Raw genomic sequence first — 247500 nt, 5'->3', positions numbered from 1 at the left:
ACATTGCAAAATGGCTGATTTGACACAATTGAAAGGGGTGAAAATTATCTTGGAAGCAAAATTGGTAATATAAACTAAAATACAGATTACTATCTAAGAATTTCACTTTTCACAGACAGAAAGATATTTATCATTTGGATTATTGTTTTGTTCATCTACTGATAAAGAACAATTACACCTAGTTTGAATAGTTTTAGAAGAATTTAGATGGCGGCGACCTGGATTTTAGAAGAGTTTTGTTTCATCAAAGGTCAAAAAGTGCCTGCATGGTCACCTGGGAAAGCTGTGAATGAAAAGCAGAGGTTTACAGGTCATGGGTAAAATCTGAATATTGCCTTTGGGAGCACACCTGAACTGTGTGAAGTGAAGCAAGTGCACAAGAACCTGCTGAGGCTAAGAGGCATGCATAGACCAGACGTTGGGCTGGGGCCTAAAGGGGGCTTATTAAAAATTCAAAATTGCCTCTGCTCTCTTCATCAGTCACTAGAAACGGAAGGTAGAGGAAAGAAGGTTGGGGGGGGGGAGGTATGAGGAAGGAGGGACCAGTTTTGATATTTTTGTCTGGGATTTAATTTCCTCCCTTTACATATTTTATCAAAAGCCCCTCTCCCCCCCCCCCCCTCGCTTCCTAAATCCCTCCCCCGTCTCCTTCCTCCCTTTCTTCTTTTCCTCCTGTCCTCTGCCTGCTATCCATCATGCGATCTGACTTTAATATGCTTTACGGAGGAATATAAGCCATTCATCACGGTGTGGCGAGGCCCGGGACACTGCCATGCTGCACATTTCATAGGCCAGTAAGCCTCAGCAGTAGCGTGGGCCAGCTGTAGAGCTGCTAATGCCTCTATTTATTCCGCCAGGCAGACCCGGTACAATCCGTCACTCCCTGCCCGACCAGCCTGACTCTGTGCCACGCCTTTTATGGAGCCATGAGCTGCTCCTTAGTAAACATCTCTCTAGTCACCTGATTGGTCTATTGTAAGGATGGATGGATGGGTAAATGGATGCAGAAAGAGGGAAAAAAATGATGGGGAAAGAGTGAGAGGGAGACAGCGAGTGAGAAATAGGGAGTAAGAAAGAGAGAGAGAGAGAGAGAGAGAGGAGAAAGAGAGATAGAGGGAAATACAAAGGACAGATAAACTTGCTTAGTCCCGAACATTTCCAAAAGAGTGTCAGCTGCACACAGTTAGCAATATTTCAACAACAAGGATCTTTCTCAATTTGAACCTCAACTTAGCGATACAGCATTCTCTCAACATAGCATGTAAATATGCACAATCTTAGATTTAACATCATCAAGGGCTCTGCTCCCTTGTTAAAACCAGACCACCACTAGTCTCCATATAGCTGTGACACACAGGGAGAGGACCATAATCTTGCAGCAATAGTCATTCACTAACAATCTGTGGATCCGGCGGAGAGTCCTTGCCATGGGCGAGGAGTAGGGCACAGAGGTCCACTGGGAAATAGGAGTCTGCAGGGGAAATTAACTCATAATATCAAATAACATTCACGCATTGCTTTTAAATGACTGCAATTATTCTTTGAAGCATGATTAGCCTATGGAGGATTCTCAGGGGAACAGTGCGGTGGATTAACTGTGTCAGCCTGACACTTATGTAATTTGGCAGGGGATTGCAAGGAAAAATTGAGAGGCTAGGAACCTACAAGTTTTAATATGATAATTTGGCACGTGTGCAAGGTTATGTAGGCTAATTAGAAGTCTTCAATCAATAAACTGAATGGTTATTGTTAACTACAAACATGTGAAAGTGATTACCCTTGATGCAATAAACAAAGCCACATGAAAAGGCACGGACCTTTGGGCTAATTACCTGTGCTGAACCGTGATTTATCATCGTTCATAACTCCCAAGTCCTCACGTAATCTAACATCAGTAATCCTTAATGAGGTGAGTTGCGCTGCTTAATGAGTGATGATAATTTGTACAAAGTGGACATGCTCAACATACTTGATTAGGGGGATCAAAATCATCCAAACATTTGATTTCGGACTAAAAACCAGATTTACAGGTGAAGTAAACTGCAGGGAGAAAGTCACTAAACCCGCTGTTAATACAAAATATGTAAATATCTGTACCAAATCTCAGCATTTTAGCGAGCCTAACTTTTCTCAGTGCACCGAGTCACGATGAGGTATATCTTTACTTTTTTGTCATTTACACTGAAGGTAGGTCAGCTCTCAGTTTGGTCCCCAATGCTTCTCCCCAGGCTTTATTCCTCCTTGTTGTACGCCCTCACCCTTCCCCACCACTTTCCCTCTTTCACGCTCCACCTTCTGCCTCCAGTAATAAATCACCTTACCTGTCTGTCTCTCTGACCCTGACCTTGATAACTATTGATGAGAGGATGGAACTCTTTATTCACAGCCTCATCTGCCTGTCACACTGATGGAAAGAGAAGAGCAAACCAACCATAGAGTGTGGACACTCACACAAGCAGAGAGCGAGGGAAGGAAAGGGAGAGAGAGAGAGAGAGAGAGAGAGAGATACACAGGCACCACTTCCACCTCCTACCATCACTTCCATGGATTTGGGCTTGGTTTTCCTGGGGTTGCCCCTGATTTCTCTAAGGACAGCCAGGAGATCCTCTTTGTAATGATTAGCAGTCCGTAACGTCCCTTATGCTAATGCAAACCTTTGACAAGTCAACATGCGTTTCCCCGGCCCTGCCGGCCCCGCCTGACTGAGCCGACATGGTAGCAGTGTGGAAAGTTAATCTAACAGGGCCTCCATCGTCATTATGATTGTTGATAGGCTGTGGAGAGCGGGGCAGGCGGGGTGGCGGGGCCGTCCCTGTGGCCCACCCCAGCTGTCCTCCGGCCTCAGCCCCGTTCTGATTTACTCTCATAGATTAGCTGTCACTGGACCACAGCAAACAGTCGCGGGGGGGGAGGCGATGTGTCACAGCGTCTGCCCTCGGGGTCCGAGGAAAAGAGACGGCGTAAAGGGAAATACATATGACTCATATTACACACTCACAGGGAATGGGTCGATTTATTAGATTCCCTATGAACTCTATGACTAACTTTCTCTTCTCGCCTCTCCTCTCCTCTCCTGTCCTCTCCTCTCATCTCCTCTCCTCCTCTCTACTCCCACTTGTTGGTCTGTCTGTTTGCCTCTACACATCACTAAGCGTCACTGTCTCACTTTCATTCGACTTGAATCCTATAACTATACTAAAATATTATCCGCAGAGGTCTTGCACAAAAAGTGTGATAAATTCCTTCAGTCTGTCCTCCATGTTGTCTGCACTGTCTGGGTCCAACTCTCTCAGCCAAGAGTTAATGGCCGTGTTTGACGCCCCTCCAGACAACTTATGAAGCAGTTTGTGTCTGGTAACGACACAGACTTGTATTTACAGCCAGGCTTGCCTTTGCTCTTCTACTGAAATCCTCCCTGCAGAGGCCAATTTGGGCAGCCAGGCCACTAAATCTTGTGACATATCAGGCCGCTGAACAGGAGCAGCAAACACAGCAGGGTGGAGGGAGGGCAGAGACGCTGGCTGATCAATAGAAACAGCATTTGCTTCCATTGTTTTCCTTCCTCTCAGCAGAATCACAGATTCTCATAAAGAATCTGCCCGCGCAATTAGAGTGGGCCGGCTGACGGTGGCTTAGGTGGACGGGCGATTAGATTTAGAAAGAGAGAGAGAGAGAGGGAGAGGGATAGAAAGGAGGAGAGAGATGATGATAAAGGAACAGAAATAGTTAGAAACTGGCCATTTAATTAGATTTGAATTGAGGGAAAGCTCATGATAGAATCAGCAGGGACGGAGAGACAGGAAAGCTTCAGGTATTACTGGGGGAAAATGTAATAATGTAAATCAAGCAGCAATGTTTGTCACCAGATGTCAGCTGATAGGGAGGAAATGTAAAATGTAGTTATGTGTATATGTACAGTATATGTATATGTATACACATAGTCCTTCCTCACACATTTTTCATCCAGGGAGGGAATTAAGGAATTAATTGAATGGAACAGTTGAATTGATTTGAATTGAACTGTTACTGAGTGTTTATTTTTCATATTGTTGCTGATAACACTGATAATTGATTTTGTTTCATTATTAGTTGTCCACCTACCTTTCATTATTACAGTATTACCTGAATTGATACACTATAGCCTATTGCTTTGGCAACATAGGTTTCTTTCCTGTTATGCCAATAAAGCAGTTTTGAATCTGTATTTGAGTTTGAGAGAGAGACAGAGAGAGAGAGACAGAGAGAGAGAGACAGAGAGAGAGAGAGAGAGAGAGAGAGAGAGAGAGAGAGAGAGAGAGAAAGAGAAAGGGTCAAGTACATGGAGAGAAACAAAGAGAGAATGTGAAAAAAGTGTGGGGGCGGGGGGCGTACTCTGTTTTGTGTCCCCAGGCGACCTCTCCCAGCCCGGGCTGAGAGAGCTCCAGCCTTGGCGAGTATTTATGAGTGCCACCGTATGCAGACGCACAGTGCTCCGGCTGGCACGGCCGTACTGTAAGAGCCTTCACCCCACGGCTCCGCTCTAATGTCGGGCCGGGGAGTTCCAGCACGCCCCCCACGTCCTCCTGCTCTGTGGATGTGCGTGGTTGGGGGAGACAGGAGACTGGTCAGGCCGCTCTCCCGGCCTATTACTGCTGAACAGACATGCCTGACCCTCCATAAATTTACCGCCCGCTCTGCCACTCATTTACAATGCTAAACAAGGATACATAGTGAATTCAAAGTGAGTCTGTCTGCCTGTCAGTCCTTTCTATCCAATCTCTCTTTTCCGTCTCTGTGTGCGTGTCTCTCTCTCTCTCCCCCTTCTCTCTTTATCTCCTTCCCTCTCATTTTTATCAAAGGTAGCAGAAGTTTTCATAACATACGTCCAAAGTTGGCTCCCCCCTCTGGTATCTGATATCGCTGACTGTATCTTATGGGATTGGAGAGATATATGAAAATGAGATAATGATATATTGGCCGCTGACTTTCATAGGAAGGCACAAAGCTCCTCGGTATTAGATCCTGAACATTGTCAGTGTAGCAATAACAATGGGAGCTTTATGAAAAGATGAAGAGGATAACCTTTTAAAGAAAAATGTAATTTTAATGTGAAGCAATATCCCCAAACAAAAGCCTCAAACAGCCATTATTGAACTCTCCTCCAGCCAAAGGTAATTGAACTGCTCCACCTTGGTGTCATGTGTTTGAGAACAAAATAAGGAAATTGCATTGTTGAGGGAAACAAAAATATCTTGTTTATCACAGCACAGATAATTTATAACTAACATCTGCCTTCATGATACATCATCTTTGTGGTTTTTGCCTAATTTCAGTAGGCAGTTTTGTAAGTAGTTTAAACATATTTAACAATTCACAAACCATTTCACTTGGACAAAGAGGCTGTGGACTGCAGAAGGCGACAACCTCCAGTGAGAAGGGATAGAAGCTGAGATTGTAAAAGTGTTACAAGCCCAGACAGGAATAAAGACTGCAGCTCCGGTGCAGCAATCCTCTGGTGGTTCGCAGGTTGCCTGGGTGCTGGGCTGCCGTACCTGGTTTGGTGAGACACGGAGATGCTCAAAGACAGAGACAAAGGAATAAAAAGAAGAGAGGAGTGTACTTTTTTTTAATGTACCCCCTGCGGCCCTTCTTCCATTGTCTCCTCTATGTCATATCATAAAGCAGGAGAAAGGATCACCACTAAAAAGATCCCACTTTTCCTTTGTTTTGGCAGTCACACCAAACATAGAGCTCCAGTAAGCCCCCCGGCACACAGGACCGCTCTCCAAGCTGCCTGAATAATCCATCTCCTCCCCTGGACACACTCCTGACCTTTCCCTGCACTGTTGTCTGACTGCCTGCATGAATGCAAGTGTGTGTGTGTGTGTGTGTGTGTGTGTGTGTGTGTGTGGTTTTTTTTTTTATGTGTCCATGAATTGACATATTTGCACAGTGGCCCACTGCACTGGTGAATCTGGGTCACAGTGAGCACACACACACAGACACACACACGCACGTACACGCACAGACCTCGGTGACCTTGATCCCAGCTCTTTCCGAAAGACTTAACTGTGCATCAGAAAGCTCCTTTAACAGCCGGCGCTCAACTTCAGATCAAGCAAGAAAGATGTAGCGTTCTATCTAGGCCATCTGAAAACATCTGAGGCATGAAAATATATTTACTTTGTCAGTCAGAGGAGAAAGGTGGGAATCGTTGCCTGGCTGCCCCCATTCTGCTTCGACCATTTACATACATATATACAAAAGATGCGGTAGGCTTACCTGTATAATTTTGCCTCAGCAACGCATCGTTTAAAAGTGGATAATTAGATGGAAGGAGGAATAGAGGAAAATGGAGATGGTAGTAAACTCGTCCATAGGGACACCGGGTGCCAAGGGAGCTCAAGGACAGCATACTTAATGGGGCATCAGACAGACGACGGGAGAGAAAGGAAATGGGGCGGATGTTAAATGAAAGGAAGGATGACAGGCAAGAAACACTTGACATGTGTCAGAGATTCCATTTGTGAAATAAAGATGAATACTAAATGTAGCCGCCATGAAATAATGTAGCTTCATTCATAAGCGGTGGGGAATTGAACTGCACGGTCAGTTACTTTTATGGCATCGCTCTGAAAGCCTTCACAGTCGATGACATTTGCTCTATCGTTTTATACTTTTTTTTCATTTTCATTTGGTTTCTCAATGAATGCAAATGGGAAAGATGCAGGAATGTCAACTTCAGTATCAAGGGAAAAAAATATGTTCATATGACCTTAGATAAGAGAAGATAATCCAGCATCTGTCTCCATCACTCCAGGAATGCTTTTAACACCATGGAATATTTAACAGACTTACAGATGTTCGTTAACTGCAGACTTGAAGTGCTAAACTGTGTGGGTGTGCGCCACGAGTGGGTGGGATTTGGGGAGGGGAGGGTGGGGGGATAGAGGGGGGGTGTCAATAAACCCTAGAGGAGAGAAGAGAGAGATTCCTTATTGAGCGTGTTTCACAGCGTGTGTGTTCTTTCTGTTTGAGCTGTTGTCACTTAGCTTGTTAGTCCTGGTGCAGCTGCCAACCTGGATCCCAGACCATGATGATGTGTCAGCACTCTCCCGTCAAGTGAGAGAGTCGATGTGACAATTCTGCCCTACTTCCTTGGGACCTGACCTAGCACGGCTTGTGTGTGTGTGTGTGTGTGTGTGTCTGGGGAAAGAAAGACATGCATGTGAGAGTAGCCCTCAGTTGGCCAGATGCATGGCTCTCACCTTCTTTGCTCTTCAGACAGTGATGTTGTTATTCTGTGTACTCAACACAGCCCGCTCCACCTTCCACTCCGGCATCATACACTCTGGTTCCTCCAACCCCAACACTCTGTTCTCCACCCTAAACAAGCTCCTCAAACCAATGGACAATATCTCACACTCCTTCACCCTGGAAAAATGCAACAACTTCCTGTCATTCTTTCACTCCAAAATTGAAAATATACACAACCAGCTAGCCACCTCCTCTTCCATCCCCGCCGACCCGGAGCCTGTACCTCCCCCGCCAACAGACCATGGCCTTTCCCTCTTCTCCCCCATAGCCGTATCTGACCTCTCCAAAATACTCACTGGCATCAAGTCCTCCACCTGCCCCCTGGACCCCATCCCCTCCACCCTTGTCAAAGCTTGTCTCCCTTGTCTTAGCCCACTCGTCACTGACATTTTAAACTCCTCCCTCACCTCTGGCACTGTTCCCTCTCCTTTCAAGCTTGCTGCCATCACACCCATCCTCAAGAAGCCTGGCCTGGACTCTGACAACCCCAACAACTTCAGACCCATCTCAAACCTCCCATTTCTCTTTAAAATACTGGAACGTGCCATCGCTACTCAACTCAAACAATACCGCCACACCAACTAGATATATGAAACATTCCAATCAGGCTTTCGAACACACCACAGTACAGAAACTGCTCTTCTTAAAGTCACCAACAACCTCTCCATCCTCCTCACTCGCCTGCAATCCTGCATTGGCATAACTGGTTCAGCACTCTCATGGTTCAAATCCTACCTTTCCGATAGATTTCACTACATCTCCATCAATAACTGCAAATCCGACACCACCCCAGTCACCCATGGTGTCCCTCAAGGCTCGGTGCTTGGTCCCCTCCTCTTCATCCTCTACATGCTCCCCCTAGGTCACATCATACGCCGCCACGGACTGCAGTTCCATTGCTATGCCGACGACACCCAGCTCTACATCTCCACCAAAACCATCACTCCTGCCATTCTCTCCACCCTCACGAACTGCCTCACTGAAATAAAAACTTGGATGAGCAGCAACTTCCTCAAACTCAACTGCAATAAACAAATGCAGTTCGGCTACCAGGAGCAGATAGGAGCGGATGACGCCACCGGTCCGCCCCTCACTTGGATTAGACGGGCAATGCTGTGAGGATCATGTTTTTGATTTCTCCAGCGCATTCAACACTATCCAGCCCCGCCTGCTGAGAGACAAGCTGGCGGAGATGCAGGTAGACGCCCCACTGGTGACCTGGATTACTGACTACCTAACCAGAAGACCACAGTATGTGAGACTGCAGGACTGTGTCTCGGAGACGGTGGTGAGTGGTACGGGGGCTCCACAGGGGACCGTTCTCTCTCTCCCGTCCTGTTCACGATCTACACATCGGACTTCCAGTACAACTCTGAGTCATGCCACATGCAGAAGTTTTTGGACAACACTGCTATTGTGGGGTGTATTAAGGGGGGACAGGAGGAGGAGCATAGGGGCCTGGTCGAGGACTTTGTCAGCTGGTGTAAGAGGAACCACCTCCAACTGAGCACCTCCAAGACCAAGGAGATGGTGGTGGACTTTGGGAAGCACAGGACTCCCATGTGGCCGGTATCCATTGACGGGGTGGATTTAGAGGTGGTTCGGACTTACAAGTACCTGGGGGTGCATCTGGATGACAAACTGGACTGGTCATTGAACATTGATGCCCTCTACAGGAAGGGGCAGAGCCGGCTCTACTTCTTACGGAGGCTCAGGTCCTTCAGTGTCTGCAGTAAAATGCTGCGGATGTTCTACCAGTCTGTGGTGGCCAGCGTTGTCTTCTATGCTGTGGTGTGCTGGGGAGGCTCATAAAGGAGAAGGACGCAAGGCGGCTAGACAAACTGGTGAGGAAAGCCGGTTCCGTTCTTGGCATGGAGCTGGATCCCCTAGTGACAGTAGCAGAGAGAAGGACCTTAAACAAGCTGCTATCCATCATGGATAACCCCAACCACCCCCTCCACAGTACTCTGGTCAGCCAGAGAACCACATTTAGTGGCAGGCTGATTTCTCTTGGCTGTAAGACGGATCGCTCCAAGAACTTGTTTGTTCCCTAGGCCATCAGGCTTTACAACGCCTCTCTATGCAGGGGGCTGGTCCTCCGGGATCCTGGCCACTGAGATAGGGCTGCAACTCAGGCCTATGTGTGTGTGTGTGTGTATATATGTATATATGTATATATATATATATCTATGTGGTGATGATGTAGTGGTGTATGTATATATGATGATGTGTGTGTATGTATGTGTATATATATGTACTTAGCCTATATATGTATGTATGTATGTACTGTATGTATGTGTGTGTGTATGTATATGTATATATACGTATATATCGTTATTATTATTATTACTATTAATCTTATTATTGTGTATATATACCATTATATGGCCCATGTGCTGTATATGTGTGTATATATGTGTATGTGTATGTATGTATATGTATATGTATATGTATATGTATGTATGTGTATATGTATGTATATACTGTGTATATATGTATGTATGTATGTGTGTATATGTATGTATGTATTTTGCAACCCGGCACAAAGACAGCATCTCATGTTGATAGTATATATATATCTATACTGTATAAATTTAGTTTACTCAGTTTTGTATATGCATAGTTGTCTACATACTGCAGATTGCACAGGCACTTTCTTTCTTTCTTCCCCAGTCTCTGCCAGGACTGGTTTTTATCTCTGTTTACTCCTATTTGTCTTGGAAGCTACTGTACACCAGAATTTCCTTCGGGATCAATAAAGTATTTATCTGTCTATCTAAATCATCATCATCGGCCCCAAATCCCTCCTCCCCTCCTCCCAGGACTTCTCACTCAACATCGATGGTCACACAGTCACAGCTTCCCCCCTGGTCCGAAACCTTGGCGTCACTCTGGATCCCACTCTCTCCTTCAAGTCGCACATCAACAACGTCACCAAAACGTCCTTTTTTAATCTCCGTAATATTGCTCGACTTCGGCCAACCCTCTCCTTCTTCTCAGCTGCTGAAACACTCATCCACGCCTTCATAACCTCCAGACTGGACTACTGCAACAGCATCCTGTATGGCCTTCCTTCCACCGTCCTCCAAAAACTACAATATGTTCAGAACTCAGCTGCCCGGTTGCTCACCCACTCCCGCTCCAGAGAACACCCATCCTTCAACACCTTCACTGGCTCCCAATACAGCACCGAATCCACTTCAAGATCCTCTTCATCACATACAAAGCTCTCAATAATCTTGCCCCCTCATACCTGACAAACCTTCTCCATCGCCACTCCCCCACTCGCCACCTCAGATCAGCTGATGCCAACCTCCTGACCCCCATCACCAGGACCAGGCACCGCACCTTGGGGGACAGAGCACCCTCTGGAACTCCCTCCCTTCACACATCAGAAACTCGGACTCACTCCCTTCATTCAAAAATAAACTCAAAACCCACCTTTTCAAAAAGGCCTACAATATCTGACTCCCATTGCCTCTCCAGAACTGAAATGCACTCTTGTCATTTTTACCATTTTCATTTATCATCATCACTTTGTATCAATGTTTTTTTTTTTATTATTTTATATTTATTTTACTTTCCCCTAGCTGTTGTAAAGTGTCTTTGAGTACTATATAAAGTGCTTACAAATAAAATGTATTATTATCATTATTATTATTGTGTATGTGTGTGTGTGTGTGTCGGAGCAAATATCCCATTTCACTTTGCTAGGAGTGGTAGTAGAAAAAATTGTATGTACTACTTGTGTGTACACTTGTGTGTCCCGACTGCCCATGCCATCAACATTTAAGTGTGTGTGTGTGTGTGTGTGTGTGTCAGGCCTTCTCTAGGTCAGTAGATCTCTAAGTGTATCCAACAGTAGTGAATTCTCCAGGGTGGCCTCTCTGGATGCCTGTGTGTGCATGTTGGTGAGTGGTGTATGTGTGAGTGTGTGATCATGCTCGACAGCACATATATAGGCCCAACGTGTGCATACTAATGCTTGTGTGTGTGTTGTGGGGGTGCATCCTGAGCGATGAGGGGCTACATTGGGGAGCTGCAGCCTCAGCATAGTTTACCAGTGGAGGGGATCCATCATCCACGACAGCCCAGGAACGGTGTGGCTGCCAACCTACATGTACAGACATACATACAGGCACACACACACACACACACACACACACACACACCTCCATGTATGAATCATTGCAGGCTTGTTTATAAGCCACCCCCTGCCTACTCTCGCAAGGCCGCTGTAATCAATCCTGCTGTGTAAGAGCAGGCCGGTCCGAATTCACAGCACTCTGTCCTCAGCGGGCCCCCCCACTCCGCACTTTGCCCTCTGTACCGAGCCGTCTGTCTGACTGCCACAGAGGATGACCAGCTACTGTGGTGTGATCACACCCTTTCATTTGCACCCTACGCCCAGAAGCATCTTAGACACGTTGTAAGCGAACAACATGTGACCTGACTGAAGCACTGAGATTCTCCAGGGGAAACCCAGCCCCGCATGTTTGACAGGTTTCGTTTGCTGTTCCATGGACACTCACAGATAACAAATACATGGACATTAAGGACTGTCTCTGAAGATGTGGAATGGGGGTAAAATTATGCAATGCACCAAAACGCACTAATCAATACTGTATAAAGAACATAATTATCAGGCTGATTGAAATTCTGGCATTTTAATCAGAAGTAGTGATATCCAACGCCTTCGAAATGCACAAGATGCAGCAAAAAAAATGTAGACTGTTCTGGAATTCACTATTCCTAAACATTTGCAACTGTCCAATGAAACAGGCTAACGCACATGTAATGCACATTTGTTTGCAAACTACATTCTGTGACCTTGTAAAAACTATCTTGGCTGCAACAAATCAGAGCAAGAATGGGTTTGCCAACAAACAATAAACACCAATAACTCTCCAGCAGATCATCGACTTGTACACCAACATCTGTCTGAATTGTAGTAACGAGGTCTGATTGTCTTTGTGTTATGAATCTAAACAACTTGTTCATAGCTTGTTTGTCACTGGAGGCCACAGAGACATTCACATTCACATCAGAGGTGTTGTAGGGGGATATATCAGTCCACACAGGCAGTAGAGGTTTTTCAAAAACCTGTAGATGTGCCCCCCTCCGCATCGCCCTGGACACACAGGTAACAACTGTGAGAGGACGGAGATAATATTGATAAGCTGTGGTGAAATGGGAATCATTTAGCCTCTGCAACCTAATTATTCTCCATCAGATGAAATATCCGAGAGAGAGGCTCTGGTGGCTGTTTGTGGCCATATGGCTCTGGTGTGTAGAGCGACAACAACATGGCACATTGTACACACAGCAATGACTTGAAATGCTTCACACTGGAGGTCAAAGGATAAAATGTATTCTGAATACGGTGAGTAGAACTGTATCATGGCACACAGGATTCATGCTGACAAGTCTAAACACTGTGAAGCTAAATTGAGCTAAATCTTACTCAGATTTTTTGTTCCTGTCCAAATCCAGACCAAGAAAGCAATCAAAATGATCATATCCAAATCCAACAATTATGCGTGTGCTTCACTACAGTCAAGTTTATTACAAAAGATGCTAAATTTCACTCAAAGCAAATGAGTGATCTAGCTTTGTTCTGGAAAATTAACTGTAAAAATCATCTCAGAAGTAGCATTTTCCCCAAAGGAAATGATTCAGGAAACATTGAAATCCATCTTGAGGATTTAATAAAAAAAACCATAACAGACTATCCTAGAAGGTATCACCTGATATTCCCAAGATTTTTTAAGGCAAGCTTAACCATTGGCAGCGGGGTAAGGTATAGCTATTTTTGATAGAAATATACTTTCAAAAATGTCTACAAAAGGTGAAAAACAGGGGTCATCTTTATTTTTATAATAAATATAGACTTTCTCAAGAATTAACAATTACATTGGACTTGTATCATACAAACAAGGACCTAAGAGAGCTCTGGTGGACCAAAACACCACCAAAATCCAAGATGGCGTCCCCACACAGAGAGAGAGAGAGAGAGAGAGAGAGAGAGAGAGAGAGAGAGAGAGAGAGAGAGAGAGAGAGAGAGAGAGAGAGAGAGAGAGAATGAGGGATTGATGGAGAGGAAGGTGGCAGCGAAGTCTGTGATTCTACTTCCATGATTCTGCAAATCATATTTCCTCATCATCTAAATCAGAAGTTAACCGAAGGGCTGAACCTTGGATCGTTCCTTCAAGGTGAATAAAAAGGGGGGAAAAGGGAGGAAAAGGGAGGGCAAGGAATCGAGGTAAAACCTTTGATTTTCATCTCTTGTGTAACACGATAACGTCAGCTGAACCCTGAACCGCACAGGTAGCCCAAACGGACAGGTATACAGCCGGCGTGGAAGGTACTGTGGATAGGATGAGGGCTCTTAGTAGTCTACCGCCCCCTAGTGTCCGCCAGAGGAATGACCGGGATATCCAGATTGAGGGAATAGTAGCATCCTCTCTATCCGTGTTTGTCAGTCCAGTCTGCAGGGACTTCCAAAGAAAAGAGGAGCTTGTAGTGATCTAACCCAAAGCCAGAGTAGCAAAAAAAGAGACAGTTGAGCAGCTGGCGTTTAGCAGCACTACTCCACGATGTTTCTGCAGCGAGTGAGTCCGTGTCCCACTTGTCCGTCCTTCATCCTCCACATGCCTTCCTCGTCTCCCCGTCTTCCCAGCCAGCTCCAGGGAAGTGCATGTATGTGCTCTCCCTGGGTGTGTATGTGCACGTGTTGGGCTGTGTGTGTGTGTGTGTGTGTGTGTGTCAAGAGTCTTAGAGGATCTGTTCAGTGCTAGAGGCAGAGATGTCCAGTAGTCTCCAGGCAGCATAGGGGTTGAGCTCCTCCTGGTCTCGACACAGCGCCCACACGTACATCATCCTCAGCACTTTGTCCTGGGGGAAGAAACGGATGATCACTCTTTTATTTAGCTGTTCAATTAAATCAGTATAAACAGGGAAGGCAAATACTTGTCCCACACTTGTAAATTCCCATCCCACCGAAGTGATTTTAGATTGTCTATGAACTAAATTTAAACATCTACATTGTGTTTTTGTTAGCCTGATGTAAGCCATGTCGAGGTTTACATATTTGGCTGTCACAAACTGCCAACAGACCGGTAAACTGGTCAGAATTAATAACTTTGTAATTCTAACCATAGTTCCCACACTCACTTGGACATAAAATTCAAGGACTTTTCCACCACTTTTAAGGTCTTGTTTGGTGAAATTCAAGGGCTCAAAATTGGTACGTCATTGGTCAAATTAGACATCATAGAGCCCTATTTTTTTTTTACTCATGATCTTGTCAATAAATCCCAGTGAAATCATTCATTTTAAAATTGCTCCTATATCAAAGCAAATATCCATCATGTGGTTTTCTGAAGAAAGTTAGTATTGATCCTAGGACAGAGAGCAGTTATATTGCTGAGGCATATTGAGGAATTTTGGTGCTACATTATAATAAAAAAAATCAAGTACTTTCAAGGTATCCTTTTGTTTTCTAACACTTTTAAGGCCTTGTTTTATTTTTCTCATATCCACAAACTTTCAAGGATTTTCAAGGCCCATGTAGAACCCTGTCTACTTAATCAATATAGACAGTGAAGGGAAATGCTTGCCCCACACTTGTAAATTCCATCCAACCCACATAATTTTAGATTGTCTATGAACCAAAACTTATATTTCTAAACATCTCTATTGTGTTTTGGTTAACCTGGTGTAAGCCATGTCGAGTTGTGCACACAGTGTATGTACATATTTGGCTGTGTCAAGCCTGTCTACAGACTGTGAACGAGTACCAATTAATACCTCTGCGATTCCTCAACCATACAGAGCGACTACTTGTATTGTTATGGAGTCAGCTGTACCCAGAAGGGCCATCTGTATCTATAACAGAGAAAGTTTTAAAAGGGGGAAATGATTTATGAGCCTGCGGCCAGACGAGGAGTAACAGAGAGGAGCTGGGCGTAGTCTGTGGTTGGATGTCCAGACATTGGGATTCAGCCCATAAAACACAGAAGAACAGTACATCCACCAATAATCCCCTGGCAGTACTCTTTCACTCTGAGCACTGGGCAGGTGCCAGCTGCATGGTGCTGAGTGGATACCTTGACCCCTTCACCAATCACAGGTGTCCCTGAGGTGCCTTGGGTGGACAATAAGGCAGATTTATAGCTCATAAAGCTTTTATCCGGACCCCGATTCATAATGTTTAAAAAGAGCCATGGCCAAATAGTTAAAAATGGCTCCATCGTCTCGTAACCTTCTCCTGGTGCCTAATTTATAAGAAGTTCTTACACTGACATTTTGTGCTTACGACCAAATGCGAGCCAAAATTGTGATTTACAGAAAATGATCTTGATGTCAAAAATCAGTGGGTTACACAAATTAACTGTGATAAATCAACAGCTTTCCAAAGCACAAATGCTATAGAGTTTACATTTGTTGCGTTTGGTCATGTTGTTAAAATTGATCGTATGACAGACTCTAGGAAAAAGCCAAAGAACATGTTTTGAGGGAATAAACTTTGTGGGACTGGGTACAGTATAATGGGAACAGAGAGATATGGAGGAGGAGAAAAGATAATGTGAACAGGAGTAGATGATGTGTTTATGTAATCACAGGTGTGTGTGTGTGTGTGTGTGTGTGTGTGTGTGTCTGTGTGACTTACAGGGTCTCCCTCCACTACCTCTCCCTTGGTGTTGCGGATCACCATGACCAGCTGAGCCTGGAAGGTGATGATCAGCACGGGACCCTGCTCCATCATCTTCCCCATGGCCAGCTGGGCAGAAGAAACACACACGCTGTACTGAATCAACTGAACTAACTAGATAATACATAGAATTCAGATATTACAGAGGTTTATCAAGGCTCAAAGGTATTTTAAGATAGAAAAAGGATGGTCTACAGAGATACTATCACTGCAGGGACTCAAGTAGGGTCTGACATTAGCCTAATGTCAGAAACACATAGCAGGTGTGAGGCCACTAAAAAGAAAAAATAAAGACAAAAAACATCCACTGTATAAGTGAGCAAGTTTTAAATTAAAACTCTAAATGTGCTCACTCCTTACCTGATTCTGTACAAGAAGTAGCACTGAAAACGGGTAAGGTGACACATTTCTATGAAAAATGCATATTAATTAACTTGGCTGGTAAAAATTAGTCCTGGCAGGTACATTGTTTTAGTTTGCCAGCCCTTGGCGGGTTTAATTTCAGACACTAGACTTTGCACTTGCATTTTGAATGTGAATACACATTTACACACCTAAAACTGCACACTAGTGAAATACTGAGCTTTAACAAAAACAGGGAGTGTTGTGAATAGCCAATACTCAGAGCTGGGAAAGGATGGTCTCTCGAGATTAAGAATCTAGTTTAGTCTAGCCCGGAGTAACTTACATCAATATTGTCAATGTCCAAGATCTTAGAGTGGAACTGAAGCCCCATGGCCTTGGCTTGCTGGATTGGGTGTGCCAACTGGCTGTATGTCTACACACCCAAAGGAGAGAAAAAGAAGGTTGTAATTAATAATGGCACGAAAAACTGTCTGTCTGAGAAGAATATATGCACCATTGTACTCCAAGATATAACAGCACTGTCTATCTACCATCTTTGCAAGTCAATATCAAAGGAAGCCTGTCTGTCTTTCTACGCTGTGGGACAGAGTCGGGGTGAGAGGTCATACCGCTTCATAGCACCAGTCCTTCAGTACCTCCAGCTCCCCTCTGATCATGGCCTGCAGACACACAGAACATACAGCAGCTTTAAAAGAAGGAAGGGAGGAGAGAGCGCTACTGGGATACACTTGAAATAAAATCTTCACAAAAAGAAAATGCCTTTAGTTATCATACAATCCCTAGTTATCTCGTTTTGGGGGTTTTCACACCAGTTTAGGTTTTTATTTGGATCCACATTAACTGGCACAGCAGGGGCAGCTAGTCTTCTTATATACAAATATACACCAGTAACAATGAGACATAATGATCCAAACTTACAGTCGTTTGGTGTGTGGATTAATTAATTCATTCATTTATGTCTATTTATTTATCATTCTCTTCATTGATTGACTACACAATCGACCACAATACAATCACATAAAAAATAATATCTCCTGCCGCGGTCTTGAAAAGGATTTGACTCGCTCTGGCCTTAGTCATGGTCTCAACCACTTTAGGCCTTAAGCTTCTCTCAGACTAAATGAATTAACCGTTAAACTGATGTTAGCACAAGAGGAGCCAGCAGTCTGACGTACCTCCAGTATGTTGGGGATGATGTCTCGTTCACACTGCTTCAGGAAGGAATCCTTGTCAAAAGACGGGTCCGCCTTCAGAATCTCTGTCAGGACCTCAGACATCTCCGTCTTAGAGAAGAGTCCGCCTGATCACACATAACACACAGGGAGATGAACCACACACACATGAAGACAAACACAGGGTATCTGTAGCTTACAGAAAGGCACATTTAAGACATTTTTTAAAATGCTACCTGGAATTTAATTTAAGACCAAATTAACAGCCAAAATAAAGATACAGAAAGCTGACAAAAACAACCTATTTCTGACTGAACAAAGCTAATGAATGTTTTGAAACTATAAATGGACAGTATAAGAAAAAGGACACTAGAAATTAATAGTTCAACTCTTAACTCAATGAGATATCACCAAATATGAAGAATCTGTCAATACCTCTAATTTAATATTTGCATCAAAATCAAACTTTAAATTACTTATATTTTTATTCAATTTAATTAACAAATAAAGCTGTCATCACATTTTGAAAAAGTGAGACCTAAAAACTATATTTAAGATATTTTAATACTTAAATTTAAATTTAGATAATTCAATTTTTTTTGAGATTTTAAAGTACCCATGGACACCCTGAAGCTCACATAACAGGTGTATCTTCTCTGTTATGGCTTGTGTTAGCACTTCTCAGTGAGGTTCACACAGACAGTTGGCGAGCTGAGGTCTCTTACCTATGACGTCGGTCATCTTGTCAGTGACGGCACGCGACGCTCTGATGAAGGCGTTGTCGCTCTCATCGTACTTCATCTTCATCTCAAAGAATCCTGAGGAGGCAGAGACCGAGACAGAGAGACAGACGGAAACAGTCAGGCATTAAGCTGACACATAATTCTACACAATTCTATACAATTTAGGTGAACGGGCTGAACGTTGAGGCTCAGCAAAAGGCTTCTTTGCATCTCTCCTGGGTGATGGATGAATCACACTACATTTCTGATATATGTCCTCATAAATAAACATAAACACATACACTCTCGTCTCTCCACACACACACACACACACACACACACACACACACACACACACACACACACACACACACACACACACACACACACACACACACACAACTGGGGAAGCACTGGAACTATTATGTACTTAGCGTAAGAGTAAGTGCTGATGCTGCTACAACACAACAGTCATGGAACTGTATACAGCCGTAAATCTGTTGACTTTGCGCAATGTCATAACTATAACACAGGTAATTTTTTTCACCTGTCCTAACATGATTAATCGTCAACACCGTTTCCCTAAGTAATGCATAATTGCTTGCCGTGCTACCCTGCATAATACCTCAGCAGTGTCGAACCACCCACCAAATCAGCGTGGTAATATGAATTTCTAAGGCCCCTGGTTTAAAGCAGACCCTCCTCCTCAGTCCCAGGGGAAGCCCTCTAGCTGCCTCTTTTTAGCAAACACTCATTAGGAGAGTCTCATAAGCTCCAAGGTTTACAGGTCTTTAATTGAAAAAGGGCGGTGTTTTCCACCCAGACATGGGCAAAAATCTATCTTAAGAGTTCAATCATTTGGACAGCTTTGCTTGAGTTTAGCTCAATTTATCTTGCCAGACCCTTGCAAAAGCCTCAGAAATAGTGGCATCACTTGCAGGATGAGCTAAATCAAGCCCTCCTCAGGTTTTCCCCCCACATTCTTGCTGTCTATTAAACTCGGCCGACTATGTTGTTCAAGTTTGTCACACCTAGGCAACTAAGTACAGGGGCTTCCCCATTTGGCATATGGCTGCTCTGTCCCCACACAAAACGGCAGAATTAAAGCCTTTGATTTACACTAGCCGAGTTTGACTCTGAATCACTTACATGCAGGGGACAGCTGTATCTATTGGTCAAATCAATAAGAGCAGTATGAGTACTATTATGTACATATGACTGGAAATCCCCTGCAGTGGAATAACAAGGAAATGTCTCTGAATCAAACTTGAAATGCTTCACAAATATGACCATGAGTAAACAGCCAAGGATGCAAACAAAGACAGACAGACAGACAGAAACAGTCCATTAGTCCTTACTGTTGAAGACCACATTGTTGTCTTTGAAGTCCTTCCACTGCTGGTACCATTTCGAGTCCTTGTGGAGCACCACGCCCATCGCTTCCCTGGAGAACACACACAGTACAGCTCACACAGCAGGCCAAGGAATACAGGGTTTCACTGTTGACGTGCATGTTGCATCACTGCCATTGAACTTCACATTTAAACGCATTAACCCGGAAAGACAAACATGCTCTTATAACAAAAACATTCACGGTTTGCCTGTCTACTTTAACTGTGATGTCACACCGATGTATAGTTCAACAGAGAAATACTGTAATCTGGAGGTGGGGGTGAAGATTAGAGCTGCAACATTTAATCGATTAGTTGTCAACTATTAAATTAATTGCCAACTATTTTGATAATCGATGAATCGGTTTGAGTAATTTTTTAAGAAAAATAAGTCAAAATTCTCTGATTCCAGCTTCTTAAATGTGAATATTTTCTGGTTTCTTTACTCCTCTATGACAGTAAACTGAATATATTTGGGTTGTGGACAAAACAAGACATTTGAGGACGTCATCTTGGGCTTTGGGAAACACTGATCAACATTTTTCACCATTTTCAGACATTTTATAGACCAAACAACTAATCAATTAATTGAGAAAATAATCGACAGATTAATCGACAATGAAAATAATCGTTAGTTGCAGCCCTAGGGGAGATTAGAACATAAAAAATGTCCTGATTCAGAAATGATATTACTGAAATAACACAAATCTCAACTGGACTTTTAATTAATGACAAATGTTTAACTATAAAAGCCAGTCTCTCATTAACTGTATGCTGTCTGTTTTGTGCATGCGTTTTAGAGGATTTTTGGGTCGATGAGAAGCTTGTGACTAAGAATTAATACAGATGGCAAATAAACTAAACTTGTATCTGGTAAAATAAAATTATGTCCAAGGCCATAAGAACAGCACTTGGGATTTCTTAATCTGAGAGGCGTTCCCCTCTCAGTGTCAGGGAAAAGCAGAGGCTGCTCACATACTCGTTGGCTTCGAAGACCTTGCTGTCATCCGCCGCACCCTTGGAGGAGAACTCACTCCTCTTCCTCAGTCTGCTGGGGGGCCGATAGGGGCCAGTGTGGCCCAGGTCATCAATCTCTTTCTTTACACTCTCCATGCCCTGAAAGCAGACAAATAGGCAGCAGACTCAGAAACCACAAAGAGGTTCCAGTATTCGGGGATGTCATTTTTCAGGATGTCTATTTCTATTTCACTCTCATTCATTTCTAGTGGTAGATTACAATTTCCCCGTCTTTTTCCTGTACCCGGAGTATTAGTTATGAATGTAATGCGTTCTAGGTCAAACTCAGAAAAATCTGAATACGCATGTTGAGTAAAGGAAATGTTATCAATATCCACATAAAAGGTATTTATTGTCTTATTCATGCTAAACTCAAGTACTGGACCTATTTTCCCAGCAATGCAATAGAGATAGCAGGTTACAGATTGGTAATAAAATGAAATATCATTTAACAGTGGGTATAGCATTGGCAAAAGTATCATTAAGGGATAGATGGCTTTCATGCCAAAATAAGGAGCAAACTAAAATCTAGTTATTTTCCATGGACTATTCATTTATTGTTTCACCCATTTGTTTTTTCATGTCCTGCCCTTTGAGGTGTTGCCTTACCACATCCATATAGATTCTGTTTTTTAATGTGCAAGTTTACCTGTCATTTTAGATATATAAAAAAAAACCAAAACGCTGAGTCCCATTTCACTTTTCGTAAGCATGGAAACAGATCTACACCACAGTAAAAACAGTGGCTCCCTACCTGTGATATTGCTCTGAATGCCCCGGTCTTCCCCAACATCTCTCCACTCTTGGACACAGACTCTGCTGAGCTCTTGGCTGTTTTGGCTGCTTCCTCCACGCCTTCCTTGATCTTCTTCCCAATGTCTGTACGAGTGACCTCCTCAAGCCCCTGCACGCACACACACACACACACACACACCAATGAACTAGAAGCACGTAAGGGTGGATAGATAAACTTGGATAAATGGAAAGATGTAAATCCGGAATATCTTATGACAATGAAAAGACTGGCTGCATATGGCTATATTATTTAGCTGCCTATAATATTTTACCTCTTTAACCGTCTCTGAGAGGGTCCCCAACTTCTTCTTCAGAACTTCAGACGTCTTCGCAGTTTCAGACTCTATAGTTTTCTGGGAGAAAGACAAATAAATAAATAATAATAAATAATAGACAAATTAGCTTTTAGACCTAATGCCATTTTTTTTTAAAATCAGTGATTCCTAGAAAGGCTGTGAAATCTGGTAAAATACTAACATATTTCCTCCGAGCTTGCTTCAGTGCGTCTGATTCCTCTAGTTTTTTGGCCTCTTCCCGGAACTTCTTGATGTTCTCCTTCATCTCCTTGTTCTTGTTCAGCTCCTGCTTCAGGCTGTCCAGAAACTCACCCAGGAAACCCTTTCTGCCTCCGCCTCCCCCTCCTGACGAATACCTCACCTACAGAAATGGGTGATTAAGGCACAACATAGCTATGAAGTAGAATGGACACACAGGGCGCCTTCACACCAAGCATATTTGGAGCGGTTCAATCATTTGGGTTAGAACAGTGCATTTCAAACTAGGGTAGCACCAAATAACCACACCAAGTCCATGTGAACGGTGGTGCAGTTTGCTTCAGTTAGGGGTGAGAATGTAATCTGAACCAACTACAAGACATAACACCAAAAAGCAAGGTTTTATTTAATATTTCTTAATGTGTTCTTATAGCTAGTATGAAACCAGAGATGGTAAAGTACGACAAAGAGCACAAACAAGACCATGTTTATCTGAAGTTAGAGGGACTGGAATCAGATTTGTTTTGATTCCCCTCCATTTCCAGATCACCCAAAACTCTGTCCAATAGACAAGCTACTTGTGAGTCCATGTGACTTTTGTTTACAAGCCGTGGTTTGCTTGTAATTGGGCAGTGTGAATCTAAACTAATCAAATACAAAGATGTAACAAAGTAAACTTTTCCACTATTGCTTGTATGAAACTGTAGGTGATCACACCCTTACTATTCATCCAGTGCAGATGAAGTAGGTAGGTCCCAAAAGCATTATTGAGTGCAATTATATTATTTCCCAAAGCAAGTATTATAAAACAACAATGATTACACTCATAGGATGTGGCAGATCGGCCTCCAAACTGCAGTTTGGGAATATGCAAAGGGAGAGCAAAGTGTATGTAAGTGTGAATGAGGTAATCAACGAATACCTGTGGAGAGCTTGTGAGGGAGCCACATATCCTGTAGACATGAGGTCTGTTGTGAAGGAGCAGGTAGCAGGGACTGGATGCCAGCAAGCCTCTTCTGATACATAACTGGAGAAAGAGACAAGTTCAGCCTCAGTCAACTTCTGAAGGCAGTTTAACACATCATCCAGGTACTGTTTAGCAAACACAGTAGGCCAGCGGGCTTCTGGAGACAAACATTTGACAGTTTAATAATTTATGCGTGCAGCGCTACTTTATTTATATGTAACCTCAGAAAAAAATTAAAGGAATTACATGGCACGTCAGCCAGGTTGGTAGTCGGACTCATTAGTCGGCGTACAACACAGCATGAAGAATCAATATTCACTGAAATGCTGTTCATCATTTACAACGCATTACGATAACTCAGGGCATATAGCTGGGTTAATATAATACTTTGGACAGTTAGATTTGTACTGCTTGTCATAGATCAGGCCCAAACACCGGCTGGTGCTTCTTTCCATTCAGAGCTTAGCTAGCTAACGCTACGTTAGCATCCCAGTCAGAAAAAGGCTCTTAATATATGCAAACAGTGGAAAAGTGGACTGTTCACATATAATGCCACAATATTTTTTGCCACCATTACAACAAACGCGTAATTATTTATATTTGTTTTAACAGAATACGCCTTAAACCGCGTTTAATGACAACTCACCTGGTAACACTGACACAAGGAGGCCGCCATCTTGATTGTATTTGCCTGTGACCTTTTCCGGTGATGACCTTCGACGTACATGTGGGAGGGTCTTGATAATTAAATGCATAGCGTGTACATTTTACCAATGTGCTCAAGTTGATGAATCTGTCACTTCTGGTGATACAGTAGGCTACATATTGTTCAGTGTGCATGATCCTACAGTAGCATCAGTCACTGAAATCAGCAAAACGTCTTATTCAAAATGAATGACTGGTCTCAAACTATTACATGACCAGCAATCACACAAAAGCTTCAAATGCTAAACTGTAAGCTTATGTCTTGAAAGATAAATTCATCAGTGGCCCGTCCACTATATTCATATGCAAGATACACACACACAAAAAAAAACCCAGAAACCAAGCATTTCCAAATGTAGAGGTTTATTTATCAAAACACCTTATAGAACAAAGGCAATGACAGGTGAAGCATGACAAATAGAAGAAAAAAAAATTAAAATTTTGGTCACTAAAAAAAGTAGAATTTGAGCAACAACTAAAATAACAAATCTTAACTGTCACAAATGCCTAACAAACCAAGAAAAAAAATATATGTTGAAAGGTCATTCAGATGATAAAGGGCGTGTGGATATCAGGGTCATTATGAATGTTGAATGTAAGAGACAAATAACTTATGCGTTCCTATCAATCCTAACATCGATCTCTCTTCCATTCAGCCGGTAGCCGTTCATGCTCCGGCAGGCGCGCTCGGCGGTCTCGGGGCTGTCGAAGCGGACCACACCACAGCCCTTGGACTTGCCATTCTCCATCTTAATATCAGCATACTGAACCATGCCTGCAGAGGAAGACAAAAGCAAGGATGTTAGGAGTCATCTTCAAAATATTTTAGCAGATTCCATTTATTCTTGTGGGTTCTGTTAACACCAAAACAAAGAACAGGGAGTAATGACTATTCTTACCGCATGTATTGAAGGTATCCTTCAGCATCTTCCAGGTGAAGTCAAACGGCAGCTGAAAGACAAAATTATTTTATTTTTATTTCAATTTAAATCATATATATGAGGTGGTATCAATCAAATGGATCATGCCTAACTATATTGTAGATCAAACACTCACATTTCTGACAAAGATCTGGCATCCCTTCCTGGCATTGCCACCTCCAGCTCCAGGACCTCCAGCTCCGGATCCTCCGAAGGAATTGCCACCGAAGCCTCCGCGATCCAGGTCGGCAGGGCGATCAAACTGGCCTCCGACTCCGCCGGCTCCCATCCGGTCCATGCTCGAGCCCATGCGGTCGAGGCCTCCGGCGGGGAAGCGGTCGAGACCCCCGGCAGATCCCATGCGATCAAAGTTGCTGGCCATTCTGTCGAGCCCCGCGTTGCCCATGCGATCCATGCCCATCGGGGAGCCGAAGTCCAGGCCGGCACTCATGCGTTCCAAGCTGGACGGGCCTAGGCGGTCAAACCCAGCTGGGCCGAGGCGGTCCATGCTGGAGCCCATACGGTCCAGGCCAGAGCCGAGCCTGTCCATACTGGGCCCCAGCCGGTCCAGCCCCGAGCCCATCCGGTCAAAGCCAGAACCCAGCCTGTCCAGCTCAGACACGCGGTCCATCCTCTCCATGCCAATCCGGTCCATCCCTGCCAAGCGGTCCATGCTGGCTCCCAGGCGGTCCATTCCCGAACTCATGCGATCCATACCCAGGGAGTTTCCTATGAGATTGTTTGAGGAAACAAAAAAACAAAGATACACATACAAAAAAAATTAAAATCAAGAGTCTAAGTTGTCATGAGCATCAAACCTTATTTGAGACATGACAGGTGAATTTTTAACAGAATCCTGAAAATACTAACCCATTCCTCTTTCAAAGGAGTCTCCAAAATTATTGCGAGACATGCCCATTTCATTTCGCCCAAACTCCCTGTCAAAAGCACCACCAATCCCACGGTCCATCTCTGACAACGCAAGAGATGAAACCATTAGAAAAGTCCAGCAAAACGTGAAAATGCTCCACGCTCGCTTTGGAATGCTCAACCAGTCACAAAAGTGTGTCCTTACCGTTCATTCTGCCCATTCCAGAGGGGCCAAAACGATCCATGTTGTTCATTCCTCCAAAGTTGTCCATTCCTAGCACAGAGTAAAGAGTAAGTCTCAACAGAGGCCACAGACAGAAATTAATGGCACCAGAGATAGTACAGAAAATCATACATACCTCCCATACGGCCTCCCATGCCACCAAAGCCCATTCCGTCCATTCCTACAAGTGAAAGAGTGATGAGTCAGTTAACTTCTGGTGTCTTTAATTCCTGGGGTTGGGGGGGGGGGGGGGGGGGGGGGGGGGGGGGACTAGAGGGGAAAAAACAAACACTAGAGCAACAGTTACCTCCAGGGCCCATGTTGCCCATCCCAGCTCCTCCTCCTCCACCACCACCTCCAGCACCTCCTCTGTTGAGTTGGGTAGCATCAATGGGCTGGCCACCAGGCCCCAGACCCAGACCAATACCACTCAGGCCACCTGGGCAGAGAAAACAGGTATATAAAGGTCCTTTCAATTAATCAAAATAGAAAATTACTTGTGCCATTTCCAGATGCATTTTTTGTTGGAGATTTTGATCCTAATGAAGCATGGCAGGTTTCCTACTTACGTGGAAGAGCAGCAGGTCTGTCAGGTGGTCCAAAATCTCCTTTGGGCAGAGACTTCTCATCCTGAAATGACACATAAATCATTCAAACAACACCCTCAGGTCATGATGTCAATACAGTATAATGTACAGTATCTTTTATGTACAGTAATGTTTAGGAAACTTACCAGTTTGACATGCATGACCCTGTTGAACAACAGCTGCCCGTTCAGCATAGCTGGTAACAGTTAAGGAAAAGCGTACCAGAGACATTTTGAAAGGATCTAATTATACTGAATCAATCTTCCATACATACAGTTAAAAATACATCCGCCAACATTTGAAAGGATACAGACAGCTTGGACTGCTTCAATGGGCATATCGAATGTGACTGTGCCCATGCCTCTGCTCTTCCCATCTTTGTCCTCCAGGATGTCGGCCCGCACCACCATGCCTGCCATGCCAAACACCTCTTTCAGCTTCTTCCAGCCCACCTTGTAGTCCAGCTGTAGCCACAAGGCAAGTTTGGAGAAATGGTTAATTTATATCCACAATATCACACGCAAGGCTGGAAGCTAGACCAGCCAGATACAAAACTAAGATTGCCTAGCATCTTATATACAAATAAAAATCTACCTGGATCATTCAAGCAAAAAAAAATCAATATGCAAAATTTAAGGGCCCTCACATTAGCCACGAAGACAGTGCTGCCAATCTTGCCAGCCTGCAGACCATGGATGATCTCGTTGGGGATGTTGGGGTTGTTCATCAGGCTGGGAGGAATATTGACCATTTGAGGGCCACCGGGTCCGGGGCCCATGCGGTCCATGTTCATGCGATCCATGTTCATGCCACCCATGCGGTCCATGCCACCCATACCTCCCATACCCCCCATGCCTCCATGGCCCCCAGGAGGGCCTCCGCCACCTCCGCCCTGGGCCTTGTGGACTTCCCTCTGGGCAATCACACCATCAGGGTCCTGAGGAAAGACATGGAACAATGACTTGAGAAAAATTCACAGCTAACACTTTTGAACAAAACTCAAGAATCATGGGCAAAATTCATAATGGGCACCCAGTGGTTTCACAAGTCACTACTTCTTGCTGCAGCCTACCTCTTTGACTTTCAGGGGCCGTCCATTGAGGTTGTGCTTGTTGACCTTCTCCACTGCCTTCTTCATTAGCTCTTCAGTCCTAAACTCAACAACACTGGGAAAGAAAGAAATATCCACTGAGAATATGCAACTTATAAATCAATTGCCAGATTTGACATGAGTGCTCCCTACATAAATCTTTTTTTAACCTTAACACTGGCCGTACGTGTACCTAAACAGTAAATTGGAACATGATTACAAGCATCTCCATCATTTCATCAATCTGAGAGGCATTGACAGAAACTCTTCATTGGGTGTGAAGACAAGTGGAAAAAGGCTACTTACGCACAACCCTTTGTTGATTGAAGACAACACAACAGCCCGGACCGAAGGAGTACAGAAAGATTATTAAAATTAGTAAAAGCCATGGTTATAAAAAGATGGATATTTTAATTGGCACAAAGAGTTAAGAAATACAAGAAAATTTCATGCACATTCAAAAGTTCAAGATCACACAAGACTCACTTGTAAGGCCTTGGCCTCAACTCTTTACTTCTCAGTAACATTACACATCTTAAGCTCTCACATTTCTCACCACCAGACACTAACACAATGCCGACGAGTCTGGTGAATCTTAAACCTTTAAAAGATTATTTCTCAACATCCAAAGGCAGAAAATCCACAGTGAGAGGGGATTCCCCACTACAGAGATATTGGAAGTATCTATCCCAGTAAAGCAATTCTACGGAATGAGTTACAGTTATCAACCATCTAACAGCCTTGTTACAACCTCTTGCAGACTAGACCCCATTTAGACTAAGTTCATGATGAACAAATCCAACAACCAAAAGGGACATTGTCAGCTACTGCAACCCCACGGGATTGGCTACTGAGAAACCTGAAAATCCTATTATAAAAAGCATCAACCCTTGAGATGACCTCAAGTCAGTGCGACACCAAAACACACTCCTCCGGCGTGTCACCGTCTGACACACTCCATCAGGTTTCTGAATCTGAACAATCCCCCACAATGAAAGTAAAATAAAGAAACCCAGGCTGACAAACACAGGTTTGTCTACGTTTATTCATACTTTTTTTTATTTATATGTTTTTGCACTTACCCTCGATTTGCCTTCTGCGTCCATTAAGTGTTCCACGTACGTTACCTCACCCACTACAAATCAGATTCCAGAGACGACACACACCAAGGGGAGAGAAGCCGAGAGAACAATGGGGATTTAGAGCAGACACACAAGCGGGGCGGCCGGTGACAGTGAGCTCAGACTGCCAGTCCTGAGCCTTCCCCCAGCACCTCAGCATCAGCAGCAGCACAATATGGTACAGGTCTACAAAAAGCAAGCTTGTGTCTTTTAAAAACTAAAGACTTCTTAGCCTGTCCTTGTTGGAATCCCCCAAAACACCATAAGCAATAGATTGAGGACAACAACTGTTTGAATAGCTATCAGCCGTCCTATTTGGATATATTGCCGTAAAAACCACCTTCTATGTGAGGATGATTGACCAAACGGCAATTTCAAGTCAGCAAAGCCCATTCAACGCTTAAGCCCATTTCATAGCAACCCCGTTTATACTTTGCCAAATGTCGCCATTTGAAACCTCAGGCTAATGCAACAATACATTTGCACATCGGCTGCGTCTGAGACGAAACCTACACTAGAAAAATAACCATAATCTTACTGACTGCAAAAGTCTGGGGGGACAGAAACTGCAATATCTACAAACATATCTGTTCTTAGAGTGGACCTGTAACTGAAACGCACAGAATCAGAATTTTGATTCCTTGTCGACCACAGCCACGCCTTCGTCCAAAAATGTGTCGTTCAATGAATGGACATCAATGACCAAACCTCTAGAGACAAGGACAGGGCATAAGAAGCTGCTTCATTTTGTAGACCTGTACCCCAAAGAAATCCCCAACGCACATCTGTGATTGGCACAACATGGAGATCTGCTGAGAAAACATTTGCTTTGTCAAGGTCAAACCTAAAAAAAGAAAATGCAATTTAACTCCACAATCAATAATCATAAAACCAGTACTAGGTAGTCTTCCTGGAAAGGGCTTGGTAGCCTCTTTAACACATGCTTTAACTTGTTTAAAGCAGATACCAATTTGGTGCATTTCTTCTGATACACCGAAAGTTTTCCAAATCCACGTAACTAAGCAACTACTTTCACATATGTCTGAATAACAGAGCATATTTTAAAGTCTATATTATAGTAACTGGATAGGGAGATCTAGGCTAATCCGTGCTGAAATTCAAAAATGTTGCATGACAAAAATATCACTCTTCATTTGACATATCTCCAAAATTATTATCAATGATGATTTTACCATTAATGGCATATTGCACCTGAGAGCAAGTCATTCCTTGTCTCTGGGCAAAATCATTACACTATGGCAATGTATATTCTTTCATGCATTTCAAGAGAAAAATGCAGCTCATTACGCCTTTCGGGGTCCCAAGCCATTGAATTCTCACATTAATGACACAGCTTTACAAATGTACAACCTCAACTTCATAAGAACCACATGGGCTTTGGTATTCTCATTGGGGAATGACTGTTCTGATGAAATCCATGTTCACAGCACTTCTGCAAAATCTGCAGCTCGGTTAGTTGACCGGACACATGCCTCTTCGTTAAAAAAGGACCTCTCCCAATCCTTTTATACCAACTAACTCCCATACAAGAGCTCAAGTCACATTGTACAATTTGAGTCCCTGAACAAATTCCCAAAAGCCCTTCAAAGCCACAGTGGTCAATCAAAATGACCCTGGAAGCTGCATCTTTTGTCATGGCCCAAGTTGTGCAATGAGTCCATCTCTTATCTGGACACCTTACCTTTTTCTTTCATCAGGTCTTTCAGTGCTTGCCATTTCACATCATATGGGATGTTGCTGACAAAAACACGGTATCTCTTGTTCACGTTCCCATAGGGTTCAAAGCGCCCGCCACCACCTCTCTTCTGAGGCCTCTCCTTTCTGCTCGGCGTGGATTCATGCTTGGCTTTTCCATTCACCTCTCTGTGCAAAAAGATCAGTTCATTTAGTTGATGCTAGCTGATGCAAAATGTTTCGTAGCTACGGTGATTGCATTTTACATTGCTGCTGCATTACAGCTGGACAGCTTTTCTAACTTAAACTAAAAACAAAATTCGAACAGACACATGAGCGGACCTGACTCAATTAATGTTAACCAATTTATTATTTTAACGTTAACGTTAGTAGTTTTATCACAGTTCAACTGTGACCGAATAGAAAATGAAAGGTAATGCGTAAATTAAAAGTAACAGCAGTAGCTACTGTTACTTAACACATCATTTTATTTTAGAAAATGGCTGCGCATAAGTCTTTCCAGCAAATACACGGACCCCAAACACGCGTGACCCAACGTTACCGATAATAAGAAAAATATAGTTTTCCCGATGGTATTAACACGTCATGCTAACATTATCGATATTACTCGCTCAACCCAATGCAACCGTAAGAAAGTTTTCCTCGAATCTTAAACAAAGTTAGTCATCTTCGTAGTGAACACGGCTAACTAGCTAGCAAGCGCTAACAAAGAAACCTCAGTGAATGGAGAACAGCGCCGTTACCCCTGCTGCTGCGGCGGCTGCTGCTGCGGCTGGCCTGGTTTCTCAGCGGCTACTTCGGCCTGTTCGTTCGACATCTTCTTGCGCAGTTTCTACTGTCTCGCTGAATAAATTGCGTTTGGGCAACAATCTCTTTTGATATCAACGAGAATGCAGCACCTTTAAAAATTGACCTGTGTAGGACAAATAACAGCTAACTGAATGACTTGGACCAGATCCCTTCTTCGATCCAAGCTAACGAAATGGCGGCGAAAATGGTCTGTTACTATTTATTCACCGGCGTTGCCAAGGCGAGAGGATGCTGGGAATTTTACCACTGTAAAGCAACTGTGGATTAGTATGAACATCCGGTGTTGTTGTTTTCAAAATAAATGGAATACGCATGTTGAAAGAAATGTCATATTCATTTGAGACACGTGTATTCAATAAAAAAAAAGTGTGTGTTTTTTAAGATTTTTGAGAAAATGCTATTTTAAACGAGTCAATTCAACACTCAGGCCATATACTCGGATAACTGGGGAAAAAAACTTCAGCGCCCAATTTCCAGGCTTTTATCTTGAAGACAAAATTGCTGAACCGGAAAAGAAGTTGCTGATATATGTGGAGGCGACGGATAGACGTAGAAAAAACATAATTTTCTCCTTCAGTGGCCACTCAGGATCGTTAGTTGCCAGTTTAAAATTTGGAATAGGAATCACTACGACTACATATTATTGTGTGAAGACATTTGTTTATTTTGTGCCATTTGTACTTCATTACTTGGGCCTGACACACACGGGAGAGTGACATGAGACAGAAAGGGTCCGTTTAGTATAGTTTAGTCTAGTCATGTTTATTTATACTCTTTATCATAAAGTCTCAAAGGGCTTAACATTCCAGCATATACATGACATATATCATACTACATCACTATATACCAGCATGCATCATATAAACATACTACATACTGTATATAGATCATCCTACATTATAGCCTAATACATGACTGTTGTTTGTTGATCCCTGCTACTCATTTTGTAAGGTGCAGTAGGGAGTAGGCTACATGACATGCGCCCCACAACCGCTTTACTACCATGGCATCCCTTATTTGACTTTACAATAGTTGAATGGTATGCTATTGTATGTTGCTTGCTGTCGATGACAAAATGATGTGTGTTAATTACAGTTGTTTATGCCAATAGTCCTATGGAATTCATGCCTATGGATGCATCCAATAAATGATTCACCAGATGCATAATCCTAATTTGAATAATGTGATAATTGGTGAATTGGAAATATTATTATTATTGTTATTGTTATTATTATTATTATTATATTCCCTGTGAACTCCTCCCCTCTGCGGAGCAGGAAGCCTGTCTCCTCCTGCGGTCTGACAGCAGCATTGTCTCGTGTCTTCTTGGCGCAACAGCCTGGCAGGGCAGGAAAGACCTTTGTATCATTAGCGCAATCTCACTAACGAGATTGTTTTAAGCCATGGGGAACAGGGACGACGAATACGATTTCTTGTTCAAAGGTAAGTGGAATAGACACCGTTTTTAGATCACCCGGTTGCGTTTGACGTTAACTAGCTCGGTTATCTTGCTAACGTTAGCCAGCTTGCTAGCTCTTAACGTCAGGGATCAGGCAGGTTAGCTCTATCAGCTGCTGGTGCCGGATAAGCTAGCGTGTTTACCAGCGAGTTTTCCGGAGTGTTGTCCTTTTTTAAATTAACCTCGCTATTGCCTTTAGTTTAGTTCCAGTAGTGTTTTGTTTGGGCTAAACCTTGCTTAACACAGCCTGTTTTGAAACGTTAATTTAGCTAGCAAGCAGCTCCCAAAGTGAAAGGCGTAACTTAACGTTACTATAACGTGACTATGACGGTAAGATAGTTAAACGAGTGGAACGATTACTTTTCAATAATTCAGTTCAATTAAAATGTATTATCCCCGAGGGGAAATTCTCCTTACAGTCAGGTGCATACAACAAGCATGAAACATACAGTAACATACATAAAACATAAGACACCATACGCATGACTTAACATCATCCATCAGGATTAAAATAAACAGCACTAACAATGGATTCCTGACTATCTTATGAAAATACATTTATCTTAATGGACTTCCTCTCTCTGTTACCTGTCCTTTGGCGGTCTAAACCTTATGCCAGAGGGAAGAAACCACTTTAACTCTATCCTGCAGTTTGTCGTTGGCATAGGACAGATTTCCATACCAAGCAATTATAGAAAAGGTGACAATTGACCATTGAGTTGTAAAAAAAAAAAAAAAAAAAAAAGTGCTGAGCCTTCTACACACCCTGAAGGAGTTCAGCTTCCTGGGGAAAAAGTCTTTGACCTTTCATCCATATTGCAGTAGTGTTCTGATCAAACTCAGTTTATTATCAGGTATGTGCCTAAGTACTTACAGCACTCCACCACAAATGTCAGGTTACTTCTAAGCTTTTAGTGAGTTACTGATGGATGTGTTGGATCTCTAACATGTAATCCTGTTTTTTCATATTAACCTCACTGTTCCCCGTTTAGCTTGCAGAGCTATTCACTATGGAAAGCCAAGGAAGCTGCTTGCTTGGTAATGTTTCAAATCAAAGCAAGCCTTAGCTCACATAAAGCACTAGTTAATCGGGCAGAGATTTGCTTTACACCACCACCTCAAATGTCATATAATGCCACATCCTTGACTGAACCCCTGAAGGATGCAGTCATTTTAATACTTAAGGATTTAACTGTAGAGGAAACAGAAACATAGAAGCTCCATCACATGCATAGTAAATTATAGTAATGTTAAATATCCAACTAAGAAAAAAGCATGAATAGCTGTACAGACTAGGGCTAGTTGGGCAGTTGGAGTATACAAAATGGATTCAGTCAGTGCCAAACTTTGGAGATAGTAATGACTCTAAGCAGTAGGACAGGAAAAGAGGCCTTGAGAAACTGTTGAGTCAGATTTCCCAGTGAGCAGGTTGTTGGCTGCTTCCTGCTGCATGACTCCCAGTAGGGCAAAGTCTGATAAGGTTTTCTCTTTACAGGCAGAAAGCAGCGATCCAGACAAGTCAGCTGTTTCACTTTGGCTGAGAAAATGATACTTTAAGATAAAAGTGTTCTCATAATTTATTGATATATTTGTTTAAATGCACTTAATGTACTGTAAGTAAAAGTCACCATTTGTGTTTTTTTTAATATTTATAACAGACAAGAAAACTTATTCCCATGGATATCTAGCCAGATGTTGAGATATTTCCAACACAGCTACAATACAGTTAAATAAAAGTTTAAAAGGAGAAACATTTTCAACTATCTAAAACATCAGCGGTAAACATCAGGTTTTGGTGGCATTCAACAGTCACACAGAGAGAAATCCACCGTAGAAGAGGCAGTGATACCAATTTCTTCCTCAGCAGTAGCCTCAATAAACCGCAGTGCAATGCAGCCGCAAGACGTGCTTCGCTGTGTGTACGGGGCACAACTCTCGCTTTTACTCTTCTGGGAAATCTCTCGCTCCTCTATTGGTATCGGTCTCACCACCTACATGTACAACAACCCCCAGCTGAAATGCTCAGGCACATCATGTTTTCTGTAGGTTGTCGAAAGGCATTCTGGGCAATGCAGGAAATCACCAACTGAAGTAGACTAGGCAAAAAATAAATTACACTTCATCACAATATAACTTGTATCATAATGTAACTTAACAGTGTAATATGAGGGTGTAACTTTCCTTTAAGTGCTGTTGTCCTGATAAATGCTCAAATTTCACACTCTGTTTTGGTTCTAGTTGTCCTAATAGGAGACTCTGGAGTGGGAAAGAGTAACCTGCTGTCCCGTTTCACAAGAAATGAGTTCAACCTGGAGAGCAAGAGTACCATCGGGGTGGAGTTCGCCACCCGCAGCATCCAGGTGGACGGCAAGACGATAAAGGCTCAGATTTGGGACACAGCTGGACAGGAGCGCTACAGAGCCATCACCTCAGCGTGAGTTTGTGTTTGTACGTTCATGCAAATGTCGTGCTGGAAAGAAAGATGGTGGAGTCGCTGCACTCTGACCTGGTTTTGCTCTGCTGTCACCAGCTATTACCGGGGGGCAGTCGGGGCTCTCCTAGTTTACGACATCGCCAAGCACCTGACATATGAGAATGTGGAGCGCTGGCTGAAGGAGCTGAGGGACCACGCTGACAACAACATCGTCATCATGCTGGTTGGCAACAAGAGTGACCTCCGCCACCTCAGGGCAGTGCCCACTGACGAGGCTCGGGCCTTCGCAGGTAAATCACAAAGTGCTGTGAGATAATTAAGCTAGTTTTTAGTCTACCAAGCCAGCCTTATAATCTGTAAAAGTTTGTACATGTATAAAAAGTGTCTTACCTCTCTTCCCACCTCAGAAAAGAACACGCTCTCATTTATTGAGACATCGGCGTTGGACTCCACAAATGTAGAAGAAGCCTTCAAGAACATTTTAACAGGTAGGAAGCACAAGACACAGTACAATACCTGCTCATACCTAACTAATATACTATCAGGGCCATCTGCAGCGTTTTGGCGACTTCTAAGTGTACTGAGTTACGAGCCCCCCACCTGAACCACACCTTGGTTGTCATCACTCAAGATTGTCTACCCACCATTTATAGAATTGTTTTATCTGTCAAAAATAGCAATAATAATCAAATCCAATTTAAAAAAAAAAAAAAAAAAAGTTCTATACTGAGGTCACAGACTGCTGTTGGCTGCAACCAAGGAACAATCATTTATGATCTTAAAGTAACAGTACTTTGGCAGATACATTTTTAGCACGCATCTCCAAAGTTCAGGAGCATTCAATCCCCCAAATTAGCTGCCACAGAGATCCGCTGTCACCACCAGGATTTATGCTTTCTTCCCCTGCATTCAATGTCAATACTTGTAAACAGACAAAATTTCATCTGTAAGTGTGACATGAAAGAGTGAAATATCTGTCAAATATCACTTTGACAGGAAAACCACTCAAGATTTTATGATAAAGGTGTAACCACAGTCTTGTGTCTATCCAGATTAAATATATCAAGACCATCACAATTTTTTTTTTTCTCCGACAGAAATCTACCGCATCGTATCACAGAAGCAGATAGCAGACAGATCTGCACATGACGAGTCTCCAGGCAACAACGTAGTGGACATCAGCGTCCCCCCCACCACCGATGGCCAGAAAGGCAACAAACTCCAGTGCTGCCAAAGCCTGTGACGCTCCTCGATCCTGTGACACCCCCTCCTCCCCCCTTTCCCCCACTGACACCCACCCTGACATCACATCTCCCTTCATGTCACCCACCCACCCACTTTTCGTTCCCATAGCTCCGCTCATGGCCAACACCCTCCTCACTCTTTCTTTTCTTTCTTTCTTTCATTCCTTTTCTTTCTTGTAAAGTACTTTGTTACTTTTGAACTCACTTGTGCTCTTCTCTTCTGCCATGAAAGAAAACTTTAAAAAGCCTTTATGTCACTTGGTTAGTCAAGTCATTCATGGAGACAATGTGAAGGTTCCTGCAATGTAGGAACGAGGCAATTGTTGCTGTCTGAGTGAAGCCTGTGAAGCTGATTGAAATGCTGTCATGTACAGGGGGGTTCGGAAAACATTTCAATGGTTGCCACTAGATGGTGCTGTGTAAATAAACTACGGGCAGTTACTCCACCTGGTGAAGCAGTATTATTGCATATATGCGTTTGAAAGTGTGATTCTTACTTTCTTCTTGCAACAATTAAGTTATCATGCCAAAAAATACCCTCATTGTGTATTTATTAAAATATATTTGGCCTAAGTTGTCATTGTTTTACTTTCAATATAAGCACTGTAAAAATTTACAATAAACTCCTTGACAAAAGCAGTATGTGAAGTTTATATATTCACGTGGATTGGTGTTGCTGGGGGCTTTTTTTCCTCCCAGAAAGATCTGTTTGGACTGACGTGTTTCTCAAAATGAACTATGCCACAAGATTTGACTAAACTAAATTTGAAATGCATGCTAATCTCAGGAGTATGGTAGTCACAATATAGAATAGGTTTCACACCTGTTTTGTGGTAGCATTAATGAGGATGGTATGCATGTTTTGCAGTTGAGAGTGAACTAGATGAGCGGGTTGTTACATTTTAAAACCTAAACAAAGCTAAACAGTTTTTGTTTCTGAGAATGTGTCAGCAGCCTAAAGTTTGCACTTAAACTTTCCTTTCAAATGGATATTTTAATTACTGTTAATTTTAATAATACAGCTATGGGGTTATTTGCAGAGTTTCTTTTGAAAACCTTACATCCATTCATAATTCAATATCATTCAAGGACCCAGTCTATAAATGCTATTTTTGTCAATGCAGAATTTAGGTTACCTACCATCCTTCATAAAGTACCATAATTTGTTTAGAATTTGTGCCATCACTCACTGTAATAGTGGATGACAGTTTTTTCCAAATGTGGATATCACATGGAATGGGCTTCATGCAGTAGGACTGGCTTCTAAAAACCCTCAACATTCCCTTTAGCTGTACTATAAATCTGTATCAACTTGTGGTACTTGTGGTATTTCCAAAGCATGCACCCCCAGCAAGTTTTCACATGGTCTCTCTGGAGCAGCCCAGCCCTGTTTCTCTCACCCATGCTGGGTGGCAGAGACCCAGCCCATTAGAGCCAACCTACTGGAGTCACAACCTTTGCTAATGCAGCATGTGGAAAATATTAAAAGTGATGTTTATTCTGACTAAGCCTCTTACGTTTGCCCAATGCAGCGGGTGGGATGAGGAGATTCTGACTCTGTACCCGTACAGTAGCAAACTGTTGACAGGGATTTGATTCCAAATGTGCCCCTCCTTGTCTGCATTGCATCAGTTGTTTGCCTCAGCATTGCTCTAATGGGCATGTAGAGCCGCGGTCAAAAACAGACTTATGATAATGACACGTCTTCCTAGTTGGTGTAAGAGGATGATCTGTGAACAGGCATATCATACATATAATAGGGCCTTTACTGTATTGGGGAAGATTCGCACTGCCAAAACAATTTTTACCACACAGTAGGCCTATTTGCAATGACTTCAGATGAACAGGCAGTCAAAGACAGTGATTATCATTAAGTTACAGGTACTTAAGCAAGGAAACAAATGACCCAATTAATGTTCACCCATACTTCATCCTCGTTTTTTATTTGCTTTGCAAACATTTCTTGGCTGATTTGCAGGTACCAATATTTTGGTGAAGACAATTTTCTTTTTTTCCACTGCACAACATAAACATCATAGTATTTAAAAATGTGAATAATGAGGAATTGCAAAACATAAATTACAAATGATATACATGAACATATCCACCCCAAAAAGAGTGGTAAAATGCAAAGATTAAAAAAAACAAAAACATTTTACCAAGAAAAACAGGTCTACATATCATTTTCCTTTGTGTAAAAAAACAACAACACAAAAACAATTCTTTAAAATCCCTTTCTGGATTTGAACTGTGGAAGCTATATAAAGAAACTATTCCTACTACATTATGGTCAAAGTGCCATGATGCTTAAAAACAAAGCTTTAATGATTCTTTGGAGATAAGAGGACCTGTTTTTAGAAAGCTCTAATAACACTGAAGTAAGCAGGTCTGTAGCCCATAGAAGGAGCAGTGTTGCATATTCTGTAGGCAACTTGTACAGACTTCCAATGCAAGAAGAAAAACTATCACAGCTGTCTCTGCCTGCAGCTTTCCACAGACCTTACTATACAATCCATCTCCTACATTAACTTGCAAATCCCATTGTTTCTTGTAAGGTTTACTGTAAGCAAGAGTTAACCAACTGCACACCGACTGGGTAGATTGCTTCAATGCAGTGTCCCAACAGATCCCGGTACGTCTTGGAGTAAAGCCTATCTTATGACAAACAGTAAACACATGGTTGGCCAAATGACTCATAAGCTTGCAATGCAGACAAGCCCTCTGGGCGCATCTCAATGTGGTAGTCTTGTCATCCTTTGCTTATCTTTCTTTTAAACTGATTTCAGAACATACAATTAGTGAAAGCAGTTATGTGGGACGACCCACCCATCTAACTTAGTTTAGACAGAGAGGGAAGGAGAAATCCAGGGCAAGAAACTAACATTTTTAACCACTGGTCACAGTAGCTGAGAGATCCAAGAATTCACTAGCCATTTCCACAGTTTCACCAGTCAAACAGATAGAAAGACATCTAAAAAGTATGGTTGTTCACCTGCAAAAAAGTCTACCATCACATGGCTGGTGTGAATGTCCCACCCTCGACAGGACTGCTGAGATGCACCCTGCTCCTGTGACTGACCGAGAATGCCCCACCCCATCACATGCTGACATAAAAGATAATGGCCAGTTTCATCATACTTTGTTTGCATATTAATACTATTGCACAACTTTTATCTAGTCTAGCAATGTCAAATAATTTTCAGACCACAGGATTCATTTAGAGTGACAACAGCACTTTGTGGAAGGAGGGGAAAAATAATTAACTGAACGGGTTTGGTTTGTCCACTAATAAATGTCCCGTTTCTTTCCACTCGGACAACATTATTTTGCTTAAGACACAGGTAAACACTGTCTCATCAACACATTTCCCACTTTGTGGCTAGATGCTGGTAAAGAAGTTGTTAAATCCATGCTACCCACTACACATCAATTTAGGTAAAAGTTGGGTCTATTCATCTACAAATAATAAAATGTTGTTCAAGCATGATTGCTATAAAAAATAAAAATAATAAAAATAAGCCAGATGATTATGCATAAAATCCCAACCTCTGTACACTCTAGGTGTAAGCGTTTCCCTACTTAATATATCTGTTTACACTGAATCAATATTGAATGTCTATGAGAAATGGACCCATGCCTTGAGTTTGACATCTAGTAGAAAACTACAATGAACAGCACATAAGATCAAAGTGTGACAATCCACAGTACAGTCACCCATAAATGGAAATGAAAGACGGTGTCATGAAAAAGAAGTGCCACCTCTCAAATCACCAGAGAGGAACCCAATCCAACTTCCCACAATTCCTATCTAGAAACAAAAATGGTTAATAATCATCATAATCAGATTTGGCCTTGGTGGAGCTTTTGCATTTGCATAAGGCATTCCACCATGAAAGTCATTGTTGGTGGGTTACGTTTATAATAGATTGGCAATAGCACCAAACACCAGCATTGAAATAATCTAAAATCATCTGATCTCCATCTAAGAAATAATATTCGATAATGACTTGACTGGTAAAAGCTGTATGATGGAATCAGACAGAGCTGGCTTTGATGATTTTTTTTACATAGAGAATACAGACATAAAAAGAAGATAGTGTGTATCAAAATAGGTGCAACTGCTACTACAAAACCTGGACTCAATTGTATGAATCTTCTGTATGTCCCAAATCTTAATGTGATTACTAAAACTGCACAAACACACAAACACGTGCATGAGCACACACACGCACGTCTCACGTCATAAAAGAAAATGCGTTCGTTCAAATACAAAAAACTCCTGTTGTGATTATGTACTTCATTTTGCCTTTAAAAGTATGCTTTTAGTACATTGTATCAGCCACCAAACTTAAAATCTTATGCTTGTAGAAACGCTCCCCTAAAGGCCATTTTTGATGGTGCTTACTATTGATCTATATATACATAGATCTGCTTAAGTGCTGATAATACAAGAACCTCTGTCAAACTCAGTGGGAATAGTAAATCTGTTCATTCTTTGTTGGTTTAAAAAAAAAAAAACACTTTTACAATACACTCACAGTTTAAAAAGAGAAAAACTTTCTTTCCAAATAAATTTTAACAGTGCATGCATGCAAAACTGTGTGTGTTGGTTGAGGCCTCTTCACGTACTGTGAAGGACCTCAGTGTCCACAGTGTTTTATTGCACAATCTCTGGCTTTACACGCGTCACGCCATCCCTTCTTGGATGGAGTCTAACAGACGTGGTAAAAATGGAAAGTTTCATCTCATATTGACATCTGGCTGGTGAAACGGAGATCAAAGCTCTAAACATCTAATTTTTCCTTCACAGATTAAAATGGGACCGGCAAGAATTGACATGAATATAGCAATTTACACATTTAGATCACTGCAGCAAACCAATGAATGAACCTGCTACACTCTGTAGTCCACCGTGGGTCACCGACGACTCAGGGGGGTAAAGCACAACGATCATGAGAAGATTTCACAGTCCACTTAACACTTCAGCGTTTGGTCATCTTTTTTAATATCATCGTTATCCATTATCACTATCATCATCGCTGCCATGATGATGAGACTGTTCCCGCATCTCTGGACATTGCCATGTGCTGTTCCATTCATCTGCGCCCTTTGCATAAGCCTGGGGAAAGCCCTGGTAAGAGGCTAGACAGTTAGACTCTGTTTAAATTTGCTCACTTCTGCCATTACAGGAGAGGTAAGAAAAGATGGGATGTGGAAAAAATAAGTGCTGATGGGATAAGAAGTAAAAAATAATAATAATAATAATAAAAAAAGAAGAACCACAAGCGCTTCTTTTAAGTCTAGCTGGCAGGCATGATGAATCAAGAATCAGCCCCCACACGTTAACGACAACATTATCATCGACTTCCTCCATCTGATCTCATACTATACTCTCGTCTGCAGACTTCTTCATCAGTTTGGTGGATAGCAAGGAATGCTGGGTAGAGTGAGCCCCCTTGGCGTCAGGAATGAGCAGACGTACTTTCTGATTTGTTCTTCTCCATTCAGAGTACAGCTGACAGTGGTACCGGAAAGACACCTGTGGAGACAACCGGGGGAGGAGAAGAGGAAGAGAGAAGGATGAATTACATTTGAAGCTGGTTAATATAAGACTAACAAACACAAAGTCCACTTGTGTCTTTTTGAAGACAGGGCATAAGACAACCTAGCAGACAAATTAGAAACTCAACACACTTGATCATAACTGCTTCAAGTAAATGTCACTTGAAAATGGTTGTAGTATTATAATGCCACAGTTTTATTTATATATGATTTGTTTTTTTACCAGGGTCCAGAGGACATAGATGGTGAAGAGGGCGATGGTGAGGGCGATGAGGCCCACAGCCTCCAGCCGACTCTTCAGCTGAAGGTGGTCCTGAGCCCCCCTCAGGCACAGCCAGCCTGAAATGGCTGCGAGGGGCGTGATGAACAGGAAACACACCATGTCACAGAACAGCGTCCTCTTCTCGTTACGAGGGCCGGGGTCCCGCAGCCACTGTGGACGAGACAGAGGGAGACAGAGCAACAGAAAAGAGGGAGGAGGGGACAGTGAAGGAGGGGGAAGGAAGGGAAGTACAAAGACAGAGGTATAAAAACAAGGGGGAGGTAGAAAAAGCGTAGGAGAGAGGGAGCAACATACCTAAAGTCAATCAGGATAATAAAAAAAAGAAATTATGCTGGAATTTTTTTTAAGTGAGGTGCTCCTCTGAGAATAAGCAAGCAAGCAGAAAGACAAGAAGATGACAAACAGCATGAAAAAGTATTACACACTTAAAAAAAGCTGTCATAATTCACACACTCATTACGTGCACACTCTCTTTCTCACGCTTTCTCCTTCGCGCGCACACACACACACACCTCAACCGACCCAAGTAGACTAAAAGGCAAGTAAAAAGAAGCGTGCAGACAAGGCAAAGGGCATTGACCTTTGTTACCTCTGTGAGGGGCCTGGGCCGGCGCTCGATAGTGAACTCTGTGTGACAGAGCTCACAGTAGCTGGTGTTGGAGGACGACAGCCACTTCTCCAAGCAGCTCTTGTGCACCGTGCCCAGGGTGCCTGTGCAGTCGCACGGGGACAGGAGGCCCTCGCTGTTGCCTCCTTCGTGGCAAATGCGGCAGATGGGACCGTCACTGAGACAAAGACACGGAATCAGAAACACCTTTTATAGCCAAACACATTTATGTTTGCTCTGTGTGTAACTGCACTTGCCCCGGTTTCTGTTCTGTTTCTTTCTGTTCATGTTAACTTTCAAAGCAGACAAAAGAACTCGACTAGTATTGTGGAGAAACCAGCTGAGAGTCCTGGTCGCTTTCCCAAAGTTTTGCCTATCACTTACTTTACTTATTTTTATTTGCAGTAGAAGAAAGATTCACTTTGATGAGCTAAGGTCAAAACCTTGAAATTCACTCTAACTCCTATGGAGCACAATACAACAGTTTAATTTTATACCCATTAACTGACCCTTCACTGATATCTCAGTTAGCTAGCTGTGAGATGAGATTTCATATATAGACGTCATATATAGACGTCATATATACTCACACCAATACTGGCTAAGACAAACAGGATGCAAAATTAATGCCAGTCAGATGCTGGTAAATGTTTTGTAATTTTCAGGTCTTACTCAATTCTTAAAATGTAGTTGGAAGTGGCTGGTGAATACTGGGACACATCAGCCACTGTGGCTGACAGACAAGAAAAGTTATTTTGCTGCTCTGGGTTTGAGACATGCACGCATAATGTGTGCCACTGCTGTACCATTAAAATAATACCTGGATGTAAAAGCCCTGGCACATGGGCAACACCACATATGGCAGACTGCCTGCAATGCAGCCAAGATCAGAAGCAGGGGCTCCTGTAGGCCTATCGAAACCCAGAACAAGATCGTTCTTTTCATAAATTCCAGGGTTTTTACACATTTTGGAGTAAGTATTTTTATCAGAGCTCAATTTCTTGACTGGATTTTAAGATTTTGATTGTTGTTCAATGTAATGTATGGTGATAGCCAAATTTCCTAGTCCATATCAGCAATCCCACAACACTCAATAGATGAAGATTACTCTTCACAACAGCAAATCTTACAGTATGTGAAATTACAAGGGGTCCACACCACTTATGTTCACATATGGTCTTATAGTCATAGATGTGTAGGTATGTAGATATGCAGATACAACAATATTCTTATCCCAGACTTTTTGTGCAATTCCCCAATTTTTCATGGCTTTACCAAATCAAATTACCAAATCCTTTTCCCATACATTTCCATACTTTCCAAAGCTTTGTAGCACCCCAGATAAGATCTTTGTGAGCCTTACCTCTGTGAGCTCAGGGGTTTGAGGACAGTGGACAGCAGCCGTCCATCTTTGGCAGTGACCTGGGTGACATACTGGGCCTGGCACCCGTCACCGCCCGTTTCCTCCACACCTTTCGACAGGGCCGCGTTGCCGGCACAGTCACACAGTGAGCCAGGCAGGTGGCAACACTCCCCTGTCGTCATGGTTACACCGTCCAGAGACTGACCGCAGGGCTGGTGTTGAGGGTGTGAAGGGGTCAAGGGTGAGGGATGAATGGGGGAGCAGAAAGTAGAAACTCTGCTCTCCCACAGGTTGGAACGGTTAGGCCCAACTAACACAGAGAGGGAGAGATAGCGAGAGAATTAATGGATTTAGCACAGAAAGAGTGTAATAGGCTTAATACTAAATCATTAAGAAACTGTCTGAGGTAAGAAGGTGTTGACATACCACCTCAAAAACAAAAGATTTGTCACAGAGGGTAATGGCATTAAACGCGAAGAAAATACAGTTGGGATTAGCATTATGTCATGGCAGAATTTATTTAAAATGATTAGCCTGGTTCACCTACCACTCATTTAATGTCCTGTGATAATGACTAAGGCTATCTACTAATGTTTTGTCATTTACAAGAAAGCTGTGTGTTTGGAGGTGAGCCAATTTCCCCCAAAGCAGCTGCTCGTCGTCAGTGGCAGTCAGTGTGATGTGCAGCGGAGCACAACAGACTGATAAACAGCTGCCTCCCCTCAGATAACCCTCCATCAAGATAAGACACACACCGCTGAATTTGCCACAGCCCGAATCACATGTCTATCTTAATGTCTGCAAATGTGGGCTACTCCTTCCAGCAACAAATCCATTATAAATGATATGTCGGAGTGAAACGTTTTCATTTTACCGAGGCAGTTGTTACAGTTAACGTGATTACATGACACGCGACAAACTGTTGACAAAAATGTATGCTTGATCTATATGGGGGAACTCCAACATCTTTAAAAGGGGATAGTGTTAACGTTAATACTTTATTCTCTTAAATGTTACGTCAGTCGTATCAACATTTCAACGATGGTGAGCAAACACAAGGAGTATATTTAAGTGTCTTTGAATACAAATAGCATGTATAAATCATTCAAATCATTCAGCAGTATTCAAATCATAGCCAAGAGATCTAAACAACACCTAGCAGACACCAGGTGAAGGACAGACCTATCCATGGTCAAATTCATTAACGGCAGCCAGCTGTTATGGCTTTGATTCAGACTATTGTCTGGAACGGATAGCGGTGCATGTCAATAAAATATTACACAAAACAGCACGAACGCCACTGGATTAAAAGTTAAATGGCGTGGTGACATAATATAACTACAGTATTACAATCTGTATAACGCTGATTGCCATTGTCCAAGTTCTTTGTAATAACCATTTAGTGTATAATCCATGTCCAGCAAATAAACGTGCTCAATTGCTTGTCACAGCTGTGTTGTTAGCTAGTCGCTAGCTATCACTAGCTAGCGTGTTAGCCGACCGACTGGTGTAAAATAATAGTTAAAAGGGTGATCTTACTCACCTCGTGTTTCTTTCTCTTGTCATTTTATTAGATGTTGTATCTGGGTGAATGAATACCATTGGTCAAAACAAAAGTGTAGTGCTAGCTAACGCTCTGCTGTTCAGCCGTTTGCTAGCTCACAACCATAGACTGCTCACAACACAACACATTGGCTAGCTCGCTCCCAGCTGACAACACACAGCAGGCGAGGTTTCCGCTTTCCCCTGGACTCATGAGAGGACTTTAAAAATACCCAGGAGGGTCATCATCGGCTGTCTGCCTCTAGATGGAATGGGGATGGGGCAGACGGGTGAAAAAATGCAATCCTGACTAGTTAAAATGTAATTACGACCAATAACGCCTTGCCCTAGACAGGGGCGCTCACCGAAAACATCACATGCGCGACAAGGCCAGCGCAACCATAATTACAAATGAATCAGACAAATGCTTGTGCAATAACACTGAGACCACTTCACTGCACATTTCGATCGCATTCATTCAAGGTCAATTTTCATCAAATCAAGCAAACAGCACACGTTGTTTTGCCACGCAATTATCCACATGACATTTTATTATTATACAGTGTTGGGCTTTGCAGGTCTACTTACAGATGGATTGCACGTAAAAAGTGAATATTCCTTCAATATGTGATTATGGCTAATCGATAACGCTTTTGTAAAGATCTACTTTACCCTGCAAAGAAATGATCTGACCATACAAGAATGAACAAGTGATGTGCAACTTTAATAAAGTTTTAAATAAAAATTAACTGATAATTTTAGGCCTAATGCTAAAATCTAAAGAAAAATGGCATTCATTTTCACACGTTTCTATGTTGGAATAATCAGAGGATGAAGAATATTCTCACTGAGACTCAAGAGTATTCAAGTGATCGTATTCTAAATGTACAAACGTGTTGATGTGTATTATTTTGGATGCTCTAAAATTGCATTAACATGGTTTCATCTTCAGGCCACAAGATATGAGGGTTTGCAAATGTTGTCTGTTGGGTGGAGATGAATGCAGCTAGGGCCTGCATGCACTTTGAGTAGGCTAGAAACTTTTCCAACGACAGACCATCACTACCCAGTTGTTGTCATACTCATATTACACTGTTAAACCACAATAGAGAATGCAGCATTAATTTATGAGCATAGTGGGAGAGCAGCATACCTAAAAATATATCTGTTTGCCAAGTGGTCATGTGGATTAGGTTTATTTATGATTCTGTATTTCTTTTTTGATGTGAAGGCAGCAAAACTGATTTTAGTTATGTATTTTTGAACAAACGGGAAATGTCACAAGACATTATGTATGGTATGAATCACACAAAAAGGCATTTTTTACCAGATGAGAGACATAAGGCATTTCAGCCAACCATAAACAACTGGCATTTTCGCTCCTCAATTCCAATAACTGAATTGACAATTGTTTACATGGCTAGACTTGTGAAAGTGTTAAGTGAAGTGCATTTTTCACTGTTTGAATTTCCATTTAAAATGTTCTACTCTACCATGTGCCCTTATCCACTGCCTTTGACAGCTGTCAGATTCAAATGACAGTAAGAGGAACTTGAATACATGGGAGGAACCCGTTTTTTAAGAAGCAAAAGCACCCAAACATAGTGCGTCGTCTTTTTTTTTTTTAAACCAACATCCTTTCCTTTACAACCAACCAGAAAGTGTTATTTGATAAAGATGTTGAGAGTAATTCTAAAAGTGTTCAGTGATATGTTCTGCTGAAATTAATGGACATAAGTGCAAAAAATGACATAGGTTTAACTTTTTTCACAGCCCGCTAAAAGATGTCATGGCCTGAGCCAACTCAAGAGAGGAACTAACCACTATTGTTCCAGGCTGACACCAACGATTGCTTATCACATCAAACTGTATCAAATTAATCATGAGATTGCTATATCGTATGTTGCATTTTTGCAAATAACTTGTAATGGTTTGCAAGACCTAGTAATGACCTGCAATCGAAGCAGCCTGGAACATACCTCAATGAGATAACCGAAGACTGACAATGATTGCATTTATCTCCTTTGGTATCTTTGTGCACTAAGCTTTACATAAAAAAAACAACTTAATTTGTTTCACACTTGTCCATATAAAGTCAGGCAGTCACTACCGGTCAGGTCCCTGGCTCACTGGGCATGGGGCTCAGAGAGGAAAATTAAAAGAGGCAACCGGAAGGTCTAGAGCAATACTCCAAAGCTACCGTCTTCACTTGTCTCCTCTTCTTCACCCATCTTGCACGACAGGCAGAATTAGATCAGCCAGAAATCAAATTAGGATTCCACTGTAGCACAGCATGTCAACAGTCAGCACCAGTGCAGGTGGAGAAAAGGAGGCAAACTGAAACCACTTAGAGCACTGAAACACAGCCCTACTGATCCCTCACCATTCCTTCAACAGGAGTGGGTCACATGATCAGGGCCATATAGGCTAGTCAATTACAAAGAAGACATGGTTGACTATAGCTCAAAGATCAGCCCCATAATAGTTTAGCTCTTCCTCCCTCTCCAGGCTATTATGAGGCTGCTGTTAAATTCACATAGATATAGTCTCTTCTGAGATTAGAAGACCACAACTGAGCAAAGAAAAACAAAGCAGAAAACAAAAAGGAATGTCAACTACGAGAGTCTTGGCGTCAGAGAGACTTCTAAAACACGTGGAGGTATAAAGACAACAGCAGCATGACAATTGGAGTAAAGCAGAGATGAAGAGAGGAGAGATGGGGGGGGTTAAAGAGGGAGAGTAAAGACGAGTGTCACAGGCTTTGACAGCACTGGAGTTTGTTGCCCTTCTGCCCGTCGGTGGTGGGGGGGACACTGATGTCCACTACGTTGTTGCCCGGAGACTCGTCATGTCCAGGTCTGTCTGCTATCTGCTTCTGTGATACAATACGGTAGATTTCTGTGGGAGGAAAAAAAAAAAAGATCATTTCATAAATTAAACCGATCCAAAGTCACACTAACATAATCACAGTACATTGTGCAGTGTATTTCCCCACATCTCACTGTTCCTACCTGTCAGAATGTTCTTGAAGGCTTCTTCTACATTAGTGGAGTCCAAGGCTGAGGTTTCAATAAATGAGAGTGTGTTCTTTTCTGAGGAAAAGAAAGAGACACAAGGTGCATTTACACATTTTAGCTGGCTTAATTACACATCTCTTTATTTTAAGTGCAGTACCGTCTCCCCAGTGGCAGCAGACAGTCATTTACCTGCGAAGGCCCGAGCCTCGTCAGTGGGCACTGCCCTGAGGTGGCGGAGGTCACTCTTGTTGCCAACCAGCATGATGACGATGTTGTTGTCAGCGTGGTCCCTGAGCTCCTTCAGCCAGCGCTCCACGTTCTCATATGTCAGGTGCTTGGCGATGTCGTAAACTAGGAGAGCCCCGACTGCCCCCCGGTAATACCTTGTGGCAAGAGACCAATGAAGGGAAACGAGTGAGTCAGATGTTTTTGCATTATTCCCCATCCACTGCTACTTTATTAGTATAACAAGTGTGTAAAATAGAAAAAGTAGTCATGAAATCAAACAATCATAAGGCAATTATCTTGGGGCTGCCATTTCTGGCAGCTTCTTTGAATAACTGAAATCAATTTGCATGTTTACTATAATTTGAATGTGTACTGTGACTGTACAAAAACTGAGTCAAACGACAAATGTGATGAATTGCTTGCTGAGCAGTAACTCGATTGAACTGCATTGCAGTGAAAATTGGATAATGTGTAGATCTTGCAGTGCATCTTTCTTACATGTTATGAGTTTTACATGGTGCAAGTGTGGGGAAATATTCCAAGTTACCGTTGCTTTTAAAAAATCTTGCAATCAAAAAACAAACAATGCACACAAACTCACGCTGAGGTGATGGCTCTGTAGCGCTCCTGTCCAGCTGTGTCCCAAATCTGAGCCTTGATCGTCTTGCCGTCCACCTGGATGCTGCGGGTGGCGAACTCCACCCCGATGGTACTCTTGCTCTCCAGGTTGAACTCATTTCTTGTGAAACGGGACAGCAGGTTACTCTTCCCCACTCCAGAGTCTCCTATTAGGACAACTAGAACCAAAACACGCATAACACAACAATCATTAAAACAAAAGACAGCCTTGCTGTGTCAGTCTTTGACAAACTGTAAAAGATGAGTGGTGTTGAGTGATGATGAGGCTTAGGTTGCTTTCCACACAGGCTACATTTGTACTATACAGGGTGACAGTGCAACAGTTTTACGCTTCAATCCACCTAATGAAGAATTTAAGCTGTCATTTGTTTTGTATAGCTTTCTGTAAAAATAATATGAAAAGTGAAACAAATATATCTTAAATTAAATGTCCAAAATTCCTTTTTAATAAAACCTCAGATTGTAAATAATACCCACTTTCTGATCAGGGACCGAACAGATACAATTTTGTTTGTTGCAAAAAGTTGACAACCAACTAAATCGCCATAAAAGTGAGCTAGATGTGGTTTCGCCCGGCCAGCACATCCTGGACAACTGAGAGCAGTTGTTGACCAGCTTGCAGTGGTGGAGAAAGCTAGCTAGCTCGTCTCAGCTGAATGTTTTTCACGAAGGCAGATTGCTAGCTGCTTACTTATTTATCTCACTCATGCCATCATTGCATTCACTAGTTGGCTAGCTAGTCAACCAAAAAAAAACCCTTGTGAAAATCCCTGGAGTTTGTCTGGACTACAAACGATGGGTGGCTGTAGCATTACGTAGGTTATATTGAAGTTACTCATTACAGTTAGCCTGTTAGCCAGTTAGCAAATTAGACAGGTATCATGTTAACGTTTGCTATCAGCAGAGCTAGCGTTAGCTTGGTGGACTTCCTCACTCCCTACTGCTGTCACCGAACTTTCTCTACAGCAACAACGTCTTGTCATCGCTCCACATTTAAAGCAGATCTTACCTTTGAACAAATAGTCGTATTCGTCATCTCGGGTTCCCATTTTAGAGGACAATTTTTCTACTTTCAAAGTACTTTCCAACAAACAACAGACCCCTCCTCACCTCTCCTGTCTACAACCACCGGCCAGGGACAGCCTTCCAGGAAGGGAATGAGCACGTGAGCGGAGGGACAACTGCTTCGACCAATTGGAATTGTCTTCGTATTGACTGACAAATAGATTGACGAATCACATGCCTCTTTAAATATTACCGACCAATCGTCACGCAAAAACCAAGAAACTTGTACTACCACTTTTTGTATAGCAACGCAATTAAACATTTTGTTATCCAGACTTTATGATGCCCTTTATCTTTTTGTGGATTGAGCAACATCCCAATGACTTTACATGCGAGCAGGCAGACTGATTCACTATGCCCATGGAAAGGAGAGACTATCAGAACAAGGGTACCAAATATTTATTTGAACACTCTTTTTCACAGCAATGCACAAATTGTATCTGGACCATAAAAGATCCTATATCGGTCTTAGAAGTTCCTTGACATTCCTCTGGAAATCTGCAGGGGACAGAAAGAAAATAATTTTAATAACAAAAATCTTCAATAGATTTACAGCATACCCAAGAAGTTAGGACATGATTTGGAGTTGCAAGTTGTCTACATCTTTTAAGAGAACCATAAAACTAACAATGTCTATGTGAAAACAAACAAACACAATATGGTAGACTATAATTACTATTCATTGGCCTGAACTATGCACAGTCATCCCACTGTTAATTAAGCAGGTTATTATCTAAATAATGTGCCATTGTTATTTTGCATTCCAGTGAATTCCTCTGTCAGTAATGACCTCTGGTGTCTCAGCTGACAGACAAACAGGCTACGCAGATTGGCAGATTGACAGGTTCTTGTCTCAGCTTCTTCTGGACTGTTGCTAAATATGGCATACATTCAGTACTGTCCAACCTACTGGATTCAAGATTCCTGTGTGCTGGATTCCTGTCCGGGAGTGCTGGTTGTCTGAAGAAATGAGATGGACTTTAAGATTTCAAGTGCCTAAATCCATTAAATGGCTCTTTTATAGACAGTTTCACACATCTCTATCCATTCTTTAAAAGGACTACACAGTAAAGTTCTACTTTTGATTATTCTCCATTCTGATTTTGGCAATCCAGATGTAGATGCTGAATGTCATTTACCCATTCGAGTCTACTTTTCTCTGAGGATAGTGCCCTCTTCCCAGTTCACAGCTGTGGCTGCACTTCAGTAGGTCCGCCTGTAGGTGGAGCTGCACCTCTGCAAGATCTCTCTGCCTCATTTTGAGACTGTCCAGGGCTGCTTCCTTCTCCTCTGTTTGGATTTCCAGTTTGTGCCTACAAAAACCCATGAGAGAAAAGGCTGGTCGGAGCCGGCCAACACTACAAAAAATGTTGGTCTGTGGTCAGGCAACAGTTTACCTGAGGTCCTTGACAGTGTCTTGCAGCTCTTTCTCATACACTGTAGTTCTCTCTAATTCTTTATTTGCCTTTGTTTGCACCTCAAATAATTTGGTGTTCAGGACAACCACTGGGAAAGGCAAGACAACATCAGACAAATCAGAAATACACACAAAGGAGAAAAAAGTAGTTTTCCATCTCCATGGTAAACATCAGTGACTAATACTGGTTTCAAAGACCTGGAAGAGGCTGTTATTCCTCCATGTAGGGGTGAGAATATGACAACATTGTTAATTCATATTGACTTTACAAAGCTGTAACACTCACTCTGGGCTCGGAGGCACTGCTCAGATTCAGCTCCATTCGTTCTGGCCTTGTAAAGCTTCTGTTGGAGTTGCCCCATCTGTTTGGCATGATTAGACTCCATCTTGCTCATGTTATCCTGCAAGATTTCCACCTTCTCCTTGGCGCTCTTCAGACTATTCTCCAGACTCTTCATTCTGCTCTGATGCGCGTCCTCTGAGCCAATGAGAGACCGTATCAGAACCTGGATCCTCTCCTCTTGTTCTTTCTTGTATCGCTCCATCTGGTGTTGGGCTGTAGCTGTCTTGATGTGTCTCTCTCTGTCAAACAGGGCATCCTGAAGGTCCCAGTCCTTCTCTTCCACAGACCTGAGTCCCTCCTTAACAGCTTTAACTTTCTCCTGTTCAGCGCTGAGAGAATGCTGTGTCATCTGATCCTTTTCTTTGGCAGAGCTTGGTTTCTGCTGCAGGGAATGGACTTTTTCCTCTGAAGTCCTCTGGTTTTGCTTGAGGGAAGTAACTTTCTCTTCTAAAGTGTTCAGAATCGCCTCCAGTGATGAGAGCTTCTCCTCTGCAGCATTCAGCTTTTGCATCAGCGATTTCACCCTCTCTCCTTCAGCCACCTCATTGTTGTGGTGGACCTGGATTTTTTCCCCCAGATTGCTAATGTTCTGCCTCAGTGACTGGGTGAGCTCCTCGGCACAAGCCAGTCTGTGCTGCAGTGACTGGTTGGTGTCTTGTGAGGCTGTGAGCTCCACCTGCAGACTGAGGCCTTTCTGCTTCGACTCCTCCAGCTCCTGCCGGACAGACTGCAGTTTCATATCAGAGGTCTGCAAGGTCGTCTGCAGACTCTCGACCTTGTAATTGATCCCTAAACAGTTGTCGTGCTGGCAGAGGACCTGATTCTCATACTCTTTGAGTTTCTGCTCCATGGTATGTACCTTGGGTGGAGATAACATTTAGGGTTTTTTTTTTATCAGCATTGGGTTGAATATGAAGACTTCTGTTGCAAAGTGTTATATAACCACATAATAACACCTGAGGTTCATTATTCAATATCGCAAAAACACCCAGAAAGGATCCAGTCTGTAAAAGATCTCTTTGTCAACCAAGGGGTTGATTAATATAATTTATACTACCAACATTTGTTTTAACCTTCTACTGTCTAGATTTTGTGAGAATTAGTGGCACTCTGGTGGATATCTTATTTTTGAACAAAATGCTTCACATTCAATATATGTTAAAGATATTACACAGTCAAAATTGCTGGAGGCTTGTGGGTCAGACACTCAGAGAAGTGAACAGTGTGAAGGTAAGTTATACAAACTGCTCAGTACCCTGTCCTCGTAATGTCTGAGCCTCTGCTGCAGTGACAGCTGAGTGCTCTTGTTCTCTTGCTCAGCTGAATGGAGGGAAAGGTGGAGGCCCTTCACCACTGTCTGGTGTCTGCTCTGGACGTCTTTCAGCGCTAACTTCAGGGCTTTGTTCTCAAACAGCAGGCTAATTCGGTCATCGGAGATCAGATACCTCTGAATTTCCTCCTTCAGTAAAATGACAGACAGGGAGTTCTGTTCAACGATGAGTCAATAAACACTAAAAGATGTCACCATCATTACATGCATAAAGAAATGCAAAGTAAATGTAAAAACTATAAGTTGTGAGTAAAAGATCATTTTACTTAAGCCCTTATTTCTCTTATTTCTTTTCCTCACACTCCTGTCTTACATGATCACTTTAGGGTCACAGGAGTTGCTCTGGTACTTGCACTCATTATTATTAGTTGCTTGTAATATCAGTGATGTAGGAATTGAAGCTACTGTTGCACTTGTAAGGTAAGAGCATTAGCTAAATCGTGAAAATATACTGTAAAATGTAAACTGTTGCTTAGCTACAAGGCTCCTCATCTACATAATGACATCTTATATGCAGAAAAAACAGGTTCGAGTGCAGTCTTTGACTTCATACAAACCATATTTCGGCTGAAGCCCAGCTTTGGGGGTTCCTGCAGTGATGGGGCATCATGGAGTACATCTCTTGTCGGTTGGTATATCATATGGTCAGTTTCTTTCATATCATTGTAGCTGACCGCCACTTTCTTTGCTTGATGATGTATTTTCTCCAACATAGGCTGAGGATATAAATGCAACCTTTTCATAAAACAAATAAACCACTACAACAAACATGGGCAGTCAATGAAGAGCAACTGTACCTTTAACGTTACCTTGGACTGGAGGAATTGCTCTACTTCCACTCCATCTACTCTATCAGTGAAGTCTATTTCATCACTCAGCTGCATAAGTAAAACACTTTCGGTGTCTGGAAAATGTTGGAAAATCATTACATTTCAAATAGAAAAATCATTTGCTTAATGTATTTGCTGTAGGTTAAGTATTAGCTACATGTGTCTTGGTCTTACCACTTGGCTGGGAACCCACACTAGGAGCTACAGACGCAGCACTTGAACATCTGCTCTGGACAGCAGGTGACATTTTGTGTCCAAAAGCCTAGAAACAAAGCAGGAGGACATTCATACAAGAAGAAAACCAAGCCCAAATTCAAAACAAACTAACTAACTAGTTTAGATAGATAGATAACAGTTAGATAGATAGATAGATAGATAGATGATTTAGTTAGCTAAGTTAGCCTACCTCGAGGTTCAGGTCGTCTCTGCTGAGCATGGTAAAGTCTTCGTTATCCATAATTTCTTTCCATTTCTGTTTTCAGAGGGGTTATCTTGTAGCCTACCACTCGAAGTTAAGCTAGCCTACTCCATCTTTCAAAAAAATGTCGCTCACTGTTATTCTCCAAGGAAACGTGATGTCAGTGATTAGAACACTTTACCGTCTCCAAGGTTACCTTCCCGTCAATTCTACCATCCAGACAGGGGAAGTATCGCGTTACCCAGTAATCCAATTACATGTCCCAGTAACGAATAGAGTACTATTTCAATTTCAGTAATATTGCTACAGTTACAGCTCAAGAAATTTTGTCGTTACTTTTATCACACTGAGTTGAATTATCCAAAAACTATAGTAGGCTACTGCTGCTTTCAAGAGCTGTGTGAAATGTCGCAATTGAGCAAACCCAACTGTTTGTGCAACTTTTAGTTATCACACGTTGTTGCATATATTAATGTTGATTGATGTGCATTTTTGACATGGTAGGAGGCGGTAGGAATTTACGAGGAGCACTTGAAGGCAGCATTTGACACGGGCAGTTTTTATCACTTGCTAAACATCAGTTTGAAGTAAAATTATCCACAAACAATATCTCCCCACATTCCCGATTAGTTTTCCTCATAATTAATCGTCGTCCTCTCACATAGACCTAGATGAGAAGTGGTTCAAAGGTTTGACGACTTCCCAATAGGCATCAATACAAATATCACATGACATATTTTGCCTGGACAACAATTCATAGACATAGAACTGCTTTATTTTGTATTCATTCTGATCGAGTCCAAACACACACACACATACGGCCATCTATTTATCCTCATGTATAAATAGATGAATATACACAGATATACATAAATACACATTTCTGATATGCATATTCATTTTTAAATCATGCTATGTCTCTGTAAAGGACTCTCCCTATAGGATGAGGGCACACGGCGATTTGAAAACACATACACAACACAGCTGAACAGTCGGAAGAACCCCTACTGATTTGCATGTACAGTAAAATCGACAAATCTTTCAGTATCTTACAAAGAAACAGCTGCGATTTATAGACCATAAATATAGCTGCATCTCAATAAACACATTGAAGAATATGATACAGTAAATTATGTAGGTCGCAATCATTTCTTGCCCAGCAGCAAAAAATAAAACCAAATAAAAATAATATTCTCCAATTCAAATGGAAAATATATTTATATATCTTTATATATGTATTTATAATTCTATGTACACATTCTCAGGAGCACAACTATCGGAAAGAAAAATAAATACAACAGCACGAGTGGAAAAAAATATAAATGATAGGCCTACATTTAAAATTTCTCAATAAGGCAATTAAAATGAACTGAAAAGCTATAGACTGTACAAAATATTGCTGCTATGGTCTCCATGTGATGAACTACAGCAAACTGATTACAACTGGCCACTGCACATCATGAGAATGAAATGATCTCTATCTTACAATGTCTGACATTGATGTGTCTTCCCTTACACACAAACCTACAAACATACAAACGTAGCGACCAACTGAAGCAAACTGCTACTTGTGACAGAAAATGGGAGTAAAATCAGTTTGTTGAACCTTAATTAACTTAAGTCTTAGTTGAGAGTCCTATGATGTCAGCCACAGAGAGACTACAGTAAACAACACTAATCCTATGATGATTGTGATCGACTTCACCATTACACACTCGATAATCCTAAAGTAAAGTGCTGTCTAAAAACCAGGTTCCCATCTATCCCATAGGTTCCCATCTACAAACTGAAAAGGTATGACTTCTGGATAGTGTGGTAATGTGTGTTATTTGGCCTCTATCACTAGTTCATTTTCAGGTCCTTCTTCTTCTTTAAGTGCAAACAACATTCAACCCATTTACAAACTCTCACCAAGTCAACACTGCAATGCACTGTGTTCATTCAAATATACTGACGACAGGTACGATATTGACTGCAAATACTACAACTGATGCTCTAAAATCTACAAACATTTGAAATGTTGTCCAGTCAATGAATTCCTTATTGTAAGGAGGCTGGGGGGCGACCAGATGTAGCAAATGTCACTGATATGTTGATATTTTTTCCACAACGAAACTCTGTGAATTTCTCTTCTTAAAAAAATGATTTGTGTGCATCTGTCCAAAAGCAGGGCAACATTGGAAGACATTGTAACGATGTGAAGATTACCGTAATGATTGAATTCAATGTCTGCTGTCTTTAGTGTTGCGGTTGATGCCATCGATTTTGAAGGCAAGACACACGGGCCTCCGGCGTTTTGTCATGAGTGTACGGTGAAAAATGTGGTAACACTGAATTTACACGATAAACACTTGATGTAAAAACAAACCAGAAAATTAGATACTACTTAACAAGCTATCTACTGGAGTGAAATTATGAAAACACAAATGAATGTTCCTCTGATACACATCGGAAAAATGTTTCAGTGTAAAAGAGAAGAACTCTTTCTAGGTGATAAAGTACCAGTGATAGTGAAGACCATAAATGAATACAAACAAACAAACAAACAAAATAAATAGATGTTCACAGTAGTAAAATGGCTGGAAAAAAGTGCCAAAATAAAAAAAGTAAAAAAACAAAGAATATTATTTGATATAAATAAACATGTATGAATGAAACAACTTGTATATATTCACTAATAGAAATGTGAAGGTGGCAGAGATGTCTAGATGTTTTGTTTTGATTGGACAAACACATGTTGCTATGGCCTTATATGTGTGTCAAACATACAAGACTACGGCCTTATACAGGTTTATTTTTTATTCGTCAAGGGTGAAAGGCGGGGATGTTCAGATATCAGTGATGTCATCACTGTGAGGATTTTTTTCCCCCCTCTGGTAGCCAGTCACTTTTGTTCCTCAGCTTGTTCAGTTTTTGTCTTCCATTGTTTAAAATCCAGGTTTTTGGACTGGGATCCTGCTGCCACCGCTGAGGTCTGGGCGTCAGACCGATGAGTCCTCTTCACTGGGGCGCTCACTCCTCTCTGCCAGAGAGGAGGGTTTACTGTTGAAGAGAGAGAGAGAGAGAGAGAGAGAGAGAGAGAGAGAGAGAGAGAGTGTGAGAGGGAGAGTAGGAGGCAGAGAGAGAGAGAGAGAGAGAGAGAGCATACATAATTCATACACACATTTATTTCCTCAAGGTGACAAGCAAAATCCATGTCTTTTCATGCATCACTGGCTAATTAAAGCAAATACTATCAAATTCTCACTGGGCAAATGGGGGAACATTAATACTAGACCAGTAAATTTATACAGAGGAGGGGAAAACAGGAGAGTAAAGGCAAGCAGATATCTCATAAGCATGAAAGAGTACTTGAAGATCAGGAGAAAGCTGATGTGAAAATGTGTTCATGTTTTACACATCTATGAGTGATAATAGAGTGAAAGGTTCTAATGTGGCTTTTGTTCCCAGTATGACATTCTGATTAGTGTCATTTGATTTATTCATATGAGTGTGAGAGGGATTTGTCCGCTGTCTGCTGCTTTTTTAGTGGAATATCTTGGATCAGTTAATGGTCTAAAGATCGGTCTTTGAGGAGAAGGTGGAAAACAAAATGAGTAAGAGAAAAAAAATCAATGGTCAATGATACTGTGTTAATCAGAGCATGACATGCGGGTAAAGGCTGCTGTGGGATGGGCTGACACATTATACTAAGTAGACCAGCAGCTTGCCCGGTCAGAACTGGCCGCAAGACCAACCTTATGTGAAAAGTCTAGACAAAAACAGGCCCAGCTGCACTTCAGGGCCAATTAATTTAATTTCCTTTTTCTGGGCAAGGTTTTATAATACGCCTTTAACTGTCTAATTTGTCTAGATTTACCTAACTCTAAGAAAGGCGATCCCTTATCACTTTGCCTAGAGATCTGTCTGAAGTGAAAACCCTGTAATGAAATATGCCTTTGTATGATGTGAAAGTCAGCGATAAAATTTAGTCTGCTTAAAGCCTTATAAAGCAGAATAAGGCTATAAATTTGACGTGTGAATTCTAACATTGAAAATGCCACATACACTTTTAGCAAAAAGGGTTCTAAATAGTACCAGAAAATAGTTCTTTTATCATTGCACCATAGCAGAACCCTGTTTGGTGCAATAACAAACAATGCACAAAATGTTCCAAATCAGCAGTATGAAAAGAACGTTTGAAGAACCACACTAGGTTTTTTTTTCATTACGGTACCATATAGAACCACTATTCTAACCAACGAACCCTTGAGGAACCCTACTTGCTCTGTGTGTGTACCTTCATGTCTTCTATCTCTGGAACGGTTAAAGGAAATATTATGTATTAACTAGAAAAAGTAAAATTCTATTATTTCATGAGAGGAACAATAAAGCTCAAGATTACCTATTTAGATAATTAAATTAACTACTAAATAGGCTTGCCACTAATTGAGCCGAGCATTGGGAAATGACTTGTGATCACACTGTGCTGTAATATAAGCTACAAGCAGGGCAGCTCAGAGCCGTGGGAGTGTGGTGATGCATGAGGTGAGGACACGTGTAACGGCCTCATGCAGGCAGACAGAGGGAGGCGGTGTAGTAAATATTGAGCATCTTGCTTTTGGAGGGATGCAGGATGGGCTGGTGGTGATGGGCAGTGAGTGACCATAACCACCCACTTATATACAGTACGCTGTCTGTGTATGGGTGGGTTCCTGGACACAGACCAGGCGTACTGCTGGAGTAGTCATCGACTAGTCAGCTCATTCAGTGGACCTGATAAGCTAGGTTTAATTTAGCAAACCATACCAAGCTTCAGTCACAGGTACAGTCAGACATCCGCCTTTCCATCTTTGTAATGGAAGACTGTTTTAATGAAGAATCACCGCTGAACAACACTGAACAAGATGGCCTAGAACTGACTTTTTCCCCCGTTGTGTGTTTTAGTCCAATGCTTCTCACTTACTGTCTCACTTTCCCCATCCCCATCCGGCAGGGCCTTAGACTCTGAGCCATAGTGTAGCGGAGAGTACACCCAGGTCCTGTCCTCTGGAGGCTGTTTTTACACACCCACCACAGCAGAGGGGGCCAGAGGGACAGAGGAAAGGCCAGTGGCACAGAGAGAAGCGGCAGGGGCAGGCAGGAGAAACACACGAAAGAGCACAGGAGAAGAAAAGAGAAGACAGGAAATGAAAATTAGAGATGCATAAAGGAGGAAATGTTGCTGTGACACATCAGAAAGTGTGAATTTGACATACCATTTAACTGTAAAAATGTGAAAGTGTTGAAATGAATGTGTGAAATCCTTTTGGCAGTAAGCAGACTTGACTACATATTATGTCCACATAGATGTAAATATTGGCATGTAACTGGTTGTATTAGTATAGAAAATGCTGCTTAGACACATTATTCAAGTAAATATTATGATGAGTCTTACTGAAGTCCATGTAAATAATATGTCTTAGTGTTTTGCACAATTTGGACTAGCTCCTAGGAAGCAAAGTGAAGTGGACAGAGTGAAGGATGACTCTATGCATCAGCCAAACAGGGAGGAGGAGGAGCGGGAAGAGGAGGAGGTTGCAATGGCAGTGGGTATGGGAAGAAAGCCAGGATGTCAGCCGAGTCAAAGACAGAGAAAGCATCCTCAGTCAAAGCAAAACACCAGAACAGGACGTGGTTCCTTTCCAACAAGCAAAAGTGCTCTTTGCGTTATGTGGATGTGCAGAAGCGACCGCGTCGTGTGTTAACTCAGTGTTGCCCGGGCTCTCTGAGAGCTTCCCGTTAATTCCTCCTCAGTGCGGTGCCAGCCCTTTAAGAGAGCGAAGCAGCTGCAACACGGTGTGTTGGCGATGATGACGGAGGTGGAGGCGCTGTGGGTTGATGTCTCACACACACACACACGTACACACGCACACACGCGCACACACGCGCACACACACACACACGTACACACACACACACATGCACACACAAAGCTCAGCGCTATGGAGCTAACACACTAACCACACAGCAACCTCTCAGGTGGAAAGAGAGACAAATCAAGCCGCAAGTGAGTGAAGAAATAAATAAAAATTTAAAAGAGCATGTCAGTAAGATGAATACAAGAGTAGAAGAAATACAGATGCTGTCAAGTACGAGGCTGAATGTCTTTTTTGTTTACCACCCTCCCACACTCCATCATCTTAGTGAAGACACGTTTTTTGTCTCCACTAAGACACAATCACAAATCAGACCCCTAGTCTTTAGGGTATAGTGAATAAATCACACCAATTGTGACAACCTACACAGTCTGTGGTACCGCAGGGCATAGACAAACTACTGGAGACTGAAAATCTTGTTGTTTCCTCTGAACAATATTATGTTATATTATGTTATTATATTATGTTTCAAAATGAGCTTAGGAGTCACTACATGTCCCATGAAGGCAGCGACAGAAGCAAACGCATAAGGGATCGGCAACAAAACAGTGAACACATCATACTAGCAGCTACGTAACAAGATTACATGATATTCTGATACTACTTCCATCTCAATAAAGCTGGGGTCTTACTAAGGTGCTGACTCAATAGATAGCCCAGAGCCTTTGTCTGGGTTCACTTACTGGGCAGCTGGACTGAGATTTCCTCCTGTGTCGGACAGGAGAAACCACCCAGGTTCTCCCATCCGGAAACTTACGACAGACAGGGAGAGAGATGGAAAAATGGAGGGGGACATGACATATGGACAAATGAGAGGAGATAGAGAAGAGAGAATGAGGAGAGAAGTGGGAAACAAGAAGATCAGAGGAATTAGACAGAAAGAGGGATGGAGGAGAGACAGAAAAAAAATAAGATGACGTTGACAACATGATGAGAAACACAAAGGACGTGCGTAGAGGTGAAAACGCAGATTGTTCTGAATGTACGTAACCCAACAGGGATACAGCGGATGAGTCAGGGGCGATAAATAGATTCACAAGTCAGGTAGCCACTCGCTTTCCTATTACCCCATCCCTCCTGCTTCCACTACACAGTCCCATCTCACTACCTTTATTATGACTCACGAGATCAATCAGAGGAGAGAAGAAACGAGGGAGGGCATGGAGAGGGCAATGAGCGAGAGGCGGAGAGGAAAGATGGAAGGAAATGAAAGAAAAAGATGGAAAATTCAGCACCTGAGGCACAGAGGAAGGTGAGAATTATTTAAGAGCATGCGTAACAAGCAGAATGAGAAAAAGGGAGTAGAGGAAAATGAACAGGAGTAGGTGAGTGAGAGTAGACGAAGGAAGAAGAAAAACAGATGGGGGAGGAGGAGAGAGAAAAAGGTCAGGGGAGCGGGAAACATGAAAAGTGAATGTGGAGACTGTTGATAGCGGCTGAATAATTCAGACACAAGCCACTCAGAGGAGCCTGTGAAGTGAAGAGCGCTGCACGCCCGTCTCCCTCTGCGCCTCGGCTGACTTCGGCAATCACTCCGGTCTCACAGCTAAACGACGCACTGCTGATTCCCCGGGGAGTGGCGTGATACCTCAAACACGGCCATCTCCTGGCTTTGGGCTGGTTCATAATTCAAAGGCAAATTTATTCCCTCAAAACGTCCTGCCTCCTTTGTCTATTCATACTGTATAACTGGAAACCGATGGCCCTTTCACCCCAACTGTATACTACTGCAGTTTGACAGTAGACTGAACAGAGGCCTGTAGAAAATAATAATTTTGTCGTATAAAAATATATGCCTTCCAACACATTTACTTATGTGGTTCATTTGAGCAGGTGAGAAAAATGCCATTCGACACCAAATAACTGCCCACAGGCCGCCTGAGAACGCATGTCTCGGTCCTCTTCTAAGCAAACTGCAGTGCGGTTCGTTAAGAGTGAGACTGTAATCCGAACCAACAACAGAAAATGACCCCAAAACATGTTAACTGGTACGAACACCAGAGGAGGTAAATTATAGCGAAGAGCGCAGACAAATCCATCAGGCTTAGCTAAAGTTACAGGAGCTGGAATCTGATTCATTTTGACTCCTCACCACCAAAATCTCTAACCTGACGGGACAGCAGTTTACCAAAACTGTCCAACAATCAAGCTACTTTTGGGTCCATGTGACTTTTGTTTACAAGCCCTGGTTTGCTTGTAATTAGGCAGTGTGAAACTAGACAAACCAATTACAGCTGGTGAGCTTTGGAGGGCGGTCAGGAATGCCTTGAGATTTTGCTCCAATCTAAAGAAAATCAACCTCAAACACATTCACTTGATTGAATTATAATTGAATTCAGTCTACAATCAGTTTTTCCCCCTCGGTGCTGATGCAATTTGCTCGTTGTGCTTGCTCTTTCCTTTCACATTATCATAATAGGGTTTATGTTACATTTACAAGCAATCAATAATTAGGTGTGCCAAGGAATGTGTCTGAGGAAAGTCTGCTGTGAGCCACTGATCCAGAATACAGAAAGACCCAGATGTGTGATAACTATGAGACAGGATGTGCTGCTGGTGACTGAAGCTACTCCAACACCTGCAGGATAACAGTAACAATCAGTGTAGCACAGGGGAGATAATGAGAAATCTGAGAAAACTCACTGTCCACTGGCAACAGCTGTTTCTGTATGAATGGAGCAGACCAAAATTCAAAATGAAAAGAATATCTTAGACATATCAAAGACAGTGATTTATTTTGACACAGAACGTTTCGATCACACCTTGAACCTGACAAATATCTGTGTGATCAAAACGTTATGTACGTCAAAATAAATCTCTGTCTTTGGGAGCAACAGTGTTGTGGACATTCTTTTTTGTTTCTGATGCCCTGCACCTGAAAAAACTAGATGTGCACGTTTCAACTTTATTTCTTTAATGGAGTGGACCAGCACATTAAATATTTATCAATACACCAGATCTGATGCAACCATCCCTTATGCCGTTGGACTAGGATGACCGTCTATGTAGAAACATGACTTGGATGGGATGAGAAAAGAACAAGAATAGGGGAAGAGGAAAGAACAGGCAGGAGACAGACTGAGAGACCAAGGAGAAACGGACAGGGATGAGAGAGGATCATCAGTGGCAGGAGAAGTTCACTGGCTGACCTGCTGACTGGCCGAACTCTACATCCTCTTCTGAGCCTCAGCGCAAGGGCAGAGATGCTAAAAGTTTAAAAGGCATGTGTCCACATTCCTTGTAGGTACACGACATGCGAGGCTTTCATACTTTTGGTCTATGGCAGTACGTTTACAGCTGATAAAACAGACCACTTACTTTCACTTGGCCACTCCCTAGAAACCACTCGGCGCTGCACTGCCTGCGGCGCATGTTGCTGTCTAGTAACACTTTAGGATGTGCAGTTTTGTGCCCAGTGTCTCTTCTCCTCACACAGTCAGTCCTACAGGCCACGGTGCTGCTGTGCACAGAGGGTGTGTTGTCTTCTTTGAAGCATGAATAGGGCTTCAGCCAGAGGAGGGCAGGTGAGACGGCTGTTAAATAACTGAGGGAGCCTGCTGACTAACCTGCTGGCCATTAGGATTTCTCATGCCACATTACAGGGTGTTTGATTCCTGATAGGAGATACCCCTCCGGAACGGAGCCAGGTGGGAACCTTGCTATCTGTAACTGTGATCACTGGCTCCGCTCCCCATCCTCTACCTGACACTCATACATTTATTTATGGCTCTGCTTTTGGGCACATTTAGACTTGCAAACACAACACTATCAGCCAGATCTCATGGTAGCTAGTTGCTTTAACGGGAACAATTGTGTAAACAGAACACACACAAACACATTGCAAAAAGACTCGAGTGAATAATCAAAAGCCCTTCTGTAAGATCGGTTATTGCTATTATCACAGCATGAGTGTATCTGCAGCCGCGCTGGTCCCCGACAACTGCACAGTTCAAGATCACAGCACAGCAGCAAAAGTGAAGGTGGACATGCTATTATTACTCTGCAAACACTCCAAACCGCAGTGCACACTGCAACACACTGTGTCCAACTGAATACACTGCACACTGCAAGCAACTGCTGTCATTCCCATACCAGCCTCTATGTCTCCACTCCCTGTCTGTGGTCCTTCTGTCAACGCTTCTGCAGGAGAGCATCATACAGCTCAGTCCAATAATACAGCCATAAATACATAGGTTATACATTGTTGTGTTAATAGTATATATGAAGAAATATGTCCTAGTCTAAGCCAGTAGACATTGATGGTGATTGAATGTAAGAGCTCAATTAAAGCATAAATTAATGGCTAAATAAAAATGTCAAACTGAAATAGATGAGAGATGATGGGAGCTAGTCCTAGTCTGAGCTGAGAGTGTTTAGCTGCCAATCTTTCAGTGTGTCTTCGGCTGTGAGTTGAACCTGTCACTTAGTGTGGGAGTAAGTATCTAAGAGTGAATATATATGTGTGTGTGTGTGTGTGTGTGTGTGTGTGTGTGTGTGTGTGTGTGTGTGTGTGTAGGCTTTCACTTACAAAGTAGATATCTGTGATTGGCACGTCATCATCGTCGTCGACTGAAGCCTGGCTGGTACAGCCGGAGCCGGACACCTGGCTGGCCCTGTCCGCCTCCACCACCACCTTGGGGCTGGCTGGAGCCTCCAGGGGGTCAGTGGCCTCTGCTGCCCCAGGAGAAGAGGAAGCGGCTGCGGCACAGGAGGAGGAAGAGGCTTCGGGAGCTGTGGAAGAGCTGGAAGTGGCGGCAGCAGCAGCAGCATCAGCAGGAGCTTCGGCACCGGCTACTTCCTGAACCTCACTGTGGAGACAGAGGGGTGAGGGGGTAAGACTCTGTGTATCGTACTGCAAAATACATGTAAAGCAAATACATAGCACATATTTGTACACAAGCATAGATAGTTTATGCTTTTTTGTATTACTAATTACATTATAATAAATAAGACTTATTATTACAGAGGTTCCATGTGGTTTAAGGACAAAAACATACGCGCACACATACACACACACACACACACACACACACACACACATACACACACACATACACAGACACACAGCAGTGGCCACCATTAAGACCCATTAATTGGGTCACTTAGCGAAAGCCACTTCAATATAACAGGGCAGAGGAACAGGACCAAGCTGTTAGATTAGAGCAAACTGGCTCCAATTAAGATTTCATAGCTGTGTGTGAGTGCATGTGTGTGGGTGTTCATGGTCTAGCTGCCTAAGCTCTAAGATTTACCAGCTGGCTGTGTGTTGCCAAAATCCTTTATTGTTCCTGGCCAGATCATCAACTATTAGGAAGGACTTAAGCTTATCCAGATAGCTTTCTCAGCTTCTGTGTTTGAGCTTAGCTCCACTGGAAGAAAAGCCCAGCAGTTGACTATTGAGGAAAAGCAGAGTTGGCATCTCACACGGAGAGAACTGATTGGCTGAATCATTAATAGGGGGCATGGGGTGGCGGTTGCCATGCAGAAGGTCTCTCTTTCACTCCGTCTCTCATTTCCTCCACTTATATCTTCCTCAGACTCTCCATCATTCATTTGCTCCCGCTACCTTTCTCTTGATCTCTCTCTGTCTGCCTGTCTTTGTCATTTCTACCTCTTCTCTTCCTCAGACCCACTGTTTCTCTGTTTTTTTTTCTCTCCCTCTCAGTCTGACTCTCACATCAAATCCTTTTTTCAACAGCAACACTCTTGGTCTCTTTCTCTTCCAATCATTCGCCCTCATTATTTTCTCTATTTCTTTTTCTCCCCTCCACCTCTCTCTTCCTTCTTCCATCTATCCACCCATCCATCTCTCTCCTCCCTCTTCCATCCAAGGAGTTCCCCAGCAGTGGGGCCATCCAGATGGCTAATTCAGTCGCCTGTCCCTGGCTCTGACGCTTTCACCGCCCCCTCCCTCCTCCCCCTCAGTTCCTTCCAGACCCCCAGGCCATATGTCTAGCCACTGCCTTCTCCGCATCAGACCCAATTATTCAGTCGGTCCCCTTCAGCAGCCACACCCTGACCCTCCACACTCAACCCCGGCCCCAGTGTGAACTCCAGTGCCACTATCAGTTCAGCTGAGTTCAGTTCAGTTGAGTTCAGTTTAGTTGAGTTTTTTCATTTTAATCCCATGAGCAACTAATGTCCAGCTGGTTTGGTGTTCTGAGGCACATATCAAGTGTGTTTTTGTGCAATGTAGTGTCTACTTGTACCGCATATCATCCCATCTCCCTCTTTCCCCCATCTTTCTTATCTCTCTATATAGTCCACCCCAAAAACGCAATCTTTAAAAAGCAGGTTAGAATTGGGGAAGGTTTAGGTTTTCTCAGCTCTGTGTCCCGGCCCTGCAGCCTTTCTGCTCCACTGCCCTACTTCTATTGGCTGGTTCCCCGATGTCAGGGCTCCTCCAGCCCCGTCTCTGCCTCATAGTGTCACCCTATAAAATACAGACACTACACACACACACACACACACACACACATACACACACAGTACAAATACCAATACATGTACACACTCTCTCTCTTAACCTAATTAGATGCCTGCTCCAGATAGTGCCTGCAGCATTTATCTGTCCATAACAGGGACTTTGCCACCCCCAGACCTCAATAAACAAATGGGTTAGGCTGTGTGTGCGTGTGTGTGTGTGTGTGTGAGAGTGAGTGCATGTGTCTGTCTGTGTGTATATTTCTCCTAGTGTGTGTGTGTTTATGGCTTCAGTGTTTAGTCACAGTGGAACATAAAACCAAGAATTTTACATCAAAAACTCCAGTAGGCTGTGTGCAGCAGGTTATTTATAGAGCGGTGTAAAACTGACTCATATTGATGATTGGGGTCATGAAGGACTCATTACGGCTCTACAGCTTAGCTAACTCCTATTAGGTTAGCATCTCTTTACAGTGCTGGCTTCTTTTTGTTTACAACAGAAAGGACGCACTGGTACATGGTCCTAACAGCGCTGAGAGCTGAGTATGTCTTGGTTATACAGTATATGTTCTATTTTGAGTATGTGGGACACATATTCAACATCATCAACAAGTAGCTGTGTTTCAAGTTGTGCTCAATATGCTGGAATGTTGAAAGACAGACTAAGCGACACACATTTGCATTTTGAACCACTTTCCTCAATTCCAGAACATTTTCTAGCATCCTTCTATGTGTGAAAAAGGTGGAGAGTGGAGATGGTTTGCTAAGATTTCTAACATTTCAAACAAGGCTCTCAGTGTTGGATTTTAGTATTAGCTGAGGGAAATTCTTAGGTACTGATACCCTCCTTTCCATCCCTAGAACAAATATGCACACACACACACAAACACTGCACTGCAAAATGTATCCATTTTTACAATCATCTAGTCTAGTATTAGGTCTTAAGATCTTGTTCATGTTTAAAACAAGCAAACAAAAATCTGCCACTGGGGTGAGATAATTTCACTTGTTTTCAATGAAAATCAACATGTTTCAAGAATTTTCTTCAATAAAGTGATATTACCTTTATACGAATGGAGTGATCTTCCTTATTTCAAGACACTGTCACTTGTTTTGTGACAGGTGAAAGTGTGTTCATAACAAGTGAAATTATCTCACCCCACTTGCAGATTTCTTTTTATTTGTAAGACTACTTGACTTGTTAAGATGGAGATCATTTCTCAGTGTGCTGTGGGCGTACCTGGTCTCAGGCGAGGGCTGCGGGGCAGTGATGGTGGGCTCACTGTCGTGTCTCTTCACCTCCACCTCCACTGTGATGGTCTGCTGATCCTCCTCACGCACACGCAGCTCCTCCTGGGTCCTGTTCACACACACACACACACACACACACACGCACGCACACACGCACGCACACACACACACACACACATACAAACACACATAAAAACACATGCACAAAGGAAATGAAACACGTAAAGGCATAAAATCAAAAAAAGTGTGAAAAAACAAACACACGGCAGATCTTAGCAACAGGAAGGGCGGGTCAACTCATAAACACAGACCAACAGACTGACCTAAGACTTTTCTCACACACACCCACCACACCCAGAAATGTTGCTGTAAAAACATGGAGTGAGCAATCCTCTAAACTGTGGAAGAACAGCTGAGTTGATCATGCTCAAACAGCAGAGTTATTATGAAGTGAAAGTAGCATTCATGGTCCAGACTTACCTCCCATCATGGCTGAGAGACTGGGTGTGCCTCCTGTGGACAGAGACAGAGGAAACAGTGTCAATACAAGCTTTATGTAAGTCCTGGCTAGCTTACATGGGAAATACTGGGCAGGACCCTGGGGTGGGGTTCCTAAAAAGTTCTCATAGTCATTACTAATGAAACAATCTGAACTTTCTCTGCTTAAGTTGTGACAGAAGGATCTCATACAGATTAACCTGCTAAAAAAATGAGATACTGTATGGGAAACATTATCTATTTACACAAAATAGAACTTAACAATTCAATACTGAAGAAACCAAAGAGAATATAATGTTTCAACCTGATGAAGATCTCCGCCAGGCAATATTTATTATATACTATATGGTAAACGATTATTAGTTATAATTTATACTGTGCCCTTTCTTTCAGGACTTATGCAATATCTATTCGCCACATATAGACAGCATGGCAGTGTATCCATTCATCTCTATGAGCCTCATGGCAACACCGAGGAGAAGTGTAGATTATCATGTTATTTGATACTCTATACCCACCATCTATTCATTGTGAAGTGGCAAGTCAGCAACAGGGCTCAAATTGCAATGGATAACTCTAACGTATGTGTGAGTGGGTCTTATCGCGTGTGTTTGTGTGTGTGTGTGTGTTAGCACCTATAGCGGGGGTGCTCGGCCGTGTCGGAGGGGGATCTCTCAGGAATGGATAGAGAGGTGGTGGAAGACAGCGTGGTGGCGATGGACGCTGTGGTGGCCTCTTCAAATGACGGAGGGGTGCAAGGGAGGAGATCTGGTCGTCCTGGTGGGGAGACAGAGAGATACACACGTTATTCATCAGCATTATTTATCTCTGAGACAGCCTGTGTGTGTGTGTTTGTCAACATGTGTGTATTGTAGGTGTGTTTACCCTCATCCTCCAGCGTGGGGAAGCTGCGTGCTCCTCTCAGGTCGTAGATGTTCTCGTCTCTCTCGCAGGGCAGCTGGCTGGCTGACCAGGCGGCTCCTGGACCCGCATACTTAGGCACCGTCAACGACACGCGACCCTTCTTAGATGGAGACGACTTCAAAGCTGGGGGTGGACGCACACACACAGAGTAAACATAAGGACTTGGAAAATATGGATGTGTGATATTTTATGTTGCTACTGTCAGTTAAAAAAAATATATATTTTTCAGGATCACAGCAAAAGCATTTTTTCAGAGGAAAAAATCCACCCTAAAACACTTAAACACTTAAAAAACAACAGTTTTGTTGTTTGGTGTTTTTCTTATTCCCACTGATAACCAAACTAAATGTAGTCAATGTGACGTCACATTGAGATATTTCCAGCACAGCTACAATGGAATTTGATAGAAGAAATATTTTTAGCTGTAGGTCGCAATCATAGCCCCAAAGTTCACAAACTAACTGGCTAACTAAATGCTGATACGACCACCTTTGATTGAAAGCAGCAAGTTCACGCCCTTTCTCTGGGGGTAAAGTACAATACATAACTCCTGGAATGCATTGAACATTACAAATTGATGATATCTAACAGTGTAGGAGTGTCGGAGTGTGGGGTTTTCCTTTAAATTGATGCCCATGTTACAATGGATTCTGAATATGCTTCACTGGCTCTAGATCATGAAACTCCTAAACCTCCTACGTAAAAGACGATTTAAATCATCAGCTGAAGTAAAAACATAAAAAAGTTTTTACATGACAGCAGAGATATGGTAGTTACTATCTTTTTGTCAAAATAGACATCACACAATGAATGCCATCCCACTTGGCAATGCAGACTGTGGTATTGGAAATCTTTCTTTCCATATGAAAATCTATCCGCCTCTGTCTTTCGAGTGTGATGCATCAGATAACAGCGCAAGGATCAAATCAATGTTTTTCTCACACATGACATTAAGCAGCGCCTAATAAGGCAGTTAGCAATCTGACTTTCCTGTCAAGGCTCAGCAGTAAAAAGAGAAAAGCCTGGCATCTGACATTTGAGTCTGTGGCTCATCTCTGGGCTCCGTCTGACTATGTAAGGCAGCGTCTTAATGGGAATGAACTCACAGGAACTCTTCTTGAAAACTGTGCTGCTCATGAACTTGAAGAATCTGTCTGCATAGAAGCCTGGCCGGTGGACTGATACCGTGTCCTGAGAGAGAGAGAGAGAGAGAGAGAGTGAGAGAGAGAGAGAGAGAGAGAGAGATAGAGATAGAAAGATAGACAGAAAGAGAGAGATAGAGAGAGAGATAGACAGATAGATAGATAGTTAGAAAGATAGACAGAAAGAGAGAGAGAGATAGATAGAGAGAGAGAGAGAGAGAGAGAGAGAGAGAGAGGGAGAGAGAGATAGACAGATAGACAGAAAGAGAGAGAGAGAGGAGAGAGAGAGACAGAGAGAGAGGGGGAGACAGAGACACACAGAGAGATTAATGAGAGAAACAGTGCGTGAAAAAAGGTTCAAACCAGTGCTTAGATGAATCTGTCAGTCTATCTATTAGTCCCATAATGACCCACTTCACTAATCCTTTTCTCTGGGCCAGTAGACAGCATCACAGATACAAACCAAGACAGGTACAGGTACACACTGAAACAGAAACAGAGACATACTCGGGCCAGGCTACAGACTATTCCAGCCTCTTCATTATTCATGTTGGAGCAGACTAAGAACACACTGCCACCAGACTGACAGATGACACTTGGTGTTTGGTTCAGACTGTTAAGAGGGATGGAGGGAAGGGACGGGACTCAGCAACTCCTCCCTACACTGTCAGGTTTTTTTTTTAGCTTTTTGCATCACTGGAGTTAAATATAAATAACATGCTTGCGTATGTGTTGAATGTGTTAGAACCTACTGTATGTAGAGTGTGTCACTCAACTTGACTGAAACACATCAGAGAGAGGGCATGTAGAGTACCCTTTATCATCAGTGACGCACAGGATATTATTATGGGGTTGCTATGCCACACATATCTTGTGTATGTCTGTGTGTGCCTGTGTGTGTTTGAGAGTAAGAGAGTGGGAGAGAGAGTGGAAAGAGAGGGGGTGGGGGGGGGAGAGTGATTCAGAGAGAGTGATTCTATCTTAAGAACAGTCTGGTGCTGATGTACAGAGTCGGCTACAGAGAGGATGAGGAGATGTGAGGTGCTTCAGAGCCGGGGGACGTGGAGGTGAAGAAGCAGAGAGTGAGAGAGAGAGAGAGAGAGACAGTGAGGGAGAGAGAGAGAGAGCGAGCGCACTCATACCATCCCTAAGCGTATCTCTGTTGTTGGACAAAAATCACATATCTGGAAAAAATTACGTTTCTCAGGAATGCGGCAAAGAATTCTTATTAAAAGTGCTTCATGTAGCATTTTTAAACATCAATATACAGTATTATTATCGTGATAAATATAGTGATATAGTGATACCTTTGTATATTTATCATAAACAAATGAGAGCATGGTCGAGACAACTGGTAGCCTCCATCTCACGCCAGTGGCATTGATAGTGTTTCACTCAAGATCATATTTCCCATGAAGCCTGTTGCTTCCCGTCGTAAAGAGGATCTTGGCTCTTCAGTCAAAAGGTTTTCTCTTTCGCTTTACTGAAGAGGATGAACATGTTCAAGGTGATTTTTCCACCGGCCTTTCACTCATTCTGCCATTTGCCATTGCGAGAAACTGAAAACTTTCACCTGGTGGCACACAATGTAAAATGCAGTGTAGAGGCTGCCACTCTTAATGGTGATGGTCTAGTTTGTTTATGGTACATATACTAATGTCTCGAAATTAATGTGGTAATTATTTGTTGATGTTAAAATGCTACAAGTAGCACCTTTAAAGAGAATGCCCAGAATGATGCCCACATATGAGCATATCAGGGGTACTCTGCATGTTCTCACTCACATTGATATAAATATGCCCAAGTTCATTTTATTATGAGCACAATGAGGGCAAACCTTTATGACCATGACAGAAATCAATAAAGATTAATAAAGAAGAGAATAAATTAATGAAAACGTATGCACTGCAACTGGGGCTGGGCACTGGTACAAAATTCACCTTTTTGTAATCCTCGGGTCTATTTAGTTGTTCTAAAAATAGGCTTGTACTCATACTATAAAGCAAGGAATCTCTGTCTATGTGTGTGTCCTTCGCATATCTCGAGAACCGTTCGTCCGATCTACTTCACACTTGGCGGGTGTATTGCTGGGGACCCAAGGACGTGCAGTGTCGGATTGGACACGCGACACATTCAATATTAATAAACTTTGAATAAACAAGTGAACAGCGCTCTGTGCAGCAGCGGGGCTCAAAGCAAGCGACTGATAGCCTACGTCTATTGTGTGTTTTTTTTTTGTGAACGGGCACTGCACTAGTAAGGTTTAATACACAGACACACAAACACACCCACAAACATGAATGTCTCTAAACTGAGCGATAATGCCAGAGTATCTTCATCTTTTAGGCCGAAGAGGGACAGAAACAGAGATAGGCAGATGGAGGAACAGATGGGCTGACAAAGATGAACACACAGGTAGACAGACTGCTTTTCATCAAAACAATAAGGTGAGTTTGCTGTGCTTAAAGCGAAGAAAGGTTCTCACAGGTACAGAGATCCAAACACAAATAAAGCTCAAGGCTACAGTACATCAGATCCAGTACAAGCTAAATGATAAATTTAACTGTTGTTCCTTTGTGTAATCTCCCTAGAGACCAGACTGCATCAGACGGGACAGACAGTATGTCACATGTCTGGGTAATATGATAATACTACATAAGATGGAGATTATGACATTCACAGACAGAGTTGAGGAATAAACTCATTGATATCAGTCTGTTGTTCAAAGAGTGATCTGATTAGGAAGCGTCAGTGTGCGTGTTTGCCAACATATGTACATGTGCTCCATGTGTGTGTGTGTGTGTGTGTGTGTGTGTGTGTGTGTGTATTTGTTATGTGCTACAGTGCATGTGCGCCTGCCCTTGACTGGCTGTATTTCTATGTAAAGCGTTATTAAAAACGGTGCTCACCCCGTCGTGAACCAAAGCCTTCCATGTGTGCTCCAGCTTCTTGATTAGCCTGCAAATGCAAACAGCAGCACATCATGTTAAACGCGTATTAGGGTCACAGGCAAGTATGAATGGAAGCAACATGCCTGTAGGCTGATGGGGTTAAGTATGCTGTCTGAAGTGATTAAGCTGTTTCAATGTATAAGTGCTATCCTATGAACGCTGTACATACATCTGTCTTCAAAACTCATTCTAAACACCCATTCTCAGTAACCCAGAGTCCAATCAGGTTAAAATCTGACTTTCTGAGAATCTGAGATTATAAACATCCAAACAAGGTTGCTATGTTTTGGGTTTTATGCAGCTGCTGCAACAGGATGATGTGTGTACGTATTTACTTGGCCTCCATCACAAGCTTGTGTCATGTGATGCTTACATGTAAGATACAGCTGATGACCTGTGGTGACTACCTGTATCACATGATTACTGTCATGATTACCTGTAGGATTGCAAGATGTCAATGATTCCGATGTAGAGAAGAAGTCGCTCCCCTTTTCCGTTGACCGCTGGGATACCTCCCATCCTAAACACAGAATGGAAATAAAACAGTTGATTCCTCTGTCTAATTTAGAAGGAGCAGACCTGGAGGGGTGGAAAGTTCCACTGTATATGCTACAGTTAGGCCACCATCTGTAAACATAGTGGGCTGTCACTATTCTGAACAAGGTTCATGCCCCACCTTTGTATCTTTCAGGTTTGTCCTATTTAATGTGAGATCCCCAATGAACCATTTTTTCATCTATCAAAATTTTATAATCTCAACCAAATTAAAGTTTTTTATGATAACTGAAAATTTCTTTCCCTCCCTTTCCAACTCGTCCTCCTCTTCAGGAAACATCACATGTGGGATGCCCCAGGGCTCAATTCTTGGCCCTGCAGCCATGACATGGATGTCTCAGACATTTTTATAACTTGATGACAGAAAATCTGAACTAATTTTATTTGGTTCTCCCACCTCTAGAAGTATGATTCAGAACAAACTAGGTAGTCTGTCTACTGACATTAAATCTGTTGCCAGAAACTTAGGGGGTTCTGGTTTTCGACAGAAATCTGACTTTTGAGAATCAGGCTAAGAAGACAGTACATTCCTTGTTCTTTTACATCATGTTTTTATGCTCAGTTAATTTGGAGAGGGTCATTCATGCTCATCTCGTTTAGACTCCTGCAAATTCCTTTATACCTGCCAATCTGTCTTCATTTTAAAGCTCAGCAAGTTCTGGCCCATGGCCATACTGTCGACCTTTTAAACCCCTCTGAACCTCAGCGCAGCCTGAGATCCTCTGGCAGGAAACCTCTGACTGTTGGCCGGTCAAGTCTCAACACCAAAGCTGACTGGCTGTTTGCCATCAGCGCCCCGAAGTGTGGAGCAATCTGCCCAAGGAACTCAGGCTAGCTAAATCAGCATCACCTTTAAATCTCTTCTTTCTTACAGACTCACTTTGATGTAATGATTTTCTTAAAATGTCTTTTTTTAATTCTTATTATAATACTGTGCAGCCTGTAGCTCACCACCATGGTAAAGACAGAGATATATACACTCTCTCTATCACTTGCCAGTATGAACAGTCATATTTCTGACCCAGTTCTTTTGCCATCAACCTCTCCTCTCTCTTGCCAAACTCACGTGTCGTCGGTGTCGATGGACTCTCCGCAGGCGGCTCCTCCCTGGATGGACTCCATGGCTGTGGAGTAGAGGGCCTTCTGCTGGGCCACGGGCCGCTTCTCGTCGCTGCCGCCCTGAGAGCCCTCCATCTGCCTCTCCCTCTCTGCCTGGTCCATGTTGTGGACCCCCAGCAGCAGGCTGTAGTCCATGATCTTGAAGCTCTCCAGCACCTGGGAATAGGGCGCATATAGACAGATGTAAGCATACACTGATAGACAGACACATGACATATACAAGTGGGTGGAAGCTTCTATCCAAAGTGCATTACAGTACCATAAGTGCATACACTCACCAGCCACTTTATTAGGTACACCCACTCCTTAACACAAATAGCCTGCTCCTCCAAACAGTGATTCAACAGTGTGGCAGCAGTTCAGTATATAAAGCATGCAGACATGGTGAAGTCGTTTCGTTTTTTGTTCGACCAAACATTAGAATGGGCAAGATACGTGATCTAAGCGACTTTGACCGTGTTCTGATTATTGGTGCCAGACGTGCTGGTTCCAGCATCTCAGAAACAGCTGCCTTCCTGGCATTTTCACGCACTACAGTCTCTAGAGTTTACAGAGAATGGTGCGATAAACCAAAAAACATCCAGTGAGTGGCAGTTCTGTGGCTGAAAAACACCTTGTTAATGAGAGAGGTCAGAGGAGAATGGGCAGACTTGCTCAAGCTAACAGAAAGGCCACAAATGCTCAAATAACAGCTCTTTACAACAGTGGTGTGCAGAGGGGCATCTCTGAACATATTAGGTGTTCCTAATAAAGTAACTGTATAATTTCAATATGGGTGGCCCCAGTGGGAATGAGACCGATAACCTTGGGGATGTTAGTGCCATGCTCAGACCTATACAGGACAACAAATTTTACTCACACCTATACGCAGTGGTGCACATAAATAGACAATGTATCTGTGAGAGTGACATACACGATAAACACTATGCGCTATACAAACGCGCGTGCACGCATACACACATGAGGTGGTGATTTATGGGATGGGGGCAGGCCTGTTACCAGACCAGACACCCTGTTTCACTGCTCGCTCATAACAAAAGTGTAATTTATAGTGAGGGCTCCTGGGAGTGCCAAACACTCTCGTAAATAGTTGTCTCTCTTCCTCCCGTCTGCACTCCCTCCTCCCTCCATCCACTCTACCATCCTTGTTCTTTTCATCAGGACATTGTACGTGTCCTGGTTTCCTCTAGTGTATTCCTTTACCCCTTTCTGTCTTTCCTCTGTCCATATGTCTCTTTCTCTCTCTCTCTCTTTCCCCCAAGGCACTGCATTCTGGTCCAGTATGACTTATCCTATCTACGTCTCTCCCCCTAATCCTTCCCTCTAACTGTTACCACCTCGCATCCCTCACTGCGTCCCTCTCCCCCCTCTATCCCTCTTTCTATCACCGGAGAATCTCTCTGGAGGGTCTTGATCAGGGTGTTATATGTATCCTCCTCCAGCATCAGCCAATCCCGCCCACCATTCTCACCCTCATCCCTTCCTCCCACATCTCTCTCCCTTCATCTCACCAGGCAGTCTCTCTGCAGGGTCTTGACCAGTGCGTTGTAAGTGTCCTGGTCCAGCATCAGTCCGTCCTGCAGGTCTTGCATGAAGTCGAGGTCTTTGAAGGTGGGTCGGGCCTTCTCCCGCTCCTTCTTGGAGGCTCGCCTCTTGTAGGTGGAGCCCTTCAGGTCGTATTTGAGGTGCATGCGAACAACGCGGGGCAGGACATTGTTCATCACCACCACGCGGATGTTCTTCCCTCCCGACTGGACGCAGTAGAGGCCGAAGAACTTGGGCAGCAGGGTGCGAGGGTTCTGATTCAAGTTCTGGAAGAGGATACACAAGAGAGGAAGAAAAACGAGAGAGGGAGAAGAGGCAGAGGGAGCGAGACATATTAAATCTTTAAGGGGTAAATAATACATAAGCAACAGGATAAGGGATACATGTTCCGCAAACAGTTAATTGATAAACAAGATTCTCACTATACAAACACAGCACAATACAAACACCTTGGGTACAGTTACACTTTTTTCATCTGATCACACTAGTACACATTAAGTAACAGGTCTGAGTGCACACAAATCAGATTTTTCTCACATTGCTATCACATCGTTATAACCGTATATGGAAGTGGTCAGGCTTGCATTGTGATCGTAATTCTGCATAGTCTGGACACAGTCCAGCCACAGTGCATACAACCAGTGTAAAAGAAGGAAGAAGGAATGCAGGAAAAAGTAATGCAGACACAGACACATAAATATAGCCACAGGAGATGAATAACTGCCATTTTTGGGCCAAGTGTGGACATATATGTGAACTCATAAAACCCAATGTTAACAATCAGACCTCAAAAATCACATTGAAATATAACTACAGCCTTCGACAAGCCACCAAACCATTCTCTTGGGTTACTGTGTGTACTGACTGTGGAAGCAACTGGCAGAAAAGCAGGCCAGACTCACGGCAGAACTCAAAATTCATGTGATTCTGCCTTTACCTGATACTGGGCTCTCCCCTTTATCGCCAATCTCTGCTGAATATTTCAGTAGTCAATCCAAACAAATGAGGTTAGTCAGGCTGGGTGCACAGTAAAAAACCTGCTTTGACCTTGGGACCGGGGCCAGATCAGTCCCATTAGAGAAATGAGAGAAGAGAGAGAGAGAGTCCTGGTCCACACAGTGATAAAGCAGACCGTCCATAGGTATAAATGACTATAAGAGGAGAGAGACACAGACACAGATAGACATTTGCTGTCAACTGAATTGAATTGCAAAATTGAACTGAATTAGTAACGTTACTGAACTGCTTTTGATTATATTGTTGTTGATATGATCGTTGATATTTGTTAGATTACTGTTTATTCATTATTAATTATTAGTTGATGTTGCAATCTTACTTCATACATAGGTTTATTTTTTCCTGTCATGTCAATAAAGCATACTTGAATTGAACTGAATTGACAGAAAGAAACAACAGACAGAGAGACATGGAGAAATAGACAGAGATGAAGAATGAATATGGAAGGGGGCACTTGAGGGAGGGACTTGGAGCCATAAATGTGGGTCCGATGACTTTCAAATGAGAGAAACTGGTGGATAGAGAGGTAGAGAGAGGTAAAGACTGAGCATAATGGTGGGGAGGGAGAGAGAGAGAGAGAGAGAGAGAGAGAGAGAGAGAGAGAGAGAGAGAGAGAGAGAGAGAGAGAGAGAGAGAGAGAGAGAGAGAGAGAGTGAGCATCCCCTGCCTTCAGCCACACATGACCCCTCCGTCAATGTGAAGAGGGCACAGCAGTGACAAGTCAACAACACAGCCATGTGAGGAGCAGAGAGGGGGAGTGAGGACAGAGGAGAGGGATGGAGAGAAAAAAAAACACGAGCATGATAGAAAGGAAAGGCTGGAGAGAGGATGGATTAAAAAATGGGAGCTGTGCAGGAGATAAGAGAAAATAAATTAAACTGAGAAAAGGAAGAGGAGGAAGAGTATCACAGCAGCAGGGAAAATGATAAGACATTAAACCTTGGGTGTGTGGATACGGGAGGATGGAGAAACTAGGCCTATAATAAGAAGGGCAAACAGGAGGGAGGGCTTTTGAGAGAAGCAATAGAGGCAGCAATAGAGTCGGTTACATCACTGTGATCTGTATGCTGCTCAGAGCCAGACTCTTCAGCCAGCCCACTGCCATCAGCCAGTCAGCTGTGGAAGACATGTGTAGCTCCACCAGCGACTAGTCTGCCTGCCTGTTGTCTATCTGACTGTTGCTGTGAATACAGAGGAGTCTTTTAAATTTGATCTTACTGTAGCGCTTTTATATGGTGTTTATCATGTCTCAAGTCTGTTTGAGTATTTGCTAGATTCAGATTTTCAGTCTTTGAGAGTTTGATCTGACTGTTTGTGCTCCTGCCTGTCTGTCTGTCTGTGTGCCAGTCTGTCAGCGAACCTGTCTATCTCCATTAGCTCACCTACGATCTTACCCGTCTCTCTGTCTCAGTCCCAGCATCAGTCTGCTCTGGCCTCTGGCTACTGGCATCCCACATGAGCCTGAATCCCTCTGCTTTCATTAAGCCACTTGCTTAGACCAATTATGCCCGCACAACCGCTTCAGAGCACAACCAAAATGGTGGAAAAGGTCACAGTAAATGCACTGAGACTTTCATTTCCATTTCCTCCAATGATTAAATGAATTCCTGCAGCGGTCTTTGGTCATGGCTGTCGGTACATGAATAAACACACGGCCGTGAGGAGTGAACCTGAGAGACTGGAAATAGCAACATGGACATACATGGAGCTGTTGCTGGTTAAGCCCATTCAGACCGAGTCTGGAGAGTGGAGGAGGGGGTACTGTTGGTGCAAGCCATGCTCTGTTAAGCTTAACATCCGGCTACTGAAAGACACCGGCCAGTCTCTTATGAAACCGCATGGCTTGAGGCCTCAGTCGGACATGATAGGACTGTTTTGTCTGCTTTATTTGGAACGGATATCACGCCTGGAGGAGAGATTTCAAAGGTCTTACGTAAACCTGAGATATGAATATACCACTCAAAACAAGAACATCAAGAGAGGTCAGCATGTAAATAAAGTGTGAGTGACGTGCATGAGCAGCGGCCTGTCTGGATCGAGATGTATGAACACTGACAGGTTGCTCCACCTCGTATCCAGGCAGACTGACTGCTCTGTGCGCCTCTATGTATGTATGTGTGTGTGTGTTGTGTCATGTACATGTGTCTTACTGACCATGTAGTATCCAGGCAGACTTAACATTCTGTGTGTGTGTGTGTGTGTGTGTGAATGTATATGTACGCATGTGCAATGCTCACCATGGAGTATCCCGACAAACATTTTTGAGTATGTTTGCATACATGTGTGATGCTTACCATGGAGTGAAAAAGGTGGAAAAGAAAAACAGTGAACCTGAAGGAGTGTGTGGTGAGGAAGAGTTTTAAAAAAAAAAACTCCCTGATAAAGGCTTCGACAGCTGAAATGCATTGGCAGCTGTTTTGATTTCCCAACTTGTTTTTTTTTTTTTAACATAAGACTCTGTTTTCTCATCCTCTCTATACATGAGTGCCTTGATTTCTGGAAAAGCTAAGCCTCACTGTACACTCTCTCAGGTACATTGTTTTTCTTTTTCGCCTTTTTCACGTTTTAGATACACTGTCAAAGAGCATCTTGTTTACATTCCCACTTACACACATCACCACAAACACAGAGAATGCCAATTTTTTTTTGCCTTGCTTACCATATAGTACCCAGGCAGCAGTTTCTGTAGGAACTCAGCCTCCTTGTGCATGACAGTCTTGATGATGAACTCATCGTCCCTGGTCAGATAGAAGACCGAGCCGCTCGCTCCGGGATTGGACAGCTCGATCAGGGGCTCGTTACACAGGGAGTACTGCAGAAACCAAATCAAAGCCACAGTCTGAAAGTTAGCTGATATCATGTGGATCAGCCTGAGTTCTTCAATGAGAGAAGTTAGGAGACCAAATTACTGCAGCAACTCGACGCTAATCATCTGTGCAACTCAAATAACAATGAAAAACTCTTCTGATAAATCTCTTCTGAAACTCCCTGTTGAGAAAACATGAATGAATCATGACTCTGACTGTAGCCATCCTAGATCAATATCAGTGGATGAGGAGTTGACTGTAGTCTTGACAATGAGATCCTTTCATAAACAATGGAGATCAAACACAGAAACAACAGCCTGTTGAAACACACACACACACACACACAGTGGGATACAGCCACGTGATCCATAAATAAACCTCACACAGAAACAGACACTCATGCTTGCATACACATGCACACACACACACACACACACACACACACACACACACACTCACACATATTTACACACTATGGTGAGATTATGAGAAGAAAGGGAGGGAAGGAGAAAAAGGCGTGTGGGTTGGAGAGAAAAACAGAAAGAGCGAGAGAGAGGTACATAATGTAGGGAGACACAGAGGTAGAGTGGAAGAAAGAGGCCCATTGGCATTAGGGTACATAATGAATCACTGAAGCAGTAGCACACTCGACACACACCCAAGGCCACACACAGACACACACACACACACTCAGACGCACTTACACGTTTAATAAAGGCAGCTGTTAAAAATACATCTTTGTTAATACATACGTCAGTCTCCTGCTGCTGTAATGGCTAGCTGAACTTATTATGTGTACCATGTTTTCTCCCTTTGTGTTTTGTGTGTGTGTGTGTGTGTGTGTGTGTGTGTGTGTGTGTGAAGCCATAATAGTGCTTAAAAGCAAGCAATGTCATTTGTGAAAGAAGTAAAGCTGCCTCAGTCTAATTCCTGCTGATGGCTCACTTTTCAATTACCTCTCTCGGGCCTAAAATTTAATTTAAAGCCTTTCTTCACATCAGAACACAGCTGAACAGGGCTAGAGTGTCAAATAGAAAATAATGTAATGGCTGACTAGTAATGGTAGAATGCAAACAGTGACACATAAAAGTCAGGCTGGATTTTCTCGTGGTCTTCATACCAAGAAACCCAATTTCACAGGCATGGATCAAGTCTACTAGACATGATTCAACAAGTGCACTGGAGCTTTTTAGCTGCTCAGGTGGAGGGGTAAGACGTGTGTGTGTGTGTGTGTGTGTGTGTGTGTGTGTGTGTGTGTGTGTGTGTGTGTGTGTGTGTGTGTGTGTGTGTGTGTGTGTGTGTGTGTGCGTGTGTGTTCTACTTCCTGGTATGTGGCTGTGCAGAACATCAGCCTCCAGTTGGTTAATGCTTGTTTGACTTCTACCATACTTCCTAGTGTATGAGCGCTAGGGGTGGGTATCGGTACTCGATACCTTTAAGGTATCGACTGAAATAACCCAGTACCAAGTAGTATCGAAACTTCTCCAGTCAAATGATACCTGCATTCAATACTTTTTGTACACAGATCTAGAAAAAAATGACTGTTTGTATGGCCAATCACCGCAAGCGTTCTTCGATTTAATGCGACGCGTGATTGGCCCACTACCGCAGCAGCTACAACCCATACAGTCTGTGGTGGTGAAGTTGAGCGCTGATATTGGTATCACTTTAAGGGTACTGGTATTCGTACTGGTATCGTAATTTTTTAAACGATACCCTGCCCTAATGAGCGCATACTATATTTCCTTTATGCAGGGCTCTTGGGGTCTGTGCTGCCTAAACAGTGCATACCAAACAAACAAACACCTAGAGCTCTTACAGAGGTGCTCCTCCCGAGCAACTAATAAAGATCTCTACTGAAAACCTTTGTCAATAGTAGGCTAATTCATGCTGGTGGATCTGGTAGGGCTTCAGTGTCTTGCTCAAGGACACTTCAGCAGGGTAGACACCTGCTGTTAGAGGGCTTGAACCTGGTTTCTCTGGTTAAGGACAACTAGAACAATTAGACAACCCTGTCACCCTAATGTGGTGTATATCTAATGCTAGTACCAGAGCTGGTAGACTTAAGCCAAATACACATATAGCCAAAGAGCCAAAAATACCAAAGCACACATAGCTGCAAAACCAGACTGGATAAATGGACATGCAGCTAGCAAGAGAGTAAATGTACATGAACAAAGACAGAATAAAGAAAACAAAAAAAAAACATGCACACAAGGGGTACACACACAACCCAGCTTATAGTTTCTCATTTAGATTATAGGTGACCCACATCTTAACATCTACCTTGTATTTCTGTTAGCCTGTTACAACATTAGTCTTGCTATCTTTTACATATTTGACTGACTCTAGTGTCAACAGACTGAAAATGGTAAGAATTACTGGTAGAATTACTTGTAGCACTGCTAGCGAGTTAGCTATACCACTGAAGTAACCAGATGGCTTGTGTGTATGTATGGAGTGACCACAGCCTGAGAGAGAGAGGAGAAAACTGGGCAGGGATGTGGTGTTGGCACGTGGGTGGAGGACCAATGCATTAAAGATAAGCGCACAAACACTGACTAAGCAGTGATTTGTGTGCTTGTGTGTGTGTGTGTGTGTGTGTGTGTGTGTGTGTGTGTGTGTGTGCTCCCAGACTGCTTAGGGCAGAGCAGTGATTCATGCAGCCCCGCAGTTCCTCCATGCTGATGGGGAGTGACAGGCTGCAGACCTTCCTCCCCTCTCTCTTCATCTGTCCTCTCTCCTCCCCTGCCCTCTCTTGTGTATTTCATGGCCTCTCTCCCTCTCTCCTCCTCTTGCATCCCGTCGTCCCTTCTCTCATCCCATCTTCCCACAGACTAACATTCATCTTTTCCTCTCTCATTTGCTCTCTCTACATCTTTCTCTTTGTCCACTCTCTTCCTCTGTTTCCATCCCCTTTCCTGGTCTTGCTTCTCTTCCCTTTCTCCTCATCGCCCTTTCTTATCCCCAACTTCCATGTTTATCCCTTCAATTCCAGAGGGTTTGTTTGCACTGCACTGTTAAGGTTAGTACTTTGATTCCCACCACTCATAGACAGCTGAACCTTTCCTTTACTTTCATGTGCCACAGTTAATGTCACAGTTAATGTCACAGTTCAAAACGGTGGCTATTTTCCGGAGGTCATTTAGCATCCACCTTATAAGTAAGGGATAATGCCCGACAAGGTGTCCATAATCAGGAATTAATGGACGACGGGGAGGCCAGAACCGTCCTCTGCTGCGTGTCGGACTGTTGCCTACGCGGAGTCCATTAATTCCTGATTATGGACACCTCGAAGGGCATTATCCCGCTTATACCATGGTCACTTGCCCAAGAAAAAAAAATTAAGACCATTAATTTATATTTTCATGCGTTTTGTAATCAAAATCTAAAGTTTTTCACAAGCCATAACTCAGTTTCCCTGGTAACACCTGAGGTTTGACTAATACCTGGAACAATCATTACCATCCCATAAGGTTCTTATGCAATGGAAATGTTGTTCACTACTCCAGTAAATAGGACGAACCTTAGATACGACTTGGCAACGGGAGATATTTCTAGTCCGCTCAGCTCAAAGAACCCTTTGGCTCAGCTATGAGCCAGAAGGCTAACGTTATGCTAGCAACATTCAAAGTCAATAACAAACAGTAAATATAATTTGACAGTATGTTTAAAAACAAGACTAACTAGCTATCCAGCCATGTCACTGTCCCCAAATCAATATCAAGATTTTCACGAACATACAAATTGTAAACGGAGGCTTTGACTGCGTCCCTGTTGCTATGGTTACTCGTTTTAGATACAGGCTGATACTACGTAGCCAGCGCATTAATTTAGAACGGTGAACAGACAGTTTCACTGGAACTACTTAGTAGGTGTCCATTATCAGGAATTAATGGACACCCTGCAGCCAATCAGAATCGAGTATTCACCCAGACCATGGTATAAGAATCACTTTAATTCACATGGGGACGCAAACTGGTAGGACTATGAACGAGCAACAGGCTGAATCTTACCAGGTAGTCGTCCGGCCTGATGCCAAACAGTTCTCTGAAGTAGCGGAAGGCCACAGGAGCGTAGGTTTTGAAGCGGAAGTCTGGGAAATGGTGGGCTGGGGTCAGGTTGCTGCCTTCACTGGAATACAGAACAATACAAAACAATATCAGAGCATATAGGATGATGAGAGGAAATAATTTGCATTTCTCTCCACGGAGTGTCAAACATAGCCAGGTGAAGAACAGCAGAACAATCAATCAATACAACAATCCAATACAACAACATTCACATTCACACGGATATAGCACCAGAGATGCATATGCTTGGCTCTGTGTCTAGCGGCAGTAGAAACCTGGGGAAGAAGATGCTCTCCACCACGTAGAAGTCCTGCATCAACACGTCTCTCTCAGGCTTGGAGCTCAGGTTGCCCACTGTGTAGCCGATGCCCAGCTGGATGGCACCTTTCAAGGCAGAGGACGTGGTCTGCATGGGGGAGAGGGAGGCAGAGGCAGAGGTGGTGACTGAGATATTTATCCTTTGCCAGCTTACAGTATGTGAAGAGCCCTATTCTGAGATGGTACATCATTTTGGGGAAAAAACAATATATATATATCAGAAGGCGAAAGTGTAACATTTTTAAGATGGCACTCTAGATATCTCATTTTGAAATGATTTTGGAGTGAAACTCTTCCATTCCGTCTCCATCTCCCTCTGACCTGGCCTGGTTCAAAATGGTGCTTCAAATGAGCCAGTCATTCTGTCAAGCTGAGAGTTTTTCTTCTTTTCAGTCCCAAGTGAGAGCCATCCACAGACTGACACAGAGAACTGAGCGAGAAAACATGATAGTGGGGTACACACTTGAACCCCACTGATTGATTACCATGCAAACTACTTTGTCAGTGAATAAAATCTATAAATATACTTGATATTTTATTGGCCATGTCAACCCTCACATATTTGCTGTCTCTACAGTCAACTTGCTGTAAAATAGTAAGAATATAAATATTAGTTACTGGCTACAGGCAATAAGAACAACTATTGTGTTAGTTCTACCTAATAAATATTGGTTCACCGCCCACTGAGAATTTCTCAGATGTCTCTCTCTGCAAAAATGGAATCACACCTCTTAGCGTGCCAACAGCCATGTGCTGTCTACATGTCTACTGTACTGTACCTTCTTGTAGGTGGTCTCTCCTGATGCATCCACCCCTCTGTGGCCAATCTTCTTCCCCTGACCAGGCTGGCCTGAGGACGAGGGCATCTGGAGAGAGAGAGGAAGAGAGAGAGAGAGAGAGAGAGAGAGAGAGAGAGAGAAACACACACACACACAGATTAATGAGATAGAGCGACTTGCATCAATGGGGACAGGAGGATTTGCAGCTGTTCATTAACAGCGGGTAAATATTTGAAGATAAAAAGATTTGGGAGGAAAACCGTATCAAAGAACGAGTGATTTCAAGCTTTGATCAAGCTTTGCTCTTATGTATTGTATTTCACTGATGAGTAGAGCAGCTGCACATTTTGGAGCAAAATGCAAATACTTGGTTAACCTGTCCTCTCATGAGTTGAACCTTTTTTTTTTACTTCACCTTTACTCATTCAAACTACTCAAACTATGCCTAGCTTGAGTTTTGATGGCATGTTTTATACAACAATCTGTTTTTAGTAAATATTTTAAAGAGGCAAGGGTTAAGAGGATAATAACAGAGTGGACATTGTAGATATCAAAGCTGGGCATTTGACATAAATATTTCTGAAGTTGTTGTAAGTTATGTTTATTAGGCTATTCAATTTAATACGTTTTTAAGTATAATTTAAAGATAAATTTAAAAAAAAAATGTAATGTCCTCAGCAGGCTCGGGTTAAAGAGCATTTGCAAATAATTGTTTGTTCTAACCTACTTGAAGTACCAGACTGACAGTGTCAAAATTGTCCATCACAGACAAGAATACTAAACTGACTTTCAAATACTTTGCTGTGATTGTCAAAACTTTTTGGTACTCAGTGTATTGAGCTATTGAGCCTTCTTGCACCTTGGTAGCAAAAACAAACAATAAAAGGTACTGTTCCTGTAATGTAACACTATTTAACCGAGGTCCTCAGATGAAGCCTTTTTGGAGTAGTGGTTTATAGTAATGTTCCATAAACATGTGGCTGAACTAGTGAGAGACATTCAGATGATGGAGTAGCTACTGATGTAGAGGATCAAAGAGGAAGTGAGGAGGGGAGCATAACAGAGCGGATCATCACAGGAACAGACACTAGCTTACCTCTGTGATGAAGGCCTTCTTAGCAGCAGCATCTGAGAGGGAGACAGACAGAGAGAGAGACAGAGAGAGAGAGAGAGAGAGGGAGAGAGATGACCGTGTTAGTAGCTCTGAGAGGGAGAGGCTCTGTTACTCACCATCATTAGTGCTGCCTGGAACAAAGATGAATCCTAAAGGGTAGACACAGCAGTCCAACATTATATAATAACAGTGTCAAACACAACTGGGGGCCTGCCAGCCAGCAGAACTGCAGGAGAGACTAACTTCAGCCGCAAGGACACCAAGCCTATTTATAGCCCTATGTATTGTGTGTATGATTTTAATGCATTTTCTATTTAAACTTTTATCTAACCAGCTAGACCCCACTAGATTGAGATGAATAATCTGTTTGGGGTGAGGGCGGGGGGGCCTTTTGTACTTTTGTACATGTATATCTGTGTATATCTTCTTTATTATCGTCCTCATCATTATTATTATTATTATAATTATTACATGTTAATTAACTTATTTTTGGTTTTATATGCACTGCTGTATCACCAAGCATATTCTTATTATTTTTTCTTACTGTTGTTATTATTATTTTAATTATTATTACTATCAATTCTATTTATTTATTTATTTTATAATTAGTTTATATATAGGCTATATTTATATATAGATACTACTGCCATTTTATATGTTGAATTTTTACTATACATTGTTTTTTCTTTTACTTCTCCTTTTCTGTATCCCCCTCCCCTCACATAATGTTTACTTGTTTGTCTTTTGTCTGCTTTTGTCAGTCTTAAAAAAGAGATGATATCTGTACTGTAATAATTTGCATATTTACAAATGTTTCTGTATCTCAATAAAAAATGTTCAAACTAAAAAAAAACAAACAAAAAACAAACAAACAGACAGCTCCTTATTGAGTCAGCCTCAAGATCCTTCATTATCCATTTAAACTAAGCAGGAAACACCAGCTCTTCCAGCTTAAAATCATTTTGCTGTGAGTTCCTTGAAGAGGAAACAGAGAACATGGAAGCACTTTCCCTGTCTGCAGGCTGGCTTTAAAAGGCTGATATTATCTAGGCTGAAATGTGCTACACCGAGAGACTAACAAATGCCTACATAAAATATGGCAACCTAACAAATATTGGAATTGCAGCACAGTCTTTCATCTCCTAAAGTTATTTGAGCATGATCTTTAGTGTAACAACAAGGGGATGTAAATAACAGGGAAAAGCAATCAGAATACTGATTTCACCAGCACGGCCTGAAATAGATCCATAATTATAGCCTTATAACACTCAGCATAATGATGAAGAGAGGGGGAGAGAGAAGGAGAGAGAGAGCAGGAAAGAGAGATGAAAAGAGCAAAGGAAAGAGGGAAAGAGAGGGGATGAGAGAGGGGTTCAGATAGCATGACAGCGCTGATTAATTCCCTTTCTGTTAGGGGGTGAACATCACACTCAGACTCCCAGATGGTGGTGGAGAAACTACAGACATGTTTACAGCAGAAACAACACAGTCTAACTGTTGTGGACACAACAATTTATGAGCAAACAGAGACAGGCATGACATAAAATACTGTAAAATTCAGACATTTTGAACAGAACACAAGTTTTATTGACGTTATATCTTTCCATTTTCCTTTCACTTGTCGGCACCTGACAGAGGGGCCCCCGTTAGGGAGAGTCTCATTAGCGGAAGGTCACAGGTTCAGGTCTTGCAACAGCCCATGTGCATCGCTCAACAGCCATGGGTCCTTGGGCAAGACACCGAAACCCATGGGGTAGCGTACAATTTCCTGCTTCTGAGCCCCTATGACATTTTGACAACTACATTATAGTCAGCCAGTCACAACAGGCCAAACAGGGGATGAAACATGACTTTTGATATTAGAGCTAAACGCCATTTTAAAGGAATGAGCTCCAACCTCCAACCCAATCCAAAATGATTCAGTCTGTCCTTCTGCCTGGAAAAGCAGCGGAGACAGAAAAGCCTGACCTCTGTGGCAATGTCATTTTGGAGTGGGATAGCATCTTCACAGCATGCTTCTCTGAGTCTGTGTTTTCTCCTTGAAGCTGCCCTGATAGCCAGCCTCTCTCTGTGTCTCTGTGCGGCTGTCAGCCTGCCTCTCGTGGATACCCATGTGACTGAGCCACAGAATAGCCTGTTTGCCACCCCTCCTCCAGCTTCTTCTCTCTCTCTCTCTCTCTCTCTCTCTCTCTCCCTCTGTCACACACAGATTTGCTGTGGGATGAGCAAGCCAAAACGTGCCAATGCAATCCCGGCAATGCTGACTGCAGGGGGAAATGTTGGAGAATAAAAAAAAAACACAAAAAAACATTCAAACACCACAGCAGCTATTGGTGTAGAGGGAATGTTGGCAATGCAGATAATTAAAGAGGAAGCTTTCCTGCTTTTTGCCATGCCTTATTATTATTTGCGTCTGTATGTGTGTGTGTTCTGAGTGTGAGTGTGTGTGTGATTGGCTGGCTAAGCGTGATCCTTTAACAGCTCCTCTGTTATTTCCCCATGCCTCCCCCCTGCATGTGTGTGTATGTATGTGTGTGTGTGTGTGTGTGTGTGTGTGAGAGAGAGAGCTACCAGCAGCGGAGATATTTCCCTCCTGTCCTGAGCTGTATCTTTCTGCAGCCATATCCCTTCCCTTCCGCATGCCTGCACTTGTTAAGTCTGCCTTAAGAGTGAGTGTGTGTGTGTGTGTGTGTGTGTGTGTGTGTGTGCGTGCGTGCGTGGGTGTGTGGGTGTGAGTGATAGCTGAGGCTACACGTTTCTAGGCATAGAGTGTCCAGTCAATAAGTGTGTATGTATGTGTCTGGATGTGTGTGTGTAAGCATGTGCTCCATCTCTCCCAGCTGGCCTGAGAGCAAACCGCCACCATGACAGTTTCAGCAGCAGCAGTCTCCTATATGGATCCACACAGTGCGGTTGGATGGCTGCCCGTTCATTGTGTTGCATTAATTTAGAACAGAGCTGCAAGACCGGTGTCTTCTCTGCTTCCTATAATAATTATATTATAATAATAATAATAACCTTCATCATTATCATATTGTTGTTATCATTTTCCCCAACATTTCCAACACTCCTAATGTCAATGTTGTCATTGAAGAGCAGAGTAAAGTGTTTATCCTTGAGTTAGTTTGCCCATTTGACCTTTATATGGAACAAGCCCTGTCTGAAAACCCGAGCACGTCTCAGACTTTACATGCATCAGAGGTCTTGCACGTGTCTGTCAGACGATGGTCCTGATATTTACCAGCCAGGCTGTGAGGTGGAGATGATGCCTTTTGTATCCTGAAATGCCCGTAAACCACAATAAATCTCTGTAATATTTTAATCTTGAACGCAAAATATAATTTAACTTAGTAGATTAAAATAGTGGATTCAATCGTTCTAAGCTAATCGGAGCAGATCGCCTCAGAGCAGACCACCACCATGACAGTTTGAGCACCAGTGGTCTCCTGTATGGATCTATGCGGTACGGTTGGTTGGCTGTCGTTCCTTTCTACTGCATTCAATCAGGACAGAGCTGAAAGGCTGGACCCTTCTCTGCTACCTCCATTATCCCCTCGCCTTAGCAGTGTGAATAAGTAAACCCAGTTATTATAAAAGCCATTACTGCAAAAAACGTATAGGAGGATAGAGAAGGCTCTGGGAAGAGAGGTGTGGAGGATCGAGCCAAAACTACATTTACATTTTAGGCATTTAGCTGATGCTCATATCCAGATCGACTTACAATTACATTACGACTACAAGCCAGAGCCATAGCACCTTGATAATATTCCTGTGACCCTAGAATCACAAATGCTGTTAAAAGACATAACATAAGGGCTAAGGAGAGAGGAAGAGGGGATTTCCTTTGATGAGAGTAAATTACAGCAAGTAGTGGAGGAAGATATGAGAGAGAGGTCATGACAGGGCATGAAAGCGGGTTCTTGAAGGAATGAGTTTTCAGCCTACGACAGAAGATGAGTAGTGACTCATTTTTATAATCCAACAAATGCAAACTGAATGCCGGTAAATGTGCAAATTAGTCAGTTAATCGCCTCTGTGGTAACTAAACTCAACACTTGAATTTTATTCCAAAATGCTATCCATTTCGGGGGGAAAACAATTATTTCAAGTCTGCAAAAGTGTTATTATTTGTCATTCAAAAAGTTTTGATTTCAGGCTATTAATCAGAGAGGTGTCACTTTTTATGTATGGTAATCTAATTTTGGCACAAAAACACTTCACTTGAAAGAAACAAAAACCAAAACAACCTGATGATGAAAGTTTCCTGTAAAAAAACATGTTTTGTGAAAACCGTCTTCATAAATATGCCTCTGCGTCAGAGCTGAGAGTCTGAGGTGATGACCTGTTATCTGTTTCAACTTCACTCAGTTTACCTTTAAAATGTATCCAAGTCATTGTATCCTTAGCAGTAATGAGAGCCTGCAGAATGAGGACAAGAGGAGGAACAGCTCCTACCTCCAGACCCATCAACAGTGCACAATCCCCTGACCACCATCATCCTGCAGTATACCTGTACAGCTATTCAACGGATGGAAGAACAAACAGACCCATCCAAATAAATAGCTTCTAGCCCAGACTGTTGCCTAGCCAGGCTGCTATGTGTTGGTTTAATAACATATTCTAACAACCATTAACAGAGGGGTCCATTACCAGTGGATGGTAGCCATGGGAGGCAAGGTGGGAGACAAGGGAATTTAGAGGGAATTTGGAGTTCGTTTCTGCTCTCTTCTCCCCCTCTCTCTGCTGGTCTCTCTCTCTATCCTCACCTCCTCTTCTATTCTTATCTTTTCCAGTTTAATGCAGTTCCCGTTTTTCATCCCTCTCCACTGCCGATCTTCTCTCCTTGCTCATTTCTGCGTCACACCCAGTTCTCCCTGAGGGTCATTCACAGCCTCCCGGCCATCAGTGAAATGAGCTCTCCTCTACCTCTTGAAATATGCCTTCCTCTCTCTGAAAGTGTAGATAGATCCATGGCCAGAGTGTTAGGGAGTAACATTTTTCAGTTGACAGTAAAATTATTATTAAAAAACGGCAACAGTAATTGGTGCCACTAATTAATCAATCAACCATTACTGAGTTTGAGTCATACAGTGGATTACTTCACTAATTACAATTTCAGGAAGAAGATCAGTAATGTGTAACAGATTACTCAGTGAACATACTGTCACCTTCTCAACTGTGCCTATAGCCTGAAGTCATTCTTTAAGGACCCATTTTCTTTTTCCCGCTCTGTATTTCGGTGTCTGTCAAAATGTTTTCACACTGCAGAGAATCTGAACTCAGTATCCCTGTGGAGACTTAACCCACTCCAGTTCATTATAATTGTGACAAAACACTATCCCCCATTCCTATGTGCACAGGCGGATATGAAAGTGCGCACACAAACACATTGCCATATAAAGAGACACACACACACACATACGCAAACACACACTTAAAACCTATTCATGTTAAGACTTGCTTTAAGATTTGCACGATAGTGCTTGTTTCAGCTTAGTCCTGAACAGCTGCCCCGTCCTCTCCCCACTGTTTTGGTACTAACTTGAACACCAGACCCCTTGGAAGCCTAATACATTTATGGACTACTACTAATAGACTCAGTGTAAGAAATTCCCCTTTTCTAAAGGGGTATTTCTTGATCATGTTAAGTGATTTTAGGGGATAATTTCATTAAAACCATCTGTTCACATTAATGTGAGAATTGTGACATTCAGTTGTTATAATAACCTGTATTACTTTCTGTTTACTGTTCAAGGGCAGTTCTTAACCAAAATCCTGAATAATCCCCTCTAACTAATGTTAATGTTCTATCCTGGTTAGGTTTATTTTATCATTGTAAGAGTGTCTGTTCTAGCCTCTCCATTTGTATTCCCTCAGTGCTCCCAAACAGATAACACATAGCCAACCGACTGTATACACACATTCACACAGACACACACATGTACACAAACATGCACACACACATGCGCTTCTTTTCTCTCCCACTTCCCTTGTTTCCATGGCGCCCCAATTGAGGTCAACCGGCTTTTTGTGAGTTATGCACGTGTGCCTGGAATCAACAGACACATGCTGCCTTCCACACATACTCTCATGATGCTGTTAAATAGGGCATTAGCACAGCAGGATAGCAACATACGGTACCACACACAGATACACATGCATATACTGTATGCTGCACCCGCTAACTCACACATAAACATATGCATGCACGCGCACACACACACACACACACACACACACACACACACACAGGAGCATGCAAATAAACAAAGGCAAGACACAAACAGCAGCCACTATGAAGATGACGTATCAAGAGAGAAAGGGCTGACAACAACACCACCCACTGAAACAAAACACTATCAAAACAATTCATGTTGTACTAAGGGCTTGTGGGATTGCAAACTGTACTAAAGTAAAGGAATGTGACTGTTAAAGTTAAATGCACTTTTATTTGCATGCTGTGTGTATATGTGCAGTGTTTCCCAGAGTTGACAGTTCACTTCAGCAGTGATGGCAGAGGGGGTGGAGGGGTTGGTGGGCTGTGGTAATTAATTTCATTCATTCTCCTATTTTTCCAGGCACTTCAGTCTCTCACTTAAGCCAATGAAGCTAGCAGCGAGTACTATACTGCCATCTGAACATCGTTAATGAAACAAGTACAACATACAGCTAATTACAAATGGGTTATGTTTTGCACTGCATCATACGGTAGGTGCAATGAATTAGGGTAATTTGTAGTTGACTACCACACTCTCAGTGCTTGCCAGTATTAAATGTTGTTGCTGTTGTTTTTTTAAACTACACTGGTGAAAAATTAGGTCTAAATGGTGGCTTCATGCACAGCACCCAAAAAGAAACTGAAACAAAAATTGGTAACACTTTACTTGAATTGTTGGTTATAAGACATTCTAAGTCATCATGCGTGCATTATAAGCACATTATAATATACATTTCTCATGCCAGATTCATGATGCATTTTAGTATATTAATATTTTCTGATGCAGCTAAGAACTACTTATAATGTGCTTATGATGGGCATATAATGACTTATAATGTCTTATAACCAATAATTCAAGTAAAGTGTTAACCAAAAATGTTATTGTGTGGGCCACCGAAATATTAACATCAACACATATGTGGTTGTCTCTTTACATACTGGTGTTTTCAGTAGTATGTGCATACACAATCTGTGTTTATGTTACTTACTGCAACGTCTCACACACTTAGGATCAATACAGGGACTCCCCCAAGATGAGCTAAGTAAGAGACAGTCTCTGAGATGATTGTTTGTTATCTTGGCAGAAGCAAAGTAATGGTGCTCTAGCTATCGATTTGGTGTTAATTTACTATGCCACAACAAAGCAGCATTTGCTTATTGTGTCAAAGTGCTCCTGACCTGACCTATGGAAGGAAGAAATCTATGACTGCCGAATTTAAAAGAGCAGAAAAATCAATACTACTCCTACTCCATAAACAGGAAAATTTTGTGGACTAAAATATAATCAGCCTCTGTGTCGGTATTTTGCCCTGTAAATAATGCTTTGGGATTGTAATGTGAAGTCTGATGTAGGTGCAAGGATGAAATGAGTGTGAGATGAGAATCATTTGTTTTCTCATGACCAGTATGCAAGCTAGAGAGAAGCTCAGACAGACAGAACCTTATAGCCTGGACTCACAGTGAGGTGAGGGTTTCTTAGGCTATGTACATTTATGGTTATCTTAGGCCTAGTTCACTTGGGTCAGGTCAGCTATGCTGGAGTAATGACTGCTGTTTAGACTGAGGGAACGCAAACTAATCCTAAATCAGCACCAACAGGCCACTTCACCCCTGAGCCCTTGGTTTCAGTAGCCAGCAGCTTGTTTATTTTTCCATGAGCACACCAGTCAGTCAGTGGAGCCCTCTCCTGCTCTCTGGCCATGGCCCAGGATGGAAAGTGGAGGCAGTGGAGAGGCCTAAATGACTCTTTCTACTCCTGTGTATGTATGCGTGTGTGTGTGTGTGTGTGTGTGGTGTGTGTGTGTGTCTGTGTGTGTGTCTGTATGTGAGTGAGTGACTGTGTGTGTTCATTCAGTAATTCCTCCAAGCTGACCATTCCTCCAGAACAGAGCTACTTGGATGGCAACACTTATAATTAAGGAGCCATCAACTTCCTAATGCTAAGCTGTTCAAAGAGGCTTTTCAAGACATTTCTTTGCAATTACGGGAATCTGGCAGAATAATATCCTTACAACCGTGCTTGTGCATGTAACCACATGCAGACAGGAACACAAAAACAGACACACAGACAAACACACACACCACACTGACTGCAATTCCAAGTAGCCGCAGACTAAGCAGCATGGTTAAACTCTGAATAAATTAACACGTCTTAAACTGGCATGGTGGTGTCGGCGCACATCCACATCCTTATCCCTAAAATACATTTCCCTCAGCATTTCTCTGGTTTACTGTGAAAAGCGGTCGGGTCGACATGTCTGCACAGAGGGGGAAAGATGCTCCGCTGTCAGCACATATCGTATACTTTGTATAACACAGCGAATGCCTGGAGGGAGCAGAGGCTAGAGAGAACAGCTTTTCACCATGCCAAGTCATCCATTATGATCAATAGCATCAGGCAAGCAAGCAGGCTTAATAAAAAGCTTCCTGCTCAAAAAACATCCCTTTGAGACACGTTGCCTGGTGCTAGATGATGAGCTATTCACAACAGAGTCTGCCAGTGATAGGCATACAGCTGCTGCTGAATCCAACTCACAAGAGTCTGTATTTAAAAAGGGAGACTTATGAGAAATGCGTCTTCTTCACATAAGAGCTCTGTGTATAGAGAAAAAGTTACTAACACTAATAGAGCTTTTCTTACTGAGCTTATAAAAGCAAAGGCTATAAAAACAATACTGAAAAAAATATGTGCCTGCCTTTGCAGACAGACTGGCAATGTTCAAGAGAGAAACTCCCAACAGTGGCTGTGTAGAAGAATATACTATTATTTGTTCATCACCATTTTAGCAGATAAAACCGGAGCAAGCATTGATTTTTTTCAAACAATAAACTGTCTGCTCCTAAACTGTGAAACAGCATCTGCAGCCTTCCAAAACAGTCTGATCCCTATCGCTTTCAGTTCAATCTTTTTCCACCATTTCAGAGCTGAAAGTGCTCGTCTATATACGCAGCTACACACAAATACACAAAATATACACAAAATCTGGATCCCAAGTGCGTTGGGTTGTGACGTTTCATAACTGTTGTGCATGAAACAGAAGATCTGCAGGCAGGCAGGCAGGCAGATAGCAGCCCACATGCCAGCCCAGCCAAGTCACAGTCACTATTACTTTGCTCTCCGTAATCCCAATCCCATTCTCTCCAGGCCACTAGACTAGCTGGCTGGATTAAACTCAGGACAAACTGGCACCACTGCAAGGACAGGTGGAAGTCAACGTCTGTCAGCGTCATAGTCTGTTTTTCCGGTTTGCTGGCTGGCTATAACACAGTGACTCTGTTCTGGTGTCTTCAGCATTAGAGCAAATGTAAATATGTTACAACAGTTAATCCGTAATAAGCAAAATTCATAACACATTTTGGAGACACTCATTCATTACTGGAGAAATGGCTGAAATGGCTCTGTGAAAGGCAGAGGTAACAGTAAACATAATTTCTGCCATTATAATTGGATGAGCAAATCAACAGAATATTCTTGTGCAGGGGTAGAACATTGAGAAAGTGAAAATGTCAAACTGATTTTTTATGCTTGGTTGAGGAAAGAAATCTTCTGAGTTGGAATCAGTTCACCTAATAATAGAGCAATTATCGTTAAAACTCTACACCTGCAGGTATTCTGCATCTACGGTCCCTCTTCACTGTGTACCACACTAACAATAAAACTAATTTAAATTCAAATCCATTTATTTACACAGGTACACTGACAATGAGAATGGCAGGTACTGGCCAGAATGGACAGTCCTGCAGTCCATTCTTGCCGCCGGTCACAACAGGCTGAGACAGTTAGATCTTCATTTCACACTGTGGAATGGACTAATGGAGCAGGTGGGTATGAAAGTGTCATTTTTCCTTGGAGAGGCCAGAAAGCTTTAAAATGGAAATCGAAAGTGAGGTGATCCAGAAAGTGGTGTCTTTATTAAAGCCCAAGTCTGTCGGCTCCACTCGGCTCTGCCAAGTCTCAATGGAACGTTATGAACATGTCCTGGTGATGGGGTCGGGCGGTTACACACAGACCACAGGGACACACACAAACACACACACACATCACAGACAGTCAGCAAAACAGCAACTCCTAACTGGTTTTCTATAATCAGGCATGGAGATGTCTGTATCTTGCGGGGATGTGATGTCTGCCCACACCGTGAGTCAACATGTGGACTCAGAGCTAATATTTGAAGCTGTCAGAGCAATAGGTATAGTGCACACAAATCACGGCAGTACACACACATCAGCAGCAGAGTTGTAATAATAAATGTCTCTCCATTCAAGGTTTCAATTGACACTCTCACCCACAAACTGTCTGGCGGGAATTGTCTATTTATATACGAATGGATTTATATGTCAAGAGTGTGCACGTGTATGTGCATATGTGTGTGTGTGTGTGTGTGTGTGTGTGTGTGTGTGTGTGTGTGTGTGTGCGCGCGCAGTATGTGTGTGCACCCAATCCTCCCTCAGGGAGGTCTTGCTGCTCCTGGAGAGACTGGCAGGGTAGAGTAGCAGCACCCTGTTCCTTGGGCAAAGCTAAAAACAGCTCAGTCCTCGCGGCTAAAGGATGCACACACATACACACACACACACACACACACATGCACAACCTCTTATGCAATTTCTGTATGTTTTTCATTACTGAGCTCCCAGATCAGAACTGAGCGCACTGATCCTTGCTGATCCCCAAAATACAGCGAAAGCTTTGAGCAGAGAGAAAAAGGTCCTTACGGAGAGGAGAGGAGAGGAGAGGAGAGGAGAGGAGAGGAGAGGAGAGGAGAGGAGAGGAGAGGAGAGGAGAGGAGAGGAGAGGAGAGGAGAGGAGACAAAAGCAATAGACTTGATGAAGAGTCATGGGAGTGGAGTTGATAGCACGATAGACTTGACTCCTGTAGCTGTGTTGTTGCTGAGAGCAGCATCTTCTGTGGGTGGTGACTCGGTAGACGGTAATCTGCTCTAACTACAGAAGTAAAGCAGTTGCACAACAGCCTGTGTCACTACCGCTTCCATCAAATTCTGCAATACCTGCGGATTCAATTAACCAGCCACAGACTCTTATGCTGTTGAGCAAGTGTCGCACAAAACCGGATATTGCTACTGCCACTGTCACTGCAGAAATTATAACAGCAATAACAGCATTCTGGAGTTATTCTACTGCAATGCACTTCACCCTTAAAAGGCCTACAGATTGTCCTTTGCCATAATGCAAAATGCTCTTCGGTCTTTCATTCTCCCTTGCAGGCCCCTGGACTCAGTGAACAGGTCAAACCTTAGGCATGCTAAACCACAGAACCACAACTCTGTCAACACAGACCCACGTCTGCAGGTTGGAATCTAAATAAATAGGCAGACACCTCCCTGAACATGACTCATACAGCGAGTTCATAAACATGTTTTTGAGGCAACAGTAACACGGACTGCAGACAATCAGACACCGCTCTTCCATGTGACAGCCTCAGGTATACGCTTGGTTACTCAACTAGGTGTACTCCATCATGGGAGTGGATAGGAAAGTTCTACCTACTGAAAGCTACCGCTATCTCTAGTGCGAGGTTGCACTGCTTGTGCTCTGAAAGAGAAATCATTTCCAAAGCTCAGCCCAGATGAATGCCCATGGAAAAACTGACAGCAGCCTTGGCTCTTGGGAAAATACAATAACAGTAAATGACATAGCTAGCAGCTGCTGATCTAGTTTTGTCTGTAGAAAATGAAGCCTCTTCTCCAGCCTGCCCACATAGTGTCAAAGCATGGAGAAAACACAACAGCCTCTGTGAAGACACACTGGAAAGAAATGGAGAAAGCAGTTTCTTCCTGCAGTGCGAAGCAAGCAGATATCACACACTCAGCGGGGTTGGGAGCAAAATATCTTATATTTCAGGCATAACACAACCTCATATCCACAACCTGACACAACCCCAAAGACAGACAAATCTGACCTACCACAGCAGTAGGCCGAAATCAATGAAATGAAATCAATAAATCAATCAATAGAATCTTTTTATAATGAGGGCCCATGTGTGGCAACTTGTACTAAGCCGAATACTGCTGCAGGCCATACGGTCCCTTAGAGTAGTGGATGATGGGGCTGTAATCAATGAAGTCTAGTCTGTTCTCCATGCCTATTGCAAATCCAACATCACACGAGATGAGAATAGACTGTTGCTTAGAGCAGGGTCAGAGAGTTTGAATTTGCCAACTAGGCCCACGCTGTTTAATGAATGAATGAATTTTCTCACTGCTCAGACCCATTAAACTTGCATAAAACCCTCTAGCATTTCTCTCCTCCATTTTGCAAGGCTTTGCATGCCATTCACTTTAATAGGCAGTCACCATTCAGACTACAACAAATAATTGACTGATTCATACCATCTGAATTTCAAATTAGCGTAAGAATCTAAAGGCCAAGTCTATGCAGCTCTACTTATTACAAAAGCAATCCCAACTATTCATGAACCCTTAAAGGTGTTTTGGAAGGACTGATGGAAGCACAAAAATCAACCAATTAAGATTCAATGGTTTCTAATATAACAATCCGCCTGACATCAACACATAAAACAGAAAAACAGCACTTTAAAGATGTCGTTTCCCTCCCAATTCTGAATAGGTGTAACTTTGAAATCCAAATCTTCTTGCAGAAAAAATACAGGCACCTGAGGCCTGAGACTACAACAGACATAGAGGAATAGCTCTACCCCCATAAAAAATAGATGAAATCAATAATAATCATCAGAAGTTTTATGCAGGTGGTCTGACAGCTTCATGTTCGTGCCTGACTGCATTCAGACTCCAGGTGCTGCTGAGTATGAAATAGTAATAAGTCTACGCAGTGGGCACAGTTACTTTTTTTAATTAGAAAACAGCAGAAGTCTTTGCCTTATTTCCCCCCCGAGGGTCGATATGACACTGTGGCCATGAGAGCGCAAAACTGAGCCAGAGCCTCGGTGGCAGGCTAGCACCCCCAGAGCAAGTGATAATGACCCATGCATGGCGACTCCACGGCCTTTTACAGCTGCAAAGTCACGACAAGTGAAGAAAACTTAGCCTAAAACGGTAGAATTCTTTATCTCTTCTATGTCTCTCTCCTCTATTTACTGGTCTTTTGCCTCACTTACTCCTTCATATCCTCGTTTCCTCCCTCCCTCTCTAATCTCCCCAGGTCTCACTCAGAGGGAAAAAAAACCTGGACAAGCACAAGGACAAATAGCAAAAAACATTCCTGCCTCGCTGCACCATCTATTTAGGTACTGTACCACACATCCCCTGCTTGCTGCCAGGGGAAATGGCCCCATCAGCAGTACATAGGGTTGCAAAGGGGTGGAAAATTTCCGGTAAATTTCCAGAAAGTTTCCGGTAAATTTCCATGGGAAGTTAAGCTGGGGAATTTTGGAAATATTCCAAATCGGAAACTTTCCATGGGAATTATGGGAATTTATGGGAATTAATGGGAATTAATGGGAATTTATGGGAATTTATGGGAATTAACTGGGAATTGAGGGTAATTTAATGGAAAGGTATCATATCCAAGCATAAATATTTGTTTTGTTATAAGCAGACATCCATCCAAAATAATACAATTAAAACAGATTTATTTGTAAGTAGAACTTTATCAAGTGTTAAATATTTTATTGAACAATCAATTCTTTCATTGAAGAACAAAAACATGAATGTTGAGTTGCATGTAGGGGGCGTGGTCTCAATAGCCCTGCAGTAAGCAGTGTGCTATGTGTGCATGTGATTGAGGAATAGCATAGATATTCAACTGTACTTGCATGATATCTGGTTGTTTTAGTCAGGATTATGCTAAAATATATTTTCCCCAACTATATTTAAGTTCCCTATTAAGAGCATACCTTCAGTTTAGTAAATTCCTGGTTTATTCCCGTTTATTCCCATAAATTCCCGTTTATTCCCATAAATTCCCGTTAATTCCCATAAATTCCAGTTAATTCCCATAAATTCCCGTTAATTCCCATGGAAAGTTTCCAACTTTGAAAATTCCCGGAATTTTGCAACCCTAGCAGTACATAAGAAGTACGTAACTGAACTGCGTCATCAACGTTAAATATGACGCCAAAAGGCCTGGGAGAGTACCCAAAATCCTATCCCATCTCTGGGAACTGATGGAAGGGACACAAACCAGCACTGTGCCAGTCTCCTGTGCATAGCCAGGGAGAGAGAGAGAGAGAGAGAGAGAGAGAGAGATAAGGAGAGACCACACGAGCGAAAGAAAGAATAAGGGGGAAGCAGATGGATCAATGGTAAATTACGCAGTAGGCAGCCACCCTTTGTGCCTCCGTCAGCAGTTCTGACAGGCCTTGCCTAGAGCGGAGAACAGACAGAGGGAGATAAGGAGTGAGGGATAGTAACGAACGAGCGGCTGAGCCAAGGGAATCGCTCACAGGAAAGAAGAGGGGGCTCACAGGAAAGAAGAGGGGGATGAGTTGTAGCTCAGGAGAGGAGAGGAGAGGAGAGGAGAGGAGAGGAGAGGAAAGGAAAGGAAAGGAAAGGAAAGGAAAGGAAAGGAAAGGAAAGGAAAGGAAAGGAAAGGAAAGGAAAGGAAAGGAAAAAGGGCTAGGCAATAAAAAATACACCCAAGATTGAGGGTAAGAAGAGGTGAGTATGGGTGTGGAGAGAAGATAAGTGAGATTAATTCTGTCAGGCTGACAGGAGACAGGCTACTGATCTATAGAAAGAAATTACGGCTGCCTGAGAGTGAGAAAGTTTGAATGGAGCTAAATACTCAGAGAGCTATTTAACAGCCAGCTGTGACACCCACGTAAAGTTTTCTTCACACAATCAGAGCAGCTGAGCTGAACGGCCTAGCCTGCAATTACAAATGCACGGGATCTGACGTTAATTCTTAGGGTGAGCACCTGAGTAGAAACATGGCTTGGATGTTTGAGAAAATGGTGAAGGGTATGGGTTACAGATTTTATCAAGTGGACATTTCCCATCTCCTGGAAGCAGTGAGAATGAGGCAGGACCAGTTCATTACAGCTGGCATTTTCATTGACCGCAAACTGATGACTTTATATTATTGGAGGGGTGACACAACATCAATGTGATATTACCACACTGTCACCATGTTGTCATAGAAATTAACTAGGGCTGCAACTAACGATTATTTTCATTGTCGATTAATCTGTTGATTATTTTCTCGATTAATCGATTAGTTGTTCGGTCTATAAAATGTCAGAAAATGGTGAAAAATGTGGATCAGTGTTTCCCAAAGCCCAAGATGACGTCCTCAAATGTCTTGTTTTGTCCACAACCCAAAGATATTCAGTTTACTGTCATAGAGGAGTAAAGAAACCAGAAAATATTCACATTTAAGAAGCTGGAATCAGAGAATTTTGACTTATTTTTCTTAAAAAATTACTCAAACCGATTAATTCATTATCAAAATAGTTGGCGATTAATTTAATAGTTGACAACTAATCGATTAATCGATTAATCGTTGCAGCTCTAAAATTAACACTGGGTGATAACAAATTTCAGCTGAATACAGAGGACTATCCCTTTAAGACCCTCCACTGACAGATGTTGGATGGGAGTCGGAGTGTGAAACACACCTACCCCTCCCTGCTGCAGCGCTTATCAGACAAACCAGCTTAACCTAACAAAGCTTTGCATCAGCGGAAGAAGCATGCACAACAACACTGGGGATGCAAACAAAATGTGAGACAACAAGCTCTACATGCTAAATTTAGACTCTACTGTGTGAGGTCAAAATAGTAGCACGTGTTTAGATAAAATTATCCTACAAGAAATTGCATGGCACATTGTAAGGCTAATTAATTCAAATGGTGACATGCCCCCGGCTTGGAGCTGAAGTGTTCACTGTTAAGTCAAATGGTAAACATTAAGTGTGTGCCCTAAAAGGAGTTGAGTACATCATTTTTCTATTTTTAAGAAAGGCTAAGAGAGACAAAAGCATACTAACTAAAGAGCCATGAAAGTTAATTTGCTGAACATTTTGAAACAAACGGATTACACTTCTCAATAAAGTTGAAACCTCACTGGGAACACTGACTGTATGAAACTTAACTCCATTCCCACATATGCAACATGACAGGACCTAAACACGGACTCACAGATAAAACCAAGTGCACAAAGATGACAGCCTCCTGGTCTCTTCTAAATACTTTTTTCATAGCTGTCCAATGTGGAAACCATCCAAACCTTCACATCTGCTCTTGTCAGTTCAGGCAGAGAGAGGAAGAGAGAAGGAGCAACTACTGGGTGTGCCATATATGATGGCAAGGGCCCCAGACTAGCTAAAAAAGGATTGAATAAACTGAATCCAGGAAGCCATTTGTATGCACCTGGTCCATTAGTCCATTAGGCTTGTACACTGTAGCCTAATCATTTTAGGTAGGCCTAAGTGTTTACATGTATTTGCCTGACTTTGGCAGGAGAATGAGAGCCAGTCTGTGTTTCTGCATGGAAGCATAACTGTCATGACTTGCCACTAGAGGAGACTGCGAAGGGACTGAGGGGGAGACTGTCACAAAGAGTACCAAAAGAGAGACTCGCCTTTCAACACAAAGAAACATCCATAAATATGGTCTGGTTTGTGGTCATCATAAGGCAAACACATGCACCAATATAAACAAAAAATTTAGAAAATCATTCATTTATGAATTTCCTCTTAAAAGACCCTATAAATTGTCAGCGTTAAAGGTGGGTAAACTCTATTCTACAATTAAAAATGTGCAATAACTGAGTTGGATTCAGCCTCCAGTACATCCCAGGCAATGGGCCTTGATTGATATGTTGTAATATGTTCCTTATTTTCATTTGCCTGTGGTTAGGGTTAGATCTTGGCTGTTTTTCTCAGCAGCATATTCAAGGCAACATACTATTGACCACCAGATATTGGAATTATGCATACGAGACGCACCGGTCACTGGAGCAGTATTGACGAGACGATCCACAGACTTGAACTGATTCGTCCATCGTTCATTATAAATACCGAACCACGATTGAATTCCTAATACTGTGCAAATCAAACACGTTAAACATTGATGAGTAAAGTCACATGGGGGAGGATAGGTGCGGACTGTAGCCTATATTTTATTTACTGTGCTGCAGCATACGCATAGTGTTTACCTGACAGATAGACTTTTGGGATCACACATTTATTGAATTATGGAGAAAGATGGGTGTATTCAGAGGTTGGTCAAGGAATGGTTATATTGTGAAATGTATAAAACCGGGTTTTCCTGCATAGTAGTTTACTTTTGGAGGAATATCAAGTAGCTTTAGAAGCAGAATAGGCCTGGCTAATTCCTTTATGGTTTCAGTGGATCATAGGCATGAAGTAGGCATGAAGATCCATCACTCAACAAATCACATCATCCTGTAAAGAACTGTCTATTATTACTTTATTACATTATTACACAGTTTGCTGTTTGGTCAAAATACTGTACAAATAGGTGAACACAAACTGTCTGCAATCAGACACACTGAAAACATTTGGTGGAGCAGAGGCGTACTCAATAATCCATCTGTTTAATTCTGTTCATCTGCCTTGTGCACATGCTAGCCCTCTCTCCAGTAAGGCCTATATACTCCATTGCATGTGAAGGTGCAGTGAGCAGGCGCACACTTGTGAAATTACTCTCAATGCGTGTGACACACAGCAGCAAGATGGCTAGAAAAATGCCCCAGCATCCAAAGGCACTTTCATTTTCACTCTCTGACAGCTGAGTTCAACCAGTATCCCCCTTTTGATTCATGAGGCTGTTCTGTCTGGAGATATTGGCTCTCCCTCTTGGCTCTCTTGTCATCTCATTCCTCACCAGAGACATTATAAAAACCCCCAACCTTGACGTACAGTCCAGGGAACCGGTGACTACAACGTGACGGACAGTTGGCCCACTCAACAGCCCTACGCACGTGTACATGCACACACACAGACAAATACACACGATTTCCCATTAAAATCTTATTACTTGACTATTAGTCTACATGTTTCTAATAGCTGTTCAACTGCTTATGTGGGTGCTAAAAGAAAAAAAGCAGCCACAGCTAAAACACTTTGGCTGATGTTGTGCTGATGTTAATTTCCCACCCTGGATGAATTTCATACTGTACGTAGAAAAAGCAGTTGGGTTCAGTCTACAATGTTGGCAGCAGCTGAGAGGAGGGATCCTGAATCCCAAGATCCTCATCTCTCATTACTGATAGACAAATGCAGTTCAAGCCTTCTCTGTCACAAACCCACAACACAGTAGTGACAGTGTAGTTAACATGTCATTATCACACAATATACACGAAATTTGTTATTAGTTATTGTAGTAACAATTGTTTTATTCACATTTATAGCTAACTTTCAGTGGACGGAGCGGACAGTAGATCTATTTTAATATATTTTAACCATCACCAAAAAAAAAAAAAAAAAAAAAAAATCCTCACTTGCTTCTAGGATTTTCACAGTGGCTTAAGGCCACCAATCAAGTGCAGGGTGGACTGACTCTCACATCATTATGTTCTCATCAGGTCAGGGGTGATGCATAGATTAATTGTACAGGGTTAGTGATTTGATTTCCACTGGGGCTACTGATGCTGAAGCCACAAATCCCCAGTGGCCCTTGTCCCACTGCCCACTGACTGAGTAGCATCCGCTTCAGCTGCTGAGCTGACTATACATCACGTTAAATCCCGAGGCAAGCAATTTGGAGATAAAATCAGCAATTCTGGCAACCTGGCAAACTAACTAAACGTTTCTCCATTGGCTCTTTCTACATGCCAAGCCAGGTAAAAAATACCGTATTGCTCTTGTTAACGTCGAGTCTTTTCCTAGTCGTGCTGCTGACTGGCCACCACCTAACGTTACCACACTGCCTACCTGCTTCCCAATCTATCCAGCTAAGTTAGCTAGCCTAGCTTACCAGTAGCTTGCTAGCAAAGATGAGTCGGGACTTTCTGGTCATAGTACCATCAGGAATAGGTCTGGAATTGGTGTATGAATAATAAAATAAACACTAAAGATGGATACATTTATTTGATAAGAGATAAGTACCCATGTCTCCGGCGTCCATCCCGTAGCTAACTCCAATGACCGTGTCCCCATCATCGGATGCTGTCGCCCCGGATAACGGACTCCCGTCCCCGGCCTCGGACAGCCCAACCGCTCCCTCGGCTGCTGCTTCCATTCAGACTCCCGGAGAAAGGGCGAGCCCTCCGAATGAAAGACCCACAGCGACGGTGCGATCCCGGTAGGAAGAAGGGGCGTGTTGTGATATGGTATAAAATCAAAATGAGAAATGTATGATAGTTATCCCGCTAGGGTCCCTTCATCCGTGCGGTGGATCTTCCCGACGGCAGTAGTACTATCTCCTCTCCTGTCAGGTTGACTGCACTGCACTTGCTGCTGCTACACAGCCTGGTTTTGTGCTGGGCTCTCTGGCTCCCCCTGACTGATGCTTGGGTCACTGCAGTCGTGATTTGAGTTGATCCGCTTGGCTGCCCTGGGTCAGTTAAAATTGATGCAGTGTGGCTGATTACATTAACATTTTACATTTCCACAGGGCATGTAATCCTTAGATGACTCAACATCTATTCGAAACATCTTTGACCATAACTGTGTCCATAAACTTTAAAATGTATGAGAGAAACATATAATAGGGTATGCTGTTGACAGTATCTTACACAGAGCAGAAAACATCACTCTCACTTGAGTTGTCCCACATTTGAGAGCCAACTTGATGACAACTTCAGGCCAGTCCTATACTTTCATCATACATTTAAAAAAGCATATGTAGTCTAACACAGACTGACAGGCAGTTGAATGATTTTCTTAGGAATAAACAACATAAAATAGGCACAGTCTTTTAAGGTAAGGTGCATGTAAAACACCACTGAAATTATGAGGAAGTAGATCAAATTTTATGAAATCTTTTCATATCATTTTATATTCTTATAGGGCTTCTTGCAAAGGCACAAGCTTAGTCTGGTTATATCTTAGCTACTGCCAAAATCCATGTTTTAAAGTGAGATGGCTGTTGCTCAAGATGCTGTTGTTCAGTCTAGGTTTATGAGAGCCACGGACTGTTGCAGACAGATAGGCTGAGGGGTTAATCCATGTCTGTACAATTGTGCCTGTTAGCTAAGTCCTCAATTGTGGTGCCATGCGCTCCCATGTCCAATAGAGAGCAGTGTTGGACATTTTTCTAACCACAAGGACAAATCCTACTATTTAATTTCGGGCTCTACCACTCACCTGTTAAGAAATTTCTGACAGAAGTGCTTGAATTTCTCACCATGATAGAAATGGATTATCTGTCGCTTTAATTATTTTCATCACAGAATGAAAAGATCACTGCGCACATCAATAAACCATGGCCAAACATCAACACACACAGTCCACACACCAATATTCATACACAACCTTAGGGATTGAAAATAAACACAACAGACAAAATTATCATTACAACAAAACGTGAGTTTTATTATGAACAATGCTCCAAATTGGGTGACTAAAACAGACTGTGAGAACAGTTACTGGAGGCTTTAGGGATTCCTATTCCTTCTCTCCCGTGGACCAAATGAATAAAAGGTTGGTAATCCTCCCAGGAGGTTTGCACGCCATTTTCATCAGGTCTGTCCTGTCCGCCAGGCGGGTTTACAGACAGACCGTCACTGGTCTGGGGTGGAGCCAACTATATCCACCGGTACTTGGAGAGTGGCGGAGATAGAGGGACGATGGGATGGGTGGACGGATGAAGGGACGGAGTATCAGTAAGTGAGGCATCAGTCAGTCATTATGAAATTACAGGTACGTGGGAAGATCCTTCTCCACCACCTGGAATGAAAGCAAGGGTAGCAGTTAAAATCTAATAATACATCTTGCACTGTTTGTGTGAATGATGGGATGGGGATGATGTCAGCTTCCCAGAAAGATCAGTGCAACGTTACATCATATATTCCAAAAGGACCGTCGCTCTCAATTTTGCCCTTTGATTTTCATTCACTCCAACCGTCCCATATTCACAACACTCAGCGACAATTTTACACCCGGCCCAGTTCCACAGAGTGACAGAATATGAGATATGACAAGGGATTTCTTGTCGGTTTTTCTCACAGTCTAATAGCATAACATAACAAAGCTCTTCCCCATGTCAGTAGTGATTCTGAAGGCAAATAATCACACAGACACACAGGAGAGATGGTCGGCAACATGAGAGAGGATATCAAAAAATTATTAACCAGCTATTCACTATCTGTGGTAAAGTGAGAAGGTTATTTTCTACGTACACTTGGATTATCCATAGGTCCGTATCTCTTCATCACCTGCCCCTCTCTGTTGATCAAAAACTACAAACACAGAGAGAAAAGGAAAACGAGAACGTTAAAATACACTCAGAACAATGAGAACAATAGCAATAACTTGTTAAAAGCATTTACAGGTGTCTACTCTAATACTTGGTCTATATCCTCATGTTGTAGGTACATACACTTAATACATATAATAAAGAGGATTATAGAAAGATTACATTGAACACATAACACTAGACTATAGACAGATGGCAGCAGCTTAGCTTTCATTACAAATCTACCTTTGGCACAAGAATAGATGATTAATTGTTAGCTCTGCCAATTCTGGTGACATTTGTAAATATCTAATTATAACTAACTACTTAAATATTTACCTTGGTGAAATTCCACTTGATACTGCTGCAGGGGCGAAAACAAATCACATGTTAGAAAATAACAACAACCACATTGTCATCTAAGTAATTAGTATGTTGGAGAGTAATTTATTTAGAGGGTCTGGTGTTAATACAATCAATAATATAATTACAAGTTTGTCGATAATTATTACATCATTAAAGTGCTAAAATACCTTATATCATTGGATCAGACAAGCCTTTCATTCATCATCACATAAGCCATTTCCTTCCCCAGTATTCAATCATTATTTATTCACCGACTCAATCATTTACCACTTACTTTCCCAGGAAGCCTCTCCCGTTGGGCTGCTCCTTCAGCCACTTCCACAGCGGGTGGGCATCGGCTCCGTTCACATTGATCTTACTGAACATGTCGAACTGAGCATTGTAGGATTTGGCAAACTCCTTGATCTGAGATTCAGTACCAGGTTCCTTTGAAGTAAAATGGAGGTGAGAAATTATAAATGAACTGGTCAGTGCCATTCAGGCCTTGAGCTGGTCTAACAGCCCTGTGGGTATGTGGTAAGGAATTCACCTCCACTGGGACTATTATCTGAAGTTGTAGTTTAATTCTCACATGCTTATATGGTCTCATTCCAACATGACAAAAATATGACACCTATGTTGATAAAATGGAAGTAAAACTCGCCATTGTATGATATCACAGTTAGCTGATGTTATGAACCCTCTCTTAACAAAATAGTCTAATTCAGTAAATTTTTATTTTCATCAACATAACAGAGCAATACATATTTCATTCCAAATCCTCACCCTGATACACTATCATTTAAGTATGTGTGTTTGTGTGTGTGTGTGTGTGTGTGTGTGTGTGTACATTTAGCCCCTACTACTGAGCAAGTATCAGTATTGTGTGTAGGTAATTAGTAATTATAGACACCAATTTAAAATACAATATAAATAATACAGTAATGAAGTGGAAAACTAAAACAATATTGATAGAATAAATAATAAAAAATAAAAGGCCCAACAGTATAGCTTTAATGGAATAATTTCCATCCAGATACAAGTGATGTTACTTTCACACTGAGTGGATACACAGATTATATGGATATTGTGGATATAAAACATTTTGGGAATAAACCCTTCAATATTCTCGGTAGTTAAATGATACACTGCAAGGTCTCATCACAGACCATATCTGTGTTTTATGAGCTGCAGAATGAGGAGACATTTTCAGGTTATAATCTGGGGCTGTGTGTTGAACTGTGAGTGCATGAGGCTTCGTTAGTAAAACATTCCTGTGTCACCTACCTGGCTCCCAAACTGGTTGGAGGGGAAGGCAAGGATGCTTAAACCTCTCTCAGCGTACTTGGCGTGCATCTCCGCAAACTGAGAGTAGTTTATTGGGGTTTTACCTCATTTAGAGGCAACGTTGGTGATGATGACAACGTTCCCCCTGAAAATACAAAGAGACACAGACATAATGCTTTAATGACAGATGGATTCTAATGGGATGCTGTAGCTCATTTAGAAAGAGAATTTTTCTAATGTGATGCTGGAGCTCATTTAGAAAGAGAATTTTTCATAACCGCACCTGTATTTTTCAAGGGACACCATATTGCCATCAATGTCCATCGCTGAGAAGTCATAAATAGACGTGGCCGTCTGCCAATCCTCTGTCGGGGCAGACTGTGAGGGAGAGAGGGGTGGGGGGTTGGAGAGGGGGAAAAAGGAGAGGTGAGTGACAAGTTAGAGTTTAGTGGGAGCCTCTTTTCAATTAATATTATCTGACAATGTCACTACTTTCTGCTGTGTGAATATCTTAGGCAACAAGAGATACCAGCCAAAGTAGCGCTGTTATCTCTTTCTCCGACAGCCATGGAGAACATGCATTCAATTCCAAGAAGTGTTTCATCTCCACAGAATGCAAATCATTAAATTCTTATCAAAAATAAGGAAACAAAAGTCTAAACCTATAGAGTCCTTCCATGATTCCCTTCACAATGATCAATTCAGTTCAACAAAATAATCCTGACACCACCCAAAAGCTATTTCCAATACTGCAAAATAACACTGCAATGCTTTAACTCTAGGAGGAGCACATAACACCATTTAATTTCAATTAGTCTTACCATAGCCTGCAGCAGGACAGAGAAAAGGACAGTGGACCCTAGGAAACGCATGACTGCGTTTCAGTAAGGTCCCCTGAAGGCGGAAAGCGAACGTATCTCTAAACCCTGCGTGACTTCAGCCAAAACCCTCACTGCCGGACCTCACCCCCACAACTGAAACAGTGGTGTGACACACATTTGAGTGTCTTAATTTAAGGGGAGCAGCTGATCATTAACAGAAAGTGATAGACTGTGATTCTCCAATTGGTCCCTTTCTGATAAACTGATAAATCCCCAACAGAACTGCATGTGTTCAGCAGTCCACAGTCCACAACATTATCATAAAAGCAAGAATACTGTCGACTCCTTATAAAAGCAAAAGATCTATGAGGAGGTGAGTGCCATGTGGTCAGGGCAAAGGTGAAACAGTCCGAGGAAACTAATTATATAATGTGCTGCTGTTACAATATCTGAGTGGAAAACAAATATCAGTGAATACAGCTCACGTAACTCCACCCAGACCTAACGGCTGAGCAGAAAAGACTGGTTTCTGTTTTGGAGGTTCACATAGCAACAAACCATTCCACTGAATAATAATAATAACCCAAGAAAACAAGGGCTACAGAGCCAATGTTTTGATTGAGCAATTAGAAAAGACTATTACATCAGTAACGCTATATGATATGGATGATAATATAATAATATAAATAATCAGTGCTTTCTGAACTCATGTAAGAGCAGTCTGTATCTGCCTGGTTCTTTCCTCTACAGGATGCCTTGCCAACTTCTCATGGCAAACTTGAAATACCTGTGGGACTTTCTTTTACACAACGTTACACAACCAGGTTAGTGTTTGAGCAATAACATAAGCTGATTTAGGATAGATTATTTCTCAATTTTCTGACAAATCTGTGACTCGTGCCTTTGTTTTGCCCAGTACACTACACCGATGGGCTAGTTGTAGCAAGCATGATACCATTGATAATGAGTCACATACAAGAACTCACATGAAAAAAAATAAATGTTATATACTCCAGTATATGTTTACAGATACTGTATGATTCAAAACATATAGGCCAACAAAAACTGTCCAAAAAGTGTTTCTATATGAAAATGACATTGATTTGAAATATATTTTGAGTGGCCAAAATATATTTTGGATATAGCTAGGCTACTTGCAGATATATATTGTGACAGTACAGAGGAAGAAAATTGTTTTCCAGTGTCCAAAACATAATTCAAATGAATGAACAAATAGGCCTACATTCTGGCCACGTTATTATATTCTGAAACATTAGCATACTCCGAAGAACATGCGAGATGCATTTTATGGGAAACCACAGAAGATAACACATGGTTTGCTTAATAAAGCAGGAGTAGAGAGCCTAGCGCCCTTCAGATTCACACATTAACTAATTTGGCACATTGGTTTGTTATGACATTCAGTTAACTGCATATGATGTTGGTTAGGTAAACTATCAACGCCGAGATAAAGACACATCACCGTGTACCAGACAACAGGCAAATAAATGCGCGTGGTATTATAAAAGCTCTTTGACACGAGCTTACCACTGTATTTCCCAGAATGATAAGCCTATCAGCTCACACCATAAGGCAAAGCAACGATGCTGTTACACTAAACTACAGGAGACATGCGGTGTCACAGGAGGACACATTTACCTAGTGCCCGTGCTCTCTGCACCTTTCAAGCTCCAAACCCAACAATTCAATTAATTAACGACAAAACATAGTGTGTGTTTTTTTTCGGCTGTGCATTAAATATGGTGGAGTAACTGTTTCTCGATACAGACAGAAACCCTGCCTACAAAGGTCGGCATCCTGGTGTCAGAAACGGTAAAAGATATACAACGAAAATATTGTCGAAAATATTATAGGCAACATTAAACGCGGCGATTAATTAACGCAAATCACAGCGCCCACACTGCACGTAAGAGCCATGCCAAGTACTATAGGTTTACGTTACCATTGTGGATAAAAAATAGTACAGTACGAATGCTAGTAGTACTCCGCTGCTCGCCAAAGTCCCAAATGTTATAATCAGACACACGAGCCTCATTTTAGGCCACATGTAGTGAGTAATGGTGACATCGGAACTGCAGACCCCGCCTTGTAGTTTGTTGTGAAACCGTGACAGAGAGCTGGAAGTGGCGTATCATTACTGTCTGAATATAACCATCCATGAAGCCAAAATCCCTCAGTATTTCAGCTTTGCTTCTCATGTCCGATATTTTTTATAAGCCTGAGTCATTTTTCTATAAAGATATTTTTTTCTCGCGGTACGCAGGAAGAAACACAGCCTGCCCAGGTGACCAACTGCAGATTTTCAAGACCTTCAAACAAAAAATATATATATATATAGTAAACGCTTTGGTTTTACTGTACACGTTGTGTAAACAGTTTACTTCGGTCGGTTATTTTCCATATCAAACGTAGTTGTTTCGTCTGTGAAAGGAACACACTACTACCGCCTACGTCATCTACTTGCGCCAGTAAACGAAAACGTGCGTCGCGTAGTTAGCAGGAAAGAGAGAGAGCTGATGAACTAAAATCAAATTTAATCAAAATCTTGCGCGAGTTAAACATTTGAGAGGACATGGATGACGAAGAGGAAACATACAGACTATGGAAAATTCGCAAAACCATCATGCAGGTGGGTTATATTTGAATAACTGATCACATCTTCAAACACTAACGTTCGCTAGCTTAACTGTTAGCTAAAGCGGCTCCGTTCTGACTGACTGTAGTATGTTGTATTGTTATGCTAGCTAGGGGATTTTGTTATCACTGCTGATATGCCGACAAGCTATTTGTTATCATATGTGGATTTTGGCATTGTGATTTAACAGCGGAGACTGATTAATTCGTACCGGTGGTTATAAGTTATGGTTTTTTGGATGTTTTAGCTAGGTTAGCAACAGCAAGTAAGTAACTGATCGTTGTAGCATAATATCATACTGCGTCTCCATTCGTAGTTGTATGTGTCTAGTTTGAAGATCACATAATATGCCGGGTGTTGGTCCTGTCTTTTAGCTTATGGTTTGCCCTGCAATCTATTTACCTACTTACTCACTATTTACTTAACTGTTTGGTCTCATTTCTGTGCTTCCAGCTGTGCCATGACAGAGGCTATCTGGTGACCCAGGACGAGTTGGACCAGACTCTGGATGAGTTCAAGAGTCAGTTTGGAGACAAGCCCAGCGAGGGTCGCCCCAGACGCACAGACCTCACCGTGCTGGTTGCACACAATGATGACCCCACCGACCAGATGTTTGTTTTCTTTCCTGGTAGGTTGATGTCAAATTTTAGATGCTACAATAGCTAACATTTCATTTTCAAACAATTAATACACTAACGGTAAGGGAAGCACAAATAAGGCCGAATATATACCACTCTGTCTGATGATAAATCTGAGTAAGTCATCCTTTTCTCCACCTGTCAGAGGAGCCCAAGGTGGGAATCAAGACGATCAAGATGTACTGTCAGAGGATGCAGGAGGAGAACATCACACGCGCCATTATTGTTGTTCAGATGGGCATGACACCATCAGCCAAACAGGTAAAACCTTAGTTGCAGAAATTGTATTTACCTTAAAATTTTATTTTAAGATCCAGGCTGCACACAAGTTACAAGTTTCCATGATGAAGAGGTAAAGTGAATAGTCAACTATAATCATCAACTTTAATCATGTCTTGATATTATTATTATATACTCTGTTTTGGATGCTGCTTTCTCAGTATACTGTATATCACTGTATTTATGGACATGCTCCTTATTGTCTCAATTTTCAGTCTCTAGTTGACATGGCACCCAAATACATCCTGGAACAGTTTCTACAGCAGGAGCTGCTCATCAACATCACAGAGCATGAGGTAAACAACAGATCGATTTGCCTGCTGTGTTACAAACTCATTGCCAGTATATTTCAAAATAGCCTTGCTTATGGTCTGAGTTACACACAAGGCCTCAGATGTGGAAGTAAATTTGTGTTTTTGATGCAGTTTTTCCTTGTTTTGCAGCTTGTTCCAGAGCACATTGTCATGACAAAAGAGGAAGTGACGGAACTACTGGCAAGATAGTATCCTTACACACACTGCAATACTTTAATGCCTCAAATTTTACTTGTGGGGGAGAAAAGAAGATTCTTTATTTTTGCCTGTAGAAAATGTACATGGTCATCTTTCGGAGCAGTTACAATGCAAATTTTGTGATAAAGCTTGAAATGGCAACCTTGATTGAACTTAAGACTAACTGAAGACTGCTGTCTAGCTGTATATAGTTTATGACTACATTTGTCGTCATTCCTTTACATTTCTACCTCAGTAAACTAAAGGAGAGTCAGCTGCCAAGGATCCAGGCTGGGGACCCTGTGGCTCGGTACTTTGGCCTGAAAAGAGGACAGGTAACACGACTACATGTCCCTTCTCATTCACATAACACGTCACTACCACATTCTTCAATGAATGCTTACCTAATGCTGTTTATTTGGTCTTGAGTAGGTCAAGCAATTAAATGCTTTTCAGAATGTGTCCAGTCAGAGTGTTTGGCCACTGAACACTGAAACAGCTTTTTCAGACCCATCTTTTACTTGTTTGCAGCAGAGATGAAGATTTCTTTAGCACATTTGAAGCACAAGGAAATGCGTGCGATCATAAAATGCATTTGCATGAACAGTATGATGGCAGACTTGGATAGCAACGCTCATGTGGCCAGCTCTATTTTGCATATAACCCAACCCCTCCTCCAGAAACCTGCACCATTTAAGTAATTATTCGCCCTTTACAGCAGTACCTATGGTTGAATGCCTTTAATGTTATCAGTGTTGGACTATCCCAGTATCCAGGCTCAAACTAAACTTCTTTTTAACTTTCCAGGTAGTAAAGATCATCAGACCTAGTGAGACTGCTGGGAGGTACATCACATACAGACTGGTCCAGTGACAGTTAAGTAAGTGTTAAATTGGTATAATCTGCAGAGTTTGAACAAAGGTTGCGACAGTTTAAGACATTCATATTGATAAAGGCACACATCAGCAAACATTGAACCTGTAATGTTAGCTCATGTATTCTTGAGCACAATGTCAACTCTCATAAGAGAAAGGTTTATGATGCCTTTTTTGTTATTGTTTGTTATAATACTGTGATTATTCTAATATTATTCTATATTGTCCTGATATAATTTAAATGTAAATTTATCTTGCATGCTCTTCTCATTTGCCAGATGTTCTTCTGGATCCATATTTAAGAGAAGCAGTAAAGGAAACCGAAGACGTTCCATCTTTCATCGCCCCATGGATTATTCTTCTGCTGTTGGTCTTTTTTGTTTGAAACTTTAGCTTCATTTTTCAATTTACTTATGTAATTACTAATTTTGTAAAATAAACCCCTTTAAAATGGAACCAAATGTTGTTTTCACTAGCTGATGTAGTTCACATCCCTGACTTTTGTTGCAATACATTTGAAAGGCAAATTGAAGTTTTTACCTTAAAGCAGGACACCACTCATAACTGCATCTTCCCTTCATTAACTGACTATTGCTTTAATCAAAGGATGCTATACAGTATCACACTGCTAATAATGTTTTTAAATGCCTACCTTCTTTTTCCTTTTGAAAGCCATGCTGTAGCTGCTTTAGTTTGAAGCTTTCAGATTGACCAGTGTATAGTATTCTGCCTCACATGTAGGCAGATCAAGGCAACTGCCCCGGATGGTAAAACAGTTCCCTTAAAAAACTTCCTCAGCTCCCTCAAATTCCCCTTAATTCAAATTTTTTTCTGGTGAAGCAAATAAGTCTGACTCAGACAGACTTGTCAGGACGAAGATTCATCTTGCTTTGATTAAATGTGCTCTTCAATATAAACAACCACGTGGGTGAATAATTTTGTTCCTGCTCACCTAAAAATAACTCCACTTCCCTGTTGTCTTTACTGGCTTTCACCTGCAAAATTTACAGCACCAACACGCCAATATGTAGAGCTGCGAGAGTGACACTTGTACATGAAGCAATGAAACTTAGACCGCTTTTAAAATATAGAAAATTTATTAAAATAATGTACATCAATGTAACATCCAAAACAATGCAATACAGGCAACATTTATAAGAATAAAATGCAGGATTTATTTTTTAAAATTTTAGTGCTGAAATAAAACCAGCAGCACTTTAATAAGAGGAATTATTTGCTTAGAAATGCATTGCACACAACAATCTGAAATGACCCTTTTCTACCGCACCAAGCATTACCGAAGCCTTTAAGAGCAATTTGTAAAATACCGTTTAAAAATACAAACTGGCACAGAAGTACAATTCTAATGGTTCAAGTCAAAGCCTCTTAAAATGACAGAGTGATTGCATCAAACAGCAGTAAGCGTGCAGAGGTTCCACTGCCAGAGAATACAGCTTGCAATATCTACACACACTAAAAACTAACTTGATTTTTGATGTACACAACAAAAGAACTCTTATACAAATTCAGTACGGTTCATCTGCATTTTAATGTGTTCAAATCTGGATTCATGCCATTCAAAAGAATAATTCATTCTTCCTGCTGAGGCCCTGTTGGCCAGTACACTTTCATACACACTGAATTTGATGATGATATCAGACAAACTCTGGCTCCCGGTCCTTGTTCCTGGTCAGGGGTAGTTTCTTTCCACACAGGCGCGCCAACGGGTGTCCCGCGAGGCTCAGGACGGGGGAGTAGGGGTAGTTGTTGTTGGACTGGTTCACGTTGAGCTCCGCCAGAGAGCTGCTCAGATCCTGCTCTCTGTGGGTCTCGTCTTCTGGCGGCTCGCTGTCTGGCGGGGCCGGGGGCTCTCCTCCTTCAGACGACTCCGGTTTCTCCCGGTCCTGATCCGCATCTTGTTCTGCATCAGTGTGGGACGCAGACTGGCTGGACAGGTCCAGACTGTCCCTGTAGCTCAGCTGGTCGTCGTCCATGCTGACCTCGCTCTCCTGCTTGATCAGGCAGTGGGAGTGCTGGGAGTGTGCGGTCCTCTGGCCGCTCTCATCCAGCTCCGAGTCGGAGTCTGGAAGCTGCTCGCTGGAGCCCAACGACCCCAGAGAACTACCTGGATGGAGCAGAGAGAGAGGGACAGTGGTCAGGAAGGGGTTCAAGAACTGGGTACAACTGAACTGAATTTTAAATGGAGAAGGCCTGTTGAGGAAATAATTACATTTTGTGTGTGTGATGAAAATGTATCCTGCCTGCTTTAAAATGGCTAAGAGAACATGAGTGAACTTCTTTGCATAGGTAGGTAGGAACTGGAAGTTAGTGCAGTTACAATAATTACGTGGTGTAAACTATTATGCAACCTAGGCGTTATCAAAACTTACCACATCCCTCCTCCATCTTGTCAGAGTCTGGTTTGTTCTGTTCCTCTCTGCCTGCCTCTTCCTCTCCGTCAACAGAAGAGCTCTCAGTCCTGCCGTCTGTATTCCCACTCTGAACCAGCAGGGGGGGACAGTCAGAAGTAGGCCAGGAGGTAGAGGAAATTATGAGGTTCATACAGGGAACAAGAAAAACAACGTGTACCTGTTTCTTATTACCGACAGTGTATGACACATGCAAATGAAAAAGGGAAGTACTGAATTCAAACAAATCATGACTGTAAAATGATTGGTGAAATGGGTGTGCTGACATTTTAGTGTCTCTGTATTTGCTCTTGTCTTTCTACAAAGAGGTTTTAACCTTTCCTTGACAAACTTTCAGTTTATATCATGTAAAAAAAAGTAAAATTTAAGATTTTATTATTAAGAATAACAGTATTTGGTAAATGGTAAATGGTAAATGGACTGCATTTATATAGCGCTTTTATCCAAAGCGCTTTACAATGCCTACATTCACCCATTCACACACCGATGGTGGCAAGCTACCACGCAGGGTGCTGGCGCAACCATCGGGAGCAATTTGGGGTTCAGTATCTTGCCCAAGGACACTTCGACATGCGGACTGGAGGAGCCGGGGATCGAACCACCGACCTTATAATTAGTGGACGACCCGCTCTACCTCCTGAGCCACAGCCGCCCCCATCTAGTATTTGTCCCCTACACACCGGCCACAAACACAGATACACACACAGCCCTACCTGTTGAGTGGAGGTGGAGGCGGTGTGGCTGGTGATGCTCGAGGACGAGCTTTTGGACTGGAAGATGGATGTGTAGAAGACGATGAGGGCCTCTACGATGCGGGCCTGGTGGGGGTAATCCACCAGAGAGGACAGGGACACCGTGGCCCCTGTGGGACGGGGACGCATCAGGGACGGCCCAAACACAATCCCCAGGTTACTGGGACTCATCTTGTTGTCCTGCTCCAGCTCCGCAATCCTGGGAGGAAAGAGGAAGAGGGGATGAATTTGACAGTTTGATGAGAAATCCATTCATCAAAGTCTGGTCTTGTTTTTTACCTGGCTATATGAATAGAATTGCCTGTCAAACGGTGTCTGTAAAGCAGATAGCTACTGACCTACGGAGGTGGCGTGTGAGGTAGCGCAGCGTAGCGATGTTAGCCTTGGGCAGATCCTTCAGAAGCTCCTTCAGCTTGTCCACCAGGACCAGGACGTCCGGGTCGGTGTCAGGGCCCAGGTCCACCAGCTCCGACCCCCGGCCCACACTCGGGCTCACGCTGCTCGACTCGGCCTCCTCTCCCTCTGGCGTGTCTGCCTCGCTCTGCAGGCTCTCCTTGGCCAGTCCCATCAGACTGTTGTACATGCGGAACGGCATGATGGGCTCCGGCAACTGAGAGTGAAGGGGAGGGAGCCAGGGTGAATATAGGAGGAGTGTGTGAAAATATATGATTATGTATTTATGATTATATTAAGAGGAAATCAACCCTACAACAAGGTCACATATATGTATTATAGTCTGATCGTCTTTTGACAGTGCAGTTTTGATTTGTCAACATGACAGGTCTCAAGGTGGCCAGGTGACAATAAATCACTTTAATCAGGCAAATAAAAGTCACTTCAACTGTACCTGTCTGAGGTAGAGCTTGAGGACGTTGCTGATGTCGTGTGGTGAACACTGGGACAGTTCCACCAGCTCCTTTCCATTCTCAAAGGCCTGACACAGCTTCTCCACACGAGTCTTCACCCCATTCACCCTGTAGATACCCTGGAAAGAGGTAGAGGGGTTGATGTAAAACACTTCAAGACACTCCTGTGTGTGTGTGTGTGTGTGTGATGTGTATGCGTGAGCAAGAGAAAAGTGGAGGCATGAAGTGATACAACCAAATACAGCACTCACTTTACACAATATTAAAGCACTCCCTCACCTTCATCTTGAGTGCCCGTCTCTCTATCTCAGAGATGCACTTGGTGATGATGAAGGGGATGCCGTCACTGGCACAGCTGGCCACCTGAGAGAAATCCCTGCCGAACAGCTGGAGACGACCCTGCAGCTTCTTATGGCCACACTGGATGGCCAGCGTCTCCAGGCAGCGCTTGTGGCACGACAGGAAACACTGTGAACACAGAAGAAGACGGTGACAGGTTTAGGCAATCACCGAAGTATTTTGCAAGTCATTTTAGGATGCTTGTCTGTAACTGACAATTTTCCTGACACTTGGTTGAAATAAACCAGTCAAGGAGATGCTTGAAGAACTGCACAATAAAACCACTTTTCATGAAATAATAAATCTCTCTTGGAGGAGCCATCTCTCCAAGGGCTTGGTGGTACGGGACATGATGAGGAAGAGTCCTCTCACCTCCTCACACTCGGCCCCCTGGAAGTAAACGTAGCTGTCACACTCCCGGCACTTAGCAGGGGTCCGTAGCTTCCTCAGCCGGTGGGTCTGGGCCGCTTTGGACAGGCCGATGTTCCGGAAAGGTCCGGTGGAAACCACAACGTCAGGCTCCATGCCGTTGATATCTAGAGAGGACGACCCCCATTATACTCACAGACGATTCAGTGGCAGCAATCATAGTCATAGTTTTTTGAAGAATTCCACCAGACATAATTAAAGAATAGAGAGGACAATCTGTAGACCATACTTGTAGTTTCAAAGGAGGCCACGTTCCCGTCCTTCTCATCTGCATCCTCATTGGAGGACATGGTTCCAGTGGAGGAGGTCCGAGCAATTTTAGTGATGTCACCTAAAATAAATAAATACAGTTTAAAAATGCATGCGCTCACACTCACACACTTAAACATACTTTCAGTTGAAGAAAAGCCAGTGAGTTTTTCCTGTTTTTGAGGTGGCTCAGGTTAGTGTGAATCTGTTCCAACGGCAGCGGATTGCAGCTTACTTGTGCTGGCAGAAGGAGACTCCAGGCCTCCCTCTCCTCCGACACTGTCGTCACTCACTGTTGAACCCCACGACTTGTGGCCCCGTCCTGAGGAAGAGACAGACAGAAGATTATGTTTATTTGGCTAAATACCAAACTCCCCTAGCATTTTCTAGTCCATTTTGTCCTATGTTGTAAAACTATCAACCATTTTAGGATGATGAACAACAAAACACTCACTTAAATCCCTTTCCTAACCCATATACTGTTACATTACAAAATTGTATCCCATGGCAACTATCCCATCTGGTTACTCTTGAAATATGCAATGAAATGCATAATATAAACCACAGGCAAAACTCTGGTCTGCATAGACGACTCAATAATACAATACTAAATGTGTTTTACAAAACATCACTCACTCTTCCGGTTGGCTTCTGTGTCTCTGCCCTCCCCAGCTCCTGTATCCACGGTGCTGGCAGGACTGTCTGTGTTGAAACTGTCGTTCCTTGGCCTGTGGCCCTGCCTGCAACAGTGGTGACTTATAAGTAAAGTAAATAATTTCAAAGTGATATATATTTATTATAATTATTTCAAGTTTCATTTGAAAACCTATGCATCTATTGATAAAATGTTCAATAATTATCATAATCACAACTGTCATCTTCTTCTCTGCCCCAAACTGTCACTGCTCCTTCAGCCTGTGTTTTGACTCTGGCATCACTTACTGTGTGGAAGCGGTGCTGGAGGGGGAGTAGGCCTCGAACGTGTAGTGAACAGCAGGCTGCTCAGGCAGCTGCAGGTCTCGGACATAGGCGGCGTACTGCTGGCCGGGGTCGTACAGCTTACTGCTCTCACACAGAGTCTGGTAGTGGACGGGCAGAGCTACAGTCTGCATGTGCATGATCTGGTAGTAGGAGATGGTCGCCTGGAGGAGGAGGGGACAAAGGGTTAACAGAGGTCAACAAAAGGATCAGGGAAGATCTTTATAATGGCCAGCACATGGATAAATGGGACACTTGTCAGCTTCCATCATCATGCTGTACTTAAAGATCCAGTGCAATGAGATTTTCATCATCATAGTGACGGTTCTCACTCAGTCCTACAAGCTTTGTACCATCTAACCATCAAAAACTAAAAAAGTGATGCTCTGTGTGTTAGAAATCAGCATCACACTTTTCCTGACCGAGCTGAAATCTTTGCACTGGATCTGTAACTATATAAGTTGAGGAGAGGTAGCAGGTTGACACTAGTCTACTGTAGTGATGAGGACGATCACAGTGAGGTCTTGTGTGTGTGTGTGTGTGTGTGTGTGTGTGTGTGTGCGTGTCTGTGTGTGCTGACCGAGCGCAGGGTCTGGTCACTCTGTTTGATGACCTCCTGCAGCTGTCGCAGCACTGTGACCTTGGTGTGCTCCAGCTCCAGCTGCTGAGTGGTGGCGTCTGCTATACAAGTCTTGTAGGTGGCCTCCGCCTCGTCCGCCTGCACGCACGAATACACACACACAAACACACACAATCTTAGTTTGTGTTCATTCTCTTTATCCAAACACCCACTGGATAAGAAGTCTTTCAGATGTGAGCCTTGATAGATGATGTGTCATCTATCAATGGCAACCAGAGAAAAAGTTCATAAACGCCACATAACTGTTTAGGATAAATGTAAATAATAATAAATGACTCAACAAAGCAGAAATAAACCCACAAAATATCAGACACAGCAAAAAAAAACAATGGTGCTAAACATGAAAGATGGGTATGAAAGGTGAATCCCAGTTGCATCATTTCCTGAGGTTAAATCTCCTAAAAACCTATAAAATAAAGAACTGAAGTTGGACTGAATTGAGTTGTAGGTGTTGATGAGGACCTTGTTGCGAGCCTCTTCCTCTAATCGTTTCTTCTTCTCCACAGACTTGGCCGTGGATCCCCCTCCCTCCTCCTCGGCTCGGCTGGTGGCTGTCTTGGCCTTGTCGTACTCCTCCCAGCGGACCATGTAGACTTGCTTGGCCTTCCGCAGGTTCACCTCACACTCCATCTATGCACACACACACACACACACACACACACACACACACAGAGTATAGGAAATCGTTTCTGGTCCTTTCTTTACATTTCCTTTTTTACTTGGAGATAATACACCAAAATAGACCACTGCTTCATCAAATCCTGTAAATGTGAGCTTCATGACCAAGTGTCAGAATCAGACAAACATGTATTAAACAAACCTGTTGGATGCGCGCACACACACACACACACACACACACACACACACGCGCACACAGGGGAAGAGATCATACCAGTTTTCTCCTGGCTCGAATCCAGTGCTCCTTGATCTCCTTCCGTCTCTTTTCATGCTCCTGTTTACGCTGCATCAGAGGCTGCACAGACAAACACGTAAAACAGATTAACATGAGGAGTGTAGAAAGAATCATGTCACAGGTCTGATGAATGTCTGCTTATGGACAGTATAATGTGTGTATGTTTGTGCGCATGTATGTGTACCTCAATTCAACTTTGTCATTCCACCTTACACAAATGCACAATGAAACTTTTTCATTTCAAACAAGAGTAAAAATAAGAGTAGCACAGACGATAGAAAGAAGAACAGTGCAACAATGCAATGATAGGACAAGTACTGTGTACTGAAGCAATCAGTACTACAATAACAATAACAGTAGCTGTATAAGTAACTGCTGCAGGGTGATTCAAGTACTTAAGCATTAAAATTCAAGTATTGCAGAGTCACAGTTAGAAAAGTGACTGGTGCATCAGGTAGAAAGTTCAGTGAAAGTTCACCTGGATGAAGGTCTGGTTGTGCAGTGTGGTGTTGGCCTGCTGAAGCCCCACAGTCTGCTCCTGGTCCTGTTCCAGAGCCAGAGAGTAGATGGAGAAGAAGGGCATGTGGGGCTGGTGGGAGAGAACAGCACACAACACAGACACACACACACACACACACACAGACACACACACACAAGGGAGGAGAAGGTATGAAATTGAACAGAACAGATGGACAGATCGCTAAAAGTGATTTTCTAGTCAAGAGTACATTCTACATATTAATAGTTCAACATCACTGACAACCTCTGAGAAATGTAGAGGTGGAATAAATTATGTTTACATGTGTGATGCTGTGTTTGCAGGAGTGGTAGAGTCTCTGGAGGCCCTTGGAGAACTCCATCTCTGAAGGAGAAAAGGTAAATAGAGTAAGAGAGTCAATTAGCAACTGAATGTGTAGGGCAAAAGCGTTAAGACAGTCTTTCTATGATCGTCTACCTACCCAACGAAGTCCGCTTCTCCACGTAGCTCATCAGGTCCTTCATATACTTGGAGATGGTCTTGGCGTAGAGCAGAGCAGAGTCCACTCCTCCCTCGCTGTGCTGGAGGATAATGTCCACCTCCTCTGCCCGGCCTACACATGAACACACTTGCAGGGTTACTGGACTGCAACAAGCGCAGATTCTGTGCCGTTCAACAGTGCATAGTGTATAGTTGTTGGAGAGATGAGAAGAGGATTGTGGGAGGTGACAAATGTGCAGCTAAAGGTGTGAAGACTCATAGTTAAAGTGTCATTTGGCAAGATCCTGTTTTGATGTGTTTGGTGGCAACCTGTCATTTGTCACTGCTGTGGCGTTTCTGCAGTGAACTTCCCAGATATCACTTTGCAATCAAACAGCGCGGCCGGTGCTGTGGCATCTTCTTTCTTTGATTTTCTGCTGATGAAGTTTCAGTTTCTGTAGGTGCCACTATTTTGTTTGTCGGTTCAACTATCACTGCTCATGCCAACTACCCACTTCTTCTTTTACTTATTCCAAACAAACTGTTGCTGCTGCCGGCAACGTAAACGCATCACTTCCCGTGAGCCGAATGATTTTTTTTCCGGGGTAAGACCAAATTGACGCTGGGTGTTTAGAACAGCAAATGTAAAAGCTTTCATGAACTGTTTATAGGTTGAATCACTGTTGTGTTATATCAATCAAGTGATACAGTGTAGCAAACACTGATTTATTGATTTATTGAACATTGATTTATCTAAAAATGTCACAGATTATATTACTTTAAATGTGAAATTCTCACAATTATACAACTTTTACAGGAGGAGAGAAAGTGAGAGGAGTTGGGGAACGAATGTGGAAGGCCAGAGGGGCAGCAGGTCTCACACATGGCACTTGTGAGGGACTTGGAAAGACAAAGAGACTCTGAGAGCAACAGAGTGAGCAAGAGCAAGGGAGCGAGTGGAAGAGAGACACCGATCCCCTACCCATGTCCTGCAGGTCACTCCTGAACTGGCCTCCATCTGCTCCCTGGCCTGACGCAGCGTACAGGTTCTCCATTGACTGCAGAGGACGAAGAGTTCTGTTAGATGACTCATTACTGACAAGTAGAGCACAAACCTCAAAGGGTTTTTTTCCCCAGCGGAAACTAGGAGTGGAAATCTGTTATGCAGAGTGAGGCTTAATCCATGGCTGTGAATCTGATTCATCATTTTAGATCGTTAACGACTCCTTCTGTATTAGTTAACCCCACTATTTTTGAAATTGGCAGATGCTGGTGGCACTGTGATACTCGTCTGATATGGGTGCTGATACTGATGTTATGTACCATCTAAATAATGCATTAACATGAAATGAAAGCACAAAAGATTAGATTGTGCACCACAATAGCCACATTGTGTAGGTCTGATGCCAGTAGATTATAGTGATGAATGGGCTTAGAGGGGGACGTGTTATCTGGTATCTCAGAAACTGCCTGCTTGTGTCCGGGTGTGTGAGAGAGAGAATGAGTGTGTGTGTGTGTGTGTGTGTGTGTGTGTGTGTGTGTGTGTGTGTAAAAGGAACTGGCAGAGATGAAGACACACAGTGTGTCGCGGTCAAGAAAATGGCCTGACTGTCCTGGAAATCTCAGGCTGTCTCCTCTTGTGACAGAATAGTGTGCGTGTGCAAGCGCTCTAACACACACACACACACACACACACACACACACACATACTGCACTTAATTAGACACATTTGTCTGTACACACACACACACACTCACCCTGCTCTTCTCAGTAGGCAGCAGGGAGAGCAGGGTGCTGCTGTCCACTTCTCCCATGAGCAGTTCGGACACACTGGGGGGAGACACAACATACAGACCATTACATCATTACACTATGGCAGCAGCACAAAAACACATGTGATAAATGTGATGAAAGAATGTGTTCAAAATCAGACATCTCATTTCAGCAATAATGATCTATGTTTGTGAAAAAAGGGGAGACAATGGTAGAGAAGATTAAAAATGAAATTAAAAAGGAGGAAGAGGCCCTAAATAATCTGTACTGGCTTTTTCCTAGTAAGTCTGATCTCACTCTCCAATCTCCATGTTGCATTTCTATCTGTCAAATTACCCATTTGTATTTGTTTTTCTTCTCTGCTTATCCCCGTCCCCTGAAGAGGCCTTGTGCCATCTATCATTATGATTAAGTTAGTTGATCTGTCTGCTACAATACAGGTTAAACAAATAAAAAATGACATCTCCATCTTGATCTTTTTTTATGTTCATGTCAGTAGGGAGTCAGAGAGAGGAAGAGAGCGGAAGAGCTGATGAGAGATGAGGAAACAGCCGTGCCAGGCCGACCTCAACTGTCTCTCTGCCAGCTCACTTCCTCCTGTTGTCTAAGCCCTTAAATGGCACACAGAAGCAGCTTGTGATAAATTGTGAGCAAGTATACATAAGGAACAAATTTCCCTCTTCATTGTCTATTCTCATCATCAAAATCTTCTTTTCAAAAGGGAGAAAAAGTTCAGGTACAAATATACTTGGATCGTTTCCGGCCTGCCTGTCACAGTTTTAACTCAAAGTCTCATTGTCGCAGCTACACACATCACTCTTATGCATTTCAATGTCCAAGTGGGAGAGAGCGTTTCACATGTTTCTCCTCAGTCGATAGCAATCTGTTCACTCAACAGCCCGGCAGTGAACGGTGTGTCGTACGTGGTAGAAGAGAGAAAAACCACTTCCTGTTTTCAGCTCCGCATGCAAATGTGTCACCATCACTGCACTTCTCTCTAATCTCCCAACAATAGACAACGTTGTACACGTATCACACACACACACACACACACACAAACATACACACACCGCCTGATTCTGTCTGTAAATGACGCAATATCTGTTCAGACACCATCATGGAGACACCGATGCATGGCTCCATTTCATTATCAAAACTATAATACGCTCCTTGGATCGAGTACACCGACTTATCTTTTAAATACAAACAAAACCAATAACAAATACCACTGATAACTACAGAAAGGGTTATTATTAGGATGAATGGGTTGTAGTTTGAATATTAGAAAGACAGAGGGGTTATGAGGTGAGAGGTGTAGCAGATACTATACTATACTATATGTAGCAGATACTCACTTGCTGCTAAAAGCAACTGCGATGGTTTCAATGGCTTTCTCAAAGTCCTTTTTATCTGCCTCGTTACAAAGCTCATAGTGGAAACCTGAAAAATCACAGAATAACCATTAGTTTCACTCAAGGTTAGGAATATAATGTGTATAATATTAACCCATTTTTAACAGATTAAGAAAAAAACGACCTAATTATTACTTACATCACACCAAGTACAAAGGATGTCAAGTTCCCCTTTTATATTTGACTTTTAGGATGAATGAGGACCCACCCACCCCTCACTACTGTACAATGGATAAATTAAATCTATGTATGCCACTCAAAAAATAACGAGAGGGAGGTCCACAACTTTTCACTGGAACTTGCCAACTATGGATAGATTACATGGACTCTAATTGTTGAATTGTTGAGTGTTTCAAGAATAAGTCAATTTATGAAGAGATGAGAGGGTCAGTGAGGGGCAACAGGAAAAGATTGGGAGGTAAACAGGGGAGATAAATATAATATATCCACAACATAATATGGATATGTTTGCTCACTGCTTTGCTAAGGTTGAATGTTTAGATCAGAGCTTAGTGGACAAGTCTGTTTGTATTTTAGAAGGCAGACTAGTGGACTACACATATGATGTTATGGATTTATTGAACCCTGACAGATAGAAATATGGCTTTGTATATCTTATTTCTTGACAATTTCAAAACAGAATTTTCCCAAAAAAGATGAAAAAAAAAAATGAGAAAAATACATATTCACCTTGTTATTTTACCTAAAAACACATCCTACTCTTGATATTTGTTTTTCCATGAATCTGTGTGCACACTTGAGGGCCTCCTGAGCAACTGACTGACCTTTGACCTTTGATATGAGTTTGCCGGCAGCAGTCAGGATCTCCACGGTGTTGAGCAGAGGATAGGTGTTGATGACCTGACGCAGCACCCGCAGGACCTCCCCCAAACACTCATGGGCCAGGGGGCGCCGACTCTCCTTCTTACCTGGAAGAGAGGGAGGGAGAGGGAGAGAGAGGGAGAGGGGTGAGAGGGCGAGACGATCCCTCGATGGTCATGACAGGACAGAGATGGGCGGAGAGACAGACAGGCTGACCGCACAGAGTCGGGATGACGATAATGGGAAAACAAGACAGGCTGTCAGACGGGTCAAGTCAAGGGAGACAATGTCAGCGCCATTCCAGCCCCTCTGCTTTGATGTCAGTAGTGACACATCTGCAGCCTACTTCCCTATTTCCTCATTTCAGACACGCACACACACACACATGGGTTTCTCAAACTGCTGTTGCACTCTCACCCTCCTCCATATTTTTTTTCCATCAAGGCAGCTCACTCAGGAGGCCAGCCAATCATCCGTCCTCCCAGAACAGTCTGTCTGTGAATGTGTGTCAGAGTGTCTGTGCTGCAGTAGCAGACAACAGAAGGGCAGAGTGACCTGAGGTTTGTGTCACACAGAGAGGATGTGGTCTATTCTATTGTTTTGCCAGATTAGAAACTAATTCTGGTGCTGCTCCGTCAGCTTTCTGTGGCCGATGAAAATCAAATGACCTTACTGGGAGATCGAGATGGAGAAAACAGCTCACTTCAGCTTGTGCGCTCATCACCGCGTTACTTCTTGACTTTAGAAAAAGGGTTTGAGTCAGATGTTGGGAGACATAAAGGGGACCTAAGAGACGAGGTGAACCCCAGCGATCGTATTTGTCAGAGTAAGGATGGAGGAGGCGAGACGAAAGCTCTGATCGTGCTGCTGATGTAATAGGTGGAGAGGTCACAGCGATGCAGCCGGCGTATCAGAGGAGGAAGTGTGAACGAGGCCTTTCTGTCAGAGGCCATCCATCATGGCTTCCTGTTTAGAAAGCTCGCGCTGGGTGGAGAACAAGACAGAATAGAGCCAGATAAAGGCAGACAGACATTCATATAAACAGAGAGCGCTCTCATCATTATCATGAGAAAACTGCTCTGAAAAATGTCTCTCAGCTGTAGAGAAATGACCTGCTCTGAGGCCTTAAATACTTGAAAATACCCCTCTGCCACTTCTTTTTAAGCTGAAAGACATCCAGTTTGTTGAGCAGAAAACATTATGCCTGAGGTGGGACTCGGTCTTTACTCTATGTGGTCTAGCCATGGGACAGCATAGGTGTTCTGCCATTGTGAGCCTCGCTGCACAGTGCAGGAGGGGAAGAGAGTGTGTAAGAGGCTGCAGTAAACAAGAAGCTGGTTTCCTGCTGGAGACAAGAGTGCGGTCGGCTCTGTGGGCGCAGCGGAAACGCAACCCTTCAGTTGGAGAGAGGAAGCTCAGATCCACTCTTGTTAGCTCGCTTGTGCAAAGTGGCCCCGCCCTTTCCCCCTCCCCCTCCTCTCCCCTCTCCCCACACACACAACACACACGTGGTGGAGAACAGGGGAGATGGAGGACTCTGAAAAGGCCCTTTGTGGATTCCTTGTGTCCTCCTTATCAAAATGGGTTGGAGCAGGCTGCGTGACCCCCCCCGGCATCACAGGGCCAAGAGGGGAAAGACGAGGCTAAACAGTATTGTTCTGGCCACATGCTAACGTGTGCTGCATCATGTAGGACGACCTAAGATTTCATGCACACTCACACACATACACAACGCAAAACAATAACACACAGCAGAAACAATGACATACTGTCACCACCCAGCAGCCAAAAATCATAACTGACAATGAACAAAGGCACATTAATCACACACACACACACACACACACACACACACACACACAACTATGTTTTGTCTCCACAGTTGTGAAAACAAGCCCTATTCATATCCCCACGTCTGCGATCCCTAGCACAGGAGGAGGTTCAGGTCTCATTCCCAAGAGAGCTTGGCCCAAACCCAAATCAACCCATAGCATGTGTCCCCAAACAAACTTGTGTTTCTGTGACTTGTAATTTGGCAAAATTGCACCCAGCTTACAAGAGAGAGCAGAGCCTAACCAATCCTGACAGTCAGTAAATATTTGGGATCCTCTAAATCATATATCACCCTTTCATGAAATGCTCAGGGGGACCGGGCTCCTGCGGGTCGATTTTTGGCTCGCTCTCCACCTCACCCCTCTGTGAACTGCGCTTGGTGGAAGTTTGCAAGACAAAGTTTTTCAAGAACAATATTCTTCACACTTTCTCTTTCTCTCCTCTCACCCTCGGCCATCACCACATCCTTCAGCTTCTCCACGGCCTCTGCGAAGCGCGCCACGTCCCTCAGCAGGGCGGGGATGTCCTCCACCTCGATGGCCGTGCTCTCCGGACCTTCGGGTGGAGGGGTCGGGGTCAGCGCCCCTTTCCCCTGGCCTTTAGTGAACACCCATGACTGGAGCGGGAATCCTGAGAAGACACACAGATCATCATCACTCCAGCAAACATTTACAGCCTCCTTTGGTATTTTCACTTGATAATTGACTAAAACGATTAATCAATAAATGTTCTGTCGACCAACTGATCGATTAATCGACTAATCGTTTCAGCTCTAGTCACCTGCTCAGTCATGTAAGCAGAAGGTGCTCCTAATATTTTGCACACTCAGTGCATGTAATAACTGCAAGCGTTTTTTCCACTACATTTGATATTTGCTTTTAGTATTTGTGGTTCATGTTGATGTTGATGTTTCAGGCTGCTGTGTGGATGTGACAGGTCAAGAGCAGCAGACAGGAACAAGACGACATTCCACCTAGGGCTGGGCAATATGGATAGAATCAAATATCACGATATCTTTGACCAAATACCTCGATATCGATATTGTGACAATATTGTAGGGATGACTATTGGTGCTTTCACAAAATATTTACACAATGAGATTTGGGTAAAGGCAAAATAATAGAACAGCTAGAACAGTCTGGTAAGTTCAGAAAATTACATCACTTTACTGTAATGCAGCCTTTAAAACCAGGAAAAGACAACACAACACAACAGTCTCATATCACGATATAGATATCATATTGATATATTGCCCAGCCCTAATTCCACCGCATTTCATCAACAGTTACTGAAGCTGTGAGCAGACCTGCAGCGCTGGCGTGTCTGCTGAGGGCGGTCGGCCTCTTCAGCGTGGCCACAGGAGACGGGCAGCCCACCCCCTGCAGTGCGGCCAGCTTGCTGTGCTGGGGGCTGGGGGTGCCCGGGCAGGACAGGGACGGGTCCTGGAGCCCGGCGGAGGTGGGGGTGAGGGTGGCAGAGGAGGAAGAGGAGGAGGGTGAAGAGGAGAGGGTGACGTCGACAGCATCTCGACGAGGCTGCTCCTGGAGAATGGACAGCTGCGAGAGAGACACAGAGAGAGACAGAGAGAGAGAGAGAGAGAGAGAGAGAGAGAGAGAGAGAGAGAGAAAGCGAGAGAGAGAGACAGAGAGAGAGAGAGAGACACAGAAAGAGAGAGAGAGAGAGAGAGACAGAGAGCGAGAGAGAGAAAGCGAGAGAGAGAGAGAGACAGAGAGAGAGCGAGAGAGAGACAGACAGTGAGAGAGAGAGAGCAAGAGAGAGAGAGATAGAAGATACAACAGAGACATAAAGATCAAGGCAATCACATGATTTATGCCATCTAGTTCAGGGTTCAAACCAAACATGACCCTCTTTTCTTTAGTGGCCATGACAACTGACGACCTTAAACCCAGCACTGTTGTTGGTAAACACACACATGAAGACTTTCACAAGATCCTGTGTTGGGTTGTGCAACACTTCCTGACTCCAAGCTGTTTTAGGGTGTGGCAAACCGAGCCGTGTCTAGAAACACAGAAATGTCAATTACTGTTTGGAGTAAGTACAGTGTCATTTCAGAAAGGGTACGGCGACCTTCACATTTGCCCACAAAACACAAAGAAAAAGGTTGTGGATGCATAAAGCGAAACGTACTAAAGACTGCAAAGTAGCTCAGTGGGCATCTCAACTCTTTTGGGAGTCATAGCACTGTAGAGCCTTGTAGTTTTTTTGGTGTAGGCCTGACAGGTGCATGGCCTCCAGAAGCAGGAATAACTGTAGCAGGTGGCTTTTCTGCAATAGGAAGGATCACCTTTTATAGTCCTCTAAACTGTGATGGGATCACTACTATAAAGTATGCAAATCATTTGTAACTGAATCCTCAACTTCACTTGCATCACTTTGTGTGGGGAGTCTCAGTTTTACAACTATACACACAAGGATCATGCATATCTGCTATTTGTGTTGGACATATATACAGTATATATATGATGATATGTGTAGAAACAACAAACATACCTGCTTAAGCCATACGCTGTGTTTGTTAGGCAGTATGTCCAGTTTGTCCTTGCCTTTGGACTCGGCCTTCTTAACTCTCTGGCTAGTAGAGTAAGGGTTGTAGCTGGTTTTGCCACCACGTTTCAGCATGCTGCTTTCCCTATTGCTGTCTCCCCATTCTAAGCAGAAGTCACTCTTGAAACTACGTTGATCTCGCAAGAGGATTCACAGTGTAGCTTACCCAGGCTTGGTGGTAAAAACCCCACACAGAAACTTCCTTTGAGCCAGAGATGAGTCAATGTGCAGCTACGCTTCACCAACATTTTCAATAGTCAATACTAAAACACATCATTGCATTCATTATATCAGCATGTAGCTCTGTGGCATTGCATCATAACATATTGCCTTGAAAGTTATCAAATAGCCCTAATAGTTTAACACAGCCAGAGCCCAGTTTCTCACCCACAGAAGCTTGCAACACGAGTCATAAGAGTCATTCAAGTCCATTACTGCTCAAACAAACTTGACTAAACAAACTTTATCTCTGGTGTCAGTAGATTTTGGCTGTCACTCCCCCTACACAGTGCAAGTCACCACTTGTCCAAAGCAGCTTATTCTGCAGTCTGTCCTGTCCTGCTTCTTCTTGACAAGCAGACAGTCAGCAGAGTAAACCAGAAGTGATGCGCTACTTACAGATGAGGCGCTGCTCTGCGGCCCGGGGCTTCCTGCTCGGCTCTTCTTCGAGATGGATGGCGTCTTGATCAGTTCCCGTTTCTTCCTGGTGAACATCTTCAGGGTGCCTTTGCCGTCCATCCCGACTTCTTTGAGTTTCACGTACAACCCCCCCACCCACCCCCCGACTCGCCACTTGGGTGCTCGGCCACTTAATGCCAGCGGTACCTCAGTGCCATCGAGCCCGACCTTCAGCCACGGTAACTGTCTGTCTGCCTTCCTCCTGCTGTCGCACATCGAGCCGCGCAGGCTCACTGACGGAGAGACAGACAGCTCACCGCAAACAGTCAGTGCGCCCCCGGCATCCGCTCTGGGCGTTTTTTTTTTTTTTTCTTTCTCAAGGGGAAGAGGATAGACACATGGGTAACACTCTTTTCGAAAGTGTTGGGGATGCTTGAGCGATTTCTTATGAATTATACATAAGGAATTGTAGGCTACAACCTCAGCATTCTCGTAAATGCAAATTAATTTTGAGTGGAGACTTGGGCGCGTCCTGTGACTCCTGCCGCAATCCACACAGAAAAATATGTTGCCCTGCTCCAGTTCTCAGCAATCAATCCATCCTGAAACACGTGTGTTTCGACCATGTGATCTGGTTTTGATCGTAACCCCCGCCTGATCTGCACCTGCTTGTCAAGATGCGTCTTGCATCCAATAATTCAAAGTACATACACTAAACTTTTACGCAGGGGCATCTAATGCTACCTGCATCTAATGCCATTTGCACTCCAAAATTTATAAACCGGCTTATATCGACTAATATTTCAGGGGACAAGTGGAGCAACGACTGATGACAAGATAAAATATTATTTGGTCAATAGTCTAATACACTATTAGATTAGATGGCCCTGGCTTTACAGCACCATGCCTAATTGAGCCAAAGGACATTTCTCGTCTCCTCTGCTCACGGGTGGACTGGACATAGAATATTGATCTGATAAAAATAATGGACAAATTCTCTGCTTGAGATTATGGAGGAGTGGAAGTGAGGGGAGAAACTCTCAGGAACGTCTTTACGCACAGGCCAAATCCATTATCCAATTCACGTACATTTACGCACACAGCATAATCAGCTGATAAAACTACTATTTCACATACTATTTCACATTAATCCCTGCTGCAAATTTTCGGTGTCCGGTTATCATTTATACACACAAAATACAGTTATGTTCAGTGATTAAATTGACTGATATGAGTGACTATGACTGAACCCAGGGGGCGTTTACTTTTATCTTGCACTAGGCAACAATGACAAAAAAGAATCAAAGTTACATATTTACAGGATCAGATATTATGCCATATTGTATTGAATGAAACCATTCTGGAAATCAGGAAAACAGTTTAATGTAGAAAAACGTGTGATGCATCCAATATATTTAATGAATATCCTTGCATAGACAATCCTATTTCCATGAGGAGAATCAAGATGATGGCAGTACAATCTTATAGCATTTCTAATAAAACTAGAATTTGTTAAAATGTTACATATAATAGCAATAACAAAGGTCAAGGTAAAAGCAATAGCATTTGTTTTACAGTGGGTTGTTTAAATAAAAAACATGGGCACAACCAAAAACATCTTCAGACAAAACTTTGGTTCTGCAGAAAAATGTCTAAAACGATCAGAGAAACCCGGAGTTTCTATCACATAAACCGCTTCGGGGGGACGGGGAGTGAAATGGTTGCCGTGTCCCTGTCAGACTGTTAGACTCCAGTTTAAATCCTCGATCCAAACGAGGTCTAGAGTTCTGTGGCTGGACCCCATTCAATGTCGTCCGTCTCCTCCTCTTCCTCAGAGCTATCGCTGCCTCGGATCTGTGTGCGTCTGATCTGGACTGCTTGGTGATGTGCCAGCCTATCAGAGAGCAGGAGAGAGGAGAGGGAGAGAGTGGGGGGGGGGTCAATCTCTTAATCTCTTTCCAGTCCAACTACACTCTGAAACCAATGGACAGCAACAGGACACTTACACAATGAACTGAGGGGAAGACTTCCTTTCCTGTGCTTCTGCCTGTGGCTCTGCCAAGCGAGCCTGGAAAAGAGGACAAGACCGATTTTAGACAATAAACACCTGTGTTAAGTTACAGAGAACACTACAAAAGCATGATAAGTCTTAGTTTAAAACAATTAGAAAAAGGTCGGTGGCCTTACATAAGAGGAAATATGTTATTTACCTGCTGCAGTTTCTCTTCGATGGCAGACAGGGTGACAGGTGGGGGGCTCTCAGGCTGCATCTCAGCAGCTGGAGCCTCAGAAGCATAGTTCAGAGTGGAGGGGTCGGGGGCTATAAAGTCTGGGGGTCCGTCCGATGGGGTGGTGGGGGCAACTGGATCGGTGGCACTGAAATCTGAGTCCGAGTAGCTCCGATGAGAGGGGGGAATGTCCTCCTCCTCCTCCTCCTCCGCCTCAGCACTGTGAGGCGGGCTGTAATTCATGCGGCGGGACGACTGGGGCTCGGGCACGTGCATCAAGGGTGGGATTTCTCTGAGCGCGTAGGATTCAGACTCGGGCTCGGGGTCCATGGCGGGGCCGCGGTGCCCAGAGGCAGGCTCAGAGGATCGGGCCAGAGCGGCTCCAGCGGCCCTGGAGCTCCGCAGGTTCCTGGCAGATTCCTGGCTGGGGAAAGCCTCGTCCAGGTCCTCGTTGTCGGTGTAGGCCTCTCCGTCGGTGAAGACCTCTCCATCAGTGTCCTCCAGGTCACTGGCAGCGCTGAGGTAGTCGGAGTGGGTTCGGTCCAACGCATCCAGGTCCTGCTCTCCACCACTCTCCAGCTGACATAAAGACAAGGGCTTTCAGTTATTCTCTTCAAGTAAAGTTTTAGTTATTCTCCTCAAGTAAAGTTTTAGTTATTCTCCTCAAGTAAAATTTTAGTTATTCTCTTCCAAGTAAAGTTTTAGTTATTCTCCTCAAGTAAAGTTTTAGTTATTCTCTTCCAAGTAAAGTTTTAGCTATTCTCTTCCAAGTAAAGTTTTAGTTATTCTCCTCAAGTAAAGTTTTAGTTATTCTCTTTAAGTAAACTATATCATTGAGTAGCAAGATGTGTAACTGAGGAAACTGGTGGATAACTTAAAAACTTTCTGGCATACCCTTTTATTTACACGTGTTTAGTTCATGAAATGATTCAACTATTATGTACGTAATAATATTAACTAATTACCAATTTACCAATAGCTAATAGCTAACAAATTACCGAACCAATTTCGCTGATTTCCAAGTGCTTGAATTGAAGGTTTACATGATCCTTTATGGGATGATACAATTTTATGACCCTTGGAATCTTGGAAAATGCATCATATATAGTTTCAAAAATGCATGGTTGTCAATGTAAATAGAAGCCTGATTTTCTTAATTCTTGAAAATGTACCTTTTGGACATATCCGATTTTTCACTAGGTTGTAGCAATATGCCAACTTAAATTTTTTGAGCGTAAGGGCAAAGGGATTGAGTATGTAGTGTTTACTCTGTGTGTGTGTGTGTGTGTGTGTGTGTGTGTGTGCATGAGAGAGAGACGGAAGGAGCTGTGTGCCTTACCGTGACCTCGGACACCCAGACAGGTTTGGCCTGTTGGTGGCGGATCTTGTCCTTTAGAATCTCATACCAAATGTTGGAGCTGGGCTGCAGGTCAATACGCGCTGGGAGGAAGAGTCAGAAGAAAAACATTAAAACAGTGTAAAACGAGTATTCAGGGAGTGGGGCTACATACTGCAAATTTGTACCAATTCATCTTTCTGGGATAAATGGAAAGATAAAGAAAGAAAGAACCCACCTAACCAACGTATATGGTATTTTTCAAATACTTCTGATGGTAAATCAATTCTGTCTACTCAAGTATAGCATGTGGCAGGGACAGTGTTTGTGCATGTGTTATTACCTGAGAACAGATGGCTGCAGTGTTTCCTCATCTTGAGGGCCTGGGAGTAAAGGCGTCTGGAGCTCTTGTTGGAGTTTGGGCTGTACCTCTGCCTCATGGCCTTGACGTCCTTGCGGCTGTGAGGGTCCAGGAACAGCACCATTGGGTGGTACTGGATGTAGTTCAGCCTTTCCACTGCAGTGGGAGTGATGTCCAGCAGGGGGTGCTTGTCCTGGGAAGAGAGACAAGAAACATAAAAGAAACAGGGAGTGAAGGGGAAGCAAAACGTGGAAAGAAAACACAGAATTCATCTGGTTCTTCATAAAATTTAGTAGATGTTCACTTGTGTTTGAATTACCATACTTGTTTCAACTTTTTGACTGTTACTGCTCACCTTCTCAGCTATTTTCCTCACTGTGTCCAGTTTAATAACTGTGGAGCCACTGTCTCCTCCTCCGCTGCGGGGTACCATGTCTGCCATAACACAATGAGAAGAAATGTTCAACATAAAGGAGAGGAGGAGAATAAGTGACAAAGAAGGGGAAGAATATCATGGTTGTCTTGTGAAAACTTTCTAACTCCATTTTCATGTTTTAACTTTGCTTGAAGGATTACATGCTCCTCTTTGGGTTAGAGAAAATTCTATGACCTTTGTGCTTATGAAACCCTTTCAAAACCCACTGGAGAAACTCAAAAATTCATGATGGTCAAGCTAAAAACAGAGGGTATTTTCCTTAATTACTGAAAATTTGACATTTTGGAGATGTGAGGTTTTCACTCGACAGCGACAACATGGTATATTCATCACTTAACACAAAATAAATTACTGAGGACTCTCTTTTTTGATAATAAGTATCATGAAAGACAACCAACCTGCCACTTCATATTCGTCAGGCATCTCCCTGGCCAGCTTCTCCATGGCGATATCATTAAGAGGACCCAGAATGACAATGGGCCGTTTGAAATTAGCTGGTGACACACAAGTTTCAACAGTGTTAAAACCGGTTCAACTAGTTATCAATACACATGGGCTAGTGAGAGCATGTTCATTATAAAACAATGGAGCCTTGCTTTTGACATGACAATATATAACATATCTCCAGTGTGTGAACATTAGCAGATAAACAAATTAAAACAAAAATCCCAACCTTCTCTGAGCAGGACTTTCTCATACGCTGGGAATTTGCCCTGGATGGTGAGCTGCAGAAGGTCGTCACGAGTCCGACGGACGTTCTTTTTGCCCCCTCTGAGCCCCCGTAGTTTCCAGAACTCGGCTCTTGGTCCCGACACCTGCCTCTCTCCACTGGACCTCTGTGCCTGCTCCATGGTGGCCAGAGTCTCAGCCCTAAAGAGGATGATGATGATAAACTGGGTCAATGGAGCTGAAGCACAGGAAAATGCATCTTGTAATACTTAGGATGGACATATGAAAAGTTTTGTTCCAAAATTAGATATCCACCATTTTAAAAAAAACAATGACAACCACTGAAAGTTAAGCAATTAACAGTTAAGCACGTTATGGGTTAGTATTTAAGTTAGGAGCCATCCTAAGACATTTGATGATAAAATAGTTCATGTTTTGAGGACAAAATTATTTATGTTTTCCCAAATATTTCCTGATGAATTTCAGGTAGCAAATGTATTTAGTAAAATGCAATTTCACAGAATTCAGATTTACCTGGAACCATAATTTAGTATTTATATCTACTGGAATATAGATGTGGAGGGTTTAATTTCAAAACGCTATTTTGGAATCAAACCCTTCACATCTATATTCCAGGAGATGTAAACACTGAATTATGATTCTAGCTAAAATTGTAAATCTGAATACTGGGAAACTACATTTTACTCATTCCACACATCTACTTCAATATTATAACATTCTAAAATTCAATCAAACACATCAATATTTGCCCCTCCATCTCCCCTGACCTGGTCTGGTTGGGGATGGTGCCTTTATCCAGCTCGTGCAGGTCGTTCCCCATGCGGATAGCCAGCCAGTTGCCTAGCTTGCCGCGGTGCATGGTGTCCACCACCCTGAACACCTCTCCTCTGGTGAAGCTCAGCCCAATGGGGCCTTCGGCCTCGTGGTCAAAGTGGCTCCGGATGTAGAAGTTGTCTCCCAGGTTTGACTTAAGGATCTTCTTGTAAACTGAGGAGAGCGGAGAGAAATGTGGAGAAGTCAAGGAAAATTTGAGATTTATAAATTCAATGTCACCTATAGACAGTATCTTCACCAGACAGTTTGGACTGAAATTAAGTTATCCTATGATCTTACGGTCCATCTTGTTCTGTGTGCGGATTTCCACCTGTTCTCCTTTCTTGACGTTGAGGAGGAAGTTGGCAGCCTCTTCTCGCGTGAAATGGCCAAAGTCTACTTTATTTACCTGAACAAAATGAGACACAAGTGTGTTAATAAATAAGTAAAGTAAGAAGAGTAAGAAATAAGTGCAGTTTGATCGTAGGCTTGGAAAGAATATTTACCCTAAATTCTTACTGTTAAGCTTTGAGCAAGAGGACAGTACCATTATCTCACCTGCATGATCTGGTCTCCCTCTTTCATGCCCTGTTCGTACGCAGGACTGTTGGGCTGAACCCCGCCTACAAAGATCCCAACATCGTTGCCCCCCACCAGCCTCAGACCCACGCTGCCCTCCTTCACAAACCTTACTGTGTTCAGGTCTGAGCTGTACCTGAGCAAGTCAGAGAGAGGTGGGAAAGAGAGGAGAAGGTTGAAATTTTAGCTGTATGTTACCAATCACTGTTGCCACCAATTAACCTGCTCAAAGAAATAGCTGCATATATTTTTATCCATATTAATAACCATTTGCAAAAGAGGTTTACTCACCCTAGATTAGGTGTAGGGTAGGAGTCTGGAGGTAGGGAGTAGATTGGCTCTTCTGCTGGCTTGGCTGAAAAAGACAGCACACTGTTGAGAGTCTCCCTCCAATAGCAGGTAAGACAGAAAGCTCTACAGTACTGAGACAAAGCTGATACTTACAGTAGACTGGTGGGTTGTTCTTCACTGAAATCCCAGACTTAACTGTGCCAGTTCCATTAGTAGGACGAGGAATACTGCAAAAGAAGAAGATGTAATCACTATAGGTTCAATCTATATTAGTATATAATAACACATTTACACTTACACTGGTAAAGTTATGGAAAGGCTTAGGGAAACTTCCTAAAGAGGGACAAACTAGTGGTATATTGTCTTTGGCTGAAGATGTGACACGGCATCACTTTGTCTTACCTGTTTTTGTTCTCCCGCTCCGAGCTCCCAGACCTCCTTAGGTGTGAAAGTTGGTCCGACTCTGAGGAATCTGAATAAGGAAAAAGGAGGAAGAAGCAGAGGCACAGTGGTCAGGACTAACTTTAGCTCCTCCGCTCTATACTTTGTGATGAGCATAAAAAACCTTTATACAGAGGAAGGGGGGATGAGAGAGTGAGAGACAGATGGGTATACTGACCTTCAGGAGGCGGTCTAGTAACCGGTGGTGGGGCCTGACGTGGCGGCTCCTGTTTCACGGGGACTGAAGACGACCCCGTCTCAGAAAGGACTCTGAGAGAACATAATTAAAGAACCATGTTATTTAACCTTCTTTGTTTTCCTCGGATATACTATGATAATGGAGGAAAACATATTAGCAGAGTATTGGTGAACTGAAATGCGAGTTCTGGACATTACTCCACATGGCTCGTTTTAAAAATCTTTTTACACATCAGCAATGGAACTGAAACATGATATTATGCAATCCTTGCGGGAAGTTTTCTGTCATGTGTGTTAGTGTGTACAGAGTATTTTACAGTGAGCCAACATTTCTGTGTGTCTTAAGCAGATGAACCAGTCTGACATCCTGTCTGTCTATCACTTCACACATCTCTACACTGAAGCAGTGACCCAAAATCTTCACTCACATCTCTAATTTTCCTCTGTGTGCATGACTAACTGTATTTTACACCATGTACTACAAGAAGTCCTTTTTTGGTCAAAACTGTTTGTTGGCAGACTCATTTTTTTTTCATTTTGATATGACTCCAACTGCTCAACACACAGACACATAGTGTGTATTTACTACAACTACAGCACAACTGTAGCTGTCTGCATAAGAATGAAAGAAGGGCTACAGATCACCCATAAACCATATTAGGACAAAGAATGTGTTATTACAATATCCTATCAAACCAGCCTAGTTCTGTCTGTTTGACTCACCTGTATCGGTTCTTAGCCTTGTTGAAGTTGGAGTTGGAGTTGCCACTGTCTGTCGAGTCCCTGCGGGGGACAGATGTGTAGCTCGCCTCGGACTCCGATTCTGAGTGAGCTGTGGATATCAGTAAATGAAGGCTGTCATTCCAAAACAATTCATTTCCTACTTCAACACTTCATTTTGGATGTATTACCTGACATTCATTCGTCAGTAGTTCAAAAATTGCAGATGACTGTCTTCAACAACACATTTGTAAGAAAATATCTTAAGATGACTGATAATGTGCATTACTTTCATACCAGAAGTCATTTTGCAAAAGTTGTTATCGCTATTTTAAAATGGTGGATGTTTCATTTAAACAAAAAGGTTATCTTTGCACTACCGTATGCGCCAGGTGCGTCGGAGGAGCACGACAAAGTAAAATCAGTAGACTCCCGCACACTGTCTTCACTTAACAAGAATTTATTAAATGACACAACGATACCTGACGAAGGTCGCTTGACCGAAATGTTGTGTCATTTAATAAATTCTTGTTAAGTGAAGACAATGTGCGGGAGTCTACGGATGTTTCATTTAACTCTTTGAATGTTCAAATGCAAACGAGAACACACTGAATGCAAACGAGAACACTCCCTCTCACACCTACACATATACTCACTAACGTTCAATACACACACATACCCTTCACACATCCCTCCTCTGAATATGTACACACACCTTTCTGTGGTGGATTGCTGGCGGTGACACTGGGGGCGCTCCAACGCGGCGGCTCCACCTGGGGCGGCTGGGATAAATCGGGGAGGACTCTGGAAGAGAAGAGAAGAGAGGGAGGCGGGAGTGAGGGAGGAGGAAGACAACAAAATCTCAGTTACGTTTGGAGAGGGGCGGGCCGTGGCTAGAATGATGATTATTGATGAGAGGATGAGACTGAAATATTGAATATTCACCTTAGTGTCTCTGGGGGTAGTTCTCCCTTTGATGGTTAACTGCTTTGTGACTGATCACAAAATCAAGTAGTGTTATTTGTCTTGCTTGACCTTGCTTCGTCATGCTTATTATGTATTATGAATTTCATCCATTAATCAGGTGTTGTGTAAAACATGCCGATTTGTAAGAGCTGATCAGTGAATAGGGGATTTATTATTGATTGGGATATTTTTAAATCAGCGATAAAAGTGTCCTCTGTCTCATCAACACTTAGCCACATACAGTAGAGGGACTGGTTCAGTGTAAGTCACTTTTATTTAATTGGTAAACACAACTTCAACAGAAATACAAATTGTATCACGGGGTACACAGTCAAAAACACAAATCAAATAAAATTAAAAGACTACAATTCTAAAGACATAAAATCACTAAATCAATAAAAATCACAACACAGAGAGAGGTAATTAAAGTAGTTATGGTAAATGGTATCTCATGATTAGCTAATGTAAATAAGGGATGAGGCGTGCATGGTCTGCTCAGTGTCCCAGTCCGTGTGTTGGGTTCAGGAGAGGGGAGGGTGGGAGGTTGGGGTGGGGCGGACCTTCATCTGTACCTGTATCTACTGCGGGAGTCCTGGCTGTAGGGGGTGCCCTGCCTCTGGGGAGGGGCGGAGCTGCCGTCCGACTCCGACTCAGAGTCTAGGGAGAAAGAGAGAGGAATAGTTACAAAACATGGTAGCTTTAAAGGTGCAATAAGTCGGATTTTTACTGTCCCTTCACATTACTAAAATGCAGCATTATTATTATTACAGTATTTTACAATATTTTTCATGATACAACACCTCCTCACTAGACGTTGCTGATGGATCTTTGCTGTAATTAGCTTGCTGACTTGTCTCCATTGTGAAAATGTGACTTAATTATTTATGTCCATTAAAGGCCACCGTAAGCTGTGCCAGACACCTGCTGACGATGTGTTGATGCAATTCCTAGGTCAGAGACTACTTAATGCCACTTTAAACTTGCCACGTGTAGAATTCTGACATCAATAAATCATCACCACATTAATTTTGAAACATTAGTACATTTACCTTAAACAAATGAGACCATCAGCAAGAAGATTGGCAGCCTATAGCGGCCTCTACACTGCATGGATTTCACGGGAAATGGGCAACATCCTTTTTACAGGATTTATGAGAAATGTGGTCTTAGTTTTGAGAAACACTAACATCAACAAGCTGAGCTGTTGTAACCCCAGTTCAGTAGGACTTCAGCAAATACACAGAGGTTAAACAAATACTGTCAAAGGGGTTTCAGGCAAAATCTTGTGTGTGTACGGCCACGGGGAGGTTACACTGCTGTGTGTGTGTGAGTGTGTGTGTGTGTGTGTGTGTGCATATACACTGACCTGGGGGCGGGACTCTGAGAGGAGAGTTGACTCTCCGCGGGGGCTCCTGGCGAACAGGGATGGGGGAGGCTCTCATCCCTGGGTGGGGAAGGTCAGGGAGAACTCTGGAGGGAGGAGAGGGAACACAGGGGACATGAGAGTTTGGGAGTGTGGATGTTGATGCTGATGAATGCTGAGGAATGCTGGATAGCTGAAACATCAGTGTAACAACTGAATGGATTCTGTTATCCAATGTTGCTGTGTCTTAACTTGTCATCTTTATTTTTTGGTTGTTGTTTTATTTGTTTTCAGGTGAGATGTTTATAAGCCCCTTGTTTATTCTTTAATATCACCTGCACAGATTATTGATTACATCTCTATCTTTACAATCAGTTTGTTTTAGACATGCAGCTTCGGTGTTTTACCATCATGCAAATAAACCAAAATTTCAACACAACACATAATTTTTTTTAGTGCTGGCTTTTTCCTCTAGCTTCATTTGGGTATGAGCAAAAAAAAAAGAAAACGAATATGGAGAGAGGATAGGCAGTGGAAAGAATGGATCTGAGGTGAGTTCATCTGAGGGTTTGGCTGAATCAAGCATGCATGGTCCTTACTTGTATCTGGAGTCGGGGCGGGGGCTCTCCCTCCTTGGGGGAGGGGAAGCACTGCGGTCTGAGTCTGACTCCGACACCGGCCTGCGGGGCCGTGAGGCGGAGGAGGAAGAGCGAGGGGCGGTCCAGCTGTGGACCACAGGGGAGGCTCGGGGGTTGGGGAGGGTGGAAACTCCTGACAGAGTCCTGGAGGAAGAGGAAAAACAAACTTAATTTATTAACAACAGATCAGGCTATTTGACGAGGTCAGATTTGTGGTAAGATGGTAAGTTGGTGAGTATACTGTTCTGGTTTTAGGAGTTTTAAACAAACTCATACATGGGATTGACACTAAACATAACAAACATAACAGCTGTAGAAATACACAAAATACAGGTGCATTGTGTAGCTTTTTTGGTCATCTAGTGGGGTTGCTGGCTAAAATGAAAACTCTGATTATATTGCCAGAAAAAGTAATCAGGATTATTTATCTTAATTTTTCGATCAAAAATATTTTCTTGCACTTTTGGCACCTTACATTAACATCTTGACAATCTGCGCCCAACATCAAATGAAATTAAATCTTTAGTTATTTCCAATATTCTACGATCATTTATTGTGGAAAATAAAATTGCAAAATATGATTATATGCAATTCATTGTGCTGCCAAATCATAGAGCTTGATGAACTCTTCCATTTTTGTCACAGTAGATGTAGGATTCACATTACTGAGGTTGAACTGACCTGTATTTATTGGAGTGGTCCCTTATGTCAGGACTATCTCGGTCTTTCCTGGCAGGAGGAGGGGAGGCGCTGCGGTCTGACTCAGACTCAGATGGGACTGGAGAAACAATAATCAACAGTAACAAACATAAATTGCTTCCTTTAACTGTACATATTGCCCGATTGGGTATTTTTTGCCAACATTTGTCCTGCCTCGCTTCAGCTGCCTGCCTCTCTTTTTGGATTTCATTCTCAATGTGACTTCCAACAGAAAAACAAACAAGCTCTGCTAACACAGTAGGCGACAGAGCTTAAGTTACACAGTCATATCTCAAGATGCTCTGAAAATAGAGCTCTACAATATCAGTGTTGTTCCTGCTGATGGGGTGTCCATGTTAATATTTCTAAGCTTCTGGGGGCGCCCCTGATTTGGCCATTTACGAAACCCAATAACCCCTGAAATATGTGTAATTCAATCGCTATTTGTTTGAGTATATGATGAATGAACTGTGTCTAGTTCTGGTAGGAGAGAGCTATTCTCCGCAGGACTGACCTCTGCGAGAGGGGTAGGTCCTGGCAGGAGGCCGGGTCAAGGTGGAGCGCACAGGGGATGAATCACGGGACTTGGCTGGAGGAGGAGGTTCAGCTCTGGTTCTGGGTTAAAAAGACAAAAAAAAAGAGAAGAGAATCATCTTTTGGTACTCCTGAGCTGAGAGGTGAGTTTTACAGCAAAATTACTTTTATTGCTATTTTGGGGGGTTAGACAATTATGATTGTCATGATATACGTTTCAGAAAAGGTGGATTCTGTGTGGCGCACATTAGCTGTAAAGCCTGGGCAAAACAGCAGTGTTCTTTGTTTGTGTGATGCTTGTTTGTGTGTACTTTGTTTGTGTGAGTTTGTTTCTATAATACACACATACTGCAACATGATTTATGGGTTTCTTGGGCACCTAGAGTGCATGACAGTAGTAAAAAAAGAAAAAAACTATCAAAATCAAATCCTTATGTGACTACAAGAAAAAATGATACAGTATGAAGCATTAACATGTCAGTGGGGAGATAAGTGTTGTGTCTTTCAGTACTCCTATTCTCAGAAGCTTAAGACATACAGGCTGGGGTGACAGCTTTGGAAAACTCAATGAAAAGATGTTATGACCGGGCTAGACAAGGTATCCATTGGCATGTGGCGAAGTAGGTGCTGTGTGTACCTGCGTGTCCGTTTCTCTCTGGTGTGGGAACGGGACATTCTGGGAGCTGGGATGTCTGTGTCAAGGTCTGAAATGTCTGATGGGAGAAAGACAGGGAATATGATTAATGAGATCGGACATTTACTGACGGTGCATTTGAATATCTCAATGTATCCTCCACTACCCTTTCTTTGCAATCCTCCCTTCTCCTACTGTTCTCCTTTCTCCACTGATTTTCTCTCATTCCCTTCATTACCTCTCATCTCACACTCTCTAGTTCAGAGCAGCTCTCTCTCTTCTCTCTTCCTTCAATGCTCCTCCTCACACTCCAGTTTGGAGACACTGACATCCTTTATCTCCTCCCTCTCTGTCCCTCTAACCCTCATGCACACTAATCTCTCCACCCCACCACAACCAACCCCACCCTCCCTTCCACTTCCTCTCTCTCACCCTCCAGTTCGGAGCTGCTGTCTTTGCGGCGGTCGTCCTCGCTGTTGGGCGCGCTGTCCTCCACCTCTGGGATGCTGACCAGGAACTTGCGGTCGTCCCTGAGGATCATCATGGTCAGTTTGCCTCTGCTCTTCTCCACCAGGTGCTTCGTCTCCAGCAGGGACAGGTTCTCCGTCGTCATGCCGTTGATCTGGACAAAGACAAAGTAGACAAATTGATCAAAATTAAATTAATAAAACTGCATTACTTGTTATCATCTGCACAATAACAACCTTGAGTTGCTTATTCAGACATGCCAGTGGAGAATTACATTGTAGATGATGAATACTGAAATGATCCAGGCCTTTGTGACATAGTTTCACTGCCCCTGGCCTGACAAAATATCAGAATAGAAAAGATATACTGTACGCTACAGTTTCAGGTTAATCTGTCAAGTCTTAAGTCTCACCTTGAGAATGAGGTCTCCCTCCTGGAGTGTGCCTTCCTTAGCAGCCAGGCCCGTTTCTGTCATGTGCTTAATAAAGATCTGACTGCCCAGCTTCAAACCGTACTCTGGAGAAAAAGGAAGACAAAAGAAACCAGTAAGAACAGTAGAACAGTCCTGTGAAAGAAGGAAAAGACGGCACTCCATTGATTAAAACCATCACCTCAAATCTTCATTGCTAATTTTATATTTACATTTTTTTTTAAAGAAAAAAGAATCTGCCCACAATATGCCAATGCATTTCAGCTGACAACTGGGAGCCTTCATCAGAGCATGAAACCAGTAAAAAGAAATACATTTCAGAAAATATGAAAGTGGTAGATAATCCCTTTGCCCAAAATCCTTACACATCAAGCTTCATACACTAGTATTGAAATTAATGGGTGTGTGTAATAAAGTAGGAATTTCCCCTTGAGTACATTTGGGCAACACCTTGGTAACTACATTCTTTAAATCAGCTTGATAAGATATGTGCAAGTTCCAAGGCAGTAAGGCTAGACTAAGAGCTAAGACTTGGCCCTCTTTCTCTCGTCCCTTACATCCTTACCATCTGTGAGTTTCTTCTTAACTAGAGTGGCTCTGATGGGTTTGTCTGCAACGTCCTGCTGTGGCAGCCTCTTGTACCCCGTGGACATGAGCGGCAGCGTGTGTCCGTGCCCGTTGCGGTCGGGCGTGGAGCTGCGGGCGCGGGAACGGTACCGGTCGGCGTCTCGACCCTTGTCGCTGCCGTCAGAGTAGCGGCGCTGTCGTCGGCTGGGAGGGTCCTGGTCCAGCAGGTTGGAGTGGGAGGCGGCCCGCGACGGCCTGGTGGTCACTGGGATCTGGATCTTACGAGGACGTTTCACTGTCTGGAGAGGGAGGGATGGAGAGAGACAGAGAGAGAGAGACAGAGAGACAGACAGAGAGAGAGAGTGACCGAAGGCGTGAGAGAGAGAAAAAGAGAGGAGGAGGGAATCGTCAAACTACAGCTGAGTACTTTGTAGCACTTTGTAACAGCCTGGGAAAGATACAGGGTACAGTTCACTAATCTAAACTACACAAAGCATACAAGACAATGGAGTAGAAGTATTAAGGTATTTTGGTTAGTGCTTGGCCCATACTCACTACGTTGGCTGTCTTGCCAGATGACTTGAGGTTCTGAATGGTGAAGTTGGAGTAGACATTCTCCATAGATACTCCATTGACCATGACAATTTGATCTTTGGTGCTACGGGGCAGAGGAACATTACTATCAGCAAAGAAACATGTAAGTGCATCCCTGTTGGTGGGTTCGTACAGTGTATTTGCTTTGAATATTATTTTAGCTCCCAGGTAAATTCACATATGTATGTAGGTCGGTGATCATTTGTTTTGTATGCAAACAGTCTTAAAGCTCCTAGAGTCCGCCACAAGAAACTGTCAGTTAAGTGCAATGATAGTCAACTCACAAAAGCCGCCCTATGGCCGGTCCGTTTGGCAGCACATCGGACACCACTATAGCTGTATCCCCAGAATCTGGGTGAGGCTTGTCCCTGCCGCCGGATATGGCAAAGCCAAACCCCAGCTTGGGATCCTGACGTTGGCAGAGGAGGAGAGGGAGAGAGCAAGGGAAAGGGAGAGGGATGGGGGGTGATAAGAGAAAGTCAGATAAAGGGTGGGTGACAGAGAAAGAGACAGAGAAAGTAAGTGAGCAAAACATAAAATAAATGGAAAAAAAGAGTGCAGGAAAGTGAGTGGGTTAGAGAGTATGCGCATGTGTGGGAGATGAAGAGATAGAGGGACAAAGAGCACATTCCATCAGCCTTCGGTGCAACCTGGGTAGTGAACACCGAGCTGGTGCTGCCGAGCGCAGCAGGGTGTGTCGCTCTGAATTCCTCCTGGAGTCTGTTCTGGGAAACCGATAGGTCTGAAGCCCAGTCCAGCTCAACCCCCGAAAGTGCTTGACAATACCCTCGGAGACAATACTGAAAGTGCCTCTGTGCCATACACTGCGGCTCGACTTTCACCTCTGCATTGAAGCATATCATAAAACGAGAATAAAACATACAAACGACTACTTACTTTGTTCAGTGTTATCGTATGCTGCTCCCATATCGTTAACTCCTCCATGCCCGGTTTCTGAAAAAAACAACAACTATCATGAGACTTTGGAAAACAACAGCAACTACATACTGTGGCACAGAAATACTTTACTTTGTCAATATTAAATGATAATATCAACAAAAACAATGTACTGGAAATGCACTGACAACAACATAAGCCTAATATTACTGTATAATCCAGGCCCTTACAGTGACAACAGCTGAGCCTGAGCCGAGCAGGAACAGTGTGTGTGTGACTCAACCCTATCCCAGCATGCTCTCACCTGTCTCATTCCTGCCTGACAGGTATGGGGGAGGGGCTACTGGTGTATGTGTGTGTGTGTGTGTGTGTGTGTGTGTGTGTGTGTGTGTCTGCCCTTATGTCCCTGTGGTGCTGACGACATATGACACCAGGGGCTTGTTCAGTAAGCGTACACCTAGAAATACAATGTATAGAGTCAAATATATATTCCTCCTCCAGTGACACAGAGACATTGTGCCTGTTCTACACATTGTATCTCTATAGTTGCCGTTCTGTAAACAGTCAATTCACTCGGCCTTGGAAGCTGGTGAATTGGAAGAGTGTTTGTAGATAGTCAAGTGTCAGTTAGCAGTCCTTTTGTCATTCGGGATAGTGTATGTAAGCATTTTCCAAGCCAACACATTATGTATTTATTTTCAAGCAGCAGCGTTCAGAGCAAACCTCTAATTAAACACTAAACCACCTCAAGACAGACTTTTAGTAGCTGCACCGACATAGCAACATACCAAACATGACTGCCATTTTCCACATACCAGCTCATTTCAAAACCAAACAACATGCAGGCGGGCAGGCCATATATTTCATCGTGTCAGGAAGAGGCCTGCTTGGTCATACTAAATTGGCAGGAACGGGTAAAGCCAGCTACTCTACTCCAAAACACAGAGACACACTGTTGTAGTCAAGTGTTGAAACAGCCAATGGTTTATTCAAATACCAAGGGGAGGGTAGGAGATGTAGGCCAAGTGAGTAGAGAGTACAAAGTACTGACACGCATTTACATTGGCAGGGGCAATCTAACTAGAGGGCAAACTTCTGCCAATGCTGAACAATTCTCCAACTTGCATCATTCCAATCACTTAAATTTTACGTTAAGTTAAATTGATTTCTTGACCTTGCAAACATACACTTAGGATTTGGAATCAAGTCTATCTCTGTTAGTTTCATAGTTACGGCTAAAAAATGATAATCATCTAATGTTGGAAATCCCAGATCTGGATCACCACAAAAATGTAAACAATTGTTCCTTGGCGCAAGGCCTATCTGTTCACCAACTTTCACATTTTTGAGATATCCTGCTGACAGACAAGCAGACTAACTAACAGGGGTGAAAACAGAACTTCCTTTAACCAGAAGTACAGGAATACTGTGTGACCTGTGAACAGTAGGCCATTTGTTTGACCAAGTTAATGATGAACCAGAACACAGAAGAAAAAAATACACACAAGGCCACAGAGTTGATCCCTCAAACGAGAGCTGGCTGTGGATTTGCCGAGTGCATGCCAAGCTATTATTTGCATCTATACTAACATTGATACCTGATGTTGTTATTTGATATTGTAGTGTTTTTTTGCAGTTATTTGTAGCTTGGGGGTGCATATAGCAGTGTGAGCAATACAATCTAACCTTGACCTAATGAGAATACGGGTTAAAATGCATTTGACTGAGTGTAGATCTCACAAGTGAGTGTGGACAGCCCATGATGGGACAACCTCACTACAAATGTCAGTCAGCGTGTGTGTTTTGCGCTGAAAATGCAAGTCAATGAAAGGTCAAGTAGTCAAGCAGTAGATCATTAGTGAAGAGCTCTTGAATCTTAGGAATAGATCACTAGCTCATCCAGATGAGACAAGTCAAATGAGCAGAACAGGCCAAGATTAGCAGAAGTATCTGAAGACGACTGAATCAAATGACTGAGAGAGCAAAGAGCAAACATGATCGTTAAACTTTACAACTGTCTGACAAGGGAAATCAAATAGGAAGACATCTCTGTCAATACTATTGGAACACTTCCCTGCTCAGTGGATCAATATTTATACTGGTTGGTAAAAAGATTAGTAATAATGATCTAATCAGTTCAACTTTTAAGAGTGAGCATTGATATGTAGCCTACATAACATCTATCTACCATTGTAGGAAAAGGAAGAAAGATAAAGACACATGCAAATAGCGGTGATGATATCAGTCTTCAGTCTAGGGACTTTCCTGAAAATAGTTGCTGTTTCTAACAACAAACCAGGCAGCTGAACAATGCCAAGCAGAGCGGCACATGGCAAGTGTGCTCCAAACATCAGATATCTCAGTCACAAATATGACATGAAACAGACTGTCCATGAAGTTATCAGCTACACTTTTGTATTGCAAAATGTTCTGTGAAATCCAACTAACAGTTCACTGAGTCAAATAATAAGAAAGGTAGGTAAAATCAGTAAAACAAATGACAGGCTAACAAAGCTCACAATGAGTGTTACTGCCTATGATGAAAGCCTGTCTGAAGCCCACAGCCTTCAGGCCTTTCTGAAACTACTGTACCTTTAGGTTTTCACCTTGTCATTTCTAAGGAACCTGTAGCTGGGGGCTAGTAAATACACTTAGTAATAAAGTAATCTCATTCTTTGCTGACTTTCACACCTTATTTCGGGTACTTTCCAGCAGGTTGTACAGTAGTAGTAGACCATAAAATGCTTGGTATTTCTCGCTTCCTACTTACCACTTGTTCTTTGAACCTCACTTCCATCTCCCACTGGGATCTCTAAGCTCAGCAGAACACCTGCGGCTTGCTGCGCTCAACAAACAGCCAGGTCTTTATATCCCATATGGTAACACCAAAAGCAAAAATCACAGATCCCACACTTTTCCAAATCCAATTACTTCCTCTTTAGATCAACTCTGCGTGGATGGTGGCTGCTGTCCAGTGGAAACCTGATCCTGCTGCTGAATTAATATCTAATGTGTCTGGCTTTGGTGTTTCTGTGTCAATAGAGAGAGAAGAAAAAAACACCTAGCAGAAACCCCACCTGGAGCGCTCCTCCCCCACCCAGCCTTTGCCCACTCTCACAGCTTCTCTCTATTGCCCTTTATTGCTAGGGATTTAAGGTGGAACCACACTGCTTTGCACAAAACCCCCCATTCACCCATATGGGAAAGGTGAAGCATCTTAAATGTGATAGGTAACCATAGATAGGTATACAGTGCTGCATATGTCAGGGTGGTGAATGACGGTTATTGTGGGGTAATTTCAGACTTTAAAAAAACATGACTTTGGAAATACTACGCTGAGTTCACACAAGGATAGGCTAATTCAAACACTGTCATTAGGGCTGAAACAATTAGTGGCTAATCGACTAATCATTTTAGTCATTTAACAAGTAAATATACCAAACACTTGCTGGTTACAGCTTCACAAATGGTAACATTTGCTTGCTTTTCTCCGCTTCATATCATTTTTTTTGGCTGCTGGTCAGTCTAAATAAGCAATTTTAAGACTTCACTTTGGACTCTGGTAACTTGTGATTGGCATTTGTTATTATTTTTGACATTTTATAGACAATATGATTAATCGAAAAAACAAACAGGGGATTACTCGATAATGAAAATAATCGTTAGTTGTAGCCCTAATTGTCATTAACAAGAAGGTGATGTTATTACCGCTTTTACCGCTACAGTCAACTATACACAGAATAAGCAACACAGCCACTACTACAAGCAAGCTGATCTGCAGTACTCCAAATGAATAAAGCTACACAACCAGTGTTCTGGTAACATACTCTCTGCCCAATCTAGACACCAGTGACTAACAGTAAGAGATTAGAGCGAATAGAGATTGTCCTTTGTGTTGTAGTATCCATCCACTTACAGGCACCACCAGGAGTGGCGGCGGAGGCTCTGGGGGCACAGACCCAAAGTGCTTCATCAGTTTGATTCGCTGCGTCAGATTCATGATGATAACAGCGGTGTGGTCTCCTCTGGTTAAAGCACCTGCTGACCGACTGAGTCACCTCTGGTCTGCCTGACACTCATAGAGGCAAACTCCAGAGTTGAACTGAGTCAGTGCATGGCAGTAAATGCCCTTGTAGTCTACATCTCTGTCACGCACATGTCACTGATACAAGTCTATACGGTCCAGGAAAGACAAATAGTCCACAGGAGGGAGGCCGCAACAAAGAAAAACTTTAAAAAACACTTAAAACTTTAAAAAAATCTAGAAACTGAAAAACCCGTCACAAATCCTGCTCCCACCAGTTAGGTCATGCATCCATCAATCCAGAGCTACCATCTATATCCTCAATTATTCCCTTTCTGATGGGATCATAAAGTCAAACGGGTCCACTCACTCCCACTGTCAGTCCTGTGTGTGTGTTTCTATGTGACCAGTTAGGTTAGCTTGTGGTCTTTCCCACAAGGCAACAGCAGGTCCCAAGCTGCCGGCTGGGTTTCGTTCTGCTTGGTGCTATGGTTACGCAGGGGGAATGAGAGCACTGGGCCGTTAATAATTGACGGGGGTGTTTGCTGCACCATAGGTCTGCTTGCCCTGAGTAAAGTTTCCTGGGTTCCTTTACAGGCCCAAGCTGTGCTATATGAGATCAGGAGATAGCACTGTGGCAACAGGGAGTTTTGATTGTATCTCTTCTACATGGTAAACATTTATGCATGGCCCAAAGCGTGGGTGTGCTGCAATCTCTCTCTGCTTGCCTTTGATTATCAGCGCCCTGCCCCGTCAAGTGTACAGTTTGTCGTACCCTAGAGGAGTGGCAGTCAGGCCGGAGATATTTGTGTACCTGAAGGGTAAATCGGGACCGATAACAATATCACAGCTTCTCAGCTCTTAAGCAAGAGAACCTCCTTCCACAGAGTACCGTCAGTCAAAAAGAAGCGGTAACTGTGCAACATGTTGATACAGGTGTTTGTATTAAGCTGGGTGGAACAGCTGGCCTTTGGACGGCCAGGCCACTAGTACTGAATTATTAATCAGTCTGAGGAAAACAGAGCAGAACCAAAACACTAACAAACCACTGAGGTATCAGAGAGAGGCCTGTTAAAAAAACAGGAAAAAGACTGTTACTAAAGCAAACACTTGCCAGTAGCAGGGCAGTGAAGCGAAGGAGTGCTCAGTAGGTAAACAGTCACTCTTGTCTCAAGACTGGAGTCTGTTCAGACAGCTCAGAGGCGATTCTGTGGTCCTTTCAAGTTAAAGCCACTGCTGTTGGCCTTCCAGTGTGCAAACAACTACCAATTCTCCATGGTCTCTTGAGCACCTTGTTCCCACCACAAGCTAGCTAAGAGCTAAACTCAACTCATAGTTAATGTTTCACCAAGACAACAGAGGCCTACTTTCAGTGTGCCACATTACTGGAATTCTTCACAGTGCATCATGCAAACAAGCTATTCTAGTAAATTTAAATGGCTAACATGTTATGTATGTGACATATCACAAAAAGAATGTACTCTTAGAGCTTCAGCATACATTTTGGTCCGTGGTTAATCAGAAATAGCAAAACTTGTCTGTGTGAATAGGGAGCTTTGGAGGACAAATACTCCAGTGGTTTACAGAGTCCACAGAGTGGCTGTAATTACACAGGCCAGGGCCTTTTAGCTTCCGCTCACCCAGTGGTTTTACTCATGGCATGTACCGTCAACATTGTTTAACTATGGCAAACACCCACTTTACAACTACTCTGACTCCCATCCTGTTGTCTTCACTCAGCCTGTATGAAAAACCAAACACATGCTCTTCAGGGGGATTGTGCAGGTGATGGTTCCTGACAGTACTAATCAAGAAAACTTCATTTAATTTAGGATATAATTTCAAAATCCTCATATCTAGTCAGTAAGATCTAGAGGCAAGATCCGTAAATCAAATCTTTTAACAGATCTAGGGATCTACACACAATGACAAGCCAGTAGTCTTGATAAATTGGGTCATCATTAATCAAACAGGATCTCTGCAAATAACACAGTAGCGAAGGGAAGGGAAGACGCAGCTGTTAGGGAATGCAGAGAGACGAAACTGTTGTGAAACATCATGGCAGGCAGGCAGAAACCTGCATGTGTGGCAGAACCAGTAAGGTGAGGCAAAGGAAAGTGGGGCTTGTGGCAGCTGACCCCCCCCCCCCCCCTTAATACACACACACACACTATCCATGCTGTTATCCCATCAAATGCCCTCTCAATTTTGTCAACAAAAGACCCCCAAACCACAGACACAATTATGTCGTATAACGTTAGCTTATGCCATGAAATCAGTTGTACTGCTCAAAGCGTGTAACGTTAGCTAGCTGTAGTGTTTTTAAAAGTTTGATTCAATGACTAAGTTAACTGTATACACAACAAACAAGACGTTTAGTTTGAAATCACTTTTGCAAACGGTGTCACTAAAATATATCACTTCAACTTCACTTTCACTTCGAAAGACAGCAGTAGCCTCGTTTCTGTACCTGTAAACTTCTTCTCTGTACCTGTAAACTTCTTCTCTGTTCCTGTAAACGTCTTCTTTGTAAACTTCTTCGTTACTTCCAGAGAATTCGCCCAAATTCAAATTACACTTCACAGATACTTAAATCCTCTTGTAAACTTACTCAGCTTTGACTAGTTACACACAAACTGCTTGTAAACTTCTCCAAAATCTTCACGTAGACAGGTGAGGAGAGGCGTGGCGTTGACGGTAAAAAAAACAAAAAAAAAAACGTCCAGGTAAGTTTCACAACGTCATCACGCAAGCAGCGTCACTCCCAGGAAGTGAGTCCTCGCCCAGTTTTGGTTTTAAATAACATTGTTCAGTTTCATGGTAGAATAAGTTAATGTATATACATAAATAAAGATGTGTTAGCAATACTGGCTCTTTGCTCAAATAAGGTTATATATTTTGGGTCATTTTCAGTTTCACAAGTCCGGATCTAATTGTTTTGTATAGGTAAGTCTATTGACGATAGGGAGATGGCACTGTGGTTCTTTGTATCTGTAGCTTGTGTTCCCCGCGCTTTGTTTTGTTGTTATGGAAACTAGTTGTGAGATTATCACATATAAGTATGCTGTATCACTGTAAAGAGCAATGGAGGAAAAAAAGATAATCTATGGTGTGACTCCTGTTATCTACTTGTTTTACAGGAATATTGTAAAGTGAAGGTAGTGGCTGTGGGCTACAGGTGGGTGTGTGACATTTTCATTGAGTGAGCCATACAGTAATATGGTGTAATAGCCTACTACAGTAGATACATATAGTCCTAGTCCTGACATCCCAAAGGAGGAGAAATATTTTGTGTGGACATAAAATTTGTGGTTGGCTACTGAGCACAGAGGTTTGCAGAGTAACATTTCAGCCTTTGTAGTTGTATTTGTTTTCCATTTTATCTTCGGTTTTCTATCTCTTAAATAAATCTGGAGTCGTGTTGTAAGCGCTGTTAGAAACTTAAGTTAAAATGCTTCAACTTCAGCTGTGGCCCCAAGTCTTAACATATCCATATCCCCCACTCCTGCTCTATTCTACAGCTGCACAGATAAATCTACAATAGGCCTTTGGGGGTTAGGACATTAATGCAGATCATGTGAATTATCCACCTGACAAGCATGTTTCTTCTTCAACAAGGCAGGAAAGAATGGGCCAATTCACTGAAGAAATGACACTCAATTTCAGCAATCTTCAAGTTTTTATTTGTTTACAAAGTTAAGATTGCAATTTGATATATTCCTTCCTTTAATGAGTAGAAAACCTTTTTAAAGAATTAGTCGAAAGGCACAATTTTTACAATATATACATTTCGATCTAAATTATAAATATATAGAAAACAAAAGCACAACCCAGAATAAAAGTGCTGAACACAGTTTTTTTTACAGAAAAAATAGGCTTTGTTTAAAAATACATACAATCAGTAGCATGTTTTTTGTTTCATTTTTTGTTAGCAATAAATTATTTGAATGTGATAACATTTATATAATATGCAAAAGGTGGAGAAACAAGGAAGATGGTTACAGTATACACATAGCAATCCATCAAAAGATCAGGAACATAACAAGCTTGCAACTCTCAATCATAACCAACAGACAACAGTAACTTGATTATGCCATTCTTAGTGCAAAATGATAAAAATGACAAAAGGCCTAACTACACTAATCAACAGAGTAACAGGGTTCTTTAAAAAAAAATGCAAATTTTTATTTCTGAAAATGCAGGTCCATATCCATTTCCCTCGGATGCATAAAGCTTTACTTGTGTGACCATGTAACACAAAGCGGAGAGGCAAATCTTTTGTTTACTGTCTGACAACTCGGAATGTGCCTGATGAGGAATATTAGAAGCAAAATGAAAGATGGTATACAGATAACATGGAAAAACATGCAATTATCTTATTTTGCAATTAAAAGAGAAGAGTGATAACAAGCTTCTGAGATATTGTGATGAGCCAGAGTCAGTCTGAACCAAAACATCTGTCATAGTGAGGGAGGGGAAAAGACTTGGACAGATAAATTGCACATATCAGTATAACCCAGGTGAAAATCTACTCAAAATCTATGTCAGCTTTAACATGGATTAATTGTCCAATAACTGCAACACAATAAAAAAAAAAAATGAAACTGTCCAGAGGAAATAATAATGTTCCTTAAAAAAGAAACAGCCTTTGATCTTTGCCCTAAGAAGGCATAAACATGTAGAATCACTGACATTTTCACAACGACGACAAATAACAAACCCATCACATTAAGTCTATAACATAAAAAAATACAGCAAAAGAGTCACAGCACAGAGTGAAGAAAAAATAGCAATCAAATGTATTGGTTAGTTTCACCACTGTTATAAGGGAAAATGATATATTTCTCCTAACCCTCCCCCCCTCCCCCACCCCCACCAATACACCTCTTTAAGGTTTCTTCCTGAGATTGATAAAAGATCAGATATCTTAGAGCCAGTAACTTCAGGGGTGACTGTGGAATACTTTGGTATCTCTCTGCAAACTGAAGGCCTGACAGAGTCCGTACAAGTTGGAGAAACAATTCTACTTGGAAAAAGAAGCAAAAATCGAAATGAGCAGAAACAAAACCAGACACTGTACAGCAGTACAGAACAGTGCAATCTTATTTGGTGGCAGGTTATAATAGACTTTCTTGCTTTTGTTTTATAGTAATCTTGAAAACTAGAAACTTCCCTGACCAAACTTTTCATTAACTACTGTAAGAAGCAGGATAACATGTCTAAAATCTAAATATCCCTTAAATATAAATATCAATAATAACTTTAATAATAACGATGACGAAAACATCAAAAGCACATTGCTTTCATCCCATGACAATGTTCTATACAAAGGTTGTATGTATTTCAGCTCTTTTTGACTAGTAGACTATGAAGCACAACAGAAATAAGAAGAATCCAATTCATACCATGCAAAGGTAATCACAAAGCTTTGCCTGTTGTTGAGCGTAAACAGTACTTAGGCTTTTCTATTTCATAACAAATGTAGAATCTAGTTTTATTGCTTTTTGATCATTTGAACATATCCAGGCATTTTGTCATGAACCAACTACAGTGCATTCATTTCACACAAAGATGGCCAGATCTCACAGGTTCTCAAATATATACTATCATACACAGCGGGTATTAAAAAGTCTACACACCCTTTCAAACTAGATTTTATTGCTTTGAGGCCTGAGATGAAAACCCATTAAAATAAACTCGAGAGAAAACTCCACTACATCCAGATGTGTGTTGTTTGGAGAGACTTAACCAGAATTACTGCTTTTATCAAAGCAACAGGTGCTTTGATTAATTATTATTTGAAGGTGTGCACACTTGCACTACCAAGGTGTTTTAGTTTTCTATTTTAATTCTTTGTCAGAAATGAGTAGCCAGATTTTTCTGGTTATCACGTTCAAATGAAAGTGGAAAAAGTCTGATTTACATTTTTGTTTTAATAGGTTTTCATTTCAGACCATTTCAGACCAATAACAACTAGAAGATTTGAAAGTGTGCGGTGATTTTTGATAACCACTGTAATTACGGACTGAAAACAATTTTTCATATCAATATTTGTCAAAACGATACAAAAACAGATAAACAACGCACTCTAGACTTTCCTGAGAACTTCAAAATCAAAGCAAACCAGGAGTCACATCATTAAATGTTATCGTAGGCTTAAAAAAAAAAAACAAGTGGGTATTAATTTTTTTGACACAATTTTAACCCATTCTGCTCAATAGAGTTATCCTTGCAACATCAGTCCCACATTGACCCCCAGTTCTCTGTCTAATCAGCTGGGACAGAAGGGGCGCAGGTAAAGGAAAAGTCTGCTGCTCTTGCTATAGGGACAGCTATGGGCTCCACAGATAAACATACAAACACATACAGGCTTAATGGGGGTTACTAGTTATTCCTAAAAACCCACCACCAGCATATTATAACACCAACAACTACTGACTCAGGGGCTAAGAGTTAAATACAAATATATCAGAATAAATTAAGATTAAAACCAACAAATGCTCAAGAAGTACAAATCTATACATTAGGCCTATATGGGTTTTTAAAGACTGCATTTTTAGTAGATTTCTCCAAAGGCACTGTTTGCAACAGCAGACTGCTCTTCCTCCCCCTTCCTCCTCACACTAGTGTTCATAAAAGCAGGGAGAGAAACAAGAGGGGGCATGAAGAAGAGAATGAAAACTGAGGCATTTCATGGCTAACTAGCTAAATGATCTCTCATCTGGGTTTTTTTTCTATCTTCCAGTTCAACACTATCTTTTGAGTGAAACCTCTGTTTAATTCAAACCGAGCTCCGCACATAGCGTTGTTATAGTCGAGACGAATGGCCATGAAGCAAATTAACAGGACAACAGAGAAGCAGACTCTACAAAATGTGTGGTTATAACTAGTGAAAGGCATTTAGGTTCCAGCAACTTTAACCATCATACCACATAAAACCAGCAGGGGGAGGTGTGTTATTGGTAAAAGATTTCTACACAAGGATTACCTCTATGAATGAGCTCTATTTGACGGCTCTTACACTTCACAAAATACAGCGATCACATGGGTTTTTCAAATGGCAAAAATCATACTTTGTTACAGCTGCCTTTCACTGTCGAGGGGACACTTTGGTGTAGAAATCTGATATCGATCGAGCCCCCTATCACCTTAACCGCCACTCCGAAGTCAGGACTGGTGACTGTGACCCTACCAGGTGAATGCTACAGTTGGATAGAGAGAAGGGTGAGCTGAGCGCAGGACAGGACAGGCAGTGATGTGACTATAGGCCCTGAGGGGAGTGGGAGCAGGTCCAAGGGTGCGTTCACAGACAGCAGCGAACAAGACAAAATCTGCTTAAAAAAAAACAAACAAACAAAGAAAACAAAACAAAAGAAGTCCAGATGAGCTGTTGCTAAGCATCATCTCATTCTGGTTGCCGGTACTGAATGACGGACTTGCGGTCCAGTCCGGTCTGTAGCATGCTGTTCAGAACCTCGCGAGCGTTGAGAGCGTCAGAACTGCAGTGGCCGTTGGGTAAGGGCAGAGAGTCTGAAGGGGGGAGGAGACAGGGGGAGGAGAAGAGAGAGGAGGAGGGCGCGTTGGAAAAAAGAGAAGAGGAGGAAGATGTTGGGATGAGGGTAGAGGTGGAGAGGAGGCCGGTGGAGACGCGAGACACCGGGTTGTTTGAGACAGAGGGGGTGGAGGAGGTGGAAGAGGAAGAGGAGGAGGTAGAGGATGAATGGTTGGCTCTCTGTGTGGACAGTTGGTAAGACAGGGAGGGCAAGTCTAAGAAGTCTAAAAAGTCTGGTTGGTGGTTGTTGACCAGTAAGTTCTGGTTCTCCTGCTGCTGTCTGGCCTGCAGATGTTGCTGCTGCTGCTGTAGCAATAGAGGCGGCGGCTGCTGCTGTATTTGTGCAGTGTGCTGGGTGTTCAGCAGAGACTCCAGACCAAAGTCGTCTCTGAACGGTCCAGAGGGTCCCGTCAGACTGTCCAGGCGCAGCCCGCCCTCCGTGCTGTCTGGGGAGGGGGATGGCGAGCTCACCGTCAGGTCCAAGATCTCATCCAGAGGGTTCTTGGAGGAGGCGGCGGTGGACAGTGCGGTCTGAGAGAGCGGGAGGGAGGGGTTCTTCAGAGGTGGGAATGAGGATAAGAAGGGCTGGGGAGAAAACTGCGTGAAATGGGGGCTGAGGCTGGCCATGCTGGGTAGAGGGCCCTGGTTGGTGGTGGGGGTGGCGGTGGTGTTCCCGGGCCGGTTGGTCTGGGTCCTTTGCTGGGTTTGGTTCCTCTGTAAGGACAAGAGGGTTTGGGCTCTCTGTAGCGTTATTTGAGAGATGCTCTGGGTTTGTGTCCTTTGTAGAGGGTTTTGGTTCAGTTTCTGTGTGAGGGACTGGTTCTGGGTCAGAGACTGGCTGAGGGACTGGTTGTGGATGGGGCTCTGGCTGACCAGGTTGGCCCAGAGGTGTTTGTGCGCCTCCAGTTTGCGCTTCTGCTCCTCAGCCTGCCGTTGCTCCAGAGCCTGCTGCTCCTTCTCCTTGCGCCTCCTCTTCACCTCCTCATCCATCAGCAGTAGCTCGTCTCGCACACGAGCCACACAGTTCTCTGGGATCTTGATACCTGGGGAAGATGTAAAGTAAGGTAATGTGTCAGTATTCAGACTTTCCCAAATTGGCTGTGCTGCGTAGGAGCTGGTTTGTAATAATTTCAATTTCACTTAGTATCACCTTGCAGTGCTCAAAGGGAAACACTGATTAATAAGAGTTCATAAGGGACATAAGCAACAATTTAATTTCCTCAATTTGTAATAAAGAAGCGTCATGAGTCACCACTATCATAGGATTTACCAGCAAAACAATAAACAACTGCTGATTCCTCTTGGTTGATCTGACAAATCGAATTCACACTTTAAACTTTGGGCTGGACTTTTTGTTTATTATGGTTTACAGAATATCAGGGCAAAGTCTGAGAGATATTCTAAAAGCCCGTACAAACTGCGTATTGTGTTAGTTCATATCACTTGTCCCAGAGGGCTGTACTGACCGACTTGCTTGTTATGCTGTTTGGTTTTGAGGCGAACAATCTGCAGGATGCTGGAGCTGGTGATGTCAGAGACCACATCGGCCACACGTTTCCACACACGCAGTAGAGCGCCACACAACATGTGGTACTGACGGAGACGCATGCCCTGCAGACACTCCTGGCCTTCCTCAATCTTCTTACATTTCCCATTCCTAGGGAGAAGGGGGAAGATGGAAAGATATAAGTCAAATCTTTTATACACATGAAAGAGCCTTGAAAATATCTTGTGTCACCTAATCTAATCAATGCCTTTTATTCTGTTTGAAGGAGTGGAGACATTTGTTAGGTCCACCCACTACAAAGGGGTGAAGACTTATTTATCAATGAGATGTTATGCTACACCAGCAGGGATGACATACATAGTGCTTCTCTTTCAAATTGTCCATTAGGTCACATTGTCCATCACATTGAACTCCTTGTTAGTTTTTAGATGTTTTAGTTAAAGGAATATAAGTTGTTGTTTGCATATCTATTGACAAAATTGCACAGCCAGCGTGCAGATCCCTCACGTCTTTGGGATTTTAAAATTGTACAATAGGCTGTGAGACTGACCAATCACCAATCTAGTATTCTCTCAGAGGTGGATGGTGCAAATGTGAAACTTTGGAGGTATTTCTATACGAGACTAGTTCTCAGGTGACCTGCAAATCCTTAGAAATGGCATCTGACCTTAAAATAACCCTGTTTGAGTCCTGATAAGCACCAGCCTGATTGGATATATGTGAGCCATTAATCCCAGCGGAGGTTGTGGATTCCTACTTACCAATTGGCATGGCTACACTTCTTGAAGGAGAAGGTGAACTGGTTCTCCCAGCTCTCCTGGGCTTCTTCTGGCGTCACCTGCAAAAGGAACATATAACACCACAATCAGCAGGGAAATCACCACACCCACAATGCACTGCAGCACCAAAACACACCATTCAGGACAATGGACATCCATAAAATACACAAGAGGAGAACATGCAGCTTTGGGAATATCTTTAACAATACAGGAACAGATCACTAGACAAAAGGGAGAGTGTCACTCTCCCAACAAAGAGCCATTTGTTTATTCCCAACCACAGGTGACATTATGGTTTCATCACATTTACAATTGTTCATCGTATCAAAGAAGGATGTGAATATTGTTCTCAGTGAGCATGTGGTGAAGGGTCATTAATCATCACCCACTTCTTCATGTGGGAAAGGGAAAGAGGTACAGCTTAAATCGACAATATAAACAAAGGGGGATTTCAACAACCCCTTGAGCCATACGTTTAATCCTAAGTTATGTTGCTCATGCTCTTGCTAATGAGTTTAGGGGCCTATAAAATATTGCCACATCTTTCAGTTCTAATGCCTTGAATATTGTCTGGTTCATTACTGTTAAATATCCACAAGGGGGCAGTTGACTCCATAAAAGTTAGAAGCTCTAACCAACAATCACAGATCACTTTGTGGGAATTGTACCAATCCTAAAAAGTCCAGCTCGGTCCTTCCCAGTGATCATCATAGTAAGCGGTTATTCTCTTGTAAGTGGGGAAATTATATAATATATAGACACAGATACAGGCAGAAACCAACTATGTGCCTGACTGGTTGATCAACAGACAGAGAGACAGGCCCTCACCTTCCGGTAACGTAGCTGCAGGTTGTCCAGGCTCTCAGGATGGGCCTGCTTGCCGATGTTGGGCTTGTAGACAACAAAATTCTTGCCTCGGCCTTGCTCAGCAAGCAGCACACATGGGTGGTTACCTCGCAGCTGTGGGGAGGAGGCACAACTCAGTACTATGTAGACAGTGAGTCCTGTTTTCGAGACGTCAGTTGTAGACTACATCCATTTCATCAAATGATGCTGATATATACAGATTCTGTTGTGTCTGGGTCACATAATAAATCCTAAATTTACAACTGTCTTACAGTACAGCTTGGGTTTTGTTTGTTTGTTGGTACATAGGTTCACCTTGTGAGACAGGTAGAATCCCTCCTCAGAACCGCTGAGCTTCTGTGCCTTCTCGTAGGCCTCTTCCCAGGGCATGCCTCTGTCCACACTGATCTACAGGGCAAAAGGTAAAGAGTCAGAGACTGGAGCAGATGTCTTATGAAAGAGGAGGATCTAACTAACCATGCTACCACATACTGCTGGCCTGAAGGGAACTAGTCTTGCATAGAGAGCCACGATTATAATCTGAGGCATATTTAAAAAAAATGCACACTGATGTAGATTTGAATAAAAGTCATTGTCTACCACAGTCACGCATGCACCCACTCTGTCTCTATACCTGCTAAACTGGTCCTGGCTGTGTAGCATTCTGTTCGCTTGCCAAGTTTGAAATGTCAAATGTAGGTTAGCCTGCAGCAACAGCTAAAAGCCGGAGATACCAGTAATTATCCCGCTCCCACCTCCCACTAGAGTCTCCATAGGCTCCTCAGCCTGGGGCTAAGCCTGTATGATCACAGTCTAACCAATGGCAAACTGACATCAATCAAAACTCACATATAGAGGTAGCTACTCTGGTTACCCCTGCAACAGTCTGGAACTGGGAGTTCAGTTTATGTGAAGCAAACTCTGAGATAATTTCCCCAGTTGTATCAGTTCCTTTTTATATGCAAGTGTGTGTGTAGGGCAAGCCTTGACGAGAAAATCTTAATGAATTCATAGTTTTTGCTAACTAATCTGTGGATATTGCTTTGCTGCCAAAGATAAGCTTATAATTTTTTGGGCCAACCATGACTCTACTAATCCCACTGGTTGTTAACTAAAACAGGACAGCCCCAGATTTGTGTTTTATAAACATCATATATTCACAGAGTCTGTTGTGGGCAATAAAATAGGAATTCTTCTAATATCATCCAAATACATGATGCAATATCTAAGCTTTCTTGTTGGCACAACAAAGCAGTGTGCATTCTGTTACAAAACAAAGAAGGTCACAGGAACATAATGTAACATTGTGCGATGGCTACAAGATCACCCAAAGCCTGTAAATGTGCTTGGCTATCAGAGCTGCTGCCTACTTTTATAGCATTACACATGAGATGAGGTTGTGCCTACCTTATAGAGAACAACCTGTCCGTCCTGAGGGTTTCCAGCTGTCAGGAATATCTCCTGCTTCTCCTCATAGATCTCATCGTTTCCTGGGGCAAGGTCTGTCAGGGACACGACAGAACAAAATTTCAGATGGAGTAGACCCACGATAGAATGGGACAGAAAATACATTTGGAAAAGAACAGAACCGAACAGACAGATATGGTAGTAATAGATTAGCATGCAACAATGACAAAGAGGAATAGCCCAATCTATAAACTGTCTGACTAACCAAATTACCATCGTGGCTCAATGCAAGTAATGAGCTATTTGAAGATAGACATTTTTTTAACCAATATAATCACTGACATTAGTGGATTGGGTACCATCTTAATAAAAGGTACCGCATATATACCACTTACTTGTGTGGATCCATGTTTTTTGGTTATCAACCCCCCCCCCCCCCAAGTAATACCAGATGTGCCTAAAATCTCAGATTTTGTGTAGTACTCTTGACCTCCATACCTAGGATTCCCATGTCGTATTTGCCCTCCTTCTTGTCCTTCTCAATTAGGTAGTCAAAGTTGTCGGTGAAGTACTGGAAGAGATAGTTCTGTTTGTGGACCTCCAGGCCTAGGATGCGGTTTAGGAACTTGGTGATGCTGCAGTCTGAGAGAAAAATGCAATGCATAGCAGTTAACGGGGCAATATGGTTATATGTGAACAGATGAACACAGCTGAATTCAATTTTAAATAGGTGGTCTAGGGGTACCCATTCATCCTAAATACACTGCCATAAAAATCCTATCCTCAGGTTTTACTCAAGATCTGCCTGCATGTCTCTCAGTGCCTTACCTTTCTCAGTACTGATCCCAAAGCGAGATTCCTTACAAAAGATGCCCACATCCATCATTCCGAGTTTCATGTCTGGAATAAAGAAGAACATAGTTGTAGTTATGTGAATCAATCATACTAGAGTTTGTGGTGGAAGAAGTAGTCTTTCTTATGCCCTGAGATACTGACACAGTCAATCAAACCTCACAGTGAAACGTACCTCTGAAGAACATGGCCTCGCCCCCCGGGTAGCCTTTGGGTGGGAGCACCTTGTTCTCTATGTGGCCCAGGATAGCTTTGGTTATTTTATCCAGAGCCTTGGTACCATACTGCAGGGGAGAGGGGAAATGCAATTGGCACAGACATATTAGCACCCGAAGCTCATTCAACAACTCCACACTAGCAATTTTAAAATGTAACTCATTTAGGATCTCAAATATGAGGGTCTACAAAAAGGTTTAGTGTAGATGTTATAGTTCTGATCAAGAGGTGGGTGGTACTTGGATGCCAGAACTTTCTTTTGAGACTTCTAGAGAAGCTGTGGGCCTAATGCAACAAAACATCTGTGATTGGGTGTTGCCTACTTGATAACCCCAGATGACATACCCGATATCGCCCACACCCCTTTCCTTTAAGATCCAGCCAAGTTTCTACATAGGTTTCATAAGTTTCTAACCCTAACCCTATCGATGGAAGAAGAGAAAAAATTGTGTGAGGTGGAAACATTTGCTTTTGTGGACTATTTAGATAAAGCATGGACACTCAGAAAATACATGTTGTATAAGTGGTTGCTTTGTATTATATTTGCTGTCTTAGTTTGTGCTATTATGCTGAGTGACCTGGAAGTCTGTGTTTTATATGTATTTGTAATTGTGTGTCACATAATCCCATGTGGGATGGGCCATTTAGATGGAATGACATGAAAATAAAAAATAAATTCATTCATTCATCAGATCCTGTGTATTGCAAACAGTGACAGTCTGACATAGACCTTAATTGGTTCCCATTAAAATAGAAGCACATTCTCACACTTAAAGGTCATTAGACGATATATAGTAGTTCTGAAATGTACCAACCTTGTTCTCAAAGTTGTATTTGCTCAGATCTCTGGATTCAGTGGCTCTTCTATCCCCGTGGGTTAACGCACCCTGCAAAGTAGATCAGAGACCGTATTAGTTTCACAGCCTTCAAAGCATCATTCATACACTGATATAATCACATACACATCAAATAGCGTGCCTACACAGCCTACTCTCAGCTCAAGGTGTAAGAGTAAAGTTTTGAGGTTGTGGTGTTGAGGGCAACTTTCACATCACAGTCAGAATTCTTCAGTGTTTCTTGCACCGCCCTCTGATATCGTTTTGTGTCTAGACAGGATTCCAAGCTACATTTTAACAAAAGACCGACTAAGAGACACAAGAAGACTAAGAGACAAAGGAAGACTAAGAGAGAGATTATCTGTACTGAAATTAGTGCTAGGTATTAATAGCATCTGGAGCTGTGTTCAGATGCTAGCCATTTTGCTTGTCTTTTGACCTTTTGTTGACCTTTCAAACAAACCTCTGAGAGGGAGGTGAAGGAAGATTTAGGGGGAGAAGGTGGAGTTTAGCCAAGTCGACAGCACACCAGCCTTGTAACCAGCTGCTGGCGCTGCCCACACAGAGGAATGTCTCGAGACACCAAAACAAAGGGATGTCTCAGCCAGATATGACCTCACTGCTCATCTGAAGAGAGCCAATCACAAAGGTATTCAGCCCCCTGGTGCAACTGTCTGTGCGTGTGTGCATGTGTGCATGCGTGTGTTCGTATCAAGTTCAGGCAGGCAGGAGGACATGACGTGACCTATTCTCAAGGCAGATTACCGAACACGGCTGGCAAACACAGGAATGACTTTCTGGAACTGCCACCCCCTCTCACCCTCCTTCCCCTTTCTCCCAAAAGAGCCGTCACACTGGGACACTATGAAAATAAATGACTGGCGGTCCTGAAATGCAATAATAAATATGGAAAATCATCGCAGACTTATTATCCAGACATGCTCCTTTCCTTTTTTTTCCGCGAACTTAGTTTTCCATTATTGCGATGAAGAGGGAAATACCCAGGAATCTCTTGTGGCTTGAAATGTGGAGAAAAGTCGATGTGACCTCAAGTGAACCAACAAGAAAGGAGAGTCTACACTCTAGGGAATAACCCAGAAAACAGGAAGGACAGAGGGTGAGGGCAGGGTGAAGGAGCAAACGGTGGAGTCTTCACAATGGCAACTCAGGAACACAATAATCAATAAGCACAAAAGACTGATCCTCTGTGTTTGCAGTGGAACAATTATTCTTCTCAGACTTCGTAAAACAACTAGATGAAGGGGATTATCTTCTCATGAGACCGATTTCACGAAGTAAAAGCAGCAGGAGACGTGGCACGCAAACTCATTTTAAAGACAAAGACGAGACTACAGGGATGTGATTGTGAACACAAAGAACAGGAACATTTCAGGAAAACAGTAGTGTCCCACTAGAAATTAATGGAAGTTGCATGCCCAAATAACCATTCCCCAACCCACCCAACTCCCCACCCTAGTATCTGTAAGACTATGGGATGTACCAGGCTCTCTAGTCTCTTGGCCACAATGGAGGCGAAACGTCTCTCCCCAGCCAACTCTGAGATGAGGAAGATGTACTCCGGGGCCGTCACCTGATTGGACCGATGGGTGCGACCTGTAAAGACAAGAACAAGAGGAGTGTAAGAGAGGATCTGTTCTCCTATGGCAGTTAAAGAGACTAAGACTATAACTAGAGAACATTCTACAACATACACACACACAAGTTGGCCATCCTGATTCACTATCCGACCTGTTGCTGAGTGACTGGATACATAAATAGAAAAAACAGGAAAGTACGAAGAGGGGGATATTTTTGATGACATGATGGGATGCTGCTGCCATATCAAATGACAGAGAAATCTAATCATTGCAGTCAGGGAGAAGAGTCTGTGTTTGAACAGGCCGTCATTCACCCACCCACAAAAATGTTTCTGCCTAACAGGTTTTGTTTTCCATTTTCTGAGAACAATACTATTTGGATAGTCAGGGAAGTTCAGCTCTTATGTGGAACTAACTAAATACTACATCACTGTGTGTGTGCGTGTGTGTTTTGTTTAAACACCGACTTGCCAAACAAGCCCACGTACACAAAGTTAGACTATGGGTTCCGCTCCCAGCAGGAAGCCGCTGATGGAAAATATTACTTCAGCCGTTAGTTACTGCAAACAATTAATTCATTCTCTACTCTGTAAATAAGTGTGGGTGTGTGTGTGTTAGTGTGAGTGTGAGTGTGTGTGAGAGAGAGAGAGAGAGAGAGAGAGAGAGAGAGAGAGAGAGAGAGAGAGAGAGATAGAGAGAGAGAGAGAGAGAGAGAGAGAGAGAGAGAGAAAGTATGTATAGGATGCAGCATTGGAAAAATGATATCTAACAGACAGAAGAGGCAGAGGGAATCATGTTGGTCTAATTCATTTAACTAAATCCTTGCTCCCTTTAGCAAAACAAAACATCCTCTCAAATTGTTTTATTTAAATACTGCTGTTATTATAATTCTGGATTACTATGAAACATGAAATGTTTATATATACACACAGTATGAAATTTGTGAAGGCAATCACAACTTCATATTACCAGCAGAATGTGAGAAAAGATGCCATTTCAACATTTTTGCCCCAGACGGTTGTAAAACGTGAACTTTCACCCTTGACCTTGAATCTTCACTCAGTCACAAACAAACCACTGATCGTCTCTATGTACAAAACATCCTAACCTTTGTCCTCATTTGGTAATCTTTGGCCCCATCTTTGGCCCTCATCCTCAGTGAGAAATAAAGCTACAGTGGGCTCCCTCTGCTTTAGGAATTCCTCCTTCAAGATTCCTTGTACCCTTTGACCCCAAACTTGACCCCAGTCTCAGGCACGTATGTAGAAACCACAACATGATGGACAGCTGAAGCGACCTTGAGAGGAGGAAGTAGCAGAGTGTGTCCACACTCGTATTTCCAGATACCACTAATGTCATCATGAAGTGAGGCAGGAAAAAAAAGTCCAGTTTGCTCTCAGTGAATTGCAGTTGATGGAAAAGTTGTGAAATATGGCCTTTTGTTGCAGATATCTTCCATTGAAAACATAAAATCAATGTACACCAAATTACATCCAAGGCAAGTATTAGTAACATCCAGAGGTAAACTTTAAATTTTTGTTATGAGTCGTTTTTTAAAGGATAAGGCTGGTGTTTTTTAATGCATTGTTTACCGTCAACAAATCCTATGAAAATAACAAAATCAGCAATGATTTTGTTTTGCCAACAAGTCTCCTCCATGTAGCCGGTGCCCAATGAAGCCATGTCCCAGCAACCATAGAACTCCATTGTAATAAAAAAAACGATTAAAAACATGTCAAAGAGCCATGTGTTGCTCTGGGCAACATATTTCATCATTGCGATGCACCGGGCCAGCCGACTTTTTCTTCAAACAACTTAATAAGCCGGCTGTAAACACGTTTGCAATCTCAGGAAAGTAGTTCCGTAGCACTGAAAATAGTCCCCGGCGTAATGAAGAATTTGTACCCATTTGAATTTGATTTGGTAATAACTACAACAGCCTGACTTTTCGTGGTAACAGTTAGCGTTATGTCTGTGTGAGCTGTATTTCAAGGTTTTTAGCTTACAATTGGAGCCAATGACTTCCAGGTTGACGGCTAAAAATGGTACGTGGGAAGTCAGAAAGTAACGGGAGTAGAGCAAACACATTGTTGATTTTGTTATTTTTATAGAATTTGTTGACTGTAAAACACCAGCCTTATCCTTTAAGAAGAAGAATATTGTTTCAGGTCTCTACTAGGTTGGTTGGTTATGGTAGCAGCGTTATGTGGGGCAAAAGTGGAGGACAGTGCATTCATGATGGCAAGTGCCCAGTTTTGCAGGTCAGAAGGTGTTTTTCAGTATTGACTGGTTTAAATTCCAAAAATAGATGTTCACTGACTAACCTATGCTGTCCTGCAAACGCAAAGAGCAGTAACTACTTTTAGTGTGCTTTAAAAGTCAAAAGTCATGATTAGGGTTTTGATTTCATATCAACACAAAAAAACATGACACCCATACAGTCTTGTCTAGTCTTGTACCTCTGCAACACTGCTACTTTTGCTGGGACAGGAGAAGTCATTTTTTCCTTAGTTTTCCTTCTCATGCACTTACTGCCCTTTGGTTTTGTAAGGCTCTTCGTAAGACTCTTCCAATTTCCTCTGACTCACCAAACTGCTGTATGGCTCTGTCTGCACTCCAGGGCAGCTCCAGGGTCATGTGGACCCTGCGCCTCTGGTTCTTCACCCGCTTGTCCGCCTGCAGGGAAATACCGGAGCTGGCCGCCTCCGAGATGATGGCAACCAACTGGAGAAGAGGGAGAGGCAAAGTTGATTAGTGGATGGATTTCCTCATGGACCATGTTTGGGGAACTGAGAGTGTGTATATACACTTTTTATCAGGGCAAGTTTCCTCTAGAGACAGATCTGTTGCAGCCTTTTAAATGTTATTTATCAGTAGGATAGATTGAGGTTAGCACTGAAAAGAAAACACAAGCTTATACAGTGGTGACTGCTTCAGTGGAATCTGTTGCAAACACTAGTGCCATACGGAGTACAATTAGCTACTGTGTGTGACCAAACAGAGACAAATTATAAGTGCTTTATGAGCTATTGGTGAACTAGATCTCTGTCTAATTTCTTGATGTATCTGACCTTCTCTCCACTCATGAAGCGGTCTTTCTCCTTGACGTTGATGTGGTCGATCGTAAGGCCCTGCTCAGCCCGGGACTCGTAACGGACGCTGCCGTCAGGACGCCGCACCACGCGACCCTTGCGGCCAGTCATCTACAGAAAAAAAATAAGATAACACATTCTCACACACATTCTGACAAAAATGCTGATTGTAACCTCAAAGCACAGTGTATTTTCTGTACTTATGTCTGAACAATGACTTAAGGAGTGAAGAACAGACCTGCGGGGGCACATGTAGTGTCCCCGCCAACTAAATCTTACTCTTAAGCTTATAAGTAACCCTGTGAGTCTCAAGTCTATGAGTCAAGCCCGAGAGTTTCCAGTTGACAGTCTAAGGCCCGTACCTCTGAGACTTTCTCTGGTCCTCCAAACTTATCGATGAGCTCGTCCAAGGTATTGAGAGGTAGTTCTTTTCCCAGCACAGATATCTTGTTGAGGAGGCCCTGCTTCATTTCCTCTATCCTGGCTGTGAGCACAAGAGAAAGCAGAGGAAACATTAACTAGTGTAACCCTAGCAGGCCAGAGTCATAAAAATAACAGGACATGGCAGGCTACAGTGTCAAGTGATGACTGGCAGGTGGGTTTTAATGTCTAGACAAGCACCTGTGTGATGGAGATTGGACACTTTTGGAAAAGATAAAATAACTTCTTTGAGTTGATCATTTCTTGTTACTGGGGTGTACTTTCGTCATGACTCAACATGCTTAACTCCAACTGATGACACCAACGGAAGAAAAAAGGCACCTCACTGGCTTTCCTACCTGTGTGGCAGCTAGTGTGGTTGACAAAGATGACGTCGTCATTGTCTAGCAGAGAATCTGGTGAGGAGTTGGAGTCTGTGTCCATGCCGTCGGTGTCGCTACTGCTGTCATCGCTGATGTTGATCACACCGCCGCTGTCCACTGTGTGCTTTGGAAACTTGGGCTGGCGGCCTCGCGGCTTACCTGATTGGTAGCAACAACATAATATTAAAGTAAGAAACAAGAACCAGAGCTAAACAACACTTGCCAGAGACAATTTAATGAAATCACAGTTTTGTATTATAAGCCACACAGTTAATTAGGGAGAGAGACTAGAGACAGACTACAAAACAAGTGCTTCAGTGTATCTAGGCTGCCAAATGGTAACCAAACAACCAGATATACACAAATGCAGCAGTCTGCTAATTAGACTGGAAGGCAGTAGAGTTGTTTGACACCTCAGCTGAGGATTGGCTACATATCATATAATTAATATTATTCTAGGGTATCTATGCTAACTTAATGTGACAAATGCATCTTCTTTACTTACGTTTTCTCTTATTCCCTGGCCCCTTCTCTCTCCTCTGTTTCTCTGATGGGAAGTGTTTAAGGACTAGAGACTGGAACACTCCCCTATAGGAAAGAGAGAAAGAGGTAGAAGAGAAAGACAGCGAGAGTGAGATACTTTCATTCTGACAGGAAAGCAATCAGGGCAGCACAGGACAGTTCTGACAGGTGGAGATACAGCGCTGATTGGCCTCATTCTAGCTGTCACGTCTTAACAGGCAGACTGACATTTTGTCTTCCATCTCACATACTCAGACATTCAGGTATGTCTGCTGAGAGAGGCTAAGGTCAAACAGACAGAAGTGCATTGAAAACGTACCTTTCCTTACTTGTTTTCTTCATTTAGTCAGATATTAATCAAATAGCTAATGATAACTAAAGATATTGTCTGGTTTAATTATGAATGAATGGCATTGATTGGAACAGTATGGCCTGGGCAATTATCATTTTACGCAACTTATGTGGTTGGTAATGTTCTCCCTGGGCTTGGCAAAACATTTTGCTGTTTGCTGAAGTAACAAAAGGGGATGCAAGACACCCACAGACCACTAAGGCTCCCAGCAACAAATGAATAATAAACTTAAAAACACAGAGGCATCACAAAGAGGAAGGGAGGGCACAAAAACACAAAATATTCCAAATGCAAACTGTGATCATGGGAAAGTTTTGAGTCACAGCCTTAACCAAGGAGGGCGGGTCAGACAGCCCACCAGTTAGAACTGACAGATATGAGTGTGAAGTAACTAACCTAATCTAACTAATCTTATTTGTGAAGTACATTATCTGCCACTTAGCAGTGTAGTGTATTGCTCTCCAATTTCAGCTAACAAAAAAAAACAACTTCTTTCTAACAACCTATTAGCGACCAACTCAATGACAATTTTTTTTATTATACCATGCACAATTTGACATGCACATACACACATGCACAGACAGAATATTCTATTCCACTCACTCTGCAGCTGAAACGAATCTATCGAGATGCCCGTCATTCTCATCCAGGACTTCTCTGGTGCGGGCCTCTCCCGTGGACTGCAGCCCGATAACAATACACTGAGGCAGGGAGGAACACAAACAGAACAAGTGACCATCAACAGACAAACACATCTATCTATTTTGGCACCTTAAATAACCTTCATCAGGCACTGGCACTGACAATATAGGGCCATGATGGTAGGTTTTAACAGCCTTGTGGATTTGTACAAAAACAATCTGAGCTAAGCCTTAAAAGGCAACAAAAACATCTGAATTGCTGCTGCTCCTAAAAAACAAAAAAAGTATAGAAACACTTTTTATTTACTAAAAAAGGACAACTGTTCTGTTCTAGTGGCCGTTCAACTGTTCTCCCTACTTAAACAACCGAAATAGAGTTTTAGTTTCTACTTGGATCTTTATCCGGCCATTTTTAGTCTCCTAGATTATATATAACTCATTGCTAAAGAGTGTGTTGTGCTGACCTTCCCAGCCTCCAGCTCTTTTTGGGCCAGCTCCACCAGGCAGCGGACCTTGGCGGCGATGCAGAGGTATTTGAAGAAGCGCTGGTGAGACGACCAGAACTGCCCCCACAGAGACTTCCTGCTCACCAGGCCCAGCTCATCGGCCGCACGCATGAACACCTGCAGCGCCTCTGCCCACTACACACAGTTTTCAGATGTGTATGGTCAGTTTAGGGTGCAGTGATGTCATTTCACACATAAACATACACAAGAAATATATGTACAGTAGGCCAGCTAAACCTCATTTGTGACGGATGAGACTCACCAGTTTGGCAGCTTTGTTGTAGACCAGTTTGAAGTCATTGTCCAGTCCGATCTCCTCAATGCGGAACGACACCCCTGAGAAGCTCAGCTGCCTGGCAATGTACATCCCGCTCACTTTCATGTCCATGGCAACAATCTCCATGGCACCCACACCTCTGTACAGAAACAGTATATAAATTATTCAACATAATTCAATCAAGGGTCAGCCAGCCATAACCACAACCTGATTGCAAGGAATGTTCCAGTAAGCACAACGATTTGAAGATATGTATCTACATGATTGAAAAGGCTTTAGGAAAACTAAATGCTTTAGAGTGACTTGTCACCCTACAAACCTCTTCTCGATGGCGTGCAGGAAGTCCTCAAAGGTTTTGAAGGGCGTGCCCTCGCCCCAGATCCCCAGGCGGCTCATATAGATCATGTTCTTTGGCTCAGAGGCACCTGGAGCAGACAGGAAGAGACACAACGGAGGTTTAAGGGGGAATCAAAGAGAGACAGTATAATGGAATATTTTTTATATCCTGTATTGAATTGCATTGTGCGTGTGTGTGTGTCTGTGTGTGTGTGCGTGTGCGTGTGTGTGCCTACCTGTGGCACTGGCATACACCACCCTGGCCCGTGGCAGCTTGTTCTGCAGGTCAAGCACTGCCTTGCCCATCTTCGTAGATGTGGCATTCTTGGCTTTGTGGCATTCATCAAAAACAATCTTTAGTGGGGAAAAGGGTCAAGGGCAAACAACGCAGACATGGAATGGCTTCAATCTTCTAATCAATCAAGATATAAACATAAAGGCGAGGCAGTTTTCTGGGGAATGAGTGGGAATGAGCATAATGAGCGTTTTCATTCCTGTACCCTTAATTAACCTAATATTTCAGGTTAGACTCTGCAGGATGTGAGCTTCAAATGAAAGGATACGACCCCGTCAAAGTCTGACTTGCACCAGTCCAGGATCTGTTTGATTCTGGTCCGGTGCTGCCCTCCTGCCTGGCTCTCTCCAATCAGCGCAGAGTAGGTTGCAAACAGGACTCCTTCTGAGGTAGCTGTGTCTCCATATTTAATCTACAATAACACATCAAACATCAATAAAACACACATTACAATAGATGGGACTGCTGTTTTTATAGTGTGTGTGTGCAAAGGTACAGAGCCACACAGACAGCAAATAACATGGACCGTTTCATTTTCTCCACTAATGACATTCAAAGTAAACTGAACAGCTGCCAAAACCAAAACTTGTTTTCTCAGCTTCACATACATCTTCCCTCTGGACTCACCTTGTTTAAGGCATGCACAGGAATAGTGGGTGCATCTATGTCTTTGAGATCTCTCTCCGCGTCAAATTTCAGGTCATTGGATATGCTGAACCTGAGGGCAGGAACAGGAAAGTTAGTAATGCAGCTAACTTCTGCACAAACCAGCTCCTACATGCAAATATATCATATCCTGACAAACAACTGAAAAAGATGAGAGAACTTTAGGGTAAAACCAATCAATAACCGCTGTGTGACACAACTGCAGTCATTACTTAGGATTCTGCCTGGTTTTATGGTCACTGTATGAGGCCTACCACAGTCATAAATCTCTATCAATGACTACAGTATCTCCACTCTTACCATAGTGCTTTCTTCCTTCCCTTCAGGTAGTTCTCCAGGATAATTCCTGCCACGGTGCGTCCCTTCCCCACGCCTGCCCCATCTCCGATCAGGAAGCCTGCCCTCTGGTTGTTCTGAAGAATCACCTCATGTTGCTGAGCAGAGAGAGAGCGAATGCATGAACAAAGATGCATAAAAAATGTACACGTTGATAATTCAGTTCCAAAATGACAGGGATTTTGCTTCGTTTGTGTGTGTGTGTGTGTGCGCCTGTGTGTGTACCTGGCAGGCGTAGATGATGGCCTCTAGCTGCAATGCAGACAGCAGGCCACTGTTAATGGTTGGCTGGGGGATGGACAGAGTGTAAGTGATGTCAGGAGGAGGAACGCTGGACAGCGTGTTGGTCTCCACTACTATGTCAGGATGGGAAATTCCTATAGTGGCTGAGGAGGGCAAAAACACAAAACAAAACAGAACAGTGGTTTAAAGAAGGGAAAGCTTTACAAACATATTAATAACAGATTGGTTAAAACATTGATCTGTTAAAATGGATTTGGACAGTTGTAGTTAAATAGCTTAAATTACTCCAATAAATGATAGCATAATGTCGTATATAAAAAAGAAAAAGAAAAAGGCAGGTTGGATTGATGGATAACTGCATGTTTACAGGTTGTGTATTCACAAGAAGGGTGCAGACAGTCAAGTGCCCTACATTTGGAAGGTTTGTAGTCAGCGTATGTGTCTACATGTCCCAGTTCCTCTGTCTCCTCTTCCTCAGCTTCCTCTTCCTCCTGTGGCGGCGACTGGGTTCTCTGAGCCTAGCAACAGCAAAAAAACTTCATTAATGTAATTCATATTAATACACATATTTAGGAGTTTTTCCTGTTTTTTTCAGGCCAGACGAAGAGGAGTTAGGGAGGAGACTGTAGCTGAAAGTCAGAGGCAGGTGAGTAAGAGAAGTTAGCACAGCAGATCTACAGCCATTGTGTTTAAAAAGGAATATTCAGCAGTAGTGAAATAACAAATGGAAGCGCAGAGTGTATCAAACCAAATGAAGCAGACAGGAGCGCTTTGAAAAAAGGTGTTAACTGTAGACATGAGTGTTTAGTAAAAAGTCAGATTAGTCCCATCAGAGAGGTGTCACAGTGGAAATGCAAAGGGTCCCATTTTGACAGAGGAGTTATTTCCAAATATTACATAACCTTTGTTCTTGTCACGCAACGTATGCAAGAAGACAATGCAATAAATAGGCTATTCTCTATGCAATGCGGTTGTCATTTGTAATGCTTATTGAGACTTACTGAAGAGACTTATTGAAGTAGGCCTAAGTATTACTATTTCATTCAAAAATAACCACTTTTAACACAGGCTCCATGTCCTGCACTGTCAAAATGTGGCCCTCGGGTTCCACTACAGGAAAGCACAAATCAGTTTTAGTTTCTCTGTCAAAACCTGATCCAAGCCTAGTCTTGAATTGCAAACACATAGGGCAATCACCAGCTGCGCAGCATCAGACATGTAGACATTTAACATAATCTACATCTCTGTGCAGAATTGAGAACGATAATAGAGAATCGGCAATGATTAGGCTCATCTTTTAGTTTGAGAGCCTGGTGCCTTTCTCCTCAGACTGAGGAGGCTGGTGTGGCTACCTGGAATCCTCCTAGAGGTGGGGTGCTGATAATGGCGGTTATATCCTCCAAACTGGCCAAGCCCTGAAACCTGCTGCCGCCATTCAGCTGTGAACAAAAACATATAAACAAAAGAGATACAAACTCAAATAAACACAGAGACAAATGAATGAAAAAAACAACAAAAAAATATGATGAGTCATGACTGTATATGTGTGTGTGTCTGTGCATGAGAGCGTGCATGCTTGTGCACGCACTCCATGGATGTCTGATGGAGCAGCACTCAACAAAATGCAATTTGTCGTCTGGCGGTGAAAAGCCAGCTACAACAACAAAGGGCAGATAAAGCCGGTGTGTGTCTGGGAAACATAATGGATGAAATGAGGACAGAATGAAAAGGAAAACATAAAAGGCTTTCAAAAGGCAGGAGAAATAAATGTAGCCTCTCTGATTCATATCAAAAAGACATATCCTCAGACACATCTAATTCATAGAGGACTCAACGGCAAAGCGGGCTAGACAGATAGACAAACAACACTTGAGTGTCGCTTTCCTAAGATCACTGACTTTGGGATCATGGCATCTTAAATTTCAATGAATTTCTTTAAAGGGGCACTTAATCAAAAACAAACATGCTTTATTATTTGCGTAGTCTCACACATACATTGAAACTGTAAACTGCTGCACAAATTCAACTGGTTTGAGGAATATTAGTTAGTTAATGAGTTTGAATGTATCCTCTGGTGTCTTTCAAATGAGGAAGTTCTTTGATATTTTTTGTACACTGACTATGTAGAACTATGTACTATCTAATTAACTATACAATATTGCAAGAAAGGTTCTTGGGGAATGGATTGCACTGAAGCCTGGGTCAAAACAGAGTTTGGTTGTGGCATGGATCACATGGTCCTTTATGTATTTTTAGAGGAACGAAGAAATCACATATCCTGTAGAAAAGGGCTTACATGAAACCAGCTCCGGCAGGTCAAGTCTCATCTGAGAGCGAAACATACGGCAGTGTGCCAGAACAGCACTGATGTTTACACAGCGAGAGGGAACATTTGACCCCTAGTGTGAAGCTTGCTGATGTTTGGTGGCCTTTCCCCCCCCCCAAACAGACATGTACGGGTGGATAAAAACATGTTTGTATTATATAACAGCTATATTCCAAGTTGCAGTTTGTGAGCCTGTGACAACATGCGCGTGTGTGTGTGTGTGCGCTACTGACCTCTAGCTGGCTCTGTGCTGGTGTGGTGGTGGTAGTACTGGTATTGATGTCCCAGAGGGTGGGCACTGTGGCCAGGTTGTCTGTGTTGATGAAGGCCTGGGCATCAGCATACTCCGACAGGGAGTCAGCCGGAGAGGAGAACAGAGAGTTGTTGGAGAGGTCATCAATGCAGGACAGGTCCTGAAGGCAGAGAAAAGAGAGGATGTGTTAAGTTTCCCCTCTGAACAAAGTCGGCTTAGGGTAAACTGTGGGGCAGAGCAATGAGTCATACTGATTTTCTTGCACTTAAAAAGAGCTTAACATTTTCAAAGTGACATGTCGATTTTCAGGTCAAAACTAGTGTAGGTGAACTCAGTCACATATAACCTTTCCAAATACTCCCTTTACAATCAACCTGCATGGAAAATAATTGAGTACCATAAATCCAACTTGTATCAAATATCCTGTATCAAAGCATAGAGATCCAGCAGCAAAGGAATAATACACCTAAACATACTCTATTGTGTTGAGGAAATAGAGTGAGAAATGGGCGGGTGAGTGGGAGTGAACCACGGACACACATTCACTCTGGTTCCGAGCCAATGCTGCACTCTCTCGGGAGCAACGCGGGTAACCCAACAAATCCTAATCGCACGCAGACGTGTGAGAGTGAGCACGTAAAATAAAAAGCAAGAGGCGGGCATAAAGAGAGTGTTTGTGTCTGTGTGTGTGTGTGTCATTTCAGGCATGGCTGCCTTCCAGTCGCCCCTCTATTCGTATCCTTTCCAACCCATTAGTATGCCATGTTCTTTAACTAGCCTCCCACAGGCGGCTGTGGGCCCCCCGAGACTTATAAACATGGATGTTAGGGAGATAGGGAGTGAGGGATGGGGAGGGGAGAGAGAGAGAACAGAGAGAACGTGGTAGAGAAAGTCTCGCTGAATGAAGGATAGGCCATTTTTGGAAATGGGTGTATGCATCTATCCATTTGCGTGTGTGTAACCCTATGTGTGTGTGTGTGTGTGTGTGTGTGTGTGTGTGTGTTCCTCAGGCCATGTGTGGAGGTTCCCACACCCCCGTATTCCAGCTGAACTATCCAGAGGACTATGAAGCAGCCTTGAATACCAGCAGAGGATCCAAATTGCTAAATTGCATTTCAATTCACTCCTTGTGCTGAATACTACTGTTTTATATAACATTTCAAGCATAGCAGAGTTTCATACAATTAAAACACACATTGCTATGACTATCCTGCCATTTATCAAGGTTACATAGCTTTCCACATTTTCAAAGATTCAACAGGGATTATGTACAGTCAGCAAACTAGCAAAATATACCAAGTGTCACTATGCTGTGAAAAGGAAAGGTACAAACTCACTGTCCAGAAACAGCATACAGCTAGAGATAAATTCTGAATTATGATGCTGACTCAATATCAACAATACGCTGATACTGATTAATGTTGAGAAGTTACACTGGCTTCTGTCATAGTTGCCTGTTAGCAATTACTCACAGTTCCACAGAAAATGTTTCACAGGCATGAGAAGACAGGAGGTAGTGGTCTTAATGTGAACATGACTGCATCATGTGGGAATGGGGCCTAGTCAGGGTGGGAAACAGCAGGCAGGCAAACCTTGCTTAGCCCCATGTGAACTTACACACATGTGTATACTTTTGCCTACTGACCATAGAAAAACAAAGCAACTCTCTGACCCTAGCCTGTGAATGTGTGTGCTGTATGTGTATTGGAAAGAGTGCTTTTTCAAGGACACAGCACTCAGCTTATCGGTGTTTGCTGGTGGCTCTGTGATAATACCTCTCTTTCTCTCTCTCTTTCTAACTCTCTCACCCTCCTTTTCTCTTTCCCTTTCTCTCTCTCCCTCTGTGTGTGAGTTTGCTTCTCTAGGGCAAGATCAGACATGAGGTCTGAAAGCAGCCTCTCCAAAGTTGTTCTGCCCTGCAGACAGCTGAGTGGAACAACTGCCTTTACTAGTGTGACAGAGGAGGAGTAGAGAGTAGAGAGGGCCCCTGCAAAATCTCTCTCTCACTCCCTTACTTATAAGTCCTCCCTTTCCACCTTCCTACCTTTCCTTTCCACCTTCCTACCTTTCTTTTCTTCTCTTGTTTTTTTCCTCCTCTCTGCTGTGTTTCTTTCTCCCCATCATATCCTCCTCTCTGTCTCACCCTCTTGTCTCACCCTCTTCTCTCCTCCCTTCCTCTCTTGGCTGTTCTGGCTAAGGAGCAATGAGTAAACAACGAGGCTCGGCAAAGGGACGCCATGTAACCAGAGGCACCATTCCACACAAGCATAAATGCGGGCATGCGCACATGGAGACACAAACACTTCTTACATTTATTTTTGTGGCAAGTAAACCACAAGCATTCAATCAGTTTTGTTCCAAAATGAGATAACCACCATTTAAATTAGAAAAATTGACACCTACTAGAATAAAATGATTTCTGTATGAAAGTAAAGTTCATTATTGGTTATGATTAAGTGTCATAAGACCTTTGCTTACAAAATTATGTAGTGTTTTTCGGAATTAAATCCTTCAAATCTTAATGACTTTAATGTGCCATATCACAATGAATTAATTCAAGACCAAGTTGAACGAGCTCTAATTCAATACATTTTGTATCTAGGCCCACAGCTAATTGCTCTGTGTTACGTCACTTCTATGTGTTCCACACAATGTAAAACCATGTGACGGAGTGTGTCGCTTTGGCACGACTGTGTTGATGCAACACCGCTTTCCAGAGGACCAACAGCCCTGATACAGAGGAATCAAACAGACTGCAGCAGTTTGGTTGGTGCTAACCAAGACACGGCGGACCACAGTGCCATGCTAATCGAGTTGTTAAGCAGAGCGTAACTGAGGCAGCAGTGTTTGTTCTCCGGCAGGCCCATACCCAGGGCTAGTTCATCTGCTGCTGCTAAGACTGGGCCCTGCTGAGCGGAGATAAGGCTTGAATTCCAACTGCTCTGATGGTAATCTGGCTCCTTCCACAGCACTGAACCACACAACTGTATGGCTCCTAATCCTGCCTCTCTCTCTCTCTCTCCCTCTCCCTCTCTCTCTCTCTCTCTCTCTGTGACTCACAATAAAACAACTGTGGATGTGTGTATTTGTGTGTGTGCAAGTGTGCTTTCAAAAATTGCTTTCAGGGAATGAAATCCACATTGTAATTTGTGGAACAGAGCTAGAAAAAAAAAAAAAAAAAAGAGTGTGAGTGTGTGCATGTACACACGCAGATGTAGCCTATGAGAAAGCCCATGCGCACGTTTTTTCCTCATTCGTCATTTGCCCATCCTTCTGTTTTTTAAACAAGCCAGCCTTTCACCTTCTCTTTCCTCTTCAGTTTCCAGCATTACATCGTTCCCTTTACAGCATGCACGGTAAAACCACAACCATGGCGAAATACAGGTCTTTTGACAACCCCTCAATGATATGATACAATATAAACCCCCTGTGACGACACTCAAACCGACCTACTGCAGAGTAGGAGCTGAACGCGCACATACACACACATCATACCATGCATCCACAGAGGCAGTAAATTGTGTTTGAGTGTCTGGATAATGACAGTTGTCTGCGTGGCGCTGATTAATGGAAGCACACTGCAGTGAAAAATGGCTGCAGCAAGCCCCTCCCCCTCACATCAGCCTGCAGAGGTACTCGATGGTTCTAGGGCTATGGTTAAAGGTTAAAGGTCAGTGCAAAGAAATACAGCATGGAGAAAAGACACATTTCTAAACATAAACCACCCACAAACAGCTAGGCTCTATCATCTGTTATAGCTGATGTATTTACAGTGTCATTAGTCGTTTGAAACACTGTCACAATAACAAAAAAAATCCAGGAAATACCATAGTGCACCGAATAAGTGTTCCAGCGAAACCATGGCCAAGCTCTCTCAGAGTGAAATCGCTGCCAAAGAGATTCAGGCTTAAAATAAATATTAGCAAATATGAAATGGTGAAACAAGCATTTATCTGCTTAAGCTGTGTGCTTGTCGCACAGTCTGTTGCCCTGGGAGGAGAGAGGAACAGCCGGTCCTGATATAATGAAAATAACCATAATGACAGTGGTTATGACACAGCCCCAATGATAAGCTGAGGCACTGCCATAGAAGGAAGTAAAGCAGGCCTATCTTCTAGTTAGCTTTAAGAACAATCATTTCCATAGGCCTGTGTGCCTCTCTATGTCTATAAATGCTAGCCTCCTATTCAAGGAAAACCTGTTTCTAATCAAAAATTCCATCTGTGTATCAGTGACAGAGGACACTTTGAGGGGCCTGAAATATAAGTTTATCAGATTTAAACTTTTCGGGAGTACATGCCCTTAAAAGAATAAGAGCAAGAACAGGCTTGGTGATGCAGCTTGTGTTTCTTTGTCTGCTCCATTTCATTTCACTCATGGCCTCCCAAACCTGCCTACACAGGGATGTGACGTGTGATGTGTTAAATAAACTTATGTATTTATATTGAGAAATTTCCGTTTTCCTGCCTTTTTGAGCTCATGATCAGACCGTTGCAACACGCAAGAGTCTGACATGTCTGCCTTCTATCCAAAAAGCAACTACAGGGAATGAACTATGTATTCCTAGGCGACATCCTGTTAAACTCAATAACCTCTCTACTCTTCCTTCCCTCTACCAGAGAGGCTGACTTTGTGCAAGGCCAGGCTGAGGCCCCAGACTGCGGCAGGCAGGCCAAGGCCAGGGCTTCCCCCTCCTACACACTGCCAGCTTGGCTGCTCCAAGGCCAGGAAACAAAGTCACCCTCCCCTCCAACTTACCCCACACACCCACGCATATACACAAACACACACCTCAAATGACCTCTTCATCTCCCCCATACACGTCTTTCATCTCTCCCTCATTCTCTCTGTCTTTTAACCTCCCTCTCCCTTCTTTCCTTTCCCTCTCTGCCATCTCTTCTCTCCGCCCCCTCAGTCTCTCATTGTGTGTTTATCCTAGTTTTGCTTTCCCACAGAAATCTACTGCAGGAAGAGGCTCTATTTAACCCACTGCTCATTTTTCATTGAGGTTAATCTGGCTGTGACTAAATATCTCATATCTCTTATTAAAGAGATGTCATATATTCACTGACAAATATTATAATATTTGCAAAAAAGGTATATCATGTACACCTTTCCTGCCTAGAAAGATGGCGGCACGACCGACGTATGCGGCAGCCTCTCCTAGTCCCGTTACCCTACACCAGCATAAAACAAAAAAGTGTAGAAAAAGGGAGTTTAAACTTAAATCAAAAGTAACCTTCCTACATATAGTCGTATTGAGTGAGGCTCACAAAAATACACTCATGAGCATTTTCACAAAAAGTAATTAGAGTTCTGCCTGCTTTCCACCCCTGCTGTGGTCTGTTAAGGCAACAGCTCTATCGACTGTAACGCCTTATCCACTGGGCCTTTTTGAATCCTCTGTCGTTAGGCTGTATGCCTACAGAAATACTCTCCGAGGCTGAAAATGTTGCCAAAACAATAGTAGTAGGGACGGGGGAGGGGGGGAGGGGGGGAGTCAAATCACGGTCATGAATCCAAAGGCAATAAAGTGGTGTGGCTCTGAAGCTTATAGAGTACAGTGACAGTGTAACCCAGTCTGACCCTGCGCACAAGCCAAGGAGCTGCACTGACAACAACCGTCTTGTCAAGTTCTGCTGTGTGTGTGTGTGTGTGTGTGTGTGTGTGTGTGTGTGTGTGTGTGTGTGTGTGTGTGTGTGTGTGTGTGTGGTGGAGAGGTACCAAACTACCCACCCCCGTGATCAGCTGACTGAAACGCCCCCACCCTAGCCCTTCCCCTGTGGGGTCAGGTGTTGACCCTGTCCCTACACTCAACAGGCCCTGATTGATGGTCCCCTGTTTGTATCTGTGTGTGTGTGTATGTGTGTTCATGAGGGGGGTCTGGCTCCAGGCAGTGGCAGTGGTGTCTGTCTTTCTGTCTGGATTATGTTATCCCAAGCTGTCTGCATTTCCTACATCTCTGACATATCCGTTCGGCTGTGCCTTGAATAGCATGGCTCCAAGTTGTTCCCTTCCCTGACCTTATCACAGACTTTAAGCGAACACTGCCTTTTTGCCAAATCAGCCAAACAAAGCCTTTGATTAGCTGACCATTGAGAAGATTGCATACTAATACTTAAGTGCACCATATATGTTTTGTGGACAGCACAGCTAGCTTTGCATCATCTCAAAAGCACCATAGTGGGCTAGAGACTCAACACACAAGTAAAGTAGTTCCCAATATTCTTGTCACACAACTTTGATCAAAGAGACAATTTGCCAAAAGGTCACTGTACTCCTATTAGTACGCAAAGAAGGCGTTGTTTTGGTCTGTAGAACCCTCAAGTCACACAGCCTCCAACCTAGATAACCAAGTTCAAACGCTTTGAAGAGCTCTTCCCAGCTCCACAAAAGGCCCCGGGTGTAACTGACCTGCTCAATAAGCTTAGCACACCACCATAGCTTCAAGCGCTACGCTGACAACACAGCCTAGCCAAAGCTAATGCTGCAAGGCCTCCAGCATCAGTGTTTCCTGTAGAAATTTTGCAATGCCGGGGGTGGGGGCAATTTTGGCTCCGAACACCCAGGTTGGCTCGTGGATATTTATATTGACAATTCTGCTGCAATTTAAATTGTAATTGTTATTTTTGGAGGATAGGCTAAGAAATAAGGCATGATGATGAATTGTCATTGTATTTACATTTTTCTAGTTGTGGGGGTCATTTCTGCCCGGTCCAGGGACCTCCTCTGAGGCTTTCATGTCCTGCCCAGTCAGAGGAAACCAGGCCAGGGGACAGCTGGGCTGCTACCAAGGCCCCTGGAATTTTCCAATGTTTTCATATGTTCTGGAAAATAAAAGGATGCCATGTCGGGTGTCCCTGCTTCTAGGAGCAGAATAAAAGAGCTGGTTCAGAGAGCTAGTTGTGTGTGTAAGAAAGGCTAAGCTTACACTGAGTTGACTGCTATGTCAGAAACTGAGGCAGCAAGGCTCTGTCATACGCACTGAAACATCAACTCTGTGTGTAAAAGCCTGTGTTTAGCTTTTTTAAAGATGTATAGAATTGTGTCTGGTAAATTCAGTTTTTTCTCTCATGCATCTCATCCACTGTTGAAACAAGTTTAAGAAGCCCGCACGAAACAAGAAAAAGGAGAGTTAAATAAGCGTGAAAGACAGTATGAAAGAACAGAGAAAAAGAGCCAGCAAATAAACAAGAGAGAAAAAAAAGAAAGACAGCAAGGGGGGGGGGGGAGAGAGAGAGAGAGAGAGAGAGAGAGAGAGAGAGAGAGAGAGAGAGAGACAAAGCGAGAGAGAGAGAGAGATTTGATCTCTGCTGTGTCTTCTTTGTGGAGGTGCCAAGAGGAAGTGAACCATGGCTGTATGCCATGGGGATGAGCTGGCATTCACCGGGGGATGTCTCAATATTTTGGACCTCTTTTCTTTACCCACCACCTCTTTTTTCTTACAATATAAATTAAGTTAAAAGTCATACCCTCAACCTAACACTGAGAAATAAAAAAAATACATATTATACTATAGAATACTTATATATAATAACAATACTATATACAGTAAATTCCATGTAACAAAAAAAGGAAGAAGGAACAGAGATGCAACCCACCCAAAACAAGGAAGGTGGGTTTCTCAGGATGGTTACTGTAAAACCAGTGATTTGTGAAACTACAAAAAGATAGGAAATAAGTCACACACAAAAAGGCTGACTCTGACATCAAATTATGTGTTTGTGTGTCAGTGAGTGAGTGAGTGAGTGAGTAACTGGGCGCAGGTGTGAGCCTGCACTCTCAGTGGTGAGGAAAGTGGATGTGAGGGGACTGTTGACGCAAGATGACGTCTCAGTTAAGGAGAAATTACAACACGGCCTACCACACAACACTTGCAACACGCCTCTTTTGTTAAGTAGCCTAAACGCTGACGTTTGTAACAATCGCATGCAACTTGACCCAGGGAAAAGTTGAAAATTCTGCTGAAATATGAATATATTAAGCTGGAATTGAAAATGAAGGTACTTATTGAAAAAGAATTCTGACATTAGGCAATACCACACTATATCCTACTTAAACTTGACTTGCACTACTTGGGAGACCAATACTAGATGGGGCAAGAAGGGAACCAGTTTCATGCTGAGAACACAGTGGATGTAAAAGTCTTTAGTCTAATTATTTACAAAAACTGAGCCTCACTTTAACAATCGAACGACACTTGCTCTCTGAAGGCTTGTTCAAGCTTAACTTATTACCTCAAATAACTTTTCTCTCTTTGTCTTGTGTGTGACACACACCCCGACATTTTCACACACCTGCGATCAATGGGCCAGACCATGCTGCGACTCAAGATGGTGAGCTCAATGCCAGTAAGTTGCAGTCTTGGCTTTTAGCCGAGAATCAACTGCTACCAGGGCAGGAAACACGTTTTTTTTGTCCGCCGGCCACAGTGGCTGAGACACCCCAACATAAAACAGCCACTTTAATTATTATGACCAGTCAACTGGACTTTTAAAATACAGTGGGATCTCCACATGATAGTTGGTTGAGCAGATAAAGCTTACCAACCCCAGCAAAAAATTACCAGCATTTTGCCGGTGCTCATTTCTCACCCTGACTGCTAACCCTCTCAAGTTAAAAGAACCCTCTAAATTCTAACCAACATTTACTGAATATGACTGGCAAGTTAGGGGAGCAAGGGAGTATGCTTCAACAGCAAATCTCATCAAAAGGGATTGATCAGCCAAAAACCTAATTTTCATCAGACTACTCAAGGAGAAAAGCATGACATACCACAAATAAGGCAAAACAGATGAATGACTTTGCAGTAATTGACGTGCTCTGAGGAAGGCTTGATTTGGCAAAATGCATCAAAGGCAGCAAAATGAAATTTGGTGCAAATTAAATGATCTGTCTATTTTACCTTATTTGTGAGATGTGCTACCTTTTTTCTCCTTGAATACTTCCATGGCTGGCAGACTATTTAATCTGCATTCAGTATACAGCAGATCAACTTAATGAAATTTAACTTTAAGAACTAATACCCTATCACCCATCCTCCACTTGCTCATTCTCTCCCCTACTCATCATCAGTTCCCCCCCTAACGCTCTCATTCATCCTCTCCACCATTGCTCATCCACTTCCCGTAAACTGCGTGCCTAGCCCTCGGTCTGGGCTGAAAATAATGCCATGGACCTGGCAACCAGCAGCTCACCAAGAGGCTGCACCCCTGGCCCTTAACAGCATCATAAGCAGGAGTACAAATAAATGTCTATTTCACTGTGGAAAAACACATCAACTGCATCATCAACTACTGTGTACTTTAATTGAAAAGAAAGCAGTATATAACACCTTAGAAAACTGACTGTCATTCCTTCAAACCTGTGAGGGAAAAATTGATATCATTGCTGAAATCCTGAGATTGACTTGAAAAAATTGATATCATTGCTGAAATCCTGAGGTTGACCTATCAACTGTTAGCAATAGGCTCAAATTCAGTGGAAATAGGGTTAGCAAGCCTTGTACCTATGAAGTCATCAGATTAATATAGGCTCCAATTCCATTTCATTTTCGTTGTCTAATCTCATGAATGAGAAACGAAACAACACAATAAGCAGAGGCCTGTTCACAGTGCAGAATAACAATGGCCATCTACATCTAGCTACATGGAAAAGAGACAAAGTGCTACTCGGCCTGGTCGGGTATCAGGTTCTAGCACTTACTGGAAGACAGCAAAGAGTGAAGCAGACAACCATTTGTCATATTTGTTGGCTCAGGATGAGAGTCTGAATGGCACACTGGATAAGTGACTGGCAGGCTGGTCCACCAACCAACAAACTGATAGACTGGGTGGTTGGCAGGCCAGCCAACTAGAGACAAAGTAGTTAGGATGCCCAAATCTTAAAATACTGCGCTACCGTGTTTTACATGTTTGTCTTGCAATAATCAAAAGATGATTTAGCACCTATAACAGAGAGATTACTTTACTTGTCTGTTACTCGCGACTAGCTTTTAAGTGACATTTAATACACATTTCTAATAAAGGATCAATTCCACTGAACTTGACCGGGTCATACAAGGCTGTAAGACAAGCATGGCCAAAAGCAAACCCCAGACAGAAGACAGGGAATAAAAGAAGACACAGACCTAACTTGTTTGGCATTGTAAATATAAGGAAGTATTCTCAAAATTCATTCAAGGAAGTAAAAGCAGGAAATACAGCCAGCCAGGTGATTAAGTACACTTAGTCTTATCTAGTGTTTCTCTGATAAGGGGAATATAAACTCTATTCACACAAATAGCTTTCAGTGAATAACTTTTCATGTCAAACACTTTTCAATTACTGGCCATGACATCTCAAATAAATATGACTTTCCACAAAATAATAAAAAGCCTTAATACAACAGAGTTTTATATGACGTCTTAAAACTCATACAGCTTGATATAAGCAAAAAAGAAGCGAACAGTGCCAGTACCTTGGGAAGCGGTCGTCCCAGCTGTGAATACAACTTAGTCCAAAACTGCATGAGAGACATGGGTCCAAACGCTGCGGTGTGGGGGGAAATACACACACACACATACACTCCTAGTTCACCTTGAATCCCTGAACGCGACAGCTCCTTCCATGTGTTGGTCAAAGTGTTGGTATTCACCTTACAGCTGGCGCGCATCCACCCAACAGTGAACCCTCACTAGCCCTTTCACAGTTCCTCTCTGGTCCAACACACACATCTGCCTCTACCGCAGGTAAGCTCTGGGCAGTCAGCTCACAGATACACACTCCCTCTCATACACATGCACACCGAACCCTAAAACATGCTTCCTGCTTTGCCAGGACCGTCAGGTATTTGCATAGAGGGTTTAGTCATAGTGATTGTGGACTGGTTCCTCAGCGCTCAAAAAGGTGGTTGGGAGAGTGAGTGAGAGAGCAGAGGAGGGGAGGGGAAGGGAGGGGAGAAGAGGGAGGGAGGAGGGGAGGAGCTTTCAGGAAATGATGCTTTTGTTGGTAAGTGACTAGAGTTACTGGCAGTCAGGCCCATTTTACTGTACATGGTGTAACTCAACCGCATTTGTAGTGTAAACAGTACTGCGCTCTGGACCTGGCTGCTCCTCACACCCTGCTGCTTACCGCTCTGTTTAATGGGCCTGGGCCACTATTTAATGATTATTATATTTAGAGACTGACTCCCTGCCTGGCTGCCTGCCTTTTTTCAGCCTCTGCCTTTTGTCTTTCTGTCTGTCTGTATAGTGTGGGCTCAGTTTCAAAGCTACTGATCTGGTAATGATTACTGGCTGATGTAATGATCTGGAGCCCTTATTGATTAATTCCCCCTGAGCTAGCACAGTTAGCTCAGGGGTGTCAAAGCTAATGAGAGGGATGGCTAACAAGATGGCTAATTAGCTAATTGGGGAGAAGAGTCACTTATGAGAATGTAGATGCAGATTTCAGCTGACGTGCAGACTTGTCATTTAGCCTGTCAAAACATCCCCCTAATCATTTACCTTTATCATGTCTGAGTAAATCCAAATATTTAGCAAGAGTCTTCTCATGGTCCTCCAGGCAACATTATGGTAAAAAGGTCAAGGAGACCATCAAAGTGGTCACAACTTAATCGATCAACAAACTGAACAGGTCAATTCAAGTGCAAACCACACCTAAGCCTATTCAAATACTTTAAACTTCAGCTATTATTTCTATCTGCGCACAATTACACATAAATACCTCATCATAAACGGTCATTCCTGCTTACTGGAACTAGGGGTGCGATGAGGAAAAAAAAGACCATTCTGGGAATCTAATGGCAAACGGTTTATTTCAACAACTCCAAGGCACTATTTAGAGACAGTGTCATAACATCAGCTTTTCTGACAGAGAAACAATGTTAACCGCTTAGGAGCCAGCCGCAAATGAGGAAATTGTGGTGTTTAATAACAGAAATGATATGATTTATCTGGTTATCAGTAAAGAAGAGGGGTCCATTTGCACACCCTGCTTCCAGGAATACGTGATATCAAGTCCAGGATGGTAAGGTATTGTAATGTCCATCTCTGCTGGACTGAGGGGGAGACAGACTCACAGAGACGGAGTGGCGCCTGTCCATGGTGTCATCATGGTATGAGTGGGAATCCTCCATCAGTGTGAGCGGAATAGCGTGTGTGTGTGTGTGTGTGTGTATGTGTGTATGTGAGTATTTGTGTGTTCGTTCAGTGGGACGCAGAAGGCCATCAGGGGAGATGAATCATTGATGAGCCCCTTCTCTGAAGACACATGCACAAACACACACACCTTGTTATTGCATCACAGCCTAAAGAGGGAAGGATCCATGCCTCACTTCATCTCTCATCAGTCACATATGCATGTGCGCACACAAACACACCACCACTCCTCTGGTGTTTGTAAAAGCAGGAAAGGTGACAATTTGAAATGTAGCTGATTGGATCCACATACAAGCACTGTATGCGTGAATTTGACACAGGATGGAAAAAGAGTGAACCACCCAAAACTAATCTAAAAATCCATTGCATCAGGTGGACTACTCACTCCCAAAGGAAAGTGCACCTGTATCAACCCTTCAAATTAACTTTTCACTTCCTCCTATAAAACTAGGTCATCCAAACAACAATCTATCTACAGTTTTACAAGGAAGTAGCCTAAAAACACCAACGGTTCATTAACGTGACAGTAAAAAGCTGAGGAAGCGGTGATATCAAGATTTGCTTGCCACAAAAAAATAAGACAAGAAACACAAGACAATCCTCCTTGTCAGTAAAATGGAACACCTTTCACTGTATCGCCACCTAAAAGGGGCAAACTCAATGCACCACTGGGACCAATGGACCTTAGACAACACTGTAAAAAGCAGAGCTGTAAAAAGCCGAGTTGATGCAAATAGGAGCCTGTTGAGTGGAGCATTTAGTATTTCTACAATGTGTGCGTGTGTGTGAGAGAGAGAGAGAAACAGAGAGCAAGAGAAAGACATAGAAAGAGTGAGAGAACAAGTGAACGTGAGGATGAGACTGTGTGTGTGTGATGTGCCGATACACGTGTATGTGTGTATGTGCATGTGTATGTATGTGTGTTAATGTGTACATAGGTGTTACTGTGTGTGCTTGCAGAGCGCTGCTCACTGTTTGTGGTTAGCCAGAGTGGTTAGTGAATGATCTCTCCTGGTGTTTTCTCTTCCAGTAAGTCGTGTTTTCACTCTGACAATATGCATCATGTTTCAGGCGCTTTAGACCCACAAATGACCCAACTAAAGCATGGGCAGGTGTGCATGTGTGCTTGTGTGACAGAATGTGAGAGTGTGTGGGTCTGTCTATGCATGTTTTATCTCTGACTGGTGGGCAATGCTTCTTCAGGCCACAGTCAATGAGTTTATCCTCTGTCCTTTTTAAAGAATAATACCAGTGTTTTTTGGGTTTTTTTTTAAAGTCAGCATATTTGGAGAAATCAGCAGTGTTTCCCACACATAGACTTTACTTGGGCGGGCCGCCCAGGTACATTAACGGCCGCCAAAGTATATTTGGCGACCCATTTTAGCATTTTTTATTTTTATTTTTTTATCCGTCCGAGAGAACGACGCCATCCGCGATCGATTAACTAGTGGACAATCTCCCCTCGCTCTACCCCTCCAGGGTTTCCCACACACAGAAAACTTTGAAGGAACTGCTGAGCAGTAAAACAGAGTAGATAATAATGTCAAAGGCTAGTAATTTAACGATGTAAAGATACAGGTGAAACTGACGGCACAGGGAGATGTAGCAGGGCAGAGGGGCAGAAAAGCAGATTTCTCTGTAAAAGGGGTCTCATTTCTATTCTTCACCTTGTACTCACCTACCACCACACATTTGAATTCTGTGGGAAACACTGAATCAGGGCTCATTTTCCTCAGAATAAGCCACTCATTTCTGTACAGTATGACATAGAAATGAAGCCTAAATTTGGTTTTGTCAAAGTTTCTGTTCTACTGTTATTTCATTGTGCCAGAGTTGAGTGTTTTCAAATCAATGTGTGCATTACTTTGTGCTCAGCTTACTGTCAATCACCTGACACCCACCTTTTTATTTAGGGCGTCTTTGTTAGCTGGCACAGCAGTTAATTTCGAGCCAGGTTTGAGACTGCATGGTTTGTATTTTAAAAACAACCAAATACAACAAAATGTTAAATCTAATTACATGTAGCATGCATTGCAAAATGATTGGGGGAAATGTAAATTAGACGTAGACAGTGTTAAATGGGCTATAACTTTAAAAAGACACCAGTATTCTCCTTTAAAGTCGCAGGACACCACACACACAGTTCATCGGCCCTATTCACTGATAACATGGCCATTTGACCGGTCTGAAATGTGACAAAGGTCAAAAGGCTCATCATTACAGTCTGTCCGTCCGTCCAGGATACCAACCCTTTGCCAATATTCAAGGCTAAGTTTTGTGCATGGCATCACTATGAGGAATATCATTGTGGGAGTGTTACAACTATGAGTAATCTTCTACTTTAATGCTCTCAATACTGGCGGCAGAAAAATAATTTAGTAGCATTAGAAAAGCTGATTCCTCCTGTTTTAAACTCTGCTACCCTGAACATCACAAAACATTTCTTAAAAAGTTAAATGGGTAACACTACAGATACATGATCCAGTGTTTCCCTTTGGGATTTTTGGAAGCAGTGAGAGATGGGGCAGATGGGTTATTTCTGGGGTTTACCCCCAGGGTTTGCTCCCAGTCCTATTCCTAATTTGCCACCAGGACCTTTTGTTTTTAAAGACAGCAAATGTATTATGAGCTGTGGAATTTTTATCCATGTGACACAATGTCATAAGTAATTCATGAACTCATCATATTAACTAAAGTGATACCAAATTATCTATTATAAGAGAATCATGACCTTTTCATAAACTCATCATATTGGTAATTTCTTCTAATAGATCATTTGATGTCACTTTACTTTAGCTAATATGAATTCATGAATTACTTATGACACTCTGACACACTAATAAGAATTCCACAGCTTACAATACATTTGATGCCTTATAAACAAAAGAAATATATTGGTTCCAGTGGCAAATACATTACTTGCAACAGCCTCATAATCTAGCTATGGCAGATTCACAATGTATTATAGTGTATTCTGACATTTCCTGATGCAGTTATGATGTAATTGCAAAGTGCTTATGATGCATGTATGATGACCTCAACCTGGTTATAGCAGATTCATAATGCTTTATAGTGTATTATGACATTTTCTGATGCCCCTATAATATAATTCAAATGTCCCTATGAGGTGCCTTATGTGTTAAAAAAAATAATATGGGCCCCCAGTGGAAAATATATTACTTATAATGGCCTCATAATCTGCTCATGCCAGATTTATAATCCATTATACTGCGTTATGACATTTTCTGATGCAGTTATGATGTAATTATTATGTGCTTAAGATACATGTATGATGACTTACAAATTCTTATAAACAACAATTCAAGTAAAGTGTTACCAGAAAGAGAATATACTAGATATTCTCACACATATAGTTGATTTAAGTACCATGTTTATACAGGCTACATCAAATTAACTTTCAAAGCCTATCAAAAATGTATGATATCAAGTTGATCCTATTGTTGTATATGGTGGCTAAGTAGTCAATTTGAGTGATTAGAAAGCAAGATCGCATTGTAATTGACAGAAAAGTCTCAAAAAGTCTCAAAGTCTCAAAGTTAAGAAGAGTCTATTAATCCTAATACAAACAAACATGAAGCTCTTGTTTTCAAGTTATCAGTGATCTAAAGCTGAGCATCCTGTCCACACAGTGCAACAGTGCGCTTCCTAACAATCAAGGGATATTCCAATAGAGCTCCGCTGAACTGAAAAAACAAACTCTCACACTGCGGGATGGCAAATCAAAAGGCTTTTCACTAATGACTCCACAGTTGTAACTGAAACAGGGAAATGGCTGAGGTAAACATGGCAGAGAGACCTGACAACTGTGCAATCACATCAACAACTCCGGCTGGTTGCATATGCCTACGTGTCTCCTGTCATGGTTAGACAACGCCAACGGACACAGAGAAGACATGGGATCCTGCTTCTGACTGTGGGTGGACAGAGGGAGAGAGGGGCAAGGTCGGTCGGCATGCCATGGAGCGAGGGTGAAGGGAGAAAAAAAATGGGAGAGGGAGGAGGGGGCTGAGTGTGAGGTGGAGGATTAGTCATGATGACCTCGTGACTTACATTTTCTCTACATGCCTCACTTGGAGGGGAGTGTCCCACACCAGGAACAGCTGAGAAAGCACAACACATCCATGACTGTGCACGCACACGCACACACACACACACACACACACACACCAGCATTCCATGTCTCCATTGCCAGGAAACCAGTAAACTTGCTCCTCATGCATGCACCAATGATGAAAGAGCTAATTTAGACTAAACCACATGAAAAGGACAACTGTCAAGACATACCAGTCTAAATACAGTATGTAGAATGATGAATAGATCCTACATGTATCACCCACTCTTGAACCCTCCTAATTACTTGTAAAGGAGAACGCTATAGCCAGACAGCCAGACATGCACACACACACACACACACATATAATTATGTTGAAGAATAGGCAGATGGAAGATTAGGGAAACCCCACATGAATCACAAAAGCCATGGCAGTGTTACAATACACGTGATGGGAATGACACATCATTGTGCTTGTATGAGAAAACCTTCACGTGTAGTCTTTGTTTTTAAAATCCCCTCAGCTTAAAATACTAAATCCACAACATTTTCATATAAATTAATGTCAGTTTTTTCCCTGTTCACTAGCACAAAAGCCTTGCTAACAATAACAATAAAACATGCGTGCCAACACTAACACTCATGCTTACCAGCGGTCTAAGGCTGAAACGCACACTCAGACAGTCTCCCACTCAGATTCAAACTGGACCTCACACTTAGTTATTTTTTCATGTGCTTCATTCAAGCTAGCAAGTGCATTTCAGGGGGAAAAAAAACCCACCCAAACTCACAATATGCCACACATTTCCAAACTTTACACAGCATCATCACCCTCGTGCTCAGATTCACTCATACTCACACCTGGGCTCAAACCTGAAGTGAAACCTTTGTGTGTGTTTATGTCTGTCTAGCTGTCCTTCCCTTGAAAAATAAAATTCAGACCATCTAACTGTTGGCTATATATTCACATAGGCTTGTGGAGAATTTGATTAATACATGAGAAATAGGCTGTTTTTAAAACTTTCTTAGCCCATCAATTCTGTTTTACTCCAATATTTACCAACATTACACATGTAAACACTATTCCAACCTTAAAATGCATGTCAGAAGCCCTATTTGCACAGGACTAATACTACCTGGGGACATCCAGTGATTTGCAATAATTGCAGAGATCGTTGGTGACTAATCCTGTGCAAATCTGCCATGTCTGTAACTAAAAATTACACTGCAAATTACCTACTGTATTTTGGTGAAGACGGAGCCCCCCTGATAATACTAATCCTGTGAGAATCGAACTCTCGTTAATTTAAACCATAATTTGTTTCTTGTCGTGCAATTTCTTTTTCTAGATGTGTGATTTCTATCTTCCTGCAGTCATGGAAACTGGAGGCAGTAGTAGAATCTATAGAGGAAGATTTTTAATGAATTTTTAGTGAAAACTTCAACTTTTGCTTTGCTAAAACAGGAACTGACAAATTGTAAAAACTCGCCATCATACAATTGTATCCGGGACACCAGTAATTTCAGTAAATTTCATTATCCAGTGCGAATGTGTTTCACTGAACAGAAAGAGAGGTTGGGGGATAATTCATAAATTACACACAATAGTAGTCCTATGTGAATTGGTCTCAACTCTGGTTTAGCTGTCACATACTGTCAATCCCTGTATAAAAAGGTTCAGACAATAACTCATGGTGTAGACAAAGCCAGTCAAGGGGCAACACTGCTTCACCCGGGTGTGACAGGCAATACACTGGAGGTCACAATCTCTTAAGTCCCCCGCCCTGCCCTTCCCTCCCACCTCATAACTCAATGGCTACCGCCCCTCCTTATGTCGGACAGGCCAAACATGAGGGGAATACTGCCAGGCTGCTTAGTAACCCATGACTGCCCCTCTTTTAAACTCCTTTATCAGAGTATGTGTGTGTTTTAATATGGTTCTGTATTGGGAAGCAATACCCAGGCACTCAACGACTCAGCCCAAATAAGCTTCAGATGAGAAATTCACTGGTCTGTGTCATTATAATTAGCTCCCTTTCATATGATGCTCATTATGCGGAATTGGCTGGGTCGGTGCAAAAGTGCACATAAATGGAAAATGCAAATGATGGAGGTTAACTGTCTTTTGTTGGAATGGTAGGTTAAATATAAAGTGAGGAGAAGGCTACACTTTTTACTTCACTATTTAGATCTAAACATTTCCCCATCCTGAAATGAATACTCTTTGTGTTGTATCCCGAGGGCAAGAAAGCCGCTTATACTAATGAGGCAGAAATAGCCAAAAGGTGAAACTGAAAGACACTCAAATGATTCATAAAAACATAAAACACTGAAAGAGCATTCTCACACCTCCAAAACTCTCCAGTCATGTAGCCAATTTCATGGATCCCATTATAATTCCAGGCCTTACTGAAGATTACAAAGACATTCTGGGTTTACTTAACTGATTTCTGAAGAGGCAGACTGGCCAACTAGAAGGCTGTTAAATTATAGTGCCTTATTAATGACACGCCTTGACAGGAACAGGGCAGGTACTGTAGCTGCCGTCTAGACAACGCTAGGCTTTAATCAGGCTGCTGTATGGTACACTAAGCTGAGCTGAAAACACATGGAGGACGGGATGAAAGGAATGGGTGGGATGTATGGTCCTTCCCAAGTGACAGAGACAGACAGAATGTGTGAAAATGTGTGTGCCAACGCATCTATTTGGGTGTATTTGGGTGCATGAGTGTGCGTGTGTGTGGCTGTTTTCACGCTGGCTCATTGCAGCCATTAAAGTGAACTCAATTTGTCTGCATTTTTTTGTGCAAATGCGAACACGCCAAGTGAAATCACAGCCATAATATGAAACCAACCTGGGAGAAGTCTCCATTCCTGGGGAGGTTGAGGCCGGAAAAGTCCACGTCAGGGAATCCCGAGTACATGTCCATGTGCACATCCGGAGTGGTGGTGGTGCTGCTGTTCAAGTGGTATTGCCTGGGAAGAGAGAAGAGGGCAGTTTTTTTTTTTTTTAATTGCTATTTATCCAGGGAAAGTTGACACACATTCTTCTCCAGCAACGCAGTGCTTCACACTCATACATTTACACCGTTCACAAGTTGGAGCTGCCAAGTACAAGCACAGTCTTCTACAGAGCTGGGGGTCAAGTGTTTTGTTCAAGGGAACCTCAACAGATGTTATGTACAGTAGCATTCACTTTCTACAACAACAATCTTAGGAAATCACTAACTTAAGTAGAATTAGATGAGGCAGGCTGAGGGAAAGTGTGTACACCAAAAGTGTAAACTGCAACATTTCATCACAAAATAACATTATAAATTGATGACATCTAACTGATACCACATAGTGTATCACATAGAGCATCCAAGGGTGCAATTTTCCTTTAAGTTTAATTAGACTCCACTTCACTTGGCGTTGGCTAAATCTTGCTGATGTTGTATGGTTACAACCAGAGAACCAAAAAAAAAATACATTTTCAGATTTCACCAAATTTTTTGAATACTCTCAGGCCAGAGAACCATCTGGATATTACAAGAAAGGACAGGGATTACCCAATAACTAGTAACATGAACAAACCTTTACCATTTATCCACACTTACACTTTTTGTGAGACAAGAATATTCACCAGGATTTGGAATCAACCCTCCCATTACAATAGTTGTTACTACTACTACTACTTTTCGACAGGTTCTTATAAAAAAAAAAAAAAAAAAAGGTAATGTTCGCGGAAAAAACGAACTAGTCGAACCATTTCAGCCAAGTTCAACTTCACTCTACTATGAACTGTACAACCAAGGCAAAAATGTGACAATCTTAAAAATAACTTTTACTCTTAATTTCTTAATTGAGTGTGTAATACCGGGGAATGCACAGACCACAATTGAAGAGAATACACAGCAATCCAATGAGTGAACATGAATGATTGGGACATTTACTATTTTGGTTTAATCTGTTCCTGATCAAACAAAGATGGTGCACTAAGCTGCACACAACGTTGTACAGTGCCTTATGTCAGCAGAAAATGCTCCTAAGTATAAACTCAAGCTGCCTAAAAAAACCTGATAAAGGAACATATGTACAACTTATTTTCAAAACATGCTCTACATTTATTTTGTATGCTTATGTCTTGCTGCCACATCTTAGAAATTGAAAAAACAAGACTCTTATTACTGTTCCAAGAAACTAGGAAATGTATCATTTTCTAGACCAGCATCCACTGATCTCACCTATCAGCTGCACAGCAGACCTAAGATAACAGCAACAACAACCAGGCCTGCGCTACAGCTCAAAGGCAAGAAACCAAGTAGCAACACACACTGTCAAGGACACACTGAAACCAAGTATCTAAAGACAGGCAGAAAGGGGGGGAGAGGGGTGAAAAAGACAGAGGGAGAGAGAGAGAGAGAGAGAGAGAGAGAGAGAGAGAGAGAGAGAGAGAGAGAGAGAGAGAGAGAGAGAGAGAGAGAGAGAGAGAGAGAGAGAGAGAGAACACCAGAAAGTCAGGAAATTAAATAGGACAGCAAGAGCAGCTAATACCGTCTTTCTAGTTCCAAGATCCAAGTGGGCCACCCTTCCTCAATACCGACCATGCTCCCTCGTCCACTGTCAGTGTTCCACAAAAATCCAGAGACATCACTCCACCCTCTCTGGGCTCTAGACTTCATGTGACTGACCGGTCGCCTGCTCTCCCCGGCAATGCGGTTCTCTAACCATCTCTTGCTTTAAAATCCAACGAATGGGCAATGGAAATTTCTCAAGAACAACCTCTGGTGTTTTCAGTTTCTTCCTGAGTCACAGACATCATAAGATGATAACCTATGTGTTGACAGTGGTGGTTGCATAGTCAAAAGGAAAGCAAAACTAAAACTTGGCAACTGTGGGACCAGCACAGCACAGTCCCACGTTTCTCTCTCCCAGTCCCATGTGTTCCAGGCTCAGAGGGTTTGAGCTTGGCCAAAGCTATTCATAGGATTTGGCCCCGTGACTGACTTGATTGATTTAAGTTCAAAAGACACCAATAGGATGAAAAGGGAGCCCTAATCTGAAGGTTAAATCAGTGTATGAAAACGTGGTTGCTATGATTTTTGTTGACATATTCCAAAACATTTCAATGACTATTCCATATGACATATAGCGAAATTCAGCATTTGTCAGCACCTATGTTCATTTTTTTTGGTGAATAGCTGATTTTCAAAAAATCACCAGGTCATCTTTTGTTTAACTACAATTTTCACTTGGCTCTAATGTAAACAGCAAATTTGTTATTTGGGCTTTTACTTTCTCTAAAACACCAGTAGATAAAACATAAAAGATAAGCAGACCAGTAATCATTTGCCTGATTGAAAAAATACATTTTCATGTTAAATCAAAAACCTTTTTTGAAAGCCATTATTTTACATAACCATTGCATGACCAAGCAAAAATGGTTTGAAATATAAAGTTCTTTTGCAAAGTCCTAAACAGACTATGTAGTGAAAAAAGGGCAGATGAACTATTCTAATAATGATGACTGCTGAAAATAAACAAAGGCCATGTGATCATACACTGGTACATAATCTATTTGGCACTCACGCTACTGCCAGAAAGGTCACAGTGTTGTGGCTGGTAAGAATCATCTACACTGGAAATCCCCTTCCTAGCCCTTTAGCCAACGCTGATATGACAGTGATATTATTACAGCAGAAGTCTTGGCAGCCCGGCATCAGCAGCTTTCCAACAACACAAAGCTGGTTAGGGGCTCCCAGCCAACAGAGCTGATTGACTTACTGTTTGTGCAGCCTTCCCAGACTACTCAGACTGTAGCTGTGTACAGATCATCATTTGAACCTTGTTATGGGTTTGCAATCTCTTATTTAAGGCTAAAACATACTAGCCAGGCATTTGTCCAGTCTCATTTTTAGTGCAGCTAGTCAGTTGGTTTCCATCAGTGGGAGTTTTTAGACTGTGGGACAGCCAATTTGACAGAAGAATGCTAGGCTGGCTGTTAGTAAGCCCTTGGCAGAGCCACCCAATCAGTGGTGCGATTTAACATTTCTGAACAGAACTGTAGGGCTTGGAAAAAACAATCTGTTCTTTGACAAAACTGCATATGATGCTGAAAGTTAAAATTCTTTGTGCATTTTTGCAGATATTTGTCCTGTAGTTTTACCAGAGACGTAGTTCATTCATGTTGGGTAGGATATTAAATTTTATTTACTTCACTGATTATTTCAGCCATAAGGTTCTCCTTTGGGAACTGGCTAGCATGACTTTTATCACTGTACTTTTTTGAATGAGCGATTTCCTGATAGGTGTGTTTACAGCTTTATATTTAGGACTTTGAACTTAAATGTTTGAACTATATTCCATCATCATAATACAATAAGCATAACCTGCCTTTAGGTATATCTACAGTACTTGATTTTAAATGAGGGTAGAAATTGCAATCCCTCTGATAAAATCAAATATGTAGAGCTAACTAACAAGAAAATGTAGATTAGTAATTGTTAATTTAATGGTAGTGCTGTGACAACATTCACAGTTTAAATATATCACTCAGTACAGACACACATCAGCTTAAATTTCAGTTTGTATCAGCAGATAAAGAATATGTGTATGACACTGAACAAGGATACAGATTTAGCTGTTAAGCTTCCCCTTCACGTTAAAGAGAAAGAGAAATTTCCCCTTAAAAAATTCCACCCTCAGATACTGTTGCATTGTTATCATCAAACTGTGATGTTCATTAGTTATTCAAGGAGTTATTTTGTGAAGAAGTGTTGTAATTTACCTCCTTTGTTGAAACCACTTTCCCTCAACCTGCCTTGTCTACTTCTACTGCAGTTAGAGATTTCTTCCGTTTCCCAGAATACCTTCTGACAACACCCAGAGGACGGCAGCGCACTTGTTCCATTTAGCTGTGGCTTGTACATGACCCAAGTAAAGTTAGCTTGACATTGTTTGGATTGGATATTCTGTGGATGGATTTTCTCCAATATTGAAACCAGTGGTTGTAAATTGTTTTTCCTCTTCTAGCGATCACAAATATATTTATCAATGTGGTTTTACTTATTTGCTTTACAAGTTATTGAAGATGGAAAAATTAATATCACTAAATATCCCTTTACTTTAGGGCAATAGTTATAGTCATTTACAGTTGACAAAAAGTATTGAGTAATATTGAGGCTATTGAGGCACTATTGAGGCTACGGTCAGTGGAGAAATTGGTATCTCTCCATCACTCTTTCATTCTGAGGGCCTGATACCAAAACCTGACGTTTAGTGTTGATGTTTTAGATAGCTGAAAATTATTCTCCTAAGAAACTCCATTGTAACTGTTCTGGAAATATCTCAACATGACGCTGTGTCATCTACATTTGGCCAAGTATCTACGGGAATAAGTAAAAGACACCACCAAACAACAAAATGGATGCAGGAATGAAAGGTACATCAGGAACAGCTGTTTTTAACAGTGTTAGTGGATTTTTCCTTTATGTGCAGTTTTAAGAGTTAAAGGCAATGAATTCTAGTTAAACAGATTCTAATTTTAAATCTAATCTATATGCAACTTTTCTAACAGTTCAGAAAGAAACTATAAATAAATAAGCCATTTTCTTTCAGCTCCGGGCTGACCACTCTGTAATAGCTTTCTTGCCTGTGTGTTCAAGCAAGCAGCAGAGGCAGTGCAAATGCAATACAAATGTTCTTTAATTCAAACAGGTCCCCACAATATGACTTAATAACAGACAGGATGCATTACAATTCAGTGTGGAGACATGTCATGGTCTGAATGATAGGCACACAGTATCATAGCTATTTCCACAGAAAGACAAGGATGCTTATTCAAGAGTTACCTGAATTTCCTAAGAAAAGGCAACAGAAGGCAACAAACATTAACACCCAATCCTACAAACAGCTACAGCGTTTCCTTGGAATACCTCTTGTTTACACAGAACCAGCAATGCCACACACCCATGGATGTATCAGTCTCAGCCCATCAACACTGTACAATAAATGGGCTTTCACTTTGACTCACAATACTGGCACACCTTTCAGTCTAGTCTGGCTGTAGGCAGTATCAGCTGTGACTAAGGCGGAGAAGGCGGGCAGACGGGCAAACCAACTTGTGGAGTTGGAATATCAAAAGCGTTCAACTGCATTCCATTTGGTGTTGCCTCTAAAAGAAAACTGTAAGAGAAGGAAGCTCTAATGTTTCAACTCTGTTGAATGTGGTTTATAACAAGGCAAGGATGTTCAGTGCCAAGCAATGTAATGTGGGCTTATTTGACAAAAGCCATGTTAATCTGAAATACAGGGTGCCATTTGGGTCTTCAAGATTGAGAATTTACGGTTTATTACAGTCAATTAGATCTAAACAAGACATGCTTAGAAAGTATTGTTAATGATGGAAGCGGGTCGTGGGCTGTTTATTATTTACTTGGCATGAACAAGCACCAAAGCTCAGCTGTGTGGGGGGAGGCCAAACACTACCAAAAACTAGTGACCAGCCATTGCTGATGCGCACACATATACACAAACTGCCTATCCCTGCTCTGCTGAACCGACGTAGTCAAAGTCTCAGAAACGTCTACATCACTATTGATGTGAAGAGTTTCCTCTGTGCGGAGGCGAATGAGTGAGCGAGCCAGTCCGTGCATCCATGTGTGTAAACAGAACGCTGGTCACAGGCTCATTCACATTTCCTCTTCACTGGGGTCATGTGATCAATTCACTCCTCTGCTTGTTCAGAGCAGCCACGTGAGGAGACAACTGAGGGCTCTCTGATTCAATCAATTACCTCCCAACTGTACAGAGACACTCGAATACACTGAGCAGCGGCCAGATATGTAGCCTGCTGATCTTGGAAGAAAAGACGAAGGCAATATTGAGTCACGTGAAAAAGCACCTGACTGGATGTCAGAACAACTGAACTGAATGAAGGAGAAAAAAAGATTCTCAGGGCGAGGTAGTGTGTGTGTTCATCCACATGGAACAGAGCTCTAACAACTTTGCCATTCTGAAATGGGCTAGCCTTTAATTAGTAATCTTTAGAAAACACAAAACATTCCTTGAGTATTTTTTTCCTTTCAGACACCTGGGTGGGTTTATTTGGTCGCACTGATAAGACCAAAGAAAAAAACATATCGCAAAATGCAACCAAAACTGTCAAACTCTGGAGTCCTGATTCTGATGAGGGGAATCAATAGATGCCTTGTCTGCCAGGTCAGTACATTTATTGACACAGAGAAGAGAGTTGTGTTAAATTCATGCCTTATTCATACCATAGGGTACTGTTCTGGCTAGATGTGGGCATCCACAGCACAATAACGAAGTTTGGCTTAGTCCCAAAAGAATATTTTGACCACCAATCAAAGACAGAGTATTAGACAGTCATCTTGGTGTAAGCCACATACACATTCATGAGGGATCATGATAATTGTGCTTAGTAAGAAAGAGAGTGAGGTGAGGGGCTTGAAGAAGCAGGCTTGATGCCAGCAAATTCCACTTTGACTGAATTGAAACCACAGAGCATGCTCTCACGTCATCTGTTGTATGAACTTTCACAGAAACACCACACACAGAGCAAGAACAATACAGAAAACAATACAACTAGTGGAACAAACACTTCCTGAGCTGTGTTGAATATCACACCTAGTTTTGGTGATGATTAAATTAAGCAGTCAGTTTAGAAATATGGGACATCTTGTCTTTAAGTACATGGGTGTTTGAATTTTTAACTTCGAAATTATAACCCATTATGCAGGGAAAACCCTAGAACACAAATCAGATATGCAGAAGTACAGACACCCAGAAATCCCAAATTCCACCCACATACTCATATTGTTTGCAGAGACACATACACAGTCTTTGAATTACACACAGGAGTACACACACACACACACACACACACACACACACACACACACACACACACACACACACACACACACACACACACACACACACACACACACACACACACACACACACACACACACACACACACACACACACACACACACACACACACACACACACACCTAGTGTGGGAGAAAAGGGACAAACAGGGTACACCTCTCATTCGACAGTGAGGTCGTGGATCAGGGCCGGGTTGCCAGATGTTGAGATTAATCCCCCTAGTAAGGCTGACGCCAGGCCACCCGCTACAGGAAATGAAGGAGATCTAATAAAGGAACTTGAATGCCACCCCCAGGTTTCAAAAGCATGAGGCCAGCAATAGTGTGCTGCCAAAAGCACAACACTAAGAACAAGAAGTACAAAGAAAACGTAGTTACATTTATAGACTGTCACTGGTGGTTCAGAGTCAGGGCAAAATTCATGTATGACAGAACTGTCAGTGTCCATGCAAAACAATGGGCCACACTAGGTCAGTCTAGGTGTGAAGAATCCTTTACGTGTACTGTGTAATAATATTCTCTTAAATCAATCAACATAATATTTGCCTAAGTAGGACAAAAAGAAGTTTTGCACCAGTCAAAATCAAACACAATTCAATATACCTCAAAATTAGTTCAGGAGATTCAAAGGACATTAGCTACTTCTCAAGGCAGTTTAAAAGTTACACTCTATCTGGCCATATTGATATGGGTATCAGAATCTACTAAATGAACAGTGGCAATCATTGGCCACAAATGGAGATCAAATGGTGATCGATAATTTGCATTCAGGCAGTTCAAGCACTGACCCACTGAACACCGTTACAGTTTGTTATGAACTTTCCTGTAAATGACACGGCTCCTTGTGTCACAGTGTGGGTTCACATCTGCATTAGAGTGACCAAAACAGATGCTTACCGACAAACAAATAAACAATGAAGAAGAGGATGGGAGGTGATCCACTAGACAATCCAACATCCTGATACAATGTGAATAAGAGGGTGTAATAAGAAGCACTGCATTTACACTTTCCACCGCATGGTACCGGCTCGACTCGACTCTACTCGCCTCACCTCTACTCACCTCCACTCTACTTTTTTGGTTTTCCGTTGGGCAAGTACCAGGTACCATATTACCTGGTACCTGGTACTTTTTTTGGTGACAGCGAGCGAGCTGAGGCGATACCAAAAGGTGACGTGAAAACACTGCAACTACCGACTGGCCAGAGAGAATCGTCATCGCGACACAGGACATATATGCTAACGTTAGCTACCAGGTTAGCTTACCCTCTTGCGTCGCCTTGAGCAACCAGAGAGCAGTCTTTTGTCTTGCTGCCTTCAGCCTCTTCTGAAATAAAATCTGTTTCCTTGCTGTGACTAACAGCCACATACCGAGAAGAACACCAATCAAGAACACCATCGCTTCGATATCCTCCATTGTTGTTTTGTGTGTCGCGTTTCATGCGGCGTCACGGCGTCGCTATGACGACCAGTTGTGGGGGGTGGGGCACATTGAGGGGGCACTATCTGCAGTGGAAAACCAAGGTACTACCAAAAGCGAGTAGAGTCGAGTCGAGTCGAGGCCAGTTGAGCCAGTACCATGCGGTGGAACAGCGGCATAAGAACGAGTGAGGAGGTAGAGCTCCAGTGTCTTGCTAAGGGACACACTGACATGACACGTGGCAATTGATGGACATATTGGCTCTTGAGAGGATTGAACATGTGACCTTTCGGTTACGGGAGAGTCTCTTTAACCTTAATCCACCCTGTCTGAACTAGTATGCTGTGTGCAAAGTAACTTAATACTCACTATGTCTATACTGTACAGTGTATAACATAATAATTGAAACATACTAATTTCCAGATGTTATAATGCAGTGTAAAGTCAATGCATGAGTGTGTGTGTGTATGAACTTACTGGTTTCCAGATTGCATAGGGCAGTGTATGCTGTATCCAGCCTGCTGAGAGAAGGATCCCCAGGAACCAGAGGAGGCAAACATAGAACTCTAGAACACACAAGAAAATGCAAATCTGTGACACAGAGGAAAATACACGGTGACACATTATGACTGTGAACATCGTAAGTGCAATAGAGCCTACTCATAATGTTAGAACGTGGAAAACAAAAGTTCTTCTCTCTAGTGATGTTTCAACTAAATCCAAGGTGGAAATGACCTGTTATCAAAATTGTGATATTTTCTAAATTAGGGGCAAAAGAATGCCATCACCACCACCAGACCAGTGCATTTTACCACCTGCTACAGTGAAAAAGAAGTATAACACTATTAAGTTAAAATCAAACCATATATCTGCTCCACAGGGTCTTGAGAACTACAAAGCACCTACAATTGATGACAGAAAGAAAGCTGACTCAATCTAGATCCAGTGTAATTGTAAAATCTCTTAATATTTATGCTCATCTAAACAGTGATGCAAATGAATTATCTGAATTAAATCAGCAGCTGCACTCAGCGCTCACTACCAGAATATCAGTCTGAGAAATCACTTCCTTTATCAGTACGTTACACATCTCTAGATGACTGTCCTGCTGCATAGACGTCACGCATCAATCCTCAGATGTCAAATAGTAAATTCATAGGGGCCACTGTTTGTGTCTTAGGTTCAGGTAGAGTTTAAGAGCCATTAGACATGATGACAGTCATGAGACAGAGGGCTAAGAGAGCCTAATCAGTTCAACCTAATTCAGCTTTCACACTGCAGAACCTGTGGTGCATCAGTGTCACATCCTGGAGTGCAAACCCACACACTGTTTTGTACTTTAGTGCCTACACTTGAATAAACAGTTTAAGGACTGCTAAGATATTCCTTGGTTTCATCAGCACAACTCAAAAGGTTCTTTCATTTTAAACCAATGAGATAAACTTATTCAACAAATCACAAAGCAAGAGCATGCCAAGCCATAGTGGACGCAACACTTAGCCTAAGTTAAAAATATGAAATGAAAAAGGTAAAGTAGATTAGCTGAAGATACATTGAGGGACTTGTTTGCCTCTTATCAAGTGATGGGTTGTGATAAAAGGCGCTTCTCTATTGCTGTTGTCTTTGCACAGATATGCAATCAAAAATAAGATCTGCACTCAATTCATAGATCAGGCACATGGAGGTGATTCTGTTAGAAGATGACGACCTAGGGAAGTGAAGCGAGTATGACTGTTGGACCTAAATGAAGGCACATGAAAACACCTCTGCATACCTCCATGTTAGAGGAGGCCACAGGGAACAAGCTGCTGTCCAGCTGAGGGCCTTCTGGATGCAGGTAGTTCTCCCCGTCCATGGCCAGCGCTGAGGGGAGGGTGGGCATCAGACCGCAGCTTCACACATGACCACCAGCTGACTTAGGCTACACACCCTCCGACCACCACCCACAAGCTGGCTGTGTCTGAGTGAGTACTTCTAGCAATGGCAAATGCTCTCCATGACCTGAGGAGGACAGAGGGGCGAGAGAAAAGGGAGAGGGACATAAAGAAAAATGGAGAGAGGGAAACATCAGAAATGTTGCAGACAGGTTTTCCAATAAACCAATATAACAAAGACAAATCTTGGGAGAGGTGTATAACAATATGTGCAAGAACTATCAAGTATAGCAAAGGCTACACTTACAAGACTTATCTGGACTGAAAATCAGCAAGGGGAACTATGAAGGCAACAGTACCACAAACATCAGAGAGTGGCCTATCTCACTTCATTTAGATAACATCCATATTCAAAGTGGGGGGGAAAGTAGCCCCAAAATGCTGCTCGTGCCCTAAATAAGACATAAATTCAACACAAAAAAAAGCTGCAAGAATGGGCCTACACTGCACAACAGATGAGCTACACATTATCAAAGGCTATTAAAAACAGTTCATGTGCCATGTAAATTTTTAATTTAAAAAACTGAACACAGGCTAAATCCAATTATTTTTAACATATGAACCCAATTAGAGAAATAATTGGTCTGTCTGTAACTTCAAGACTGATTCTAGCTGCCTTTGTCCACACACACCATGTAGTTGAATTCAGAGCTTATTTGTAATGCAGAGTGTGAGCTCATACTTTCTGACTGACAGCCCTCATTAGCTGTATGTCATCTGACATCACTGAAGGTTCCTCATCCGTCAGAGAACTCATTACACTCACTGTAGGAGGCCGACAATCAGAACGATTGGCCTGGGCTGGAGATGAACAGGTCTATTCCCAGGGAGAGCAGCTCAATGTTAACCTATAGTGGAACACTGGATATATTTTGTTTTTTGACATTATAATACACAGTCAAAATCATAAGTGGCTCAACTTGGTCCTTGCTGCTGCAGACTAATTTAATTTGTGTTTCACTATGAAAGATGCATATCAGACTGTCAGCACTAATTGTGTGCACTTTCTGGTCTCTGTTCATTTGACAAGTGAAAATGCAATATGCCAACAAGCAAACAGCATTAAATTATTACCGGATAACACAATAAAGTTGAAGAACGTTCCATCGTGGTCCTTAAATCATTTGGCAGGAAGGAACAAAATGCTGATACACTCAAGCTGAACACTATTATTAATTTCCACCATCATAAAGTGTGACCAGCCATAATCAACAGTTACATCTACTATCTATTATTGACCCTTTAAAAAAGCACTAATGGGCCCTAATTCATCAGTCCAACTGATAAATTAGTTGACCTCTACATTCAACAGGTATTACTCCTATGTTAGAACAGTGCAGGCTATTCCCTGAGTTTCCCCAGCTACAGGGGAGAACAAGTATTTGCAAAACCTTAAAAGAATAAGTCATTAATAAAGTTTACATGTAGTCACAAAACCCTTTCTCCGGTACAGTGACAATAGTACTATCAGTGACTGGATAACAGTCCAGGCCTGAGTCAGTGAAGCGGCTCCATGCTGGGCCTCTTATTACCATGCCTCAAGTCACAAAGGGCCGCTTGAACAGTGGGATTCTTCCTAGCTAATTTTCCTACAGTTTGATTGGAAAATCAGCTTGCAAAGCTGTGCAACAGTGACCTCTTTGTAACTGGAGATTGGTGGCTGGGGCTCTCAGGTTTTGGGCCAACTTTACCTTACAAACGTACTGTGGGGTAGCAACTATCTGACGATGCGGGCGATGGCAAAGCACTACTTTGCAGAGGATATCAAACAAAGATTTTAGTCTTTTTTATCGCTTATTTTATTACTTTTGTTTATTCTTCTTTTTTACTTTTCCTGTTTTGTCCTTTTTTAAATTTTATCATTGACCCTTTTGTTATGTGATAATCATACAAAAAAGGTGGAATGGCCACAAGCTTGAATTGGTTATCACATAAAATGATTTCAGGAACAAATAAAAAGGTTCATTCCAAAAATAACATTACCTTTTGAAATAATGACTGATAAAATGATTGAGCAAATAATGGTACTTTTTGAAAAGATAGTAGGTGACATAAATTCTTCTTGAAATATAAATCTATTTTGGTAAAATGAATGATGAATATAATGAACAATTTAAAGACTAAGTTAACATGATCACTTGAATCACTTAATCTGTCCCATAAATTACATATGCTCCCCTGTAATTGGGGAACTGACCACAATGACCTGCAATGTTCTGGTTTCACACAGGGGCCAAATTACCCTGAATCAAAAGCTGTCAGTCTGTACTTTTGCTGCCCAACACTCATAATTTGATGGAAATACTAATTAGAAGAAGTGTGCAGCTCACTGTCCTATGTGTGCATTTGACTGTATGATCAAAAACAAGGACAACAGATCAGTTTCTGGTTCTCTCAGACATATTGAAAAACAAACCAGTGATTTATTAACAAATATCTAAAAGCATTACTAACTGCAGTTCTAGACTGGAAGCTTTAGCAAATATGCCACACACCTCTATCGGCCCTCTCCAGTTTGACCGCTGAATCAATCCAACCTCTCAGCACTCCACAATGCATGTCTGTGTAACGTCAATCACACTCCCTCTCCCCACACTAATCAAACCCTTACCTTCCTTCTCCTCTCCCCTCCTCCATTCTTTCCTCCACCTCTTTCTCCCCCAATCTGGAACATAGGCCAGACGTGTTCACTGGGGACAAAGCTGAGGTAATAAATCCTAATAGAGTTCATGAGGGTCTAAATAAGAAGGCCTTTGTGTGTTTTTGCGTGTGTGTGTGTACGTGTGAGGGAGAGAGAGAGACCTGACCCAAGATATTCGCCACTCAGCCAATACACACATACAAAGGGAGGCCATTTTACTCCCAGGCTGCCAGTGTGATATTGCTGCAAATCTCATGTGGGGAAGCCCAGTCCAAAGAACCAGCCAGCAAACTATCCAGCCATACAAGGCGGGAGGTCCTTCGGGCAGTCTATATTGGGAGGGGGGAAGCCAGTAGGATATTGGATATTGTCTGAATATGTAAGGGCAGCTTGCAGCCTCTGAGGATCAGATGAGGAAAGGGCCAGGAAAGCAAGGCAGATCAGGGCAGACGGGGAGTGTGAATAGAGGCCTTGTGAGGCTCTGTTAAGTGTCGCCTTGCAGAACAGCACATACAGCTAACACCCTGAGGACGCTCCAGCCTTGGAAGCATGGGAGGTTCTCAAATATCTTGCCACGTATGTCGAGCTCATCCTTGGTCAAAGCTCATAGAAGCAAAACAGACCCACGGTGGTCTTGGAACACACTTAGGGAAATACCAACTCAGAAATGTATTCATGTCACATGAGAGACCCCATTTATGATTTCTCAGAGGGCTGCAGGTGAAACAACTGATGATCAACATGAGCCTAGAGGTAGCTAGAGCAGAGTGAGTATGACAGTTGATATATAGCTTGCAAGGGGTGTGTGTTTTCATGGGGAGTGGGTGGTCTGGGAGAGATTATAAATTCCTCAGCAGACAGGAATGATTTCATCGGTGAGTGTGACAACTGACAAAACAACAATCTCAGGTCTTCTCCTTATTAGCCTCAGTGGAAGCGCCCTCTCTCACTCCATCATCCCTCTTGCACTCTGGGATTGATTCCCAGTATAACGTCTTTCCCGCATCTTCTTCCCACAGTAGCCCCCGCTCCCCCTACCAACCCGTAGCTGTGCCAACCACCGGTTAGTGTCTCCTAGCAACAGGGAGGTGTCTGCCCCCCCCCCCCCCCCCCCCCCCCCCGCCCCCGCCCCAGCCCCCGCCCCCAAACCCCTCCCAGCAAGTCTCTGAGGACAATCGATACTGATCATTATAAGAGTAGTCCCAGATGTCCCCTTCCTGTAAGGCCTCTCATTACCGGAAAACAGGAAAAACTCCCTGCTAGCGCTAACCTCCACAGAGAGGGGCAGAGGGAGCGATGGAGAAAGCAAGCGGTAGGGAGGAGAGGGTGGGAGATAGGGAAGATGGAAAGAGGGAAAATAAGAGAGAGAGAGTGAGAGTGAGACATGGCCGATGGGGCGCATTGGTGGGAGGGTAAACACAAGGGGGATGTCATTCATTCAGCAGAAAATAGCACACACATAACCAATGAGGAAATCATTTTCTACCCATGCTTGATTATTTAAAAATGTCTGTTTACTACTAGTCGATATCTGGATTTAGCATGACTACTATGCAAAATGTGTATGGCTACTATTCTGGAGAGTACCGGAACCATTTGGAGATAAGACAGTAATACTGAAATCCTGACCTTTTGTTATTAAGCGGTTTAAAGCTTGCAAGCTTGCAGTGGCCAGTAGGTCTTTGAGCGAGAGAGAGAGGGAGAGGTGGGGGTGCGGGGGTGCGGGGGGAGGTATTTAAGGATACTAGGGGCATGTGTGTCTCTCTCTTGCAGCGTAATCTGTTAATTGCTTCAGAGGCTACTGCTGGTTTTGGTAGACCCCCCTCCCATGTGTCTCTCTCTCTCCATCTCCCTCTCTCTGGGTGGCCCGACACAAAGGCAAAGGGCAGGAAGATTAGGCTATTTCGTACAATTGTAAAATATTAAAAAAAAAAAAAAAAAAAAATATAGGAGTTAGCAACAAGCAGACCTAAACCTATGCATTGAACAAAGGTTGTCAAGGCTCAGAGACCATGCAATTAAGTAGGACAGCAAACATGGTGATATTTTGAGGCATATGTGCTGTTAGAAACAGTATTCCCTGTGTTGTGGCAGATTCTAGGCCAGTTCCTTCCCCTTGGCTGTGTGACTCACTCTCTGTGCTTGTCCGCCAGCCAGGCAGAGGTTAACAAGCAGCACGCCTGTCACTTCAAAAAACACAAGATGTGTGTTTACCATGCTGTTAGTTGCAGCATCCAACATGTGCTTGCAAGCACATCAGGGGAGAGGTTAAGCATAGTCTCTGGTAGTGATGACTCTGGTTGTTTGGTGGTGGCCTCGCTGACTGTCAGTGCCTGCCGGAGCACATGGAAGTCATCCAGGGAAGTGTGACTTCCTTAAGCCGTTAAGTCACGGCTAAACGCTCACGAGGAGGACCACCATCCTGCCCTGCGTGTGTGCAGTCTTGCTCATGAATACACACACAAATGTGGAGCATTTACGCATGGTCTCACACTCATACATACCCCGCATTGAAATTATTTCTGCATACACATGCAGAAATGGGATAAGGACAGGGACACAGTTTCCTTCACTTTATCATTTTACAAAAAACATTTACATTTTAGGCATTTAGCTAAATGTCACTTACAAGTGCCTGTGTCCCTACAATGATCATGCATGACAGAAAAGTGCTAAGTAAAGAAATACAAGCTAGGGAGAAAATATAGAATATATACAGGAGCATGATGATTGTCCTGCTTTCTGTTGTCTCACCCCATGACTTAATTTCCCTTGCCAGTGGCCAGGAAGGATAACTGTGCAGGAGAGAAGCAAGTTCTACTCTATTCTGTAACAGAAAAATCAAGGGCTTGCAGCCTAGATTCATTCTTTGAACCTCATCTCTCTATACTGCTGACAAGCACGGCCTCACCACCTCTCACATGTATTTCCTCACTCCTCACTCTCAGGCACACTCATCTTCTTATTGCTCTCTCTTTGGGGCCTGGCATTAAATCCTTCTTAAGGCACAGAGAAAATCCTTCAACGCACAGCTCCGCTTCATCTTTATTAACCACCTTCTCAGAATCAGCGCCTTGTGGCGGGGAGTGGAAAGAACAAACACTCGGAGGCCAGGAAACACACACACAGTATCACAGAAAAAGAGAGAGGATGGCCGATACGAAGTATGAAGCAACAGAGCTGTCACGTTTAAACACATGCACGTACGTATGTGCACACACACACACTTCACATGACAGGGCAAACCTTTGGCGTTCCTGTCCTTTAGTTCTCTGCATCTGTCTTCAGTACTGACAAGCCAACTGACAACAATCATTCATTCCAGTGCGCCACAGTCACTCATTACCTCCATCAGCATCTCTCCTCATCAGTAATCAGGTTAGAAATGATCAGGGCCGTGCTGCTTTATACCAGAGCAGCAGGGGGGCTGTTAGTTGGTTATGATTGCCTAGACTGGCTGGATTCATTAGTTACTGTGATTAAATATTCATAAAAGGAACAAGTTACTTCCCTGGGAAACACAGGGCTCTGTCATTCAAAACAGCCTGCATTATTAATCAGCACCTTTTTCAACACAAAAGGCCCACAGTTGCCTCTGTGCACACACACACACAGGCACAAATGGCATGAACACACATCTTTAAGCACATACATGGAAAGACATAGACATTACCTATCTACCCATCAGCCCCCCCCCCCCCCCCCCCCCCCGCACACAAATTTTCCATTCAGTATTACAGACAGTACCATAAAGGAACTGTGAACAGCCTAGTGACAGGGCAGGACACTGGATAGAGAATAATGATCAAATGACTGCGTAACCAAATCTGCTGTCTTATCAAAAGCCGGGAAATGGAAACAAATTGGGTTTTAAGAGCCTGTTGTTATTGCATTTCGCCCGTTCAAATATTTATCAAACAGGGTCTCTGGACTGGGACAGCACAGAGGAACACAACAAAAAAAGGGGCAGTCATTTGAATGATCCGGCCTATCTGAAAGACAAGGTTCATAGATTTGCTTATAAAAGGGATAACGATTCATCTTAACTAGATTCTCATCAACCCACTCCAAGTGGCTATTAAGCGCCATCCTGGCATTGATGATGAATATCACTGTTACCACAAACACCAGCTGATCAAGACATTAAAGTGATTTATCCACAAAGGGGGAACTTAATAGAGCCTGTGTGGCTCAGAGGATGCTTTTGTTGTGGTAAATAAAGAAAGGGACACGCGAGGAGACGGTGGGAGAGCAGAGAGGAAAGAAAAGCAAAAAAAAGGGAGGCGGGGGGCAGAGAAGAGTTAGACAATTAACAGCTACGCTAAAGGGGTGCAGAGAAGAGCAGAGAAGAAGAAAAAAAAAGATCACAAACAATGGTTTACAGTGGCTTGACGACACTCATCTAGGAGCTAACCCATCTATCCCCACTTCTACCACCACCACCACCACCCACCAGAAATAGATCAAAGGCCGACTAGATCAAAGAGAGAAGGATCCACTTAACTGCCTGTTTGCCCTGTTTTCCTCTGTCATCTTATTTCCTCAGGACAGTCAGAAGGATGATGACATATGCTGGCTGAATGTGGCTCTCTATGCCGTCATTGCTCTGGTTCAACTGCTAGTTAGGTGAACAGACAATAGCTGGGTTTCCATCCAAGAATTTTTATATAGTACAATGTATGCAATTAGAAAGGAAGAATGGAAATGGCAATTTTTGAGAACATTTACTGATTGCACAAAAGGCTTGAGGCGGAAAAGATTTTGTCAAAAATGACATTATGCCATGAATAGTGATCGAAATGAATTTGTCAAATAAATAATGATGTAGCCTAAAGGCTCTCACCATATTTCTCCTGGATGTGTTTTCTCACATAGCTCCATTTAGGAAACCTATTTATTTGTTTCAACCCAGCTAATGAAAACACACTTATTCATGTTTTCATTTTTTGCATCCAATTCAAAAGTTTGCCTCAAAATCACTAAACATTTATATGGAAAGATTGCAATTGGAGGCCAAGAAAATGAGCCAACTGGAAAGTCAACACACGCAGGGAAGAAGTGCTGCATATTGGATTATACGTGTGGTTCAAATTTCCCTCAGGGTCCTAGATCAAAACTAAATTTATTTGGTCTCATTCACAGACAAAAGGTATCAGGCCATTGTAATTTGAAAGAAATAATAAATGAAAGCCATCAAAATGACAGGGAATTTATCTTTCTTCTCTGAACATGTATTGTTGCTCCATCTCTCTCTGACTCAGCAACTTCCCAACTCATGTAGTCTTTCCATGTTGGCACTTTCTATTCTCCAAGTGTGGTAACAGTGATATCCATTATCAATGCCAAGATGGGACAACTCTTTCTCCATTTCTATCACTATCCCAATATTCTCTCTGTGTTAACTCTTTCTGCTTCACTGCCCCTCTATTCTCAGTGATAGCCAAATCCAGGCATATTTCCACCACTATCTCTCTATTCTCCCAGTGTTAGCCTACTCTTGCTCTATTTCTAATCACAACCCCTCTCTCTAGTCACCCAGTGCTGGACCACTGTATGTCTGTGCGTCTCTGCTCTGCCCAACCTAGCCGACTTTCCCTATGTTCACCCCTCCTTCTCCCTCCCTCCTGTCAGAGCTAGCCTGTGGCGTCTGCTGTTGCCTCTCACCCAGTCTGACCCCCAGACAGATTCTGCTGCTGGCTCCCTGCCTCCCAGAACCCAAAACCCCCACTCAGCCATGGTTATTCAGAGAGTCAGTCATAACGCCAGGCGAAAGCGATCAGATGCACATTTCGGCATCACAAAACAGGGCAGCAGGCAAAATCTGGGCTGCTGAATTGGACTGCGCAATGTAGCTGCAATGATGCCTAGTTTGAAAACACATTATAAGACTATTCACTGTTTCTGTATTTAGCTGTGGTGGTCCCCCACAGCTGGAAAATGTATCCCACAGCCAGAAAATGTAAATACAAAGAAGATTCTTGTTCAGGCACCACTTTGCTCTGGTCTTGATTGTCTAACTCTACCCACAATGTGTTCATGACAATGTAAAAACAATAAAGTATGGGTAAAAGCAGATTGTCTGCGTGTCTCTGTACTAGCTAAGATCTTTCCCCAATGTAAACATATCTTGCCTAAAACTGGAACTTATCCTGGCCTGAGCCCTGGAGCAAACCATCTCAGAACCAAAATTACCTCCACCCCTTAAATCTACAAAATAAGTCACCAGGAAACACTGCTATTTATAGGGTAATTGTTATTTGTGGTGTTGTGAAAATAAACAGGAATGTGCAATCCTGTGAGACAGATTTCCATCAAGTTTTCTGAACTCTGCCCTGCCTGGGTTCAAATCCAGATAGTGCTCTAGTCCACTCTGTTCGACATCACCTCACTGGCAGGAGTGAGAATAATATTGCACCACATGGCCAGAGTCAGGGGGCCTGTCTGTGTCTCTGTGTCTGTCTGTGCCAGCTCCACTTAGCTATGCTCAGCTCAGTTCAGTTCAACTGTGGGCTTTGGCTGGGGGCTGGCTGGCTGACTGGGTCAACTGAGGCTGCTGTCACACTCTTGAACAATACCACTACAACTAGTGTCAGTAAACCATGGAGACAATTAGTCAGACACAATTCCTTCTCAAAACCTGTCTATCTAGAAGTGGCTGGATATGCTACAGAACTTGGAGAGAAAACAAAAAGGGTCAAAACCCATTCAGTGTAAGTAAATTCAGTGAAAGCACTTAGCCTCAAGTGCGGCATTATTGACATCCTGAGCTGTAATCATCTGTGAAATACACTTTAATGTGTGTACACATGCATGGAATTGTATAGACCTACTTTGTGTGTGTGTGTGTCTTTTTCTTCCATACTGTATATGACCTGTTGAAGCCCTGCCTGCGTGAAACGTAGGATTGTGGGCTCCTGTGAAGCTGAGCCTTTCCCTTGGGGATGGAAAATCTCCCCATTAGGAGCTGCATTGTGTGTGCGTATGTTTACACTACATACGTGTGTGCATTTCTCATAAGGAGCCATGCCAGATAACAGCCCTGCAGGGTGCTCCCAAGCCAGTGTGTCTTCACTGTACTGTACATTTAATTTGCTACTGTGCTTATTGACATGTAAATCATAACTAATTCCAGTGAACTCTATCGCTGATATCTATTGCATAGGGAATCTGACTTCCTGTGTAGTTAAACTGATTCATACTAACTCTGACCAAACTAAGGCGATGACTGCATGCAAACATTCTCTTCTGGCTCAAATCCATTAAATCTTCTCACAGGTTCACATAGCCCCGGAAAGTATGGAGCATTGGTCGAAGACTAGGGAAAAACCACTTGAAAAGTACACTTAAAATCCAATTGGACCATGCCATCTGAGGTCAACTGAAACCTTCTCTGACAAAAGGTAACTAAAGACAAATAAAGCTGCCTAGTTTGCAAATGTGTAATAGGACAGGACATAGCAGGGCAAGATTTGGCACAGGGCTCAACTTAAATTGAATTGGCCGTGACCAGCTGCGATTTGGAATAGGCCAACAGACCTAGATAATGTTCCTTGCTCCATTTGTGTAATGAACAAAATGTTCTCTCTCCATAAAAACAATTTAAAATAAATATCCGAAGGGTCAAGTTAGTGTCAATCCAGTGGAAAACAAGAATGACAAGTATTCACCACCAAATATTTACTGCACCATACCATAGGCCACAAGGCACCCAGTGATATGCCTGTGCAAGGACTGGGGAAAGACACACAAGAAGGACATTAGTCTACTGGCCACTGCTGGATTTAAAAAAAAAATTGCTCTTCTGCTATTTACAAGCACAAATAGTTATTAGACGAGAATCTCCAAAGAATGTAAACTTACTAGCCAATAACAAAATACACCAAGTTTGGCTTGTGATTAGTGTTAATTTTACATCTTGGAAGGAAATAAACTACTCCTAAAACAAGTCTAACTAGAATCAGAATTATCTACAACAAGAATTATCTCAAAGCTTTGTGTACAAAGGCTTTGTTGAGAGCAGAAGAGAAACCTCCTCTGCTCTCAAGTTTGCACTCACAAGTGATGAGAAAGAATATGAAAGATGGCAGCTAATTTGCAAAAATCTATTTCAGTGGCCTCGCATGGGAGTGCTTAGAATGTATGCTATATGCAAATATCGCTCACGCTACTTTCCCAGGTATACTACTCCATAAGGTTTACACTCCAGGTTGCAAGGTAGACCTCAAAGGATGTTTTAAGTTTTATCACGTAGGACTGATTATATCTGAGCTGAAACAACGACACACATGGTATTCATAGTCATCCATCAATGTGGCCACTAATATTTCTCTCATATTTCCTTCCTGGATCAGTCCCATTTTGAAATCACAATGTTTGCTTTTCTCAGAAGGATGTTGACACACTTTTTCCACAGCAAACTGAAAGGCAGAGCATTGAGGAACGCCAGAGCATGGCATGCTCTCCTGCATTTCAATCATCTCTTACAGGGCTCTTATGTGGCTTGGGAGAGATCCACATAGCCTCCAGGTCTGGCTACTAGTTGGGACATGGGAGACTAAAAAAGCCCACCATAACAGGCTAGTTTGTGTCTTTTGACAGTGTAAAAGTGAACACTATGGCCACTTATTTCCAAACACTGTCACTCCTTCTCTCATTCTCTTCTGACTGAACATCCATGTTTAATACATGAACTATTACCTAATGAAGGCCAGATTCTGGGAAAGCACGAACCAAATCAACCCTATTACCTAGCCCCGACTCCCCCTCCATATCACTACTACTAGCTCCACCCTCCTCCACTCCACATTTTTCACTCTCACTCCAATCAGCCCACAGGCCATAAATGAGATTTATCACTGGCACCAATTGGAGAGGGAAGAGAAGCAGTGAGAGCAAAGGCGAAGGGAGAAGGAAAGTGGAGCTGTACACCAAAACACCATGTCACAGAGTGCAGGGGGCATGAGATAGGGGTGAGCCATGGATCAGGGCTGTTTGGGTGCATCCCACCGGTACTCTGTGCACCATCCTTACTGCTCCTGTAGGCACTAAACACAACAACATCAACAGATCAGTGTGTCGTGCCCCTCAGGGTCTAAGCAGGGCAAGCAGGAATTGATTGTCTGACACTGTAGGGAGCTTGGGGGAGTAAGCTGAGCAGCACAACCATGCACGTGAACACATAAGCATTGTTCTGAAGAAAATTTAACCCTGACCACTAACAAGTTCTTGGATTCCTGGACCAGTCCTTTACACAAATTGTGAAAAACACATCAATAAACCTTGGCACTCTTCAGTTTGTCTTGATTACTGCCAAAAAGAAGCAAATAGGCTATATTAGGATATATGTAAATTGCAAAGCCATTTTCATTAATCCCTTTCATTTCAGTTAAACCAAATAACAGGACAAGACAAAAAAGTACATCATAAGCTGAAGCCATTTTTCTCTCCACAAGTTGCCACTGAGAGAACAGGCGTCTATTGATCCAGCAGTTCTGGTGCTCTGGGCTGTGGACAGGCCAGGAGAGAGGAAAGAGGCGGGGGTTGTGTTTTTTTAACTTGTATTTCTGCCTGACACTCCAATAGTTAAACAGCCTGTCTGTTGCAGTTAGAGTCTATTAGATGCCGGGGGGAGAGAAAAATCAGGCTGCAAGAAGAATTAGACAGCAAATGACACCAAGGCCATTGACCGTGTCACCAGGGGTACTCAGCTAACAGGAAGCTGGGAGAGAAACATAGCATGTCATTCACTTCACAATCAGCAAATAGTATCCTTCAACAAAGGGGAAATGACATAATTGGAAAAATAGCCAGCCACCATGGCAACCTATGTCAAGGCTTGCATTAGACTTGACTAGCCGTGGCTGCAGGCAATAAAACACTGGAAACTGAAAAGTGGAAATTGCAGGAGAGAAAAAGAGGAGACAGCTTTGTTAGAGCTCTTATTAATTTCTGACTGGTCACTAATCCACTCTACTGCATCTCCTCAAAATATCCCAAAGATTTTTGGTTTCTGTGTCACATAATAGATGAGAGCTTTCACTACATTTCTGGGGTCATACATTTATTTTCTATCATAACTTACAAGTGCTCTGAAATCCAAGCCAGCTCCAGTGGCATGTTTACCCTCTGTTCTCCTTGTATAAGAAAACATGTAACCAGCCTCAGTACAATACATAAGTCGACTTTCCACCTCAGCACAAGTACAGGCAGGCCTAAGACAGCACCAAGACTCAAATGTCTAGCGTACTGGCTACATGTCAATAAACGAATGCATTCATATGGAAAGCTAAAAGAGTCCACTGAAGTACACAAAGACAAGTGATGTGCAGAAAGTGATGGCTGCTGTTTTAGTGCATGGATGGCACCAAGAAAGTGGACTGCTCCTGTTTCTGGACTTTTCACTGACTAGATTCTTTCTTTGAGCTCAGTCTACGCTGGTTAGAAAAAAAACAAACATTAAAAAATCAGTATCACCTCGGTAGCTGACTACCAAGAATGACTACAACTACGACTATAACTTTCCATATACCCATCGAAGCTTAGCAAGGAGAACTACAGTGGTTCTCGACCAGTGCTCCTTAGACCGACTCAGGTGAGCCTTGAGTTTTTGCTAAAACAGTAGGTTAGATGATTCACTTCATTGTAATTCGACCAATTCAGTCCTACGATTTACACGTATTTCCTCGTAGTTAGTACACATATACAACCCAAAATGATAAAATCACGAGCTTTATATGACGTTTCCACACAATGAATAACTTGGTAGCTATGTCGACGACTTTTGGCTTCTTTCCGAAATGTGTCGCATCTCGGAAAGGTTCAGGAGCACACTGGTCAGCACAAAGGAAGGCAGCTATGCTCTCGATAGCGCTACTGCTACGACTGTTAGCTCGCCGGACGACAAAGGATAACCTTAGCTGGCGTTAGCGAGCATGCTAAGGTTGGCTACGAACAAATTCTGATTTGTTCAAGTCAATTTCACAGTAACATAATCACAGACTACGAAAGGTTTATCCTGTAGTTTGGTAATATCATATTACTTCTGATCGCTATTTGTGCTAGCTAGATTAGCATAGCTCATAGCTGTATTCTGACTCGGGGTACGTTCGTTTTGTATGTCAATGGTTCTGCCAAGGCTATGGAGTTACATCGCTATCTAGTTTACTAAAGAAAGACTTTGATGAATTGAAGACTCCGAGAAGAAATCTTAATGTATATATCACATTAAATGACCCAGTTAGCTTCAGTAGCGTGATCATTTTTGCTAGCCTGAATCACTATTAGCAATGTTATCAACAGTAGCAATTACTTGCCCTTTCTTCATTGTGTGCTATAATGTAGAGCTGCCTCTATGTCTCTTTATTTGCGATATCTGACTCAACCTAGCTTTCCTTGGTCTCGATTCATCTTAAGTTTACAGATAGTCACATAGATTTCCCAGAGGGAGATCGCCCGAGAACCGGCGTACTCCGTCGTACAAAACGTGTGCGCCTAGGAGAGGCTGCCTAGAACGCATCTTGTATAAGGTAACTGCCGATGTGTCGCTTGGTTATAAAATATAACTGAAATACACTTACCATTAACGTGTTACTTATTCTTAATCCAATCGCAGCGAACACTGGGTGATTTTAAACGAATACTCGCGTCAAATTAACAGAAACAAGGAATTTTATCCAACTTATTCTTCCTAGTTGTTTTCTCCACTTCCTGATTGAGACGCTGCCATTTTGAATAGCGAAAGCAGATATTTCCGTTGCTGTCGTCACGCAGTACCCCTTGTTGATCGTGGACCTCAAAAAGCCCAGCCAGAAATAGCGCACCATAATAATCTTAGGCACATCTACATGAATGCAACAAGTTTGACTGTGATGATAACTGATGACAGAAAAAATCAATGAGAGTTACTGCGCCAGCCCATTAAATTTGCATGTTTGGGTTAGGCTCCAGTTAAATAGGCTATACAAACAAACAAGATAATAATAATAACAACAATAATAATCTTTATTTATGGAACTCTTATCCAAAATTACAAAGATCAATAAGTTTGAGCAATACATAAAAACGTGAACAATAAATTAAGAAGAAATGAATAAAATTGCACAGCATAGGCAACTGCACAGAATAGTGAAAACTACAATAAAAAACAAAATACAAATCATGTTTAAAGTAAAAGCAAGCCTTAAAATGCGTCTTTAAAAGGCCACTTCGTTGGTTTTCACTGGAGGACACTGACTGGCTGGCCTGATCTGATCAGGCAGGTTGCTCCAGAGCCTAGGGGCCTTGCTGCAGAGAGCTTGACCACCCTAATCTGCAGCAAGACTGTGGAGCGACCAAAAGATCACATCCTGAGCTTGATCTTGAACCTTAGTTAATGGATGAAATTGATTCTTTATTTGGCCTATAGCCTAGTGTACACTGTGTCCGGCGATTTAGTGGTAAATAAGGTGTGTAAACTATGACCCCCAGTCAGTGATCAACATATGGCAAATATCTTATAATACAAACAAAATTCAAATATATTTCAGAAAAGCATAACTTTATACTATTCCCTTTAAAATACCCTATATTAATTTGACTTACTTTCTTAATCACTTTGATACTTATGTATACTAGTATGAATTTACATTGTAAAGCATCATGTCAGCCTAAAAAGTTGAGTAAAATGTATTTTGCAAATAAAAATGTGGGTAAACTGAGTTTAGCTTGGTTTACCCTCCACTATATTGTAGTTGTCTTATTGACAATTTAAATGGGTTTGGTATAAGAGTTGTTAAGAGTTAATAGAGTTGAATTTGTCCTCCAAGTGATGCCAAAGGACGGCACTCCTTGCTTGTGTACTGTGTGTTTTTGTTAGCCTTGTATAGGTTAGTGTAAGTTATGTATAACCTACTAACAGGTAAGGCTTTTTGAATTTCAAATTAAAGCATAACAACTTAATATCTCTGACTTTAACTGTGTTTTTTGGGGGGGAACTGAGTGCAAGTTCCTCCCTCACACAGTAGACACTGTCTACAGACTGAGTAGCCACAGTTAATTATGCTTTTACATCTTTGTAAAACACACTGTAAGAAAGTTATTTAAACTGAGTGTGTACTTACCCTTTGTACTCATTTTGACAGTCTTTGATGTAGCTTCACACTATCCTGTTTTGCTTCTGCTATTAACTGCTTAAGATAAATGATTTTGTCAGGAAAGGTAATGATGATCATAACATTATAAATGACCCTCCTCAGATTCATGGACTAAATCCCCTTGTATTCATTCAATAAAAAAAAACAAAAATTAAAAAAAATGAACCATGGTTCTACAAATAGTTCAACGCAAGAAGTGATGCATTTAAGACCAATAAAGACGATGATTTTCATTACTTAAGGAACCGGTGCAGCTTTTCTTTAATAAATTAATTTCACTCCATCTCATTTGTATGTAAAAGGTTTACTATTTAGCTGATTATCAAATCCAAGAATGCTGTTTTTCCTCTCACTTGAACAGGTGAAGCCTAAGTATAGTCCATGTCCTTGTACTAAATACATATATGGATTATGTTCTTATGACCCACCTGTGTTTTTGTTTGCTTGCAGTATGATTCTCTATGAAACTGATACCAAATCTGTTTTGTTTATATATTTACATTTGTGGCATTTCATTTTAGAAGCAAATCACAAGGACTAATTCCCAGCAAACATTATTTACTGTTCAATAAAAGCTTTAGGCTTCTCTTATTTTACTTTAGATGTTAAACAGAGTATGTGTTTATCCTCTTCCAGGTCGCTGTCTCATTTTGGCATCCATCTGTCCACTCTGAGTTATTGAACGATGCAATTGGAAGAGCTCCAGTTGTTTCCAGTAAACACACACGGCCACTGCTTTCCTGGTATTACAGTCCCCCCTTTTCCCAACAAAGGGAGGTGGTGGGAGGCAGGGGGCACAGCGTGTGTGTGTGTGTGTCTGTATCTGTGTCTGTGTCTGTGTTTGTGTGTGTGTGTGTGTGTGCGTGCGTGTGTGTTGAAGTTCAAGGAGGGGCTCATGAAACAAACTGACAGGCCATGTGCGTTGTCTTCCCTCTCTGATGCTGTGGTATTGTCCTGAGTCAGCAATGCCGTGGGTGATGATGCAGAATGTAAAAGCATGATGAATGTGCAGTGGCACCTTTTAGTTGCACCTGTGTAAGTGATGCACATCAGCTCAACAATAAAGACCTCCTCAGTTGAGACCAATTCATTGCTGGTGTAGTCTTCAGTAGCCTAGTTTCACTGTATCAGTGTGTTGGATGAACATAATAAGAGCAGATACCCGTGTCACAGTGTGTGATGTTGATTCCTAACACAACTAGGGTGGCAATGGCAATAACATTTTAATCTTTCACACTACAGAGCATATTTTATATTTAGCCTATATATCAAGAGTGATTACACTGTTCATCCAAAGCTTTATTTCCCAGATGTGCTGTCTGCTCTTAAAGTTTGAATTTGGCGCACTCTACTGGAAGCGTCCCGCAAACACTTTGTTTGAATTGACCTCGATTTTGACCGTGCCAAACACTCAAAGCCAATTGAGCAATACCAGTGTTATAGAATTGTCACACAAATCCATAAACACTGGGAGTATTTGTGAACACTTTATAGACGGCTATACGTAAACCACTGAGTGAAATTGGGTCGACAAAAGAGAGATTATATGCCCACATTTCATAGTGCGCTGTTAATCACGAATCAATGTGACTTGAAAGTGAGGTGCTTCATAAAGTGGAACGCACTCCCTAATACGACTTATGCAAATCTCTGACAAAACCAAATTGCATAACTTTCCCCCAAAAGCTTCTTTGTCTTCAGTTCATTATTTCCCCTGTAAAGGCTGTGTCTGCCTCAGGCCGGCCGTAATTTGATAAATCCACTAGCCAGACGGTAAGAGCACGGTAAGAGCACGCGCTGTTTTCTTTTCCAATCTATACAAAACTGCAAATATCATTCTGACATTTGGATTTGAGTTCACATATTTAATGTATTTTTCCAGAAAATATTATTTTTCTTTTATCAGGCTACTTCCAGTTTTTATAAGTATAGTGATGTTTAGGCATTATTTCGGTAATTGATTTGCTCTTGTGTTTCTAGTGTTCTTACAGGCATTTGCTGGAACTGGTATTATAACTGACTTCAAACTAACTGTATTGTATTTCCAATAGTGCTTGGATTCCAGGGAGGGGGGTTGAGCAACGTTTGAAGAGATGGAGACCTTAGTGTTTTTATTTTCATTTTCTGCCCTTGGCATCCTTTATGCAATGAATACCATCCCAGAGTTTCAAGAGTAAGTCATAACATTTACCCTTTTCTTACTCTATCAGTCAAACTATTTATCTGTGAAAATAATATGTATACATATTCATCAGGGTCAGAAATTAACAGCTAAAATAGCCTTGAAAGTTCATAAAATTCCATGATCTTAAAAATCATCGAGTTGTCATTTATTCACACGTGAATGTGACGGTTCTCCCCCGTGGGAGAGTGATGTTGTGATTTGAAATACAAAAAATCTTAGTGGTACAAATTGGGTGTTTATTCACCAATATGCAAGGCAAATGTATTATTATCAGAGCTCAACAAAATTGATCCTGAAAAGAACCAACATGCCCTTGAAAATCATTGGGCAAAAAATGCTAAGTTAATTTCTAACCCAGGCTGCATAAATCCTTCAGTTCAAATTTCAAAACAGATCTTTTGGGGAAAAAGCTTGTTTATGAACATGTATTGTTATAGTATAACAACATTTGTTAGAATTATAATTATTATATGATTATAATAATATAATGGTGCAGGTGATGCTCAGCATATCATTGGATGACAGACAGTACACTTTACCACCACTTGAGGACACTATAAGCTCAAAACTGAAAACAAATACATACATACAACCACTAATTCCCTGAGTTCAACTTACAGATTGTATTTGCCAATTCTGCCTAGTTGTGTAAATCATTGAATGATGAAACTTGAGATTATACGGTGGGGCAAGAGAATGAATATGGAAAAAATCAAAAGGTGCCATAGGAACAGAATTTGTGCAGTTCAACTAATATAGTTCAGGAGATCATTATTTTTTTTAAGGCATAAGTTCTCCTTTTCTCATCAAAGCCTTGTCTGTTTTGCCTGTTTACAGGGGTATTGCCTTTCATCATGGCATATATTATCTGCAATTGATGTTGAGCATACTGCAACAGTAGCTGGGCTGTAGTTACAGAGAGGGATGGTGATACATGTTTCACTCCTCTCTCACAGTTCTGAGTACTGGATATTTATCATTTCCGACAGACTTCAAGACTTCTCCTCTGTGAATATCTCTGCTGGAACCCTTTCGAGTGTGTGGACATTGACAATCAATACAGACTGCGCAGAAGAGTTTGATAAATTGCTCCTGACGTACAATATGCCTTGCGCTCTTCCACTCTGCAAACAAACAGTATTGTGTGCATAAATCTTCCCGTGCTGTTGAATTGGAGAGGTAGCAAGGGAGCTTCCCTTTGGTCTCCCAGCATTTGTTTGGCTTCTGTGTGCACACATTGTGAGTTTGCAAGGAAGTAATTTTGTTTACTGGGAGATGCCTTGAACACATTCATCTTTTCCATTGCAAGGCAGTGGTACCTTTGACCGCTAAACAAGGAGGGCAGTGCTGAACTAACATGGCCTTAGCTTGCTGCTTCCCACACCTCCACCAATGATTGATTAAGTCTTTGTAAAGCTGTGCTTTTAAGCCACTGCCAGGCATACAGTACCACCGGAGCAATATGAGAGATGTAATGCTGCAGGCTTTGGGTTTAACTAGGCAAACATGCTCATCTGGGCTTCCTATGGATCTAGAGCATATTAGAAATATTATATGACATGACTTAATACCATCATTGGTAACTTTGTCCTAGAAAGTGATACAACTTGGATTCTCTGATAAGACTAGTGAGCTAACTGGACATTTTGAACATTCCATGTAGTCCAATGTTACCTCATTAATACACTGAGAAGAGATCTATTGAAAAGTGGATTTTTGGCAGACTGATAGTTTTATTTTCTTAGGTCAGTGCCAGTGCCAGCAAAACAGAAACAGAATGAGAATCAGAATCAGTTTCAGTTGCCAAGTACATTTAAAAGTGACCAAGTGACACCTGAAAGTGAACAATCTATCTTTAAAAGCTTGTAGATGAAATATGAAGTTAATACTTGTGCTCTGTATTTTAAAGAGCAACCTGAGATGTCTGTAGCTCAGGAGGGTAAATGCCATGTGAGGATTTAGCATGCAGACAAACTGCACAACACCAGCTGCCTCTGTGCTCTGGCTGGATCCAGTGCATGTATCACTAGCTCTCCCACACACCTCTGCATTATTTCTCCTGGTTCTCACTCGCGGTGTTGCATAATTATCATTCTCTCTGTCTTCCCATTCATCATCGTTCACTAATTTAGCACTGCAGAGGAGACTGGCACAACTTCCATGGGAGAAACTAATTAGAAAAGAGAATGAGGCAGAAAATCAGAGGGAGATTGCTGTCTAAAAGTACAGAGTGCACACACTGAGGTTGTACTAAGAATACGGATAACTTGTTATTACTTTTCATAGATAACAGTTAATCTGTCTGGTTCCACAGGCCGTATGTGGTGTTGGAGATTGGAATTGCTGTGTTGGTGGTCGTCTTTCTGTTCTACTTCCTCATCACCCGTGGCAACCCGCCTAAAGACGCCTTATTCTTTGGTAATGTACATACTTGCGCATATTTCCCAACATGCTTGAAATAGATTACAAAACGCTTACATTATACTGACTATACTGAAAGGTTAATGACTACTATGCATTGTTCTGGGGCTGATTCCAATGCCCGAGAAAGAATTTCCAGAACTTTCTCTCACTACTCACTGTGTTGGGAGTGAAAAGATTAATTGTGTTCATTGTGATTTCACCCTGATACGTAAGAAAGCTGCTTACGCTGATCAGGCTCAGAGCAAAGCTGAGCCCAGTCTTGCTTTTCTGTGGCATGGGTGACCCTGAAGCCATCTGTATTTCCTCTTATACCAGGTGGGGCAGAAAACATTGTAGGCTTGATTTTTGGATTCTAGATACTTGACACAGCAACCTGAGGACCTTCATGGCACTTTGACTTAACTTTTTAGCTCATCCTTTAGTCCTTGATTGTCCTGGAACCAAAAGACAGTCATTTGAAAACAGTCATGCAGGACCAGATAATCCATAATCACTGCTCCTGTGTTATTCCATGAATGCCTCCCCCAATGAATATTCTATAGGACGATTTCTGTATTCAATTCGGTTACACAGTGGAGGTCCGCTCTCCATTTTTAGCAGCTCACACACCTTTCATACACCTTTAATTAAGCTTTCTTACAGCGACTTACCCAGCCCAGCGCCTCACCTCGACGTGTGTATGGCTCGATCGGTCAAACTACGTTCTCCGTTTCTAGCCAAGGGTGCCGGCACAAACATTTCCCTCTAACTGATACCAGGGGCTATGCCAGTGGGACAAAAAGGAGGTAATATAGCCGGCGCCCAGGGCAATGCCACCGCTATAAGAGAGAGAGCTACAGGGATGAAGCCAGGGCTGCGTCTGGCTCTTCTCTATGATAGAGAACCATAATCCCCCTCCTATCTCACCTATTAGATGTCAGCGATAAACCTGGTCCTCCTGAGGATAACAGAGACACTGGTACATGAGATGGGGGGGGGCATATGTGTGTGTGTGTGTGTGTGAAGGACAGATAGGGGGAGATGTGATACAGCGGTTTAAGCCCTGGTATTGCAGAGAAACCCCCAGTCACAACACACACACACAGATGCCTTTATAATGACATTCTCCAACGTACAGACAGCAGATCCTTGTAATTGGATTTTTATAGCCGTTCCTTGTAAACCGATTCCAATCGTAAATGGTACTCTCTAAGCCTCTAGAATACTGTGTCCGCCACCATTTTGTACATTTATTGTCTTATTTTCAACAGAAGACGGATCATACATATTTTTAGTCATGTATAAATAAACAGCTAGCCGTCAGACTGTCAGCCTCTCAGTGTACAAGACAGAATCAGGATTAGAATAATTTTATTTGTCAAGAACATAGCATAGCAAGTACAAGACAATTTATGCTCTTCCCATTACACACACAGTGAACACAGATTTACCACAATAAATAAGGTATATTAATTTGACCAGACCTCACAGGACAGGTGGACAAGCACAGGTACAGCAATTAAGACATAATGCAAAGATTATATACATATGACCAAAAATGAGTTCAAGCATAACTGCAGATATCATCATACCCAACATCTTGCTTGCTAGGTTGCAGCTGTCCAATACCTCCAATAGTCCTGTAGGGCCAATGGATACTCAAAAATTCAACTCCAAAAGCACCCAATGCCTTTTTCAGCACATTGATTGCTCACTCTGTAAAAGATGTAAATGAAAATGATCTAAAGTCATGCCTTTCTCGTACAGTTTTGATGCTACTAGTGCAAAATAAATAGTGAAATATTTCAGGTCATGGATAAACTTAAAATTCTTTATATACATGTCTCATTATATAGTGAGCCTTAATACGCTGAAAAAATCTCGACACCCAATCTTGACACGTAAATTTTGAGTATCAATTGGCCCCATGGGACTGCATTTGAGAGATGCACACCCAGCCAAGCAAGATGCAAGTAGCTCTTCAGTGAATTAGTTACGTATCAGTGAAGTTTGTCGTTTGAGTAACATGTAACAAATAACATTTTTGGCTCAATTTCTTTTAAAAAGGCCACAGGGAGTAGAACGGTGGAGAAAACTGTCTATAGCAGCATTTTACCAGCTTTATCTGTGTGGGTTTTTTTTTTTATTCCTGGGTAGCAGGACCCGTCTCTTTCTATTCCATGCCACTCATTAGTTTTTGTGTGGCTCCACACTGGGAGCTGGAAATTCTTGGTTGTGGCCTTGGCCTTTCGACTCGGCTGGGCTCTTAACCCGAGGACAAGGCTGGCTCCCAATATGAATCTGACTCCAACCTACCCCACTGCAAGAAGACATTGTTATCTCCCCACACTGCCCCAGAAATCAATGGCTAGCTGGTTGGAGGAAAATATTTTGAACTTAAGTAGATGGTGAATACAGAGGCTGGAGAGAGAGGGAGAGGGGGGGAGCCAGAGAGCAGTTCAAGAGACACGAGTCTGTCAACCATTCCAGTCTCGACGTTCTTTATCAGAGATGGAAGCTAATACTCTTTAATTCAGTTTTCAAAAGAGGCAGATTGAGTAATTACATGGAAGAGAGAAAAGCTTTCCATCACAATCATACTGACAACTGAATGACATTTGTTCCACCGACCAAGCTGCTGAACATCTCAAGATTTCCTGAGCTGAAATCTGCAATTAATTGAAAGCGGTTCTTCTTGAGTGTGGAGCTGGAAAATATTCTACAGTTGCAATCAGTGGAGGCTGAGCAGAAAAAAATGCATTAATTCAAGTTATTTTCAGTTGCGTGACAGAAATGAAATGGCTTTCAGAGTAAAGCATTTTTTTTTCATGTCCAGGTTCAGCCAGAATGTGTTACTGTTTCTCTATACTGATGTGGCCTTTCCTTTGCAGTGTTTGCTGAGTTCTCCTTTACTTGTATCATTGACCTGACGAGCGCCTTGGAGTATGACGGCATTCTCTCTGGCTTTATGGAATTCTACCAGAAAACGGTAAATTCCTTAATGTCACATCTAGAATACATTGATATAACATTTTGTGTCTCGTGCACCAGGTGAGGAAGTCTGGAGAATATTTTTTTCGCAAAGACTGTCTCATGTCAAGCGGAATTCATGCTTATTTTATTTTCATTCAAACTTAACTGCACTCTTTCAGTGTTTCATCTCTTTTTTAAATGACATGTGATTTAAAAAGGAACTTGTGATACTTGTGGTATCCAGATAGCTTGAGAGAGGGACGCGCTGGCAGAGACTAGAGAGGGTTTCATACAACACAACATTACCTACTGTAGCACAAATAGAGAGAGAGCAAGCAGAGAGAGAGTGAGATCTGAACAATACTGCCCAGGAAAACATTAATTCACAGCACAGACAACTGATATGTATAAGTATATATTCTGTATATATTCTGTATGTGTGTATGTGTGATGTCTTGTTCTAGGGAGAGCCGTACCTGGGCACAGCCTATGCCATCATGATGTGTTACTGGGATGGAATAGCTCACTTCATCATGTACCTGATGATGATCAGCAGGATAACAGACAGGTAGGTGCTGGTCTGCTAGTCATGTCAGCTGAAACAGGCGTAAGAAAAAAGTACTTTTGCACATCTCTAGAATAGGTAGATGGCAGATGTGTAGAAGGAAAAACATACAAACAATGTACAAAAAGACTCCTGCACACTGCTTCAGACTTGCAGTTAAAACTTTATATGTGACGTTTCGGTTGTCAGACCTTCATCAGGCATAAATTCAGGCACATCAACATATATATATACCCCCCACCAATGACAAATGACCAATCAGATCAGTTATAAGTATAGGCCTATATGTCCCTCCCTTTGTTAATAGGGACCTCACCTTTGATTTTTTGTTGGCCATATATTTGGGATGTATTCAGCCTCCAGGTGGAGCTCCTCTGACATTGGTTAGGGACCTGTACCTGTGTTAATCAGTCCTATTAGACTGACCTGTAACTTAGCCCAGTGAACTGATCTGATTGGTTGTTTGTCATTGGTGGGGGTGTACTGTATGTACTGATGTACCTACATGGTTGAATTTATGCCTGATGAAGGTCAGATGACCGAAATGTTGCATATAAAGTTTTAAATGTCTGAAACAGTGTGCAGGAGTCTTTTTTACATTAGCTGAAATAGGAGTGAAATTGAAATTCAAGATTTTATTGCCACATAAATTGAAGAATGACAGGACTTTTGTCTAGGTGCATACTTATATTGAAAAAAACATAATTGCAAACATTTATACAACCAATAGGCTTAGGCTGTAGAAGCCCTGGGCACAGCAGTGCTTTTCACAGGTGCTGATTTGAGCAGGAATAGTTCTACAAACATGAAAATATTCTACAGCACACTGATAGGCTTCAGACCCATCTATTATTTTCACATATTTAATTTTTTAACAATAAATACAATTGAGTGAAAAATGCATTTCACCTCTAGGCTTCATCAGGTTCATTTATCACTCCTCACATCAGCCTGAATAAAACTATATTATAAAAAAGGGAGTTTTCTCTAGAGTGAGTTAGTCATAAAGTGCAGTCAGTGAGTTCAAGAGTTCAGAGCGCGCACCGCCTCAGGCTAGGTGCTATGATGGAAATGAGATCTTCTTTGAATCGCTGTCAGCCTTTTTCCCACTGGGAGAAATTCCGCTAGGCTTTGTATTACATCATCACTATATGATAGATGTATGTGAAGTGGATGCCACATTTGTGTTACATGTTGCCCTAACTGACCTATAGACGTGCTCGTACTGATTCATATTATCACACCTTCTATCCAAACAATAGGTACAACTACCTTTTGTGCTTGTCATGTGTTTTGGTTTCTCTCCTAGGAAGTCCTACCGTACCCTCGGCTTGTTCTGGGCCGGCTCTTTGTGTGCCAACATGAGTGTGTTTATTGCCGGGATAGTGGCAGGTGAGCCTCATCTTCTATTCCCTCTCTACCGGTCCCACGATGACAGGCTTTAATCAAGTGAACATCTGCACTGCCGTGTAGCATCAGTGTCACAGTTCAGCCTGCCAACAGAATACACAACCGCCCCATGCCTCGCTTGCCGTCGCAACCCACAGAACAAAGCAGAAAACAGACTTAAAGCATCTGTTGTTGGCATTTCAAACCGCATACATAAATGTCAGAAGATCAAACTTGTCTACAGGCAATGTGTCGTTCTGTTCTGTTTTGCTATTATAGACATATGCTTTTGCTTGAAGTGCCCCATAGAGGTTTTATTAGGAAGTTTATTGAACTGAATTGCATTCGGAGGTGTGTGTATGTGTGTCTTTGTGTGTGTATGCAGGTGGGAGGAAATAAATGGTTGAAGATGTGTTCATGTGAATTTGTTGTTTATGGCAGAGGTCTTATTAATTCATCATGTAAACCTCATGGAAGTATGTCAACATTTAACATAGATTAAAAATAGCCAGGCTGCTCCACTTGAAAACCCCTCATTGGTCTGGAACACAGTTGGCAAAACTCTCTCTCTCTCTCTAGGTAAATATGGGTCAGAAATTCGTCCAGTCTTCTGGCTCAACTTTGTCTTCCTTCTGATGCCTGTATGGGGAGCCATCAAACTGTTCACCAGGCCCAAAGACAGACCACTGATTGGTGGATACAATGTAAGGCAACAATGGGAAGACCTTGATATGTAAAAAATGAAAAGCTAGTGTTTGCTGGTTGTATTTAACCAGAGCATCTTCCAGTACAGTGTACAGTGTATACAGTACAGCGTATGCCCCCTTCTCAATTTCCCCATGGGGATCATTACTTTTCATCTTATCTTACACCCTGAGTTAAAATCCCAGTAAATTAAGAACATTAAGATTAACAAGATAAAAGATGAATCTTGATTGTGTGTAGCTAGGGAAACAAGCCACATTTACCAGATAAAATATATCCGTGGCAAAATCAGCTGTCATTCCTTTTTAGGTGATTTTTCTTTCTTTAAGTGTGGTACTGTGGAAACCTCTAGAGAGAGAAAAGCCTCATGCTCTTCCACTGTGTGATGGAGGCACTGGTCTCATTACAGTGAGAGTAAACCACTGAAACCATGACCTTGTGTTGACGTCTCCCCACAGGCCCAGCATGCTCAGAGCATGAAGCTGATCTGGCGCCCCCTGGACCTCATCCTGGTACTGCTGCTGTTAGCTGCCATGGCCTTCACCATCCTCAGAGGCTTGGTGAGTGAGGCAGACTGAATAAATACATGTCTGTGGGCAGAATTGAGGGCACGACCGTAACATTTACAACTGAGTGAGACATGTTTTATCATTTAGCCCGCAATGGCATTCATGCTGAGTAGTTTATCCAGGGAGTTTGTGAAGCGTTCATATCTACGACTTTGCTTTCACAAGCAATATGTTCAACTAATTGAGCCACATGGGAGCGTTATGTGTTTATTTGCTAAATAAGATCTGGCTTTAGAGGCTTGTGCAATGATGTATGGATTATGTATCTCAACATAATTACTACGCGTTGGACATTTCATGTGATTTTAAGAGGGCATTCAGCCATATTCAATGTGTCATCTTAATTAGCTTGTATAATATAAGCAAAATCCTCCTCTGTGTGTGCGTGTGTGTGTGTGTGTGTGTGTGTGTGTGTGTGCACCTAGGTCGCTCTTGACTCTCCACTAGAAGCCTGTTCCATCTACCTGAAGCAGTATGAACCCTACCTGAAGGATCCTGTGGGCTACCCCAGAGTTATGGTGGGTCCTTTTTCTCTTTTTCTGTCTGTCTGTCTCTCTCTCTCTCTCTGCATCTCTGTCTCTCTCTTTCCACCTCTCTATCTCACTCACACACACACACTCGACACTCAGCCACTCTGTCTGCTGCAGCAGCACCCAAAGCTCTCCTAAATGGTCCTCTCCATTCTGTTTTAAATAACCAACCACATAATGGACCTCTTTTTTCACAGATATCACTGAGTGGGCTGGAAGCTTGCCCCTATCTCCTCTTCCCTCTGTGTATCTCTCACAGCTGATTACAGAGCCATTTTTCATCATTACAGCAACAATGAGCGAGGGGTGAGAGGCCAGCGCATCCTTGTCTCTCTCTCATTTGTTTAAGCCGGGGAACAGACTGCTGTTGTGACTGGTGGTGGTATCGCTTTTCTTCCCTTCTTCTCCTGACCCTATGTCGTTGCGGGTTTTGTTGTGTTTTGTTAGGCTTACATAGCCTTGTCAATAGGTTATCCGAAGACCTTGTCGAGGCTGCAGTCCAGGCACAATGGCAAGTCATTGATCAGGCGGACGAACTGCATGCTGAGAACTTGATAAGCTAATCCTTCCCCCAAAGCCCCCCATCAGCATCTCAGTGGGTGGGAGGTGTGTGTGTGTAGCATGTGAAAGTGGGCCTTGGTTAGTGCCATTTGCGAATCTTTGTGTTTGTGTGCATTTGTGTGTGTGTGTCCAGCCTTGGATGGCGGGTTCATGTGTGTGTGTGTGTGTGTGTGTGTGTGTGTGAGGGTGTGAAGAGATGAAATGAGGATTGGTCTAGTTGCACAGGGTTACACTGTTCTTGCGTTGACCGACCTTTTTAATCATTGATGATGATAAACCACATGTGACAGATGACCGTGGCGGCACTAGAAAGACACTCAAACAAAAGACTGAAGGGCATATATGATTGGCTTTCAGACCCTAGGCTCAACTCATTAGAATTCATCTAGACCTCAGACCAAGAATGAAAAGACACTGTTCAGTGGTGTAATTTGAAGCTATTATAAAGTGGCAAACTGGCTTTCATGCACCAAATATTTTAAGTTGAAGGTCAAGAGAGTCCCTGTAATGACCCTTGTACGTAACTTCTAATTTGCGCTGAGGGTGCAAATGTGTGTGAGAGAGTGTTTGAGTGTTAGATACAGAGAAAAAAAAAAGAGAGAGAAGAAGAGAGTGAGAGAAAGAAGGGGAGAGAGAGAGAGAGAGAGAGAGGTGTAAATTGTGTGACTTTGCTCTGAGGGTGTGTGTGATTGTATTTCCTGCTTTAAGCAGCCCTTTTCAGTATTCAGTGTGAGTAGCTGGAGTGCGGTGTAGCCCAGAGGAGAATGAGGATGTACTGTATTAATTGTCTGCTGGAGTGTTGGTCGGGGCCCAGCAACAACACAGACGGCCAGTCACGGAGGGGAAAGTCTCTCTGCACCCTGTTAGACACTTTTCACTGCATCCAGAATCCTACTCACTGGAATATGCTATCAGCCACTCGCCCACATGGATATAAAACCACAGAATTTAATTTATGTATGTGGACCAATGTCAAATACAGATCCAAGCCATTCAAGTCCCTGTGTCCCTTGATCAGAACATTTACATTTTGCTAATTCTCTTTTCAGCAGCTAGAAGGCACAAGATATCATCTGGCAACAAGTTGTTTTTGAGACTCGGTTCTGTCTTATAGGGCTGTTGAGTTCTACTTCAGAACATCTGACAAGCAATAGGTTGCATTAGCTGCTGTAATACTTATATAGGATAGATGCATGATGAGGTATTTATACAATGGCTGCCACTGTAAACTATACCCAATTCCACAAGTATAGCATAAATATGGAAGCAGGTGTAGGGGAAAGAAAGGGGACAACAGGGACTGTTCTGACCTTCCATGATGTTGTCCTTGTTTTTATAGATGCTGCACTTTTTCTTCTATGGGCTGCCCATCTTGGGTGCGCTTGTTTATGGTCTCCTCAAGCCGGGCTGCACATGGATGTCAGACTGGACTGTGTTCTTTGCCGGAGCTATGATCCAGGTGAGACCATGAAGAGAAACAGTCAATCGGTGAAAATGGATCAGAATACATATTTTAGCATACAGGTGTTGGGATGTGGGTTGTATTCACAGCTCGATGCAATACATTAAATTATGTTTTCATCACTTCTCTGATTGATTTAACACTCCATCAAAGAGGTCTGATACATAAAACTCCTTGCACTGAGCTCTCATCCTAAGAACCACCTCCTGGAGTTCTCACTCCAAGCAACCAGCCACATTTATCCCCGAGAGGCATATTTTCTGTAATAAACAGGCTGATGGCGTTTCCTCTCCTTATTGATCTGATAGGAGTGGAGCCACGAGAACAGGAAGCCCTTGATCAAAGCCAGTATTAGATAAGAGGCTGCAGATTTCACCCTCTCTCTCCTCTTTAGCATGGGGGCAGGACAGCCTTGGGATTTAGCCTTGGTTAATCAAAAGACTCCTCTGAACAGCCAGCTAGTCTGTGCGAGTGTCTATATGTGTGTCTACTGTTCTGCACACAGCGCTTTGTGCTCCCTGTGAGGCCCCTGTTCTGTATACCACTATCTGTGGACTAATGACTGTGGAATAGAGACTCAGTGCCTCATTCAAAGTTATTCCTCTCGAGGGGCTGGGGAAAGAAACGTTGAGCAATCAAATGAACTGCCATCTGTGTGAATATAGCCCAGTCATGCTAGTTACAATATGCAGCATTAGTGTTTTGTAGATTTAAATCTTGCACATTTCTCAGCATTTGTCAGTGTGATAGCTGGTAAAAACACAACAACTTCAGTGAATCCTTCAGTTTCCTCTCTCACCATCTCTGTATCTCTTCCTCCTCCCAGTGCCAGTGGGCCCACATCGGGGCGTCCCTCCATTCTCGTACCACAGCTCCATTTCGTATCCCAGCTGACGCCTTCTGGTCTGTGCTGGCAGCTAACCTGCTCTATGCAGCCACGCCCATCCTGGTGGCCATGCGGGTTCACAGTAACCCCTATTTCTTCCTGAAGATCGCCCCCTTCCCTGGGCAGACGGGTCTGCCGAACAGCGAGGAGAAAGACACCAAATACAAAGACAAATGATAATCTTAATATTCTCCGGCCGATACAAGTAATGACATAACCAATGATTCTTGAAGAATTTAACTTAAAAATGCAATAATGCTTTATTTCAAGTGCCTTGTTCACATGTCAAAATATACGGTTATTTTACTCAACAGCTCTGGATGTGGTGGTCATTTTTTGCTTCTAACACTTTATTTCCTTAAACATGCATAAATGGTCATCTCCTGTCATTCCAGGCATTTGTAGTGTCATTGCAATTGAGTTTACTGTCTATATAAACTAGAGTATTTGCCCTTTACGGGTTCAGAGGAACTGTCCACTATTCCTTACACCTTAGACTTACAGAGTCAACACAGAACATTGAGAAGAGCGGAATGAGACTTAAAAGCACACCATCCTCTCTTTTCATTGTGAATACAAGGAGTATTGAACACTCCCCCTCCAATATAACTTCAGTCGTTCCTTAAAGTCACAAGGAAATGACATTTCAGTGGTTGAAACGGGATGTTGAGGTGGGACATAACTCGGGGAGGGACTGTTCAAAAACTGGACGGGTTGGACCACAGTAAATATGGAAAGTGACAAAAAAAAAAAAGTGACAAAAAAAAGAAAAGCTCCAGCCACTAGGACATAACCATGGTGTCTTCGGGAAAGGAAACAGGGTTTTCAGGGCTGAGCACCCAAAAATGCCGTTGTTGCCACTCATGTGACTTTGAAAGTTGTGAAGTTGCAGGTTTTATACGATGGAGGGGGATGTGGGGTGGAGGTGGGGATTGATCAAAAATCTGTGATGGTATTGCTGGTTGAAATATTTATGTGCACCTACTGGTTTGAACTTCAAAAGCCATTTTCCAGGAAGTGCAAGTAATGAGATTTTGATATAAAAATATGAAAATTCTATAATTTTGGGGGCATTTATTGTTAAATAGATGAACAATGTGGTGCGGAGAATTAGTTAACGAGGTGAAAAAGTCATTTTTCATTTAATTGTTACTCTAAATTACTTCTGCACCGGGATCAAAACACAAGCACTGGGGGGAATGAGACAGGAAAGGAGAGGAAATGAAAGGAGGAGGAGAGAGAGGAGGGAATTCATTTTACCATAAAAGAGAGAGAGAGAAGCTTTAGCAGCTACCACTTATCATTATCCAGAGCTGAGCGGCAAGGCAGTGCCAACGTGTGCTGTGGAGGGTTTACCTCAACAGCAGCTCTTGTCACTCACTAACTCCTCTGGTGAACACATGGAATAGTACCACTGCTGTTCGCCTGCCAGCCTGTCTTACTTTTAAATAGGGGGTTTATTTTCTCAGTTTGAACAGGCAGACAAGGCATGCTGTGACTCTCTCTGTCTGCCATCCTCTATTCCCTCTGTCTATCTGTCCCAGTGTAGCCAAATTGCAAGCTCTTCATCTCTTCTCTACTTGCATTCCTTGATCCTCTCCCTTTCTTTTCTTCTGAGAGATGCTGCTGTATGCTCGCTCTGTGTGGGTTGCCCAGTAAATTGTCTGCCTCTGCACTCGTCACTCTCTTTTAAAAAGACATCAAATGAATGCCTTTGGATTTGTATATATCTTTGTTTGCAAACACAAACACACTCAAATGACCACCAAGGACAGTGGAGGAGAGCGGTTTCTCTCACATTTAATTAGAAGACAAACTATGCAGAAAAAGGCTTTGTGTTATTTTTTAATAGTCTCGACACAGCCACAGATTGTACCTTTGGGGACTTTGGTTTGCTTGCTTTTCAGTGTGAAAGGCAGAGGAGATTTACATAATATTTTAACGGATTATCATCATGTAATGTAATTGGCAAATGCTGAATCTATCTATCAGTATTTATATCCCTGATACGATGTTTTGGATGCAGTACAGACAACATTTGAATAAATACACGGTATTTGGTGACAGAGATAGAGAGGGGGTTATTTAAGTGGATAGATAATGTGCTTTAAAACAGCTGTGTAACCCTTCTCTCCAACTCTACCCCATCAATAACAGAGTAGCCCACTCATAAGTAATTACCCCTTGTACTTAGCTGAGCAATAGGCCAACAGAGAGAGACTCATTTAATTCATTCTCCCTCAGCAGCTTTTTCATGCTGAAGTGTGGCATCGCTGCTGCCTGCACATGCTAGCGATGCATTCTGTGTGTGTGACAGAGCCTCTAAATCAAATGTGGCCTTTCCAAACAGCTCTGTAATCCCATGATGGGAGTCGCAAGGGATCTCTGCTGCAGATGTCTGCTCAGCTGTGCAGTCTGCTGGCCCTGGAGAGCTGCGGCTCGGATCTGTTGGTTGGTAGCCTAAACAGGGAAGAAAAATACAACACTAAACAATTCACACTGCAGTGATGGCAGAACTTATCAAAGCAGTTAAACTTTATCAATGCAGATTTTACTTCATATACTAGATATGGGGTTATAAAGTCCATTCTAAATTGTTAATTGCTAGATTTCTTTTGTCTTCACCCATCTTGGACCTTGACAGTTCTCATTTCTGCAGAGTTGTTCGGATGATTTCAATTCTGAATTTTGATCAGTCCTGATAAAACGCCACCATCTATTAGGCGCAAATGATTATGATTGTTGCACTGACATACTTAAACTCATAGACGGAAAACGATTTGGAGGATGCGGGCATCGATCCCGCTACCTCTCGCATGCTAAGCGAGCGCTCTACCATTTGAGCTAATCCCCCAGCTGCAGCACTTGGACAGGGCCTGCTATATAAATCTGCACTACACCCAAGAGTCTCTGTCGCTAACTCTACTAACATATGTTTCTTGCACGTGTGTTTTGCCATGATAGCCACAACTGCGTTCTTCTACAAGGCAAAAGTTAATAAGACTCCACTGGGCGAACAGATACAAACTGCGGGTGAGAAGTGTGAAGTGGAGACATAAAGTGACACACTAACGGGCTGCTGTGCACAGAATGATTACACTGTAGCAGCAAATCTGTGTGAAGTCGTGGCTCTAATTACACAAACATTAACTGACACACTGTAACCCATCAGCTGTGCAATCAAATGGCTGCTGCGTCATCGCCGGACTGCGGGACACACCAGCACCGGTGGTTCCCCTGCAATGCGAGAGATCAGTAATGGGACAAGAAACAAGTGAGTGAGTGAGAGAGTGAGAGAGAGAGCGTGAGAGAGCGAGAGAGAGAGAAAGAGAGATACAGGGGGAAGATGAGTCCCGCCGCAGAACAACATTAGCCTGGCTGAGGAGTAAACGGCGCACAGCGGCACATCTACTTCATTCAGGCAATAATCCTGTTGTGATAGTCATGGTAAGTTCACTTCTGCGGTCGAATGGTTTGGCTCTGCTCTGCGCATTATGCAGTGTCTACACTGCATGAAAACTGTGGGGATGTTCATTGGACTAACCTTGAATGTGTTAGGCCGAGGGAAAATGATGCAGCAGGGCTGTTTTGGTGTGCAGTGTGCATGTTGCTTTAGTTACTCTGCTTCACTAGGCCTATCTTAATGATCAAACGTGTCTACTGCAGCAATTCTATTACGTATGAAGTGATTTTAACAAGTAGCACTCTGCAGACAATGCAGACCTCTAGCAGTGCACATCAGTAGCAATACTTAACAACTAAGCCCATTTGACTCACACATTTTTTTGTTATGATGAGATTTTTCCTCCCACAATGAGATCAAAAGCCAACCTTCATATCTGAGCACGTAACTTAAGTAATAGGACTATTTTTGTTTTTTGAGCATCTCTTCGTCCACCCTTCACCCTGGGATTATACAGCACTGCCCAGTGGTGTTACATTTTGGGTCAAGACTCTCACACACAAGCCTCCCACTAGTGCTCTGTGCATCCACTACACACTCCCATCCATAATCCAGAGAGCCTGTCTAAAGAGAATGGGCACTTGACCAGAATTAGTGGCAATAACTTCCATCCAGGGATTCACTTGGAACTGTTTGTCAGTTTTTCAGTACGACTATCCTACATTGATCTTTGCCATAGGTGATTGGTAACATGCCCAAATGTGAACCCAGGACCTTGCCTGCATTTATGATTGAATTAATGATTGTGGCACATGCCTTTCCCTCTTCATAGAACACTGAAATTTCAGCACCACAAATAGCAATATATGCACTTATCATTGCTCTACTGGGGCCATTAAAACACAATGTGTCAACAATGCAATGTCTTTGTAGTCAGTAATGCATAATCCTCTGTATTATTGGAAAATTCAATATTTCCATTTAATCAGTGGCCATTTCAGTCATAGTATACATATTGCATTGTTTATTATGGCGCCCCCTGCTGATCAGGGCCTGTTTCATTCAGAACTCCCCAAACACTTGTCTTGTGGGATCCACTATCCACAACACTCCCATCATTTTATTACATGATTTTATTACAAGAGATACATTTCAGATTCAGCATTATGATTTATATCAAAAAGTTGGCTGATCATCTTATACAACAAGAAGGGAAATGCATTGCTTTATATTTTTCTATATTGCTTTACTTTTGAAGAAAATTGAGAAGGGTATCCTTAATAAACGCCATGACTGTCAACCAGCTTTGGTGAAACCTGACTGTCGCTAGCTAAATAAAAAAACAGAATACTTCGCCCTTTCATTTAGCCATACTAAGAAGTTACTGCTCACCTGTGCAGAATCACCTGCTCTTCCTTGCTCTTTCTATTGACAGTTAAGAAACAAGAGTAAGAGTCTAACAGCCCCGCGACATTGGATTTTGTGGAAGCGTCCCTGCCGGGAATCGAACTCCGATCTCCTGATTGCAATCTCCAGTCTGCAATCTAACTGCCCCCGGCACGCTTTCACCCACGTGACCTTAAAGTGGTGAACAGAGCGACCGACCGACAATGCATCCATAGACCCCTGCTGTTGCGAGGCTAAAACTTGAAAAGCAATGGTGAAATAAAATGAATAAATTGAGAAGAGCAGCCCTAAAATGCTAATAAATGCAATGACTGTCAACCAGCTAACTGTATAAATCCAATCTGTAACAAGCTAATTATCAAGCAGAATATAAAATTCAGTGTCACCTATCCTATTAATTGGCCAGTTAGTTCACCTGAGCTCAGCTGCTGCTCCCTGCTTCTCCTAATAACAGTGCAGGAAGAAGTGCAAAGCAATGGTAAAATGAGTTTTACCAGAGTTGGTAAAAACTGAGTTGGTAGAAACTGACAAAAGTATCCCTAATACTGTATACATATCACAACTGTCAACCAGCTAACCGCATGAAGCCAGGCTAACCGCAGCTAGCTAACATTAGCTAATAGGCAGATTTTTTCTTCTTAGCTAACCTAACCTTCCCGTGGCCATGTCCTGCTGCCTCCTTCCCTGCTCCCTGCTATTTCTATTGACAATACAGAGAAAATAAGTGGTAAAGTTGGAGTGGGATTTGAAAAGACTGTCCTACATACATGACTGAACTGGTCAGTTAAACTATGTAGCTATGGGTTGACTCTAGACAAGGCTAAACTTTTTTTTTTTAAAACATAACTTTGCTGTTGCAAAGTTTCAAATGCAATCTAAGTCAACTTATATTTCTTGATTTGAGGTAATCAATTGCCCTCTGCCTTTTTGCTGAACTTTTTACAACCGCTTAGCACATGAAGTTGAGAATCTGGCATGTGTAGGCTAGATAGATAGTTTTATAGAGCTATTGCTACTAGACTTGCATTAGAAAAAAGTGCGGGGGACAGATTTGCATTTGCATTTTTGCAGGTGCAGTGCATCCTGTGTGTAGAAGTTCAAGGGTGTGTGTGTGTGTGTGTGTGTGTGTGTGTGTTGGTTATAGTGTCTTGCAGTGTTGGAATTCATCATCATGTATTTAGGACTCCACCAGAATTTCCATGCCTAAATCGACACTGCCAACAACTTCCTTAACTTATCCCCTACTGCTCTTTGGGAAGGATACTACTGGGCTAGTTGGCAGGTTTTTCCACTTTCATCAAACCCATAATACTCCTAATTCTCTGACATGTCTTTCCCTGCAGCTCTCTAACCAGCCTCTGCCTCTGACCCCTGTGAAAATGTCCTTCATGGTTATCATCCTGACCTTTGCCCTCTCTGTGACGTCCCTGCCAGCTGACATGGAGAATGGGAGGAGAAAGGTGGTGCACGTGCTCGGTAACGTTTCTCCTTTCATGTGTCTTACATCTCATGCGGCAAAGTGAAGTGAGGAGATCTTCACCCTCTACTGATCTGCATTACTGTAATGTGTCTGAAGATATTTAAGATGAGCTATCTGCTTCATGGCAGTAGTGCTGGGCGGAGATACTCCACATTTGTCAGTGATTATATAATTTTTTCTGTCTTTAGTATGTCACTACACTGCCTTCAGTGTTGCAAAATAATGTGTTTAAAGTTTTGATTAAACAGCACTTGATGCCTTAGTGGTTGGTTGGTGATAAACAACCTAGCAGAGAGCAGTAAGTCGACAGGACTAATTGCTGGCTGCCATGGATAATTGTGGGTGCCTTTATCTGGTCACAACATAGCCGAAAACCTCTTACAATCTCTCATTAAATGTCTGCACCACACTTGTTGTGTGTGTATGCTTTGGTTGCCCAGGGAACAGATAAGCACACACACACACACACACACACACACACACACACACACACACACACACACACACACACACACAGTCTGAGAAAATTGTCTGCCTAAAATGCAAACTAGGCCCTGTTAATGCCCAGTTGGATGATGAAGCCTGTAGTTACCACTGGTCTTGGGTTAGTTTAGTAAATTGGTCTCTACAGAGGTTGAGGTTAGGATTTGGAGTGGATCATAGATCTGGGCAGAGGAGCAAATATGCCCCATGCTGGACTCAAACAACACCACAGAATGCTCTCTGCTATTGATATGCTAGATGGTGAGGCACTAATGTGACAGCCCAAGAAAACAGCACAGTCTTTATTAGTTGACACTAATCCAATTTCCCAGGCATCTCATCATGATCTCCTCACAAAGAAAATCAATGATTGCGTTGTGTGATTATACAAGCATTTTACGTCTGTTCACAAAGAATTCTAATAGTTACAACTATTGTCAGTGTCAAGGGTGATTGCAAACAGCAGTGAATTGACTAGACAGCACATTTCTTTTCAAAATCTTTTTATTGAGATTTTCAACAAAAGTTCCCAGGGTTGGGCAGGCATATTCCACATTGTTATAATATATATACATATATATATATATATATATATATATGTATATATAATATAGTATATAAGACAGCACATTTTTTGTAGAATAATGGAGAAATCCTTATGTATCCACTTCACACATAGTATTAATTTAGTTAATTAGTTTTGTATTATTTAACCAGGTCATACCACTGAAAATATAGAGGTCTGGCCAAGAGCAGCATCTTTGAGAATAAAAGTTGCAAACAACAATCAAAATCCATAAGTAAAACACATAAAAAGTAAGAGCAAAGACAAAATTCACTGAAAAAGTGCTAGAAGTTGTCCAGCAGCCAATGAGCAGGATCAGAGGCTTCACACCACAGATAACATGTTACAGGTTTATCAATCCCAAAAATACAGTATGATACTAACCCCCCCCCCCCCCCCCCTTTCCTTCTCCTCTTCCTGCCTGTAGAGGACGACACTGGTGCGGTGATTGTGCAGACGGCTCCTGGCAAAGTGGTGACGCATCGCGGTGGCTCCATCACTCTGCCCTGCCGGTACCACCATGAGCCGGAGAGCACCGACCCCTCCCGCATCCGCATCAAGTGGACCAAGGTGACAGACGCGCTGCAGTTTGTGGACGTTTTTGTGGCGCTTGGGAGGTAAAGTCTGTATTTCAGATAGCTTAACATTTTAAAGCAGTTCATTTTAATTGTCTCTAAGTTGTAGGGCAGAACCTAATAACATGCTGAGAAGTGTGAAAATGTGTTGATTTGATTGAGTTTATTTCAGTGGCATGTACTCAGAATGTAGTAAACATTTTCCTGAGCCAACTCAGATCATATTAAGTACAAGGCTGTTTTTGCCTTTACAAATAAAGTATGTCACATAGGGTCCATCTTTTCTGAAGCATTTCTCAAGTTGTTCCTAATCATTTAATCAAAAGA

The 247500-nt window shown here is 42.6% G+C and overlaps 12 protein-coding genes and 1 non-coding gene across 21 annotated transcripts; 3 read left to right on the top strand and 10 right to left on the bottom strand.

The window, feature by feature from the left end:
- Window positions 1–13531: 13531 nt before the first annotated feature.
- timm44 (translocase of inner mitochondrial membrane 44 homolog (yeast)) lies at window positions 13532–23609 on the bottom strand. 2 transcript variants are annotated; one of them, XM_071543330.1, is made up of 13 exons: window positions 23580–23609; window positions 22883–22993; window positions 21950–22129; window positions 21745–21825; window positions 21432–21581; window positions 20640–20776; window positions 19628–19713; window positions 18273–18365; window positions 17551–17675; window positions 16984–17034; window positions 16698–16787; window positions 15968–16078; window positions 13532–14190 (listed from the first exon to the last, which is right to left on the bottom strand). In XM_071543330.1, exons 1-13 carry the CDS (start codon window positions 23607–23609, stop codon window positions 14071–14073), a joined length of 1365 nt encoding a protein of 454 aa, XP_071399431.1. In that variant the 3' UTR covers window positions 13532–14070. The 2 variants fall into 2 exon arrangements, with proteins under 2 accessions (XP_071399431.1, XP_071399430.1); XM_071543329.1 differs by having other exon boundaries at window positions 22889–22993.
- Window positions 23610–23990: 381 nt separating this feature from the next.
- Window positions 23991–31155, bottom strand: hnrnpm (heterogeneous nuclear ribonucleoprotein M). Of its 2 annotated transcripts, none has more exons than XM_071543331.1 (16): window positions 30909–31155; window positions 30152–30333; window positions 28411–28463; window positions 27635–27642; window positions 27311–27404; window positions 26885–27175; window positions 26549–26702; window positions 26385–26434; window positions 26221–26281; window positions 25959–26090; window positions 25788–25832; window positions 25634–25702; window positions 25429–25530; window positions 24695–25287; window positions 24538–24589; window positions 23991–24413 (listed from the first exon to the last, which is right to left on the bottom strand). In XM_071543331.1, the coding sequence occupies exons 1-16, from the start codon at window positions 30980–30982 to the stop codon at window positions 24250–24252; spliced, it is 2124 nt and encodes a 707-aa protein (XP_071399432.1). In that variant the 5' UTR covers window positions 30983–31155; the 3' UTR covers window positions 23991–24249. The 2 variants fall into 2 exon arrangements, with proteins under 2 accessions (XP_071399432.1, XP_071399433.1); XM_071543332.1 differs by having other exon boundaries at window positions 30936–31155.
- A 1135-nt stretch (window positions 31156–32290) lies between these two features.
- Window positions 32291–36739, top strand: LOC139664470 (ras-related protein Rab-11B). Its single transcript, XM_071543309.1, has 5 exons — window positions 32291–32418; window positions 34673–34868; window positions 34965–35158; window positions 35276–35356; window positions 35966–36739. Exons 1-5 carry the CDS (start codon window positions 32379–32381, stop codon window positions 36109–36111), a joined length of 657 nt encoding a protein of 218 aa, XP_071399410.1. The 5' UTR covers window positions 32291–32378; the 3' UTR covers window positions 36112–36739.
- Window positions 36740–38038: 1299 nt separating this feature from the next.
- marchf2 (membrane-associated ring finger (C3HC4) 2) lies at window positions 38039–45688 on the bottom strand. Its single transcript, XM_071543323.1, has 5 exons — window positions 45471–45688; window positions 43928–44237; window positions 42547–42742; window positions 41898–42107; window positions 38039–41651 (listed from the first exon to the last, which is right to left on the bottom strand). The coding sequence occupies exons 2-5, from the start codon at window positions 44107–44109 to the stop codon at window positions 41493–41495; spliced, it is 747 nt and encodes a 248-aa protein (XP_071399424.1). The 5' UTR covers window positions 44110–44237; window positions 45471–45688; the 3' UTR covers window positions 38039–41492.
- A 308-nt stretch (window positions 45689–45996) lies between these two features.
- rab11ba (RAB11B, member RAS oncogene family, a) lies at window positions 45997–50500 on the bottom strand. The gene is made up of 5 exons (XM_071543343.1): window positions 50363–50500; window positions 49316–49511; window positions 48676–48869; window positions 48481–48561; window positions 45997–48367 (listed from the first exon to the last, which is right to left on the bottom strand). The coding sequence occupies exons 1-5, from the start codon at window positions 50400–50402 to the stop codon at window positions 48222–48224; spliced, it is 657 nt and encodes a 218-aa protein (XP_071399444.1). The 5' UTR covers window positions 50403–50500; the 3' UTR covers window positions 45997–48221.
- A 5030-nt stretch (window positions 50501–55530) lies between these two features.
- On the bottom strand, window positions 55531–106707 carry pip5k1ca (phosphatidylinositol-4-phosphate 5-kinase, type I, gamma a). The gene is made up of 17 exons (XM_071543311.1): window positions 106396–106707; window positions 87152–87183; window positions 86056–86142; window positions 85234–85364; window positions 84902–85019; window positions 80738–80890; window positions 77028–77327; window positions 75464–75672; window positions 74279–74362; window positions 73801–73849; window positions 70856–70940; window positions 69711–69872; window positions 69461–69602; window positions 68808–68840; window positions 68317–68436; window positions 65182–65461; window positions 55531–57798 (listed from the first exon to the last, which is right to left on the bottom strand). The coding sequence occupies exons 1-17, from the start codon at window positions 106526–106528 to the stop codon at window positions 57796–57798; spliced, it is 2121 nt and encodes a 706-aa protein (XP_071399412.1). The 5' UTR covers window positions 106529–106707; the 3' UTR covers window positions 55531–57795.
- Window positions 106708–107793: 1086 nt separating this feature from the next.
- Window positions 107794–116936, bottom strand: gpx4a (glutathione peroxidase 4a). 5 transcript variants are annotated; one of them, XM_071543317.1, is made up of 7 exons: window positions 116730–116936; window positions 110601–110695; window positions 110318–110462; window positions 109326–109477; window positions 109025–109049; window positions 108630–108689; window positions 107794–108177 (listed from the first exon to the last, which is right to left on the bottom strand). In XM_071543317.1, the coding sequence occupies exons 1-7, from the start codon at window positions 116751–116753 to the stop codon at window positions 108145–108147; spliced, it is 534 nt and encodes a 177-aa protein (XP_071399418.1). In that variant the 5' UTR covers window positions 116754–116936; the 3' UTR covers window positions 107794–108144. The 5 variants fall into 5 exon arrangements, with proteins under 5 accessions (XP_071399418.1, XP_071399415.1, XP_071399414.1 ...); XM_071543314.1 differs by lacking the exon at window positions 116730–116936 and adding an exon at window positions 113298–113502; XM_071543313.1 differs by lacking the exon at window positions 116730–116936 and adding an exon at window positions 113102–113239.
- Window positions 113629–116516, top strand: polr2eb (RNA polymerase II, I and III subunit E, b). Its single transcript, XM_071543312.1, has 8 exons — window positions 113629–113788; window positions 114248–114422; window positions 114578–114693; window positions 114927–115007; window positions 115155–115213; window positions 115459–115537; window positions 116010–116082; window positions 116356–116516. Exons 1-7 carry the CDS (start codon window positions 113732–113734, stop codon window positions 116073–116075), a joined length of 633 nt encoding a protein of 210 aa, XP_071399413.1. The 5' UTR covers window positions 113629–113731; the 3' UTR covers window positions 116076–116082; window positions 116356–116516.
- Window positions 116937–117169: 233 nt separating the features above from the next.
- arhgap45b (Rho GTPase activating protein 45b) lies at window positions 117170–133839 on the bottom strand. The gene is made up of 24 exons (XM_071543310.1): window positions 133654–133839; window positions 131777–132026; window positions 130918–131100; window positions 128601–128744; window positions 127759–127843; window positions 126388–126460; window positions 125613–125688; window positions 124632–124763; window positions 124473–124534; window positions 124151–124261; window positions 123652–123732; window positions 123222–123389; window positions 122700–122837; window positions 122084–122283; window positions 121778–121881; window positions 121377–121463; window positions 121122–121223; window positions 120836–120999; window positions 120404–120592; window positions 120106–120243; window positions 119597–119868; window positions 119220–119457; window positions 118468–118576; window positions 117170–118202 (listed from the first exon to the last, which is right to left on the bottom strand). Exons 1-24 carry the CDS (start codon window positions 133771–133773, stop codon window positions 117733–117735), a joined length of 3696 nt encoding a protein of 1231 aa, XP_071399411.1. The 5' UTR covers window positions 133774–133839; the 3' UTR covers window positions 117170–117732.
- Window positions 133840–135044: 1205 nt separating this feature from the next.
- tjp3 (tight junction protein 3) lies at window positions 135045–156210 on the bottom strand. 3 transcript variants are annotated; one of them, XM_071543320.1, is made up of 30 exons: window positions 156031–156210; window positions 149537–149593; window positions 148924–149048; window positions 148601–148703; window positions 148044–148344; window positions 147461–147564; window positions 147013–147202; window positions 146584–146659; window positions 145927–146027; window positions 145395–145491; window positions 144675–144857; window positions 144079–144182; window positions 143285–143369; window positions 142462–142550; window positions 141750–141858; window positions 141007–141098; window positions 140790–140859; window positions 140541–140614; window positions 140388–140451; window positions 140076–140232; window positions 139818–139926; window positions 139472–139691; window positions 138688–138884; window positions 138413–138508; window positions 137934–138013; window positions 137561–137771; window positions 137221–137321; window positions 135864–136460; window positions 135660–135721; window positions 135045–135547 (listed from the first exon to the last, which is right to left on the bottom strand). In XM_071543320.1, the coding sequence occupies exons 2-30, from the start codon at window positions 149582–149584 to the stop codon at window positions 135433–135435; spliced, it is 3960 nt and encodes a 1319-aa protein (XP_071399421.1). In that variant the 5' UTR covers window positions 149585–149593; window positions 156031–156210; the 3' UTR covers window positions 135045–135432. The 3 variants fall into 3 exon arrangements, with proteins under 3 accessions (XP_071399421.1, XP_071399422.1, XP_071399423.1); XM_071543321.1 differs by having other exon boundaries at window positions 156052–156210; XM_071543322.1 differs by lacking the exon at window positions 156031–156210 and adding an exon at window positions 149767–149830.
- Window positions 156211–157256: 1046 nt separating this feature from the next.
- Window positions 157257–223612, bottom strand: sbno2b (strawberry notch homolog 2b). Its single transcript, XM_071543318.1, has 32 exons — window positions 223479–223612; window positions 209102–209328; window positions 207805–207893; window positions 198868–198988; window positions 179782–179961; window positions 178575–178661; window positions 177635–177740; window positions 177205–177365; window positions 176944–177077; window positions 176605–176695; window positions 176246–176389; window positions 175919–176036; window positions 175666–175771; window positions 175332–175485; window positions 175028–175204; window positions 174526–174623; window positions 173554–173636; window positions 173025–173207; window positions 172608–172729; window positions 172225–172356; window positions 171742–171877; window positions 169057–169169; window positions 167535–167606; window positions 166679–166787; window positions 166480–166551; window positions 166150–166293; window positions 165652–165746; window positions 164560–164652; window positions 164227–164358; window positions 163381–163457; window positions 162579–162769; window positions 157257–162155 (listed from the first exon to the last, which is right to left on the bottom strand). The coding sequence occupies exons 2-32, from the start codon at window positions 209207–209209 to the stop codon at window positions 160966–160968; spliced, it is 4818 nt and encodes a 1605-aa protein (XP_071399419.1). The 5' UTR covers window positions 209210–209328; window positions 223479–223612; the 3' UTR covers window positions 157257–160965.
- A 3162-nt stretch (window positions 223613–226774) lies between these two features.
- Window positions 226775–239476, top strand: tm6sf2b (transmembrane 6 superfamily member 2b). The gene is made up of 11 exons (XM_071543340.1): window positions 226775–226816; window positions 227084–227205; window positions 229532–229635; window positions 232512–232609; window positions 233058–233161; window positions 234468–234550; window positions 235127–235251; window positions 235711–235812; window positions 236247–236339; window positions 238252–238371; window positions 239201–239476. The coding sequence occupies exons 2-11, from the start codon at window positions 227126–227128 to the stop codon at window positions 239435–239437; spliced, it is 1146 nt and encodes a 381-aa protein (XP_071399441.1). The 5' UTR covers window positions 226775–226816; window positions 227084–227125; the 3' UTR covers window positions 239438–239476.
- Window positions 239477–242041: 2565 nt separating this feature from the next.
- On the bottom strand, window positions 242042–242114 carry trnaa-agc (transfer RNA alanine (anticodon AGC)). Its single transcript has one exon. It is a non-coding gene; the product is annotated as a tRNA-Ala (tRNA).
- Window positions 242115–247500: the final 5386 nt, after the last annotated feature.

The sequence above is a fragment of the Centroberyx affinis genome, unplaced genomic scaffold (genome assembly GCF_046629955.1).
Source record: "Centroberyx affinis isolate AG114_WGS23_722 - 3 ecotype Tasmania unplaced genomic scaffold, CSIRO-AGI_Caff_v1 ptg004288l_1, whole genome shotgun sequence".
Classification (NCBI taxonomy): Eukaryota; Metazoa; Chordata; class Actinopteri; order Beryciformes; family Berycidae; genus Centroberyx; species Centroberyx affinis.
This window is presented reverse-complemented; position numbering and strand designations above follow the sequence as displayed.

What these genes read in the sequence shown, in the direction of transcription:
- timm44 (XM_071543330.1), bottom strand. Translation starts at nt 23,609, where the DNA reads ATGGCGGCCTCCTTGTGTCAGTGTTACCAG. An exon ending in CATTCAGAGCAATATCACAG is followed by an intron (nt 20,777 to 21,431) that starts GTAGGGAGCCAC and finishes GTCTGCTTTCAG; the next exon opens with GGCATGGAGAGTGTAAAGAA. An exon ending in CAACAATGTGGTCTTCAACA is followed by an intron (nt 18,366 to 19,627) that starts GTAAGGACTAAT and finishes CTGCCTCCTCAG; the next exon opens with GATTCTTTGAGATGAAGATG.
- hnrnpm (XM_071543331.1), bottom strand. Translation starts at nt 30,982, where the DNA reads ATGTCGAACGAACAGGCCGAAGTAGCCGCTGAGAAACCAGGCCAGCCG. An exon ending in AGACCTGATGAAAGAAAAAG is followed by an intron (nt 28,464 to 30,151) that starts GTAAGGTGTCCA and finishes TCTGATTTGTAG; the next exon opens with TGGGTGAGGTAACGTACGTG. An exon ending in GCACTGTCTTCGTGGCTAAT is followed by an intron (nt 26,703 to 26,884) that starts GTGAGGGCCCTT and finishes TTGTGGCTACAG; the next exon opens with CTGGACTACAAGGTGGGCTG.
- LOC139664470 (XM_071543309.1), top strand. Translation starts at nt 32,379, where the DNA reads ATGGGGAACAGGGACGACGAATACGATTTCTTGTTCAAAG. An exon ending in CGAGGCTCGGGCCTTCGCAG is followed by an intron (nt 35,159 to 35,275) that starts GTAAATCACAAA and finishes TTCCCACCTCAG; the next exon opens with AAAAGAACACGCTCTCATTT. An exon ending in CTTCAAGAACATTTTAACAG is followed by an intron (nt 35,357 to 35,965) that starts GTAGGAAGCACA and finishes TTTCTCCGACAG; the next exon opens with AAATCTACCGCATCGTATCA.
- marchf2 (XM_071543323.1), bottom strand. Translation starts at nt 44,109, where the DNA reads ATGACGACAGGGGAGTGTTGCCACCTGCCTGGCTCACTGTGTGACTGT. An exon ending in AAACCCCTGAGCTCACAGAG is followed by an intron (nt 42,743 to 43,927) that starts GTAAGGCTCACA and finishes TCTTTGTCTCAG; the next exon opens with TGACGGTCCCATCTGCCGCA. An exon ending in GGCCCAGGCCCCTCACAGAG is followed by an intron (nt 42,108 to 42,546) that starts GTAACAAAGGTC and finishes TCTCGTCCACAG; the next exon opens with TGGCTGCGGGACCCCGGCCC.
- rab11ba (XM_071543343.1), bottom strand. Translation starts at nt 50,402, where the DNA reads ATGGGAACCCGAGATGACGAATACGACTATTTGTTCAAAG. An exon ending in TACAGAGCCATCACCTCAGC is followed by an intron (nt 48,870 to 49,315) that starts GTGAGTTTGTGT and finishes TCTTGCCACAAG; the next exon opens with GTATTACCGGGGGGCAGTCG. An exon ending in CGAGGCTCGGGCCTTCGCAG is followed by an intron (nt 48,562 to 48,675) that starts GTAAATGACTGT and finishes TCTTTTCCTCAG; the next exon opens with AAAAGAACACACTCTCATTT.
- pip5k1ca (XM_071543311.1), bottom strand. Translation starts at nt 106,528, where the DNA reads ATGGAAGCAGCAGCCGAGGGAGCGGTTGGGCTGTCCGAGGCCGGGGAC. An exon ending in CCCTGCAGAGAGACTGCCTG is followed by an intron (nt 75,673 to 77,027) that starts GTGAGATGAAGG and finishes CCCTATTCCCAG; the next exon opens with GTGCTGGAGAGCTTCAAGAT. An exon ending in CCCCACGCTGGAGGATGAGG is followed by an intron (nt 69,603 to 69,710) that starts GTAAACACACCT and finishes TCTCCCCACCAG; the next exon opens with GACGACCAGATCTCCTCCCT.
- polr2eb (XM_071543312.1), top strand. Translation starts at nt 113,732, where the DNA reads ATGGATGACGAAGAGGAAACATACAGACTATGGAAAATTCGCAAAACC. An exon ending in GATGTTTGTTTTCTTTCCTG is followed by an intron (nt 114,423 to 114,577) that starts GTAGGTTGATGT and finishes TCCACCTGTCAG; the next exon opens with AGGAGCCCAAGGTGGGAATC. An exon ending in TTGGCCTGAAAAGAGGACAG is followed by an intron (nt 115,538 to 116,009) that starts GTAACACGACTA and finishes TTAACTTTCCAG; the next exon opens with GTAGTAAAGATCATCAGACC.
- arhgap45b (XM_071543310.1), bottom strand. Translation starts at nt 133,773, where the DNA reads ATGGACGGCAAAGGCACCCTGAAGATGTTCACCAGGAAGAAACGGGAA. An exon ending in CGCAGAGCAGCGCCTCATCT is followed by an intron (nt 132,027 to 133,653) that starts GTAAGTAGCGCA and finishes TCTCTCTCGCAG; the next exon opens with CTGTCCATTCTCCAGGAGCA. An exon ending in ACAACCAGACCTTCATCCAG is followed by an intron (nt 123,733 to 124,150) that starts GTGAACTTTCAC and finishes TTGTCTGTGCAG; the next exon opens with CCTCTGATGCAGCGTAAACA.
- tjp3 (XM_071543320.1), bottom strand. Translation starts at nt 149,584, where the DNA reads ATGGAGGAGTTAACGATATGGGAGCAGCATACGATAACACTGAACAAA. An exon ending in TAAGAAGAAACTCACAGATG is followed by an intron (nt 147,565 to 148,043) that starts GTAAGGATGTAA and finishes CTTTTTCTCCAG; the next exon opens with AGTACGGTTTGAAGCTGGGC. An exon ending in AGGGAGACCTCATTCTCAAG is followed by an intron (nt 147,203 to 147,460) that starts GTGAGACTTAAG and finishes GTCTTTGTCCAG; the next exon opens with ATCAACGGCATGACGACGGA.
- sbno2b (XM_071543318.1), bottom strand. Translation starts at nt 209,209, where the DNA reads ATGCCCACCCTCCCCTCAGCGCTGGCCATGGACGGGGAGAACTACCTG. An exon ending in AAGAGCTGGAGGCTGGGAAG is followed by an intron (nt 174,624 to 175,027) that starts GTCAGCACAACA and finishes TCCCTGCCTCAG; the next exon opens with TGTATTGTTATCGGGCTGCA. An exon ending in AAGTGTAGCCATGCCAATTG is followed by an intron (nt 162,770 to 163,380) that starts GTAAGTAGGAAT and finishes CCTTCTCCCTAG; the next exon opens with GAATGGGAAATGTAAGAAGA.
- tm6sf2b (XM_071543340.1), top strand. Translation starts at nt 227,126, where the DNA reads ATGGAGACCTTAGTGTTTTTATTTTCATTTTCTGCCCTTGGCATCCTT. An exon ending in CACTGATTGGTGGATACAAT is followed by an intron (nt 235,252 to 235,710) that starts GTAAGGCAACAA and finishes GTCTCCCCACAG; the next exon opens with GCCCAGCATGCTCAGAGCAT. An exon ending in TGGGCTACCCCAGAGTTATG is followed by an intron (nt 236,340 to 238,251) that starts GTGGGTCCTTTT and finishes TTGTTTTTATAG; the next exon opens with ATGCTGCACTTTTTCTTCTA.